General features: G+C 35.9%; 1 protein-coding gene across 1 annotated transcript; it reads left to right on the forward strand.

Moving 5' to 3' along the window:
• Nucleotides 1-256: 256 nt before the first annotated feature.
• On the forward strand, nt 257-123,964 carry NOL10 (nucleolar protein 10). The gene is made up of 21 exons (XM_074209761.1): nt 257-423; nt 3,298-3,343; nt 8,957-9,055; nt 20,903-20,980; nt 21,877-21,914; nt 24,961-25,097; nt 25,911-25,976; nt 27,606-27,666; nt 29,066-29,151; nt 37,675-37,753; nt 39,520-39,669; nt 41,772-41,838; nt 52,690-52,742; nt 88,195-88,321; nt 95,287-95,366; nt 95,536-95,634; nt 97,268-97,357; nt 107,607-107,780; nt 107,989-108,236; nt 115,223-115,325; nt 120,212-123,964. The coding sequence occupies exons 1-21, from the start codon at nt 358-360 to the stop codon at nt 120,329-120,331; spliced, it is 2,067 nt and encodes a 688-aa protein (XP_074065862.1). The 5' UTR covers nt 257-357; the 3' UTR covers nt 120,332-123,964.
• The last annotated feature ends 164,394 nt before the right edge of the window (nt 123,965-288,358 follow it).

Here is a 288,358-nt window from a genome sequence, read left to right on the forward strand (position 1 = left end):
TTTTTTTTTTTTAAAGTGGTCAAACATCCTTAATCCAGGGTGGACCACTCCGTGCAGGGTCTGGCCGCCTCGGGTCCACATCGGCGGAAAAAGCGGGAGAAAGCATCATTTTCAGGCCCACGAGCCCTAAGCAAAATGAGTGCGCATGCGCGTTCTGGGAAGGGCGTGCAGGAGGAGGAGCTGTTTCTTTTGGCTTTCTCCGCCTTCTCTAGCTCTACAACAACTACTTCCGGCTTCCGCTCGGGGCTCACCCAGACCGGACGTGCGTCGTAGGAGTGCGCCAGTCGCGTCAACTCGTGGGCTACGGTGAAAAGTTTCGGACTTGCATGCAGGAGCTGCGGGCGAAAAGGACTCACCATGCAGGTCTCAAACCTCAATGAAGTGAAGATTTATAGCTTGAGCTGCGGAAAATCCCTCCCGGAGGTGAGTTTCGTGCCTTCTCTGGGTACTCTCGGGCCCCTTCCTCACTCCAGCTCTCCCAGCAGCGGCATCTTTTGCTCATCTTCCGGGGGGGGCAGTCAGCTGTATGACTCCTTGGACCCAGCGCCCTTGGGGCATCACCGGACCGAAGAGGAGACCCGAGAGCTAATATGTACCGCCAGCATCAGCGTGCCGGGAGGGAACTTGGAACCCTCACTTGGCTCACTCCCACATTTAGATACCCGGGGAAGTTGTGACTTGTCTACGGTTGCACAGGGCTGAATTGGGAGCAGGATATTTATCCTGCGGAGAAGAGAAGATAGCGATAATTGGTGTTTTTTTAATTAAAGATTTTACTTATTTTCAGTTTTACAGTTCTTCCCCCCCCCCCAGTCTTTACATTGTTTCCATGGTATACATTGATCCAAATTGAGTGTGATGAAAGAGAAATCATATCCTTAAGGAAGAAACATAAAGTATAAGAGATAGCAAGATCAGACAATAAGATATCAGTCTTTCCCCCCTAAATTAAAGGTAATATTCCTTGGTTTTTGTTCATACTCCACAATTCTTTCTCTGGATACAGATGGTATTCTCCATTGCAGACAGTCCCAAATTGTCCCTGATTGTTGCAGTGATGGAATGAGCAAGTCCATCAAGGTTGATCATCGTCCCCATGAGATAATTGTAAAATAATTAGAACTTTACACAAGTGGAATGGGCTGTCTCGGGAGGCAGGTTCATATCGGTGGAATACCCCCCCCCCCCCCCCCAGTCCCGTGGGGATATTGCTTAGTTGTGGATTTGATTAGATTTCTTCTAACTTTTGGATCCTTTGATTTTGAATCATGACTATTAGGACATTTCGTGTTTGGTTTTAAAGAAAGCACTTTTGAAGCTGTGTCAGAAAGGTTAAGTGTATGAAATGATGTTAATTGAAGCTCATTTTACTCTGAGCGGTAATACGTTTTACTTTAAAAAAATAGATCTCAGTTTACTTTTTTAAACTGACCTCAATTATATTCATTTTTTTCATTGATGAGCGGATTTAAAGGTGAAAGGGACCGATTTATATGGTCTCTTTCACCTTTAAATCGGCTCATCAATGAAGAAATGAATATAATTGAGGTGAATTACCAGTTTAAAATGTTTCATGAAATGGTCTATTCTAGACATTCTGGTTGCTCTCTGTTATCTGTGACTTATCTATCTACTATTCTTTTGCTTTGCTTTAAACTAAGGCAGAAGAAATTATTCCAGTGTAGATTTGGGTTGCTCAATTCAGTCTTTTAATCACTGGTATATTATAAGTGTAATTTAATGATTTGATTGTCATTCCTATTCACTCTGTTATATGTTAGCTTATTGGGAATCCTGTTGTTCTCTGATTCTGACATAATATAATTGATGCTCTGAGTTTTATTGCAAGTCCTATGCATGCAAAATTAATGATTCCATTTTTCCAATAGTGGCTTTCTTTTATTTACTAATTCTAGAGGATGCTTGTTCTCTGGGTAAATTCCTTTGATCTCCGTGGACCATTTAAAAATTGTTACTTTGTAGTGTAGCGTCTCTTTTAATAACAGAAATAAGACATTTATAGTTTTTTTAAATAATTGCACTTTTTCCCTCTTCCATATTAAATATCATTGACCAGTACAGTGCCTAGCTATTACCATTTATTGACAGCTTTCAATTCTGTATCATCAGTGAATCTTTTTGACTTTTTTGTTGCAATCTGATTTACAGGTCCTTCATTCTTTCGCAATGAACTTACTCTTGCATATAGATATGCTTCAAGAGTGCAGTCATTTTTTCTAACAATTCATGAGTTGTTATTGGAGAAGTTTATAGTTTTATTCATCGAAGAAAACATTTTGAGAACCTTGAGAAATGTAGTGTGGAAGGAACCCTTAGCTTTGATTTGGTTTGCATTTTGAAGTTTTCTGCCTAAAGTAAATCATAGAAACTGGATGAAGAAGACTTAACATGACTTTTAGATTGAAAAACTTACAAAGCAATAGGGAATTTGGAATGAGACTTTTTTTTGTGTGTTAACAGACTGATTTGATTGTCATGTTCACTTATGAATTTACTAAAATTCTGAATTTAGATTTTTAAAAAAATTTTATTAAGGCAAAGGGCCCAAGGTCACACAACTAGGCTATTATTAAATGTCTTGAGTTCAAATTTGAAGAGTCCTCCTGACTCCATGACCAGTGCTGTATCCACTGTGCCACCTAGCTGCCCAAATTTTGAATTATTTTGATGTTTTGTCTCACAATGAAGGTAACATGGTGCCATGGAAAAAGTCTGAGGTCATCCTATATCTAATGTTTACTAGCTTGTGTGACCTTAAACACAATATGTAACCTTCTTGGAGCTTGGTTTCTTCAACTGTAAAATGAGAGGGGATAGTACTCCCAGGTTTCTTCCAAATTTACCCTATGATCCTAATTGTATTGCCAAAGAAAATAGTAATTTTTTTTAGTACATCACAAAATTACTGGTTATAGGTTCTCTTTCCACCAAAACAGATAATAATATTTCCACATCTTAGACCATTTCATGAAATATTTTGAACTAATAATTCACTGTCTGACCAATTTTCTGATGATATACTTCTGTTGAATTTACTTAGATTGACATTGTACTGAAAACCTTTCCCTCATGGTAGGATTTATTGAAGCTTCTGTTTTGATCATTGACATCACCCTATGAACATAAGTTTAGTGGAACTTAATCATTTTGATTATAATTTTTAAAAAATTCTTCCAAATATGAGTTTTTAGATTATATAAACAAAGTTTAAAATATGTTGTTTTTAAAAAAATTAACTATGAATCATTAATTATGACAAAATCAATTTTATTTCAGTGGCTTTCTGACAGAAAGAAGAGAGCATTACAAAAGAAAGATGTTGGTGAGTTAATTTTTTTTATTTCTCCAAAACAGCACTATTTTGCTTTTTAAATTTTATTTGCCACTCTTAAGATAAAGAACCAAGAACAAACATTTCTTTTTAACCAAACCCATATTTGATACCTAAATCAATAAGTGTGAATTACAAATCCTCATAGAAGCTTTTTTAATTTTTGACCAAGTATGTGTAAAAAAAGATAAAAATGTCAAAGGTGTGTCCACTTTTTTTTAAAGTTGGTTGTTAAACATTTATTGTTGTTGCTTTGTTCTTTTTTTAATCCACTTTATCCACTAAGACACCTAGCCACCCCCGTGTGTCCACTTCTTTAGGATATAGTGAATAATTTTCCTTAGACTTTTTTGCATTATTATTCTTTGCTGCAAGTCAGAAATTTCTTTTAGAATGCCTTTAGATTGATTGTTCTGCTTTTTTGCCCTGTTTTTGAAGAAGATGCAGTTAAAATTTTTTTTTAAAACTTGGTATCATAATTTTAAATCTAGAGAAGACCTAGTACCAAACTTGGAAATTAAAGTATAAAATTGAAGAAACATGAAATTATATATATTAATTTTTGGTAACAAATATTCAGTCTTTCTGCTTCTATTCTTTTTTTTGTGGGGTTTTTTTTTTTTTGGAAGGCAAATGGGGTTAAGTGGCTTGCCCAAGGCCACACAGCTAGGTAATTATTAAGTGTCTGAGACCGGATTTGAACCCAGGTACTCCTGACTCCAGGGCTGGTGCTCCATCCACTGTGCCACCTAGCCGCCCCTTTCTGCTTCTATTCTAACACTTTAAAATACAATATATTTAAAGTCATTGAAAAGAAAACCCATCCATGTACTCTTTTTGTGACTGTTTCAGATTTCCTACATCAGGTTTACACACTCCTGAGAAAGTTCCTTATTGAATATTATTGAATAATAATAGTATAGATCTAATTGACTCTCATGTTTGATATTATAATAACAAAACTTAATTTTGATAAATTGGATAAATCCTTCTTTGGGATAGAGATTCAGTCTGTAATTTCATTGGTACAGAGAACTGTCAAATAGAGAAACTACTGAGATCAACATCTTATAGTCTTATAGAGTACCTTAGAGCTCTGAGAAATTAACCAGCAATCATGAGCCATTGATCAAATAGCCAGTATATGTCAGAAGCATAATTTGGATGCAGATTTTACTGCCATTGCAGGTCAGTTGTCTATTTTCTACTTCATGTTGTCTTAACTATTAACAAAACGAAACATTAAAAATAGAATAGGTAAAACCATAGATTCAGAACTCTGATATATTTAAAAATGTGTTAACCTTAACAAAAGAATATCAAATATCTTATTATATTTGACCCCTCTGATTGCTTTTATTCTCTGTATTTTTTTCTGGATTTTTAATTTGTCATTGTTATAATAATGGTGTGGGTGGATTCCTCCTGTCAGATTAAAATTCATTCTTGCTTTTCCTATATTGCTCTTCCCTTTGATGACCTATCTGCTTCATAAAACCAAATTGTGCTTCCATTATTTATTTTAACTGTGTTGTAGTCTGGCTTCTGTTCTCATCATCCAATTGAAACTGCTCAAACTGATCAAAGTTGATCATTTGTTTGCCAAATCTAATGGTCTTTACTCAGGCCTCACCCTTTTTGACCTCTCTGCAATCTTTGATACTGTTGATGACCCTTTTCCCCATATTCTCTTCACTCTAGATGTTACCAGTCTTTTCTTTTGCTAGAGTGTTCCTTCTTTTTTCTTCTGATTCTCCTTCTACCTAACTGACCATTCTTTCTAAGTCTTCCTTACTGAATCTCAGCTGTGTTGTGTCCACTAACTTTGGGTATCTTCCAGAGTTCTGTTCTGGACCTCTTTTCCTTTTATCCTTTTTCTCTTGGTGATCTCATCAACTTATTTAGATTCCATTATTTTCTCAATGTTGATAATTCTCTGATCTATTTTTCTTTGAATATTTTAACCTGAACATTGTGTAGACAAATAAAAGTCAGTGTGTCAAAAACTGAATTCATTATCTCCATCCAAACCCTTCTCTTTTCTAAACTTTCTATTGTTTTTTTAAGGCATTCTTCTCATTAACCTTTTGGATTGTTTTATCTTAAACTGGTTTTTAACATGTTTTCTTCAGCCTTTTTTTGGATCTTGACTAAGATGCTGACTTAGATTTCACCTTTTCCTGCATCTCTCTCATTTTTCTTCCCAATTTTTCCTCTACCTCCCTTACTTGATTTTTAGAATTTTCTTTGAGCTCTGTCATAGCCTGAGCCCAACTTCTATATTTCTTGAAGTCTTTTTTTTTTTCAGATTTTGCAAGGCAATGGGGTTAAGTGGCTTGCCCAAGGCCCACATGGTTAGGTAATTATTAAGTGTCTGAGGTTGGATTTGAACCCAGGTACTCCTGACTCCAATGCTAGCGCTCTATCTACTGTGCCACCTAGCCACCCCCTCTTGGAGTCTTTAGATGCAGAAGCTTGGACTTTTTCATCTTTTGAGTGTGTGTTTTGATCCTCCATGGGACCAAAGTAATTGTCCATGGTTTACTCATTTCCCCAGCCTGTGCCCTGGTTTTGGGGTGCTTCTTGAGCTTTTGAGTATTATTAGGACACCTCCACAAGGACCTCAGTTCCTTCAAGGTCTTGTGAGAGGCTCTTACTGCTCTCCTGGACTGTGCTCTGATCTGTGGATGACCACAAGTACTCCCCTCTGCCCCAGGGTTGTGACGATTGTCCCTACTCTATGACAGTATGGGGGCCCAGGCAGTGACCAGGTTCTGAATATGGTCAAAGTCCCAGAGTCCTGTCCCAGGGATAGAGGAGAGACCTCAACAGTCCCCCTCTCTCCCTTGCCTTCTGTGGACTGAGCTCTCTGGAAGCAGTTGAACTTCCTATTGTTATTAAGGGCACCATCCTACCAGTGACTTAAACTCTCAACTTAGGTGTCAGCCTTGAATTCTCACACTCATTCCTCCATATCCAAGTCATTGCCAAGTTCTCTTGTTTCTGTTTTGATGACATCTCTTGTATGTGTTCCCTTCTCTCTCTCTCTCTCTCTCTCTCTCTCTCTCTCTCTCTCTCTCTCTCTCTCTCTCTCTTTTTAGATTTTTCAAGGCAGTGGGGTTAAGTGGCTTGCCCAAGGCCACACAGCTAGGTAATTAAGTGTCTGAGGCCAGATTTGAACTCAGGTACTCCTGACTCTAAGGCTGGTGCTCTATCCACTGCACCACCTAGCCGCCCCCCCCTTCTCTCTTCTGATACTGCCACTCTCTGCCCTCATCAGCTTAGGCCATTTTGAACTATTGAATTGACCTCTGGATGGTCTCTTTTCCTTTTCCATTCCAGATTTTTTGGAAAATAAAATGAGTGGAAACAACTACCAAAGTGATTTTCCTAAAGTATAGGTTTGATCATATCACTTTCCTACTTATCTAACCTCAGTGACTCCTTTTTAGCTTTAAGATCACATATAACTCTTTCTTTATTTTTTTAAATTTTATTTTATTTGTACTTAACAGCATTTCATTTTTTCAATTACATGTAAAGATAATTTTCAACAATTGATTTTAGTAATATTTTGAGTTTCAAATTTTTTCTGCCTTCCTGCCCTCCTCAAGATAGCAAGAGATCTGATGGAGAGTATACATGTACAGTCATGTTAAACATTTCCAAATAAAAATAATTTGTTTTGTGAAAAAAAGAATCAAAACCAAAGGGAAAACCCAAGAGAAAGAAAACCAAAAAAAAGAAATAGAAAAAAATGAAAATAGTATGCTTTGATTTACATTTAGACTCTATAGTTCTTTCTTTGAATGTGGATGGCATTTTCCATCATAAATCTCTTGGAATTGTCTTGGATCACTGTATTGCTGAGAACAAGATTATTATAGTTGACCATCTTGAAATGTTGCTGTTAAAGTGAACAGTGTTCTCTTAGGTCTGCTCAGGTCATTCAGCATCAGTTCATTTAAGTCTTTCTAGGTTTTTCTGTAATCTGCCTGTTCATTATTTCTTATGGAATAGTAATATTCAATTACATTCAAATACCATAACTTTTTCAGCCATTCTCAGTGATGGGATTCAAATAAATTAACAACCAGTTTGCCTACTTCAACATAAATTAGATATAGTTTCTGCTGAACAGGTGAAATCCAGCTGAATTACATCGCTGGCTGAGAACCCTGATTACAAGTGCCATTTTAACAATCTATTCACTGAACTCAACATAAAATTAGATTCTTTCCAACCAGTGCTAATCAGCTGAATCCCACCATTGGCTATTCCCCAATTGATGGGCATTCCCTCAATTTCCAATTCTTTGCCATCACAGAAAGAGCTGCTGTAAAATTTTTTTGTACATTTGGGTCCATTTCCCTTTTTTTATTATCTCTTTAGGATACAGACTAGGAATGGTATTGCTGAATCAAAAGGTATGCAGTTTTATAGCCCTTTGAATATAATTCCAAATTGCTGTCCAGAAAAGTTGAACTCTTGAAGCCCTTTATAACCTGGCCTTTCTGTACTTTTCACATTTTACGTATTCTACATTATAGTGAAACTGGCCTCCTTGATGTTCCTTGCACAAGATACTGATTTCCTGTATTATAATTGGCTTTCCACCATGAGTAGACTGTTCTCTCTGTCTCCTGACTTCCTGTAATTCTTAGTTAAAATTCCATCTTCTACAAGAAGACTTTCCTGAGCATCCTTAATGCTAGTGTCTTCCCTATGAAATGAACTCCAGGGACTATGTAAAAGTCTTATTTGACTATTGTTTGAATGTTTCCTACCTCAATGGACTATGAACTTCTTGAGAAAGGCACTTATTTTTTTCCTTTTTGAAATATTTCCAATGCTCTAGCTTAGTGCCTGGCACAAACTAAGAACTTAATAACTGTTTGCTGACTAACTGATCTTAGTTATGGCTTCCTCGTATCTTTCCCATTTGTCCTTTAGGTAATATATCTTTCTCATTTTGATCCACTATAACATCCTGAACACATACATATTAGTAACACAAATTAAAGGGGGGGGGAACTAATATAGATAAATGTAGGTTTCAGTGACTCAGGTGGGTCTGTTTTTCTTCTATACTGATATAATATTAGTTAAACTAGTAGTAAGGACAGCCAATTGAGTTGAAAGGTATATAGAAATAAATATATTTGTATTTGGTTCTTTATGGCCAAAATAAAGAAGACCAAGGGTCATATAGGGCAAGATTTTGGTATAATTCTATAGGTTTGTATTCCTTTCAACCTAATGGTATTCGGTTAACATTTATTGTGCTTTTCTACTTTTCTCATTCTTTTAATACTTGGGATGCTCTCTTTGTAGAGATATATTTTTTAGAATTAGTGAGATGGGAAACTTAAAAAGTGCAGATATCCAAAGTACAAAAAAGAAAACCAGTAGTCATCCTTATTTAATGGAGGAGGCAATTTGGGATTACTTACTGATGGCATAGAATAATTTGGGAATTGGTAGCTTTAGATGTGAATAGCTTGTGCTTGAAAATGAGGTCTTTTTTTTTTCTGTAGGACAAGTAAGTACCTAGTGAATTTCATGTATCTGTTCATTAAATTTTTTTTCTTGTTTTGTCTCTAGATATTCGGAGGAGAATTGAACTTATCCAGGATTTTGAAATGCCCACAGTTAGCACCACTATTAAAGTGTCAAAAGATGGACAGTATATTTTAGCAACTGGTGAGTTTTAATATTTTATTCATTTATAGAAAATGAAGTGAAAATAATCACTCTTAGGTAGACACAGTCATTTTTATTATTGTAGCTTATAATTTTAAGCATATTTCAGCAAATTATAAAGAAAAAGGTTCCCAGTAATTATAGTTGTGCAAAATTAAAATAGTTAACTTCTAGAAGTAATGAACTATCCATTAGTTTGAGGCTGTATGATTAGGACATTATAGAAATAATTATGTTTTAGATTGTGGTTGAACCAGAAGACGTTTGAGGTCTCTTCTAACTTAAGACAGAATCATTTATTAGGTTTTACTTTTACAATCTCATTACCATTTCATTTTAGGACTGTCCCTCCTTAGATACTAATTTAATTCAATAAATGTTGCATCTGCTAAAATTTTTAGATATGACATTATTTCCTTGGAGTTTTTGTTCCTTTAGTGACTTTACAGTGAACTTGGGAATGAATGTAGGCATTTACTGGTTCTGAGGCTGTCTAATTTCATTTTTTTACCCCAGCTATTTAATGTTTTATTGGGATGCACTCTGTCTCTCTCTCTCTTCCTCCCTTCCTCCCTCCTTTCATCAAATTTTCCATTCTGATGCTGTATTATAGAGATGCTTCTTGTTTTTGAAGGCAGTGCCATTGGATTTCATGTTTTTTCATGTTCTATTAAACTAAAAAAGTTTCAATATGAGGCTAAGGATAGTTTCATTGCTAATTCTGTCTAGGTGAGGAGAGGTTGGTAATCAAGAGGTTGGTTACCAGTTGCTAATTTATTGTCTTATTTTGGTCATACCATCTCATGAAGTTATTTACTAAGAAAAAGAAGAGTTGAGATCATTTGAATTATTAAAGTATTTGTAATGCAGCAATCATACAGCATTGATGCTCTTTTTTCTAATAGTTAGCATTGTTATTACAACTTTCTTTTTCTGTTTTTTCCTAATTAAAAATTTTTCAAGTCATGCGAAAAATATAAAAAATAATGGTATGCTTTATAGTGATCAGAGGATTGTAATACACTTAGTGGAAACAGGAAATTGAGCAATTGATTAAATGTATGTTAAATTCATTTGACATTTGTGTAATTTTGGTAGAAGTTAATAACTCAAGCAGAGTTCTTTTCCCTGGTCCCATTTTGTCTTTGTTTGGGGAAGCATCAAGGTCACAAAAGAGCAGTCTTCACTCTGAGGCTCTTCCTTTCTCCTGGTAGTAGGTCTTCTTGCACAGTCCTAGAAAGTAGCTCCATTTAGGTTGATTCTAGTATTTAGCTTTTAAAATAATAGAACTACAAGAAACTTTAAAAAATTATCCAGTAGACCCAGAGAGGTTAAATGATTTACCTGACATCATTTAGTTGTTGAACCAGCACTAGAACTCGGGTCTCTTGGCTCTGAGTCTGGTTTTTTTTAATGGTTTTTTTGAATTTTACAATTTCCCCCCAATCTCACTTCCCTCCCCACAGAAGGCAATCTGATAGTCTTTACATTGTTTCCATGCTATACACTGATCAAAATTGAATGTGTTGAGAGAGAGAAATCAAATCCTTAAGGGGAAAAAAAAAGATAAGAGAGAGCAAAATTACATAATAAGATAATTTTTTTTTCTAAATTTAAAGTAATAGTCTTTCTTCTTTGTTCAAACTCCACAATTCTTTCTCTGGATACAGATGGTAGTCTCCATTGCAGATACTCTATAAAGTTGTCCCTGATTATTCCACTGATGGAATGAATAAGTCCATGTTGCTGTTACGGTGTACAATGTTCTTCTGGTTCTGCTCATCTCTCTCAGCATCAGTTGATGCAGATCCTTCCAGGCTTCTCTGAATTCTCATTCTTCCTGTTTTCTAATAGAACAATAGTGTTCCATAACATACATATACCACAATTTGTTCCCCAAATGATTGACATTCACTCACTTTCCAGTTCTTTGCCACCACAAACAGAGCTACTATGAATATTTTTGCACAAGTGATGTTTTTACCCTTTTGCATGATCTCTTCAGGTATAGACTCAGGTGCTGCATCAAAGGGTATGCACAGGGGCGGCTACGTGGTGCAGTGGATAAAGCACCAGCTCTGGAGTCAGGAGTACCTGGGTTCAAATCCGGTCTCAGACACTTAATAATTACCTAGCTGTGTGGCCTTGGGCAAGCCACTTAACCCCATTTGCCTTGCAAAAACCAAAAAAAAAAAGGTATGCACATTTTTATTGCCCTTTGGACATAATTCCAGATTACTCTCCAAAAAGGATGGATGAGTTCACAGCTCCACCAACATTGCATTAGTGTTCCAGATTTCCCACATCCCTTCCAGCATTGAACATTGCCTTTTCTGGTCATATTGGCCACTCTGAGAGGTATGAGGTGGTACCTCAGAGATTCTTTAATTTGCATTTCTCTAATCAATAATGGTTTAGAGCAATTTTTCATATGACTGTGGATCACTTTGATTTCCTCATTTATAAATTGGCTCTGCATATCTTTTGACCATTTGTCAATTGGGGAATGGCTTGGTTTTTTTTTTTTTTATAAATTTGACTCAGTTCTCTATATATCTTAGAAATAAGTCCTTTGTCAGAAATACTAGTTGTAAAAATTGTTTCCCACTTTACTGCATTTCTTTTGATCTAGCTGGTTTTGTTTGTGCAAAAGCTTTTTAATTTAATGTTATCACAATCATCTAGTTTGTTTTTAATGATGTTCTCCATGTCTTCTTTGGTCATAAACTGCTTCCCTTTCCATAGATCTGACAGGTAAACTATTCCTTGATCTCCTAGTTTGCTTATAATATTGTCTTTTATGTCATTTTGATCTTATCTTGTTATAGGGTGTGAGATGTTGTTCTAATCCAAGTAACTGCCATACTAACTTCCAGTTTTTCCAACAGCTTTTATTGAAGAAAGAATTTTTATCCCAGAAGTGTACTCTTTGGGTTTATCAAACAGCAGATTACTATAATAATTTCCTGTTACCTCTTTTTGTTTTAGGGTTTTTTTGCAAGGCAAATGGGGTTAAGTGGCTTGCCCAAGGCCACACAGCTAGGTAATTATTAAGTGTCTGAGACCGGATTTGAACCCAGGTACTCCTGACTCCAGGGCCGGTGCTTTATCCACTGTGCTACCTAGCCACCCCCAGTTACCTCTTTTGCACCTAGGCTATTCCACTAATCTACCACTGTATTTCTTAGCCAGTACCAGACAGTTTTAATTTAATATTTATTTATTCTCATTTTGTACAAATGTTTTTTTATACATTAATAAAATATTAATAAAATATTCTTGTTTAAGAGTAAACAAAATGCCCCCTCTCCCAATAAAATATAGACTTGCTTGAGCGATAAAGTAAAGGGGAAAGAAAAAAATTAAAATTAAAATTAAAAAAATAGTAATAATTGTAGGTATGGCCAGGTGGTGCAGTGGACAGAGCACCAGTCCTGGAGCCAGGAGCACCTGAGCCCATATCTGGTCCTGTACATCCAACAATTACCAAGCTGTGTGACATACAAGCCACCCCAACCCCACTGCCTTGCAAAAACCAAAAAAAGGAAAAAAAAGACCCAAAATAAAATAATAATAATAGTAGGGGCAGTTGGGTGGCTGACAGAGCACTGGCCCTTGAGCCCGGAGCACCTGGTTCCAAATCTGGCCTTAGATACCCAATGGTCACCCTGCTATGCGGCCCCAGGCAGGCCACCCAGCCCCATTTGCCCTGCACCCCCCCCCCCCATAATAATAATAATGAAAAATGTGCTTCAAGTCTGTGTTCCAACACCACCAACTCTGTCGCGGGTGGATCACATTCTTTATGCCAAGTCCATCACAAAAATTACTTCCATATTTTTCCACCGTTGCTATTGCTGATCACAACTCCCTCCTTTCGTATTTCTCCACTACCACGTACTATATTTTCTCTCTCCTTTCACTCTGACTCTGCTGTAGGGTCGCTGAGTGGTGCAGCAGACAGATCCCTGCTCCTGGGGCCAAGAGGCCCCGAGCCCCCCTACCACCCCTTAGGCCCAGCATCTACCTGGCCCTATGGTCCCGGACAGGCCATTCAATCCCAGCCCCTTGCAAGAAGTAAAAAAGAAAATGTGTTATATCTGACCACTCTCCCCCCATAGTCCATCCTTTCCTCCATCACTCACACCCCCCCCCCCCCCCCCCCCTTCCCATATCCCCTTTCTCTCCTTTTTACTCTGGATATCTATACTCCATTGAGTATATATGCTGTTTCCTCTCCAAACCACCTCTGATTACAGGGAAAGTTCGCTCATTCCCCCTTGCCTTCCCCCCTTCCATATCATTGCAATAGCTCATTGTAATAAAGGAAAATCTTATTATATGAAATATCTTAGCCTAGTGTCCTCTCTTTTTTCTTTCTCCCATTACATTTCCCATTTTTCTATTGATTCCATTTTTACACCACAGTATATTTTCAGATTCAGTTTTCTCCTGTGCTTCATCTATAAAGGCTCCTTCTACCTGCTCTGTTAATTGAGAAGGTTCGTATGAGTATTATCAGTGTCATTTTTCTATGCAGGAATACATGCAGTTCTTCATCATTAAATCCCTCATATTTTACCCTTCTCTTCCAATCTCTGTGCTTCACCTGAGTCCTGTATTTGAAGATCAAACCTTCTGTTCAGCTCTGGCCATTCCAACAGGAACATTTGAAATTCCCCTGGTTCATTGGAAGTCCATTTTTTCCCTTGAAGAGGAGATTCAGTTTTGCTGGGTAGTTGATTCTCGGTTGCATTCTGAGCTCTTTTGACTTCCGGTATATTATATTCAAAGCTCTATGAGCTTTTAATGTAGTTGCTGCTAAGTCCTATGTGATCCTGACTGCAGCTTCATGATATTTGAATTGTGTCCTTCTGTCTGCTTGTAATATTTTCTCTTTGACTTGGGAGTTCTGGAACTTGGCTATAATATTCCTGGGGTTTGGTTTTTTTGGAGATCTCTTTCTGGGGGAGATCAGTGGATTCTCTCCATTTCTATTTTGCCCTCTGCTTCTAGGATATCCGGGCAATTTTCCTGTAGTAATTCTTTGAAAATGATGTCAAGGCTCTTTTCCTGATTATGACTTTCAGGTATTCCAATAATTTTTAGATTATCTTTCCTAAGTCTGTTTTCCATATCAGTTTTTTTCAATGAAATGTTTCACATTTTCTTCTAATTTTTCATTCTTTTGGTTTTGAAATATTGAGTCCTGATTTCTCATAAATTCATCAATCTCCCTGAGTTCTATTCTTTATCTGAAGGATTTGTTTTCCTCAGAGAGCTTTCTTATCTCTTTTTCCATCTGGCCAATTCTGCTTTTTAAAAAAGCATTCTTCTCCTCAGTAACTTTTTGAACTGTTTTATCCATTTGACCTAAGCTGGTCAAATTTTCTTCAGTATATTTTTGGATTTCCTTGACTAAGCTGCTGACTTCATTTTCATGTTTTTCCGGCATCTCATTTCTTTTCCCAGTTTTTCTTCTGTCTCCCTCATATGATTTTCAAAGTCTTTTTTGAGCTCTGTCATAGCCTGAGCCCAATTTCTGTTTTTCTTGGAGTCTTTAAATGCAGGAGCTTGTGTTTCCTCATCTTCAGACTGAGTATTTTGATCCTTCTTGGGATCATAGATAATGTATTTCTCAATGGTGTTCCTCTTATTTCTCTGCTTGCTCATTTTCCCAGCCTAAGCCTGTTTTTGGGGTGCTTCCTGAGCTTTTGGGACACTCCCACAATGATCTCAGTATATTAGTCTCTGTCATCCCTCCTGGTCTGTGAATGACCATATGCTTCTGTTCCTGGATCTGGGCTGCCTGCAAGACCATGTTGCTCGTTGTGTGCCCTCAGGGCTGGGCTTGATGTGCTTTTTCTGGCAGAGGTCCCCCAGGTTGTGCCAGGTGCTCCCCAGGGCGTAGCTCAGGAAACTCCCCCGCTGCTGTGAACCACGGCTCCCAGTGCCCTGGGGCTGCCTCCGGGAGGTTGAAGTTCTTTCGCTCTGGCGGGCTGCCCCTCCAACCTCGGGGAGCAGAGCCTTTCTGCTCTTTTCCAGGTTACCTTGAGTAGGAGAACTGCCTCCCTGGGTCCCTCTGTGGGTTCTGTCTCTCAAAAATTTAGTTAAAGTCCTTAGTTTAGAAGTTTTATGAGAAAGCACTTAAGAGATGTTCCTCTCTTGTCGCCATCTTGACTCCCAGTACCAGACAGTTTTGATGACTGATGCTTTATAAGATAATTTTAGATCTGGGAGGGCTAAATCACCTTCTTTTGCACTGTTCATTAAATCCCTGGAGATTCTCGATTTTTTATTTCTCCATATGAATTTACTTACAATTTTTTCTAACTCATTAAAGTAATTTTTTGGAATTTTGATTGGCAGGGCAATTAAATAAATAGTTTAATTTAGGTAGAATTGTCATTTTTATTATATTAGCTCATTGATATTTGCAGTTGATATTTGCCCAGTTATTTAAATCTGATTTTATTTTTGTGAGAAATGTTTTGTAGTTGTTTTCAGAGAGTTTCTGAGTATGCTTTGGCAGGTAGACTCCCAAGTATTTTATATTGTCTGAAGTTACTTTATTGTTTTTGTTTTTGTTTTTTTTTTACAAGGCAAATGGGGTTAAGTGGCTTGCCCAAGGCTACACAGCAAGGCAATCATTAAGTGTCTGAGACCGGATTTGAATCCATGTACTCCTTGACTCCAAGGCCGGTGCTTTATCCACTGCACCACCTAGCCGCCCCTCTGAAGTTACTTTAAATGGAATTTCTCTTTCTAGTAATATATAGAAAAGCTTAGGATTTATTTTATATTCTATGATTTTGCTAAAGTTGCTAATTGTTTCTAGTAGTTTTTTAGATGATTTTTTAGGATTCTTTAGGTATACCATCATGTCATCTGTAGAGAGTGAGTTTTGTTTCTTCCCTTCCAATTCTAATTTCTTCAATTTCTTTTTCTTCTCTTATTGCTGTGGCTAATATTTCTTTCTTTTTAGTTTTTTTTTCCCCAAGGCACTAGGGTTAAGTGGCTTGCCCAAGACCACACAGCTAGAAAGTTATTAATTGTCTGAGGTCAAATTTGAACTTAGCTTCTCCTGACTTCAGGGCTGGTGCTCTATCCACTGCACCACCTAGCCTCACCTGAAGCTAACATTTCTTGCACAGTGTTGAATAGTAGTGGTGATAACGGGCATCCCTGGTCTTATTGGGAATGCCTCTAGCTTATCCCTTTGCGTATAATGCTTGTTGATAATTTCAGATAGGTATTGCTTATCATCCTCAGGTATGATCCATTTATTCCTACCCTCTCTCATGTTTTTAGTAGGAATGAATGCTGTATTTTTTCAAAGGTTTTTTTCCAGCATCAATTGATACATGATTTCTGATAGGTTTGTTATTGTTATAGTTAACTAAACTAACAGTTTTCCTAATATTAAACTAACCCTGCATTCCTGAGACAAATCCTGCTTGCTCATAGTGTATTATCCTAGTGATAAGTTGCTGTAATTGCTTTGCTAAGATTTTATTTAAGATTTTTGTATCTATATTCTTTTTTTTTTTTAAGTTTTTTTTACAAGGCAAACGGGGTTAAGTGGCCTGCCCAAGGCCACACAGCTAGGTAATGATTAAGTGTCTGAGACCGGATTTGAACCCAGGTACTCCTGACTCCAAGGCCGGTGCTTTATCCACTATGCCACCTAGCCGCCCTGTATCTATATTCTTTGGGGAGATAGGTCTAGTTTAGTTATCAGCACCATATTGGTGTCATAGAAAGAGTTAGGCGGAGTTCTGTCTTCACCTATTTTTCCAAAGAATTTATTCAGGATTGGAACCAGTGTTTGATAGAATTTTGATAGAATTCACTTGTGAATCCATCTGACCCTAGAGATTTTTTCCTTAGGGAGTTAAATAATGATTTGTTGAATTTCTTTTTCTGAGATAGGGTTATTTAGGTATTTAATGTCCTTTTCATTTATCCTGGGCAACTTATATTTTTGTAAATATTCATCCATTTCACTTAGATTATCAAATTTATTAGAATACTGTTGGTCAAAATAATTCTGAATTATTACTTTAATTAATTCCTCATTGGTGGTGAGTTTGCCTTTTTCATTTATGATACTAGCAATTTGGTTTTCTTCTTCTTTTTTTAAATCAAATTAGCTAGAGGTTTATCAGTTTTATTGGTTTTATTTATTCAATAGTTTTCTTGCTTTCAATTTTATTAATTTATCCTTTAATTACCCCCTACATTTAATCATGGTTACATACATATACATATGCACATGCATTTACATATACTTATACATACATACCCTACATATTTTATTTATATGCACACACATACCCACATGTATAGATACATGTATACACACATATTCATAAATATTTATTTGATTTATGTGTATCTCATTTTTATATTTCCTGAAAGCAGTAACCCCTCCTCATTTCTCTGCTTAACTTATTTTTGCTATCTTGCCCTCTTGTTAGTTAACCTACCATCCTTCAAAGAATCCCTTCCTTATATACCCTTCTACACTCCCCTCACCATTTTTATATCCTCTTATCCTATTCCTTCACCCTCTCCCTATTCTCTCCTATTTGTTTCTGAATTTAAAAGGCTTTATAATATACCTTTTCGTATACATATGTATGTATGTGTGTATTTATTGTTCTCCTTTAACTCAATACGAATGAGAATAGATTTCCAGAACTGCTAGCTCTCTTTCTCTATCTTAATTCCTCTGTATTAATTCTTCCTCATACCTCATTTGTATAAGATACCTTTTTTTAATCTTTTCCTACACCATTTTATTTTTAAGAATTTTGTCCTATTCTATATAATCTTTTTTTATTTTGCTTTTGTTTTTTGCAAGTCAGTGGAGTTAAGTGACTTGGCCAAGGTTGCACAGCTAGGTAATTATTAAGTGTTTGAAGCTAGATTTGAATTCAAGTCCTCCTGATTTTAGGGCTGGTGTTCTGTCCACTGCTCCACCTAACTGCCCCTACAATCTTTCTTTTGAACTGTCCAATTACTAATAACAATATTGGGTATTTGGTTTACATTTCCATGTTTAGACAGTAAACATTTTGTCCTTGTGATTAGTCTTTGATGTTTGTTTTGTATTTCTCTTAGTTCTTTTATATGTCAGTTTTTCTATTAAGTTCATATCTTTTTTGCAATAAAAGCTTAGAAGTCTGATAATTAAGTGAATGTCTATTTTTTTTATTTAAGATTATTCTTAATTTTGTTGGGTATGATACTTTTTGGTTGCAACTTCAGTTCTTTTGCTCTGCGATATGTAGTGTTCTAAGACTTTTAGGACCTTTTAAAGTATCTGATAGTAGATCTTATATAATTCTAATTGTGACTGCCATATGTGAATTGATTTTTTCCTTGATCTTTTAATATTTTCTCCTTAACCTGGAGTTTGGAGGATTTAGCTATGATATTCCTGTTAATTTTCTTCCTAAGATCTCTTTCAGGTTGTGAGAGGTGAATTTTTTTCTCTTTCTATTTTCCCTTCTTGTTCTAACATTTTTGGATAATTTTCTTTAATTATTTATTGTATCAGGATAATTTTTTTGATCACAGCTTTCAAGTAATCTTATTATTCTCATGTTTTCTTTTCTTGATCTGTTCTCCAGATCAGCTGTTTTTCTTATGCAATGTTTCAAATTCTCTTCCGTTTTTTTCATTCTTTATATTTTGTTTTATTATTTCTCCACTGGCTTCCCCTTGATAATTTGAAAAAGTAATTTTCTTAAGATTTTGGATTTCCTTTTCTAGTTGGTTTACATTCTTTTCATACTGTTTTTCTTGGATTTTTCTTATTTTCTTTGCATACTGTTCTTAGTTTCTTATTTTTTAGTTTTCCTCAGTCTCTTTTATTTGATTTTTTGCAAGGCAATGGGGTTAAGTGGCTTGCCCAAGGTCACACGGCTAGGTAATCATTAAGTGTCTGAGGCCGCATTTGAACTCAGGTCCTCCTGACTCCAGGGCCGGTGCTCTATCCCCTTTATTTAATTTTTAAAGTCTTTCTTGATTTCTTCTATGAAGTCTTTTTGAGTAGGTTTGATGTTACTCTTTGGGGTAGGAGAGACTTTTTTTTTTTTTTTTTTTGCTTTAGCATTTTCCTTTTTGAAGAAAAATCTCAGCCTTCTCTACTCCCAAAGTAACTATGGTTGGATTCTTTCTTTTGCCTGCTCATTTAAAAAACAAATAGCAGTTTATTGTTATAATCACCCCTAACCCTGACTTGTACCTCTGAACTCAGGAGCTTTGTCTTGAACCCAACCTCTGTCTTTTCCTCTCCTAGACACAGCTGGCCCATTTTGCATACTGTGCTGGAAATGTTCTTACTCCCTGAGAATCCTTCAGTGGCTATAACCTTCAGTTCTCCCCTCTGACCTGGAACCAGGACCAGGGACTCATTTCTTCTTTCTGTGTCCCTAACCAGCAGTTTACCTCACCACTACTTCTGCACTCACTGGCCATGTGCTGGTTCTTCTTGTCCAAGACTGCATCTTGGCAGCACAGTTGGGCCTCACATCTCTTATTAGAGGTGGCATTTCTTCAGAAGCAGGATTCCCCACACTGTCAAGGAGCTGAGAATTCCTTTGGCCAAGAATGAGACTACCTCTCAACTAGGCTCTTCCTAAGCTTGCCTCTTACTGTTTCAGCTAATTCTGGAGGTACTTACCCTTTACTCAGAGGCCTGTTTTCTGATCTTCTCCAGTTGTCCTAGGAGGTTGTTCTTATTTTTTCCTTTGCTTCTCTATGTTCAACTTAAGATACTTTTTTGACTTTTTTATGGAGGAAACCTGAAGAACTTGAGATTTTCTGAACTACTCCACCATCTTCCCAGAGATCTCTTCCTAATTCTTAATTCACATAATTAACTTCCTGGTTCTTAATTAATACTTTTTGAATATAATCTAATCCTCTTTTTATAGGTGAGAATAGATTTATGACTTACCCAAAGTCACTTGACTGGAAATAGCTGAACTAAAGACTAACACCCTGATCTTCTAATCCCCAGTTATGTTTTTTTTCTTCACTATCTTAATCTACTTCTTGAAAATGTCTTAATTCTACATGAAAATAAAGATTGTTGATGTGGTATGCTAGTTGGTATGGTTATTTATATTAGTATGGTTTGGAGGCAACTGGGTGGTGCACTGGTCCTGGAGTCAAGGAGGACCAGAGTTCAAATTCGGACTCAGACACTTAATAATTACTTAGCCGTGTGACCTTGGACAAGTCACTTTACCTAATTGCCTTGCAAAAACCAAAAATAAAAAAAATATTAGTGTGGATTTTCTTTTATAAAGTTAACACTTATAAATATAATCTACTTGAAATTTTAGACTTAATTATATTAAAATTTCAGACAATAGAACCTGATATTCTGTTAATGTTTGAAAATATTCTTTTTTAAAGTTTTCAAATGGAAATAAGATTAGAAAGATTGATATTAAAAGGGTTGACAGCTCCAAAATTGTTGACACTAGAAATATCATGGTACAAGTAATGTAAAACTAGATAAATCTTCATTTGCAAAGGTGGCAAAAATTAAACTGGTTTAAGTGGCATACCCTCTAGAGGGGAGGAAATGAAACCAACTGTTGTTGGCAGCAAGAACATTTTCTAAGTGCATGTGAACCAAAGATGAAAATTCCTAAGGTCCAAAAGGCCCTTAGTAAGAAAGTATGTAAATAGTCTGCATTTTGATAAGGAGAAAAGCTGACCTACCTTGCCATTAGATGATTATAAACTAAGGTCATCAGGTTGCTCATTCTTAGCCATGAAATGTTTACAGTTTGGTTTTTATATTGTATTAATTTTGTGTTTTAGGTACATATAAGCCTCGAGTTCGATGCTATGATACTTATCAGTTATCCTTGAAATTTGAAAGGTGCCTAGATTCAGATGGTGAGTGAAGTAATGACCCTAATATTTAATGATAATCTGTACTATTCACTTGCTTACTTTCCTGCCCTACTCTTCAATGGAAATGAAAAAGAAGGTATGGCTAAAGAATTGAAACCATATTCTAATGATTTATTTTATAATTCTTTTCCTAAAAGGATTGAAAATTATTGGGACTGGAAATAAGAACTGACTCAAAACTTTTTCCAACTTCCTATTTATTTGCTAGTCTATGATTGTCTAAAATGCCATTTTTTAAAGAGTGAAATCTCCCTTTCTATTGAACAGTTGGCTTTAAAATTTAAAAAGAACTACAAGAATAAAGAGAAATGAAATGATGTAAATTTGCCTGTTTAATTGATTATGATAGCCCAGTGGGCATTTAAGAGTGTCATTCTTTTAAATGCTGCTAGATTTAGAAATATAGTTGAAGTTTTTGAAGCTTGCAAACCACTGTTTTCTTTTGTATTTGGTATGGTATATAATTTATTAAATGGAAATTTCATTCTGGTTTTATTATGAAGAAAGAAATTTGTGAATCCTCTAATTATATAACTTATGTGATAAGACAGATAACCCTAATATGCAAATATGTGCAAATATTTAAATACAAATGCATATATGCATAGAATGTAAAACACAAATTTATATATACCAACACAACATGCAAATTTATTTATTACATACAATATTCACATTATGTATGATATTAATAATATACACACATTTTGAATATTATATATAACTGCTAAAACTATTACTTAAATTATTAAAGCTTAAAAACTGCCATATTTTATACCACCCTATTATGTATGTTTAGACATGTGTATATATCATTGTTTCCTTTGGATTTGCAAATGAATATTTTTAGGTTATGTATTTTTCTTCTTGTTTTTCAGTTGTGACATTTGACACATTATCTGATGATTATTCAAAGGTATGTTAAATAACATTAGTTTTTAAATGATTATGTTTGGGAAGTAAGATATAGAGGAAGGCACACTGGGTTTTGAGTCCAAGGATCTGTATGTTCATCCCACTTTTCTTAGCACTTCTGAGACTTTAGGCAAGTCACTTAACTTTTCTTGACTCAATTTCTTCTTTTAAAAAATAAGGGATTAGATCACATTACCTGCATGATACTCTAACCTTTAAATTGATAGAATTTTAATTGTAATACATTATGAACAAAGGAGTCCCTTTCCTTTGAGTATTCCCATTGCTTTAGGAAAAATTTTATTATTGGAATATATTTGGAGATCTATTCCAAATATCTTTCTAATATATCCTGAGAGATCTGTAGTCTCATTGTAGGAGATTCCTTCAATTATGTGTGACCTTCAGACGTCTTTCATCCCTTTCACTCTATGACTACCATTTTTTATTCTGTTCTATGTCTTTTGGATGATCTCTTTTGTAATCTACTGGTTCACAGTTGTTGGTTATATACTGTTTAATGTCCTATTTATAGGTACCATATTTGATCTTTACTTCCATATTTGTTAATCAGTTAAAGACTTTTTCCCAATGGTTTTGTTGTTTTATACTTTGCAAATATTTTACTTTTTATAGTACTAAAGCTATAAAAATTTATTTTCCAACTATTTTGTTTTGAATAATTTCTTTCACTTGTTTGATAGATATTTTCTCTTCTGTAATTGAAATAAATATACTGATCCTATTTAATCCAATTTTCAAATTATTTTAATGACTAAATACTTTTATTGGTTCAATTTGTTCTTTACATGGTAATCATTTCTTGCTTTAAGTAGTTAAGAAAAACTAATTGTTTTTGAGACTCAGTCTGACAAGGTGTGTATATATATATTGCATTTATAGCCCTCTGCTTCTGTACTGAATCCAAAAAGATGCACTTCAGTATCTGATTTTGGGATCATGATTGGTCATTTAACCTTAACAGAATTTTTGTAATTTGTTGAATATAAAAGTGACATTTCATTATCCATTTTTCCTAACAATTCTCATTGTGCAATGGCTCTCAAGTGTTGAAATCTTAGATTTGTAAACATTTAGCTCTGATATAAACTAGGTATTATTTCTATCTTCTGTTTATTGTTTTTTTAGTTTCACCTGGTGTACCACCTGATTTTGATAATTATTACTTTACAGTATATTTTGAAATTTAATGAAGTCCTTCCCTTTTTGTTTTTTCCATATGAATTTTATTTAATTGTGTAAAATAGTTTACTTGTATTTTAATGGACATTAATATTAAGTTTATAAACTTATCTGTGATATTTTTTCTATTGAATTGATTTAAGAACTGTTTTTCCTTGTTTCTATCAAAATAAAAAAGTTCACTTTTTAGACATCTGTTAATGCCTTAAATTTTAATACATCTGATAGATTTCAAACTTAAGTGAACTATTAAAAAAATTGCAATTAAACAAATAAATGTTAAAGTTATTGTGTTAGGTTGCCACTGGCCCTGGAGTCAGGAGTACCTGAGTTCAAATCTGGCCTCAGACACTTAATAAAATTACCTAGCTGTGTGGCCTTGGGCAAGCCACTTAACCCCATTGCCTTGCCAAAATAAAATAAAAAATACTTTAAAAAAAGTTATTGTGTATTTTGAAGAGTTTAAATTTTAGGGACAAAGATTATTAGTATGACACAATTAATCTGTGCAATATTATAACACAAGTTTAATTTTTTCTCACATGGCTAAGTTCTGTTTGTCACAGGATAAAAATTAATGTCTTGCTGTAAGAGAGCTATTTTAAAATTTGTTACAGGTTGGAACCAAGAATGTGTTGTGTACATTAGTTTGTTCTGACCAAACTCATAAATTTTCTCTTCATTGTTGAATGCTATTTACTGAATAATCCTGTCATATCAACAATCTAAGGTGAGAACTTTGCAGAGGCTTCATAAAGAACTTGTATTTTTAGTAGATGTGTTTCATTTTTGGCTTACATAGTTAAATTAACTCTGATTTCTTTATTTCTAGTCATCTAATTGCTACTGTCTTACTGAAATACGTCCCTAAAACAATTTGGAAATTACTCATTAGAGTTAGCTTTCTGTTTATAAAGTGACTCTATCATTTGAATTGAATGAATATATCCCAGTTTTGTTTTTCCACTATGAAGGATTTTAGAAAAAAAATAGTAAAGATAGGTTTTTGTGGGTTTTTTTTTTTAGGTTTTTTGCAAGGCAAATGGGGTTAAGTGGCTTGCCCAAGGCCACACAGCTAGGTAATTATTAAGTGTCTGAGACCGCATTTGAACCCAGGTATTCCTGACTCCAAGGCTGGTGCGTTATCCACTACGCCACCTAGCCGCCCCAAGATAGGTTTTTCTTAAGCAAAACTCTGAATATCTCATTGTAGGTATAGTGGCTTACTCTTGCCTCTAGGATAGTAAAAATATTGCTTCTTGTTTTAAAACACTTTACTGTCTACCCCAAATGAAGTTTGCTAGCTTCAGTATACATTTCTTCCATTCTTGCTTAAGTAAAACTGACTTTCTCTCTTTTCTTCACACATGACATACCATCCAATGCTGGTTCTCCTCCAAGATGGGAAAGTACTCCCTTCTCATCTAGAAGAATGCCTGACTTCTTGCATATGCAACTGAAAGGATAGATTTTTCTTATCCCCTCAATAGCTAGAGCATCTCTTTCCAGTTATAATGTTTTTAATTGCTTTATATGATATGTGTATTCATTCTGTATGAATATTTCTCTTCTGATAGAATGTGAACTCTTTGAGAAAGAGATTATTTTATTTTTTATATTTTTATTCTCAGCATCTAGCACAATGAAATACATGTTGATTTATTGATGGAAAACTTCTGGTACATAGTCTTGCAGTTCAAGAATCTCTTCTCATTGGTGATAACATTTAATTCAATATAGTATTTCTATGTGATTACTATATGCAAGGTACAATGCTAGGTACTTGATGATTAAAATTTTGCCTAGAGGCCCAACAAAATGAATGCTTTGGTTATATTTTTCAGATTGTCTTCCTTCACAATGACAGATATATTGAATTTCATTCACAACAAGGTTTTTATTACAAAACCAGAATACCCAAGTTTGGGAGAGATTTTTCTTATCACTATCCATCCTGTGATTTGTACTTTGTTGGTGCAAGGTATTGAACCTGCTGTATTGGTTTCCTCTATTCTATCGCCAGTTACTATTTATTAAAATATTTGTTAGTTAATTGATTGTTTTTCTTATTGTTAAAACTGGAGACTAATAATATATATCGGGGCAAAACCAAGTGATATTGAAGATGGTTTTATACAGCATGAACTTTGTTTCTTGAGAAGTAGGGAAATGGGTCTTTAGGAGAAAAAAAGCAGCTCAGAAGAAGCTGTACTACTTTGCTTTTGAGAAGCCCTTAACACAGTGTGCATGGTTTACTTAACTGTTCTTTGTACCTTACTTTCAGGTTTACTTGTATTTTTGCATTACTACTACCCCTAATAACTTCATAATTTTTAATGATTTCCTTTTTGACTAAGATAATAGATTTTCAGTATTACTGATTGGAGTTAGGCTTTTAGTCTTTTAGTCATAGGTCTATAAATTATTGGTTCCTTGTGGGGATTGAACACATGACTTAAATTGGCATGATGTTCTAACCAATTGAGCCATCCAGATCCACAATGTGATATGGCAATAGTATTATGCTGGTATTACTTCTTAAACTCTTTGGGAATTGATTTTGAACTTAGTTTACTAAAATGCTGCATGAGTTTTTCTAAAAAAAAATACTTTTTTGTATAAGCAAAATTCGCATAATGTGGTAATTAACCTCTCAATTTAAAGTAAAAATTTAAGGATATTAAAGTTAAATTTTAATGTCATGCAACATTGAGGGGTATACCATTTTACAGTTAAGTTTTAAATTATGTAGCTTTAATTTACCATATGAATAACTGTAGCTTTTCTTCTTTAGCTCTGAAGTATATCGGTTAAATTTAGAACAAGGACGATACCTGAATCCTCTTCAAACAGATTCTGCGTGAGTATTTCTCCAATATAAGTAATGTTTTGTTTCTGCCAGTAGGGGGAGCCAAAAGTTAAACTTCTTAGGTTAGAAAGCAGAATTGGAATTTTAATATCCATAAGGCAAAGGACCTGTGATTTCTTAGGTGGAAACTCCTTATTTTAAAACAGATTGCAACCCATCCATAATTTAGCCTTAGAGCATTACTTGACATTTTGGAGAGGATAAATGACTCATCCATATTCATAAAGTAAGAATCTGTGCTGTTACAAGACTTAAAGGTAGAATTTGATCCTGGGTCTTATGGACTCTGTGCAGTGTTTATTCAGAGGAATATATTATCATTGGGAGTTTTAAAAAAAAAATTTAAACTTTAAAAAAATGGTAGTCTTCTCAAAATACTGCTATTTTAAAAGTTAACATAGTTAAAAATCAGAAAATATTTTTTTTTCTCTTTCCATCATCCACAGTATTTTGTATGGCCCTGATTATTTTGTTAAAAGAATTTTGTGGAGTGGCTAGGTGGCACAGTAGATAGAGCATCAGCCCTGGAGTCAGGAGTACCTGAGTTCAGATCCGACCTCAAACACTTAATTATCTGTCTGACCTTGGGCAAGTTACTTAACCCCATTGCCTAGCAAAAACCAAAAGGAAAAAAAAGTTTGCATTTGGCTTTGTTACCAAATTTGGTTCATAGAGTAATAGAGCTGGAAGAAATTTTAGACATTGGCTAAATCAGTCAGCTCACATTATAAATGAGCAAATTGAGACTTAAAGGCATGTATTAATTTAATTAATGTCTTACAGAAAGTAACAGAGTGAAAAATTTGAATATGGAACCTGCAACTCCACATCCAGGATTTTTAAATTATAGGACAAGCATTTTGGAAGATCATGCAAAGAAGAATTTTCTAAATGTGAATATAACTATTCTCATTTTAAAAATACTTTGGGAACCTTTTAAAAATAAAGAGTAAAGTAGGAATAAAAACAAGTAAATGATTATTTTCTTTCAGGAAAGGACTTTCTGCTCACAATCTTGACTTGATCAATTAGTTGATAGTTCTTTTAAAAATATTAGTTTTAGAATATATTACATGATTAACAAAAAAGTACTCTACACTCAACATAAATAATACTTTCAACAAAGGGTTAAGCCAATTTTTTTATTCTTTGGAATAAGATTTTTGTTTTTTAAAAAAAGGATCTTAGAGCTCATATTTTACAACTCCTTCATTTTGCAGAGGAGGAAAATGAAATCTAGAGAAATTAAACAGCTATACCAACCAAAGGCTTACCTATTTTAACTTGGAATTCTCCTTAGTCTCCAAAGTGTTTCTTCCATTCTATTAATAACTTCATGTTTTATTATGTCTCCTGGCTCCAGGGCCGGTGCTCTATCCACTGTGCCACCTAGCTGCCCCTAAAATGTTTTTTTGAGAATGGTTCTATGTTTCTTTGTTCAAAAGAGGAAGAATACCAGCACATCAGTGAACTTTCTTGTGACTCTACTTATTTGTAAATAAACATAGTTTGACAAATTGACTTTATCCCACAGAATTTTTGTAGGGGCTCGATCTTTTAAGGGCTTTGGGTGCTAAAAAAATGAGTGTTGACAATCATTTTTTCCCTTTACTATTGTAGAGAGAACAATGTTTGTGACATAAATTCTGTGCATGGCTTGTTTGCCACAGGCACAATAGAGGTAAGAATTTTAACATTATATTTTTTGTTTTAAAAGAACTATCTTTATGACTCTAGGGAATCTTTATAGAAAGCCCGTTGATACCTTCTTGTTCAGTGTTAGGGAACAAAGACTTTTCCTTGGTGATAAATTTATTGCATTGTACATTCACTTGAGGAGGGACATGTCTGTGTGCATGCGCACATGTCCATATATACATGTTTCAGATATCAAATGAGGTATATTCTGGTAATGTGTTTTTTTTTCAATAGAAATGTTAAGAACAGCACTGGAAGCTTTTCTGTCATCAGTAAAATATAGTGTTGAATATTTGCTTGTTCTAGGGATTTTTTTAAGTTTGTGAGAGCAAATATATTATTCGTCCCATGAATCAGACAAATACAAAGTAGATTTTTAAAACAGTTTTCCACAAAATTGTATATTTGGTAAAAAAAAAATTGAAACCTGCATTTTCTTTCTTTTTTTTTTTTTTGCAAGACATGGGGTTAAGTGGCTTGCCCAAGGCCACTTAGCTAGGTAATTATTAAGTGTCTGAGGCCGGATTTGAACTCAGGTACTCCTGACTCCAGGGCCGATGCTCACCCCCAAACCTGCATTTTCTAATTTGAATTTTAAAAATGCTGTTCTCACAGTCATCTCATGAGGTAGCTACTGTATTATTCTCATTTTACACATAAGGAGACTGGTATTTAGAGAAGTAAAGTGTCTTAGAATCTTAGCTTTAGAACTGGAAGGGAAATAAGAGATCCTCAAGTCAGAGAGAAGATGTGACTTACTCTGCATCTCACAAGTGATAAATAGAAGAGCTCAGATTTGGTTCTCTTGATCTTGAGATCAGAAATTGTTTTGTCCACCTTCCTGTTTTTAGATGATACTACTTTGTCAGATATAGTACAATAAATAATGTAATTTTTTTTGCAAATATTTAAAGACTGGGTTTTATTAGTAAAATGCTTGAATTTAGTCTAGTAGTAAGAAGAAAAACTTTTTTTCATTTATATTCACTAGTATGTTCACTAGATTCACTTGAATCTTTTTTGCTTGCAATTATGGAATCTTTTGTGATCACGAGTAAGCAGGGTTTGACCTTTCTAAACACTTGGTTTTCTTATTTGCAGGATGGGAATAAACAACAAAAGTTAAAGTACTACAGAAATATTGTCAGTGCTTCTGGAATGAGAAACTTCTTTTTTGTTTTCCTATATGACTTTTTTGGCATATTATAGCTACTCTCTTCTTATTAATTAGTCTTTACCTTGTTCACTATAAATTATAAGGATATTTTTGTGAGTCTTTGGGAGGAGTGGTGTTAATGACAGTCTCTAGAGTCTATTTGATACTGCTTTTACTTCTAAGGCAAGATATATTTTTTTAACAGATGATTATTTCTCCTGTTTAGGGTAGAGTAGAATGCTGGGATCCTAGAACTCGAAATCGAGTTGGCATCTTAGACTGTGCTTTAAGCAGTGTTACAGCTGATACAGAGTAAGTAAAATAAATTGACTTGAATTTTTGAGATAAAAAAAATAGCCAGTGGCTTGACTAATGTATATTTCAAATTAAAGCAAAATAGTACCAAGTAAAATCTTTTGAAAATCTCCACACTTAAAGTCATCATATGGGGGTGGCACAGTGGATAGTGGACCTGAGTTCAAATCTAGTCTCAGACACTTGATACTTACTGTGTGACTTTGGGCAAGTCACTTTAACCCCATTACTGCCCGACTACTCCAAAAAAAGTTTCAATGATGATAAATTTGTGTCTTTTTAATTTTTTTCTTTTAAAAAAATTTCTATAATAGAAGTCTACTGATTTGAGTAAAGGTCAACAAAATGTCTAAAGTTAGAAACTCTTCATAAAGTATTTTGCAGGCCATCCTAATTGGTTGCAGAGAAGTTTCTAAAATAATGAAAACAGTTTTAGAAATGACATTCATATTCTATAGCATCTGAACAGCATGGAACAGAAAAACATTGTACATTGTCTTTACATTGTTTCCATGGTATACATTGATCTCAGTTGAATGATGACAGAGAAATCATATCCTTAAGGAAGAAAAATAAAGTGTGAGACTAAAATTACATAATAAGATAACAGGTTTTTTTTTTCTAATTTTAAGGTAATAGTTTTTGGTTTTTGTTCAAAGTCCATAAACAGATGGTATTCTCCATTGAAGATAGCCTAAAATTGTCCCTGGTTTGTTGCACTGATGGAATGAGTGAGTCCATCAAAATTGATCATCACCCCCATATTGCTGTTAGGGTGTACAGTGTTTTTCTGGTTCTGCTCATCTCACTCAGCATCAGTTTATGCAAATCCCTCCAGGCTTCCCTGAATTCCCATCCCTCCTGGTTTCTAATAGAACAATAGTGTTCCATGACATACATATACCACAGGTGGCTAAGCCATTCCCCAGTTGAAGGACATTTCCTTGATTTTCAATTCTTTGCCACCACAAACAGGACTGCTATGAATGTTTTTATACAAGTGATGTTTTTGCCTTTTTTCATTATCACTTAAGGGTATAGACCCAGTAGTTGGTATTGCTGGATGAGAGGGTATGCTCATTTTTGTTGCCCTTTGGGCATAGTTCCAAATTGGATGAGTTTACAGCTCCACCAGCAATGTAATAATGTCCCAGATTTCCCACAACCTTTCCAACGATGATCCTTATCCTCTCTGGTCATATTGGCCAGTCTGAAAGGTATGAGGTGGTACCTCAGAGAAACTTTAATTTGCATTTCTCTAATAAGTAATAATTAAGAGCAATTTTTCATATGACTATGGATTGCTTTGCTCTCCTCATCTGTAATTTGCCTTAGCATATCCTTTGACCATTTGTCAATTGGGGAATGGCTTTTTTTTTTTAAATTGACTCAGTTCTCTGTATAGTTTAGAAATGAGTCCTTTGTCAGAAACATTAATTGTAAAGATTTTTTTCCCAGTTTACTGCATTTCTTTTAATCTTGGTTACAGTGGTTTTTGTCTGTGCAAAAGCTTTTTAATTTAATGTAATCAAAATCATCGTTTGGTTTTAGTGATGTTTTCCATCTCTTCCTTAGTCATAAACTGCTTCCCTTTCCATAGATCTGAGGGGTAAACTAGTCCTTGATCTTCTAGCTTGCTTATAGTATTGTTTTTTTTGTGTCTAAATCCTTTATCCATTTGGATCTTATCTTGGTATATTGGGTGTGAAGTGTTGGTCTAATCTAAGTTTCTTCCATACTAACTTCCAATTTTCCCAGCAGTTTTTATCTAACAGAGAGTTTTTATCCCAATAAGCTGGACTCTTTGGGTTTATCAACAGCAGATTACGATAATCGTTTCCTGCTATTGCACCTAGTCTATTCCACTGGTCCACCGCTCTGTTATTAGCCAATACCAGACAGTTTTGATTACTGATGTTTTATAATAGGCCATTGACTGTTAAGCTTTCCTGACCCCTGTCAGTTTGTGTAGTATAATGTGAAACCTTAAAATTGTTTTAATCTGCTATTCTCTTACTGTGAGTGTTTTGAAGCCTGTTTTCATGGTTTGCAATTATTTTTATATACTACTCATCTTTTCTTATATTTCTTGTAACTTATAAGCATAGTTGATCAAAGCAATTCCCCCCAATGACTATACAAAAATATAACTCTACACCATAAATCTAACATCTTTTTGTAATGGATAGCATATTTCAAATTGATTTTCTGTAATCATGGTCATTTCATTGTTAATAGCTTTCAAAGGTGTTTGTTTTTGTTTGTTTTACAAAGTTGTTTGAATTGTTGTCCTGATTCTGTTTGTTTCATTCTTTATCAGTTTATAAAAGTTTTCAAAATTGTTAATTTTTATAGTACTGATGCTATGTTATACTTTATTCTGCTTCTGCTTACTTCACTCCACATCCATTCCTTTAAGGATTTCCATGTCTTTCTTATATTGTCTATTTCCTCATAGCCTCAACACAATAATATTCCATCACATTTATAGTCTACAGTTTATTCTACCATTCCTTTTATTGTTAGCTATTTTTTAGTTTTCAGTTTTTTGGCCACCAGTAAAAGAAATTCTATTTTTGTGCATATAAGACCTTTTTATTTTATCAACCCTTTGAGTATAGGCCTAGCATTAATATAGCTAAGTCAAATGAAATGCATTATTAATGAACAGGAATATATTTAGGAACATATCCTTTTTGAGTGTAGTTTTCCAGAATGGTTGTGCCTATTTAGTTCTCTTGACAGTGCATCATTATGCTTGTTTTCCTACTGTCTCTTCAGCATTTGTCATTTTCCTAATTTTTGACCTTTTAATGGGCATGAAATGGAATTTCAGAATTGCTGTGCTTTATATTTCTTTAAATAGTAGTCCTTTGGAGTTTTTCTAGTTTTTTTTTAGGGTTTTGTTTTTGTTTTTGTTTTTTAGATTTTTGCAAGGCAAATAGGGTTAAGTGGCTTACCCAAGGCCACACAGCCAGGTAATTATTAAGTGTCTGAGGCTGGATTTGAACTCAGGTACTCCTGACTTCAGGGTCAGTGCTCTATCCACCCCAGAGTTTTTCTGTTTTACTTTTTTAAAATATGTCTATAACCTGGGTTTTTTTTCCTTTGGCAATTGCCTATTTATATCCTTGAACCATTTATCAATTAGTGAATGGTTCTTTTACTTATAAATTAATTCTTTGTATGTCTTGGAAATGAGGCATTATCAGAGAAATTTGCTGCAAAGATTTTTTCCAGTTGTTTCCCTTTCAATCTTAGATTCCTTTTTTTTTTCAGGGCAATGGGGTTAAGTGGCTTGCCCAAGGCCACACGGCTAGGTAATTATTAAGTGTCTGAGGTCAGATTTGAACCCAGGTACTCCTGACTCCAAGGCCGGTGCTCTATGCACTGCACCACCTGCCCCCCCCATCTTAGATATCTTGCTGCAAAAATTCTTAGATTTTATTTAATCTAACTTATTTTATCTTTTATGGTCTTGCCTATTTTTTGTTTGATCATGTGTTTTCTACTGTCTGTAGACCTGGATTGTAATTTTCTACTATGTTTCTCTAATTTGTATAATGTAGCTCTTTATATCTTAGATCACTTTTCCATCTAGGTTTTATCTTTGCAAGAGATATGAGGTGTTGAGCTAAATTTAATTGATTCCATATCCAATTTTCTCAGCCAGTTTTGTCAGATAGTGAGTCCTTATCCTAGTAGTTTGGAATCTTTGTATTTATATAAAGTTAAGGTATTAGGTACATTTGTTTCTGCATATTGTTTACCTTAATTCCTCTGATTGAGCTCTTAACCAGTATCCAATATTTTAATTACAAAGGTTTTTTTAGGATTAGATTAGTTTCCAATTAATTTTTTTTTTTAGATTTTTGCAAGGCAAATGGGGTTAAGTGGCTTGCCCAAGGCCACACAGCTAGGTAGTAGTTATTAAGTGTCTGAGACCAGATTTGAACCCAGGTACTCCTGACTCCAGGGCTGGTGCTTTATCCACTGAGTCACCTAGCCACCCCCCAATTAATTTTTAATCTTTCTTTCTACTGCCTTTTATTGAATATAATTTTTATTGCATTATGAAATACATCTAAAAAGGATGCAGTTATTATTTCTCATTTTCTGCATTTGACTACGAGGATTTTATGATGTAATATGTGGTCAGTTTTTGTATAGGTGCTACGAACTGCTCAGGAAAAAGGTCTGTTCCTTTCTATTCCCTTTCAATTTTCTCCAGAGATATATCATATCTGATTTTTTTAGAATTCAATTCCCCTCTTTAACTTCTTTCTCATTTAAGTTTAGATTTATCTAGTTCTGAGAGGGGAAAGTTGAAGTTCCTCACTTCTATAGTTTTATTGTCTATTTTTTCCTGTAATTCATTTAACTTCTTTAAAAATGTAGATGCTATATAGCATTTAGTATTTGTTATTATTTTATTGTCAGTAATAACTTTTAACAAGATATATTTTCCTTTCTAAATTTTTTTAATTAAATCTATTTTTTCTTTTTCTTTGTCTGAGATCATAATTACCATCCCCATTTTTTGTTTTTTATTAACTTCAGCTGGAACATAATAGTTTCTGCTCCAGCCACTTAGCTTTATTTGGGATATATCTTCTGCGCTTCAGATGTTCTGTTTTTTTATTCTGCTGTCTACTTTCATTTATTTCATTCACATTCACAATTATGATATTTACCTGTATATTTCCCTTCCTACTATTTTCCCCTTGTTCTTGTTTTTTTAAATTTTTACCCTATCCATCCTGTAAAGTGTTTTACTTCTGATCACTGTCTCCCACTGACTGCCCTCCCTTCTATCAGTCCTATCTTCCCTCCTCTTATCCCTATTCATTTTAACTTCTGTATAGGATAAGACAAGTTTCCAAATCCAACTGAGTATATATGTTATTCCTTCTTTGAACCGGTTTTGATGAGAGTAAGCTTCAAGGTTTGCTTGCTTCTCCCCACTCCCATCACTGTGATAGCTTTTTCATATCTCTTTTATGTGAGATAATTTACCTCATTCTAATTCCCCCTTCCCTTTTCTTCCAGTGCAACCTTCTTTCTAAGCCCTTTATTTTGTATTTTTGGAAATCAGCATTATCATAGTTATCTCATTTCTCTACCCTCTAAATATGCTCCTTATAATTGGAACTTAGAAAAATCTTCTTGCTGGACAGGAATATAAACTGGTTAAATTTATTGACTCTTTTATGTTTTCTCTTTTTAGTTTCTTTTTTTAAAAACCTTTTATATTTCCTTTTAGTCTTGTATTTGAAGATACCAGCCTCATTCCTATGGGACCTGTATTTAAATCTGGACTCGGACACATCACACTTCTACCTGTGTGACTTGGGGCAAGTCACTTAACCTTGATTGCCCCACATCCAGGGCCATAGTCATTCTGATTCCTATCTGGCCACTAGACCCAGATGGCTCTGGAGGTTAAAGTGAGGCTGGTGACTTAGCACAGCATCTTTTAATTCATATCCATTCCATGTGCTTGTCATGGCATCACCTGATGTCATGTGGTCTTCAAGAATGAAGGACAAATAACAATTTGAAGATCAGGTTTTTTTCATTCAGCCCTGGTCTTTTAATTAGGAATTCTTGAAAATCCTCTATTTCACTAAATATCCATTTTTTTCCCCCTGAAGGAAAATTTATTGTTGGATAGGTAACTTTATTATAACTAACTTCTTTGCCCTCTGGACTATGCCATTGTAAGCCCTTTGGTTTGTTAATGTAGAAGCTGCTAAATCCAGTGTAATCCTGTGGTTCCAAGATACTTGAATTATTTCTTTCTGGCTGCTTGCATTATGTTTTTAATCTGGGAGCTTTGGAATTTGGCTATGATTATCTCTGGGAGTTTTCATTTCAGGATATCTTTCAAGTGGTGACAAGTAGTTTCTTTCACTTTCTACTTTGCCTCTAGTATTAGGATATCAGGGAAGTTTTCCTTAATAATTTCGTGAAATATGATGTCCAAACGTTTTTTTTTTTTTATCATAGCTATCATGTAGTTGAGTAATTCTTAGATGATCTCTCCTGGCTCTATTTTCTAGGTCAGTTGTTTTCCCAGTGGGAAATTTCACATTTTCTTCTATTATTTTTTGATGTCTCATGAGTCATTAGCTTCTACTTTCCCAATTCTAATATTTTAAGTAATTTTTTTCAGTGAACTTTTGTACCTCCTTTTTCCATTTGGTCAATTCTGTTTTTTAAGGAGTTATTTTCTTCCTTTTTTTAAGGAGTTATTTTCTTAGTGAGTTTTTGCATATATTGTATGTTTGTGTGTGTGTTTTTGTGTGTGTTACCAAGCTGTTGATTTTTTTTTCCTCCATGTTTCTCTTACATTACTTGTGGGGTCTGCCTGTTTATTGGGCTCTCTTCTCTCCCCATTGATCTTATGTTGTTTCCCTGCTCTTAAATTAGTTCTGAGGCATTTGTCAAGCTTTTTTGGAGGGGTATTTTTGAAGGCTTCAGGGAATTCCTTCTTTACTCCTTCCATTTCAGCCTTGGGAATCTTTAAATGCTTAACATATTGAGATCTGGCACTGTTAGATTCCCCCTTTATTCCCATTACTTTTAATTATTTCTTTTGAGATTTTTTTATTTTATTTTTCTTTTATGTGAATTTCATTTTTTTCTACTTCTATAAAATAATTCTTTGGTAGTTTGTTTAGTTATGCTTTGAATAAGTGATTTATTTAACTACTATTGTCTTTTTTATTTTGGTTCATGCTACCCATGAGCAGTTAATATTTTCCAGTTTAAATACTAACTGCATCTATCAGGAGTCTTTGGGGCTCAGGAGCCCCCAACTTTTTTAAAGCAGAAATTTCTTTTTCTCCTTTACTTCCTTTACTAGTCGAGGCTGATTAGCAATTAGCAGATCCTGCTACATTCTAATTACTAATTATACCCTGTCACACCTCAGTCTTGGATCATACCCACCAATCGCCCCCTTTTCTCTTATATATTTGTTCCTAAATGAAGGTAGAGAAAATCATGCAGCTATTCTCACTGGATTCAGTACAAATTTCTCTTTCATAACCTTAAGGGGACCTTTACTCTGGTGGACAGTCCTGTTAAACCTCCCTTATTAACTCTCTCTCGCTCTGTCTCTCTCTCTCTCTCTCTCTCTCTCTCTCGCTCGCTCTCTCTCTGGGGCCTCTTCTAAGCTCTTTCATCCCTCCTCAGACTTTCCATGGCTCCTCTTTCCCTCACATTATTAACTGAGAACTTTTCCTTACATTTTACAGAAGAAATTGAGAATTTGCAACTAGGTCCTTGTCCTCTTCTTTTTTCACCTTCTGTTACTATCTCCTTTGACATTCCTGTCTCACATGATGAGATGGCCTTACTCTTTACCAAGACTAATAACCTCCATGCCTATTCATGTAATCTCATTCCATCCTGTCTTCTCTAATAACAGATTACCCACTCTTTTCTCCTTTTTCTCTCCACTTTAGTATATCCTCCACTGAACTGACAAATTAATCTTCCTTGAGCTAAGGTCTAATTCTAACTATGCAAAAACTTTGGTAGTTATTTGTTACCTACAGGACATAAAATATTCTGTTTGTCTTTTAAAAACCCTTCATAGGGGCGGCTAGGTGGCACAGTGGATAAAGCACTGGCCCTGGAGTCAGGGGTACCTGGGTTTAAATCCAGTCTTAGACATTTATTACCTAGCTGTGTGGCCTTGGGCAAGCCATTTAACCCCGTTTGCCTTGCAAAAACCTAAAAAAAAAACAAAAACCCTTCATAACCATGGCCCTTTCCTACTTTTCTAATATTATATTTTCCCCTTCCATTTACTTTTTGATTTAGTTACTAATCTTGCTATTCCTTGAACAAGATACTCCATCTCCTGACTTGTAGTATTTTCCACTGGCAGGCTGTCCCACATGGAAGTTTAGAGGGAGCCAATGCAAGGCATGAGGGACCTTCAACCCAGTACCAATTGATTTAGTGTTGCCCCCTTACCCATTCCCCATATTCCTTTTTTAAAAAGTATATTCCTAATTCTTCTGGTCTAATAGAGGGCTTTATACTAATCTGCTCTTCTTTCTAATTCTGTTAACTTTAGCCAGACTGGAAGCGGATCCAGAATTTGGTACTATTATACATTATGTCTTTATAGCATGATTAAAATGGAGCACATTAGTCATATTGCATATTTTAATCTGATTTTACACTTTTCAAAAATTTTCATGTTCTTGATGATTTCTTATTGATAGGTAGTGATAGGTTTTATAATTTAATGTAATATAATACATTTGAAAGATTTCTGCTTTATCTTTCTTTCATAATATATGTTTATATTTGCTGTTTAAAGTGAAAATCAAAAATCAGTCCTTCCTTCCACTTCTCCACATTGAATTTGAAAGTCTTGTAATTCTATTCAGTTTTTCTTGAGGTTTTAATATACCAACTATTTTGGAGGGTTCTTAGCTGTTATATAAATGGAACACACATTGTGTCCACTGAACTGACAAATTAATCTTCCTTGCACAGGATAGACAGTTTGCCTACAATTTCAGCCCTAAAATTTAATGGTGCTTTGAACATGGCAGTTGGAACATCTACAGGGCAGGTAAGTATGTCACTAATTAAAACCACCTTATGCAGTTTCTTTGTGCACATGATATAGATGCCATTTATTAGATTGCTTAAAAATATGGTTATTTATGCTTCAGGGTACATGAGTAGTATTGCTGAAAATTACTTAAGACATCCTTCCTAATGAATTTATTAACTATTATCTCTAAACTTTTTCTGTATTAATCGCTAGAATACTATATCCTTAGGCCATATTGTCTGAGGTTCTATAGAAATTGTTCTGCTGAGTTAACATTTGATGGTATCAGTTTTCCATAGGCTTACATATTTAGCAGTGCTAGAACCCTCAAGATTTTCTTATCCACCTCCCTCATTTTTTAAAATTTTATTTATTTAAGGCAAAGGGGTTAAGTGACTTGCCCAAGGTCACACAGCTAGGCAATTATTAAGTATCTGAGGTTGGATTTGAACTTAGGTCCTCCTGACTCCAGGACCTGTGCTCTATCCCCTGCACCACCTAGCTACCCCCACCCTCTTTTTTTTTTTAGTTTTTTTTTTTGCAAGGCAAGGGGGTTAAGTGGCTTTCCCAAGGTCACACAGCTAAGTAATTATTAAGTGTCTGAGGCTGGATTTAAGCTCAGGTACTCCTGACTCCAGGGCCAGTGCTCTATCTACTGTGCCACCTAGCCACCGCTCCCCCTCCCCTCATTTTTATAGATGATTACTCAGATAGAAGTTTAGTAATTTGTGTTTGATCACATAGATAGTAAATAGAAGAGCCCAAGGTCCTCAAACTATAGATATAATGTCTGTCTTCTTCTCCCAATATGCTTTTATGGGGGAGTCAATATAAGAAACACCCATTTGAATATTTGTCTTTTACAGAATTATTTTGAGAATAATGTTGATGATTCAACTTAAGGTCCATTTTCCGGTATGATAAATTTCTCTTCCATCTTAGTGTCAAGAAAATTGTGTCTTCCCAATGAATTTGAGTTTTTTAAAAAAAATATGCAATGAATATTATGAAATCTATAAAACAAAAAATATTTCCCTTTGTACCTTAGAAGCCAAGGAACTCATAGATAAATTCAGGGTTCAGCTGAAGTAGCTTGACTTATTCTAGCTACCTGGCAATATTAATTACTTGCCTTTTTACTCCTTTTTCTTAAAGTTGTTTCATTTTTCTATTTTTAGGTTGTTTAATTTTGTAGGGACCTTCTTACTCATTTAAAACCCACATGTTATGTAGTATATTGGTTTAAATTTTGTTTGTTTTTACCACATAGACTTATATGGAGAAGCAAAGTAGTTACTGCAGGATTCTAAGGACTTTTCCTTTCAATGGTCAGTTATTTCCCAAATGTAAGATACTTTTTGGATAAGATACTTAATGGGAAGATCAAATCCAGCAGTCATTAGAGATATCAAACATTGGTGGACAGAGCATGCTGGAAAGATTCTCTTTTTTGTTTATTTGTGGAACATTTTGCTGAATAGAATCTTAATGATAAAATAATCAGCTAAGTGCTAACCTGTTCAAAATCTAAACTAATTTTCTTTCAGTTTTTTTTTTTGTTGTTTTTATTCTAGTTTTTTTGTTTTTTACAAGGCAATGGAGTTAAGTGACTTGCCCAAGGTCACACACTTAGGTAATTATTAAGTATCTGAGGTCAGATTTGAACCCAGATCCTCCTGACTCCAGGGCTGGTGCTCTATCCATTGCTTCACCTAGATGCCCCATATTCTAGTTTTTCAATAGCATAAACACCTTTAATTATTTTTCCTTTTTTCTTGCAGGTTTTGTTGTATGATCTTCGCTCTAGTAGTCCATTACTGGTTAAGGATCACCAGTATGGTCTAGCTATTAAATCAATCCAGTTCCAGAATTCATTAGATTTAATTTTGTCTGCAGACTCTCGAATCATCAAAATGTGGAACAAAGATACAGTAAGTTTTGAATTTCTATTCCTTCATTTGCCTCTTTTGATTCTAGTTTTGAAAAGTTATAGACTCTTAGAAATTGTCAGTTTAGGAAGTCAGCCACTACACCATAGATAAGATCTGTGTTTAGATAATAGCATCTTTACTACTTTGCTTTTTACTTTCCTTTTGAATACAGTTCTTCAATTTCAAATGTGAACATAAAGTTACAAATTTTTACCAGTGATTGAAGAGTTTGTGGGCTATCCATTAAAGAGATTATTTCTTGAATCCCATAAAGTAGATCTTGAATTTCTAGCTCTTATGAAAACTATGTGTTCAGAATATCTTTCCTTTTAAAATCTGCATTTTTTCCATTTCTATCATAAAGTTAGGAATATATCAGTAAGTTCATAAAAGCTAAGTTTGTTCTTTTTTCCAATTTCTATTTCCATTTTCTTTTTTTTTTCCCTAGGAAGAGGGGTTTGTGGGGAATATCTTGATCTTTGAAATAGTATAAAAATATATTTTAATAGTAGCTGCTTGGGACTTGTCAGAATTGAATTACTTCTAAATCCAGAAACTTGGGAATAATTTCTTATTTCTGTCCTCGAAAATAATGCTTTTGTTCTGCTGGCTAACTTAGTTCTCTTCTCCATTTTCATGCCAGGGTTCTATGATGAGAGAAGAAATAAATTATTCAACTTGTTCTTCCTTTATTATATCATTATTCTTCCTTTAGAACCTACTTCTTCCAGTGAGTTCTGTGAGCCTGGTGATATCGTCATCATTCTTCTCGTTAGCTAGGTTTAAAATACTTGCATCTTTCAATCTCTGATCCCCCCCTCTCCCTGCCTTCACCACCAATAGTGCTGAGAAGTAAATTGTCTTTGTGTCTCTCCCAAGTTACTTTTTGCATTTCACTTTATTATGAATTGTTTGTTCATGTTTTACTTCCTTTTTCAAGTTGTAAGCTTCTTGATAGCAAAGATTATTCTTCAATTTGCATTCTACAGTTCCTTGCACATAATAGGTCTTAATTTTGAAAGCACTTGATCTCAGTTCTACAGTTTTTAAAAACCTATAAAAGAACTCTTTTTCTTTGACCTATTGTACTTCCTCTCTTATGGCAAAAAATGGCTATATCCCAGAGTCTTCCATTAGTTTAATTTAATTTATTTATTTTGCAAGGCAATGGGGTTAAGTGACTTGCCCAAGGCCACACAGCTAGGTAATTATTAAGTGTCTGAGGCTGGATTTGAACTCAGGTCCTCCTGACTCCAGGGCCGGTGTTCTATCCACTGTGCCACCTAGCCACCCCCTCCTGTTAATTTTAAATGACAAATGTAAGAGCTGAGAGGAGCTTCAAAATTCATTCCATGATGGCCTTGTTTTAAATTTAAATTGATGAAATAACTTTTATTTAGCTTTTGGAGGTATTTATAAATAAATATTTCTAAGATATATATAAGCTTTTTATTTTTCTGCCTTCCTTTATTGATCCCTCCCTTTTTACATTTCCCCATGACTCTTTCTTTTGTAATTCCTTTATGACTTGTTTGATTTCATTTTCTGAGATTAGATCATTTAAGATCTTAAGCTCACATTTTGTTAATTTGCAAATTATTTTGATTTTTGTAGGTAACTTTGAAAAATTTCTTTGTTTTGCTATCTTATACTTGAATATAGTAGATTCTGATAAATTTTTCTCCCCCTTTGCGTTTTTATAAAGCAATGTGGTTAAGTGACTTGCCCAGGGTCACATAGCTAAGTTAAATATTAAGTTTCTGAAACTGAATTTGAACTCAGGTTCTTCTGATTACAGGGCTGATGATTTAGTTACCTACCTGCCCCTTCAGATAATTTTTTTAAAATGATCTTTTGATTTTTTTCTTGTTCTTTTTTTGTAATTTGATTTTCCTCCTATTTGAAATGGTTTATGAACATATTTAATTATCAGACATTTATTAAGTACCAGTTAATTTAAATATGATATGCTTTGTATATGTTGTCTGCATTAAAAAGACTGTTGGTACAGTGTCTCTTTAAATTCTTTTGCCTTGGTTCTCTTGTTTGGTAAAATAATTTTTCATTTATTTCAATAGCTCATTTTCTTGTTTATTTTACAGGGGAAAATATTTACTTCCTTGGAACCTGAACATGATATTAATGATGTCTGTTTATATCCAGATTCAGGTAATTTATTAAATGTTAATTTCCTTATGTGTGTTCGGCTTCAAGTTTACCTAGTTTCATAGGGTAGAAAGGATTTGTCTGGGTTAGATGAGTACTTGCGTGATACATTGCTGGGAAAAAACCAAGAGCAGGAAGTGGTGTAGATGATTCAGAAAAGGGCATTCTTACCTCTGACTCACTTATTATGGCTATTAGTAGTAAGTTATTATAGGATGTTAGTAGATATCCATGGTATGGTGAAGCGGGATTTTAAAGGTACCCAGGGAGGGAGACTTTTATATAATTATAGAATGACATGGAATATGTTGGAACACTGGATTTTAAAGCTGTTTGCAGTCATTAGAGGTCTCCTTTTTAATACTAAAGAAATAAGCTCTTCATTCTCTACAGTGGGGGCCTCCTAATTTCCAGAAGTACCCAACCAGGAAATCCCATAACCTTTTTCATGTTTGTGGTCTTTGAGGTTTAAGAATTTGGGAAGGATCCTAGTTAAATGGGTCTGTCAGCCCCTGACTCTTTTTATGAAGTATCCATGTCAATTCAGTAGACATACCAAAAATCAGTTTTATAGCATGCTCCGTGGCAAAGAGAGTATTCTAAATATTGGTATTTCAAACCAATTATCTCTTAAGACTTTTTGATTATAATGAAAATCTTGTGATAAAGTATCCAAACTTTGCAAAAAAGTGCCACATTTATGTTGTTTTAATTTTTTGTTAAAGTATGAATATAATATGGTTTTTACTTTTGGATAAACTTTTACAAATTGATTTAAAAATGATAATAATAACCAAGGAATTAATTTTGTAAAATCTATAAATAAAGTCAGAAAGGGCCTTTTAATGACTGCTTTGAGCTTCATTTATCTATATTTGATTATCTTTACTTCAATATAACAATATTCCCTACTTTTCTTTTATAATTCTTAATCATTTTGTATTCAATTTGTGTGTGTGTGTGTGTGTGTGTGTGTGTGTGTGAAGCAGATATATTTCTCTTTATTCCTTTACCATTTTTCTCTGTCCCACAGTCTTGCATAGTTTATGGATTCATTTCTTAAGCACTTAAGTGCCTACAAGATGAAGAGAGCTATCTTAGGCATTATAGGAAGTATAAAATTCTGATAAACCACAGTCTTTTCCCTCCTAAAGATTATTGTTCAATTAAGTGAACATATAGCAAGGGTTCTATGCTAAAGAGAGAATACAGAGTCAAAATGAATTAGTCCCTGCCTCCAAAAAGCTTACATTCAGACAAATACATAATTAAATGCATAAGTTCATGATAATTTTACGAGGAAGAGAGCACTTATAACTAGGAAGATTAGGCAAAGTTTTCCATAGGAGTTGGCAACATAAGCTGAGCCTTGAAAAAAAGAGAATCTGATGCCCAAGGTAAGAATGAAGTACACACTATACATGGAGGACAGTCTGCAAAAGGCACAGAGCTGGGATTTGGTATGCAAAGTGTAATCAAGGAGCAAGTAAACCTAACTGGATGTCTTAGCACATGAAGGGAAGTAAGTCATGTAGTAGATTTGGAGAAGTAGATACATGCCAAACTGAAGCTTTTATATTTTAGAAGCTATAGAAAGCCATTGATAATTTTTGAGTAAATAATATGGTCAGGTTTCTGTGGTAGGGAGATTTTTTTTTGGCAGCTGTGGGTGGAGGATAAATTGAAGAAAGGGAGAATCAGAGGTTGAGACTATAGTTAGAATAGTCTTAAGTGACAGAAGATGATGTTTTGAGCTAAGGTGATGGTCATATCAAGGAAAAGATTGAATGGTTATGAGAGATGTGGTCTTAAGGAAGTAGAAATGACAAGATTTACCAACAAATTGTATTGGAGATTGGTAGAGTGGGAAGGAATAGTTGGCTTGAAGATGTGATCTTTGGTGGGTATAGAAGACTTCAATAGAATAGGAATGTTTGAAGATGTCAGTTTTGAGAGAAGAACATAAACTTTCAGAAACATTCAGATATTGATGTGTAACTGGAGTTTTGATCCAGGATATTCAGATTTGAGAGTCAGTCAGCATAGAGAAAATTGAAGACTAGAGAACCAATGAGATCACCAGGAACTTTGTTAAGAATGGAGAGGTCCTAAAACAGAGTCTTAGAGGACACTCATATTAGAAGATGAGTCTTAGATGATGTTCTAGCTAAGGATATATAGTTAGACATGCAAGAGGAGAATTAGGAAAACACATTGTCATGAAAGCCAAGGAAAGAGATAGACAGCTGTGCCAAAATTAGAAGAGGTAGAGAAGATGCCATTAATTTTAGCCATTAAGAAATAGTTGGTATCTTTGGAGAGAGCAACTTTAGTCAAGAGTTGTTCTTAGGGAGAAACCAGATTTTATGCTGTTGACAAGTGAATGAGAACAAAAATGGATTATAATGCAAATTACATTTTTTAAAAAGTTTGGGGAGGAGGCAGAAGACAATAATTAGAGAAGACAGTAGGGCAAACCAAAGATAATCCAAAACCTAGTCACATTTGTAGACTACAGGGAAGGAGAGATTGAAGGTGGATAAGGAGAGACTGAAAATTTGGGAGGCTGAATAGATTCTCAAAGGGCTAATCCCATAGGAGAATAAGGATACAGGTGACAAAGTATAGTTGGCATTTGTAAGTAGATGGTGCCTCTTCTTCAGAGACAAGCAAAGAAGATTGTAGGATGTTGTAGAAAGATAACATTCAAGGTGGGAAAACCTCCATTTTCTCACTATAGTAAGAGTCAGTGTGTCTTCTTCACAGCCTTGTGACTCAGGTAGTATACATATTATTAACTCATTTTACAGGTAGATAAATTGAGGTTCAGACAGATGGAGTGACTTGCCCATGGTTAAATGCCTAATAGTCACCAGTGGTGATTCTTAGGGAAAAGAAAGAAAACCATGAAATAGTAAAGAAATCATTCAGGGAATATATGAGTTTTTGGGGGGGGGGGGTTTGCAAGGCAGATGGAGTTAAGTGGCTTGCCCAAGGCCACACAGCTAGGTAATTGTCTGAGGTAGGATTTGAACTCAGGTACTCCTGACTCCAGGACCAGTGCTCTATCCACTGTGCCACCTAGCCGCCCCAATATATGAGTTTTAAGATCCTTTCCAACTTTTTGTGATAATAGGCCAAGAAGGAGTTAGGAATGGCTAAAATAGGACCCTTTGAACTTCTTGGAAGAACTGTGAAACTAGAGTTGTGTACAAAGAGTTGGAGAAAGATGCAAAATGACAAAGGAGAGAGTGCCAAAAGAAACTTTATCTGTGTCCAGATTTTTGCTTAAAATTAGTTGTAGACTTAAAAGAGATCATGAACATCTTTACCCTCTTCTGCCATTCTTTAGACACATAACTCAAACTAGTACTTTTATTCCTATATTTTTTTGTATATCTTATGAGATACATAGGCTTTAATGCTCACCTGGTAATTTAAGCAACATTATTTCTTTGGAAAAATGCATTTTGAGATCCAAGTAACATTTGCACATTTGAGCATGCCTGCAATTTAGGGACTGTATTTTTTTCATGTTCTTCATCAAGATCTATTTAATAAGCTAAATACATTGGTGCATATTGACATGTTTCTAAGTATGGAATTAAAATAAAAATAAAAGCAAACATGAAATGAGACTTCCAGCCTTTTTCTCCCTCTGGCAATGATATTTACTTGTAGACTGTCTACCAGTAAATTGTATGAGACAGTGGCCAGTGCCAGATGCTTCAAAGGGAGATTTGATATTCTTGTAATATCTGATCATAGGAGATTAGACCATAGAAGGGTTCTGTGTTGACTCCAGGTGCTGAGTACTTTTTGATCCTAGAAGAATTTTTTGTTGTTGTTATTTGTTTTACTGTTTGTTTCTCTGAAGGTCATTCTTCTCCCTAATTTAACTTTCCTCTCTGGTTAGAAAATAAATCTTTTCATGTCTATTTAGTAGCTTCTGACATTCCATAGACTTTATGAAATTGTTTATCTTTGATATTTATAATTGGTTTTGGCATTGACAATCCCTCAACTTAGACTGATAGCCAATCAGTTTATTTCTTTAATTCCATATAAGGTTGTCATTAACTCATGCATCATTGAAAAAAAAATCTAGCTCAATGTAGTTGGAATTCTCTCATGTAATCAGGTTAGTCTTTTCTGTGGTTTGATAGGCGTGGCTGTGTTCTCTTGTGAGATGCAGTGGTAAGAAGCGAAGCCAGTGGAGACAGGTTGGGGAACCATCTTTTGATCAGGAAGCTTTTTTTAGCTGTGAGATATTTTCCTATCATGCAGCAGATGCATTTGGTCCCTATTTCTTTTTCTTCTTTAATTATGACTGAAGGCTCTTGGAAGTTACATTGACATTACTGTTTGTGGCAATATTTGAAGCATAGTCATCATGCTTTATCCTATTGTAGCCTCAGAGTTTTCTTAGAGTTTGAAATTTTGTTTCCACTACTACACTGTAAAACAGATTGAATCAGATTCTTTTATTAGATCTGTAGCTACTAAAACTTTAGCATGAATATTTCTAGATGTTGTGATAATGATCAGATATCTTTTGTGGGTGTGTCTTAAGTATTTGCTTTATCTTATCTTGAGTTTTTCTGAACTTGATTGGTACTTTGGTTTTCCTTTCTGGTGGTTTTTTTTTTTTTTTTTTTGCTTTTTTGTCAAGGAAATTTTGATTTTCAACTTTGATATAAGGTATGCTAGCCAGGTACATATAATACATGACTTGGGCTAAGTGTTTAATTACATTCCTACATGTGACTCAGAATTAATTGATCTTATTAATCTTAGCTTCTTTCATATCTCTGTGAAATTACTTTTTAATCTTCTAACTTTTTAATCCTCTTACGTGCTACACAAAGCTGATGACCAAAAATAAATAAAATAATTTATTTTAAAATATACAAGTTGCTGGTTATTTGCCCAAAGATGTAGGTGTTTTTATTGCTAAAGATATGTGTTCTGCTATTTTAAATGTAATTGTCTTTTATTTTCTCTCTCCCACTTTCTATAAGTAGATCAGATAAAAAGAGAATAATATAATTTTTACTTGATTCAGCAAATTCAGTAAGCATTTATTAGGTACTTCTGTTTGCCTAGCATTTGTCCTAGTGGTTTAAGGAGATAAAAATAAACAAGGTTACATTTCCTGCCCTCATCAGGTTTATCATATAGAGAGAAGAGACATACACAAATAAATATAATATAAAAATTGTAAAGAAAGCATGATAAATGAAAGAATTGCATCAGAATTTGAGTTCATATTCTGGCTCAAATTTTGAAAATCAAAACATAACATATAAGGGATAAGTTAGGGTTTGAATTCTGTCTTCCTTAGTCCACAGTGCCTTTCTGTATTTAGGAGCTTGGTTAGATTGCTAAGATCTTTTTAGCTTTATGTTCAGTAATCATGATTATAAGAGAGGGAATCATATATGTGAAACCATTTTGAAATTTTAAATTATTTCCAAAATTTTCTTTTTTTTTTTTGGTTTTTTTTTTTTGCAAGGCAAATGGGGTTAAGTGGCTTGCCCAAGGCCACACAGCTAGGTAATTATTAAGTGTCTGAGACCGGATTTGAACCCAGGTACTCCTGACTCCAAGGCCGGTGTTTTATCCACTATGCTACCTAGCCGCCCCTCCACTACGCCACCTAGCAGCCCCTAAAATTTTCTTCTTTACTTAAAATTGTATCAACACATTACTTTAGAGGAGAGTTATGAGGCAGGACCTTGTCAAGGGAGTAGTATTGTTGCTGTATTTTTTTGGTGTTGGGTGGAGGGGAGAGATTTTGCAAGGCAGAGGGGTTAAGTGACTTGCTCAAAGACTCACAGCCAGATAACTTTTTTTAGTGTCTGAGGTTGGATTTGAACTCAGGTCCTCCTGACTCCAGGACTAGTGCTCTATCCACTGTGCCACCTAACTGTCCCTGTTGCTGTACTTTTTTTTTTTTTTAGCAAGACAATGTGGTTAAGTGGCTTGCCCAAGGCCACATAGCTAGGTAATTATTAGGAGTCTGAGGCTGGACTTGAACTCAGGTCTTCCTGACTCTAGGACTGATGCTCTATTCACTGTGCCACCTAGCCGTCCCCTGTTGCTGCACTTTTAACTGACTGAGACACTTTGACAGAAGAATCCTTTCTAAAGCAAAGGGAGGGAAAATAAGTTTTCTTCATTTTGTGAGATTGTTTATACATGTGTCTGTGCTTTATGTCACTGTAAGAAGCAAGTATGTAAGAACAGAGACTAAGAAAGACTTGAGAAATTCATCTAGTTAATGTGGCATCTTATCCTTGAGATTGACAGAAAAACTGATGGCATTGTTTTGCTGCTGGTCTTGATCATCTGTTTTACTGGCTGATCTCTTCATTTATCCCACCCCTGCTATCATAGAAACATTTGTAATAGGATTCAACTCTCAAACAGTGCATAGTGTTAACAAATACTGTTAGATTCAGTAGTACTCTTTTCTATTTTATTTATCTACATAATCATTCAGCAAACATTTACTATGAGCTTCTTATGTACTAGACACTGGTTAAGTACTAGATATACAGAGAAAAAGTAATACATAGTACTTGCCCTCAGGAGCACATATTTTAGTGGGGAAGATGGCACATGTATACAGAGGATATGTACAGTGTAAACTGGAAGTGATCTATGAAGGGAAGGCTCTAATTATGGAGGAAGGAAAAGGAGAGAACAGGGCTACTCAAAAGCCTTCTACAGAAAGTGAGATTTGAAACTGAGTCTTGAAGAAAGACAGTAGTCAGGAAGGCGTTAAAAGGCAAGGTCTCTGGAGGTGGAGCTCTATCTGTGGGGAATGGCAAGAAAGCCAATGTTAGTGAATTAGAGATCTATGGAAGGGAATAAGGTTTAAAAAGACGGGGAAAATAGGGAGGAGCCAGGCTGAGAGAGGCTTTAAAGGCCAAAGCGAGAATTTTATATTTGATCCTAGAGCTAATAAGGAGCCCATGGAATTTATTTGGCAGGAAGATGCTCAGCACTTTAGCAGCATCTCTTTGACAACTGGGTGGAGAATGGATTGTAGTGGCACAAAAGCTAGAGTTTGGAATTTTCGATTAGACTGCTTGAAGTCACACACAACTTTTCAATTCATTTATCCAATCAGTATTCCAATCTTGCCATGTCCACCTCTACCATATCCTTTCTTTCTCCTCACAGACCTAACTTCTTACTTCACACCTTTATCATCTCTTGCCTAAATTACTTGTAAAACCCTCCACATTCTAGTCTCCCTATTCTAATCCATTCTACATTTGCATTTTAAATGTGCATGTTATACCGAACTAAATAAATCCCAGTAACAAGTATAAATGAAAACTGCCTAGCTCCATAAGAATTAGAGGGCAAAGTAAAAAACAAACCAAAAAACCTACCTCTTTATGTCTGTCTGTCTGACTATCTATGCATCATCTTTTCATCCACTGATTACTTACTGAAATGAATCCTCAAAGAAATGTCCTGGGAACATCATAGGCAAAATCTAGATCAAAGGAAAAATATTGCAAGCAGTAGGAAGAAGCAGCTCAGGAACAGTTGAACTATAACTGGGCTTGGTAGCTTATACTTTAAATGAGAGGTTTTGGAATGCAGTATTCTAAAAGATAATAATGTATATTTAAAATCAGTTAAAATTTATTAGGCATATTTTTTTAGGTTCATTTATTTTATATTATTGCAATAATCTTGTTATGGGAGTAAATATAACCCCCCCCCCCCCAAGAAGATGAGAAACCACAAGAAGAGTGAGAGAGAAAAAAATGTATTTCAGTCTGTATTCAGATTCCATTGACTCTGTCTCTGGGATGAGTTGCCTTCTTTGTCATTAAGTCCACCAAAGAAGTTGCTTTAATATTTTTCCCACAATTGCTATTTCTAGCTGTATTTCCCTCCATTTTATCTCTTCCTTCCCACTCTCATTTATCCTTTTCTCTCTCTCCTTTCATCCTGTCCCTGTTCAGAAGTGTGTTGTATCTGTGTACCCTCTCCCACAGTCTTCCCTCTCTTCTGTCACCTATTCCCCCCTTCCCTCCCCCTATTCCCCTTTATCCCATCCCTTCTCATTTTTCTCTACATTAAGATAGATTTCTATTCCCTATTAAATGTATGTTATTTCCTTTCTGAGCCATTTCTGATGAGAATGAAGGCTCACTCATTGCCCCTTGCCTTCCCCCATTCCACTCCATTGGAAAAACTTTTTCTTGACTCTTAATGTGAAATATCTCAGTCACTTCTTCCTCTTCTTTCCTTTCCTCCCAGTACTTTCCTTTATCATCCATAGACTCCATCTTTTTAACTATAGTGTACTATAGTATACCATTATATTCAGCTCCTTCCTTCGTGTGTGTGTGTGTGTGTGTGTGTGTGTGTGTGTGTGTGTGTGTATATATTCTTTCTAACTGTTCTTTTAAATGAGAAAGTTCATATGAGTTATCAGTATCTTCCCATGCAGGAATACAAACAGTTCAACATCATTAAGTTCCTCATAGTTAGTCCTTCTCATCCACCCCCTGTATGGTTCCCTTGAGTCCTGTACTTGAAAATCAAACTTTCTGTTCAGCTCTGGTTGTTTGAATAAGAAAGTATGAAAGTCCCCTGTTTCATTGAAAGTCCATCATTTCCCCTGAAAGAGGATTTTCAGTTTTTCTAGGGAGTTGATTTTCAGTTGTAAACCAGGATCTTTTGCCTTCCAGAATATCATATTCTAAGCCCTATGAGCCCTTAATGTTGATGCTGCCAGATCCTGTGTAATTCTGATTATAGAGCCATGGTAGTTCAATTGTTTCTGGCAGCTTTTAGTATTTTTTCCTCTTTGACTTGGGAGTTTTGGAGTTTGGCTAGAATATTCCTGGAAGTTTTTCTTTTGAAATCTCTTTCAGGAATTGATGGGTGAATTCCCTCAATTTCTATTTTACCCTCTGCTTCTAGGATCTCAGGACAGTTTTGCTGTATTATTTCTTGAAAAATGAAGCCTAAGCTCTTTTCCTGGTGATGACTTTCAGGTAGCCCAATAACTTTTAAATTATCTCTTCTGGATCTGTTTTCAAGGTCAGTTGTTTTTTTTTCAATGAGATATTTCACATTTTCTTCTAATTTTGGGCTTTTGGGGAAGTTTTATTTCTTCCTGGATTCTCACAAAGTCATCAGCTTCCTTTAGTTCCATTCTGCATTTGAAGGAATTATTTTCTTCAGAGAGCTTTTTTATGTCCTTTTCCAGCTGTCCAATTCTGCTTTTTAAGGCATTCTTCTTATTTGCCTTTTGTGTTGCTTTTTCATTTGGCCTAAATTGGTTTTTAACATTATTTTCTTCAGTATTTTTTGTATTTCTTTCACCAAGCTGCTGATTAGGTTTTCATGATTTATCTGCATAACTCTCATTTCTCCTCCCAATTTTTCCTCTACTTCCCTTAATTGCTTTTTTTTTTGAGCTCATCCATAGCCTGAGCCCATTTTCTATTTCTCTTGGAGGCTTTGTATACAGAAGCTTTGAGTTTGTCATCTTCTGAATCTTCCATGGGACCAAAGTAATTTTCTATGGTCAGATTCTTCTTTTTCTTTTGTTTGCTCATTTCGTAAGCCTAGGACTGACTTACCACACTTCCAAGACTTTGGGGAGTTTTGGCAACACCCCACAGGGATCTTAATTCCTCCCAGGTCTTTTGAGAGGCTTTGACTGCTTTCTTGCCTGTGCTTTGATATGTGGATGAGCACAGGCCTTCTCTTCTGCCCTAGAACTGTGAAGAGAGTCCTGTTTTGGCTATTGTAGTATAGAAGCCCAAACTGCAACCTGGATCCGTTGGCAAACAGCAGAGTTCTGCCCCAGGGAGAGCCAAGAGATTTTTGCACTCTCCCGTGACCTCCTTACTGTCTGTGGGATGTGCAGGCTAGCTTTCCTGATTCCCATTGCAGGTTCTCACTGCAGGGCTGCTCTGAGGCTGGCACTAGCTCTGCACTCACTTTGATGCAGCGGAGTTCTCTCACCACCCCTTCAAGCTATTCCCCATGATCCCTGGGTTGCGCTGCACTATGACTGAGGCTTTTTTCCAATCCCTGGTCCGATGAAACAGACCTTTCTCATGGAACTTCTAAGTTGTCTTGGGCTGGGAAATTGTGTCATTCAGTCTTTCTGTGGGTTCTGCCCCTCTAAATTTTAGCTAGAGTTATAATTTTATGGCTTTTGGAGTTTTGGAGGAATGCGTTTCTGGAAATTTCTGCCTTCACGCTTCCCTCTTGGCTCCATAAATGTACTTTATTCTTGTCTAAACTGTTTTATGTATAAATGGGGGATGGAGGGTTGTTAAGTGCATGTATATTCCTGGGGAGGGAATAGTCCTAAGCAAAACAAACTTCCTAGTCCTGAACTGGAGATCAAAAAAAAAGAATCTAAAAATAATGAACTAGAATCAAAATAAAAAATGAAAAGAGATTGAATTTAAAAAGGTGCTCATTAATCAGAAGATATTATGATACATGAATATAATGAAATATTAATTTTCTATAAGAAATTGTGATAAAGATAATTGTAGAAATCCTGAATTATTTGAATTGATGCAAAGTAAAGTGTGGATATAGACTTTTAAAGGGATTTAAGAGATTTAGTTAAACCCTCTTTTATTGATGAGGAGCTGAAACTCAGAAAGATCATATTAATTGCTCAAGGAAACAAATCTCCTTTCTTTTAGTTTAATCCCCCCCCCCCATATATGATTTTGTGTGGAAATGGAGATCATTAAAAAAAACCCCTTCAAATTGTTAAACATGAGAAAATGTGAAAAAATGATTTTCTTTTTCTGTCTGTTTACTGTTCTAATTTTTTTTTTTTAGGAATGCTTCTGACAGCCAATGAAACCCCTAAAATGGGCATCTATTACATACCTGTAAGTGATATAGATAAGCTGTGTTGTAAAATTAGGAGCAAGTAAAGGCACTGTTTACTTTTAAATTGTTTTTACTCTGAAAGAGTTTGAGTCTACATGGAGATCTTAAAGTAGAGTAAAAGTGTATAGGTTTACTTAACTTGTAAGGCATTATTTTTTTTGATAAATAAGTGTATACAGAGTTTTAGGAATAAAATTTCATCTTTCTAATTTTATCTTTCTTTTTATATGTGTTGTTGAGGCTATTTTCAGAATCTTAATTTACAGTTGGTCAAAAAAATACTAGTCTAAACCTTAAAGAAAAATTTAAACATTTTGTAGTAATTTATTATAATTTATTGAAAAAAGATTTAGAAGTGACCCTGCTAAATAATGTTATGCTTTAACTCGCTATTTTTATTAGATTTCTGTTTTTTATATAAATAACTTATTTATTATTTTTCATTTAAATTTATTCTTAAGAATGTCACACTGGTGAGAATGAGCCCATAAATAAAAAATGAGAGGCAACATTTTATATTTGATAGAACACCTGGCACAGGGTGACTGGATATCCTGGGCAAGTCCTTACCCTTTCAGGGCCCTAGGCAACTCTCTAAGAATATTTTATTGCTTAACAGTTGCTGACTTAATTTGGTAGAAGGAATTTCCTCACTAGGGAGCACCCTACTTCAATTAAATCAGAGTTCTAGACAAAAAGAAAAAAGAAAATAAAACAGTAAAATTTTAATACTACCCTATGGTCCAATAAAGATTATTTGGTTACATCCTTTCCTGGGGAGGCCTGATTATATAGACTGAATTGAAATCTAGAAATCATAGAATTTCAGAATTGGAAGAGACTTTGGTATACAGGTTGTTAAATAGTTGAATTGGAAGGAACTTTGGTATATTGTTGTTATATAGTTCACACCTGAAAAAGGATTGTAATTACAACATACCTGAAAGGTGGTCATCTAGCCTCTGTTTGATGATGTTCAATAAGGTGGTTCATTCCATTCTGGGATAGTACTAATCCTTAGGAGACTTTTCCTGATAGTAAGTAAAAAGTTGCCTCCTTGTCTCTTTTACATTGTACTTATTCTTCCCTTGTATACCAAACAAAACAGTATATCTCCCTCTTTCACAGGATTTGAAGACATTTGGCATATCACCTCTAACTCTTCTTTCCATCATATTAACTTGTCCTAGTTTCTTTCTCTTAACCTTATCTTGTATGGTTTCAAATCCTTTACCCTGCTGGTTACGTACCTCTGGACAGTAGCCAGGTTAGCAGTATTTTCTTCTTTATTGTGGTGAAAAGAACATATAAGAACTCCAGATTGTACCTGGCTAGGTAGTTGAATCATTTAACTTTTTGTTGTTTTTTGTTTTGGGTTTTTTTGCAAGGCAGTGGGGTTAAGTGACATGAGGCAGTCACACAGATAGGTAATTTTTAAGTGTCTGAGACTGGATTTGAACTCAGGTCCTCCTGACTTCAGGACTGGTGTTCTATCTACTGTACCACCTAGCTGCCCCCAGACTTTTAGCTTTTTAAACCAACTGTAACTTACTACTTTCTTCTTATTAAATTTCATCATATTAGATTCAGTCTAGGGTTATACTCTCTCAATAGCTTTTTGGATCCTGGCTTTTGCTATACAGAATATAAATTGTTCTTTATAACTTTTTTGTCATTTGTAAATTGCATAAGCAAATTTAATATCAAAGGAATTTCAAAACCAGTTATCACCTTCAGGTCATCATAATCTCTTATTTCTTTGAAATAAATTCAGAAGTTTCTAACTTCCAAGTGAGAGTTATAGAAGTGATTTGATAGCTTAGTGGAGAGGGGCCTGGCCTCAGATTTAAGAGGACCTGGGTTCTTATTCCACCTCTCCCATATTGACTTATATAATACAAAATTCAGGGAAGTGTTAAATCGAATTGGTAATTTGAAAAGGAAATTTCTTTATCTTAGAAGATGCATATAAATGAAATAAATTCCAAATCCTATCCCTTTAAACATTTTAATAGTAACACTTTGATGTTTTATTGATGATTTTTGTTAATACAGTATTCATTTTCAGGTATAGGATGTCCAATCCCTTCCCCACATTAAACAAAAAATATATTTAAACAAAACCAACCAGTATCATGACTACTTCTAGAAAACATGATGCCTTCATAGTCATAGGATCACAGTTTTATAGCCACAAGAGATCCTGTGGGCACTAAGTCTGTCACCTTGATTTCACAAGAAAGGAGGTAGGAACACCTGAGGCATTACTCACCTGCCAGATTCACATAGACAGGATCTGAATCCTGATCCTCTCATTTCAGTGAATCCAAAGACCCATGTTTCATTCATTGCTCTTTGGTTTTGAGATTTGTTGTTATAATTATCTAGAATTGGCCTTTCTTAGTGTTCTTTTTATTCACATTATTTTATTCATTGTGTATATTGTTCTTCCATTTCTCCTTAATTTCTGTTGATTTATACAAAGCCTCCCATGTTTCACTATTTGAATTCCTTATATTTGATATTTTTTATTTTGCATTAATATTTTACTAAATTCATAAGCTAGAGTTTGTTCTTCCTTTTGTCAGTTAATAGGCATTTGTTTTATTTCCAGGTCTTTGCTAAATATGTTGTTGTATATAGAGCCTTTCTATCTTGCCCAGTGATGTGATTGCTGCAAAGGATAATGAATAATACAATTAAAAAATTTTTTTTCATAATTCCTATCCTTCTCCCTTTCTGCACCCCCTGATCTCTTGGACTACTTCATATTTCCAGATAGTATGTTCATTTTTCCCAAAGGTTCATCAAAATTGATTATTTTTATTTTTCAGTTTTTTTAAATTTGTTGGGCATTTGGTGAAACTATAGTTGTCTTAACTCACATGATTTAGAGCATTTTTTAATATAGTCATTGATAATTTCACAATTCTTTTGGAAAAAAATTCATGCCTTTTGGCTTATTTAATAGGTATTTTGATTTCTTTTCTCTACTTTGACCTGAGAGTGCCTGACTTCTGCTATAGTTAAAACACTATGCAATAATACTTTTTTTTTTTTTTTTTTGGTTTTGTGAGGGAAACAACATGCCTTATTGGGTCATGCCTCTAATTCTTTTTGGAATTAGGCAATGAATTAAAAATAAAAACTTCAAACAAAATTTTGCAGAAAATTGATTTTTGTGCACTAATGAATTTCATTTCATAAGCTGCAAAACTGAAGCTTTTGTGATTATTCCAGACTCTGAATAATTGTATTTATTTTTCTTAAGGTAATGAGATGAAAAACTCTAGCAAGTATTTTAACTTAGTAATTATAGGAAACCTATAACTAACTGATTTCTCAAATTGTTTTTTAGATCTTGTTAATCTTGGCTAAATTTTTCATTTATAGGTATGAGAAAGAGCTAATATACTGAAGGTATTTGAAACATTTTTTTGTGACATTTGTCATTTCAGTTTTCCCAGGTGAATTGGTTGTCACATTGTACATCTGATTATTTAACAGAGAAAAAAACAGTTCTTGAAAAGCAGATGGTTTCTGGTGATGATTATATAGGGTAATGAAGAGGCTAAGTTTTTCTTGCTTAGATAAACACTTCCCAAGTTGTGCTAAAATCTCCCTTTCCTCTCTTAAATTTCTTGCTTCAGCCTAGCACTACTACTGTAAAATAGTTCCAAGTGTCATCTTTTTTGGGGAGTGAGTTATTAAATACTAATTAGGTGTCTCATTTTTTATTGTACTAGCCACCTCTTAATGTTGCATTTGAAGTTTGAGATCTAAGGGGTTTTCCCTAAATTTTTATCAAATTGTTAGAAACATAAATCTTTATGAAAAAATGACCCAGTACTTTTGAAAAGTCTGTGTTGTGAAGCTACAATATCTTATTGGAACTGTGCTGCTGAGGAAGTTCAACCTTAAGGTCTTTTACATGTATTCAACCTTAAGGTCTTTTACATGTACTTTCAATTTTGTAAATATTTTTCAATTGCTGTAGCTTTCCCTGCATATTTTAATTTGTTTTTAGATTTATATATTAAGAAACTTTAGCTATGGAAACTTAGGAAAAGATGTTAGGGTGAAGTATATTTGAGCATTAATCTACTCATTTTAGAAGAAGAAAAAGTGTTTCTGTTGATGGAAGTTTTGTTTTATAACATTAATTCCTTGACATATCTATGGCTCCATGATTTGAGTTTTCCCTTCAGTGGTACACATTACCATTCATCCATTGCATTCTTATCCTCTGAGATTCTTTTCCATGGCATCCCATAATTCTTCATAAGAGGATGCATTGTAAACCTTTATCTAAATTATTTAATATTTTGAATATGCTATTGTTTATACTTGGGTATCTATCTCTTTGTTTTATTACATGACTGATTCATTTTTTTTCTAGTCTTACATCAATCAAATATTTATTAAACATGATGTGCCATATAGGTAACTGCTGAATGGAAGGAATACACCCATCCCCCTGCCCAATTTCTTATTCTCAAGGAATTTATTGTCGATCACAGGGGCAACATATACACAGTGATATGTGACTAACTTGAAACTAGCATTATATTTTATGTGGTTTCATTTTGTGACAGAAATATTCATAGACATATTCATCATCTGACAATCTATATGCTTACCCAATATCTGTTCTTAACCAGATAGAGTTGAACTGATTTCTTCACTTAGAATTTATTCTTTGTTCGTAGAGAACTAATAAAGTAGAGGACTTTGTTTATATCTGTGTTTCTTTGCTCTCTTTTTTCAGGTTTTTTTTTTTATTTCTGTGTTTTTTAAAAATAACTATTATTCCAAGGAACATGCAAGAATTGTAGCTCACTTCTGTGATTTTTAGAGACATTTTAGTAGTTGTTGGTTTATTGAAGTTATGTATTTCAAGGATTATTCAAACCTTTAGTGAAGAGCACTGTTTTATCTTTGCTGGTGAAGCATTCACATTGTATCTTGTCTTTTTTTTAAAAAAATAATTTATTTTGAATTTTACAGTTTTTCCCCTAATCTCGCTTCCCTCCCCCCCACCCTCCACAGAAGGCAGTCTGTTAGTCTTTACATTGTTTCCAAGTTCAATGTGTTGAGAGAGAGATATTTCTTTTTAACGTTTTTTTTGCAAGGCAATGGGGTTAAGTGGCTTGCCCAAGGCCACACAGCTACGTAATTATTAAGTGTCTGAGACTGGATTTGAACCCAGGTACTCCTGACTCCAGGGCCGGTGCTCTATCTACTGCGCCACCTAGCAGCCCCTCTTTATATAAATTTTAAATATTCTAGAATGCCTGTAATTAAAGTCTAATTTGGAAAATCTAATCCATCATGCTAAGAACACAAAAATTATTTTTCTCCACTAATGTTTCTGGAAGCCTACCTTGAGTTTGTATTTCCTCACATCATTCGAATTTTGTATTAGGTAAAAGCAAATATTGGAGAGCTAAGGAGTTTATTATGATGGAGAAGTCATCTGACATTCCATAGGCTTCCAGAATATTAGTGAACACCAGAGGGAAGTGTTGGCTAATATAGAAGTCAGTATCTTTTCTGAGGAAAAACAGAATTCGGTTTTTCTGAATAAAAATGGAATTTGGTCTCTTACTGTCCTTTACTATACATACAATAAATCTGATTACCAAATACTAGGATAATCTTAGACTGCTACTATGCTTGTATTTTGTCTACAGTAGCCAAAGTATAAGAATTTGGGGTCTAATGCAGGTATTCAGTACTACATCTTCTTTTTGTGCAATATTTTACATTTTGTATTCCTTTTCTTTTCCTATTAATATTGGAGGCTAAAATGAGGAGAATGTTTAAGAGCAATGACAGAACTTGATTTAGTTTTGAAAAATTCATTTCTTTGGTGTGATAATATCCAAGCAAGCCTGATCTTAAAATCTGAGTAGTGAAATAATTATGTTCTTAGTTGCCTGAAAGTTGTACTAGCAATATCTTGTAAAGAACATCTGCTTTTTTAAAAAATCAAACCTGTGATTTCATTGGTGCCTAATGAGGCACTTTCTTCCAGCTATGCAGATCTATCCTATTCTGAAAGTTAAGAACTTTAGAGTTGCCCTTAAGCAGATGAATTAAATTTCTTGCCTGCAAAATACCAAAGCTTTTTGTTTAACAAAATGTGAAAGGACAAGATGTGACAGTTACATGTTTTAAGAGGTTTAACCATGCCCTGTGTCCTTTTCTGTTTCATGCTAGAAACTGAGATTCATTTTTGATGATGTATAGGTTTTAGCAGTTAATTTGCAACAGATCTTTTGAGTTACTGGCCTCAAGTAATGTTTTATATTGAAAAAGGTCAGTAAATCCTTGCTGAACCTCTGGGTGTGCATATTTAGTTCTGTGGGTTATCCCCCATCCTGCTTTGTAGAATGGACCTGTAGCAAGAACAGTGTTAGGTGTCTTGATATAACCATTTCCATTGACATTGATTCAAGTATTACTAGGTAGGACAAAATAAGAGGGTAAAGAATCCTGCATGCAATGTAAAGTATGTCTGACTTGGAGCTTTATTTATAAGCTTCAACATAGTAAACACATGGATGGAGAATGAACCCAAAGATTCAAAGTTGCTTTATTGAGGTGAAATAAGGAGCTACTCAGAGATTAAGGTAGACACAAATATAGGGGCTTAATGGACAAAAGGCCATGGAAGAGACGGCAGAGGGATGAATTGTATATAGCTATATATTTATATATAGTTGAAGGTCTTTTTTTAGTTAAGTTTAATGAGTAGTTGTGAATGTTTAATTGGTGGGGGGTTTTTGGACAACGTGATATATTGTCAAGGGTACTGGACTTGGAATCAAATTCAAGCTGCTTAGATTACCAAGTGAAAGAAAAGAGGGCCTAGGACAGAGCCCTGTGGGACCTCTTAGCAATCATGACTTGGATGAAGATCCATTAAAGGAGAATGAAGAGTGGTCAGATAGGTCAGGGAAGAATGATGAGAGAGCATTTGTCACAAAAACCTATAGAGTATCCAGAGGGAACAATAATATCAGAAGTCAAGGAGATTAAAGAGTTTAAGAATTGAAAGGTGACAATGTCAATGACTAAGAGGTCATTGTTAGCTTAAGAGAGAGCAGTTTCAGTTGAGTGATGAGATCAGATTCTAGACTTGCAAAGAATTAAGAAAAAAGTGAGAAGGTGGTTGAAACCTCAAATAGTTTAGCCACAAAAAAGAGGTGAGATATGGGATGATAGCCAATGAAAACAGATGAATGCATCAAGTAAGGTTTATAGAAGGTAGCTAGACATGGACATGCTTGTTGGCAGAAAGGAAGCATTGGTGATTGAAAATTAGTGAAAAAGGAGAGATGACAGAAGGGGCAATATACTGGAGAAGATGGGATGGAATGGGATCACTTGTTCATGTAGAGGAGTTTGTCTTGGCAAGCAGAAAGGCCATCTTCATATGAAACAAAGCCAAAAATGGGAATAATGGTTGATGGTATTTGAGTAAGAAACAGGAGAAGGGAGATAAAACTCTTGAATGACTTCTGTTTTTTTTTCAATTAGGCAAAGTTCTCTAATGAGATAGAAGAGATTAAAAAGATTTGAATAAGGGGTGTAATGAGTCAATTAGGGAAGTGTAAAAGGATTACCTTGTTCCATTGAGGGCCCATAGAGGATTGTACTATATAAGCTTGTTGGACCAATCAGCAATTCAATTCAGCTTAATATTTTTATGTGCTAGGGAACCATGTTAGGTGCTATAAACAAATTTAAATCATTCTGAACCTTCAACTCTTTGCACCAAACCTAGTATCATGTACCAACTGGATTGAAGCTTAAAAAAAATAAAAGTAGAGAAATATATCTTCCTTCCTAGAACACAAATACTAATCTCATTACTTTATAAAAATAGCATGTAATGCCAGGTTGTACAATTTGTAATTCAGTTTTATAAGAGAAATGAATTTAGGGAGAACTAGATCTTAAAATTTTATGTTTGTAATGCTTGTGATATACCTTTGTAGAACCTAGATCCATTCCACAATTCTGGACCAACCTAGAGATTTAGATTTTAATCTAATCAAGATTGGCATGGGTGACTTAACTTTTATCCAGTTCTAGCATCATACTGTACTTTAGTCTAGTTTCAGAACTCTAGTTAATCTCACTCCCTCTCCCTGTGTGTACTTCAAGCCCCTTAGGGAGGAACATCCAGACATGGCACATCTCCTTAGATTCCAACCAAAACTGACCCCACAGTCCAAATGTTTCCCTCATGGACCTCTGCTCTGCCCTGGAATAGATATCTGTATTATTCTGTATGGGAAATCTTAAAGGTGAATAAGCAAAGGCCTGTTATAATGGTGTCATAAGAAATTTAGTTGGAAATTACTGTTATTATTGGGTAAATGTCCTTCAATTGGGGAATGGCTTAGCAAACTGTGGTATATGTATGTCAGGGAAACTATTGTTCTATTAGAAGCCAGGAGTGATGGGAATTCAGGGAAGCCTGGAGGGATTTGCATGAACTTATGCTAAGCGAGATGTGCAGAACCAGAAAAACATTGTACATCCTAACAACAACATAGGAGTGATGATCAACCTTGATGGACTTGCTCTTTTCCATCAGTGCAACAATCAGGGACAATTTTGGGGTATCTGTAACGGAGAATACCATCTGTATCCAGAGAAAGAATAGTGGAGTTTGAACAAAGACCAAAAACTATGACCTTTAATTTAGGGAAAAAAAACAAAAAAAAATCCTTTATCTTATGTAATTCTGCTATCTCTTAGATCCTTAAGGATATGATTTCTCTTTCATCACATTCAACTTAGATGAATGTATACCATGGAAACAATGTAAAGACTAACAAACCGTCTTCTGTGTGTGTGTGTGGGGGGGGGGAAGATTAGGGGTAAAATTGTAAAACTCAAAATAAATAAAATCTTTAAAAAGATTACTGTTATTCAGCATTGGAAGATGGTGCTAAATGTAAAAAAAAATTCCCTTTGGGCCATCCCTGGGGGTGGGTACGTTAAGGGGCACACAAGGCAGAACATTTGGTGAACAGAACAAGTAGTTACTGAAATTCTTTGTGATTTCTTTTAGGGAGTACAGAGGCCAAAATTTTTTGAGTTGTGGACAAAGCAATGAGTTATGGGAAATAATCTTGGAGGGAGCATATTAAATAGATAATTTTATGAAATCTTTCTGAAATTTCATGTATTTGGGCTTTTGTGAAACCCTGGAGAAAGAGTTTAATATTAAGATAGCAAGAGAATTAAAATTGGGATAAGGTTGTCAGGCTGTGAGGGGTCTCAACCAATTCCAATTCAGAATTGACTGAGCTATGTGAAGAGTTTTTTTAATTAATTAATTTATTCTTATTTTTGTGCAAATGATTTTTTTATACATTATTAAAACATTCTTGTTTAAGAGTAAACATAATATCCCCCCAAAATATAGACCTGCATTAGCAGTAAAGGAAAGAGAAAAAAATTAAAATAATAATAATAATAGGTACAGCCAGGTGGCTCAGTGGATGGAGCACCGGCCCTGGAGCCAGCTGAGCACCCCAGCCCAAATCCAGCCCCAGACACCCAACAATCACCCAGCTGTGTGGCCCCAAGCAAGCCACCCAGCCCCATTTGCCCTGCAAACCCCCTCCCAATAATAATAATAACAAAAAATGTGCTTCAGTCTGTGTTCTAAAACCTCCAGCTCTGTTGCAGGTAGATCACATTCTTTATGATAAGTCCATCACAAAAGCTACATCCATATTTTTCCACCATTGCCACTGCTGATTGCAACTCCCTCCATTCATACCTCCCCGCTACCATATACTATATTTTCTCTCTCCTTTCACTCTGTTCCTCTTCTTAAATGTGCTGTAGGGTAGCTGAGTGGTACAGCAGACAGATCCCTGGCCCTGGTGCCAAGAGGCCCTGAGCCCCCCTACCACCCCTTAGGCCCAGCATCCACCTGACCCTATGACCCCGGACAGGCCATCCAATCCCAGCCCCTTGAAAGAAGTAAAAAAGAAGATGTGTTATATCTGACCACTCTCCCCCCATGGTCCATCCTCTCCTCCATCACTCACATTCCCCCCCCCCCCGTCCCCTTTCTCTCCTTAATCTAGATGTCTGTACCCCATTGAGTATATATGCTGTTTCCTCTCCTAGCCACCTCTGATGAGAGCAAAGGTTCCCTCGTTCCCCCTTGCCTTCCCCCCTTCCATATCATTGCAATAGCTCATTGTAATAAAATAAATCTTATTATATGAAATATCTTATCCTATTCCACCTCTCCTTTTTCTTTCTCCCATTACATTTCCCTTTTAGCCATTGACTCCATTTTTACACTATATTATATCTTCAAATTCAGCTCTCTCCTGTGCTTTATCTATAAAAGCTCCTTCTACCTGCTCTATTAAATGAGAAGGTTCATATGAGTATTATCAGTATCATTTTTCTATGCAGAAATACATGCAGTTCATCATCATTAAGTCCCTCATATTTTACCCTTCTCCACTCTCTATGCTTCACCTGAGTCCTGTATTTGCAGTTCAAACGTTCTGTTCAGCTCTGGCCATTTTAACAGGAACATTTGAAATTACCCTGGTTCACTGAAAGTCCATCTTTTTCCCTGGAGAAGAGTATGTTCAGTTTTGCTGGGTAGTTGATTCTCGGTTGCATTCTGAGCTCTTTTGCCTTTAAGAATATTATATTCCAAGACCTATGAGCTTTTAATGTAGTTGCTGCTAAGTCCTGTGTGAGCTTGACTGTACCACGATATTTGAATTGTGTCCTTCTGGCTACTTACAATATTTTCTCTTTGACTTGGGAGTTCTGGAACTTGGCTATAATATTCCTGGGGGTTGTTTTTGGATCTCTTTCTCAGGGAGATTGGTAGATTCTCTCAATTTCTATTTTGCCCTCTGCTTCCAGTATATGTGGGCAGTTTTCCCTGTAGGAATTCTTTAGAAATAGTGTCAAGGCTCTTTTCCTGATCATGACCTTCAGGTATCCTAATAATTTTTAAATTTTCTTTCCTGAATCTGTTTTCCAGATCAGTTGTTTTTTTTCAGTGAGATGTTTCACATTTTCTTCTAATTTTTTCATTCTTTTGGTTTTTAAGTATTGTGTCTTGATTCCTCATAAAATCAGCAGTTTCCCTCAGTTCCATTCTACATCTGAAGGATTTGTTTTCCTCAGAGAGCTTTCTTGTCTCTTTTTTCATCTGGCCAGTTTTGCTTTTTTTAAAGCATTCTTCTCCTCAGTAAGTTTTTGAACTGTTTTATACATTTGACATAAGCTGTTTTTTTTTTAACATGTTATGTTCTTCAGCCTTTTTTTGGATCTCCCTGACTAAGCTGCTGACTTTTTTCCTGTTTGTCCTGCATCTTTCTCATTTCTTTTCCGAATTTTTCTTGTTTCCCTCACTTGATTTTCTTTTTTTCTTTTTCTTCTTTTTTTTTAAGGCTTTTTGCAAGGCAAACAGGGCTAAGTGGCTTGCCCAAGGCCACACAGCTAGGTAATTATTAAGTGTCTGAGACTGGATTTGAACTCAGGTACTCCTGACTCTAGGGCAGGTGCTTTTATCCACTTTTATCCACTACGCTCACTTGATTTTCAATTCTTTTTTTAAGCTCTGTCATAGCCTGAGCCCAATTTCCTTTTCTTCTTGGAGTCTTTAGATGTATGAGCTTGGACTTCCTCATCTTCAGATTGAGTGTTTTGATCCTCGGGATCATAGACAAAGTATTTCTCAGTGGTGTTCCTCTTTTTCCCCTGCTTATTCATTTCCCCAGCCTGTGCCTGGTCTTGGGGTACTTCCTGAGCTTTTGAGTATTATTGGGACCCCGCCCAAGGATTTCCTTGTGTGAATCTCTGTCTTCCTTCCTGGTCTGTGAATGACCACAAATGCACCCCTTTGCCACAGGGCTGAGGTGGGGGGGGTGCCTAGACTGTGATCAGGATCTGAATTTGGTCAGAGCCCCAGAGTCATGTTCCAGGGACAGAGGACAGACTCAGTAGTCTTTCTCCTCTTTCCTACCTAGTCTGAGCACTCAAGCCTGGGGGGGCTCCTGCTTAGGGGCTCTGCCTGCTTCCAGTTCCTGGATCTGGGCTGCGGTAACCAAGCTACTCGCTGAGTGCCCTGAAGGCTGGGCTTCCCGGGCTTGCTGTAGCAGAGGCCCCCAGCGGATCTGAGTTGTGCCTGCTGCTCCCCGCATGTAGGTTAGGAAACTGCCCCCGCTGCCTTTGGGAGGCTGGAGTTTCTTCATTCTGGTGGACTTCCCCTCCAACCCTATGGAGCGGAGCCTTTCTGCAATGTTCCAGGTTATCTTGGTTTGGAGAACTGCCTCACTGGATCCCTCTGTGGGTTCTGTCTCTCAAAAATTTAGTTAGAGTCCTTATTTTATATGTTTGGAAATATCAGAGAGAGAGCACCTAAGAGGATCTTCTCCTGTAACCATCTTGGCTCCGCCCCCTCCTCTTAAGAGATTTTTAATATTTATGTTGCCTGTACTTGTTACCTTTTCTTTTTTTCTAAAACTTCTAAAGTCTGACTCTTTGTTTCATTCCTTAATTGAAATTATTCTCTCCAAAGGTATAGTTAAATATCTTAATTTCCAAATCTAATGATCTTTTCTCAATCCTTATCATTTTTGATCTCTTGTTTAGTGAGCTGATAACCATTGACTCCCTTTTCCTCCTGGATAGTCTCTTTTTAAGCATTACATGGCACATATTTGCTTCTGATTATCTTACCTTTCTTACCAGGTTTTCTCATTTTCTTTTTTGCATCTTCATCTATATCATGTTACTAATTATGAATGTTCCTAAGGCCCTGTTCTTGTTTTCCCTTTACATTCACTTGGTGACCTCATCTTTTCTATATGGATGATTCCTTTATCTCTATATCCAGTCCTAATCTCTATCTTGAGCTCTAGTTGTTATCATGAGCTATCTATTAGAATTTTGAACTGTATATCCTGTAGGCAAGTCCAACATAATAAAAATCTCATTATCTTACTTCCCAAATCTACCTTAAACTTTGAACTATTTCTCCTGAAGTTACCATCATTCTTTTAGTCTCCATTCATTGCTTTGGTATCATCCTTGACTACTCACTCTTATTGTCCCTATATATCCAAGTCATCTGTTAAATCTTACTATTTCATCTCCTTCTCCCTGCAAACATAGTCACCATTCTAACTCAGACCCTCATCTAAATTATTACAGTATTCTCTTTAATTGAATTCCCTGACCCAAGTTCTTCTCATTCTAGTCCTTTCTCTACTAAATTGATTTTTCTTAAAGTGTAGGTCTGTCTGAACTGTCTCCAACTCAATAAATTCTTTTTTTTTTCCAACTCAATAAGTTCTAATGATTCCCTATTACCTCTAGGATCAAATATAACTATTCTAATAGTTCCTTATCGTTTCTAGGATTAAGTATAAGCTCCCTTGTTTAGCATTTAAAGGTCTTTTCAACTTGACTTTAAGCCTACATTTCATTTTATTAGCTCATCTCTATATACTTCATAGTCTACTCAAACTGATCTTATTTCTTTTCCTCACATATGATCATTCATCTCCTGTCTTTATGCTTTTGCACTCGTCACCCACTTCCAGAAATATCTCTTTTCCTGCTGGCTCCCTGGTTTCTTTCCAGTGCTACCTTCTCCATTAGATGATCTCCCTCCCATCTCCTCCTCTAACACCTCCCCTATTAATACTAATATATGTAAATACTCCTTCCTTCTCTGGAAAATGAACTTTTTACAGCTGAAGACAGGGACAGGTTTAATTTTTGTCTCTATATTCTTGATGCTTTACACAATATCTGGCTTATTGATTTATTGAATAATTGTCCTAAGAAGGAATTAGGAATGCATGGGTAGATTGGCAGATGGACCTTCAGATTCATCTGTCCAAAAAGAATATCATTTATAATGAGAAAAACATTCCTTTTAAATTGAGAATTTAGTTCTCTAACTTATTCTGACTGGTTTAATAATGACTCAAGTTGATCAAATATCCAGTTTTTGCCTTTGAAAAGTATCGTTTTTATTTTAAAGTTCAGAGTTCTCTTTAAGGCTTAGGGTACACAAAGAGAAAACTGGAATATGGAGGTGAAATCACATTCTATGCTAGTTTAAAAGTCATAATTGATTTATTAATGCCTTTTCATAAAAAATAAAGAATACTTCTGGTTTTTTTACTTAATAGAAACAGGTCAATATTGATTTTATCTCGGTATATAAAATTACTTTTAAGTCAGGTGTTCTATGTACTTTTCAGATAAATCATCTCATTTACAAATGTCAGGCAGTATATTAATTGGTATGAAAGTAAGAAGTGATTATCAGGTGAATAATAAAGCATCTTGTTCTGAAACAAACAAGTTGTTTGTGTTTTTGCAGAGGGGAAACTTGGGCTTCCTATCTTCAACTAAACAGTCAGGCTGAAATATAGTAGCTGTGGCATATTCTCAACAAAGGAAATCCTTTCCATTTCTCACCACTTTTTATTGGGTCACAGGAATAACAGAGATACAAATGGCATTAATGGGTGAAATTTAGGAAGCAATTTTCTGAGTATCCTGTGGTACTTTAAAAATTATATATTATTTCCTACCTGTTTAAAAATTTAATTCTTAGGTGAAAATATATGCATCGTATATTTTGAAGGAGTCAGTTTATTTTAAATAAAACATGGATGATATATGGATAGTTTTATTGGGATAACTTTGATTATTTAAGAAAAGTTAGAGCCTACTGCTGTAGGCTCACTTTCCTTGAAGAATTAACTTCTAGCCATATATTTTGATCTTTAAAACAATGTGGGATTTTCTTTAAAAATGAATCCAGGGCGGGTGTGTGTGTGTGTGTGTGTGTGTGTGTGTGTGTGTGTGTGTGTGTGTGTGTGTGTGTGTGTGCAGCTAGTGGTGCAGTGGATAGAGTACCAGCCCTAGAGTCAGTAATACCTGAGTTCAAATCCAGCCTCAGACACTTATTAATTACCTAACTGTGTGGCCTTGGGCAAGTCACTTAACCCCATTCAAAAAAACCCTAAAAAAATGCATTCAGGGCAGCAGTTGATCAGTATATAGAGTACCTGCCTAGAGTCAGGAGGACCTGAATTCAAATCGAACCTCAGTCACTTGATATTTACTAGCTGCCCTACTACTAGGGCAGGTTAATTCCACTGCTTTACAAAAAGCTTTAAAAAAAAATCGATGTGGTTGCAAAAAAAGAATTAACTGCACTGACTTTCTATCCAAATAAATTCTGTTAACGTACTTTTAATACTTGAAATAGTTCATATTCAATATTCAAATGAATAAACCCTAGGATCATAAAATCATGAAGTGATCTTCTAACAAAGTCCTAAAGAGTTCGTAATAACTTGCTCAGGTCACACAGGCAATAAGTAATATCTTTGGTATCCAAATCCAGTTTGCCAGATACCAAACCTAGTGTGCTTTCTACTAGACCTTGTGGTCTCCCTTGTTTTTAACAGTGCCAAGGGCTCATTGTTTTTGGAGGTCACATAGTTGCTCAGTACAAGTTTAAATAAGTTGTTGTCTTTTCCCTCATGAAAGTTGCAATTTAGTAAGGTAATTCATATTCAGAAAATATTAAATACATGATTAATGTGCTTGTTTATTTTGTATAGATATTTTGTATATACATGTGTGTGCATATATATGTATATATGATGGTTGTGATATAGAACCCAAAATATTAAAAATACTCTTGAATTTTGAGAGGTGCAAAAAATGTGTTAGCACATTTGTGTCCTCTGATTTTGAAATACTGTTGAATTTGACTTTGTGTAGCCTGTGGTTATAGAATCCAGTATTGTAGTGAATTAACATTTGCTAATAAGGTCATGAGTTTTCAGTACACTGTTTTTTTGTGTGTGTGTATGAAAATCCTATGTAATTCCTTGCCTCAACATTTTCTCTCTCCAAGACTGGACTCTCCAAGTCAATTTATTATTAAATTTTCATTACATAGTCATGATTTATGGATTTAAACAATCTATTAGAAATCTGAGAATTATGTATGTAAATAAAAATAAATTAGTAGTGCTGAATGAGCATTATACTAAGAAGTCAGATTTGGATAAATTCAGATTAACTCTAAGAATTATAGTACAGTCATGCATCCTAAAGACATTTAGGGCTATAGTAAGAGAATTAAATACTTTCCTAATGGAATTAGCTCATTTAATTATTAAATATGAAGTTTATTTCTCTTGAGTCACCATATAACTTTGTGTGTCAGTTTAATAGTATTCTTTTGTTTTTGCCTTTGGAACAAAGTGAGAGTGATTGTTGGCCATTTATATATACCAAATAAAACAGTACAAAAAGTGATAGAAAGTGACTGATTCCAGAAAACCTGACCTGTCCTAAATCACCACTTGACTGACTATGATATGGAAAAATCTATTTTTAATGCTCTATGAGGAGTTCTTTTAATCTAATGGCCAACAATTTTTTTTAATCTAATATTGTTGAGTTTTAATCACTTACGTTTGATGCCTGTTGTCTTAAAGTTTGTAGGTTTGCTATTTTCATATTTTGGGGGGAAATTCTTTAATTTAATTTGAAATGTATTCCCTAGCAGTTCCCTTCTTCTCTACTTGGCTCTCTCTAGGTATGTAGTAATTACTAATTAATTGCTGACAAAATGTTTTCTGACACTCCTAGACTGGTACAACTAAGGTGTGGAGCCATGAGGAAAAAAAGCCAACCAAAAAACTTGTTCTTTAATTTTTCTATTTTTATCAAATTTCTACCACGATTTTATTCTTGAGGATTTTTAAATGCTCTTGATTGTGTATATAAACTTCAGGATGAAGAACAGCAAGACAAACAGATCCTGAAAAACTATTTAGAGAGATTATTGCCTGCAAGGAAGTAGACCAGAACCAGGAAGCTACTGATGTGGTAACCAGGGATAACACACTAAAACCATCTGTATAACTCTTGGCAGGAATAAAACTTCAAAACAAGATCTTGGGGAATGCACATGACCAGGTGTGTGATCAAAAAGATAAACATATTCTCATCTGATACAAATTGGCTCACTGCCTTTAGCACCCAAGGGGTATTTGTGTGCGTGTGTATATCCACACATTCCTCAAACTTTAGAACTTTAATGCATTTAGGAAGTTGAGGGGAGTAAGAAGAATAAGACTGGAAAATTATTATCACAAACTCTTGAGAGTTTATGGAATTGCATTTTTTAATATTTATGATAAATGATTTACAGACTGGATAGGTCAGATTTTTTTTATGAAGCACTTAAAAATCATAAAAGGAGTAATTTAAATTTTTTTTACAAAGAACTTTGTGACCATGTCACAGTATTAATGCTTTACAAATTAATATTAGAGTCTACAAAATGCTTTCACATGCTTTCATTTGTTACTCCCAATATTCATTTGTGGTAACAGTTTATTATTATTAAACAGTACCTGCTGAAATTTCAAAGAATTTTCTATTTCTCCAGCAAATGTGATTTTAATTTTATTTAATGTCTTTTGTCTTCATGTAAATAGACACTTTTGCTGAACTGTAATTCTTGAATCATAATTTTAGTGCTGGAAGAATTTTTAAAAAGTTGTTTAATCCAATTCCCTTATAATTCAGAAGAAAGAAATTGACTCCTAGAAAAGGGAAGTGATTTGACTAAAATCATATTGGTAGTGGTAGTGGCAGAACCAGTATTATAATTCAGGATTGCTTATTCCTAGTTCAGTTTCCTTTGCCCATTACCCTCAAAATGTTAAGTATCTCATTGGTTTATGTTATCAAATTCCCTGAAAGCTGGTAGAGCTGAATACATTTACTAGCACAAATAACAGTATTTTCCCCATACCTATTTTGTTACTTGCTGATAATTTTTAATTAAGCTATTCATCTTATTTGTAAAATATAGATTTAAAGTACTGTTTCATTTTTCTACAAACCATAATAGGATTGAGTATAATGAATTTAATTGAAATAAAACTTAAACTAATTTTTATTATGAGATGCTATCATATCTTTATTACTTAACATTTTGTTAGATTAAATTATGGTAGTTTAGTTGGTTGAATACCTCTTTCTATGCTTTCTTGGGTTAAAATCGGGTAGTCAGTGTTATTATTATATCCTCATCTTGGGAAGAAGATTGCTTCTGCCAGAAATTTTTTTTTAGTTAATAAATCCACAGTGGATATAGGAGTTGGATTTTCAGGAAACAAGTTACAACACTCTTCAATAGACTTCCTGAATATTCTAGCACCTCTTAAATGTGCTTTAAATGATAAAAGAAACAGGGCCGGAAGATTTGTTTATCCTTTTTCTTGGAGAAATAAGGATGTAGAATGGTATATCAATAGGTGATGTTCTTTTAAAAAGGATAAAGTCTGCTGAGAGATAATCTGAAGATTTCAGATCTGGAAAAAATGGGGATGCTAACTCATAGTGTTTATTATCTAATTTGACTCAATTCCTGCCATTCTCCATCTGAACTGCTGAATTGAGGAACGATGTAGCATATATATTCTTGGTTTCTGCTTGCCCTTTGTATAATTTGCAGAATTCATATTATATAGGTGGTTGTCATTTTTATCATCAAACACTCACTGAGCACTTTGCTAAGTCCTAGGAATCAAGAAAAGACATATTCCTGACCTCAAGAAGTTTTTATTCTTGTTAGAACAAAGAATAACTTTAAAAGATTATAATGTTGGGTGCCAGAGAAATGCCAGGGAAGTGCATGCTACAAAGCTTCAAAAAAAAAAAAAAGAAGTTTGAATTCAGATATTTGGTCTGACTGTGAGCTTGCTTCAGTCAGTCAGAACTCAGCCCAGTCTCACCCTTTCTGGGTTCCACAGTTTTGATCATAAAGTCCATGATCTTGCATTACACAACAGAATTCAGAATAACAATATACCCTAGCAGGTAAGGGGTGCTTTTTGTCAATGGCACCAAAACATTTTTATTCCAATAGCTCTGTTGGCACAACCTAATGGATTCTGGTAGATTAAATGGCTCACCATATGCTATATTTGATGCTTTCCTCTCAAAGGAGAAGTATTTATACATAAGGCAAATAGTATTTAAACAACACTAATTCTTTGACTATATCTGATAATGTCCTGACTCACAGCACCTCATCTCTGCTATAAGGGAGGAAAATGCTTTATATGACATTTTATTTAGGTTTTTCCCCCTTTCCCATTTGCTTTTCTATTGTCATTTTAAAAAACATAATTTTCCTGGTTCCAGTCATTTCGTCTAATAATTTGCCAGGACATTGTCCTTAACAGTGCTGTAGTGGGAAGAACACTGAATGTGTACTCAGAAGATTTGGATTTGAGTCTTATTTTGTCACTTATTAAATATGTTATCCTCAGCAAATGTAATGATGTAATGTTTATATACCTGCCCTACAGAGCAGTGAGGAAGGTGTTTTGTGTGCCTTAAAACTTTATAAAAAATGTGGATTATTAAGAGTTTTTGAAGATTATTTTCCCCTCATGCTGCAACTAATCTTTACGTGTAAATAAAGAATTCATTTACTTCTATACTGTTTGAGAACCCCCTTTATTTGCCCAATTTTAAAAACTTTTCTTTGTCATGTAGCTCAATAATAAATTAAAGATCAGTTTTACTTAGAAAATCTTATGTTGCTTTCATGTACTATTTCAAGTATTTATAAATTTTTTACTTATGTCTGAAATTATTAACTCATATTAAGAGCATTTCTGTTATCCATAGTAATAGACTAGAAAGGTAATATTCAAGAAAGGTTTCTTTCTTTTCTTAGAATTATCTGCTTGATTAGGTATGATATAATCCATAGTATATCCTGCTGTATATAAATGAGTTTTTAACTATATTTTTCCTAAACATGCCATTGATTTTTATAAATTATGGTAAAAACTTTTATGGCAAAAACTTAATATAAGTTACAAGACTACTACTACTACTACTACTACTACTACTACTACTACTACAAGAAAACTCAGAAAGGTTGCTTAGAAGGGTAGAGAACACTAATGAAGTCTTATACCTAAACATGTAAGTTTTATACAAGACTACTCTTACACTTGACCCAGTTGACCAACTTTTTCTTGTTGAAATATAACATTTTACTGTCTTGTTTCATCTCTTAATGGTCTCACTGCTGTTGCCTTTGCTGGCTCTACTTTCCTTTCATCACTTAGTAATCTTCTACTCATTTCTATGGTATGCCTTTTAGAGAGCCCATGCTGTCATCATTGTTTCAACTCAATGCAGAATACTCAATATCTTTATCCTTGATCTTTCCCAATAACTAGCCCTGATTCTCTGACTAGTATTAGCCTGTATTTGAAGTATCATAGAATTTAGAGCTGGAAGACATCTCTTTTTAATTCCAATTCTTATTTTAGAAATGGGAAAACTGAGACCCTGAAAGGCAAAGTGATTTATCTTTTATAATACAAGTCATTATATTTTACCTAGAACTGGACTGTGTTTACAGACTTATTCCTGTTGATATTACATTTATTTTCCAAGTCACTTTGATTCTTGTGGGTCTTGTCATTTCTTTTACCTTGCTTTTTTAATTTGTAGGCAGATCTTAGACTTTCCTTCATGATATCTCTTTACTGACTCTTATCAATCCTACTGATACCATCATTTATTTTCTTAGACAATTGTAATACTTACTATTTCTTAGCTTCCTTTTCCTTAAGGTATCATAGGTCTAATTCCCTGTTGTTGATCATCTAATGTTTCAACTTCCTTGCTCAATATTCTACTTAAGTGCAACCTGGTGTTATATATGCTTGGTCTCTTCAACTAGATTTTAAAGCTCTTCAAAGTAAGGTCTGTGTCTTTTGCTTCTTTCTGTGTATTTCCTTATGTATAATAGGACCTTGTTAAATGTCTTGATTGTTTAATGCCAAAATGTAGTATTAAGAATTTCATGATAAAAAAATACATTTTACATCAGAATTTTCTTCTATTAAAGATGATTACCATTCTTTTTATAACATACCATAATTTGCAAAATGATTTACTCTTGACAACTGTGTTAAGGTAGATAATGCAAATATTATTTATAATTATCATTTTATAGTTGTGAATCTGAAATGTGCTGAGAAAAGTGACTTGATTGGGGTTAGAGTTAAACAAATGGCAGCGGTGGGATTTGACTCACAGACCTCTTATATTAATTTCAGTACTCTTCTAGTATATGAAATCAATCTAAAACTGCGGTGGCTATATTTTTTGCTAATACCAAAATGTAAGCATTGAAGAAAATCTTAGAAATAATTTTGAAATCAAATTAGTTCTTTACTAATATGAGTTCAGGAAATAGAGAACAAAGCATTACAAGCTGAATACCTTTAAATGAATCATAATTACTCATGCAAGTGCATGTAAACTTGGATATGCAATTAGATAACTAATTATGTTGAAAATGAAATTACATGCTTAAATACATGGCCACTCCCTCAGGCTCACCCAGTTGTTTTTTTTTCCCTTTTGGATTCTGCATTAGTTTATTGTCAAGCAGTACTTGTTAAAATTTGAACATGCATGCAAAACTTTTTAAACTAGTATTGAAGTAGTAGTAAGCAAAAAGTTGGATTTCTTTTTATGACCTCCAAAAGTCTTTCAAAAAAATTGTGAAAAGCAATGCAAAGGATTGTTCTGTTTAAGGGTAAAAGGAGATTCTCATACTGAGGATGTATGGACTGTACAACTGAAAAAAAATAGAAAAAGGTTACAAAAAAGAGACAGCATGGTGAAGGAAATATTGAGAAGAGCTAGAATCAAATCATTTCCCTACCATTTACTACTTGTATAACCCTGGGACAAATTGTGGTCTCTACAATAAGTTCTGTACTTGAACTACTTTTATTATTACACTTGAGAATGTCCTGAGTATAAGTGATGTGAGTGACCTAAGCATTTACATAATTCTTCCATGATGGTCCTTACAATCAGGTTACCAGTACTTTTTTTTTTTTTTTTTTTTTTTTTGCGTTTGCAAGGCAATGGAGTTAAGTGGCTTGCCCAAGGTCACACAGTTGGGTAATTATTAAGTGTTTGAGGCTGGATTTGAACTCAGGTACTCCTGACTCCAGGGCCAGCACGCTATCCATTGCGCCACCTAGCTGCCCTTACAAGTATTTTCATAACAGGTGTTATCAACAGTCTTGTACCTCCCATTGTATTATCTGTATAGTGGAGGTATTGTGTGACTAATATGTTGATCATTTAATATGTTCTTCTATTTGAGCATTGTAAGAACAATAATGTCAATATTTATCATTTCCTCTTTCCCAATATTCTATAAAATATATAATTAATATGAAAGTATTATAGGCCTAGAGCTGAAAGGGAGTTTAGATGTAACCTAGTCTAAACCCCACATTTTACTGATAAGGAAACTGATGCTAATGAGCTTAAAATGACTTTCCCAAAGTCATATAAAGGTAGTAAGGAGCAAGGCAAGAATTCAGACCCAACACCTCAGTGTTTAGATTTGGCACTGTTGTACCATACTCTGGGATTAATGTTATTAATCTGTTTTCTAAATTCTAGTCATTATAATTTTTTTAATAAAGAAGTTTTTATTGATGACTATTATTTCTTTTCTTGTCATAGTTATCCCAAATATATCTCCCCCTCCCCATTAACCATCCCATAGAAGAAATAAAGTTTTTTAGAGAGAAAAAGTAAATCAGCACAAGTGATTGATACATTGGGAAAAAACCTACCTCTGGAGGGGGAAGTAGGTTGGGAAAGGCTTTCCATATCCATTCAATTGCTGTTTGATCTTTGTAATTCTTGTTACATTCATTTTTGAATTTTTGCTGTGTCATTTATGCTATTTATATTGTAATTACTGTGCACAGTTTTTTCTGTTTACTTCATTCTTTATTACTTGATATAGATCTCTTCATGCTTCTTTGTGTTCATCACCCATCATTTCTTACAGTACAGTCCATTACATTCATGTACCACAGTTTGTATAGCCATTCTCCAGTTGATAGATATTTACTTGGTTTCCAGTTCTTCACTATTGTGAAAAGTACTGATACAAGTGTTTTGATGTAGATATAGATTTATTATCAATGGCTTCCTTGAGGTTTAGCCTTCAAAGAATATTGACATTTTAGTAACTTTATTTGTATAATTGCAAATTTCTTTCCAAAATGTTTGTTCCGTTTCACAATTCCGCCAGCAATGTATTATTGTACCTTATCCTTCTAGAACCCCCTTCAAGATTTACGTTACTATTTTTTGCCACCCTTATCAATTTACTGGGTGTGAGGTAAAATCTTAGGGTGGTTTTTGCATTTCTTTTATTAGTAGTGATTTGAAGCATTCTTTCATATGACTAAGCATGAAAGTTCTTTTCAGTTCTTTTGAGAACTGTTTGTTCATATAGATGCATGATATCTTATCGAGATAAGACAATCCAAACTTATTTATTCATTAATTACTCAACAAACATTTGTTTATCACTTGTGGTTATAGAGCTCAATGTTTAGCTTTGGGAAATTTTACTTAAGTTATTTTGTCAATTTAACAAACATCAATTCTGTGTTTGTTTTGGTCAAGGAACTTTGTGGAGAATGAAAAGACAAAAATGACATAATCCTTGCCTTCATGGTGCTTTTATTAAACTGGGAGCATGCAGAATATATGCACAGTAAAAAGAGTCTAGAAACTAACCATAAAATTCTAAGAAAATCTGAGGAGAGAAGAATGGTTCCATGGAGGCCATAGCCACTATGTGACTTAAGAAGAATGAGAAGTTTGGGTAGCTCGGTGGTGCGGTGAATAGAGCACTGGCCCTGGAGTCAGGAGGACCTAAGTTCAAATTTGGCCTCAGACACTTAATAATTACCTACCTGTGTGACCTTGGGCAAATCACTTAACTCCAGTGCCTTGCAAAAAAACAAAAAATAAAAAAAATAAAAAGAAAGAAAAGGTTTCTTAGAGATGTTACCCAGCCTGCTAGAGATCTACTTTGGTTTTAAAAAAATGTATCATAGATACCAAGGCAGCATTTGTATTGTTCAGCAATTTAATTCAGCAATCATTTGTTAAACATCCATTAAGTCGTAGTTACTGGGGACTTGTAGACAAGAATGAAATCTAGATCTTTGGTTAGATCCCTTAATTTTGCTATATAACAGGTCATATATGTTTTTTATACAAATCATGTGCAGATTCATCTTCTGGTAATAAACAGTGGCCTTGTTAAATGAATTATATGCCTTCCCTTTGCCCTTTGGTTCATTTGCAGTTTTGATTCTTCTATGAAAGCCCATAATTTAGCTTTCTCTTTTCTTCCTATTAAATTTTGAGTCAGTATAATAATAGCCAGCATTTATATAGTGCTTTAAGATATACAAAACACTAAAAAAATGTCTCCTTTTATTCTCATTACAATCTTGGGAAGTAAGTACTATTATCTTCCTTATTTTATAAATGAAGAAACTGATATGGAGGTGAATTGATTTGCCCAGAGTTGTATCACTAGTAATTGTCTGAGGTCACATTTTTAACTAAGGTCCTCTGGACCCTAGATCTAGAGTTCTATAGAATTCCGTCCATTGTTGTCTGTCTCTCTTCTCTCCTGCCCCCTTGTTTTCTCACTCTTTCTACTGATTGTTTTTGTGTTTGTTTGTTTGTGTGTGTGTGTGTGTGTGTGTGTGTGTGTGTGTGTGTGTGTGTGTGATACACACAGAAGCTAGTGTTATTAATGTTCTCTCCCTTTAATTATCATGTATTTATTTTGCTTTGTACATATTCTAATGTAATTCCAACTCCTCGCCCCCCCCAGAATATAAGCTCTTTATGCACAAAAGTTCTATTTTATTTTATACTCAGAACTTGACTCTGTCCTTTGCTTAGTAGGTAGTTTGTTTTTTGAATTTAATGAATTTAATGAACTATTTCAATAGGCCTACTTTTCCAGAACTGCAACTCAATTTGGTAAAGCATTTTTCATCAATATTGTTTGACCATTGTGAATGGTTAATCCAGTATATTTAATGTTGCAAATGCTTGCCCTTTGTTTACAAGTTTCCTGAAAAATGATTTTTAACCCACTTTAGGATAATCTGTTTATACTACTTTGTGGCTACTTAATACATAATATTTTTTTAATTTTCATCTGAACATACTCCAAGGTCCATTTATTTTGTCAGGCATTTAAGATTAGAAAATCTAACTTTTAAAGTAATGATGAATTTGGCAAAACTTAGTAAAAATTTGACTTGATTTTTTAAAGAAGTCTTAAGTAACCTAATGTAATTTTTTCATATTTTTCATTTGTCAAGCATTTTTTATTAGAAATTCTGACTTTTAAAGTAATGATAATTTGACAAATCTTTCTTAGTAAAAATTTGGTGTTTTTTTTTTAAGAAAACCCAAGGAACCTAATGTTATTTTTTATCTTTTTTCGTATTTGTTATTTACAACTTTTTTTATCTGTATTAACAATAGGCAATGTCATGAAATTTCTATGTCATAGGATCATAATTTAAAGGTAAATTGGACCTTATAGGCCATTGATTGGAAACCCTTCATTTTATAGATGAAGAAAACTGAGGCTGAGACAGGTTATGTGATTGGTCTGCAGTCACACAGCTATTAAAATGTCTTGAGCCAGAATATGAAATTGAAGCCTTCTGACTTCAAGTACAGTACTGCCTAACTGCATCTTGGAATAAAGAAAAAAATGATAGTAGTTGTATTTCTTTGGAATTTTTATGTATTTTTATTTTGTTTCTTTGTTCACAATGTATTATTGGTAAATTATAACCTTTATATTGCAGTTTTGCCACCCTTAACTACTTGAGAGCCTCCAGGCCATTTTCTCCATTGGAAGATTTGTGTGAATTTTGACTTGTAAAATGTCAGGCAGATTCTGGTCTTGGAGGCAGATCCTAATCAGGCACCTGTGGCATGTATTTTCATGTATCTTTAACTTAGTTATTCTGCTTAGGTGGATTAATTCAAGAGTTATATGATATTTGGCTCTTTTTTTTTAGTTTTCTGCAAAGCAAATGGAGTTAAGTGGCTTGCCCAAGGCCACACAGCTAGGTAATTATTAAGTGTCTGAGGCCGAATTTGAACTCAGGTACTCCTGACTCCAAAGCCGGTGCTTTATCCACTGTGCCACCTAGCCACCCCTATTTGGCTCCTTTTGAGATTAAAACCTTGCCATATAGTTGTTGATAGATATAGACTATGAGTGGTGGTAGTGGTGGTGGCATTATCATTAAGGGGGTGATACAATTTATCTTTTGAGTAATTGAAGTAATTTTTATTTCTTTAAAATAGACAAAATGTTATTTTTGTGATTGGACCATTAAGAGCAGAAATTTGAGTCGGAGTTCTTTTGCTGATTTACGTCCTCCCCCAAAATTGAAATCTCTGGTAAAAGAGAAGCAGGTGAGCACTCACCGCTTTTACCTTTAGGATAAAATCTCCAATAAAATCATGCTGTTGGCAAGTGTGAAAAACTCAGAAATGCTGACTTTAGATAACAAAAAAGTCTCTATGCTTACAGGCATAGTTAACTTTATGTTTGGTTATCCCCAAACTGAAATGCTTTAATTCTGTTGAGAAGATTTAGTTGAAAGTTATGTGTCTGTTCTTACCAGGTACCAGTGATCTTTTTTTAATGTATTAGTAAGTACTACAAATTTTACAAGTAGAATAGAGATTGGAGAAGTATGTTGTCTCTCATTGATTAAACCACTTCTCTTGACCTCTTTGAAACATTTTAGTTGAAATTTTTGAGGAAACATTCTATGTGGTTGTAAGTCTCCTTAGGCTCTCCTTAAGATAGGTTTCCTCTTTAAAGGGAAATGAAAAAAGGTGATAAATGAAACCAGATCCATAAATGTAATTTTGTTTTTGATGGAAACATTTCATCACATGAAATTTAATGATCAGAACTCTTATTTGAGAAATTATTATTTATTGCAGCCATGAAGCCTGTCTCTTGAAAAGTAATTCAAAACAATTCCATTAATTTGCATTTAAAAAATGATTCCACTAAAATGTTTGGTTACTCTCTTAAAATGAACTATTATGATAGTTTTTAAGAAAATTATTGATTTCAATGAAGTTAAATATCTAAAAGTTAATTGAAGGTGACCTTATATTATTCTAGACTTCAAATGGAAGTTATTAAATATTCTAGAGCCTAACTTTAATGTTCTCTTCAATCAATATTCTTGTCCCATCTGTGTGAGGGAAGCTTCCTTATAATGAGGTCCTTCAACAGTGTTTCTCTTTTCAATCCCTTTTGGGGAGCTCTAAGAAAGATAACTTAAATCATTTTAATCTATAGTGTTATGATAATGCTCTGGTTTGTTTATTTTCAACAAAAAGTTACTTTATTCAAAATATTTGTCTAAATCTTTCAAAAAATCTCAACAAACTAATAGTCTTAGTGTCTTGCAATCGTAGTGAATGGACCATTTGAATTTATAAATTTATGAAATTAGTTTTTATTAAGAGAACTAGTACCACCTTACTTGCAGAATTATAGTTAGTGCTTTAGAATCAATCAGAAACAGCAAATGTGTCTATTTTTGTTACTGGGTAATCTTTCATACTTTCATTTCTTTTCCTGGTTTTTTAGTCATGTTGTTTTCTAACCCTGGATTGCCCCATCATTCTCTACTTTATTCTTCTGCCCTCCAAGGACTACCTACAGTGGTAAAGAGTAGAATCTGATCACAGAAGTGTGATTTCTTTATTGGATGTTGTTGAATTGCCTGAGATAATGGTAGTTGAGAATTTTCTTCAGTTGTCCCTTGTGAAAAATAAAAGTCTGTTTTACCAAATTGGTAATATAACCAAATTATAATTTATCCACATGAGAATTCTTTGTTTTTGTCATCTCCTTAGAGTTGGGTTTTTTCCTTTGTTCTTTTTTTGTGACTGCTGTTGTTCTTCCTCCACTCTCTCCACCCACAATGAACCTTTTAAAGAATAACAAACTTACACTTTCCATTGTAATTTTTTGTTTTTCTCATTTAAATGATTAGTACCAAAACTGGAAAGGAAACTTGTCATTAAAAAGTTCCATTTTGTTGAAGTCCATCATCCTCCCTCCTGCTGAAAACTTCATGCTGAAGGGAAGATCTCTGTAGTGACCTTTTTTTCCATTAAATAGGACAACTATTAGACTAAGTGTTTTCCCTCAGTGGTTTGATTGTATGATGGAAAGAATTTGTATCAAAATACAAGAGAAAAACATTTTCATTATTTAGTGAAAGATCATAAACTCAGATACTTTGGTTCATTGTGAATATTACCCAGCAGAAAAACAATGAGCTCCCTAAGTTCTTTATTTACATTTTTGGAAGGAAAGAGGAGTAATCTAGTACCTCAGTGGCCTGCTTCTGTATCAAGTGGTAGGTTTTATTGAAATCTTTGAAGATGATTCCAACTATTAACTTTTTTTTAATTTAAATTTTCTTTGGAACTTCATAACTATCACCTACCATGACAATTTCAGAATTTAAAGGGGGAAAAACCCCAAGGATTTATATATGAAACCATGAGCTTCCATTACATAGTTTTTTAAAAGTTAATTTTAGAATTTTATCTTCTAATAATAGAAATGCTCATTTGGCATTCCCTGATGAACTTTTTTTTTACATTTGCTTTTGGGTTGTTTTATTAATATTGTCATTATTTTACCTATGACATTTTATGAGAGCTATTATTTATAGCATGAATGCTTATCATTTATCTTATTTAAATATTTTTGAGGATCTGTGATTTTGATCATAATGGGATAACCCTTCCACTGTCAGAGTTCTGAGTTACTCTACACTTAGTGTAAGAAGGTCCTCATGAGTTACTGTCAGTGGGGGAAAAACATCACCCATTTATGGCCAACCCCTTCTGTTGTTAAGCTTTTCCTGATCTAACCAGAGACAGGTTCTTGATATTAGACACTGGACATTGTAATTAGGTGTGAAAGAAAACCTTTCTAACTTGGTTGAACTTGACAGACCTTGTACTCTACTGACATAGTCTCTGAGAATCTCATTTTACTTCCTTACCATGATAGTTGAAAACTTAAGTGGAAAATTTGTCATGTAAATAAGTTCAAAAACTTTAAGAGAATAAATTCTTTCATTGTGTCATCTTAAAATGAGTAGTTTTCAGTGAGTATTGGGAGTGTATATAATATAAACTTTCTTAATTCCAGAAATCAACTTCATCTTTCCTTCTGAGTTAGTACTTCAAATATTGATGAGTCTAAAGTGCTAATGTTTTTCTGTATATCCCAGATAGCAAGTCATTTAATTTTGTTATTGTTTTAAATAAAACAGAAGATCACCTATTTTTTCCCTCTTTAATTCTGAGGTCAAATTCCAATTCTGCTATTGCATAAATGACTTTGAGCAAAACACTTAACTTCCATGGGCTGCAGTTTCCTCATCAGTAAAATGAGGGGGTTGAGATAGATGGACTAGGAGACTCTTTCCAGATCTAGAATTATAATTCTATGAATTGTAAAATGAGAATAATTTTTTCACCCTCAATCTCATAGAATTGCTGTGAAAATTCTTTGAGGTAATATTTGTAAGCTTTTATTAGACCTAAAAATATGATTAAATGTTAATTCTTATTTTCTTGTCATACTTTGCTGTTATTATATAAGGACTATTCTCATTTTTAAAAGTGAACTTGAATTCTTGAGTGTAGAGCCGAGATGGCAGCAGGAGAAGAGCCTCTCTTAGGTGCTCTCTCCAAAGTATTTCAAAAAACTTAAAATTATGACTCTAACTAAATTTTTGAGAGATAGAACCCACAGAAAGATCCAATGAGGTAATTCTCCAGCTCAAGGTAACCTGGAAAATAGTGGAAAAACTGTCTTCCATGGGGTTGGAGTGGTGGGACCGGGCCAGAGAGAAGGAACTTCAGCCTCCCAGGAACAGCCCCAGTGCATCTGGGAGCAGGGGCTCCCGGTAGGTAGCAGAAGCAGTTTCCTGATGTGCACCCCAGGGAGCACCAAGCACAACTTGGAAGATCAGCAGGGAGACCTCTGCCAGAGCGTGAAACCCAGGCCCCCAGTGTGGCCCCAGCAGCCCAGATCTAAGAAACCAGAAGTAGGTCCAGGCAGCTTCACCCTGAGTACTCAGCCCACCAAAGGTAAGAGAGTGGAGGGAGACTGCCAAGGTCTATCCTCTGTCCCTATAAAAGGACTCTGGGGCTCTGACCATATTCAGACCCCGGTTGCAGTCTAGGCCCTGCATAGAGCAGGGACCCCTGACCCCTCACAGCCCCATGGCAGAGGGATGAGCTTGCCATTCACAGACCAGGAGAACAATCAAAGCCTCACACATTGAGATCCTTGTGGGGGTGTCCCAATAATGCTCAAAAGCTCAGGAAGCACCCCAAAACCAGGCATAGGCTGAGGAAATGAGTAAACAGGGAAAAAAAAGGAACCTGATCATAGACAATTACTTTGGTTCCATGGAGGACCAAAATACTCAAACTGAAGATGAGAAAGTTCAAGATTCTACATCTAAAGACTCCAAGAAATATAGAAGGTGGGTTCAGGCTATGATAGAATTCAAAAAAGATTTTGAAAACCAAGTAAAGGAGATAAAAGAAAAATGGAGAAAAGAAATGAAAGAGATGCAGGAAAAACATGAAAACACACACAGTCAGAGGCTTAGTCAAGGAGATCCAAAAAAAAATGCTGAAAAAAATAACAGGTTAAAAACCAGCTTAGGTCAAATGAATAAAACGGTTCATATTGAGGAGAGGAATACTTTCAAAAGCAGAATTGGCTAGATGGAAAAGGAGATAAGAAAGCTCTCTCTGAGGAAAACAAATCTTTTAAGATGTAGAATGGAGATAAAGGAAGCTGATGACTTTGCAAGAAATCAAGACACAATAGTTCAACACCAAAAGAATGAAAAATTAGAAGAAAATGTGAAATATCTCATTGAAAAAAAAACAACTGATCTGGAAAACAGATTCAGGAAAGATAATTTAAATATTATTGGGATACCTGAAAGTCATGATCAGGAAAAGAGCCTTGACATCATTTTTAAAGAGTTTCTATAGGAAAATTTCCCTGGTGTCCTAGAAGTAGGGTAAATAGAAATTGAGAGGATCACCAATCTCTCCCAGAAAGAGATCCAAAAAAAAACAACCCCCAGGAATATTATAGCCAAGTTCCAGAACTCCCAAGTCAAAGAGAAAATATTACAAGCAGCCAGAAGGACACAATTCAAATATCATGGAGCTGCAGTCAGGATCACACAGGGCTTAGCAGTAACTACATTAAGGACTCATAGGGCTTCGAATATACTATTCCAGAAGGCCAAAGAGCTTGGGATGCAATCAAGAATCAGCTACCCAACAAAACTAAACATCCTATTGCAAGGGAAAAGATGGACTTTCAGTAAAACAGGCGAATTTCATATGTTCCTGTTGAAATGACCAGAGCTGAACAGAAAGTTTGATTTCCAAGTACAGGACTCAGGTGGAGCATAGAAAGTGGAGGAGAATGGTAAATTATAAGCTTAATGATGATGTAGTTCTGCATGGAAAGATGATACTGATAATACTCATATGAACCTTCTCATTTAATAGAGCAGGTAGAAGGAGCTTTTATAGATGAAGTACAGGATAGAGCTGAATTTGAAGATGTTATATTGTAAAAATGGAGTCAATGGGTGAAAGGGAAATGTACTGGGAGTAAGAGAAAGGAAAGGTAGAATAGGCTAAGATATTTCATATAAAATATTCTATGTAGCTTTTGCAATGGTATGGAAAGGGAAAGGCAAGGGGAGATGAGGGAACCTTCATGCTCATTGGAAATGGCTCAGAGAGGAATATATACTCAATAGGGTATAGACATCTAGAGGAAAAAGAGAAGGGGGATAGGGGGAAGTGGGGGATGTGGGTGATAGAAGTGAGGATATTCAGACATAACACATTTTCTTTTTTACTTTTTGCAAGGTGCTGGGATCAGGTATGTCTGTCTAGTTCATGGTGTTGGGTGGTTGCTGGGTCACTGAGGTACAATGTGGACTTGGGGCCTCTTGGCCCCAGAGCCGGTGCTCTGTCCTCTGTGCCACTTAGCTGCCCCACAGCACATTTTCGAAGAGGGATAGAATGAAAGGAGAGAGAAAATATAATAGATTGTAGTGGGGAGGAGTGGTTGGAGGGAATTACAATCAGCAACAGCAACTGTGGAAAAATATAGAAGTAACTACTATGATGGAATTAAAGTGATCCATCCAAGACAGAGCTGATGGTACCAGAGCACAAACACATTTTATTTTTTTTCACTTTATTTCTCATGAGGTTTTATATTTTTGTGGGGGAGGGGGTATTAGGTTTACTCTTAAACAAGAATATTTTAGTAATGTGTAATTAAAAAATAAATAAAATCTTTCTTAAAAGAAATTAAGGATACTCTTACATTCATTTAACGTACTATAACAGACTTTAGTTGTCTTTCAGGTTCCAATTCTCCTGTGTTATTTTTGAGTCTTTCTTTCTGTACCCCAATCTCTATTTGTTGGACTGATTCCAAGAAGTGATCCCATTCCTTGACATTTGGCAATTAATTTTTTATAAGGGAATAGTTATCTGATAATACTTCTGTAGCACCAAATGGTAAAAGCAAAACACAGCATAAAATTCATTTGTATTACAATGAGATTTATACAAGTTATCATTGTTTAGTTGTTTTAGCTATGTTTGACTCTTTGTGACCCCATTTTAGGTTTTCTTGGCAAAGATTTGTCATTTCCTTTCAGATGAGGAACTAAAGCAAACTGGGTTAAGGGACTTATCCCAGGGTCTCATAGCTTACAAGTGTCTGAGGCCATATCTGAACTGAGGAATATGAGTCTTCCTGATTGTAGAGCCAGGACTCAATCCACTGAGTTACCTAACTGCAATTATTGTAGAGATGAATTACTGCTTAATTGGATTGATAAATCCTTTATAGGGCATGAATGCTACTTTTGATTCTTTTGGGTACCTCCAAATGAAAGACATGCCATCTTTCTCCACTCCAATACAGATAGCGCCTTTTTTGCAGGTCACAGGTCACACAGGTAATCATTAAGTGTCTGAGGCTGGATTTGAACTCAGGTGCTCCTGACTTCAGGGCCAGTGTTGTATCTACTGTGCCACCTATCTGCTCCCAATACAAGTATCTTAACCTGATATTCTGTCTTCTTCAACAATTCTGTTTGAAGCTGAATTATTTTGTTACTGATAATATAGTGGCAAAGGCCCTCTTTTAACTTCAGTCCCTATCAGTGAGGTTCCTCACTTTTCAAGTGTTTTTGAAGTTTAGTTAGTATAAATTGTCCAGATACCTGTGTTCCTGATTTAATGGATAGCCTTTTTTTAAAATGCTAATTGAATGGAGCACGAATCTAGCCAGTACAGTTCATTATTTATTCATCATTTTCATTACTTTATTGCCTCAGTAACCTCAGATATAGGGGTCCATTGTTTGGAGGCCAATTTACAATGAATTTGATGCACCATGATTGGTTATTTTAGCACTGGCATTTTGTTCAATTTATATACTGATGAATAACTTAAGATTATATTTAGCAGAATCTACTATTATCCTAGAGCAGAGAAAGAAGAGCAGAACTATTGCAAAGATTAGAGGAAAAGACCTTTGTTCATCTTTGGCATGCTCATGACAGTTCATCTCTAGAGTTTTGAGTGTTTTCATAGACTCTCCACCCTGCCTGAATTCTGCCCCTCCTCATGTCAAGCCTCCTGGTTTCTCTGGTTTCCTTCATATCTCAGCTAAAGTTCCTCTTTTGTATCTTACCTTTCCTAGGCCTCCTTAATTTTAAAATTTTTTTCTCTGAGACTATCTCCAATCTATCCTCGTATTTTCCATCAGATTGTACTTAAAAGCAGCGACTGTTTTTTTACCTTTCTTTGTATTTGCTTGTTGACTGACTGACAAGTAAATATACAAGTAAATATACTTATAGCCTTGTAAAGAAAAATAGTAACTCAACTTGCAAGTAACAAGGATTTCAATAATGATAAAACAATTTCTTTTGAATAGGAAAGAAATCTCTGAAAATTAAATTACATTTGCAGTAATCATAGATGGTAGAAGTAATAATACTAAAACTCATATTAGTAATAAAGGTCTGATATATCACTTATATAGTTTTATAGGTTGAAATTCATTCCTCAGTGGCACTTCTGATGGTCAGATGCAGCATAGAAATCAGTTGGATACTGAAAATAAAATCCTTTATGTTCAGTTGGTGCTGCTGGTGCTAGCTCCTTGGTTTCCTAAATTTGCTCCTTTTTCTTTCCCATTTCGACTGTCTTAACTCAAGGTCTCTTTACTTATTATCTGGATCATTGCAATAGCCTGGTAGCTGTTGAACTTCCTTTACAGTCATCCTTAAAATGGCTGCCAAAGTAATTTTCCTTAAGCATAGTTCAAAGCTTTTAGTTGCTTCTTATGTCATTTATAAATCAATAAAAATTCCTTAGATTGGTAATCACGGCCCTCCACATTCTGCCTCCAGTCTGCTGGAGCTCTGTTTCTACTTACCTGTACTATCAAATTCATCCAGTGTTCTTCTACCTCAGAGCATTTGTTCATGTGTTAGCTCACATCCTTCAAATTCAACTGTCTTGAGTTGCTGAGAGTTTGTCTTTTAGCCTGGGTGCTGCCTGTTCATGAAGCATCACAAGGGCACCAAAGGGAAGGGACCTCAGATGTTTCCTAGTTCAGTTCCCTTATTTTACAGGTGAAAGTGATGTGACTTTCTCATCTTAACATGGTAGGAAGTGCCACAGCCAGGATATGAACCAATCTTTTAAGGCAATGGGGTTAAGTGACTTGCCCAAGGTCATATAACTAGGCAATTATTGAGTGTTTGAGGCTGGATTTGAACTCAGGTCTGACTCCAGGGCTGGTACTGTACGTATTAGCCTCCTAGCTGCCCCTCATGCCATTGAAAAACAATATTTTCTGTTTCTTCATTGTATTCTACTTCCTTTTTTTTTTTTTAAGGTGTTTTCAAGGCAAATGGGGTTAAGTGGCTTGCCCAAGGCCACACAGCTAGGTAATTATTAAGTGTCTGAGGCCGGATTTGAACTCAGGTACTCCTGACTCCAGGGCCGGTGCTCTATCCACTGCGCCACCTAGGTGCCCCACTACTTCCTTTTTATAGGTATTTATAAAATTGTCTTATTTCCTCTATTGCTGAAGTAGCAAGTTCTATAAGGATAAGCAACTGTGCTAATTGTTATCTTTGTACTTCAAGCACTTAAACCTGAGCTTCATATTAAGACAGTAAATTTGTGTTGTAGTGACTGAAATTGTTGATTCTGTTAATTATCAGGGTGGTTGTCTAACTTTTTTGTAATGTCTACTCACAGGTTTTGGGTCCTGCTCCTAGATGGTGTTCATTCTTAGATAACTTGACTGAAGAACTAGAAGAGAATCCAGAAAGTACAGTTTATGATGATTATAAATTTGTCACCAGGAAAGATCTTGATAATCTAGGTAAAAAAAAAGTTAAAGTTATGGTTACAAATGTTTTATTTCATTTATTTTATTTCATCTTTTCTTTTTCAAGTTTTCATTTTTCAAGTGGGCAGAGAATAGATATAATTCTCAGCTGTAGTAACATGCTCTCCTTTATAGATTATAGTCACATCTGTTATATCTATTAGAGAGATGAGCAATGGTGCAGATCAGCAGTAATAGTTTTCCTACCTGGCCTTGGAAGTCAGTCTGACCTTTTGTTGAAATCACATTCAATCACATTCAATATACAGTTAATATTTTTGTTTGTTCTTAAAGATGTTCAATTCATGCTTTTTCTTAACATACACAGTCAACTTCCCAATGACTCCTCTCCCAGAAGAACTCAGTAGTCAGTGAAAGCAAATGAACATATTGGCTATGTCTGATAATATAAATTTGACTTCTATATCCATTGCTCACCACCTCTTTGTTTCTAGGTGGGAAACTTGCCTTATCATGAAGTCCTCTAAAGCTACTGCTATTGGTTACTGAAGTGATCACAGAAGTTTTTAATGCTGTTTTCATTTTCATTATTTGTTATATTACTATCATATTCTTTTTCCTTTATATCATTATAATCATGATGTAAACTGTTCTTCTGGTTTTATTAAATCTAATTTTAATTTCATTCCTGAGGTGCCAAACAGTTAAGATTGAATAATGGGGGCAGCTAGGTGGTGCAGTGGTTAGAGCACCGGTCCTGGAGCTGGAACACCTGAGTTCAAATGTGGTCTTAGACATTGAATGATTGCTTAGATGTGTGACCTTGGGCAAGTTACTTAATCCCATTGCCTTAAATAAAGACAATTTTTAAAAAGACTCAATAATGAGAGAAGTTAGCATTGAATTAAATATTTATTTTTGCTAACAATATTAAGAATTAATTATAACTTTTTGTACTTATTTCTTGGTGATGAGAGAGGACCAAAAGTCCTAGAGATTATCAGTAGTGTCAATAGATATATATATTTGTGGAGAAGTTGGAGAAAAATAAGATTTTTTTTCATGTATTAGGTAGAATTCCCTGGCAGTTAGAACAGTCTCATGAGGTAATTTCCTTATCATTAACTCTCCCTTTCTTTTATTTTTTTTTGCAAGGCAAGTGGGGTTAAGTGACTTGCCCAAGGCCACACAGCTAGGTAATTATTGAGTGTCTGAGGCTGGATTTAAATTCTGGGACTCCTGACTCCAGGGCCAGTGCTCTATCCACTGTGCTACTAGCCACCCCTGGTAATTTCCTTATCAATCATTAGAAGTAATCAGATTTTAGAAGACTCTTCAGTTACTTTAAAGCGATGATATTAAGCTCAAATAGAAACGGGACCACAAAACTATACATAAACATCCTCAAAAGCTGCATATTGACTTAGAAAATCATGTTACTATTATCATAATTTTATTTATTTTAAGTATCTCCCTATTTTAATCTAATTCAGCCCATACTGGAGAGTGTTGTGATCCACAGAGTTGATGTTTCTGCTGTAGAGGATATTCCACTTTGAGGGTTGATTTAGATTACATTGCCATTTTTGTTTAGGTTTTTTTTTCCTTTTTTTTTTTTTTTTGCAAGGCAAATGGGGTTAAGTGGCTTGCCCAAGGCCACACAGCTAGGTAATTATTAAGCGTCTGAGACCGGATTTGAATCCAGGTACTGCTGACTCCAGGGCCGGTGCTTTATCCACTGCGCCACCTAGCCTTCACTACATTGCCGTTTAAAAAGAAAAACTATCTTTTAAACCAGGGGGTGATACTATGCCATCTGAATAGAACAGATTTTGAAATACATTATTAATCTCCATTAACTAATGGCTTTTCTGTTGGGTATAGGGTAGCATTTTTCATCTAATAAGCAAACAAGCAGTAAAGACACCACAAAGAGAGAACAAAACAAAAAATCTCACCACCTAAATGTTAGAATTCCTCTTTTGTTCTTGTGTATTTTATCTCTAGAAGTAACAAAATAAAATGTCACTCTATTCCTCTGTATTAAAGAATATACATTTCTATATGCAAACTATAGTCAGAGTTAAGGTGTAAATAAGTGATTCAGAATGGGAAAACTTAAGGAGGATTAATTTTTATCACATGTCTAGACAAGATTTTTTTTTTTGCAAGAAATAGATACACATTACCATCTGTGAATGTGTTAGGAAAAGGATATAATCTTCTAGTGTATCATACTAGAAGTAGCTATTAGGTAATTAAAAGCTCTTAATTTTTCAAAAATGTGCCTTTTGTTTAGCTGAGTCTTTTGCACTTTATCTTCTGGCATATCATATTTATTTTCCTTATATATTTGTATTTTAAAGCTTAACATCTTTAGGGGAATGAAGATATACATTAATTTTTTTAAAAATGTTAAAAATCAGCATTGAAAAAAGAACCCTTTGTGATTACTTCCTTTTATATTTCTAGAATAATAAAAAAATAGAACAAAAGTTTATTAACTGAATGCTAAATTTGAAAATGGCTAGATATTTTTCTTTATTGTTCTTAGGGATTTCATATTGGGTACTTTTAGTGATGGGCTAAGTCTCTTTTTATTGTATGGTTGGGTTTTTTTAAACTACATCAAAAATATTCAAATCTCTTAATAAATAGTTATTTGTTTTGGGTCAAATTCAAACTTAGATAAGTAGATTTAGATAGTACTCTCATAAATCTAACTGTATCTTTGTTAAAAGTAATTCATAAAAGTGAATTACTCTGCAAGAGAAAATGACAGTGAATGTAGAATACTATATGTAATATTTCACTTTCTTAGTTTTGCTTGACCCCCCCCCCCCTTTTTTTTTCTAAGGGATGACATTCTAAGGTGTATGGTGCTAAGGACAATTTATATGGTGCTTTAAGGTTTTCAATGTGCTGATAAATACCTTTTTTATCCTCAACATCTTTGGGAGTTATTATAATACCCACTCTACAGATAAGGAAACTGAAGCAAATAGAAGGTAATTGATTTGCCCAGTGTCTCACAGTTTAGTTACATGTCCAAGACTGGATTTGAACTCAGGCCTACACTTTACTAGCTGTATGAGACCTGTAATTTCAATGATAGACAGTATATCCAATGAGAACACTCCCTCTAATGAAGGTCAGAACTTCATCTGCCACTGAAGGTCATCTCTGCAAATTATTTATAGAGTTGCCTAGAATACTGAGAGCTTAAGCTATTTACCCAGGATCATATACCCACTATCTTTTGGAGGCACAGCTTAAAACTAGGGCTTCCTGGCAACTGTTTTATCCATTGCGTTCTGCTGGGAAATGAAGGCAATGTAAAAATTGCAAGATATTTACAGAATTTTAATGCTTAAAAAAGATAATATATAATTTATGCCTAAAGGGAAAAATGCAATAAGCAGATTTCCACAAGTAAATCCCTTGGAGTAATTAGAAAAATAGAAACAATTATACTTTGTTCTCATTTTCCCCTTATTTCCAAGGTATAAGAAATGGAAATAAATATATTGTTTTGGGGATTAAACCAGGTGGAATAACAAGGCCCAAGCACTTTCAGCAACAACCTACTGTGTCGTCTAACGGAATCTCTGGTTCAGAATTTGACTTTCTTGGGGAATTCAGGGGGCGTTTTGTGTGACAGAGAGGCTTCTTATTCCATGACTTTTCATTTATAAGTAGTAGAGGTGATCAAATTACCATTGAAAAGAATCAGGCACTCTGATTAAAGGACGGGATTTATCTTATGGATAGGATAATTCTATCTGTATCCTATAGGTATATAAGATTTACTTTGCACAGTTTTGATTACTTATATCAAAATTTGTTGTTTTTTCTTTTCCTCTTTTATTTAATATTTTATTCTTCCCCAGTTGGATGTAAAAACATTTGCTTTTCAAATTTTGAGTTCCAAAAACTCTCCCTTCCTTCTCATTGAGAAGACTAGCAATTTGATGTTAGACACGTGTAGTCAAGTCATCACTTTTTAAATCTCTAAACTATTGGTTGTATAGATGCTGAGAGTAAATTGCATCGCAGATGATCTCTTTGAAGGCAGGCTCTTTGTGCCCCAAACACTTAGCATGATGTCTGGAATACATTAGGTGTTTAATAAACATTTGTTGACTGATCAAGGTCAAACAATTTAATATAATTGAATGTTTATTATGTGCCTTTATATAATAAGAGCTATACTTTATATGGGGTTTTAAGATTTATAAAACATTTTATAAATATTATCTCATTTCATCCTCACAACTAAGGCACAGAGAGGTTAGGTTATTGCCCAGGGTATCACAGCTTACCTGATGCTAGATATGGACTCAGGATTGTCAAGTCTAGTGTTTTATCCATTGTATCATTTAGCTGTCTTGTCCTCATTTTATAAATTCTGGTGCTCTATTGAAAACTGTTTGCTGGTGATAATATTTATTATATTTCTTTAAGATCTAAACTTTTTAAATATAGCTTTCTAAAGTAAATAAATAAGGGGCAGCTAGGTGGCACAGTGGATAAAGCAGCGGCCCTGTAGTCAGGAGTACCTGGGTTCAAATCCGGTCTCAGACACTTAATAATGACCTAGCTTTGTGGCCTTGGGCAAGCCACTTAACCCGTTTGCCTTGCAAAAAAACTAATAAAAAGTAATAAAAAAAGTAAATAAATAGACTATATAGGCAAATTAATTACTGTTATAGCTGTCCTTTAATTTTACTCAAATTTTCCAAATTATAACCTTAAAAAGAAAAAAAAGTCCAGAGAAGTATGTGGTAACCAAGGACTGTATCCAGCTGAAAAGGAATAACTTTAAAAAAAATTTTTTTTTGTGAGGTAATTTTTAAAATAATTTAAAATAATTTTTAAAAATTATTCATAATGGCCATAGGGAGCTATTAATATTTTTGAGAAGGGCAGTTATGTGTCCATATCTTTATTTTAGGAAAAAATATTTTGGGAACTGGATATTATGGCAGGGGTGAAAGATGAAATGACTGAGGAAACAAAGGTTTAAACTTTCAAGAATATCTATTTACTAGGCAGTGAATGTCAGTTATTTAATAAACTAGGATCAGACCTCTTCAGCTTAAACCTGGACCCTGAATACAGAGGAACTTAAAACCAATCAGATAAGGCACAATATAACATCAAATAATCTGATTCCTAAGTGGAGGAAAGATTAAGGTCTTTCCAAGTTAGGAGAGAGAGAGATTGAAATAGATGCAGTTCCTTGAAATCAGAAAAGGAGTTGTTGTACTCAATCCAAATGACTGTAAACAATCAAAGGAATGCGAAAACAGTAATTTTTTGATTAGTATGAGACCAGTTTTAAGATAAGACATATAGATTGCTTGAGATATACAACTGAGAAAATTCCTTTCGTTAATCTTTGGATGTGATTGAATTTCTGGTCAGCATAACCTAGGCCCTTATTGAAAACAGCAGATAGAAGTGGTCCAGTTCAGGACGAGATTCAATCAATATCCATAATTGAACAGAAAAGGAACTGAACTCTGTAGAATTGAGTCACTAGATGAAGTCAGTGAACAAGATGGTTTACTCAATTTCCACAATTAGCCACTTGATATCCTAATCCCCTCGATTCCCTCTACAGAGCATAGGAAGGCCAAATTAGGTAACTTGCAGGAATTCAGGTGAGAGGTGATGGAGGCTTGAACTGGAGGAGTCTCTCTGTGAATGAAGAGGAGATAAATCTAAGAGATGTGGAATTAGCATCATTAAGACTTGATGACTGGGGCAGCTAGGTGGCACAGTGATTAGAGCATTGGTCCCGGATTCAGGAGGACCTGAGTTTAAATTTGGCCTCAGATGATTAATAATTACTTAGCTGTGTGACTTGGGTAAGTCAAACCCCATTGCCTTGCAAAAACTGGAAAAAAAAAAAAGACTTGGTGACTAATTGGATGTGGGTGGTGAAGGACAAGGAAAAACCAGTCATAACAATAGTTCAAACCTTGGTGAATAGAAAGATAGTATTGTTCTGAATAGAAAGAGCAGAATTTAGAGGAGGGATGAGCTTGGAAAGATGGTTAATGGGTTCAGTTTTAGGCATGTTATATTTTACTTGGTGATAGGACAGGTAAATAAAAATTCAGGCCCTAATTCAAGAGAGTAGATTAGGACTATATTTCATACATACATACATACATTCATACATATATGTATGCATGTATACATAGGTATATGTGTATATATATATATATATACACACACATATAATTTTATAGTCATATTTGTAAAGATGATGATTCACCTCATGACAGATGAGAAAAGTAGAAAATGACCCAAGCCTGAACTTTAAGGGACAATCATATTTAATGGATGCTAACCCAGCAAAGGAGACATAAAGTTTAGATAAAAAGGAGAAGAACTAGGAAAGACCAATGTCTGTAACAAAAGCCAAGGGAGGAGAGAGTATTCCTAATTAACAAAAGCTACAAAGAGTGAAGTAGGTATAGACAGTGAAAAAAGCCCCATTAGGAGGCAGCTAGGTAATGCACTGGATAGAGCACTGGCCTGGAGTCAGGAGAAGCTGAATTCAAATCCAGCCTCAGACACTTCTCACTTACTAGCTGTCTGACCATAGGCAAGTCACTTAACCCAATTGCCTCGCCAAAAAAATAAGTCCTTTAGATTTAGTAATTAAGAGACAACTGTTAATCATAGAGAGAGAAGCTTCAGCATGGTGGCAGGATTGGGAGCCAGATTGCTAGTGGTGTTGATGGAATGGAAGGTGAAAAGGGAGAGACAACAAATAGAGACAGAGGTTTCTAGAAGTTTGATGGTGATGGGGAAGGGAAAAGATTGCCTCCAGAATCAAATACATATTTCTCTACGTCTCAGTTAAGCCTCTCTGGGTTAATATTTCTTAATATTTAAAATAAGAGCTGTGTTACTATAATGAAATTTAGATGCTATTTTTTCCTTTGAGATTTTTTTTTAAGTTATTTTTTCATTCTTCCTAGGCCTTACACACCTCATTGGATCACCTTTACTCCGGGCATATATGCATGGTTTTTTCATGGATATAAGACTCTATCACAAGGTAAACATATAATTAAGATAAATTCAAGTAAGAAACTATGAATGTATAGTCAATTTTCTCCTACATATTCTCGAAACATGTTATTTTAAAGACTGTCATTGTTCTTTGAAGTTGAACCTCAAATGCTTATTATTTACATTGCTTGCTTTTAAATTTTTCTTGTAAAAAGGTGAAATTGATGGTCAATCCATTTGCTTATGAAGAATACAGGAAAGATAGAATTAGACAGAAGATAGAAGAAACTCGTGCACAAAGAGTCAAATTAAAGGTAAATATTCCCACTTTTGAATCTTACTAAAAGAAGCAATTCTTTTTTAAAAGGTTGATTTCACAAGACTATATTATATGGTTGTATCAATGCAGTATATTGTTTGTCTTTTAAAGGTTGGATTTGTGAAGAGCATCAAATGACATCTTTACAAAAACTCATTTTTAGATTGTTATTTTATATAGGAGTCCTGTGCATAGTGGACAGAACTTCCTGTCTAGGCCTGGTACTCTATCTACTGTACCACCTAGCAGAATGTATTTATCTATTTAAGCAAAATATTTTACTTTTGTGGGTGGGCATAATTTATAATTAATATCTAATTGTAAGATTGGAAATTTGTCAAGAGAGGATGGTTTTAATTCCTTCTAAGAATATCTGATACTACCCTCTTGAGTTTTCACTTTTCCTTCTTCCCCCCTCTTCGTTTTCTTCCTCTCCCTTTCCTTCTTGGCCTCCCTTTCTCTCTTTTTCTCATAACCATTTCTTATGTACCTTTGATGTACCTCTCACTCTTCTTGTTCCACTTCCTCTCCCTTCCTTCTTACTTCATCTCTCTTTCCCTTTCCCCCCATTTTCTTTCTTTTTCTCTCTGTTTTTGATTTTTGTTTCCACAATGGCCACCTCTTTATGCACCTTTTGATATTTTAGCACATTTGTCTTTGACCATGGGAAAAATGCCTAAGCCTACATACAGTAATTGGTAATTGGCCTATTATGTATGTTTATAGATAAGATATTTTTGGCAACATTATTATATATCATTTAGGGGAAACAGAAAAATAATTTATGTTTTGAAGTTGTTTCAAGATGCTCCTGTTTCTTTCCCCTCCCAACCTATTAGTTATTAAAATACTAAATGGAGCAAGATGGAGTAAATTTTTAAACTTAAAGGCATTATTTCATACTATAACCTAAAAACCTAAATTTAAAAAAAAAAGGAAAAAGCCAGCATTATTTGAAACAAGATGATGAACTAGACATCTTCTCTGGTTTTTTTTCAACCTCCTAACTTCTCTAGAATAGAAATTATGTACAACTAATAAATATAGCATTATTTGAAGAGTTATTACATTCTCACATAGACTTTCCTTTTGGAAGCCCCAAAACTCTGAAGCAGGATGCTTTTCTTGCCCATAATGTGTTTCAGACCCTTAGTCTCATCTTAGGTTTCATATAACTTCTTCTAGTTTGTCCTGTATTCTGGACCACAGAAATCGGGGGGGGGGGGGGGGATAGCATCTTTTATGCTATCAGCAGCTCTTCTGACAACTTTTTTCTAATTCCTGCTGTAACCAATAGGTTAGTAAATTTTTAAAAAATGGAATTGTTGTTGATAAAATTACCTTTTATAGAACTTTTTCCCTCTAAAGCCAACTTTTTAAATTACTAGACAAAGGAAAACTTGAATTTGACACCTAGTAATTTTGTGAACATTGACAAGTCATTGAACTTTTCATTGCCCCCTTGCAGCTCTCTAAAATTACTGGTCTGTGTAAGGGAAAGGAATTTTTTACCATGGCAGTTTCCTATTAATGAACTCACAAATACATATACTAATTCTCCAAAGCTAATTTTTAAGTTTCTAAGAGATTATATTCTTAAAAAACAGTTGTACTCCTTTTTCAAATAGAAACTACCAAAGGTTAACAAAGAACTGGCCCTGAAGTTGATTGAAGAAGAGGAAGAAAAGCAACAGTCTGTTTGGAAAAAAAAAAATAAGGTAAGATTATTTTTAAAAGAGGAGAGTCTTGAGTGGATTTTGTTTTCAAAATTATCATGCTCCTTCTAGAATATATTAGACAATGTGTTTCTCACTAGATTGTGAAGATTTATTTGCTTTGTGGAGTCATCCCTCCCTGGATTTTGGAGCTAGATCATATGGTTATTTTTCATTTTCTTTACTATGCTGTTGACTCCTTTTTCATTATTTTCTTACATCATTCTCATTTCTTTTCCCAATTTTTCCCCCCACCACTTTTATTTGATTAGTAAAACATGTTTTTGAGTTCTTCTATGACCTGAGAACAATTCATAGGCTTTGTCTATCAGTGCTCTGATTTGTTACCTTATTCTTCTGAGTTGGTGTTTTTTTTGATCTCCTTTATCATCACAACTTTCTATGGCCAAATGATTTTGATGGGGTTTTTTTAAATCATTTTCCTGCTTATTTCTTGAGTTTTAACTTCATGTTAACTTCATGTTAAAGTTGAAATCCGTGGTGGTATCACTGTTTTTAAGCTTCAGATTCTTCATACTTTCAGAACTTCCAGGGAAACTATAAATTTTTAGTTCTTCTAAGGTGGTATGATCAATAAGGTGTCATGGAGGTCTGTGTTTTGGTCTGTGAGCAACCACAAGCCCTCTCTTCTAGCCTGGATCTGTGACCAGGGTCCCCACTCTTTCTAATGCCCTTCCTCACCTGGGACTGGGAACTGAAACCATGTATAGTCCTATACAACAGAGTCCTGCTCCTGCTGCCAGCAAATGGTCCCTTGAGATCTTCTGATGAGTTGTTCAGCCTTCTTATATTATCTGTGAACTGAGAGCTCCAAAAACAACTCACACTGCTAAGTTAGTCATCTCCAAGGCCTTCTGCTGACCTGCAACCTGCACTGGCTTCTGCTCCACTCTTACCGTGGTGCCTCCTAAGTTGTCCTAGACTATCAAAAGTGTTGCACCTTGATATTTGTTAGTTTTGCCTTTGCAGAATTCATCTTGAGACATTCTTTCAGTGTTGTTTGGAAGGGAATATGGTAGAGTACAGGCGAAGCCCTATCTTTTCCCTAATGTCTTCTCATAGGGTATACAGAACTCTTCCTTCATCAGGCCAGTACTGATTTATTAGGCATTGTGTTTGATGAATCATTGAATATAGAGCTGTTTTCCATTTACTTAAAGCTTATCTCCAATTTGACTATAACTGTTTTTGGATTGATCTCTCTCTTAAGTGGAGCGTGGAATTTCCTGCATTGTTAAACATATAGTATTGAATCTAATTTAATTTTTTCTGCCTAATGGTAATCATGATATTAGTTACCTTATTCTGCTGTAGTGCAGTAGTAGTAGTCATAGGTTAGGGAAAGCAGCATGGTTCTGTGATTATAGCACTAGATTTGGAGTCAGAAGATGTGACTGGATTCAAATTCAAGTAAACAAATTACTCCCTATGTGACTTTGACAAAGTACTTTCCACCCTCTGGGAATTCTATGCCATTTCTCCAAAATGTAATTGAAATGGATTCTTTAGTATCCCTTCCAGGCCTAAGTTTTATATTCCTGTGGTGCTTATTTATTTTTTGTGAGTATATTTTGTGACTTTTGGTCTTTTCTTTTTGTTAGCTATAATTTCATTTCTTTTTCAGTGTCTTAGTCTCAAGCAGTGCTTTTTTTTTTTGTTAAGGTTTTACAAGGCAAATGGGGTTAAGTGGCTTGCCCAAGACCACACAGCTAGGGTAATTATTAAGTGTCTGAGGCTGAATTTGAACCCAGGTACCTGACTCCAGGGCCAGTGTTCTATCCACTGCGCCACCTAGCCACCCCCAGTGCTCTTTCTAAACCACTAGTTACCTTATTTTATTATTGTCGAGAGCTCATCAAACCCATACTTGTTAGAACTGTAGTTGTAGAATTGCAATTAGGATTTGAATGGAGGCCTATCTTTAGAAGACTGTATGAACTTTGTGAAATCTCTTTTTTTTCCCCTACTAGAAACTTTCTGATAAATTATAATAATCTGAATTAGTGGTCTGGCTAGCCTTAATTTTCTCCCACCACAATATTTTTTCTTAAGAAATAAATAATATTCTTTATTTTTATAGTGATCACTTTTTTGTTACTAGAAATCCCCCCTTACTATACAATTTCTGTAACCAGTGAACTGTCCTGTGTTGAAATAAATTCTTATCTGAAAAAACAAGTGTTATATAATCTTGACCAAAGATCATACTAGTTCAGATTAACAAAATTCTTTAATCAAAATTCCATCAATAATTTAAGTAAAAGCTTTTTACAAAGCTATTGATAATGGAATCTCATGCCATTCTTGAGGAAGATCAAGAAATGTGGAATTTATAATGACATAATTAGCTGGATTCAAGGACTAGTTTGATGACCAGTTGCATTGTTGCTAATGGTTCAGTTTTCATTTTGGTAAGAAGTTTTTAATGGAATGCCTCAAAAGTTTTGATTTAGCCTCATTTAGCATTTTGTTAAGAGATGGCATGCTTGTAAGACTTGCAGGTGACAGTATATATGTAAATCTTCTACATAAAAACCAGATGTAACAGTAATTACTATTTTAATACCTTCCTTAGCCTTAACTTCCTCAGACCCCACTTTATGAGTAGTTGCAGTTTTCATCTATTGATTTAGAAAAATACATGACAATAAATATAAATTATTCACCCAAAAGTAGCTTCATATACTTAAAAATAATAAAGTATATTATATGCAGACATATTCAGCCTAGAGAAGGAATGTTCACATATGTATTCACTGACTTTTGCAGTTACTCTGGAACTCCAGAGGTTAGGAACCACTGATCTTTAGGATAAAATGCCATTCTCAAAGATTCTTTGAACTTCCTGTTTAGATTATTTCCAGCATGATCAAACTATTAGGTATCATCTAAACTCCATGCATTCATGAAGATCAAATCTTTTGCTTGGAATACTCTTCCTTTAAGGGGCAGCTAGGTGGCACAGTGGATAGAGCACTGACCCTGGAGTCAGGACCTGAGTTCAAACCCAACCTCAGACATTTAATAATTATCTAGCTGTGTGACCTTGGGCAAGTCACTTAAGCCCATTACCTTGCAAAAATAAACCCCAAAATATTCTTCCTTTTAATTTCTTTGAGTCCTTATTTTTCCTTAAGGATAAGTTAATAATGTATGGATTCTTTAACTATAGTCTTATCTGACCTCCCAGACCAAAAGAATTCTATCCTTTCCCAAAGATTTTTATGGTACCCTCCTTCTTCCCTGTATTGTCCCATCTCGTGCTCATCTCTGTTGAGGATAGGATCTGTGTAAGGTTGTATTTTTATATCCCCAGTGCCTTCCACAGTCCTTTGTACATTGGAATAGAGACTAAATTTGTGATTTCATTAAGAGCTCTCTAGATGGGGAGTTTTGTGGGTCTGCAGCATAACCTTAGGGAATCAAGACTTGTCTTGGGCCATATAGACAAGCTGTTGTCAGAGCTGTGACTTGAATACAGGTTTTCCTTGTTCTGAGGTTGACTCTTCATCATTCTGTGCTACTTTGCTGCCTCGCACACAGATATTTGAATGATTGTGTCAGACAGCAAAGATGAGAGTCAAGTCATACCAATGAACTAGCAAGCTATCTGTTTCTTTTGGTTTTTGCAAGGCAGTTGGGTTGAGTGACTTGTGTATGTTCACACAGCTAAGAAAGTATTAGGTGTCTAAGGCCAGATTTGAACTCAGGTCTTCCTGACTTAAGGCCTGTTGTTCCATCCACTGTGTCACCTAGCTACCCCAGTAATTTACCTCTTTATCATCAGAGTATTCATTTAATCAAAAAAACTTTGGAGCAGGCTACCTATAGTAAAAGCATAGCACCTAGTCACAGGAATTCTCAAAACTGGTCCTTTGATTTGAGCTCTTTTATTTTTCTGTTTTCTTTTCTTTTTATTCTGAATTTAAACAATACACATACAGTTTTCATGTGCAGTTTGGATCAGGAGAAAATTGTATATGAAACACTGACTCTATTATGTAGAACTTCCTTTAAGTATATAATAAATTAAACATGTAACATCCAAAGCCAACATTTTTCTTAATTTCTGTCCACTATGGTAGAGAGAGAGAGAACGAGAACGAGAACAAATATAACTCTTTTTGGCTTATCTTTAATATTAGAATGAGCATATTAGGTGGCACCTTTCTGCCATAGTACAGTGTGTGACTGATCTGTTCCTGCAGCCACTGTTCTTTTAATGTCAGACATTGTCATATCAGATATCTCTAAGCCATGGGTGTCTTTTGGCTGTGCATGACAGCTTCAGAGATGGTTAAACATCAATTTCAACTCTTTTATCTCAATAATGAATCCTTGCTCCTTGGGTGAAAAGAATATTAAAGTTTGTAAGCTGTTATTTTGAGCCAAATCAGTTAGAATATTTTAAATGCTATCAATTTTAGCTCTTGCTGCTGGGGAATTACATGACAGCTTTGTGGCATTCAATAACTTTATTCTCATTTATTGGTTAATAATTAATTTAATTGATTATTTTTCATAAATTAAACTCAAGTATAAAGGGATGTGACAAAGTAGGAAAAATAACCACCTAATTCACATATCTATAGACATATCTTCCATGGATTAAATGAAATAAGTACTGAATAATTTTTCAAATAAATTTTTCATCGGTGATAGGTGATTTTTTTAAAAAAAATTTACTCTTATGTGTTGAATGAATCAAGCAACCATAAACTGGAGAATATTTCTAACTATCCTCTTTTATATTTGAGGGCTTTCAAGACAGCTATATAGACAAATAATTAGAGGAAGAAAAGTCACTAGTTATAATATTTTTGCACCTAGGATTTTCATTTTCTAATAAATTTTCATTTGAAATATAATTGTCTTAAAGTTTTAAAAAATTCCAAAAAAGTTAAAAGGCCATCTTATCTCATTGGCACCATGATTAGAGAATACCAGTTAAATTTTCTCTCAGAATGATTTTTCTGATATGACTTGCTAAATTATATGACAATTTTGTGGCATTCAATAAAATGACATTAAAAATTGTTATTCTTCATTTAATTGGAGTTTTGTTATTTTCTTGAGAAAATATGTACATTAGATAATAGAAAGGAACAGAAGATAGTTAGGAGACCTGGGTTTTAATTATGACTGTTAATAACTGATTTTTGTGGACAAAGGCATATTATTTTACCCCCCCACTGAATCTCGTTGTTTTTAAGTAGTAAGATTCAGTTCAACAGATATTTTACTATTATTTGCAAAGTATTTTGTTAGGGCTTGGGATTAGAATAATAGGTAAGACATAAACTCTGCTTTCAAGGAGTTTATAAGTTGATCAAAAAACATGTATGAAAGTGGGATCTAAGTGCATATAAGATATCAGAGCAAAATGAGATGCAAAATTTGAGAAGGTAGAATTAATTTTTAGTTGAGGAGATCTTGAGATCTTTTTAGAGGAATATGGGACTAGATGATCTCTGAGGGTCCATCTAATTCTTTTATAAAATATTTTTATTTATTTACACATTACTAAATAGTCTTGTTTTAAGAATAAGCATAATTCCCCCCTCCCCCAAAATAGAAAAACCTCACCAAAAACAAAGTGAATGAAAGAAAGAGGGGGAAAAATTGTACCTCACTCTGTGTTCAGATACAATCAGTTCTATCTCTGGGGTGGATTGCATTCTTTAATATGTGTCCATCAGAGAAGTGACTTCCCTATTTTTTTTGCACAGTTGCTATTGCTGATTGTATTTCCCTCTATCCATTCTGCCCCACTCTCATTTATTCTATTTTCTCTCTCCTTTGACTTGTCTCTCCTCAAAAAGTGTGCTTTGGGTCAGCCAAGTGGCACAGTAGGCAGAGCACCAGCCCTAGAGCCAGGAGGACCCAAGCCCAATTCTCATCCCAGAACTGAACAACTGAGCCATGTGGTCCCAGGCAGGTCACCCAACCCAAACATCTAGGCAAACCCATCCCCCCCCCCCAAAAGTGTGTTGTATCTGACTACCCTCTCCCGTGATCTTCCCTTGCCTCTATCACCTGCACTGCCCCCCCCCCACCCTTCCCCATCTCCTTTTTCCCATCCCCTTACTCTTAATTTTTCTCTAGGGTAAGAGATTTCTATACCCTATTAAGTATGTATGTTTCCTCTCTGAGCCATTTCCAGTGAAAATGTAGATTCACTCATTCCCCTCTTCACCTTCTCTTGTTCCACTCTATTGCAAAAACTTTTTCTTGACTCTTTAATATAAAATAGCTTAGCCCATTCTACCTCTCCTTTCCCTTTCTCTCAGTATATTTCCTTTTTCACCATTGACTCCATCTTTACAATGTATTATACCTCCATATTCAGCTCTCTCCTATGCCTTGTCTAAATCTGCTCCTCCTAACTGCTCTAATAAATGAGGTGCATATGAATTATTAGTATCATCTTCCCATGCAAGAATATAAGCAGTTCAACATTATTAAATCCCTCCTAACTTACCCTTCTTGTCCACATTGCCTGTGCTTCACTTGAGTCCTATACTTAGAGATCAAACTTTTTGTTAAGCTCTGGTTTTTACAGTAGGAAAGTTTGAAATTCCCCTATTTCATTGAATGTCCATCTTTTTCCCCTGGAAGAGGATGTTCAGTTTTGCTGGGTAGTTGATTCTTGGTTGCATTCCAAGTTCTCTTGTCTTCTGGAGCCCTTACTCTATAGAAGCTGCTAAATCCTGTGTAATCCTGATTGTAGTGCCACAATATGTGAATTGGTTTTTTGTTTTTTGGCTGCTTGTAGTATTTTCTCTTTGACTTGGGAGTTCTGGAATTTGGCTATAATATTCCCGGGGATTATTATTTTTTTATCTTTTTCAGAGAAGATTGATAAATTCCCTCAATTTATATTTTACCCTCTGTTTCTAGGATATCAGGGCAATTTTCCTTTAGAAATTCTTTAAAAATGTAGTCAAGGCTCTTTTCCAATCATAACTTTCAGGTCGCCCAATAATTTTTAAATTGTCTCCTCTGGATCTGTTTATCCAGATCATTTGTTTTTCCAATGATATATTTCACGTTTATTTCTAATTTTTCATTCTTTTGGTTTTGTTTTATTGTTTATTGATTTCTCACAAAGTCATCTACTTCCTTTAGCTACACTACAGTTGAAGGAATTATTTTCTTCAGAGAGCTTTCTTATCTCTTTTTCCATCTGACCGATTCTGCTTTTTTAAGACACTGTTCTCCTCATTAACTTTTGGACTGCTTTTTACATTTGACCTAAACTAGTTTTTAAATATTATCTATTTTTTTAATTTTTGTTTATTTATTTAAGGCAATCAGATTAAATGACTTGTCCAAGGTCACTCAGGTGATTATTAAGTGTCTGAGGTCAGATTTGAACTCAGATCCTCCTGACTCCAGGGCCAGTGTTCTATCCACTGCACCACCTAGTTGCCCCAACATGTTATTTTCTTTGGCATTCTTTTTTGGTATCTCCTTGATCAAGTTGCTGACTTGGTTTTCATGTTTTCCCTGTATTACTCTCATTTCTCTTCCCAGTTTTCCCTCTACGTCCCTTACTTGATTTTCAAAATCTTTTTGAGTTCTTCTATAGCCTGAGCCCAATTCCTATTTTTCTTGGAGGCTTTGGACACAAAAGTTTGAATATTTGTCATCTTCTGAGTGTATGTTTTGATACTTCCTTGGACCAAAGTAATTATCTTTGGTCAAGGTTCTCTTTTTTTTTTCTGTTTACTCATTTCCCCAGCCTATGCCCTGCTTTAGAGGTGCTTCCCAAGTTTTTGAGTGTTAATGGGACTCCCCTGCAAGGACCTGAGCTCTTTCAGTATCTTCTGAGAGGCTCTGACTGCTCTCGTGGCCTTTGCTCTTCTGTGGATGACCCACAAGCACTCCCTTCTGCCCTGGAGCTGTGAGGAGGATCCCTGCTCTATGGTAGTGCAGGGCTCCAGACTGCAACCAGGTTCTGAATATGAATGAAGCCCCAGAGTCCTGTCCCAGAGACAGAGGAGAGACCTTGATAGTCTCCTCCAATCATGAGCTGAGCGCTTTGGGCCTGCTTCCATTTCCTTGACAGGGGCTGTGTTGAGGGCTGTGGCTGCACAGAGGGTTGCTGCTGTACTGAGGGCTGTGCTGACCTGGGCTCCTCACTCATTCTGGCAGTTTTCCCTGCCAATCTTCCAAGTTGTGCTTGGTGATCCCTGGGTTGGGAAGTCAAGATATTGCTTCTGCTGACAAGAGCTGGTGCCCCCAGGGACCCAGGCACCCCACAGGCTGTTTCTACAAGACTGAAGTTTATTCCCTTGGGTACAGTGCAACCCTGGTTGCGCTGCCTTGCCTTCTGACCCCAGTGGAACAGAGCTTCCCACAGATCTTCAAGTTACCTTGGGCTACAGACTTGTTTCACTAGGTCTTTCTATGGGTTCTGCCTCTCTAAAATTTAGTTAATAGTTACAATTTTAAGATTTTGGAAATATTTGGAAATAGTTTCTAGGAAATCCTGCCCTCATGCCACCATCTTGGCCTCTCCCTCCTATCTAGTTTTATGACTGCAAATATGAAAACTTGGCTTCTCTAATAACCCAGTGTTACGGAATTTCAAAAAGTTCAGTTCATCTTTTAAATATATTCTAGGTGACAAATAGTTGCTCACCATGTTCTGTTTGTCAGTTTTTTATTTAGATTTAAATTAATCAGCACCTCACCTGTCTGGAACATAGCTGAAAACCAGTTTAAACACGCCTGAATAGATATAAGGTTTATATACTTTTATTCACAAGAGATGTCCTTCCTTAGAATCATTCTGCACTAGTTTTACATACATTTCTAATTAACATGGCAGTATGATTTCCTGGCGGACAGCATATTTCAAAGCAGTTTTTTTGGTGTTGCTTGTAGTTCTTGTAGAATGCCTTAGGTACTTAAACTGAGATCAGCTAGAAGCGATATGTGATAACTTGTGAAGAAACTTCAAGGAGCTGATGCAAGAATTCAAAATATAAAGCAGACTAGGATATTTTGTATGGAGGCTAACAGGCCTACTCATAAGAGGGCATCATTGTGTACTGTAGTTGCTGTTAATAAATTATAACCTTGTGTCATCAAGTAAACCTGAAAGAATACAAAGTAGTCTATATAAGAAGGCAGTGATATGGGGGGCCAGTTAGGTGGCACAGTGGATAGACTACTAGCCCTGATGTCAGGAAGACCTGTTATGTGGCTTTATACACTAGGTATGTGCTTACTGTGCGACTTTGGGCAATGGATATACACACATATAAGCATATGCAACACATTCATACCAGGTGAATTTTAGAAATTTTTCGTCTAAATTAAAATGAAAATAATTGCTATCAGGAACATTTGACTACTTAATTAAGATAATTTTTTTCTCTAAATATGCTAACAGCAGCAATTGATGGGGATATGATGCTTTAGACTAGTCTACAAAACATTCTCTTCACTGATTGCCAGTGTTTTACAGTACAGAATGTATAGGATCTTAAACGAAAAAAACTGATGAGCCTGTTGTGTGGAATAACATTTTCAAAGATTTTTTTTTTTAGATTTTTTAGTTGTTTTTGTGTGGTTTTTTTTTGCAAGGCAAATAGGGTTAAGTTGGCTTGCCCAAGTCCACACAACTAGGTAATTATTAAGTGTCTGAGTTCAGATTTGAACTCAGGTACCCCTGACTCCAGGGCCAGTGCTCTATCCACTGTGCCACCTAGCTGCCCCCCATTTTCAAAGATTTCTAAATCAATGTACTGTTATATTTTATTTCTATCAATCTGAACTCTCCTTTTAATGCAGTATTTGACTACTATTGTATCAAAAATTTCATGATTCACAAAAATATATTTTCATTAATGTTACTTGAAGAATAATTCTGTCTTATATCTGTATTATGTACTAACTATACAAAGCGAAAAAACTATTCCCCTACATTGGTGAAAATTGTTAGAACTGGTCAGTGAAGACTGAGCAGTTTTGATAAAGAAGTTGATAAGTTGAGTTTGTTTCAGTGTTGAGACTTAAAACGAAGGGGCATTTGGAAAGTTCTTGAAAATAGTTCTAAAGAATTTTGATACTTATAAATATATTGGCCTTGTACAACTTTTTGGCTTATTACTATTAAAAATCATAGTTGAAATTTTTCTAAATGATTTTTGTCTAGTTCCATGTTCTTCTAAAACTGAATTTAAAATATGCCAGTCACCTCTCTCTTTCTCTTTCACAGAAATTACCAAACATTCTCTCTGATGATCGATTCAAAGTTATGTTTGAGAATCCTGATTTCCAGGTGGACGAACAGAGTGAAGAATTTAGGCTTCTAAATCCACTTGTTTCAAAAATAAGTGAAAAAAGAAAGAAGAAACTAAAACTCTTAGAGCAACAGGAATTCCTTGAACAAGTAATGTTCCTCTTATTTCAAATTAATGAGAATTAATTTATTTCAGACAGCTTTGGCAAGTGTTTTTTTTTTAATTAGCGCTTTCTCTTAAAATTAGAGCATAGTAGAATTTGTCACATATTCTAATTGGACAAATGTTAATTTAGAAAAAATGAATTAGTTCCTATTTAGGGGGAAAAGTGGTGCCTCTAACTATTTCTGTCTTCAGGAAGAGGAGGAAGAACCGGAAGGAAAACCAAGTGATGCAGAAAGTTCTGAGACTTCAGATGATGAAAAAGACTGGGTTGAAGAGGTCAGGAAACAGCGCAAACTTCTTCGCCAAGAGGAAAAACTGAGGTGGCAGGAAAGGTTCAAGGAGGATCAGCAAACTGTGCTGAAGCCCCAGTTTTTTGAGATCAAAGCAGGGGAGGAATTCAGAAGTTTCAAGGATTCTGCAAAAAAGCAGAAGTTAATGAAGTAAGTAACATGTGAGCTTGACGTGTGTTCAGGGTTCTAAATGTTCTATAGTTGGCATATTGCCCATTCAATCCCCTTGAATAGTAATATTTATTCCATGTGCATATGTGTATTGTAGAGGCCAAAGTTTCTTTATCAGAAATCTTTAGGAAGCATAAAAATCCAAGATATTAAAATGTTTTAAAGTTTGAAGGGTCAGTAGAAATCCTCTTGTCTGATTCTTTTTTTTTTTTTTTTTTTTTTTTTTTTTTTTTTTTTTTTTTTTTTTTTTTTGGGCAAGGCAATGAGGTTAAGTGGCTTGCCCAAGGCCACACAGCTAGGTAATTTTAAGTGTCTGAGGCCAGATTTGAACTCAGGTACTCCTGACTCCAGGGCCAGTACTCTAGCCACTGTGCCGCCTAGCCGCCCCCTCTTGTCTGATCTTACTGAAATGAAAACATTTTCCAGTGTTTATCTTGCCTCTTTTTTAATACTTCCATTCAAAAAGGACTCATTACCTAAATAGAGGTCTTTTATGATTTTTACAAAGTTCTTCCTTATAATGAGACTATCTTCCTTGCAGCATTGATCCTTTAGTTTTAGTTCTCCTCCCTGAGACCAATTAAATAAGTCTTCTCCTTCTTCCACATGAGAAACATCCACCTAAATAAGTACTTTTTTTTACTTGTCATTCCCCTCTTTCTCTTTTACCTGAAGTTCTCTCATTCATTCATTTACCTAACCTAAAGCTACTTATATGATATCCTAGAGACTGAACATAGTAATTTAGGAGCTAAATAATTCTACACTTCCTAAAGAAAACAATCATATTTTTTAATTGGGATGACAGTCTTTATTGTTTCTTCTCATCTTATCTGTTTCTTGTAATAATATGTGAGGAAATTAATAAGGAGATCATTAAAAAATATAAACTAAATCAAGACAGTGGTATTATTTGATTATTCATTTCAGTTACAGTTGACATGAGGTTAAGTAAAGAGAATGAAGTTCTCATGTAATCCATTTCCATATTAAATGTGAATTTTAAAGTGTTAAGACACATCTATAATTCCAAGCAAAGTATTGAGAGGACAAGTTTAAAAAAGAATATTTTTGTCACATACAAGAATGAACTTTCTGGTAAGAATCTGAAGAAATGAGGAATATAGGTAAGGAGGTAAAGGGAAATTAAGACTAATTAAGACTAAAGCTTTAGAATTATAGGCTGCATAATAGGAATGATAATTGATGTATACCTTGTTCTTCCTATCTGATCTTACACCATCATTTAACTTATTTTAGTTTACTGGTTCAACTTCTCACCCTGAGCCATTTGGAGGGAATAATTTGAAAACTGCTAGCATACCTTTCTTAAAACACTACATATATACATTCATGGTTCATTTATGAAGGAAGACAAGTTTAAGCAAAGATAAGAGATCATTTTAAAATAAAATGATTTTTAACTGCATTTTTAACTTTATATTTCATTTGAAAAATCTTAAGTCTCTGTCAAAAATTATTCTTTTTTGCAATTTCAGTTACACAATAGCAAATAAAAAAATTCATTTTCAATATAGTTAAAAGGCTACCAATCAATCCTATTCTACCTCTGTAGCTATTGATTTTTCTATTAACCTGATGTTACTTTTTTGTTACTGCAGTAGTATATTTTTTGTTCTGCAATAGTATATTCTGTACATTGAACTTATCTGCTTAATTGCATTTCTTACCTAGTCTAGCCAGAAATTAAAAATTAAGAAATTATACCTTGTAGAACTACTGGAAATGGTTTACTTTAGATTCCAAGACCTTTATTTTTCTCATATAACCTTTTAATGTGCTTTGCACGTTCAAAGAGATAGAACATAGTAATTTAGGAACCAACTAATTCCTCACTTTATTTAGAAAACAATCATGTCTTTCTTTGGGACCACAGCTTTTATTGTTTCTTCTCATCTTATCTGTTTGTTCTAATGAAAGCAGGTGTTTATAGATCCTATTGTCATAGGAGACCAGGATTTGATGCATGGGTTGCATAACTGATCACACTGACATTCTTCCTCCTAGGTTGATAGGGTGTTAATGTCTTTAAAAAAAATAGGCATAGAGACTATAAGTTTAAATAGGTATATATATAACAATAATAAAAATGTATTCATAAAACTCCTATTTTTTGTCCCTATTGTACAGAAGAAAGAACTATGGTCTGGCTATGTAAGCCAGAGAAGGAAAGGGTCCTAAGCTGGAAATTCTTTAAGTTATGGGCCTGGCATTATACCTGTACGAGGACTAGCTTATGAAAAGCTTGAATTCCAAAAGATTTGTCACCAGGAATATTATGAAATAAACAGTCCTCAGCCTTTCTGTTTTCTTTGTGATAATGATAGAATCATGAAGAGAGAGGACCAGCATATTGTGAATCACAAGTGTGTGAAAGATCACCCAAACATTCTATTTTGCAAATGCATCTTCTTTTAGAGTAAGTCTGCAACTCAACGCAGCCCTGACAAATAGTTTGTTGACCCTTTTCTTTTTTTGAAAAACAAAGTAAGGAAATCTTATAACTTACTTTTGTAACATAATCTAGAATTTTATTCTCCTTAGATCTAACTTCAATTCTTCCTTCTTTGATTTATTCTCATTCTATTTTTTTATACTGGAAAATGTCCTTTGTCATAATTTAGATCCTTTCTTCAAATACATGCATTTCTAATCATTTTAACTTCTCTTTAGACAATTATATAAAATTACACCTTTCAAGTACTTCCTTTAAAATGTAGCATTTAAACTATCTTTTCTTTGAATTTTGGAATGGTTCCGGTAGCATATGCTGCTAAACTCTAGATTAGGACCTAAGTACTGGGAAACCTAACAGTTTTTTCCCTTGTCCTAACTGATTTCTTTCTTCTATTACAATTGAACATTTTCAGATGTCCCCACATTTTTACAGCTTCTGTGTCTGTTTGTATTTTTAATTGCCTCTTCCTGAAATGGCACTCATGCAGTCATGTTTTAGAATTGCTGGTTAACAACCACATTCTAAATTGACTTTCAAAGAGAGAGAAGTGGAACTTTCTTTAATGTAGAAATTTCAGTGTATAGTCCCTGTCAGTTGTCTGATCTCTTGCCATGCTTCATTCTAAAGCTTAGCTTGTCTTTCCAAGTAACCCAGACGAAACAAGTTTTTACAAGTGTTCATTGAAAGCACATTGAAAAAAACCCCCAAAATTTAAATACCTGATCATAGAGAAAATAAGGTCATTCTTGAAAGACAATAATTATATAACATCTACTTGAAAAATTGAATTCTCACAAATTCTTTACTATGAAACATTTAGTTCCAATAGCTCCATATTTATTCATCATTCCTATGATATGAATAGATTAGAATCCTAAAGAAAATGTGAAGGTTGAGGACATTAGGCAAGCATAATAATTCACTTACTTTTGGTACATTTATATAGCCTAGAAGAAAAGAAAGAATTTGATGTTACTCCTTTCATCATTATTAAGATTAGTAGTTGAAGGAAGATTAGTAAATAGATCTTTTAAATCAAGTAAGGTCTGATTTAAGTACCAGACTGAAAACCAGAAATTCTCAAATTCAATTCTGGCTTTAGACTTGAATCCCTATGTGACCTGAGGCAAATCATTTAATATCTACACCCCCACCTCCCTACCCCCACCTTCTCCATCTGTAAAGGATAAATACTTCTGTCTCTGGGATGTTGAAAGGATTAATTATTTAGTCTCTGAAGAACTTTGAAGATGAAAAGTACATTAAATGTGCTTCTTAACAACATTATTGCTTAGGAAAAAAAATTCCACTTTCTGCTAACTCATCCCAAATTATGTGGAGAAGATACATTAATATATTACTACTTGACAATTGTAGCTAAATTTCCCAAGATGTACATGTTTAGATTTTACTCACATGTGGATTTGGGAATTGTATTCAGAGTAATTCACCTGGAAGATAATACTTAGTACTAAAGAAGACTTATTCTCAAAAACCAGACTTTGCAATTATACTTAATCATACTAATTCTAGCTCCAAAGGGGGCAGCTGATTACTCTCTAAAACTATGCTCAGGATGCAAGAAAATCCATTTTATTGCTCTAGTGAGGAAATCAGCCTTTCATACCTTTGTAGATTTGATAAGTACTATCTATATTCTAATAAGAGAGTTCAAGAATTAGAGATCAGAGAATCTTATTTTATCCTTTCATAATAAATAGTTATAAATAAATGTTAAGAGGGAATGTTTAAAGTGGACAGCAGCCTATCAGGGTTTAGGTCCCTAAATCTCTGACCCATAGTACTCTTTGATCCCAGACAAGTCACTGAACTGTTCAGTACCTCAGGGAGTCTTCTAAGACTATCAGTCATAAGCATTTGTCTGCATTAATTTGCTGAGAGATTTCTTTTTTGGGAATTCCCTACACCAATGAAATCACAGATCCAGGTCCCCTCCAAAAAGATTTGTTCTAACCTGAAAAAACAGTATCTTTGCAACAAAGACAGGGGACTTACTTTTAATACTTAATTCTAAGACCTAGTCTTTCTGGGCCTTAATTTTAAAATGAAAGTTTGAGTATATGTCTTATTTTTAGTCGCAGTGCAGTTTTCCCCTTAAACCACATTGGTGAAAGGTGTCATTGTAATTCTAATTTTCCAAGGAAATGGAATAGAATGAATTTATCTAATTGATGAACATTTTTAAGTTCTTCTTAAGGGCAGCTAGGTGGTACAGTGGATACAGCATTGACCCTGGAGTCAGGAGGACCGGAGCTCAAATTTGGCCTCAGATACTTGATGCTAACTGGTTGTGTGACCTTGGGCAAGTCACTTCACTTTGATTGCCCCATGTCTAGGGCTATCTCCAGTCCTGATTTATATCTGACCATTGGACCCAGGTGACTTTAGGAGAAAGTGAAGTTGGGGACTTAGCACAGCAACCCCCTCACTCAAATTCAATTCATGTGTTTATTATGGTATCACCTCCCTGAAGTCTTGGCCTTCTTCCAGATTGAAGGACAAACATCATCATCATCATCATCATCATCATCATCATCATTTGAGTTCTTGCTTTGTGCAAAATGTGCTAAAAAAGCTGGAGATCTCAGGAAAGACTATCTGTTCTCAAGGAATTTATCATGTTTTTGTTTATTTGTTTTGTCTTGAGGGAGGATACTGGGGTTTAGTCAGTTGCCCTGGGTCACAGTTGGGACTATTTATAATCTAATGAAGAAAGATCACACGCCTTAGGAAGCTGTAAAAAGACTGGAATTGGAATGCCTAGAGTAGAAAGGACAAACTATTTATTTAGCAGGAGGATTTATAAAGCTGACTCCCCTTTTTTTATTACCCACTCAAATCTACAGCTTCAATCTAGTTACCCTTGCATTTGGGTTTCTGCCCCCCAATACATTTATACAATTGCTCTCCAAGGTCACAAATAATCACACAATTATCTCATTTGAAGATATTTTCTCAGTCCTTATCCACTCTAAACTGCCAGCAGCACTTGATACTATTTTTCATCTCTTATTTATTGATATTCTTTCCTCTCTTGGCTTCCATCTCATGGTTCTTCTTCTGTTGTTGTGACCTGCTTCTTTCGCATTTGCAAGTTTATATTCCTTCTTCCTCCACAAGTATAGGTGTCCCCAGAGACTCTGTCCTTAGTTTTTTTTTTCATAATTTATCCTTTGGTGATCTCATTTGATCCTGTGTTTTCAACTAATGCTTTTATGCAAACGATTCTCAAATCTATATATGCAGCCCTGATCTCTCCTTCCTTGATAATGCAAGTCAAATCAGTATATCTTAAATTGCACTCATCTTTCTCTACACTCTCCTTCCTAACTTTACTATTGTGTTAATAAATTCCTTAGACATGTGTTCAAAATTTCAGTCTAACTTAGTTTATCTCCTTCCTGTTTTCCAATGCATACAATTAGTTGCAGAGTCTTCTTCATTCTACCTCTGAAACTCCTATCACATCTTACCCTTTCTAAGGTTCTCCTCCTTAATTCTGTAATTTATTGCCACCAACCTATACTATTATAATCATCTTTGAACTGTTTTTCTTGTCTCCAGTTTTTAACTTTCCTGATGCATCCCTTTGATCACTATCTGACTAATCTCTGTACTGGTATGATCATACCATTTCCCTGATCAGAAACTTTCAGTGACTCTTCATTGCCTGAGGATATACAAACTTACAGAATCATGAAAACTTAAGTTAGATGAATATTTGGAGATAATTTCAGATTTGTTCATTGTTTTTGATGATTTTTTTTCCCTTTAAAATAGCATTCTTATTTTAGATGGCTCTCTGAGATAAAGCATTGAGAGGAATACTGGGAGAAACTTGTTATAAAACAAAGAATATCAATAAAATTATTTTTCCTTTCTTCTAGAGCCATCTCTTTCATGAAACCTTTCTCTCTTCTCTAGGTAGAAGCAATCTTCCTTCTTTTGAATCTGTATGTCACTCTGTTTGTTCTCTTCTATGTACTTACTCTAGTGTAGATTTTTTGAGAATATTACGTCATTTAATACTTTTATATCTCCTTACTTAGCATAATACATTGAAGATAGGAGGCACTTAGAACATTTTGAATTAAGTGTCTAGAGTATGAATAATATCTATGTATTCTCTACTTACTGATTTTAATATATGGAGTGTTCCCAAAGCCTTAGAGTACTTTTAAGCATTAATGGTTTTAATATTTTAAAACTACATTAAAACTTTTGCGACATCCTAGAAGATATTATGTATGTTCATGACATGTACAGGAACTTTTTGGTAGGGCTGGAAGTTGGGGTTAAGTAACTTGCCTGGTAGTAAATGTCAAGTGTCTGAGAGTGAATCTGAATTCAGATCCTCCTAAGTCCAGGGTCGCTGTACTACCTAGCTGTCCCTTGGTTATTCACTTTATTACATTATTTCATTCTGCTAAATCATCTTTTTTTTTTCTTAATTTTTATTTTGCAGAAAATCCCTTGAAGATCGTTTGCAGCTTGAAGCAAAACTTGGAACTCTGAATGTATCGGATACCACTGTTGGCAGCAAACAGTTGACATTCACATTAAAAAAGGTAAATTATTTTGACTTAATTTAAATAGTTTTTTTTTTTTAGATTTTTTTCAAGGCAATGGGGTTAAGTGGCTTGCCCAAGGCCACATGGCTAGGTAATTATTAAGTGTCTGAGGTCGGGTTTGAACCCAGGTACTCCTGACTCCAAGGCCAGTGCTCTATCCACTGCACCACCTAGCCCCCCAATAGTTTTTTTTTAAAAAGGAAAGTAGTATAGAGATGGAACAATTAGGGCTGTCATCTTTGTTTTAAAAGAAATAGACAAAAGCTAGTACCCCAAATTTCTTATTTGATTTGTTAGATGATCTTAACATTGACAAAAGAGTGATCAGACTTCTGGGATCATTTGGTGTATTTTCACATTGAAGCCAGATCTTCCAGGCTTTCTTCTCCTCTGTAAAGTACCATTTCCTATACTAAAGTTTCTTCTTTTTTCAGAATTTTTTTTTGGATTGAGCTCATTGACTAAAAGAAGCAAGGATCCTATCAAACATTACTGGGATCCTGGCAGACAGTAACACAAGATGAAGTGATTCAAAAGTTAGCTATAATTCTTTTTTGGTTAGTAGTGAGAAGGCCTCTAGCATTGTCCGTCCTCGAATTTCCTTATTTCACTTAGAAAGATCCATATTATTTAAAGATCAAAGCATATCTTTTATTAGAATAGTGATGTGAGCTAAAATATTTTGATAAAATTTAATTTCATTAATTACAAAAATGAGGAATAGCCAATCTAGTCTAAGCCCAACTCTTCCTTTTACAGTCTCTTTCATCTTGGGAAATACACTTAACTCCTCTAGACTCCAGTTTTCTTTTTTGTAAAATGAGAGGATTGGGTACAATGACTTTGAATTCTATATATATTATATTTTCATGTCTTGAAATCTTTGTTTTAATGTTGAACTCTGTCCTGCATTGATCTGTGTTTTTAATTGATGAAAGCTTTTAAATAATTATCTGGAGCTGACACTTTTTTTTATTAAGTTTTTTTAAAGTGCTTTTGGATTTTTTACTTGAATTACTTGTAGTAATCTCATAAGTTTTATCCTTGGTTATTTCTGAAATTTTTTTCCAAGGAAAATCCAGATAGTTTAATAGCAATGATTAGCTTTCAGTCTTTGAGTTAAAAGAACCTCTTAGTTAAGACAGTCTACTTTGAAAACAACTTATTTTCCCAAATAAGTTAAAATTTATTTTTTTATCCAAAGTGACTTCTTGTAGCTATTACTTGTTCCTTATAGCTTAGCCCTCTTATCATAATTAATCTTGGACATTAGCATAAAATCTTCACATTCTCTTCAGAATTTTAGACATATCTTTGTCAGGATTAGAGCAATACAGTCCAGTGCATTTATGTAAGACTTTGTAGTAGTAAGTACACCTTAGGACTCTTTGAGCAGTCTTTTCATAAAATTAGAAAGTAATTTGCTTCAGTGTCTGCTCATATTTCATTATAAAGAGAATAACAGAACCATCTGACATTGTTTTTATTCAATGAAACATTTCAGAATATTTTTAAAAGGCATTATATAAAAGCTAGACTTAGGTAATAGTTAATTTTGTTTGAATTATTTTTGCAAAAAATTGGGTTAATGGTAAGGTCCTTTAGCTCCACTTATTTAAGAGTTGTGTTTTTATGGTCAAATTACCTAACTTTTTAGTCTTACATTCCTTCTCTACAAAATGAGCATGTTATTATTTGAATCATTTAGTTGTTCAGGGAGAAATTACTTTATAAATTAATAATATATGACATGTTGAGTTCATAGCATCAATGGAAAAATCTGGACAAAAATAATTTAGAATAGGAAGGTGTAGAGAGGTTCAGGGTGAAAACAAAGCCCCTTATTGTTGTTATTGAAGAACAAATCTAGGACTGTTGTCTTTTAAAGATTCATATCTCCATTGGCCTCAGCATTTGACTGAACATAGAACATTCATTTAAATTAGGAGTGGGGAACTTTTTTCCTGCCAAAGACCATTTAGATATTTTTAACATCATTTTCTCAGACTATTTTGGTCAAACATTGATTAATTCACTTCTACAAAAGCTTCTAGATTTATTGTCTACATCTGTAGTTGCCTTGGCAATGCCAGACCAATATGGCCTCCAGGCTGAAAGTTTTCCCTGCTTCTGATTTAAATCAAGAAAATTCAGAGATACATATTTTTTAAATGCCCATTGTCTGATAGATTCATGATTTAGAGCTGTAAGATCACATAGCCCTAATCCTTTACTTCAAAGATGAAGGCCCAGAGTAGAGAAAAAACTTAGCCCCAGACCCTATGATTAGGAAAAAGCTTTTGGATTTCAGTTCTAGAAGGCTTTGAACTCTGTATCTATTGAACTATTTTGGCTATATCACATAGATGTCTGTTATATTTTAGGTTAAATCTATATAGTCTTTTCATTTATTCTTAGGTTTAATTTATAAATGCCAACAAATTCTAGCAAACTGAAGTTTTTCAGAAATTTTAGAGATAAAAACTTACTTTAAATGGCATTAATCATGTGAAATTCATGAAAAAAAATTTATCTTTGAAACAAAAAAATGATTTAGGGAAAGAAATGTTTATCTCGGAACTAAGATTCCTATGAAGTTCTGCATCATATAAGTATATCTCTGTTAACATTCATGTTACATCCCCATCTCCCATCTCCTTATCCCAATAACTGTTAAGGATGGCAACTGAAAAAAAGACATTCATTCCAGGTCACTGGAGAAAAGCATTCTGTGATATAGTTTTAGAGGTGGAAGAAATCTTGGAAAGTATCTAATTTATTGACTGTCAAATTTTTTGGTGTAGGACTCCTTTACATATTTGTTGACCTCAAAGAACTTTTGTTTTATGGGTTCTTTTTATCAACATTTATCACATTACAAATTAAAATTTATTATTATTATTATTATTATTATTATTATTATTATTATTATTATTAAAATAGCTTCTCAGGGTCACTGGATCACTCTTTGAGAATCACTAATAGAATTTAATCTCCAGGTTTTACACAAGAGGAAGCTAAGGCCTAGAAAAGTCATGTCAGTTTTTAAGAGCAAAACATTTAATAATGGAGTTGGGACTAGAGCTATTTCTGACTAAAAACTTCATTCTAGTTATTTTAACAGAGATTCTCAAAAATCTTAGTCTCAAAAATATTATTAGTGATGTTCTCATTTAAATTTCACCACCTCTTCTGACCAAAAGAAAAAGAACCTATAAAATAGATGTCACTTCATAAAATTTCAATAACATAAGTGTTGCTTTTGATGTAAAGGGATTTTATAATGCTTTAGTGATGTAAGTAGCATAACTTATTTCCAATTGAAGATTTACAGATCGACAGATTCATTAGTTTGTGATTAGGTTAACAATAGCTTTACAATAGACAGTGCTATAACTGTTCCATCCAGAAGTGTGGTGTTCCTCTCAAGGTTTTTAAGAGATTATTGTGAAGGGCAGTTGAGGAATTCTGATAATCAAAAACCTCCATCTTGTTCTGGAATTTCACTCAACTCAAGATTACTAGTCCTGGTAATTTGAAATACTGTATTTAGGCCAGTCAACTTATATTTTCCAAAGTAGAATTGACTATAAATGAATACAGGAAAAAGAATTTTTGGAATAAAGTACAGCTCCTTTGATTGGCATCTAAATCAAATTAGTTTAGGTGGCCCACAGTAAGGTTGGTGAGTTTGGATTTTGTTTATACTAAATAGACCAGAACTAATATTGCAAAATTAATGTGGTCCCATATAAAGTAATTCTCATTACCATTAATAGTAATAATTGATCCTTATTGCTTTAGAGTTTGAAAAAAATGTTTCATATACATCAACACATTGGAGCCTTCCAATAATCCTGTGAAGTAGACTCTACAGGTATAATGGACCTTGTTATATAAATGAGGAAAATGAGCTTCAATTAAGTGATTTGTTCCTTGTTGTAGAGCTAGTATCAAAGACAAAATCTGATTCTAGGACTTCTTGACTTCAAGAATTAGCACTCTTTACATATCCAGCTGCTTTAACTTGACAGTGTCTCCATAATCCTTCTTTGATTTATAATATATCTAGTGTTCTTATTGTGCACTTGCTTTCTAAGCCTGTGATGCATTTTTTAAACATCATCAGTAAGGATAAATCTTCATTCTCTTTTTTTTTTTTGGTTTTTGCAAGGCACTAGGGTTAGGTGACTTGCCCATGGTTACACAACTAAGTAATTATTAAGTGTCTTAGGTCAGATTTGAACTCAGGTCCTTCTGATTCCAGGGCCGCTGCTCTATCTACTGCATCACCTAGCTGCCTCATAAATCTTCATTATTTAGAGGCAAATTTGGTTGTTTGAAAATAGGTATAAGTATTTGGAAGCTAAAGCTTTTAAAAATAAGATGACTAGTTGGAGAATTTCGTTTTTCTTTTGAGATAGAAAGAAAGGGCTTAAGAAGAGTTTGAATGCAAGAAAAATTTTTCATAATGAACGCTAGCCTTACATAGATGAATAGTTGTATTATCAACTAATAGACTTTGAAGGGACGCAAAGGCACAATATGAATTAGAGGCAAAACAGGGGCAAACAGAACTCAGGTCTCCTAAATCTCTGTCCCGTGTTTTCATAAAGCACAGTGCCTTTCTTACTCCTCTCTAAAGGCCTTTTTCTGACTTTGTGTTTGTTTTAAAAATTAGTAATACAAATCTCCTTTCTTCTGTTGTCTTTCATCATAGTATTTTTTTTTCCTGAGCAGACTCTAACCATGCCAACTTAAACTAGCCAGAGTTCAGTAAAACTTCAACTATAGCTAAATAGGGTCTGTGAATTAGGGTATCTCTGGAAGGAAACATTGGAACTTTCATTCCTTCTGTTTTTTTCTTTTTAAAATTTTTTTAGTCTGAACAACAGAAAAAACAACAAGAAGCTGAGAAGCAGCATCGACAAGAGAGAAAAAGACTTCGCCGTTCAGCTGGACACCTTAAGACTAAGCGCAGAAGAGGACATACATTTCATTGATTGTGGAATTCCTATCCCCACCTGCTGAACTATTCCTTAATCTGCACAATGGAGGTGTGAAGGGAGAAATGGAACTAAGTTTTACTGTTCTCATAGGATAATAAGTAAAAGAAACTGAACTTTTATAATGACACTTATATAGCTATAAATATATATATGTATGTATAATAACTCCTTTCCCACCAAAATCTGGAGTTTGAACTTCAATGAATCTGTGTATATTAACCTTAATTGGTTATTGTATAATTTGGAATATATTTTTTGTAGAAGTTATTCCAAAGAAACATTTCATTACTATAATTTTAATCAAGTAAACCAACTGAATTTTTTTTAAAGCCTCCTGTAATGTGTACTATTAAAAACTGAAATCACCAAAAGTGTTTATTCTGTGCCAAGAACTGAGTTCAGGTTAATTACATCACCTAAGAGCTATTCTTCAGACTCTGTGTGACATGACTTTCTGGCCAGAATTGTGTCCATGTTTATATTTAGGAGAAATGGGAAGGAGTGGAATGGTTTTTGTTGTTGTTGTTTTCTTGATGCTCCACCCAGAGAATTGGGAGAAAAATATAATATCAAGAGAGAGCACATGATCTGAAAATAATTAATGATTCTTCTGACTTGAGCACAAGTTTTCACTAGTACTTGGAATTAAGTAAAAGGTGAATTTTCTAGAAAAAAACTGGTTGAAATAAATAGCCTCGAAATAAGAAGGAAGAAATTTATTTGAATGAATACTTCAAAGAAATTTTGAAAGTTCATTTTGTTTTTTCAGAAGATACATGGATATTGAAATAAAATCTGACAATATCCTTAGTTTTTGTTTTCTTTATATTCAAATGTTGCTTTTTCTTTGTGTATCTTAGCTTACCAGTTAATGCAATTTTCTTTTCTCAAGTTATTTTCCCCACTAACTCAGACTTGCTACTCACATTTTCTTGAGGATGAGTATTTTTATTTTCATGTTGCTCCCTTGAGAGCATGGGAGGAAATCAGGTAGGGCTTAGAATTAGAATTTGCCTGATGGTTGCAGCAATGAAGAGTTCACTATATTTCCCTAGACCAAGGGTGAAGACAAATCTCTTGTAGTTCTTCCATTCTCCTTTATAAAAGGAGAATGTAGCTTTTTTTTTTTTGAGCATGGCATGGGTTGTGGAGGGAGTCAGCAAGCTATATTATTGTTTTATCAGCAGGATAAGAAGCTTGGCAAAAGGTTTGTTTATTTTGTGTGTGAATATAAGGTATTGCTGAAGTAGTTAATAGAGTAGAAGGATGAAATGAGTTAATATATACTGGGTAATAACTGGCACTTGTCTTCAGGCAGGGGCCAGGAACCTCCAGCCCACTGGCTGTATTGATGTGATATTGCCAAGACAACTGCAGGCAGGACTCAAAATTCAGTAAATCTTGTAGATATTTAGGAGTGAATTAATTAAATATTTGATGAAATATAGCCTGAGAATGATGTTATAAATATCCAAAGGGCCCTTAGCAGAAAAAAGTTCCCCATCCCTGTCTTAAGGGCATAAGAGCCAAGAGAAAAAAAGTTCACTTATTCTTCCTATGCAACTAACTCATAAAGACCACCTCAAGTTGGACTTTTGTTTCACTGCCTGAAAATTTAAAGAGCAAAACTATGAGAAGTTTAAATTGTATGTAGTCATCATAAAGACTCCTGGGTAGCTTTTGAACTTTTAATTTAAATGATTTAATAACAATTTTGTAGGAGTGATAGAAGCCTCCTGTAAATAATGCTTAAAATCATTAAAATTTCTTATAGGTGACATATGAAATTGAGTTCTGCTCACTACTGGATACTTTTTTAACTTTTCTGGCTTCAGAAAGGGTTGAGTTTAACCACAGGGATCTATTTCTTTTGAGTGACATCACTGTTGTAGGGTATAGAACATAAACAGAGTCAAAAAGACCTGAATTCAAATTCCACCTTTGACATTTCCTGGTTATCTGGCCTTTGGCCAATTATTGAACATCTCTGGATCTCAGGTTCCTCATCAGTAAAATGATGAGTTGGGTTTGATAATCCTCTATGGTCTCTCCCCATTCTAAATAAATGATCCTGTTTTTAAAATCTCTGATACATCAGTACCATCTTCTCAATAGGCTGATCCTTCACCTGGAAGATGGTCTCCCTGAGAGCCAGTGTGGCTTCACAAAGGGTTGAGGTACATTAATATGGTATTTGCTTCCTGACAACTCCAGGAAAAATGCCAGGAATAGAACAATGATCTGTATACAACATTTGTAGATCTCCAAAGACTTTGATATTGTCAGTTGAAAAGATTTATGGAAAATTATGTAAAAATTTGGTTGCTTGCAGAAGTTAATCAGTATTGTACATTAATTTCATAATTGCATGCTTGCATGAGTTCTGGATAATAGACATTACTCTCGCGATTTCCCAGTCACCAATGAAGTGAAACAAGGATGTGTTCTTGGTGCCGTGCTTTTTAGCATGATGTTTTTAGCTATGTTATCAAATGCCTTAATCTCAAGGCTAAAATTCAAGACCAAAGTGGAGGGAGTGTTGGTGGATGATCTATTTGCAGATGATTTATGCACTTGTTGCATCCTCTGAAGCTGAGAGGCAGCAAAGTAAGGATTGATTCTTTGCCGTTCATACTAATTTTGGTCTAACAATTTACACCAAGGAAACAAAGATGCTCCATCAGCCAGCACCACACCGTACATATGTGGAACTATCAATTGCAGCATATATCCACAGATTTGAGTACTGTGGACAAAGTTCTCTTACCTTGGCATTATCCTTTCCAAGGAGGTACACACTGATACTGAGGTTGACACTCGTATTGCCAGAGTTAGCTCAGTATTTGGGGGGCTCCAAGAGAAAGTCTGGTAGAGAAGAATATTAGACTATCAAACTGAAGGTCTACAGAGCCTTTGTGCTGCCCTCATTACTGTATGCCTGTGAAACCTAGACAGTCTACCAGTACCAGTACCATGTCAGGAAACTGAATTACTTCCATATAAATTGGCTTAGGAAGATTCTGAAGATCACCAGTCAGGAGAAGATATCTGACACTGAGGTCCTTTCTCAAGTTAAACTACCAAGCATTTCCACATTACTCTGGAGAGAGAGAGAGAGTGCAACTACAGTGGACTGGAAATGTTAGAATGCCAGATGTACACTTGCCAAAAAGACTATTTTATGGAGAACTCACATGGAGCAAGCACTCACAAGATGGGGTCAGAAGAAGCAACACTGGCACAGGACTACCTAGCATGGTGTGCCCTTATCAGTGAGGGGCTGCACTCTATGAGGAAGGCAGGATTGAAGCAGCTCAAAGGAAACGTGACATGCATCTTTGATACTGAAGGACAAGAACCAACTTCCATCATGTTAATTAGTGAAATTGAGAACTAAACATAATACTCAGGTTAGTACATAAAGCTTTGAGCTTCCTCTAACTATCCATTGGATTAAGATCACTGTTCACTGATTTGAATTCTTGCCAGCTTTGGTCCTGTTATCTCTTTGGAGCTTCTCCCCTCCCTTACCACTCCCCTCCCTTACAAGAAAGGTTTATTAAGTACTTACCATATATTCCAGTTAAGCAGTGATGGCACAAAGAAAAAGCAAAATTGAACTTGCCCTCAAAGAATTTAATATTCTTTTTTTTTTAAATTAAGAGTTTATATTCTTAATGGGGGAGCAACATGTGTATGATATATATTATATATATATATATATATATATATATATATATATATATAGAGAGAGAGAGAGAGAGAGAGAGAGAGAGAGAGAGAGAGAGAATTATACTGAGTAGATATAGGATGTTAGAAATGAATGTACTTGGCCAATGGGGCAGAACTCTCTTAGGCTGAGCCTTGAAGGAAGCCAAGGATTCTATGAGGTAGAGCTGAGCAAAGCATTACAGACATATTTATGGTGGTCTCTTTTAGTTTTCTGAGAGTGATAGACTTTTTCAGTAGGATATTCAAAACCCTCTTTTCCTCTGTCCCTAGTATAAAAAAAAAAAAACCCAAACTTCCTGAACTTAATTATTACTAAGAGTGTGGAACTTCAAGAGGCCAGAGTTCTGAGGTTTCAGTTCTGCACCCCCCCTCCCCCCGTAGTATACTTCAATGAATATTAGTGAGCTTTTACTTCCAAACTATCATAACTATATACCTTTTATTCATGTTTTACAATTTCAACTCGAGAGAATCTTAACTAGCAAATTGGTAGCCTTCTATGTCAGCAGTTCTTTATCTTTAGGTTGTGTTATGGACCTTCTTTCATAATATTTTTAAATGCATAAAATAAAGTACATAGGATTACAAAGAAAACTAAATATATTGACAGCTATCAAATCATGTGTATATGCACATATATACATATATAAAAATGTGGGATTAGTGGACTTTTTAACATATATATGCACAAAGTGTGTGTGTGTGTGTGTGTGTGTGTGTATGTATGTATGTATGCCCATAATGCAGGGAACCTAGATATTTTAGAGTACCCACACTAGAGTCAAGAGGACCTGAATTCAAATCTGGTCTCATATACTTGATATTAGCCATGAGACCTTGACCAACTCACTTAAACCTGTTCCTTCCATCAAGGTCCATTTATAGTCTTAATTCAGACTGGCCCCTGGACCCGGTTGATTCCAGAAGAAGTGAGACTGATGACCCAGCACAGCAACCGCTCGCTAAAATCCAGTTCGCTTGCTTATCTTGGCATCACTTCCCTAATGTCATGGTCTTCGAGAACAAAGGAGAAACATCATCATAGATTTATATATATTCACGGATCCTCAGGTTATAAAAAACCCTTTCCCAGGACTTTTAATTTTCTGTGACTGTCAGTGTAGCACTTGACCTGTCCATCTGTTATCTTTCATTAGCCAAATGAGACTGCTTCACTTCTTTTGCTAGGATGCATGTCCTGTTTGACATGCATCCACATTTTCTTTAGGCCTCTTGCACCAAATAATGTCTGATAATACATTACAGTTACTTATCCCCAGTATACACTTCTCTCTTTGGCTCATAGAGCTTTTGATTCTTCGGCAATTCTTGGATCATATTTTTTCAATGATTAAAATGTTTTTTTATTAAGATATCTTTTTTTTTAATTTAAGGCAATGGGGTTTGAATGACTTGCCCAAGATCACACAGCTAGGTAATTATTAAGTGTCTGAGGCTGAATTTGAACTCAGGTCCTCCCGACTCTAAGGCTAGTACACTATCCACTGTGCCACCTACCTGCCCTCCTTAATTAAGATATCTTAACAAAATGATTCACTGCCCGTATGATGGGAGAGAGGGACCGCCTTGGATCATTAAAAAAACACCATGAAATCGATTCTATATTCTTTCTCCTGTTGAATTCTGCATCTAGGCCACTTGTGTAGTATCTGAACAGTCAGTTCTGTTACAACACTTGTTCTGAATATGTGAATTTGTTCCAAATATATTGATATATATTGGGGAACAATTCTAGTACAATGTGAACCTCATGTTTACTTATATGCATTATTTTATCAGGGACAAACAAAAAAATGATACCCAGAGATCCAAGCACAAAGTGTACACATGTTTCCATTGTGGGTTCTGTCCTACAGCTTAGATAACACCACTTCACAATAACTCAGCTATAGCCCTTCCCACATTTACTTTCTTATGCAAACTTAAGGTCTTTTTTAGGCATATTTATTGCTTAACTTATGGTTCAATAATGACAACTAAAAGAGGGCTGGCCCAATTCTACCTCATCTTCCATGGTTCAGGCTCTGGCCTCTTGGAGTTCCACGCTCTGGCCTCTTGGAGTTCCACACTCTGGCCTGGAAAAAAATTGAATTTTTACCAACCTGGGCCTCATAGAAACCTGGACACAGGTGGAGCAGTATCCTGAGGCCACTAATACTGATGTATTTATATTCTGTATTTATGCATTTTTATCCATTTAATTTGTATTTAAGTATTTAATATGTATAAAATTATTTTCATTGTTAGGTTCCTGTTTTTTATTTTAACATGATGCTGACTTATGTTTGAGTTTTGTCCCCAAACCTATTTTCCCCCAAAGGCCTTTATCATTTTTATTGCTCACTTTTGCACAATGCTGTAATTTTTTAAAGACAATATATGTTGCATTATAGCAGAACTGACCGAACAGGATCTGGTATTCTCCAATAGATTTCAGTTAATTTGCAAGTCCTTGACCCAGGGCAGATCACTTAGCTTTCTCAGTCTCATTTTTCTCACCTGCAAAATAGGAATCCTGATGGCGTCAACTTAACAGGTTTGTTGTGAAGTACAAATGAGATCATGTAAAGCACTTTGAAGATTTTAAGATGCTTTGTAAATGCTGCCTACTAACATTATTTTTGATAATGAAGATATGGTGCAATTTGCTGAAATTTAAAAGTATATCAGGATTTTATGAAGACCTTTTTTTTTTTAGGTTTTTGCAAGGAAAATGGGGTTAAGTGGTTTGCCCAAGGTCACACAGCTAGGTAATTATTAAGTGTCTGAGGCCAGATTTGAACCCAGGTACTCCTGACTCCAGGGCCGGTGCTTTATCCACTATGCCACCTAGCCGCCCCTTGTAAAATATATTTGCTTTGAGTACAGAACTTCAAATCTTGTTCCAGCATCCCAAACTGGAATGTCGATCATCTATCAATACTGATAAAGTATTCCTCTCCCCACTGTTCTTGTTATTGTTGCTTATTGGTTATACTGTAGATACATTTTGGTCTTATCTTTTGGAACTGAAGGACTTCAGTTTTTCATTTTGCTAAAGGTTCATATTAAAAAGAAAACACAAGTTCAGATGAATTTTTTAAACTATTCTCAGGGATTCCGCAGTATTAAGCACATTATATATAGAGAACATTATAGATGATAATTTAAAATTCTGTGATTTTTAAAAAACTTTTTTTTGCAAGGCAACGGCAAAGTGAATTGTCCAAGGCCACATAGCTAGATTATTATTAAGTGTCTGAGGCTGGATTTGAACTCAGGTACTCCTAACTCCAGGGCCAGTGATCTATCCACTGTGCCACCTAGCTACCCCCTAATTTCTGATAGATTAAAACATTGACTTCCTCATTTAAAAATCAATTTTGATTTAGAAATATCTTTCAAACATAGGTTTGGGCTACATACCTCTGCCATTCAATTGAAAACCAAAAGCCTAGAATTTAGGCTGCTTTCGTATTCTAGCAAGTGTAGAAAGTGATAGTTCTCATTTTTAACTTTTTGTAATGAGAAACGTTTTACTCACTCTCAACCAGAGAAGTGAACACCCAGCTGTTATGTTATTAAATTTATAATGAATCTAAGTCTAGAGGCACAAAAGTGCAGGTTGTCTCTATTTTCTTCACATTAAGAACCTAAAGTGGACCTTGGAAGGTTGTGTTCTTTAATTACAATGTCCAGGACTAGTTATTTTCATAAATCAAACTTGGCTAGGTCATTGACTGAGTAATACCTATTTTGAGTCAGTTATAGATAGAAAATTGGAACGTGGGTGCAGTAAAAGTCTTCCTGGAATTGCTAGATGCTTGATGTGTGACATAAATTTCCAGTTGTATTTCTCTAGTGTTAGTATTAAAATTGCCAAAGGACCTTTAGTGCAGAATTGCCTATCTTTGAGGGACTTGTGAATAATTTGGAGACAAGCCTTGCATTAGAAATTAAGAGATTAAAAACATGCCATTTATAAATAAATACTAAATTTTTCCTAGTAGAGTTTTAGGGAAGTATTAGCAGACTAGAAATTTTAGAAAAGCCATCATGAAAGAAGGAAGGGAATTGAACCTTTAAAAACCTGAACAATTTTGAGTATATTCTTCCTCTTCCACTTAATGGCTCCCTGACATTGCCTGCTATTCAAGGCCCACAGTTTTGTCCCACCCTATCTTTCCAGGTTTATCTTATATTATTTCTTTCCCCATACTCTTTGTTCCAACCAAACTGAATAACTTGCTTTCTTATGCCTTCTGTTTCCATATACTATATTTGCTTTTGAATTCCTCCCCATCCATTTCAAATGTTAGCTCTTTCATAAGGCCTTCAAACTGCATCTGTCAATATTACTTGCCCCTCTTTATTCTGCATTTCTCCAGTGTACTTTACCTACCATGTGATATATTATAGTGATTTAGGACTCAGTATCTTACATGCCTACTAGATGGTATGTTTTATAAGGGCATCATAGACATTTTATTTCAATTGTGTATTCCATCAATAAAAATGTTAAGGAAGGTGATCTCAATCGGTATTAGAAAGTATTAATCATCAAAACAATTTGGTACTGGCTTAAAAATAGTGTGGTGGATAATGGAACATATTAAGTTCACAAGTAATTTGTGTAATTTAAGTAGTAAAATAATCATAGCAATTTAGTATTTGCTAAATACAAGGATGCCAGATTTTGGGGCAGTTCATTATTTGGCAAAAATTGCTGTAAACAGTGGGAAGCAGTTTGACAGAAACTAGGTAAAACCCAACCTCTCACACTGAATACCAACATAAAGTCAAAATGGGTACAAGATTTAGACCTATGATGTGATACCATAAGCAAATTATGGTAGCATGGAATAGTTTACCTGTCAAATCTGGATGAGAAGAATTTATGACCAAATAAGAAATAACATATGATATAAAATGGATAATTTTGATTACATTAAGTTAAAAAAGTTTTTGCACAAACAAAACCAAGATTAGAAAGAATGCAGAAAACTGGGAAAAATGTTTTACAAATTTATTTGCTCTAAAAGCCCCATATCTCAAATAAGGAAATGAACCAAATTTATAAGAGTACAATTGATTCCCCAGTTGATAAATGGCCAAAGGAACATAGTTTTCAGAAGAAATCAAAATTATCTATAATCATTGAAAAAGTTTTTGAAATCACTATTGATTGGAGAAATGCAAATTAAAAAAACTGCTGTATCATCTCATTGCTATCAGTTTGACTATTATGACAGAAAAGGAAAATGACATGTTCGAGGGAGTGTGGGAAAATTGGGACACCAATGTTAGTGGAGTTGTGAATTGATCCTCCATTTTGGAGAATGATTTGGATTTATGCTCAAAGGTCTATAAAATTAGACACACCTTTTACCCAGGAATACCACTATGAGGTTTGTAAAACATAAGAGATTTTTTAAGAAAAGGGCCTACATGAACAAAAGTATATATAGCAGCTTGCTTTTTTTTTTTTGTGGAGGCAAAGAATTGGAAATTAAGGGGATGCCCATCAATTAAGGAATGACTGAACAAGTTGTGGTTTATGATTGTGATAGAATGCTATCGAGCTGTAAGAAATGAGCAGTATGATTTCAGAAAACCTGGAAGGATTTACATGAATTGATGCAAAATGAAGTGAGCAAAACTAAGACAACATTGCCTTATGTTATGATCAACTGTGAATGGTTCAGCTATTCTCAACAATATAATGATCCAAAACAATTCCAAAGGACTTATGATGAAGAGTGCTCGCATATCCAGAGTAAAACCTTATGGAGTCTGAATGCAGATTGAAGCATATTTTTAAAATTTTTCTTCATTTTTCTTGATTGTTGTTAGGTTTTTGTCTGTTTTCTTTCACATGACTAATTTGAAAATGTTTACATGTAGAATCTGTACCAAATTGTTTATCTTTTCAATGGGGGGAGGGAGAGATGTGGAATTCAAAATTTTAAAAAGAGAATATTAAAGTTTTTTTTACATGTAATTGGGAAAAATATATACATATTTTAAAATTGTATATTCCAGCACTTTACAGAATTCTATACCTATCTTTTATGAACTTTTGTTGACTTGTTGCATTAGAAAAGAAACAGTTCTTGTTGCCTAACATCTGACATTTTTTCATTTTTTTTCTTTGTATTCCCAGAGCCTAATGCAGTGCCTTTGGTAGTCACTTATTGATTGTTCATTGAATGCATCTGATTTGAATCTGTATTCTGTTCATATATTGTAGAAAGTTGGTTGAGCTATGAAAATTGAATTCTAACTATAAATGTCAATAACATTTTATTCTTTAGGTTTAGCTTCTCTATTACATTGTTTAACTGGAATCTGAGTTAATGTTCACTTTTTAAATGGATTCTATTCTAAGGTTATCTATCACTTTAAAGCCATTTGATTCCACCAATGTTTGTCCTTCATTTTTGAAGAAGACATATCAGGGAGGTGATACAATGACAAGAACATGAATTGGATTTGAGTGGAGGGTTACTGTGCTAAGTTACCAGACTCACTTTCTCTTCCAAAGCCATCTGGGTCCAGTGGCCAGACATGAATCAGGAAGACTGGAGATGACCCTGAATGCCAGGCTACAAAGGACAAATGACTTGCCCGAGATCACACAGCTAGTAAGAGTCAAGTGTCTCAGTTTGGATTTGAACACCTGTTCTAACTCCAAGGCCAGTACTATCTCCACTGCATAAGACTAAGGTACTGGGCAGGGATATAAGAATAAGAACTTCTCTCAGTGAGTTTCTATATATGAAGACTTAACCATGTGAAAATAGAAAAAGTCTTTCACATGACAGAAGTCTGTTATTAGTAGCCTGGTGTAGGAGATAATTATTGTATTGGTGTTTACTAATTCTCGTTTTCATTTTTCCCTCATTTAGTACTGAACCCGCCATCTCAACTAATTCAAGGTCAATTCCCTTTTTACATATGGTATTTTTCTAAATGATATTCCCTCCAGTCTTTTAGTCTGATGTGTCAGAATGTTTCTCCACCAGATAAACAGCAGTTTTTTGTGGTGCCTGGAATCCAGTAAAATCATTTCGGGAAAGTTTACAAATTTTTTTTTTCAATTCACCAGGATAATAAGTATTCTCATGTATTTTCCAGGAATCTTGGAGTGGCTATGATTTTATTGTATGTGATGCCATTTTTTCCTTCATAAAATTTTACCATCCTTCTGCTCCTATATATGGGACTTTTGTGCATGTTTTTTTTTCTTTCTCACTATGACCAATAATCAAATATCTCTGTCCCATCTTAGAACACATTTAATTTTGCAGCTGTATAGCAATCATTGGGTTGCTGTGAACTCAAAGAATTCATCACAAAATCCTAGTCCTCAGAAAAATGGAAGCAGCCTATTGTGAGAATCATCATTAATAAAGTCTTTTCAACAAAGTACAGTTGAACTTGCCAGAATTTGGGCTGCCAGGCATAGTCTTCAAAACCATATCACAATGAGGCATCAGGGTAAAATTCTGCAAAGGTGATGCAAAATATAATGAGACATCATTGTCTTTGAAGAATTCAAGTTGCAGGTGAACTAAAGGGCAATGATTGGAGGGCAGTGGGTTCAAGTAGACTGCAATATGGAATCATCAGGACTTATACCTGAGAGGTGATACAAAAGATGTCAGAGAAGCAACTAGTGCTTATTATATACCTGTGCTTTACTGGCAGTGTATACATAGAGAAATGTATGACCAGAAAAAAAAAATGAGTCAGCTGGAAGAGTGAGAGATAGCCAAATGGATAGCTCATGTGCATTTGTATCTTCCTAGAAAACAATCCTCATTAGCTGGACCTTTACTATAGGATTTATAGGAGCACATAGACAAGAATCATGGGGCATAGGAAGACTTTGATAAATTGTAGTCTGCATAGTAAGAAAGAAAATCCATACCAAGTGAGATTGATATTCCATTGAAGTATAATGTTTACTTTTATGTGGTTTGCTAAGGCTATTATTTAAATGTATTTCATTCCTGGGACTGGGATTGGACCATAGGGGAGAGAAAGGAGATAAGTTAAAGTCAAAATCCAGGTCCAAGATTTAATTATCATGGATCATATTGCATTACAAAAAGCACTACATGTGTCTCATTGATCTATTTGGCAGTTAAATCCCTTGTAATTTTGCCCCTTCTTCTCTTCAATGTTTTTAACATTTTATTCTCCATATACTTCATACATGCTTTCTTGCTATTCCTAACTCATTACACCATTTTCTCACTCCATGGCTCTGTCCCATTCCTAGATTTCTCTTCCACTTCATCTCTGGCTTTCTTGAAGATTCAGTTCAAACCAAGCCTTCTACAGGCTCTCTTCTTTATTTTTAGTGCCTTTCTTCTTAGAATATGACTTCCTTGTAGACATGTTTTTCCTCCCTTTTTTGTTTGTATCCCTACCATTTAGTACATAGTAAATATTTAATTGATGCTTGTTGGTTGATTGATCAGAATAAAGCCTCTTTTTCTTTTGTTTTTTTAAGCATCCTTTGGTGTTATTGCAGAGAGATGGTGGAAAACGTAGAGGGTCAGAAACATTTTAGATTTTTTGTGATTCTTGAGGCAAATTCCTAAAGATAGGCATGAATAATAAAAGGAACACTAAGAATGACTTGGGTGCTTTTCATTTGGATAGTAATAAATGTCTAAACTCGAAGTGCAGGGCCAGTGCTCTATCTATTGCATCATCTAGTTTCTCTCCCCCTCCCTCCCATCAAGTCCTTTATCACATTTCTTTATTTTTTTACCCTCTACAAAGGATCAAAAATTGAAGATCGGAAATAACCTTAGAGGTCACCCTGTCAAACTCTTTTATTTTATAGATGAAGGAACTAAGATTTAGAGAGATTGAGTGATTTGCCCTAGGTCATGTAAGTGACAAAGTTGGTATTTCAACTCAGGCTCTTTTTTTTTTTTTTGTTAGATTTTGGCAAGGCAAATGGGGTTAAGTGGCTTTCCCAAGGCCACACAGCTAGGTAATTATTAAGTGTCTGAGACTGGATTTGAACCCAGGTACTCCTGACTCCAGGGCTGGTGCTTTAGCTACTGCACCACCTAGCCGCCCCTCAACTCAGGCTCTTTGAAACCAAATTCATTCATTCTATTGGATCATGTGACTTTTCTTGGAGCTTGGCTAATAGTAATAGCTAGCATTTACTTACATGTGCCAAACATGTTTACCCTTTACAAATATCTCATTTAGCCCTCATAACAACTTTTGGAGGTAGATTTTATTATTATCATCCCTACTTTACAGTTGAGGAAATTGAGGTAATGTTCAAGGTCACATAGATAATAAGTTTCTGAGATTGAATTTGAACTCAGTTCTTGACTCAAAGCTTAGGTCTTTATCTCCTATATCATTTAACTGCTTCCTCACAAAGCTACTTGTATCTTCAGAGTGCTTATATTCATGAGTATTGCAAAGCACAGTGATAATGGATTCCATGATAGGATGTTTTCTGTTGCTTTTGAGTGCATGATAAATCCTATTATATACAACCAATTTTTCATAGGTGCAATTCCCAATGAGAGAAATACTCAGAATATTCCTGTACAAACATTTGTATGAACCAATGAAATCAATAAAACTATTTAAATTTTTACTCCTAAAATTCAAGTTGCATTCTCTTGAAATTGTTCCTTGTTTCCTTAGCAACAGATTGAAGTTTCTCTTGGTTTCTTTTTAAAGGATGGTTGAAATAATCATTCTAGTATCATGAAGATAACATTTGTTAATTTGGTACTAATGTATCTGTTCCCCTCTATCCCTGCACAGACACTCAGCACCTCAAATTTACAAGGACTCATTATAAGGGTACTTTTTTCACTTACCATATTGAGAGTATGGAACTGTACTAGATGCTTTTAGGATTTTTATTGTCAAATAATAAAAAGAATTAATCTTTAAGGAAAACATAGCCTAAAGAAGTAGTTCACACATTTCAGAATAAGACTTTTTAGTATACTTAGTGAAATATTTCTTGGCCATTATAGCCTTCACTGGTAATTCCTGTGTATTAGAAGCAGGTACCAGAATGTTCATTTTCCTCATTTGGGACAAAAATAGATTGTCCAGTGAGAGTTCCTGGACACATTTTTAATTAAAGAGGAAATGATTATCCTTCAAAGCTGGTCATCAACAGCTTGCCTTTTTGTGACAGTATTTGTCCATAATCAACCCACATGAAATCACAAAATTATTGCCAAGATTTAAGTTTCCTGTCAGGTGCAAGGCCAGCCATATTTTTCTAGCAACCTTGATCTTCTTCCAGGGCTCAGGACAGAACATAGTTATGCTGCTTTCCCTTTTCTCCCCTTACCAGATAGAATACTGGATAACATTTCAGACTTCATTGAAAGAAGGGTGCTGTCTGCATCCAATATTATCTCATAGATAAGAGTATATAGAAATGTAGTGAATTAGAAAACAACCATTAATTAAACACTTATTGCAAAACACAGTGCTCAATGTTGGTGGAGACAGAAACTTTAGATATAATTCTAGCCTTCCGGGAGCTTATGATCTAATAAGACACCACAGTTATAGTAGTAATATTGCAGCATAGACAGCTGCAGTAGAGAATGTTTATAAAAGCTTTAGACAAAGGTATAGGGGTTAGAGAGGCTTAGTCTGGTCACTTAGAGGTCACTTAGAAATCATAGTCTATCCCCTCATTAAAAAGAAAAGAAAAAAAGAAACAGAGTGACTTGATAAAGGTCACATAATTAGTAAGATTTCATTGTCGTCTCCCCACCCTCCTCCTATTAGAAGATACAAGCCAGAATGATCAAGTCCACAGTATTGATTGATATTGGCAGCTAATATTAACTGGTTCCACACCAAGACTTTGGATGCTGAACAAAGAAAGAATGGAGAGCAAGACTGGAGAACTACAACTCCTCACTTACTTTGGGATTTCAAGGAAAATGAGACCCAGTTCTCCTTTTCTCCACATCTAGCTGGGCCTAGAACCAGATGCTGCTTTTTCAAATCCCAAATGGTCTTCAATTCCTTCCAAGGTCAAGGTGATAACCAGAGCATATCAGATGAATTACTAGTCAGATAACCTGAATAGTTAGTCTATTACCTGGCCTGTGTGCCCTTGCACAACTCCTTTGAACTTCTGTTTCCTCATCTAGAAAATAAAGGGGAAAGAAGGAAGGAAAAGTTTAAACTAGGTAACTCATTAGTACATGTATCATGGACAGACATGTCACTGTATTCCTCAGTTTCTTCAATTGTAAAATGGAAATAATAGCAAGTACTTCAGAGTTGTGAGGAGTTCTGGCACCTAGTAAGAGCTAGCATTTTTATAACACTATGTACTGTACAGAAAATCCTATATAAATGCTTATTCCCCTAAAAAAATCTCAAACCTCCCCCACCCCTATTATTCCTATTCTTCCTCTGATGTTACACAATTACAAATCATGGGATACTAAGAATCAGACACAATTTCTAGTAAGCCAAAGAGCAATAGCGAGAGGTTTCAACATATCTCCAAAATTAACTTCTAAATAAGAAGCAGGCATAAAAGACCACATGGAGTAATCTGTGTAACAGGAAGGTCATGTAGCAGGAATGAGAATAACAAATGGACAGTCTGAGTGCTGAAATGTGAAGGGAACTGTGGAGGAAGGCATCCAGCCTAATTGCTAGATCCTTTGGAGGATTTACAGAAAGACACAAGGCTTCACAGGATGAGAAGGCATAGATGGGCTGCAATCTACACAGTGGAGGATGAACCCATACTGATGAGATCACAGATTCATTGAAGTATTGAAGGTCCTTTCTAGCACTGACTTCCTGTGAGTCTGTGTATTTGCCTTGGCCCATCACAGGTGCATCCCTTTAGATCAGCTCCCTAGTCTTTTGGAAATTGCATCAAGCTGACATTGATGGATGTGTGCTTCCTCCTTGTCCCTATAGGCTAATATTATGTTTTATTTTGGGTATTTTTTAAGGTTATTGTAGTGTCTTTGACTATTGGAGACATCCTGTACTCTCTTAAGGCCAGAGTTGGGAGTCTCTTTAGATCCAAGGTATAAGAATCTCAGTATAATTCCCCTTTCCACCTTAGGGAAGTTCAAAGTCCCTTTTCCTGCCAACAGAGAGTTCAAATATCAACTGGTTTCTAATTCCTTCAGTAAACAAAGCATCAGTTCCCAAACCTTGACCAGCACACTGAGTCTAGACTCTCTACCCCTTAATAAGCCCCCCCACCCTTAATAAGCAATATTACTTGACTCAGTTAAACTTCCTATAAAAACCCACGAGATCTTCCCCTGGGGATCCCAGTAGGAGCTGACGTGACTCCAACTTCTGTGGCTGACAATGATTATGAATGAACATTTCCTCTAAATAAACTTGAATGGGTTTATTTTCTCTCCACTGCCTCCCTACTAGAAACATGACTTTTGATGATCTAACCTTGAAACTTAATCAAATTGTTACTGTTCATTCTTTGTTTTAGAAGAGGATTGATAATTTCACAGCATATCTTGCCTCAAGAATGAATTGGATTTAAGTGAGGCAGTTTCACGAAGTCATCAGATCCACTGTCTCTTCCCAAGTCATGAAGTCCATTGGCAAAACAAGTCAAGATGATTGATGATGGTCCAGGATACAGTGGATGACCTTGTGGTCTTCAGTATTTGACCAAGCTCTAAACCCTTCATAGCTCCTGCTTCAGCTGCTTTCATGTCCACTGGAACAATTTGTTCTCATCTCCGCATTCTTCTGGCAGAAGTCTTCACATGCTTGGGGTAGACATTTCCTTAACTCACCAATGGGTTCGAGGCCTGTCAGTTGCTCTCAATGTGGCTTAGCCTGTCTGCTGGACAGTTTTATCATAGTGTGGCTACTATACCTGCTACAGTTTTGTGACAGGTGGACAGATGGACACTAAAGGTGTATTACTTCGATAAAACAATATATTAAGATACAAATCCTTAGTTAAAAACTTTGCTTTCCCCTATGCCCCAACATATCCACTATGCTTCTTTTTCCATCTCCATATTTCTCTCTCTCTCTCTCTCTCTCTCTCTCTCTCTCTCTCTCTCTCTCTCTCTTTCTCTCTCTCGCTCTCTCTTCCTCCTATCTCTTCTCCACTCCCACCCCCCCACGCCACACACACACACACACACACACACACACACACACACACACACACAATCAAGTTCATCATTGGAGAGAGAACTTGGCATAATGACTAAAGGGCTCATCTTGGTTATGAATCTGGGCTATCATCTGACCTTAGGGAAGTTGCATAATCTCTTACTTCCCCAGCCTATGGATTCTAAAACTGTAAATTGCAGAATGGCTAGAAATGATAATATTTAGCTGGCATTTATATAGTACATTATGGTTTTCATAATGTTTTACAAATATCTCATTTTATTTTCACAACCCTGGGAGATAAGTTCCATAGATAAGGAAACTGAGGTAGACCTACATTAAGTGATTTGTCCACCGTCAAACAGCAGTTTAGTACCTGAAGCTGGATTTGAACTCAATTCTTCAGCTCTAATATTTTATCCATGACACCACTTATTGCTACCAAAGCTATATTGTTAGAGAGAATTTACTCACCAGGAATTCAGGACACTAATGGAATCACAGGTCAGGACAAAAAAAAAAAAAACCCAAAAATGACACCCCCCTCCTTGATATTCATATAGTACTTTAAAGTTGGGAAACAACTAAACAAACAAGCAATAACCATCCTGTAAATCAGTTTTCTCATTTGGACCTCAGAAAAAAATTGTTTCCCTGGGTATTAATACCTCCATTTTGAAGAAAACTAAAGCTCAGAGAAGCCTTAAATAACCCAATCATGTTCACACAACTAGTAGGTATCAGAGACAGGATTCAAATCCAGCTGTTCCTGACTCAATACCGCCTGGCTGGACAGATTGGCTGATTCACTTTGCTACACAAATGTCAGGAAATGAGGGAATGAAAGGACACAAAAATAGTCAAAACAAGATCACAGACAAGAGCTGGAAGAGATCATCTAGTTCAGATATAATATCTAAAATTGGCTGGAGGTCATGGTTTTAGGAAATAATGACAGCACAGTTGTCCCTAAATTTTCTAGAAGCTATTTTCTCCCAAGCAGCTAGAAGGTGAAATTGATAGAATGCCAGATCTCAAGTCAGGAATTCTCATCTTCATAGGATTAAATCTGATTTTTTACTAGCTGCATGATACTATGCAAATCCTGTTTGCCTCAGTTTCCTCCTTTATAAAATGACCTGGAGAATGAAATGGCAAACCACTCCTGTATCTTTGCCAAGAAAACCCCAACTGGGGTCATGAAGAGTTAGACCCAGCTGAACAATAACATACCTCTGCAAATGTGGTTGTCTTAGGAAAATGATGGTTTAGGAAGTTTCAGTCATATAAGATTTCAGCTGAAACATTTTCAATTTTTTTTACATGAAATAATAAATTGTAAAAAAGTTTGTTTTAATTAACCTCATAGGTTTCAGCAGGGGTTGTTTTCTTGGGGTTATGGGACCATAGGATCATGGATTTAGAGCTAGAAGAGGCCTTAGTCAATCAGTCAATGAACAGGCAATCAATCAATCATCATTTACTAATCACCTTCTATGTGCTAGGCACTTTGCTAAGCAAAGAAAACTCTCAAGGAGCCCACAGTCTAATGGGGGGGAGAGAAAATGCAAATGATTATGTAAGCTATATTCTGGATAAATCTGAAATAATTAAAAACATATGGGCACTAGCATTAAAGGAGATCTTGAAAGACTTCCTGTGAAAAGTGGGATTTTCTTTGGACAGAGATGAAGAAGTTGAGAAGTCAACCATTGAAAGTGCTTGTACTCAGGAGAGGAGGTATCTTGTTCAAGAAATAGGGTGGAGGCATGTGTATTAGGATGCTGAGGAGGTGTAAGAATGGGTGGTGCAGTGGATAGAACTCTGGGCTTGGAATCAAGAAGGCTTATCTTCATGGGTTCTTAGACACTAAGTTGTGGGACCCTGGGCAAGTTACTTAACTCTGTTTGCCTCAGTTCTTCATCTATAAATAAGCTGGAGAAGGAAAGGAAAAACCACTCTAGCATTTTTGCCAAGAAGACCGAGAAAGGGATCACATAGAATCAGATATGACTGAAAAACAAGTGAGCTGGTTAGATGTAGAAGATATAAGAAAATCAGGTTGGAACCATCTCATCCAACTTCCTTATAACCAAGGAAACATGTTCAGAGAGGTTAAATGATTTGTCCAGTGTCACATATAAGGGCAGAAATGCAATTTGAGCACCATCTATTTCTCTTGCCACTTCACCATGTGCTCTTTGAGAATGGATATTATTTGAGATTTATTAAGAATAAGCATTCTAAAACATTTGTAACAAAAGTTCTCTTTACCCCCTAAGAACTCTGACTCTGGAACCTCTTGCTATTTTTCTCAGGTTCACTGTGTGATGTTTTGAATCATAATTTTTTCCTTTTTTTAAAATTTTATTTATTTAAGGCAGTGTGGTTAAGTGACTTGTCCAAGGTCACACAGCTAGTCAATTATTAAGTGTTTGAGGTCAGATTTGAACATTGGTCCTCTAGACTCCAGGGCCATTGCTCTATCTTTTTTGACACCTAGCTGCCCTTTGAATCTTTTTTTTAATGGAAATACAGTGTAAAACTATTCACAGACCTGCAAGAACCACAAATCCAGTAACAAAGCATTTAATTAAGACACAAACAATATAAATACTAAAGGAGAAAAGATCAGGCATTAGAGCTATTTAAGGTCTTCCATGAATAAATGAATGCTTTCTCCTATACTTCTGGAAATGGTTTATGATGAGAAAAAGTTCCCCTCAAAAAACAACATTGGATTAGGGAAACTTCCACAAAAAGGAAGAATGGAGTGAGGAATGAACCATTAGCATCCTCTCTGACCAGTGAGGAGCCATATTCTACTGTAAACCTTTAGGGTTGGATTTACTTTTTCCTCCATGTCCTGTTGGTGAGACAGAGAGAGAAATAAATGCAGAGAGTGAGAGAGAGAGAGAGAGAGAGAGTTTGCACCTCAGGGAACTGAATTTGAGGGTTTCCAACCACCATAGTCACCAGACACCATATAGTTTCTGTGTAAATAGTTATGTTTACATCTCCTCAGGAGATGGCTCTTCACCTTTAGCACCATCAAAATAACCTAAGATTCCCTTTCCATCTTTATCTAGACCTGATTACTTCAGTTACCTTTACTGAATTCACACCTACTGATATTTTCATATCCAGATCCAAATCTAGTGCTCTTTCATGGACTATAGCACTACCACTTTATTTCTTAGAGGTTGTGTTCTGTAAAAAATCGATTTATTCTACAACCACTTATTAAGCAGCATTTTTTTTTAAAAAGACTGGTCTAGGTAGTTTTCATTTACCTTTTTTTGTTTTTGTTTTTTGTCAGACAATGGAGTTAAAAGACTTGCTATGGGCACATAGTGTGGCTGAAGTTGGATTTGAACTCAGGTCCTCCTGACTCTAAGACTGGTGCTCTTATCCATTGTGCCACCTAGCTACCCCTCATTTACTTTTTTAAAAAATATAAATGTTATTGATATTTTAAAAGAATCACTTGTATTTTCCAATATATCTTTCCCAAATACCTCCAAGAGAAATATCTCATATAATAATCAAATTTCAGAAAAAGTAACTAAAACATTGAAAAAGTGTGACATTACATATAGTGTTCCATACTTACCATCTTCCACTTATGCAATAAAGAAAGAGGAAATATTTGTTCTTATCTCTTATTTATTTATAATCTCATTATAAATTTCCAGTATTCAGTTTCAATTGTTTTGTTCTTTCCATTTCAAAAGGTGGGAAGAGCAACTCAACAAGTTCTGCAAAGCATCAACTGAGCACTCACTCCTTATTTATTCCTTGGATTCACCCATTGCAATTAAGCCTCCAGGCTCTCTTTACAAGGCTATAAAGGAAAAGACAGGCCCCATTAAGACTGTTCTCTGTAAAAAACAATATAAATCATAACCTACATAAGTACAAGCTCTCTCTCTATCTCTGTCTCTGTCTCTCTCTCTCTCAGTTTCACTTTCTCTCAGTTTCTTTGTCTCCATTTCTCTCTCTCTCTCTCTCTCTCTCTCTCTCTCTCTCTCTCTCTCTCTCTCTGTCTCATAGAAAAATGATCTACTCAGTTTTGGAAAATTACCAGAGTTAACTGAAAGAAAGCACTGTATTGACCTCCTCATCCTTTCCACTTGTTTGTCCCTATTCTTTCTTTTGCCAGAAATAAAAAGAAGTAGCAACCTGTAAAATAAATGTAATCCTATAGAACCTAAGAACAGTCAAGTCAAATCAGCAAACACTTTTTTGGCAGGGAGCCAGGGTTAAGTGACTTGCCCAAGGTCACACAGCTAGGTAATTAGTGTCTGAAATCAGATTTGAACTCAGGTCCTTCAACGCTGGTGCTCTGTTTATTCATTTTGCCACCTAGCTGTCCTGACAAGCACTTTTTAAGAATTTACCATGTTCCAGGAACTGTGCTAAACACAGAGGATATAAAGGAAGAAGAATAAAAAGATCCTACTCTTTTTTTATTGTTGTTGTTTGTACTTTATTCTTGTTTGTTTGTTTTAATATATTTGTTTTTCCAGCTTCATGCAACAGTAGTTTTTGCCAATCTTTTTTTTGCAAGGTTTTAGTTTTACATTTTTCTCCCTCCCTCCTTTCCTTCCCTCTCCCTCTCCCCTTGACAGAAAGTATTCTAATATAGGCCCTATATTTATAACAATGCTAAACATAAATCCCATATTGATTATGTTGTGAGGAAAGAATCAAATCCAAACAGAAAAAACATTAGAGAGGAAAAAAATGACATAAGACAACTTTTAAAAATTGAAGAAAATCGGGGCAGCTTGGTGGCTCAGTGGATAGAGCACTGGCCCTGGAGTCAGGAGTACCTGAATTCAAATCCGACCTCAGACAATTAATAATTACCTAGCTGTGTGGCCTTGGGCAAGCCACTGAACCCCATTTGCCTTGGTCTTCATTTGAATGCCATAGTTCCTTCCCTGGATGTGGCTGATCTTTTAAAATTTAAAAGATCCCACTCTTAAGGGATTCATTGTCTAATGGGAGAGATAACACTCAGACAACTTCAAACTAGTAGATATTTATAGGATTGATTAAGACAATCTTAGAGGAAAGGTACTTGTATTAAGGGGATAACTTTAATTATTAGTTATTGAGAAGAAACTATTCTAACCAAACATCTGGAAGTTTATTTCTTGGGAATTAATAGTTTTTAGTGGAAACTCTGGGACTCAGTGCTTTCTATCTAATTAGTTATCTTACATCTCTTCCTCCCTTCTCCTTTGCACTATTATTCTTTCCTTTTTATTCCCTTTCTTCATCTTTTTTCCCCCCATTCCTTTTCTCTGCTTTCCTCATCTTTTTTTCTTCTACCTATTTTTCTTCATGAGTTCTTTGAAGCTGTGCTGGATCATTATGTTGATCAGTTACTAAGTCTTTCATAGTTGATCATTTTTATGATATTGCTGTTACTGTGTAGATTGTTCTGGTTCTGCTCATTTCACTTTGCATGAGTTCATATAACTCTTTCAAGATTTTAATGAAACCCTCTCTTTCATCATTTCTTACAGCACAATAGTATTCTATCATATTTACATGCTCTAACTTGTTCAGCCATTCCCCAAGTGTTGGATATCCCCTCAGGTCCCAATGTTTTTTCTAGCATGAAAAGAGTTGCTATAAATATTTTTGTGTGTATGGGTCCCCCTTTTTTCCCCCTTTGAACTCTTAGCAGTATAGACCTAGTATTGCTGAGTCAAAAGGTGTGCACAGTTTAATAGCCCTTTAGAAATATTTTCAAATTGCTTTCCAGAATGGTTGGCTTAGCTCAGAGCTCTACCATCAGCACATTAGTGTAATTGTTTTTCTATATCCTTCCAGCATTTGTCATTTTGTTTTTCTATCATCTTAGCCAATCTGATGATCTGTTTTAATGTTCATTTCTCAAATTATTAAAGATATAGAACATTTAAAAAATGTCTATTGATATTTTTGATTTCTTCCTCTCGAAACCTTGACCATTTATCAATTGGGGAATGGCTCTTATTCTTATAAATTTGATTCAGTTACTTACATATTTGAGAAATGAAACCTTCCTTCAATAGAGAAATTTGATGCAAAGATTCTGCACCCTCCCATTTTCTGCTTTTCTTCCAATTTTAGCTGCATTAGTTTTGTCTAAATTTTATGTAATCAGAATTATCAATTTTACCTCTTATGAACTTCTCTGACAAGAAATTTCTTCCTTGATCCACTCATTTATTTTTTTAAGTTCCTTCTGTCTAAATCATGCACCCACTTTGAGTTTATGTTAGTATACACAATATATTAATATACACCCAGTTTCTATCAGATTGTTTTCCTAGTTTTTCCACCTGTTTTTGTCAAATAATGAGTGCTTGCCCTAGTAACTGGGATTTTTAGGTTTATCAAATACTATATTGCAACACTAAATTAATTTACTACTGTTTGTTGTATACCAAATCTGTTCCATTGATCAACCACTATTTATTATCCATTACTAACTTGTTTTGATGATTACAACTTAGTAGTATAGTTTGAGATCTGATACTACTTGGTCTCTTTCTTTCTCATTTTTTCTACATGTTGATTCCCTTGATATTCTTGAACTCTCATTTCTTCAAAAGAATTTTCTTTTCTTTTCTAGCTCTCAAAGTAATTATTTAGTAGTTTAATTGTTATGGAACAAAATATGTAAATTAATTTGAGTAGTTTTGTCATTTTTTTAAAAGCATATTTTTTATTTTTTAGGTTTTTTTGCAATGCAAATGGGGTTAAATGGCTTTCCCAAGGCCACACAACTTGGTAATTATTAAGTGTCTGAGACTGGATTTGAACCCAGGTACTCCTGACTCCAGGGCTGGTGCTTTATCCACTGTGCCACCTAGCCGCCCCCTGTTTTGTAACTTTTAAGAAATTGTCCCAGCCAATCTAAGAAAAAATAATATTTCTCCAATTATTTAGATCTGTCTTTATTTGGATGAAGATTTTTATAATTGTATTACAAAAATTGTGGTTTCGGTGTTTTGACAAGTAGACTCTCCAAGTATTTTTTGTTTGATTTTATTTCAAATGGAATTTCTCTATTCCTTATTGATTTTCTTGATAATACATAAAAATGTTGATTTGTGTGGGTTTATTTTATATTCTACAACCTTGCTAGAAGTTAGAACTATCAAGAATTCTCTAAGTAAATCATTGTATCTTCAAAAAATGATACTTCTATTTTTAATTGCCTAATCGTCTTGTTCCTTCGATTTCTTTTTCTTATTTTATTGCTATAGCTAGTATTTCTAGTACAAAGATTGGATAATAATGATCATAAGAGATATTCTTGTTTCACCCTTGATCAATTTTTTAAACTTTTTTTAACCTTTTACTTTTTTTACCTTTACATCTAGATACTGCTTGCTCTTGGCTTTAGATAGATTCTCTTATCATTTTAAGAAAAATTCCATTCATTTCCATGATTTCTAGTGTGTGTGTGTATATTTTTAAACAAGAGTGGGTATTGTATTTTGTCAAAAGATTTCTCTGATTCTTTGAAATAATTGTATGAATTTTATTGTTTTTGTTATTGATGTGGTCATTTAGGCTTATAGTTTTTGTAACCCTGGATTAGCCTAGTATAAATCCAGGATAGTTATGGTGTAGTATCTTTATGACACATTGTTTTAAAATTCTTTCCAGTATTTTAATGAAAAATTTTTTCCATAAATATTCATTAGGAAAACTGGTCTATTAGATTTCTTTTTTCTATTTTGACTGTTCCTGGTTTAGATATCAAAACTATATTTCTGTCATAGAGGAGTTTAGTAGTATTCTTTCTTTGCCTGTTTTTTTAAAAGTTATATAATATTGGAATTATTTGTTCTTTAAATATTTGGTAGAACTTATTTCTAAATCCATGTAGTCCTTAGGATATTTTCATTTATAGCTTGTTCTTTTCCAAAGAAGATTATTTAAATATTCTATTTTCTCATCTCTTAATCTAAGCAATTTGTATTTTTGTAAATATTCATTAATTTCATTAGAGTCTGTCAGATTTCTTGACATTGGACAAATAGCTCCTAGTAATTGCTTTTATTTCATCTTCATTAGTTATAAATTTACTTTTTTTTCATCTTTTATACCAGTAATCTGTTTTTATTCTTTTTTAAATCAAATTAGACAATGCTTTATCTATTTTATTGTATTTTCCTCAAAAAGCATCCAACTCCTGGTTCAATGTCTTATTTATTAATTTCTCCTTTGATTTTTAGGATTTCTATTTTGGTATTTAATCAGAGGGTTTTTAATTTGTTGTTTTTCTAGGGTTTTTAATTTTATTTTGAAAGTATGCCCAATTTGTTGATCTGTTCTTTTTCTTTTTTTTATGGATGTGAAATTTATATGAAATTTCCTATTCTGCTGTATTCAACAAACTTTAGAGTGTTATCCCATTGTTATCTTAAGAAGAAAGGGACTATGTAAATGTAAAGCATTCAAATAATTGTTTTCAGTGATTTTGCACCAAGTTACATCTTGTTTTAAGTGTTAGCCATTAGTTCCAGTTTTGAAAACATGAACCTGTTCATGAAGGGAGTGACTTCAAACAATAAAACTGGTGTTAGAAAATCACATTTAAGGCTTTTAAAAATGTTCTTATCAATATTACAAAGTAATAATCGCCATCTTCTGGACAAGTAACTGCTTTAAAAAATTGAGAACCTATTTTGATGTGAGCTATTATCATCAAGGTACAAAATACCCTCCAGATCCATGTGACTTTTTTCATTTCCAAAGTGTTAGCAAAAAAAAAGGAAGCAAAACTCTCTAAGAATCAGAATGTGTAGATTATCTATGAACATTTAATGTCAATACTCTAAATGTGAGAACTTCAGTGCTGTGTTCAGCCTTTTCATTTTTGATACTGGTAATTTGGTATTCTTCTTTCTGTTTTTTAATCAGATTAAACAAAGGTTTATCTATATCATTGGTTTTTTCATAAAACCAAATCTTAGTTTTATTTATTAGATCAATGGTTTTCTTGCTTTCAATTTCACAGCACAGAGGCTCCTGGATGAGCACATCAATGAGCAAAGGGAGACAGACCTTGCAGAGAGAGATTTTCCAGGATGAGTGGGCTACAGGGTGGTAGGATGCTCCAGGATAAGCATTCTGAAGAAAGAGTCAGGATGGCATAGTAATAAAGGTACAATGTAGGCCACACAGGCAGAAATAGTGTTTATTAAATACCATATATATATATGTATATATATATATATACATATATATATATATAGTAAGATGGGTCTGAGACACTAACTCAATATTGGAGAGACAAGCTAGTATCATCAAAAAAGAGGTCTTTTTATGTTAGGAGTGCCTTATGATAAAGCACTGGAAAAGGTCTGGAGTTTTAACTGGAGTTATACAGGAGACTATAAATACAATAGGAAGAGGAAGAGAACAGTTATGACTGTGTATTACAAAGGTAAACTTTGAAAGATTAAAATGGCAGCAGATTAATGCCTATTTTTGATAGTAAGGGATAGTGTATTTCAGAATTCATGTTCCTCTTTATCCCTTCCTTTTTTCCTTTATCTATTTCCACATTGTGTTTGTGTATTTCTATATCAAACTCTTGAGTGTTTGTCCTCTTTTGACCTGTTAAGATGAAAATAATGTCCTTGTGATGTCCACTCCATTCATTTTAATGATATCTTCACCTTTAGATTTCTAGCTAAGATCGTTGAGAATAAAACTTTAGGTGTAACTTAATATTTTACTATGTCATTTTTAGACTAAAATAATTAAGGATTGACATAATGTATTTATTTCATAGTTCAGTGGAACAAAGATCATCTCAATGTTGTTACTCCCTTTAGTGATGTAGGTAACAATTCCTCCATACCTTCTTATTCTGTGCTAATCTTTCTCAAATCCTTCTGTGAATCATCCTTAGAGGAGTTACAAAGTCTTCCTATAATAATTCTGGAATACAATGTGGCATACTGCTGTCGGTCTGGTGTCCCTCATTCTTGCTACAGACCTAGTTCAACTCCTTTTGTAAGGAGACCTGGTGATGGATAAGCTAGAAAATAGAAAATCCAGAGATAACACCAAACTTGGTTATCATGAAAGCAAAAGATATTCAGGTATTGCTATTGGTCTTGTAGCTACACTCTTAGCTCCTCAGGGACTTTATCTGTTTCTTACTGAACTCTCCCATGTGCTGTCATCTTCCCCAGTTAGATTATGAGATCCTGAAAGAGAAGTTGCCATCTTTTTTGTTTGGCACAGAATAAATACCTTTCTTTCATTTATTGAAGATGTTTAGCTTAGAAAAAACACAGGGGAGACATTATGGCTACCTTCAAGTTATTTTTATGTCATATTATTTGTCATGTGGAAGAGGAGTTAGCTATGTATGTGACTTATTTAGTTCCAGAGAACAGTACTAGGATCAATGAGAAGTTACAAAAAGGCAAATTTAAGTTGAATATCAATCAGTCAATATCTCTCATCCCCAACAGGAGATTCTCAACACAGTATCAAGCCCCATAACAAAGATCAGCATCTTCCCAGATACCTAATATACTCAGGTTTCCCCACCCTCCTCCACCTCCCCTTCAACAACTTGGGGGGTGGGGCGCGGGGCAGGGATTTCTTTTACCAATCTATCTTTTTTTCATATGCAGATGCAGTCAACCTAAGAGAGTCTTAGAGATTCACTCTTGCCAGTGTCTCAGTGATCTGTATCTGTGTTATTGGCATTTAGAAGACTCTGTCAACCAACTTAGATGAAAAATCATTCAGATAAGAGCTGGTAGCAGGAAGAATATTAAAGTATATTTGGTGTGTATAGTATATAGTGTCAAGAGTACCAAAGAACAGAATTAACTCAGACTAAGGAAAAAAAGTTGTTCTTATTTTCAAAGCTATATTGTGGGAAAGAACCAAGTTTAAAGAAGACAAGACTTCTGTTCGATCAAGGTGGGTGGATGGAATGGATTATATTCTAATGACAGAGGGAAGGCAGAGTTACTCTATTTTATGTTGATTCTATTTTCTTTTCCCAGGAAAATAATCTTGATTTTAGAAAGGACAAAACAAGAACAATTGATTAGGGATTTGATACCGAGGGTAAGTAAGGAAATAGTAAGAGAACACTTCTGCATCTTTGATGAATTTAAGTTCACCTGTTCTAGATCGACTACATCATTGGGTCCTGAAAAATTTGATAGTTAAGAATGCCAAATCATTATCTGTGAAATCTGAAGGATATTGGAGAATAGGAAGGGTGCCTGAAGATTTGGAAAAGGAAAACTATCCCAATTTTGTAAAAAGAAGAGACTGGAATTTACAGAATATAGAACAATGAACTTGGCAACATCATCACCATCATATTATCATTATGATCAATACTAATATTTATTTATCATTTTAAGGTTTGCAAAGTATTTACTTGTGATGTCTATTGCTGGTAAATTATTTTGTTATTTAATCATTTCAGTTATGTTTGACTCTTTATGACTCCATTTGGGGTTTTCTTAGCAGAGATACTGGAGTGATTTGTCATTTCCTTTTCCAGCTCATTTTACAGATGAAGTAATTGAGGCAAACAGGGTAAAATGACATGTTCAAGGTCATACAGCTAGTATCTGAAGTCAAATTTGCATTCAGATCTTCCTGAACCCAGGTCCAGTTTTCTATCTACTGCCCACCTAAGATACAATAAATTATTAGACTGCATTTTTTAAAAGAAAAATATCTAGAAAAGGAAGAAAATTGGTTGACTAATACAGGCTAACTTTATTTTCTTATGATAGGGAAAATGCTAAATAATATTATCTAAGTATTAGGTATGTATTTGATGAAGTATCTCATGTCACTTTTGTGGAAAAGATGAAGGAATATTAAGTAGATAATAGTAGAATTAGATAAATTCAGAGGTGGTTTAATGGTCAGACTCCAAGAGGGGTCATTAATAGTTCAAGGTCTACTTTGGCCCAGTGCTATTTTACCACTTTTTTTTTTCTCTCAAACTGATGACTTGAATAAAAATACTGGTAATGTCCATATTAAATTTAAGATGACATAATTCTGGGAGGGATAATAAATGGATAAGATGACGGATCAGTATCCAAAAAATATTGAAAACCTAGAATGTTAGACTAAATCTAATAAGGATAATTAATTTAATAAGAATATTTTATGCTTGGATAAAAATATTGCCAAAACAAAGGATTAGGGTAGCATAGTTACACAGAAGTTTATTTGAAAAAAAAATCTAAAAAAATTCTATTTGACTAGAAGCTCAATATGAATGAATGTTGTGAGGTGACCTTTAAAAAAAGCTAATTTGATTTTGGGCTACATTAAGAGGATTGTGGTTTCTAGGAATAAGGTGATAATCACCTCCCTTTGTATTCTGCTTTGGTTAGATCACATCTGGAGTATTGGCTTCTATTTTGAGAAGCACAATTTGAGAAATGCATTGACAAGTCAGTATAAGTCCCAAGCAGGCCTACCAGAATGGTGCTAGGACCTCAAGCTCTTGTCTTGGTTGGTTGATTGATTGATTGGTTGAAGGAACTAGGGATTGTTAACTAGAGAAGTTAGCTAGAGAAGAAAAGACTAAGTGGAGTTGATGAGAACTGTCTTTAAGTCCTTAAAAGGCCACCACATGGAAGAAGGCTACCTTAAAGTTCTTTAAAAGGCTACCACAATTTTCTGTTTGGTCCCAGGAGGCAGAAGTAGGAACAATAGGTACAATTGACAAAGCAGCAAATTTAGATTTGGTGTCTGGAAAAACTCTCAAAATCAGAATTGTCCAAAAGTGGAAAAGCCTTAGGAGAGTGTATTTTCCTTCAATGGAAATTTACAAGTAAGGACTGACCATATACTCATTTTTTTGGTGGGGGGAGGTTGTTGTAGTTAGGACTCTTTTTTTGAATTTGGATTATTCAACATGAATGCTAAAGAAAGAAGGAAACAAGCATTTATTTAAGCATCTTGTATATACTAGGTACTGGACAAAGTGCTTTACAATCCTCACAATAACTGGAAGTAGGTACTATTGTTATAACTGAAGCAACTAAAGCAGACAGAGTTAAGTGACTTGCCCAGGGTACACAACCAAGAAATGTCTGAAATCAGATTTGAGCTCAAGTCTTGCCAACTCCAGGTCCAGTTCTCTATCCATTTCATTATATAGTGTCACCCTTCTACTTGTGAAATGCTGTGATCCTAGGCCTGAACAGGGCAAAAACACATCTTTTATAAACTTCTTGTCTACCCTAATTACTTAAATGTTAAATACACTGTAAAGTGATCAATAAATGTTCATTGTTCTAGAATCACCAAAATAAAGAACTAAATACATGTTAATCTCCTCTGTAAAAATTTTCAATTGTTCCTTATTCCTTACTGAATAAGGTCCATGCTTTTCAATCTGACATTCAAAGTCCTCATAATTCAGCCTTAATCTACTTTTATAATTGATTTTCTCTTTGACTCAGTTTACCATTCAGCCAGACAAGACTCCTTAGTCTTTCCTTAACATGCCTCTATTTTTTAAACCTCTGGTCTTTGAGCTGTTTGAAATGCCTTTCCTACACTATCACCCTTCACTCTGCCTTGTAGGACCATAGATTTAGAGCTGGGGGAGATTTTTTGAGACCATAAAACCTGTTAAAGGCAAAATTTGAAATCAGAACCTTCTGCTTCCAACTCTGGCATTCTATCCACATTATCACAATTCTTTTAAGTAGCTAGACATGGATGATCTATGGGGAGAATGAAGCTGATGGATTCCTTGAAATCTGAAGTTCTGAGCTGTAGGAAGGCTAAAAGCCTACTAAGCCTAGCACCAATAGAGTGAACCATCAGGATTAGGGATCTGCTAGGCTAATTAAGGAGAGGTAAACCAGCATAGGTCAGAAATAGAATAAGTCAAAGCTTTCATGCTTGTCAGGAATGAGATAGGGTCACTATCCTCACAGTCTAATCAAGATAGTGAGACAACCTCAAAAAAAATTCTTATATTCCTTAAAGCCCACTTCAAATGAAACCACTCCTGTCTTCCCCAATAGGAAATAATCTACTATATTTAATCCTAAAGTATTTTGTTATTCCCTCTCATGTAGCATTTGTCATTCTGTCTTTTGGTTTTCATTACTATCTTTATGGTTTAAATTTATTTATGGTTTATCTGAATCTCTTCAAGGGCAAGTTCTGATCCTGCCTCACACATTTTCTATGCCCCTATCATATCCGGCATGAGGCCTCCTATATAGAGCAGAACTAGTAGCAATGGACCAAAGTTACAAAGATTTGATCAGGCTTGATGTAAGGAAAAATATTCCAGCAATTAGAGTAATGTGAAAATGTAATGTGATGCTTGGGGAGAAAATGAGTTCCCCTTCATTAGAAGTCTTATTCACTCAAGCAACAAATTTTTTATGAAGTGCTTGCTGTATACCTGGTACCATATAAAACTAGGAATACAAGTACAAAGAATGGTATAATCCCTGCTTGAAAAGAGCTTACATTCTAATGGGAGACACAACAAAAATAAACAAAATATACACATATATCACCAAGTAAATAAATATAAATAGATACAAAATAGTTGGATAAAAAGTAGTTTGGGAAGGAAGGCATTGTTAGTGGTTGGGAAAATCAGTAACGGCTTCATACAGAAAGAATACTTTATCAATGTCTTAAAGAGAGGAGGGGCTCTATAAGGCAGACATAAGGAATGAGTGCATTTTAGGCATGGGGGATGTCCAGTAAAAATTCACAGGATCATAAATGGCAAGTATGAGGAGCAGAGAATAATTAGATCAGTTTGACTGAATGACAGTGTTTAGGTGTGATAATGTGGTGTTTAATGAAGTTAGAAATACAGAGTGAGATCACATTGAATGGAAATTAAAAGAGAAATGGATGAATTTATATTTGATCTTAAAGGCAACAGAAAGCCAGAGTTGGTTGAGGCGGGGGGAATCTGGATTGGACAAGATGGCCTCCAAGGTCTCTTCCACACTAAAATTTTGTGATTCTGTGATTCTTAAGTATAATCATGGAATTTTTGGTTGTTTGAAATGAATACAAAGCTTATAGGTCGACATGCTAGAGTTCAGAAGGAACTATATTGAAAATGGTTCGAAAAAGATTCAGATATATATAGAACAGAGAAACAATTGACATAAATGGAAGAATGTGTCATTATATCAGAGAGATGACTGTGGGAGGGCCCATGAAAGGTACATTGGGCAGGAGAGGGGTACAACTTAGAGTATAAACAAATTTATTCACTTCAACTTTGCAAATAATTATATTTTTAATTTTATATATATATATATATATATTTTAAAATGTAAAAATTTTTAAATAAAAAAGAATACAAGAGATTAAAAAGTTCTTAGTAAAACCAACCAATACATTGACTTGGTGTGCAGTGTTCCATAAACCCTCATCTTTTCAAAGGTAGAAATTCTCATTTGTCTTCTTTGAAAACAAGGTACGTAGCTTGGTGTTGTAGTAGCTAGACTGCTGCTTTGTAACTGGAATCGTGAAGACCTGAGTTAAAAATTTACCTCAGACACTCAGTAGTTGTGTGATGTTGGTCTAATTAACCTCTGTCTATCTCAATGTCCTCAACTGTAAATGGGGTTAATAAAAGTACCTCAGTCTCATTCTCCCCAGTAGAACACATCCAACTAGTTAAAAAGAATTTTGATAAGGTGATAATGAGATGGTGCAGTAAATAGAAAACTGGACTTGGAAGCAAGAAGTTTTGATTTTGAATCTTACTTTATAAGCTGTGTGATCCTGGAAAAATTGTTCAAAATTCTTGACCTTGGATTCTTCACCTACAGAGAGGGTTGGATTCTATGGAGCTTGTGAGGTTCAAATGAGACCTTGGGGAAAAAAAAATGCTCAAGGTGATTGGCTCATATTAGATGTCAAATAAATGCTTATTTCCCCCCCCACACACACACATAGCCATGCTAATTTCATTAATTTTGATATTTTGTTCTATCCATTTATATCATTGTAGTCACTGGGCTTATTGCTTTCCTCATTCCATTTATATCACTTTGTTTCAGTTCATATGTCCTTGCATGGTTTACTGTATTCATCATTAATTATAGCTCAGTAAATATTCCATTACCAAAATTATACCATAATTTACTACTGGATTTATAATTTTTAAATATTTAATATTTATTTGTTCTCATTTTGTACAAATAATGTTTTTTATACATTAATAAAATATTCTTGTTTAAGAGTAAACAAAATACCTCCCCCCCAAAAAATAAAGACTCGCTTGAGCAATAAAGGGGAGAGAAAAAAATTAAAATAAAAAAATAGTACTAATTGTAGGTATGGCCAGGTAGGGCAATGGCTGATGCAACAGCCCTGGAGCCAGGAGCACCTGAGCCCCTATCTGGCCCCATACAAACAACAATCACCCAGCCATGTGACATGCAAGCTACCCCAACCCCGCTGCCCTGCAAAAAAAAGCAAAAAAAAGCAAAAAAAGACCCAAAATAAAATAAAATAGTAGTAATAATAGTAGGGGTGGCTGGGTGGTGGACAGAGCATTGGCCCTTGAGCCAGGAGCACCTGGGTCCAAATCCGGCCTCAGACACCCAATGATCACCCTGCTATGCAGCCCCAGGCAGGCCACCCAGCCCCATTTGCCTTGCCCCCCCAAAATAATAATAATAAAAAATGTGCTTCGGTCTTTGTTCCAACACCAAAAACTCTGTCATGGGTGGATTGCATTCTTTATGATAAGTCCATCACAAAAATTACTTCCATATTTTTCCACCGTTGCCATTGCTGATCGCAACTCCCTCCTTTCGTATTTCTCCACTACCATGTACTATATTTTCTCTCTCCTTTCATTCTGACTCTGCTGTAGGGTATCTGAGTGGCACAGCAGACATATCCCTGGCCCTGGGGCCAAGAGGCCCTGAGCCCCCCTACCACCCCTTAGGCCCAGCATCCACCTGGCCCTATGGTCCTGGACAGGCCTTCCAATCCCAGCCCCTTGCAAGAAGTAAAAAAGAAAATGTGTTATATCTGACCACTCTCCCCACCCCCATGGTCCATCCTCTCCTCTATCACTCACATCCCCCCTTCCTCCTGTCCTCCCCCCTCTCCTTCTTATTCCTGATGCCTATACCCCATTGAGTATATATGCTGTTTCCTCTCCTAGCCACCTCTGATGAGAGCGAAGATTCCCTCATTCCCCCTTGTATTCCCCCTTCCATATCATTGCAGCAGCTCATTGTAATAAAGAAAACTCTTATTATATGAAATATCTTGGACTATTCCCCCCTCTCCTTTTTCTTTCTCCCATCACATTTCCCTTTTTTTCTGTTGACTCCATTTTTACACCATATTTTATCTTCAAATTCAGTTTTCTCCTGTGCTTCATCTATAAAAACTCCCTCTACCTGCTCTGTTAACTGAGAAGGTTCATATGAGTATTATCAGTGTCATTTTTCTATGCAGGAATATATGCAGTTCATCATCATTAAGTCCCTCATATTTTCCCCTTCTCCTCCACTCTCTATGCTTCACCTGAGTCCTGTATTTGAAGATCAAACCTTCTGTTCAGTTCTGGCCATTCAAACAGGAACATTTGAAATTCTCCTGGTTCATTGAAAGTCCATCTTTTTCCCTGGAAGAGGACATTCAGTTTTGCTGGGTAGTTGATTCTTGGTTGCATCCTGAGTTCTTTTGCCTTTAAGAATATTATATTCCAAGCCTTATGAGCTTTTAATGTAGTTGCTGCTAAGTCCTGTGTGATTCTGACTGCAGCTCCACAATATTTGAATTGTGTCCTTCTGGCTGCTTGTAATATTTTCTCTTTGACTTGGAAGTTCTGGAACTTGGCTATAATATTCCTGGGGGTTGTTTTTTTTGGGATCTCTTTCTCGGGGAGATCAGTGGATTCTCTCCATTTCTATTTTGCCCTCTGCTTCTAGGATATCAGGGCAATTTTCCTGTAGTAATTTTTTGAAAATGATGTCAAGGCTCTTTTCTTGATCATGACTTTCAGGTATTCCAATAATTTTTAAATTATCTTTCCTAAATCTATTTTCCATATCAGTTGTTTTTTCAATGAGATGTTTCACATTTTCTTCTAATTTTTCATTTTTTTGGTTTTGAAGTAATGAGTCCTGATTTCTCGTAAATTCATCTATCTCCCTGAGTTCTATTCTTTGTCTGAAGGATTTGTTTTCCTCAGAGAGTCCTCTTATCTCTTTTTCCATCTGGCCAATTCTGCTTTTTAAAGCATTCTTCTCAATAACTTTTTGAACTGTTTTATCCCTTTGACCTAAGCTGGTTTTTAGCATGCTATTTTCTTCAGCATTTTTTTTGGATTTCCTTGACTAGGCTGCTGACTTCATTTTCATGTTTTTCCTGCAACTCTCTCCTTTCTTTTCCCAGTTTTTCTTCTAACTCCCTCATTTGATTTTCAAAGTCTTTTTTGAGCTCTGTCATAGCCTGATCCCAGTTTCTGTTTTTCTTGGAGTCTTTAGATGCAGGAGCTTGTGCTTCCTCATCTTCAGACTGAGTATATTGATCCTTGGGATCATAGATAATGTATTTCTCAATGGTGTTACTCTTTTTTCTCTGCTTGCTCATTTTTCCCAGCCTAAGCCTGTTTTGGGGGTGCTTCCTGAACTTTTGGGACACTCCCACAAGGGTCTCAGTGTGTGAGGCTCTGTCCTCCCTCCTGGTCTGTGAATGACCATATGCCCCCCCCTACAGGACTGAGGTGGGGGGGGGGCCCTGCTGTTCTATTGGGGGGGCCTAGACTGTGATCAGGATCTAAATGTGGTCAGATCCCCAGCATTCTGCTCCAGGGGCAGAGTTCTGCAGTCTCTCTCTCTCTCTTCACTCCCCTCCCTAGGTTCAATGGGCTTATGCCCTGGGGGCTCCTGCTTACCAGCTCTGCCTGCTTCTGTTTCCTGGAACTCGGCTGCACTGGCTGCTCTCTGTGTGCCCTGAGGGCTGAGCTTCATGTGCTCGCTCTGGCAGAGGTCCCCCGCTATTCCCCCAATTTGTTCCAGGTGCTCCCTGGGAACTTCCCTGCTGCTGTGAGCCATGGCTCCCAGCGCCCTGGGGCTACCTCCTGGAGGCTAAAGTTCTTTCATTCTGGTGGGCCACCCCTCTAACCTCGGGGAGCAGAGCCTTTATGCTCTTTTCCAGGTTACTTTGAGTAGGAGAACTGCCTCACTGGGTCCCTCTGTGGGTTCTGTCTCTCGAAAATTTAGTTAAAGTCCTTAGTTTCAAAGATTTATGAGAGAGCGCCTAAGACATGATCCACTCTTCTGGATTTCTAATTTTTTGCTACTATAAAGAGTTCTGCTATAAATATTTTGTTGTATATAGGACTTTTCTATCTATTATTGACTTTGGGGTATATGGTCAGCAATAAAATCTTTCAGTTGTGGTTATTTTAATTGCTTTCTTAGCATAATTCCAAGTTACTTTACAGAATGATCAGATCAATCCACAGCTCCACCAACAATATATTAGTCTGCCTATCTTTTCACAACAAATCCAACAATGACTATTCCCATATTTTATTAAATGCCTACTATATACTAGTATATCAGTCTCTGATGTTCATATATTCATATAAATGAATGAGTCCTTTCCCTCAAGAAACATATTCTGTTTATAACATATGCACAGATAAATAAAGTCCAGAAAGTAATCTGCTAGAGGAAGAGACCTCTAACAAGTGGGTTTATTACAAAGGCCTCTCTCTTTGCCCAATATCCTATCAACTGCAAGTTTTAATGAATTTTCAGTTGAAGGAATTGGAGAGCTTTTGTTTAGAAAAGAGGACTCTCCAATAAAGGAGTTTCCTCTGCTAACAGTCACTGCCACCTTATGGACTTCAAAAAGACTTGGAGTTTGTGCAATTAATTAATTAGGTAGGTAGGTAGGTAGGTAGGTAGGTCAGAGCAAAGGTGGAATGGTAGGGCATTGTAGCTGCTTCGCATATTCAAAGTCTGTCATGTGAGAGAATTATTAAACTTGTTTTGCGTATCTCTGTAAGGTAGAACTAGGAACAATGAATTGAAGCTGAAAAAGTTATATTTTGGTTTGATGGAATGAAAAAGTTATTAATTATGAGGGCTATTCCAAAGTACAATGGGCTTTTGTAGGAGGTTGTATTTTTTTTTTTTTTTTTTAGTTTTTGCAAGGCAGTGGGGTTAAGTGGCTTGCCCAAAGCCACACAGCTAGGTAATTGTTAAGTGTCTGAGGTCGGATTTGAAGTCATATCCTCTTGACTCCAGGGCTGGTGCTCTATCCACTGTGCCACTTAGCCACCCGGGAGATTGTATTTCCATCACTGTTGGTTTTCAAGTAAAATAAGGATGATCATTTATCAGGTATTTTCTAGAAGGGTATACTGCTCAGGTAGGGGTTAGATTAGTTGACCTCTCAGGTCTCTTCCAAAGCTGAGATTTTATGGTTTTTTTTTGTGTATATAGGCTGGTGTTCAAGAAGAGTTTATTTGAAAAAATCCCCTCCTTTTTAATTAGGGTTTTTGGTCACATTGACACTCTTTCTTTTTTAATAGCTGGAGTTGTTTTCCAGATCTGTGAGCTTCTCAATACCCATTAGTTGACATCCCTTTTGCCAGAAGGGCAGCAAGGCAGGGAGGGGAGAAGGGAAATCTTTGAAGCCTCATTTAAGAAAATTCTGCTGGAAAATAATTGTTTTTCCCTTAGGGGTTGGCCTACAACACAAGGTCATTGCCATAATGTAACTAAGTAGAACATCCTGTGAAGAAGAAAAAAAAAAGAACGATTTCTCTTTTCCCCAGACATGGATGGTATTAGATGGTAGGAAGAATCAGATTAAAATGCTCACAGGTTTTAACTGGTTGTTGTTTAAGTTTAGACCAAAAGGTTCCATTCTAAAAACTAAATGTTTTAATTTCTAACTTCAAATTATCACTCAGTGTGAACAAGATTAGAGAAACTGGAACTGAAAATCCAGAAGTTCATAAAATGTCAGAATTAGGAAGGACCTTAGATCGTCTTATCCCAATCTTTTGTTTTATGGATGAGCCAAATATAGGCCAAGAGAGGTAGTGATTTACACAGGAATTAGACCAAAGAGCTGGAACTTAAAACCAGTTTATAAGTTTCTTTTTATTAATTTTTTTAAATTTAAGGCAATGGGGTTAAGTGACTTGCCCAAGATCACACAGCTAGGTAAAATTATGAAGCATTTGGGGCTGGATTTGAACTCAGGTACTCCTGACTCCAGGGTGGGTGCTCTATTATACTACCTAGCTACCCCAACTTATCTGTTTCTAAATCCTGAGCTGTTTTCTATTAAATCATGCTATAAAATCAGCAGAAGTTTTTCAGACTGAAAATTTTTTTCATTAACCAATAATGACTTCTTTGAAAAAAATGTATTGTAGCTTTCAAATAACAAAAGTAAATTCACTTGGGTGAGGACCTATCTCTGGTCATATGCAAAACTCTGCTTCCTCTTTTAAACCAAGTAGATATACATGACTTAGTGTTGTAGGGGCTGGCATTTTAAGATGCTGAGGTCTGTTGCTTCTGGCCACATGTGATGAAACCATGCTGAAAGGACTTCTTGTTTAAACAGATGAGCTCATCATCATAAAGCTACCATGACTGGTTTAGCTTAACCCTACTGTCAAAAGAACATTGCCCTAGAAATCATCATACTGACAAGTTATACTGAGGGACAGGTTTTCTTATGTAATATAGCAAATTTATTGCCAAAAAATACAATATTGTCTCTGCCCGGCATTACTGCAATGCCATGGTGCCTCAATTACATGGGAGGGACCACATTTAAATGGCCAAAGCCTCTCACTGTATCCAGATCATCATCAGTACTTCTATTTCCTATACTAACAGGCCCAGAGTATAGATGGTTCTGGAAGAGGCAGTGAAAAGGATGCCTTTGCACAACATTCCCCTCACTTTAATCAAAATAATGTGCATATCATTCCATCATTCATTTGATGTCATGGTCTTCTTCAATTATAAAGGACAATAAAAATGACATAAAAGCCTGAATCATAAAATTCAGATCTATTCAGATACTGTAGCAGCAGGGCAAAAGGTAGGAAGTTTGTTCAGTTTAAACAGAGAGACACAGTTTCTGACTTGCTCTCATCATTTAACCTTCCAAGGGGTATTATGTAACTGAAAATTCCTCTCTGTTATGCCTACCTTGAAGGGAAATCATGTAAGTGAAGATATAGCTGTACCCATTGATGTCCTTTCTTCTTTGTATTTCCTTCCTTGAGCAAGTGACTGAATATCCATTTCAAGGTGGACAAGTCCAGGCTTAGAGGTGACTGAGTTTGAGAGATTCAGAGGTCCGATGTCCATCAGGTGGCAGTGACTGTTAGGAAGAGAAATTTCTTTATTGAAGAGTTACAGCACTAGTAGAGGGAAGAGTCTGTATTGAGAGGATGACATAGACAAGGAAAGGAGTTCAAACCCTGCTCTAACTTGCCAGAAGACTTGGACCAGTGAATATATATATAAAACTCTGTATTAGATGCTAAGAAAGGAAAAGGCGAAGTAGACTTTGTCTCCACTTTCAAGGAATTTACAATGCAATTGGGGTTCCTTTTTAAAAAAATCAATTTTGTTACTATATATTATTATATTATAAGTGTCAACTCTCACTTTATCCTTTCTTTTGTCTCCTCCCAGAGAGCTATTCCTTATAATGAAGAAACAAAAAAGTGGAAGAAAAAAATGTTTTACAAAACTAACATATCAAAAACAAACAAACAAATCTGACTTGTATAGTGTTCTATCCCTCACCTCTGAAAAGAAGTGCTAGGAAATGTCCTCATATTTCTTCTTTGCGGTCAAATTTGGTCATTATAATTTGGACATATTATTTTGTTTCTATTTGAATTGCTGGAGTCTTTGTGGACATCATATTTCTGGTTTTCTTTCATTTTTACATCAGTTCAAGTAGGTCTTTTCATGTTTCTTTGCCATTTCTTCCAAAATAGTAATATTACATTATATTAAGCTACCACAATTTGTTTATTTCCCCAACTAAGAGTAGCATATCCATATCAAATGATATGGATATAATAATTCCTTTCTTAGCATAATTCCAAATTGCTTTCCAGAATGGTTATGACAATTTATAGCTCCTCAAATAAAGTATTAGTAGGACCATCTTTCCACACTCCTTTCACAATGACTATTCACTTCCACAAGTAGTGTTCTGTCAATGGAATACTTTCTTCTCTTGAAATATTGGACCAAGATTCATTATCTGAAAAAAAACTACCCTACCTATTCCTTTTGTGTTTCTTCCTAAAGGTTAAATCCTCTGTAAATTTAAAAAAAAATTTTTTTTAGGTATTTTGTAAGGCAAACGGGGCTAAGTGGCTTGCCCAAGGCCACACAGCTAGGTAATTATTAAGTGTCTGAGACCAGATTTGAACCCAGGTACTCCTGACTCCAGGGCTGGTGCTTTATCCACTATGTCACCTAGCCGCCCCTAAATTAAAAAATTTTTAAAGTATATTTAAATATCCACGATGTTGTCCTGGCAAGAGCCCTGGACTTGGATGTAGAAGATCTGAGTTTAAATCTCAGCTCAACTTTAGTAATAACAGCTAGTATTTCTATAGTACTTTAAGATTTGTTTAGCACTTTAACAAATAGTAACTCATTTTATCTTCACAATAACCTTGGGATATAGGTGCTATTAATATTATTATTTTGCAGATGAGGAAATGGGGGCTAAGGGAGGTTGTTTCCCAGGGATCTAGGGAGTATCTGAAGCAGAATTTGAACTCAGGTCTTATTGACTCAGTCTAGTGTTCTATTACAGCACCTTGCTACAGCTACAAGTTGTTCTATGACCTTGCACCTTCTCTCTGGGCCTTAGTTTCCTTTCCTGTAAAATGGGGGATTTGAACAAAATGATCACTGTAGCTCTTTCTTGCTCTGGCTTTCTTTGGTTTATACTCTGAAACCCGTTATTCAGTGATTCCTTCCTCTTGCTGCCTTTAAAAAGGCCACATGATCGAACAGAATGAGTTCTAGTCTTGGGATAAGGAAAGTACTGGGTTCCATTTCCCCTTTTTGCCTTGTCTTGTCATCCTTTTATTAGCTGGGAATCTATGGGCATATAACTTTATCTCAAGCCTCAGTTTTTCCATCTTTGATAATGTCAATACCATGCTTGCAGGACTTTTGCGAAGATCAAATGAAATGGTGTCTACAAAGACTATAAACCTTAAAGTGCTCCCTAAATATCATCTACTATTCTCTGGCCTCACACTACTCAGCTCCTGGCATATAGAAAGTGTTTAATAGATCCTCATTGCTTAATTGATTAGAGTTGTCTTTAACTTAACCCTGCCCCCCCCAACCAAAAATGAGGTTTGAACAATAGCTTTATTGTATATAAGTAGAGACACACCCTATATTGACCATCATGTTGCCTACAATCTGATATTTTTGTTATGGAAAATTTCCAGATTTCAAAATTTCCAGGGCATAATCTGGTCTTTCATCTCTTCTGTCTCAATCATCTGGAAAGCTCTTGTTTACTAGGGTTGCTGGCTTCCATTTCTGGAGGATCTGCTTTGAACTCATATTTTCCCACAAGTATTTTTGTGCTGGGACATTTAAGTATAGTTCCAGGGAGAACAGATTAGGTGGAAAGCAAAGGACATCATTGAGTCATCCATATAGAAGATTATTAGGTTAGAGAAAAGGACCATAGGAAGAGATAGGTCTGACAGGCACTGTGATACTTTGGTTGCTCCTTTCTTTATAAAGAGTAATTCTTTTCCCTTTTGGTTTTTAGTCAATTCCTTTTTCCATACAAAAATATCTACCTCTAGGGAATGACTGGTTGTTACTATTGATTGGACTTCGAGAATGCCCAAGGTCTAGGATGTGTAGTTGTCCAGTTTAGTCTGAGAAGCATTATGCTTAGTGGAAAGAACACATTCTCTTTGGAGAATCTCAGAGTTGAGAGAATCCTCAAGGACAAGCCCAGCCCAATCTGTATTTGAACAAATAGTCATTCAGTGGTGCAGTGGATAGAGCACTTACCTTGGAATAAGGAGGACAGGAGTAGAATCCAGCCTCAGACATTTGACTCTTACTAGCTATGTACCCTTGGGCAAGTCACTTAACCCTGATTGTCTCACATCCAGGGCCATCTCCAGTTGTCCTGATCCATATTTGACCACTGGACCCAGATGGCTCTGCAGGTGAAAGTGAGGCTAATGATTTGGCACAGCACCCTGTCACTCAAATCCAATTCATGTGCTTGTCATGGCATCACCTACCTGATGGTTGTGATCTTTTTTGAAAATGAAGGACAGGGGCAGCTAGGTGGTGCAGTGGATAAAGCACTGGCTCTGGAGTCAGGAGTACCAGGGCTCAAATCCGGCCTCAAACACTTAATAATTACCTAGCTGTGTGGCTTTGGGCAAACCACTTAACCCCATTTGCCTTGCAAAAAACCTAAAAAAAAAAAGAAAATGAAGGACAAACATTAAGATGAGGAAGGAATCCACCACATTCTAACAAGCAGCCCATTCTGTTTTTAGATAGCCATAATTGTTAGGAAGTCTTTCCTAGCATCAAGCCTCCATTTGTTCTCCTCCTTCTCTGACTTAGTATTCTCTTTCCCCTTTGCCCCACAAAATTCTGCCCTTGTAACCAAGCAAAACCTGAGTTCTGCATGATAGCCCCTTGAATACTTGAACAGTTTTTTTCACTACCCCAAGTCTTTTCTTCTCCAGGCAAAACATTCCTGGTTCCTTCACTTATCAGCATTTAGCATCAAGGTCTTTCCCCATCCTGATCACCATTTTTCTCTAGCTTAAACAAAGCTTCCAAAAATGAGCCATGCAGAATTGAACACAACGCTTAGGAGCTTAAATACTTGCTAGCAGTATAGAATGGTTTATAGTCATCTAGCTTCTTATAAACCTCATTTTTTCCCTTTGAGATTTTAATGGCGCTAGGAGTTTGTGATTGAGAAAATGTTTACTGCCACTGTAACTGAAAGACTTAGAGTGTTGTCTGGGGGCACTGAGAGCTAAGTGTCTTGCCTGGGATCAGAGAATCAACATGTATCAAGAGCAGAATTTGAACCCAGGTCATCTCTTTGCTAAGGCTGGTCCAATATACTACTCTATCTCTTGTGATCATCATACTTTGTAAAACTTAAAACTGCAGAAATGTGAGTTATTAGTGTTAGAGCTTAACTCTCATGGAAGTTGTACTGATTCTTGGGATGATGACCCCTCACTCTAACTTCCTTATGCTGACCTGAGCTGTTGGAAATTTTTGTCACTTGATTGTTGTGTTGCCAAATGAGATTTTAATCTTTATAGTGATGATTCACATGGCTACATTGAAGATCCTGTACTAGATACTGGGGGGGGGGCTGTTACAAAAATCCAACAAGTCAAGATTCTTGCCTTCAAGGAAAGTATGTTCTGGTAGACAAGATAAGACATATACAGAAATAACTTACCAAAGCAGGTGGAATTTCATGAGATTTCAGTTTGTAGAAGATTGCACCCAAACTTATTCCTATAAGTAATCGTTGATAATCATATCCTTTAATATCCTGAAATGAAGCTATCTACTAGTTCACATAACTTTAAACAATATGTATAACACACTGAAATTTCAAATATATATTATATCTCTCATACTCTTTATGACAGAATATTATCTTCTCTTTTCAAATGATGAATACTTTTATTATTCATTTATTCATATGAACAATGAGGGCTTCATAGTATAGTGAGAAAGGGGCAGAGTAGTCTCTTTGCCCAGCTCAATATCTTATCTACTTTCCTTTTCTTGGATAGTTTCCAATGCCTTAACCATCTTTCTCTCCTTTAACAGCCATGTCAAATCCTTGTAGGATTGCTGGATCCCTTGATATCTGAACAATTTAGTCTTTCTCTTCTTCTCTTTCTTCTTGATTTTCTTTACCTTCTGTCTACATTTCTCCTCTCCCTTCCTTCTACCTTTTTCACTCTCTCCCTTGCTTCTTTGTTATTTCATTAAAATTTGTCTTTGTTGAGACTTTTTTGTCATATTCATTTTTTAATGCATCCCTGTCTCCTTTTCTACCCAGAAAGCTGTCTTTTATTATAAATATTTAAAAAGAAAACAGTGTAGGAAAATTAACCAATAATTATTAAGTGCTCATTTTCTGCTCTCCTCCCCCTTTCCTCTCATTTCCTCTAATCATTGGGAAAAAATAAAGTCAAGAATTAGATCCCAGAATACAATTTATATAACAATAACACTATGGTAAAGATAATCAACTTGACTAACCACAATTCCAAAAGATTAATAATGAAACATGCCTTCCCATCATTAGATAGAGAGCTGATGGACTCTTAAGAATCCAAATTGAAGCATATTCTCTTCTCCTCTTCCCTCCCCCTCCTCTTCTCCTCCCCTCCCTTCCTCTCCTCTGCTCTCTCCACTCCTTCCTTCCTTCCTTCCTTCCTTCCTTCCTTCCTTCCTTCCTTCCTTCCTTCAATTATCTAAGCACTGTCAAGCAAGCAAATTCCCTCTTTGGTTAAGAAAAAAATTCTGCATATTGGTCCATAATCTCTCTGTTATGAAATGGGCAGTGTAATTTTTTTGTTAGTTATCTGAAATCATGCCTGATCTTTTACCTAAGTCCTTAAATATTTCAGAATTATAAACTTTTTACAATATTGATATTAAGCATGTTATTATTTTGGTTCTGTTCAAAGTTTTTCCATATCTTTTGAAACTTATCCATTCTTTCTTATCTTATCCTTATTATCTTTATTTAAATATTACAATATTTATATGTACATGTATGACCCATGGTCATTTGTCACTTGGTGGTCAACTGCTGGTAATGAACCTCTCCACTATTAAATTTTGTTTTCCTGGATAACAGAGTAATACTTTGTCAACTTCCTAGAACTTATTAGACTGCATTCTCTGATGGCATAGCCTTCTCTTTAAGTGACTCAAGATCTCTTTCATGCCAATATGAGGCTTTAGAGGGAGACATGTATGAGAACATGATATACACACATATATTATATTATACTGAAGGGATTAAATAGCTAGTTATTATATTTAAGGCCAAAAGACTTTCAGCAGTGAAAGCACTTCAGAGTGATCCCAACCTAGGTGAAAGGCTGAAGTGTTCAAATCCATGAGAGTGAAGATTTCCATTCAAAGTACATACCAATTAATAAATTTACTTTTAATCCCAATGGTGCACTTAAGGTCCCAGGGGCTATTCCACATCCCAAGGTTAGCAATTAATTTTAGATACTATAGTTCTAATATGCATCATAACATTTCTAGCCACAGAGTAAAATGAGACTGCTTTTCTGGGACTGGATTGATAGAAATCTTGTTAGTTTAAGAGGGCTGCACAGTAGCATCATGCCAAACAAACTGTCTCTGTGCAGCACAGGCAAAGGAAAGCCTGCTCTCCAGACCTCAGAGAAGAAGCAGCAAATAGCTGGACTGATGTTCTTCAGTTATGCCAAAAAATTCCCCCTTTGCGATTGCTTTGACTCCATGCCAAATGAAATGTCGGAACTGCTAATTCTGTCTTTGGAGCAGCCTGCTTGCAAATTTTTGAAAGAATGCCAGTTAATTGTTTGAAAGGTAAAAAGCAAATGGTTTCCTTGCAAAGGAAACTCAACATGTACTTACATATTATGTAGTTAGTGCAAGGTTCGGATCCTTCTTTGGTAAAAGTCTTTCCTTTAAAGAGCACTTGGTTCCAAGGTGGAATGGCACCTTAGAAGTCATCTGTTTCAGTTCAAACCAATTTAACAAAATTTATTAAATAAATATATACAATGTATTGGGCCTACTATGCACAAAACTCTGAACTAGGTGTTCAATATATTGCAATACTTGAAGACTGCAAAATGATCCTTTGAGCTAATTGATTTGGATGTTCCTTCCAAGAGTACTTACTGATCATGCCCCATCTGTGCCTCCCCAAACTGTGCAATAGCATGGTCCAAGCACACTGACACTTTATTCTCTTTCTCTTGACTTTCTGAGAATTCCAGCATAATACTTGGCTCGTCTGTTTTTCCCTCTCTCTCTTGATATGTGACCAGCTCATCTTCTTTTTAAATTATGTATTTCCTAGATGATGCCTTTCCTCCTTCTCCACAATAACTTTTTCAAATACTTGCTAGGATTGAGAAGAGGGAGAAAAAGATCAGTTTATCAATTCAACAATAAAACATTTCTTAAGGACTGCAAGAGGCAGAGTGTCATAATGAAGATGCATACATACTTGTCATGTGGTTACTGGCAAACCACTTAACTTCTTAGTGTCCCAGGCAATTCTGTAAGATTTTAAGTTACAGATAAATGGCTGATAATGCATAAGGAAAGGAATATTCCAAACTTAGAGTATCCCATACTTCAGATATGACCCTTCTCCCCATCCCCACTTTAGTTCATATATATATATATGTATATATATATATATATATATATATATATATATATATATATATACCAGGTACTGTGATAGATTTTGAATACAAAGTCAACCAATCAATTAGTCAGTAAGCATTTATTTAGTGACTACTATGTGCCAAAAGCTGTGCTATGTCACAGGTGAAATAATTTCTGTTCTCAAGGAACTTTCATTTCATGAGTTCAAACTCTTCATATTATATATGAGGACCTGAGGCACAAGCAGTGAAGAGACATGCTTAAGGTGGCAGGCAGCATGTCCTCTCTTTTGTAGGCAGCAGACCCAGAGTAACTAAGCCCCCTGGGGGGGGGGGATTTCTTATTTTTTGTTTGTTTAATTTTGTTCTTCTTAAATTTTCCTCCTATGATGTGATTTTGAGACCTTGGACTATTCTCATTAACTTCCTCTGGATGTCTTACTTATTTTATATTTTTTGTTGGACCTCTTAAAATGGGGGGCACCAAGAACTGCAAGATAGTGCAATGAACAGAGTGCTTTGGAAGTCGAGTTCAAACTTGACCCCTGAAACTTAATAGTTATCCCCGGCAAATCACTTCATTTCTATTTGCCTCAATTTCCTCATGTGTAAACTGGAGGTAATAATAGAAATTCCCAGGGCTTTTTTGAGGACCAAATTATATAATAATGGCAAATTTTTGCCTGGCACATTATGAGTGTAATATGAATGAAAACTTTTAAATAATGATGATAGTATCATTATTAGCTGAAGAAAATATTCCATCTGCTCAATACCGAGGACAGAGGGGTTATTATATTTCCTTTTTTCCCCTGAGAGTCCATTATTTTTTTTTTATTAATGCAGCTTAAGATTTCAGTAGTTTTTTTGGTTGCTATGTCATACTGCTGACTCAGAGCTTATAGATCATTGAGACCCTTAGATGTGCTTCACATGAAGCCAGATCACCTCCATCCTGTATATGCAATTTGCATTTTGACCCCAAGTAGAGGTCTTTACATTTATCTCCATTAAATATGATTACTTGGTTTAAAATAAATTGTATTGATGCCTCTTAAAATTTTATCTTTTACTGATGAATGTTATAAAGACAAAAGGAATTTCTAAATATATCACTCCCCTTCTTGACTCAACAAATTATCTTATATAACAAAGACTAAAAAGAGGGAGAAAAAATTTCAGTAAAACTAACACAGTAGCATTTGACAGTATATAATACTTTTTGTTTTTATATTACAGTTCATGGGGATTTGTCTGCACATCATTACACACCAATTAAGTCATTCCATGTGAAAACAAAAAGAAACCAGTTCAATATGAATCAGCAACACTGGGACCAACCACTGACAATGTATGTACCATTCCACAACATAGTTCCCTCAATTTTCTTTAACAAGAAGGAAAGTGCTTCTTCATCTCTTCTTTGGGACCAAGATTGGTCTTTAATTACTCTGTATTTGGTTTCATTTTTGCTTATGTCATTATAACTGTGTATAATTTTCTCTTCAATCTATTTACTTTTCTCTGCTCTGGTTATATATGTTAGGCAGTGGAGATACATAGATTGCTTTCAGATTTTTTTTTCTCCAAGAACAGATGAAACATGAGAATGCTTTTAGGAATCAGATGAGAAGCCAGTAGATAGAGTTTGAAGACAAGAGCTAAGATAGTAATGATAGTGGGAGCAATTAGTTGGGCAAGTCAGAAGGGGATGAGATCACTTGTCTATTGATCTGTCTTGACAAGAGGAACTTTCTGTTAGTCTGAGGTCTGAGTGAAGGAGAAAAGGGAAAATTTTGTGTAATATAAGATTAGGAGAAGTTGGAAAGTGGGAGCTCTTGGGAAATAGACTGTTTCTTCAATGAGGCGAGAACCTCAGTTGAGAGGATAGAGAAAAGAACTCTGTGGAAGGTTAGTGAAACAGCACTGTATGGAGAGTGGGAGAGCAAATCAATTAAGGAGAAACAGAAATGTTTGCCACCTGTAGTGAGGACCCATAAATTGTATAACATAAATTTGTACTGGGCCCAGTTTACTTCCTTCAGCTCTGTCAGCAACACATGAATGACATCAAAGGGAAGATGGATTGTGAGAGAATCCCATTTTGGAAGGGGAAAAGTGATCATGTATAAATAACTAAAGTGCATGGTATAGCTTAATAAATGGAGTTGAGAGGTACAGAACAAAGGTCCAAAGGGGGAAAAAGAATCTTATTGATATAGGAGGAACATAGGAATAAGGTAAAACAGTTTTCACTTGTAAAGGGGACTTGAAAATAACCTACATTCTTGTCTTACAATCTACTCTTTTTTCATTTGTGAGCTATCCTTGTGTGCTTGTTATGTCATCACCTCCCTGATGTTGTGGTCTTCTTTGAAAAGGAAGGACAAACATTATCTTCATATGGTAGTGAGTTCCTCATTATCAGAGGTCTTCAAGTAGTGGCCAGATAACCACTTCTTAGGGATATTCTAGAGGGTATTTTTATTTAGGTGAGGGTTGGCCTAGATTCTTTCTGAAACTCCTTAGAATTCTGAGTTGCTGGGATTCTGTAGAGTGTTGGGGGTGGGATTTGGAATCACTTGGTCTTGGGTACAAATTTTGCTTAAGACATTTTATTGTCATTTTTTTCATCTGTGCCCAATTCTTTATGACCCCATTTGGAGTTTTCTTGACGAAGATACTAGATTGGTTTGCCATTTCCATCATGGCAAGCAAGGTTAAGTAACTTGCCCAGTGTCACATAGCTAGTAAATATCTGAGGCTGAATTTGAACTCAGAAAGATGAATCTTCTCTTTTTTTTTGCAAGGCAATGGGGTTAAGTGACTTACCCAAAGTCACACAACTAAGTAATTATTAAGTGTCTGAGACTAGTTTTGAACTCAGGTCCTCCTGACTCCAGGACCAGTGCTCTATCCATTGTGCCATCTAGCTGCCCCAAGATGAGTCTTCTTGACTTCAGGTCCACTACTCTATCCACTGCATTTCTGAGCTGCCCTAATACACTTAGCTGAGTCATTTAATTTAAGTCACAGAACCTCTTAGGGTGTGTTTCCTCATCTGTAAAATGAAGCTACTAATCCTTATGCCACCAACCTTAATTCCCATGCAACTGCTCTGTCCCATTTTTTACTAAATAGAGTCAAACACCCGTCCAAGGGAAGGTGGTTGGGATGCTGTATAAAAAATAATGTAAGAGTCTTTTCCCCTTTCCCCTTCTATTCTACTCTTTCAAAATAGGTATATGTAGCTCTGCCATCTGGTCTGTGGTCTTATTCATGTAGACTCTGTCTTGGTTGGAATCTGTCTAGAGGGCTGAATGGTCAAGGACAGGGCCCCAAATGCTCAGGTCTAACACTACAGGGTTCCTATTACATTCTAAATTTTCATCTGATTTTCTGCTCACTGGGAGCTCTGGGTCTTTGGCAGTAGAGATTGAAGTTTCCTTTCTCATCAAGTAGATAAAACCAAATAAGATCTTCTCTAGGTCCTTAAATGGGAATGACATGAGAAAAATTCCTCAAGAATGACATTAGTCTCGGCAGGTCCATTCTCACTACCTCATTCTTGGGCAGGAAGTGAGTTTTCCAGAGAATTACTGATTTCTCCAAGAATTCTTTCTAATGATATGGTGTGTGAGCCCAGAGAAACATGAGAATAAGGCTTTGGCTGAACCCCACATGGAACTGCTTTACTTTTTAATGGACTGAATTGTCCTTCGATGTTCTTTGGCCTATGGCTGAGGCCATGCTGTTCTCAGTGCACTAAGACAGTTGAGTGTTGTCTGCATTGCTCATTGGAGCTTTATTGGTCTAGGTGTCTGGTGTTTTTTGGAAGATGACACCTGCAGCTGGGGTTTCTATGTGCTGGTGCCAAGTGATGTGGTAGTTCAGTCTGAGGGAACATTTCTCATTAGGCTCAAAGATAAGCCAGAGAACATAGCCACAAAGCCTGGACAAGATCTGTGTGTGGGCAGTCACATAGGACTGGGTAGTCATGTAGCAAGAGCCCCAGTTTACTTAAGTTTACATAGAAAAATGAATTTAAGGGTCATTTAGTTTAACTCATGAACGGACTGTCTGCCTGCATAACTTCAGTTGTATTTTCCATGGGGAAGTCTAGGTTAGTGAAGGGAACCTGAAGGATATACTTGTTACTTGGAATTAGATATTTTCATTTGTTGTCTCTGCTGTTCCATTATTCAGTCATATCTGACTCTATTTGACCCCATTTTTTGACCCCAAACTGGAGGGGTTTGAATTTCCATTTCCAGCTCATTTTGTATATGAACAAACTGGGGCAAAACATAAAGTGATTCGCCCAGAGTTGTATGAATAGTAAGTCATATTTGAACTCAGATCTTCTTTACTTCAGACCCAGTTCTAACTAACTGAGTCACCTGGATGCAATCTTTCCATAGGAAAATGATTAATCAGCCAATCAATCAAACAGCAAGTATTTATTAATTACTGACCATGGGCCAGACACTGTGCTAGGTTCACACAAAGACAATAAGGAAGCAGTTCTCTACCCTCTGGAATCTTGTATCAAAACAAATGAGACAAATGTACTTATGTAGCTTGATATGAGACAAAAACAAAGCAGATACAAAATAACCTTGGACGTGAAGGCACTAGCTTCTGGGGAGACCAGGAAAGGTCTTAAGCAGAATGTTGCACTTGACAAAATTTTGAAAGAAACTAGGGATACCAGGAGGCAGATGAGAGGAAAGAGCATTTTAAGCATGTGGGGCAATCAGTAGAAAGACACAGAGATTGGAAATGGGGTGTTGTATGAGAGAGAACAAGAAAGCTAATATGACTGAGCATAAAGAATGTTAAGGGAAAGATGAATGAAACACTGGGAAGGAGAGATAGTGAAAGTTTTAAATGCTAAATGGAAGCATCCATGATGGTAGAGGTAATGGGAAGCCACTGAAGTTTATTGACATAGCCATAGATGTACCTTAGGAAAATCCCTTGGTCAGCTATATCCAGGATGGAGTATGAAGGGACTTGTGGCTGGAAGACAAATTAGGAAATTATTGGTATAGCATGAGAAGTGATGAGGCCTGAATTTGGATAGTGGCTCTGTGAGTGGAGAGAGAGAGAGAGAGAGAGAGAGAGAGAGAGAGAGAGAGAGAGAGAGAGAGAGAGAGAGAGAAGAGGATGGTTGCTAGAGAGGTTTTGGAGATAAAATGATGAGATTTGGCAAATGTGAACTCGAGGGACTGGGACATAAAAGGAAAGTTTGAAAGAAGGGTGAGTTTTAGTAGAAAAAGAAGAGTTTTTTGGTTTTGTTTCCTGTTGATTTTGGAGATGTCTACAGAATATCCTGTCCTAAATATAGAATAGGTGATGTAGAACTAAAGTTCAGGAAAGAAATTAAAACTGAATATATAGATCTGGGGTCATCTATGTAGGGATGAACATTGAACCCATGGGAGCTGTTGAGGTCACAAGATGAGAGAATTTAGAGAGAAAATTGAAGGCCAAGGAGGGCTCTGTCTGAACAATTAAGTATGGTTGCGGTCAGTATATATGCCATTTAGGTATGCCGGGGATGATGAGTATGAAGGAGAATGATGAGAGGTCAGACAGATAAGATGGTTGGAAGAGAACTAGGGGAGAGTAGTCAATAGCAGAGAGAATGGTTAACAGTGTCAAATGTGGCAAAGAGCTAAAGAAAGATGAAGACTGAGAAAAGGCTATCAGATTAGGCAACTAAGAGGCTATGGTCACTTTGGAGAGAGCAATTTCAGGTGAATGATGAATTCAAAAAATTCCACAAAAATTTATTTAGTCCCTGTGATGTCACTTTCTTTGTGTCCTTGGGCAAATCACTTCTCTTCTCTGATCCTAAGGTTCCTCATACAAAAAATGAAAGAATTGAACTGGGTGATCTCTAAGGTCCTTTACAAATTTAAAATCCTAGGGCATTCTCTGTTATAGGTGCTGGTGGAGTTGAAAAAATGAAGTAAGATGGTTTCTGACATTATGGAGATGATAGGCTAGTGCCTTGGATATGGGTGATAGTTTAGAGACTTTTAGATTTCTTGAAGACTTTTTTGGTTTTTGTTGTTCAAGTTCACATCAACATATCAGTGCCCTCCTTTAAGGAACAGCTCAGGTGCCACCTCCTTCATAAAAACCTTCACTTATTTCCCTGCCTTGATCTGATCCATCCCATCTTAAAACTCTTGTGACTCTCTCTCTTTGATTGTGTCTACATGTACACACTCCTTTCTTCTTCTTTTTTTTGCAAGGCAGTAGGGTTAAGTGGCATGTCCAAGGTCATACAGATGGGTAATTATTAAGTGGCTGAGGCCATATTTAAACTCAGATCCTCCTGACTCCAGAGCCAGTGCTGTATCCACTGTGCTACTTAGCTGCACCCCCCAATCCTTTTCTAAGGATATAAATCCAATCTATATTGAATTTATATCTATATTTAATACTTTTTCCAACTCTATTAAACTATTAACTTTATTAGAATGAATGATATAGGTTCTAGTCTAGACATTTTCCCAACCTGCAGGCTAGATATTCATATCTTAGCTACTATTTTTTTTTTCTTCAGAATTCTAGAAGAAATCTGAGAATCTAGGTGGTAGTGGTTTTATAATACTATAGCAAATGAGCCCCTACTGATTGTTGTAGGTATTAATAAGTCACCAGACTTCATTAGTTTTTAGAAATATTCACTGAGGTAGTAGAGTAAGAACAATTGGTAGAAAACATCCTCCAAAGAGTCTAGGATATATACTCCCCCATCAGCACCAATTCCAAAGGAAAGTAGGGCACATGTGGCAGAAGGGTAAATCTTAGGTTTTGAATGGCAAAAGTCCTTTTCTTACCTTCATGGATACCCATGAAGTTCCTTCTAAGCATGATACAGTTTTTTGACTGGGATCCTTATAGAATCTTTAAGTTTCCTTTCCCCAGTGTGTCTAGTTTATTCTTAGCTCCTGTTGCAAGCAGTATTGCTAGTTACTGTAATTTAGATGATACTACTAAGGTACAGTGAAAAATGAAAAAGCCAAAGGGCTCCAGTCCTCTGAAGTTCACAAGATTCTTCTCTGGGGGTGGGGGTAGGGGAAGAGACTAAGGCTCTCTCTCCTTGGCTGAAGAAACTTCTTTTCCTCTCTGTTGCCAGATATTTGAATATTGCCAGAATGAAAAACCAAGTTCCAAGTTTCAAGTGATCAGTTCCCTCAGCCAATCTGAATAGACTTCCTATTATACCTAGTTGAAATGCTTTTGAATGATTGATTCAATGGAGATGCAAGTCTTGTTTACAACTAGTTCATATCTCTGATGGATTGCTTCAATTAAGTTGTTTTCATACTTGATAAAACATTAGAGTTGCATCTTTTTAAATATTTTAATTGTAGGAGATGAATTCAATAAAATTCCCCCTCCCCACTTACAAATGTTTTTATATATTTATTTTTGGATTTTGCAAGGCAATGGGATTAAATGTCTTGCCCAAGGTCACATAGCTAGGTAATTATTAAGTGTCTGAGGCTATATTTGAACTCAAGTCCTGATTCCAGGGCCAGTGCTTTATCCACTGTGCCACCTAGCTGTCCTACAAATGAAAGTTTCATAAAGAGAGGGACTCTTTTATTTTAATCTTCATGGCTCCAGAAATGACAGGAATGTTATAGGTGTTAATAAAAGTTTGTTGAATTTAATTGGATTTGTTTGTTTGGGTCTTGTATTGGAAAGCATACTGGATTAGGAGTCAGAGGACCTTGGTTCAAATTTCAGTCCTTAATTGAATACCAGTTGCTACTGGGTGACATTAAAGGAATCACCCTCTGATTCTATGTTTCCTCATTTTTAAAATAAGAAAACTGAACCAAATAGCCTCTAAGGTCTCTTCCAAATTTAAATTTCTGATCTTGAGGATAAAAACTTGATCTTGTTTCCTCTTTAGGTATCCCAAGTTTTCAGCAAAATACCCTGCTTCATGCCTTGACACTCTGAAAGATTCTTGATTGAATAAGTCTGGGTAGGGACAGCTAGGTGTCATAGTGGATAGAGCACTGGCCCTGGAGTCAGGAGGACCTGAGTTGAAATCCAGCCTCAGACACTTAATTACCTAGCTGTGTGATCTTGGGCAAATCACTTAACCCCTTTGCCTTGCACCCCACCCCCAAGAAAAAAGAATAAGTATGGGGATATGCCCCCCACCAACACAGATCATGACCTAGCTATTTATAAGTAATTAAAGGAGTTTCTTCTACCCAGAATACTCCTCTCTTGGTGGCAAATGCTCAGTTAATAAACTACTAAAGATTTAGCTAGGCTAGTTCTGGGAATCCAAACACAGATTATCACAGTTATTATACACAAAGACATTCCATCTTGATAAGACCTTCTAGGACTCAGGTTCTGTTGGCATAGTCTCTGTTGGCATAGAACTTAGATTCAGTCACCTTCATGCAAGATGAATCACTAGAGAATGGATGACATTAGTAGAGGAACTTGCACATAATAGGTGTTTAGTAAATGTTGTTATTAAATTTAATTTTTCAGGAGAGGAAATCAAGGCCTAGAGAAAAGAAGATATTTATTCAAGGGTACATAGGAAGTAAGCAGCAGAGCTGGAGTTTGACTCAGGTCTTATGAGCCTGGGTTATTTCCACCACAGCACACTGTCTATCCTATAATGTATTGACTCAGGAACATACAGTCATATGGAGATACAAATGGATTCCAAGACATTAAGGTGAATTAACAGGTTGGATGTCACAACAAAAGTGCCATGGTCCATTTAGAGTGGTACATATAAACTTAAATAGAGATTGATTTCATCACCTTTTATTGACTTTGGTTTTAATTTGATCAAGTTTTCTTGCCTGTGCTGGACATTAATAAAGATAATGAAAAAAACCTTCCAAAACAAACACGTGGTTCCTAATAACTTCTCTGACTTCAGAAGGCAACTTACATCCTGATGAAAAATCCCAGAGTTCATGGGTTTCCTATGGGAGAAAGGGAAGAGAACTTTTGGAAAAACCTTAATGATTTTAGTCCCTCTCATTTTTCTGTATGGATCTCCCAGCTGCCACTCCTCTTTAGTGCCTCACATGGTCTGCTGCAACACATATGTGGCTCTCATCATGCTTCATCAGTAATATATTTACCAAGCATGAGTCCATCCCACAACAGAGCAGGAGATTCAAGTTCAAGGTGAGGGCAAAGCTCTCATATAGTCCTAGCCAAGTGACCGATTTCTTCCTTGAGGTACAGGATATGGAACAGGAAATGAAACTGATCTCATTTGAAATTCTACAGATCAGAATGTGAGGACATTCTCTCTTTTTGATAGTTCTCTCACAGATGGAGACTCTTGCTACTCTTATTTTTTCAGAGTGAACAATCATTCTGATTCCTATGAAACTTTAAAATTTGCTATTCAACTTCTTCACAATAGTACTGAGAGGTTGCTAGTGCACATATTTTTTAACCCTATTTCACAGATAAGGAGCCCAAGGTTCAGGGAGTTGCTCAGTAACACAATTAGTAAATATTTGCAACCAGAGTTTAAACCCTTTTCTTTTGACACCAAAACCCTAGATATTTCTTTTCTATCACATTATCTCTGAAGTAGGAAATCATTATTAACTTATTATTGTGTAAAACTATGTAAGGAGGGAAAGAGTGCTAGACCTGGAGTCAGCAGAACTGGGTTGAACTTTGATTCTTCCTCAATCTAGCTGTATGACCTTAGACAAGTTGATTAACTCCTATGAGCCTCAGTTTTCTCATCTACAAAATGGGAAAATATCTGCCCTAGAAGATCAAGAAATAATGGACAAAAATCATCCTATAAATGTCAAAGCTTTATACAAACGTTGGCTACTATCTACATCAGAATAGGATAAATTAAGGAGCCCTCTGAATTATGCCACAGCTTTGGTGGGGTAAACAGAATATATGCTTCTCAAGGGTAGGAATTAACTCATTTTTGTATTTATGGCCCTAGCACAGAAAAATCATGCCTGACACATAGAGGGTGATTAATAGATGATCGTAATAACATAATATTAATAAATGATTGCTGGTTGATTAAGAAAATGGATATGAATTAACTGAGAGGTAAGGCATTCCAGGTCATAATAAAAACTAAAGCCACAGAATGAGAAAAATAGACATGAGTGGACTGAGAGAGGTGAAGCTTTTCAGGTGATAATGAAAACTAAAGCACCAGGATCAGAAGATGAAGGTGGTGGGGGTGATAAGGGGAGATAGTGATGATGGTTAATGATAATGAAAATAATGGTAATAGTAGTAGAACTATTAATAAAATGTCAATGGTTCCAGGTTCTCAGTGTGTGTATTCACTCTTCATTGTCATATAGTCTAGCTTTTCTGTACCTTTCTGATTCATTGCAATTTTATCTATTTCAAGGAGTACTCAATAGAAGATTCACTCAATGTTATAGATGAGGCCTTCTAGTTCTTTTAATATAGTGTGAATATTGGCACAACTCTTGACCTAACCATTTTTCATCCACCCTTAGTCCCCCATTCATCTCACTATTGGCTAGCACAATCCATTTTCCCATCATACATATCTTCAATGACTACTTTTTCAACGTTTTCTTGTTTGTTAATAGTGATAATAATGATCACAATTCACATTTCTCTCATGTTTTAAGATGTACAGAATGCTTTTCTTACAACTCTCCAAAAATTTTCAGGTAAAGGACCTGAGGCTAGAGAAGTTAAGTGACTTGCCGAAGGGTGCACAGGTGGCAAGTCAGGATTTGCAAGCTGGAATTTGGCTTCTGATTCCAAACATAGTGTTCTTTCTCCTGTACCCCACTGTTACATTTTTTGTACTAAATGAACATGCAAGAAATTCTGAGGCTTATTGTTTGAAGCTAAAGGATTTATATGTAAATTAGCATCAGAAAACTCAAACACCTTCTTGTGACTTACTCTTGATGCTTTGCAGAAAACAATATTAATGTTAAAAAATGCTTTATTTAATGTTTTGCTTTTAACATCAAAATCAGTTCTTTGTACTTCCCTTTTCTTCCCTCTTGCTATCCTTCCCCCTGCCTCCATGCTGAACATTAAAAAAGGCAAATTGTTAAGCAAAAACAGATATAGAACCCTCATCTCACAATATATGTAGCATATTGTCCATGCAGACCCCCACTTCTCTGTGAAGAGAAAGCTATGTTTCATTATGTTCTTCAAGATCATTTTGGTTTTTTGGTTATTCAGACTTCAGTTTCCTATTGGTGATCTTTTCATTCACAGAACTGTTATTTTTGCTTTTTTTTCACCCTGCCTCAATTCATATGCATTCATATTCATTTTCTATATTAACATTCTCAGATAGAAAAAAATGTGAAGAACAGTTAAAGTCTGGGTTGAACTTAAGCAGGACAGGCAAAGAGCAGACTGCCCTTTAGAGTTCCTCACTCTAAAAATGTGTTTATTACGTTCCCCATAAACACAGTATGGAAACGTCTTGAAATAGGAAACACAGTCCCAGATGAATATCTAGATTAGATGAGTGTCCAACAACAACAACAAAAACCCCTCATTTCCGACAGGGCTGCCAAGTTCGTAGGTTCTCCACAGATTTGCACATCCTGCAGATGTCTCAACTTGAATTTCCCTTCTGGTACTTTACTTTGACATGGTTTCCATACGCAAATTTATCCACCTGAAAGGACTGGAGGGCCTGTTTTCCTTCACGACTGTGGGTAGAGGTGGATTCCTCTGGTATACTTGAACAGTGCTTTTAAAATCAGTTACACTCCAGAGGTTTGATGACCTTCACATTTCCAGGCTGCAATTAAATACTAAAAAGAAATTAAATGAGGGCTTTTTTTTCCTTTAGTGGAAAAGTTGATCATTAATTGGTGTGGAGAATCCCAAATGAATTCCCATTTAGCAGAGGAAGATTCTATGGCTGTTCTCAGGGCATAGGTATGTGTGTGTACCTGAGGACTAGGAATAAAGAAGCAAGGATGTGTAGCGGAGATCTGGGCCACTTCACCTTGACAACTGGTTATTGCTTGACATTCCAGGCTCTAGGGAAGAGAGAATTTTTGGCAAATCTTAGAATGTCAGAGCCAAAAGGGACCTTGAAGATCATCTAACCTAACCTAATTTTACAGATGGAGAAATCAAGCAATATAATTCCATATGACCTGACCATAGAATCTTCCTGACACTCAGCCCAGGGTTATCACATCTGTTTCTGTGCTTTCCTAAACTGAAATCTAGCTTCCACTCTAAGGCTGCTCAGATTGGTGAGAGTTTACAGCAGCTTTCTGTCTCTGAGTTCCCAACTACCCATCCCTCTCCTCTTCCTCCTCTTCTTTCTTCTCCTCCTCCTCTTCCACTTCTTCTTTCTCCTCTTCCTTCTCCTCTTCTTTCTCTTCCTTCTCTTCCTCCTCTTTCTTCTCCCCCTTTTCTTCCCTCTCTTCTCCCTCCTCTTATTTTTCTTCACCTCCTCCTCTTCATCTTTCTCCTCCCTTTCTTCCTTTTCTTTCTCTTCTTCCTTTTCCTCTTTCTCCTCCTCCCCCTCTTTCTCTTCCTCTTCCTCATCCTCCTGGTCCTTATCTTCATCCTCTTCATCCTCCTCATCCTGTCTTTCTCATCCTGTTTTCCTTGTCCTGTCTTCCTCTTCTTTTTCCTCCTCTCCCTCTTCCTTCTCCCTGATTTTTATAGAGAGCTTACTATGTCCTGGACAATTATCTCACAGAGCCTAGTCGTTGGTGAGATTGGCCAAGCTGTCAAGTGATGACCATTAGGAGATTGACCATCTATTGATGGCCCTTAACTGGGGACTAAGCACATGTCCTTGAAAGGTGCTGATTTTTTCTCTAGGTGGGTGGGGCAGAAAAAGACTGTCTTTCTTCAATTCTACCTTGTTTCTAGTTTTATGTTCAAGTTCCCTCCTTCCCCATCCCAACTCTTTTAGGGGCTTAATGTGCCAGTCTCTGTGCTAAGCTCTAGAGGCAAAAGATCATCTTTGCCTTCAAGGAGTTCACAATCTAATGTGAAAATATAATGCAAAAAATACCTGAAGGCAGAAAGGGAGAGTCCCTGGCAGGGGCCAGGATGAAATCAGAGGAGTGAAGTCACATGAGAAATAATAAGATGACTGCCCTGGGATGGAGGATCTGAATGTCCATCCTCCAACATCTCCAAGACAAATAATCTAATTTGATCTTCACAACTCTCTGTGAGGTAGGTGCTCTTATTAGCTTTTTTTTACAGTTGGAGAAAATGAAGCAGACAACTATTAAATAATGTGCCCAAGAACTTATAGATTTATGCCACATGTATATAGATATTTATATGTATGTTTAAGTATCTGAAGCTGGATTTGGATACAGATTTTCCTTACTCTAAACTCAATGTTCCATCCATCAAGTCACCTAATTGCCTGGGTGAATATCAGGTTAATTATTCCTAATTCCTCTAACTGATCATCATATGGTATCATTTAGGATCCCTTTGCCATCCTTCTGGAAACTCTTCAGTTTAAAAATATTCAAATGGATCTGTGATTTCATTGATTCAGGAGTTTCTTCCAATAATATAGACCAAAAGCTATCCACATTTTTCCATCCTATGTGACTATTGTACATCTACTTCCATAAGTTGGCTTCAAGAGTTAGACTGATATATTAGGGGTCTTTATATTTTCTCCTGACTTCTTTATCAAGATATCAGTATAGTAATCTGGCTGGGACCAGCCCTCTTCTCTTCCCATCATAAAATTCTTTGAAGAGTCTTTTACTTTCCTCACTGGTTCTTCATTGAGTGTGTGTGTGTGTGGTAAGTGTCTTGTAGACACTTACTATAGGACTCTCTATTGCCTTTGGTATGATATTCACTTCTAACTCTTTGTAGATGGTTTACTCTCCCCCCCCCCATTTCTTTCCTGCCATATTGCAATATTTATAGAATGCTAGTATTTTGTTTTTCTAAATAGACCTTTGCTTCCTTTGAAAGTTTAAGGTTAGTAAGGGACTTTGCAATTTCTAAAACTCAATCTAGCTTGTTCTCCAATGCAATGCTGAGTTCAGTTCATTGTCTATCTGAACTACTTGAATAAGATATGCAAACTGATGAATAAGTTATGTAGGTTGTCCAGCCAAAAATATGTGGAAATCAGGAAAACTGAATTCCTTTATTTATTTGGTCTTTCCTGGGTGGATGATGGATCAAGTTCATTTATAAGATTATAGAACATTTCTAGGAGGCTTATCAAACTCCTGAGGGTTAAATGCAATCTGCACAATACCTTTCACATAAGGGAGCATTTGGTTGGCCTTATTGTTTAAAGATAATCCCTCTTTGACCAGTACTCTATGATGGCTTTCCTTTATCATAATGAGGAACACCTTTGGTGAGCATATTTTTTCCCTTTTGGTATCACAAATGGAAGTTCAGTACAACTAACAGCACTGTACCAATAGTACAGATGAGAAAGCTGAGATAAATAGGATGAAATGAATTTCCCAGGGTCACCCAATCAAGGTGTCTGAGGGAAAATTTGAACCTGAGATTTTCAAGACTCAATTCTGTTCTACTGTCTGTCAGCTAGCCCCCAATCCCCCCAGAAAACCCAAATCCAAATGGGGTCAGAAAAAGTTGGACATGGCTAAACAATAACAGCAACAAGGTTTGAAGCTGGAAAGAATCTTAGAGGAAAACTAGATTTCTTACAGAAATAGAAATGAGGCCTAGGGAGGCTAAGTGATTAGCTGAGTTCTTATTAATCAGAGTTTAACTACATAGGGTGTCTCAAAAACCCATTGCCTTAAATAAAAATAAATAAATACATTTTTTTAAAAAGTGCAGAGTACAGGTCAGGCTTTGTGCTGGGGATACAAACACACACACACACACACACACACACACACACACACACACACACAGTCCATGACCTCAAGGAACTCATTCTAATGGGGGAGACAAACTACAAACACTTACTACACATGAGATATGGATAATGTAAATGGGAGGCAATCTCAGAGGAAAGGTACTAGAATTATAGGGACTGACAAAGGTCTCTCAGAGAAAGTAGATTTAAATTAAATCTTGAAGAAATCAAGGATAGGTGAAAGAACATTACAAAGTCAGTCAGGAGATAGAGATTATTGTATACAAGGAGCAGAAAACTTGAGTGACTTGCTCACAGTCACACAGCTAGCCTCTGTCAAGAGGTGAGACTTGAATCTAGGTCATAATTCTAAGGAGAACTAGGTGGCACAGTGGACACAATGCTAGCACCTGAAGTCATGAAGACCTGAGTTCAAATCCAACCTTAAACATTTACTGGTTGTGTAAACTTGCACAAATTTCTTAACCCTGTTTGCCTCAGTTTTCTCATCTGTAAAAATGAGGTGAAAAGGAAAACCACTCCAGTTTCTGCCCAGAAAACCCCAAAAAGGGACATGAAGAAGCAGATGTGACAAAAAAAATTCACCTGAACAACAACTTGATTTTAAAGCCAATTGCATTAGGCCACTGATACTATATTATTCCTATTGTTCTGCTTAATCTGATCTTGATGTGGTTAGTATATGAGACCCTCTTTATAACTCTTTTTTAGAGCTCATAGGAAGTTCTTTTCCCATTGAGCTCTGCTCTGAAGCTGTAACTTGAGATTTCTAAGACTCAGTTGTGTTGTACTGAATGACTAGAATCTGAATACTCTACCCTTTGGTCTGTTTACCCATGGCTAGGTTGAAGAATTGATCTATCTGAATTCCCCTAACTCAGAGGTGAGGTAGTTTAGTTTAGTTTAGTTGTTTGGGATTCCAATTAAATAAAAAGACTTTGGTATAATTACTTAACTAACAAAAATATATATGTTTCCCAATCTTTTTTTTTCTTTCCATCAGCTCCTTCCTGAATGGTTTTTCTTCCCCTCCTCCATGTTTCCTGGGCATGTTTCCTTGTATGTCTAGATTTTCTTCTAAACCTCATTAACACTTTTTAGTTCCTATTCCATTTTCTAAAACTGGTCTTTTCTCTTCTTGTCCTATGTTTCATTGCTACCTAGCTGAGCTCATAAGCTATTTGGGGCAGGGACTTTTGCACGTGCTATATTAGAGAGCTTTGTGTGTAATTTCATCATCCAATTTGCAATGACTCTACCAGATACTAGTCATAACAATGAAGAAAGAAACTCACCTCATTTTTATTACTCTGAGTATGAGTTTGGTGACTCAGGTGATTTTCAGACTTTTCAAGGAGGTCTTGTTTCTCTTTATTCAAGCAGATGGAGAGTTGGAAGGTTGCAAGTCAGATTCATGTCAGAAGGTCAAATACAAGCCAAAACGCGGCAACTCAAGCTCCTGGAACTGAGTGTATGCACTCCAGTTGGTCAGCTGATTCCATAAGGTCATTGAGGCTGCCAGAAATGTTTGCCAGCACCGTCTCCTTATTCAGCTCCTCTTTATTAATGTCTACAGAGTTGAACTGGGGCCTCAGCCATCAGGGAGCAGCGCCAGGCTTGACTCTCCTGAGCATTTTTTGCTTGCTCATGCTAATTACTTCTTATGCAATGCCACTTAGTCAGCCATGACATGCTTCACAAGTTCGAGATAGAAAAGTTGTACTTCACATGAGGAAAAATGGACAGAGGCTTCACTGAGTTGAGACAAGATATCTGTTCTTCCCAGGTAAGGATTGATATCCACCTAAGGGGCTTTCAGTCTTCTCTAGGACACATGCAACTTACATTATTGGGACCATTGTTCTGCTTTTTTCTTTTCACTCTGTATCAGTTCATATGGCTTCCTATATTTATCTGAACTTCTCACATTCATTGTTTATTATTGTTTGGTTGTTTCAGTTGTGTTTGGCTCTTCATGACCCCATTTAGGGTTTTCTTGGCAAAGACACTGGAATTGTTTGTCATTTCCTTCTCCATGCCATTTTAGTGATAAACAAACTCAGGCAAAAAGGGATAAGTGACTTGCTCATGGTCATGTAACTAGTAAATGTCTAAGGTTGTATTTGAGTTCATGAAGATGATTCTTTCCTGACTCCAGGCCCAGCTCTAGCCACTAAACCATCTAGTTGCCCTTTTTTTATCACAGCACAATAACAATAATCACTAAAATTTATATAACACTTTAAGATTTATAAATGATTTTAAATATACTATACAATAATATTCTATTATATTCATAGATATGTGTTTGGCTCCCTCCAAGATCGATAGATATTCCCATGTTTTCAGTTTTTTATTGCCATAAGGAGTGCAGTTAGGAGAATTTTGATGTACATGGACATTTCTCTATCTTTAATAATCTTGGAATATATACCCAATATTAGGATCATTGGGCAAAAGGATAGGAATAATTTAATTTCTTTTTTAGCCTAGTTCCAAAATGTTTTCCAGAAGCATTGGACCAACACACCTTTTTATGTATTTATGTGCCTGTCTTCCCACTATCATAGAAGCATTGACTGTTTCTGTTTTTCCCAGTTTTCTAAGTATGAAGTCATAGGATCAAAGATTAAGATAATGAAGGGACCCCTGAAGCTATGGGTTATTTTATAGGTGAAAAACTGAGACCCAAACTGGTTAAATGACTTGCTTAAGGTCACAAAGGCAGTATATGACAAAGCCTGGATTTGGACCTAAGTCCTTGTACTTCAAATCCAGTATACTTTATACTATATAATTCCATTCCTTTGCCTCTTTTTGACATAAATGTAAATGAAGCAAGGCTATATCAGTAGAGTTCATACACATATACCTGTATACTTACATCCATATATATACATATATATATATATATACATAAATATATAATAAAATCTGTCTGTCTTCTAGGAATCAACTTGGCTAAATTTTGAGAGGTCAGGTTGGTCACTAATTGATGAATATTTATAGACAAAGCAACTCTAGTGAGCCACTGATTTAAGGTGTAGAAGGGGTGGGTGGTATGTTGGCAGACAGGGAATAACACACACTTAAAAACTCAGGAATATTTGAAGCATTATGGCATAAGAATATTGAGCTTAATATGTTGTTCACACACATATAAACATGTATATGTATAATATACATGTTTATGTATATGTACACATACATATACATGTCTATATGTGGATATGAACATTTTTTTTCTTCTCATCTTGAATCAATTTCTCCTGTGGCTAATTTCTTTCTCCCAATGGTGAGTTCTTCCAGGCACTTCCATTTTGAGAAGGCATCCCGACTGGCCAACTTTCTTTCCTTTCTGACACCTCTTTCTGACTTTCCAGACTTTGCTGCCATGCTCCATCTTCAATCTCACTCTGGATCATCCATCTTTCCCTGTAGTCTCCTCACTCTTGAACATCCTCTCCTTGTCATGTTAGCCCTCTCTGTCATTGATAAGTTCCTTCTGAAGATCTCAATTTGGAGAGGGATTTCATTATCCTTTAAGCCTTGCTTTTCACTTTTTGGACTTTGATACTATTCCTCAATTACTGTCTCACCCTGGAATTTCCCTTAGTTCTTTGAGTCTCTAGAACCTCCTTTTGACCTTGTAGATTTGTCAGCTTGGAACATCCTTCTGCCATGCCAGCTCTCTTCTCCCAATGCTAGGTTCTTCCCAGGGCCTCCATCTTGGGTAGAGACCAGATCAGACAACTTTCATTCCCCTCTTGGTTCTGCTTCTTAGAAACACTGATATGAAGCTCCCACATGGATATCTTTCTCCCACGACCCCTCCACACACATTTAAGCTTCCTTTTCTCATTTTTCCCCTTAGAATATTAGTTCTTTGAGGGTAGGGACTATCTTTTGCCTATATTTGTATTCCATTGCTTAGCAAAGGGCCTAGTCCATAGTAAACTCTTAGTAAATGCATCTTAACTTGCTTTGCTTATTGATAAAGACCATAACAGAAAAATAGCTACAAAGATTTCCCTTTCTGACTCTTTAGAACTTAAGGAAAGTCCAATCATTACATGACACAGAATCACAGTTTTGTAAGTTTAAAACTGGAAGGAACTTCAGAGCAGCACTTTCATTTTTTCAGCTGAGGAAATTAAGGACCAGAGAGTCCTAGATCACACAGTTCATAACTGGTAGAGCCAGATCCAGTCCCAGGTCCCTTGTCTACAAATGCAATGCTCTTTTTCACTGTAGCATGATGTTTTTCTAGACACAAAATAAAATCTTAATTCCTATTAATATTCACTAGAGGGAAAGGACCATATATATGGGAATTCCCAAGTTTTTGCAAAAGGCTAAGATGTAGAAGTATAATATTTTTCTTCCTTTGCATCCTCATTGCCAGTATGGTAGTTAGCACCTACAATCCTAGCCTCCTAATTCTCTGGTTAGAGAATTTCTTTCCCTAAATTTTGGTTTTGAAGAGAGAGTAATGATCTGACTCTTCAGATAATGGGATCTGTGTAGTGGGCTTTTGATGTGTCAATGGGGAAGATGAATTCCATTTGGAACATGTTGAGTTTGAGAGGTCAATGAGAGATACAAATAGAAATGGCCATCAGGCAGCTGAAGATGGAAGACTAGAGTTTAGGAGAGATGTTAGAGGGTGGAGGCTAAGGTTTGATCATGAATATTTTCATTGACTCAAGTCTGGCAAGCATTTCAGAAAGTCCTTGGAGTCTTATTATTCCTAATTCCTTTGAATATCATTTCCAAACATTCATTTTCTTCACAAGGATCAATAAGCACATATTAATTGCCTGTTGCAATATATGTCAAAATAGTTATCAGGGAGATAGGAATAGCTGTTCTGTAGGCATAGCTGTGGGCTTTTCCTGTTTCTGAGATTGATTATTTTGATACTTTTATATATGTAGTGAAAGAGAGCATCATGTCATAATTTCAGCTTGCATTTATACTGGATGTTAGGTTTGTAAGGCGCTTTATGTATAACAACTCATTTGATCCTCCCAACAACCCAGGTAGATGGATACTCTACTATTATTTATCATCATCATCATCATCATCATCATCATCATCATCATCATCATCACTCTCATTTTATATCTGAGTAAACAGACTCAGTTTAAAGTGATTCATATAGGGTCAAATAGAGAGTGTCTGAGGCAACTTTCAAAACTATATATTTCTGACTCCAAATCTAGTACTCTATCCACTAAAACCACAGCTATCTCAGAATATATATATATATATATATATATATATACATAAAGATCTAGATTCAAGTCTTCTCTCTAATATATATATATATATACATATACATATACATATACATACATACATATATATATACATATATATATATATATATATATATATATATATATAGTACCTCCTCTGATCTACTTCTTGCCTTGATCCTTTTGGGACTATTTCCTGCTTGGTACCAGTGACCAGGTGAATAATTCCACTGCAAATCACCTTGGGTGATTTGGAGTAGGAAGGGGAAAAAACCCCTCTCTCAACTCTACTGCCCTTTGAAAGAGGCATAAGGGAAAGGGAAAGAACAATTTCCTCTTAAGAGCCAAGTGCTTCTTCCATAGATAGTTTTCGTTTCTGCTATCAGGGGTCAACATTCTCAGAGTTTTTTTTGATGGACTTCATAGATAGCAAACCTGTTTTTTAAAGGGTTCCAGTAGTATGGGCAATCTTTGATCAGCCAATGAGATGGTCACATAGGTAACATAGACTTCTTCATATCTCATAAAGGGCTAAAGGTGAAAACTCTTCTTACATTTTATTTGTGACATTAGTACCTCTTTTAATTGTTACCTATGCCTTATGTTGTATTATATCAGCTGGACTAGAGGAAATCAACTGATCAAGGATGTCCTAATAAATTCTTCTCAATACATTCACCTTCCCCACAGTTAAACAGTCATTGACTCCCTAATTATATAAATCAAAAATAGCAACAACAAAAATCTTAAAGATTACCACCTATCTTGGTCCTTGTAAAAGTCTGCCCCATTTAAAGTCAAAGTATTTATTAAGCAGTTATTATATCAGACACTGTGCCAAATACTGGGGATTTAAAGGAAGGCAAAAAGACATTCCCATTCCTAAGAACTTATAGACTAAAAGGGGGGAGGGTGATGGTGATAACAATATGCAAAAAGACTGTATAATCAGTATAAATTGGAGGTAATCAAAGAGGGAAGACACTAGCATTCAGATGGAAGGGATGTCAGGAAAGGCTTCTGGAAATTTAATTTCACTCAAAAGACATTAAAGAAGAGGAAAGAGAAAAGATAATTGAACTCCTCTACCCTTCAAGAAAAGTCCAGTCTTAATGGAATTCACAATAAAGATTGGGCATCTAAAGATGAATAGAATTTACCATTTCATGTTTATCTGAAGAAATAAACTGTCCTGGGTTAAAATTCCCCTGAGTTCCTGCAACACTTGAACTGAATTTGACTCTGGCAACCTGTAGTATAGATTGTGCTAATTAGAAGTACATAACAACATTTCTAATAGATACTTCTATTACACAGAGCACCAGGAATTTCCCTATAATACATAGATAGGGCAATCCAAATGGAGGGCTGATCTCACTTCTTATAAAGACCAGCAGGTTGGCTTAAAAAAGAAATTAAAAAAAAACTTGGAAAACCCTCAGAGAGGGCCCTCCCAATGGTGTTAGCAAAAATACACATGCTTGATTACTGTCACAAAATAAAACCTTATCAAAATTATTGCTCATCCCAAGTAATTCATACACTATTGTGAAGGTACCACTATATACCTAAGCAGATATACACATATGCATATTTTTAATATATATATATACATTCAAATATATACATATATAATATAATTTCTATGAAAATAGAGTATAAAGTAAGTCACTTAATGAATGACATTATTTTGGTTTTGTAAAAACAAAATGTTTAATGAACACTACAGAGAAACAATGTCAAAATTGACCACTAGATAGATGATAGTAGAGAAAGAGTTTTTGATATTCAGGTGGTGCATTTTAACTACTATGATTACCATTGCTATGGCATTATTTAGCATTATTTAGTTGTGTTTTAAAGTTTCTAAAGTACTTTACAAAAATTATCTCATTTGATCCTCACAATAACCCTGGTAGGTAAATATTATTATTATCCCCATTTTACAGAAGAGGAAACTGAGATAAAAACTGAGATAAAAAACTTGCCCAGGGTCACACATCTATTAAGTGTCTGAAGTTAGATTTTAATTCAGATTTTCCTTTTTTTAAGGTTCAACACTTCGTCTGCTATTGCACTCAGCTGTCCTGATGTTTACTATATTTTAATAAAAAAATTTCCAGAAACATTGGCCAAGTTAGTTTAGTAGGGTGGAAACAACAGTAGATTTGGAATCAAAGGACCTAGATTCAAAATCCAGCTCTACCACTTACTATCTGTATAACTTTGGGTTAGGATTTAGTTTTCTCCTCTGTAAAAGAGATGGGTTAATTAGTTAGTCTTTCAGGTCATATCTGTCCCTAGATCCTATGATTCTATTGTTCTATAGAATTAATTGTATAAAGTCACAAATAGCAAATATCTATCTATCATCTCCGGAAAATTTAGATGAGGAAGAGAAAATGTTCAGTGACAAAGACAGAAGCATATTTCTATATGGATCCCCAAAGCAGGGTGTTGGTGCCTACTTATGTTAGGGTGAGGATGTATGTGTGTGTGTGTGTGTGTGTGTATGTGTATGTATTTTAAGGGAAACACCAAGGAGGGTGTTTAGTTGTGATGGATGTGGAAACCTTTTTGGTTCTCTTTGATGTTTACAGGAGTGCGACAGCAGTCCTTTTGGAATTTGTCTGGGGACTTGATGTTTGGAGAAGGATGCATGCCCATTATCTCTTATACAATCCACAGAATTAAATGGCAGTTAAATTAGCGATGCCGGATTATTGCTTCCTGGATAGGATTAGTTCCACTTCCTTTGTATGACTGTCATTCCTAGTGGACCAGCTCCCACCCTGGAAAAGGGCTTCTGACACGTGTATCCTGGACAGCTGGTGCTGAGAGTATTTCCTCTTGATTGTTTGAAAGAAAGCTCAGGGGGAAATTATGGAAAAAGCCATCAGGGTAAAGGCAGGTTATGGGATACTCTGAATGCTCTCCATCAATAAAGATGGAGTTAGGCTTCATGGTTTAAAATTTCTGTTCTTTCAGGGCCGGTATTATCTTGTGGTGGAAAGAGGGCTAAATTTGGAGTTGTAGGGCTATCAGGGGAATACCCCAGTTTACAGACAGGGTTACTCAAGAATGGCTACCGTAGCTTCAACATATTCTGAGATTCTGTACTCTTAATGCAGTAATTTATTGGCCTCAACACCAAAGAATTTACCTTTAATTAACAGAGGAGATAATCAGTTCCAAACAAAGATATTTACTAAAATACAAAGTTGGAAAAGCAGCAACAAAACTTGTCCCTGATTAATAGGATCTGTGCTCTCTCTTATATATGACTAGCATGAGAATAATGGTATACCAGAAATCGCAATAAATGTATAAATAAAGGCTAGAGTACATGTATGAAGGAGAATGGATGTAGTGAACATATTTGGTATGGTATGTTTGAAAGTATGAGTGAAATTTCCCATGTCTCTGATGGTTCATGGCTACTAACACCTTCACCCTGATTCCACTAGTATTGCTTAGTCTCTGTCACATATAGCTTAACTGATAGTTGATTTATGGAGGCTTCTTGGCTCTGGTCTCCGTGGCCTCCATCCCCTGGCTCAGCTGAAAAGATCAACTAGGGCTATTGCTATGTTCTTTTAGAAAAGGGGCAAGAACTCTTCTCTGACATTTAACTCCAAGTAGAATGTAATGCAGGAGCCAAGTGGACTGTTTTTACCATTTCCAAAGAGTAGGATATATCAGGAATTATCTTTCTGGAAGATCCAGTTCCTGGAACTTTTAACAGGAACTCTTGTACTTGGACCCACAAGACAATTCTCCAAGTTGGTGCTGCTCCAGAAATTCTCTGGTAGAAGGCTAGATTCTGTGATCATTCTATCTATGGAATTCAGAATCCTTTTTCCTCTCCAGAGCCAGTTGGGATTCAGGATGTTTGCTGAAACAAGACTTTGTGAGAGATGGACTGGAAGGGTAGCTATAGCATAAGAGTAGAGTTAGAGCTACTTCTGAGGCAGAAGGGAATAGGGAGAAGATGAACAGAGAAAAAAATGGAAGAATGAATTGAGGGAAATTGAGGGAACTAAATTTCCCAGTGAAATTAGAGGCTCAGTCATGTGCTGTAAGAGAAGAGTGAAAGTGGAATTGAGTACTTGAGTAGAAAAAAATTCATGTCCTCAGTACCTGGCATACCTAGCAAAGCATAGAGCCAAGAACTAATAAGTGGAGAACAAATACTTATTGTTTCACTGAATTGAATTGAGTCAATTAGAATTGCCTTAATGAGTAACTAAGAATGGACCATAAATTAATAGAGGGTGAAATTAGCTTGATTTTCAGTTCTTTAGTGGCAGAGAGGGTTTTCTTGTTTGTCCTTTCTTCTCAAAAAAGGATCATGACATCAGGGAGGTGGTCAACAGCCTCACTTTCTCTTCCAGAATTATTTGGATCTGGTGGTCAGATATGGATCAGATGATTGGAGATGGCTCCATTTGCAGTGGGAGACTTGACCTAAGCAAAGAATTACCTCTTTTGTGTAGGTAAAAAAATCAATCTGGGAGGGGAAGACTCTCAGGGTTTTTGGACAAGACAGAAGCAAATGCTATTTCCATTTACTCTGAGCCATTAGGGCTCAACTGATGACTAAATAGAAAGGATAACTTAAGCAGTACAGTTCAAATCTGGCCTCAGACACTTAATAGTTGGGTATTTACTGACCTCAGACACTGGCAAGTCACTTAACCCTGTTTGCCTCAGTTTCCTCATTTGGAGGATGGAAGGAGGAGTTGAAGAAGGACATGGCAAACCACTCCAGTATCTTTAGCAATAAAACCTCAAATGGGGTCACAAAAAGAGGGACATGGCTAAATATAATTAAACAACAATGGCAAATTACCTAGTAACAGAGAATAACCTAGGAATTGGAGCAGAGGAATTGGAGGGTGCTGGAAACAGTATTCATGATTAATATAGGTCAGGAACAGAGGAATGTCAGTAATATCTCCTAGGATTTCCAATCATTGACTAATCATTGGTAGATGGTAGAGTCAATGACAAACATAGAGGCAAGAGAACACAGAATCATGAAACTAGATTGAGAAATCAGGGAGAGGTTAAGGACAGGAAGTCAGAATGAGATTGAAAAGGAGGTTTAGTGGGAAAAATGATGTGAACTTTGAGAAATAGGTAGCATTTGGTTAGGTAGAAAAGAGAAGAAAGACATGCCAAGAGAGAGGAACAAAGACAGGTTTGATATATGAAAGAAATTGTGAGGAAACCAATTTGGTAGGAGGGGTTATGTGGGAAGGAGTAGAAAGTAGGATTTTGGAAAGGGGCCTTGAATTTCAGGTTAAGAAGTTAACATTTTTTTGTCTGTAAGCAACAGGAGCCACTGAAAATTTTCAAGCAAGGGATACAATATGATGAAAACAGTGTTTTAAGAAGATGAATATATCAAGCATGTTCAGAATGGGTCAATGTTAGGCAATAAAGAATAGTAGAAGCTGTTGCAATTTAGTCATATCACCAGAGAACCAGAGAACATATTATATGACAAATTAACTGAAGCTACTGAGTTTATTTAACCTAGAGAAGACTTAGAGGTAGACATGATTGCTATCTTCAAGTATCTGGAGGGTTTTTGAGGGATTGTTTCTAGATTGTTTCTTGACTCTAGAAGGCAGAGCTGAGACACATGACTGGAAGGTGCACAAAGACAGATTTAAGTTTGATGTATTGAAAAAAATTAGTGCAAAAAAAATAGAATGAACTTTTTTAGAGAAGTAGTGAATATCCCTCCATTAGAAGCCTTCAGGCAAAGATCAACTCACTACTTGTCAGACATGGTGTAGGGAAGGGTCTTCTAACTCTTCTGGACCCCACCATGCAACAAAAACTTGTGAAAGGCTACATACAAAATTCAATGCCCATTAATGAATACAATACTACTCACACCACCAAGGAGGACAACAGCAAGGGTCAGCAGGGTCTGTAGGTTGGACAATCTGGAGTAGAGGATATAGGAAATTATTGAATAAACATTAAAAGTAAAATACCTCTGAGGTTCCTTTCAGCACTGACATTCTATACTTCTGTAATTACAAAAGAACAATCTGAAGAATAAGCTGTGGACAGGAGAGATCCCAAGAGTTTAGGTCAGGAGCCCTGGGGGAAGAAGCTTTGGGGGAGCAAACTGATAGAGTCCCACTCATCTCCTGCCGCAATTCTAGACCTGTCTCCTTGCAGAGTTCTAGATCTCCCCCTCTTTTCGCTAATGAACCTCCAACAGCTTTGCCCTCCTCCTGAGATGTTCAAAGAGAAGCAAACCAGGAAAACACCATGGGCTCTGAACATTAGTTTATGTTCTTGTTTAGTTTGTCTACATGGTCTATCTCTTCCAATGCACTGTTACACTTATGAAAACTTTCTCTACTTCAAGGAATAATATTTTTTCCAGGCACAAGATCAAAGTGAAAAGCTCAAAGAATATTGGGTTCCAGTGTGAGGAATTTCCAAACAACCCATCTTCGTTGTTTTTATATCTACAGAGGATGCGATGGGAAAAGCCCTTAAATTTTTTTTTTTTTCCGAAGAGGCACAGTCACAACAGAGCAAACCAAACATTCCCCAGATGGAGATAGCAAATGATCAACTCTTTTAGAGGGCTGCTAGTGGGGGTGGATTTGGAGGGAAGGGAAAAAGACAGCTCTGTTTTTAATAGCAGAAAAGTAGTCAGACAGGAGGCGCCGTGCTATCTTTGTCCCCAAGCATAACAATGTTCATTATAAAAAAACAGCCCCAGACAGCTGATTAAACGACTTATAGGCCTGCTCAGAGGCTGCCTGGGGATCCAATTCCAAGGCAAATGTTCTCTCTCTCTCTCTCTCTCTCTCTCTCTCTCTCTCTCTCTCTCTCTCTCTCTCTCTCTCTGGTTTCTAACAAGTGAAAGAGCTCAAGTTCCCCTTCTGCCCACAAAGTTATTAATTTGTCTGGGGTTCAATTTACCCAGAAGGATAAGAAATGTAGTTGCTAGTTGATATGACTTTGTTAGAGGAGGTTAAATTCAACATATCTTTAGAGAATTCAAGTACTATGTAGACATTTCTTGACTGGTCTATACTATCTGGAAAAATGAGGTTATTCCCTTGGTCTAAAACCTTCAGGCTCCCTATTACTCTTTAGGTTGGCACTTAAGGTAGTTTAGTACAGTGGAGAGAGCTTTTGGTCTGAAGTCAGAGCACCTGGGTTTGAATTTAAGTTCTGCTATTTACTTGGTGTGTATGACCTTAGGAAAATTATTCTAGCTCTTTAGGCTTCAACTTTTCCATCTGCCCATTGAAGGACAAAGTGGTCTCGAAGGGTCCTTTCAGCTTTAAACTGTCACCCTGTGACCTTCAGAGTCAGACTGCAGTCTCTCTTTCCAATGATATATCTTCCACACCTCTTCCCTTTGTGAACTCTATATCGGAGGACAAGCTGGATTTCTATCAGTCTCTGGTCTGTCATTTTGATACTCCTGAAACCATCATTATAGAAGGAGAAGGGAGTGGAAGAGGACTGAGGGGACTTTAAAACTTTTTTTTTTTCATTTTATGGGTTGCATTGGCCAAGGAATTTCTCTCCTTGTGACTAACCTCTATACCTAACTGAACTGGTCCTGAAACAATAGACAATTTGTTGCCTGAACTTTATCTAAAGCTTTTCTAGCTCAGTAGAATCCACCAGAATTTGCACAGACATTGCCTTTGAGAAGGCAATCTCCTCCACATCATGATGGGATATTAAAGATTTTTGTGGAGGATTCTGCATATTTCAATTCATTTTAATTAAATAAGTATATATTTTTCTGCTTGATATATTTGAATGTGAGCTGAATTGAAATAATAGCTTCATATCACTTGGATCATAGGCGTGTGACAACTCTACCAAAACACAGGCTTTCCTACCCTTACTCATACTCATAATAAATAGTTGTCATTGGACTGATTTCTTTTTATTTTGCTAGCATTTTTATTTGAGAGCTCATAATAATAATATTAACTCATTTATTAACATCATTTTGATTATATTGGGATGAAAAACAAAATTTTGATAAGAAATGTCCCTACCTTCATCGTGATGATAACTAATGGGGAACAAGAAACAAGTCAGATAACTGAAATATATGTTGTATGAGAAGTACATCAGAGAGAGATCCAAGTTGGTACCAAACGTATGATCCTTGACAAAGTTCTTTCAAATACATTATCTCATTTGAGCTTTACAACATCTCTGTGAGGTAGGTATGACAGACATAATCATCCTCATTTTGCAGATGAAAATACTGAGGCTCAGCAAGGTTACCTGGCTCATCTAAGGTTAAATATTAAATAGGTTTTTAATTCAATAGTTGAATCTAGAACTTCTTGTTCCCTGTGCCCTTTCTATTATACTTCTATGGCCCCTGAGGCAACCTAAGGTTCCTTTTGACTGCCACTTTATGAAACCCATAAAGGACAATACCAAGCAGGAGAAGGGCATTTGCCTTAAAATAAATATTATTTGATGGTAAACATCAACACAACCAATTCAATTCTGCTCTATTCTGCTTTTATAATGATGGTTCCAGAATGGGAACATTAAAATGGCAGGCCAGGGACTTTCTGAGACACAGAATTCACAAAGGGGAGCAGGCTGGGAAGTATACTATTAAAAAGTGAGATCAGCATCAGACTCTGGAGGAGTCACAGGGTAAGAGTGTGAAGTTGGAAAAAATCTTTAGGACCATCTAGTCCAATTATTTAGTTTAAATACATGAATTTCTACACTCATAATATTCATAACACCTTTCTAATTTTTTCTACTATCTTTTCTTTACCCATGGCCAGATAAAGAACTTTTTATTTTCTGATTCTGTTTTTTATTGTTTTTTAAAATAAAGATCTTACCAATCTTCTTTATATTACTTATACTTATTGATCTTAATGACATTGAAATATTTTATTATATTCATATATTAAAATTAAAATTTTAGCAAAGATTCGACCGAGTCTCCCTATTGCTATTAGACTGGAAGTAGATGAACTACTCATTGGCTAAGTGCACTGTTGCTTTGTACCAAAGTTTTGACCTGTTTTATTTCTCACCTTGCCTTTCCTTAGACAACCTGGTGGCCACTCTCTCCTGACAGCTCTCCATATTTGATACTGTACTTATTTCAAACTTCTGCTCAGAATTCTTGAGCTCAAGAGATTTATTAGATTCATCTTCCCTAGTCTGGGATTCCAGGTCTATGTTCCCATATTACTTATTTCACATATTAGCTATTGTTCTAATGTTAGATATTTAAATTGTTTACAAAGTTATATAAGTACAAATAATGTCATAAATATGCTTGAATAGAGAGCTCTTATGTTGTGGCTGTTTCAGGGTATATTTCCAGCAAATAGAATTATTAAATCTAAGAGTATGATTATTTTATTATTTTATTTGTAAGGCAATGGGGTTAAGTGGCTTGTTCAAGGCCACACAGCTAAGTAATTATTAAGTGTCTGAACCGCATTTGAACTCAAGTACTACTGATTCTAGGGTCCGTGCTCTATCCACTGCGCCACCTATTTTCCAACTTTTGAAGAGTGTGGCTGGATTGCTTTCTGGAAAGATTCTACTAGTTTATAATTTCACCATTAATATATGAATGTATCTGTTTTTTCATAAGTTTTTTTCAGATGATTATTAGCAATCTGTATATTCTCATAAAATACTTATTCGTATCCTTTGACTATATCCACTATGAATTTGTGTTATCTTATTTTTTTTGCAAGGCAAATGAAGTTAAGTGGCTTGCCCAAGGCCACACAGCTAGGTAATTATTGTCTGAGGCCACATTTGAACTCAGGTACTCCTGACTCTGCCGGTGCTCTATCCACTGCACCACCAACCACCCCTATCTTATATTTAAAAAAAAAAAATTTCTTATGCATTTTTAGATATCATCTAGAACACTTTATTCAGTTCTAGGGAATCACATTTCATGAAAGTCACAAGTAAACTCATACATTCAGAAGAGAGTGGATAGGATAATCTGAATATTTTGTTCCCCTGTTCACTCAAGGGACTTCCACTTCTAGAATAAAATACAAGCTTCTCTGATTGACTTTTAAAGTTCTTCACAGTCTGGGTTCACCATCCTTTTCTGGGATTATTGCACTTTTTTTCCTTTCATACATTTCCTACATTCCATCGTTACTAGTCTACCTGCTGTTGACATTCCACCTCCCTTCTCAATGACTTTATATAGGCTGTCTGTTCATCCTGCCTGGAATGTACTCCCTCCTCACAACTGTTACTTTCAAAACTCATCTCAAATTATCATCTGAAGACAAGATGGAGAGAAGAGAAGGTTTGATTTGGAATTAGGAAGGGTATATGATTTGCTTCAGACATTTACAGCTAGCCAATTATTTAACCTCTCTGAGCCTCAGGAGCCTCATCTGCAAAAATTAGTGGGTTGGATTTGATGACCTCTAGGATCCTTTCCAAATCCAGATGTATGATCTTATCCCCTCCTTCAGGAAGCCTATCCCTAGCTCTAGCTGTTAGTCTTCTCTTTAGAAATTACTTTGAAAATATTTTGTGTTTAGCTTTCTATAATGAACTGTTTCCCCCATTAGAATATAAATTCCTTGAGGGAAGGGATTATTTCTTATGTACCAGAGCTAAGACAACTTTTTGATTTGCTAGACTCGGGTATCTCCCATTGATCTGGTTACACGATCTGGTCCCTTGCAGAAGAACACTTGCTTATAGGGGCAGCTAGGTGGCGTAGTGGATAGAGCACTAGCCCTGGAGTCGGGAGTAGCTGGGTTCAAATCCGGTCTCAGATACTTAATAATTACCTAGCTGTGTGGTCTTGGGCAAGCCACTTAACCCTGTTTGCCTTGCAAAAAAAAAAAGAACACTTGCTTGACTGCAGTAATGCAGCTTCTCTTCATTGTTCCCTATTGACAAAGTTAATTAGTAATTGAGCTCTGAAGGATAAAACCTCTCCAAGCTAAAGAGCTAGGGAAAGAGAGTTTTCTTATTTTTAGACATTCCTCAGCCTCAGTATACTTTCACTTGGACTTCTAGCAAGTCCTTTAACTCCTCTTGGATTAAGTTCTCAAAATTTATTCAATTTTTCAAGGAATCTAGGTTTGCATGAATTGGGTCCCATTCTGGTGTCTTGATCTTAAAGAGTCAATCTTTTCCTTTGGTTTGTGAGATCCAGTAGGATAAATCCAGGAAAGTCTCCAAGATAATACTTAGCTCATGTCTAGGACATCTTCAAATGTGGGTGACAGGGTCATTCCTTTAAAAGGTACTCAATGTGTAATATCAATATCAGGTAACAGGGCATCAATTTATTTTTTCAACTATCAAAACAGCATGCAACCCAAAGCAAATATGAACAAAATATAGAAGACAAAAAAAATCTCCTTGGCCATCTTCATGTCTTGCTCTTGGCATCTGACACTCCATTTCCTATTTTGGGTTTCTGACTGATAAAAGTTCTCCATATGTACATATACTCAGTACTACTACCATGCTTTCTTGTTTTCTTCCTGTCATGCAGTTACCTTTCTTTATTCCCTCCCATTCCCTTTGTTCAAGCTTACAGTACCATCAACAGTACCATTCTTGGAAAAAAAAGACATATCAACAAATTGTCTTATGACTCTTCTCACCATCTTTGTGTTTACACAGACTGAAACTCTACTTCCTAGGTACCATCCCTCATGTGTGTTATCTTCCCCTATTACAATGTAAGCTTCTTGAGGGCATATTTTTCTTTTTGTATTTGTATCCTCAGCACATAGTAAAATCCTTAATAAATAATTTTTCATTTAGTGGTCCATTTTGCTCATAATTCTTTAGCTGATGAATCCTCCTAGAGAAGTGAACTATTTATAGAAATCATGGCTCCCTAGTTGACTGATTCTGGAATGAGGAACTTAGGAATTCTCCATCCATTGCTACCAAAATTGCTACCAAATCTGTAAAAATCCATTTCTCAAGAGCTCTAGTTTTTAACGTATGATCAGAGAGACAGAAGCCAAAAGGTAGAAGGCAGCTAGGTTTCAGGCATTCCTAGATAAGCATATGTCATCACTGCAGCTGGGGAGATAGGGAAGGAAGGAGAAATCTCTCTCTGTTTTCCCTGTCCCTCCCCTGTAAATTCAAGGAGAGAAGGTTCAAGCATGAATAAAGGAACCAAAAATAAAGGAAAGGTTTCTATAATTCTTAGTGCCCAACAGAAGACCAGTAATTACCAATAGTCTTTGATGCAACCTATCAGTCACTGGGAATCTTTCAGAAGTTCAGAAGGCACATGTTTCCATGTTACCATGGAGTTACCAGAGTAAGTGTCTCATTCTAGCATGGGTGCTTCAGTTCATCATATCAGGAATTCCTCGGATGTTACCCTCCCACACCTTCCATATTCTCTCTGTGTGCCCATTTCACCTAGCACAGTGTCTGTCATACAGTAGGCACTTAATATTTATTTGAATGACTGAGTGAATTATGAAGGACCTTGAGTCAATGTCATCTGTGGATAGACTGAAGGAATTGTAGGTTAATTTGGAGAAGGTAAGAAGTAAGGCAATATAATAGCTGTTTCCAAATATTTGAAGATTTGTCAAATATCTAGGTCTCAAAGCAGAAAGGTATACAAGTTTATAAAGCAGTGTTTGAGTGCATGCACAGATACAAAGGTTAATCATTGGATTCGTTGAACAAATTTTGTCAAGTCTACAATGCAAGCTTGTGACACTCTGGAAAATTCCTTAGATATTGGCGGAGAATTAGTATATCTACTTTTGTGATTCACCTAGAATTGACTCTGGTTGTGAGACTGGCACCAAAAACAGCTAGTGTGCCTGTGGTTGAGAGAACTGAACTTAATCTTAGGATGATTCAGATACTGTGTGACCCTGGGCAAGTCACTTAATCTGTAAGTCTCTGTTGTTTCATTTGTAAAGGGTTGATTGGACTTCATTACCCCTCCATAATATCTTTCAGTTCTAAATCTATGATCCTCTCACCTTCCCTTAGAAGCAGTTGATCTTAACCTAAGGTCTATAATCTTAAAAATTTATTTTTAATAATTGTAATCATATATAACTTATTTTATAAACTTAAAATTATTTCTGAAAAGGGGTCCATAGACTGCACCAGACTGCCAAAGGGGCCCACAACACAAAAAAGGCATTTGATAAAGTTTATATGTTTATTATGTTGACTCCTCTGTGAGAATGATAAGAATTAGAGTCTGAGGGGGTGGCTAGGTGGTGCTGTGGACAGAGTACCCGCCCTGGAGTCAGGAGTACCTGAGTTCAAATTTGACCTCAGACACTTAATAATTACCTAGCTGTGTGGCCTTGGGCAAGCCACTTAACCCCATTTGCTTTGCAAAAAAAAAAAAAAAACTTAATAAAAGAATTAGAGTCTGAGTCCCCAGTTTGGGATTCTTCAATCTGCCCTTACTAGCTGTATTTAACACTTCTGAGCCTTAGTTTCCTCTTTTGTAAAATTAGGTAATTCTCTTAGTCCTTCCAACTGTAACATTTTATTTTATTTTATTTTTTCAGGTGAATATAAGCTCTTTGAAGGCAGGCACTTCATTTATTTATTTTGCTTTGTATTTCTAGAACTCAATACTGATATGTTCTTTCAATTGAACTGAATGCTTAAAAATTAATTTGACAAAAAAAGGCACTATCCCCCAAGTTAAGCACTTTAACTCTAAGCATAATGTCTGGTATGTGATAAGTCCTTAATAAATGTTTATTGGATGGCTGATTTATTGATATAATATCTGCAAATGCTGGGGGGAGGTGGGGCACACACTTTCTCAAGTCTTAGGTTCACAAGGAACAGAATCTAGTCTTTAAATACTAAATATTTAAAAAAGGAGGTAAAGAAATAATCAATTCTTGTAACACAGAATAAGTAAGAAGAAGAAAATTTGTTTTCAAGGGAATAATTTTGATACAAGATTCCCCTGCATATAGCTAAGCTTTGTATATCTTCTTGTGTGTAACCCTCATTTAGCACTTAACCTCCTAGGAATATACTACCTACGTGGTATTAGTTATCTCTTTTTGAATTGGTCTTATTTCTTCAATAGAACCCTAAGTTCCTTGAATATGAAGATCCTGTTTGATTCTTTTTTACACTCCAATGTGCTGCCTTACTTGCAACAGTATTTCTTAATTTTTGAATCAATAAGCTGACTCTTATATTTGCTAGCTGTGTGGTATTTGCAAATCAATTTACCATTCTGTCCATGAATATTTTCACCTGAATAATAGGGATAGTGCTTCTTGTGAGGAGGATGTTTTGTCAACATGCAATGTGAAAGAAACGTGCATTATTGTCATTATTATTATGATCATTGTTTATTATTGATATAATACATAGTCCAATTCAGGGTAGCTAGGTGCCAAAGTGGATAGAGCCAACCCTAGAGACAGAAGCACCTGAGTTCAAATTTGGCCTCAGACACTTGATAATTACCTAGCTTGTGTGACCTTGAGCAAGTCATTTAACCCCATTGCCTTGCAAAAACCAAAAGAAAAAAAAAGAACCTAGGCAAGTTCTTTGACCCTGTTTGTCTCAATTTTCTCATTTGTAAAATGAACCAGAGAAGAAAATGGCGAACTACTTTAGTATCTTTGTCAATAAACCCCAAATGATGTCACGAAGAGTCAGACCCAACTGAAAACAACTAAACAACAACAATACAGGATTCAAACCTGTATTTTCTAGGATAAAAGAAAACATAGCTTGGGGTATAGAAGACCTAAATGCTTGTCCTGACATTGATACTGACAGCTAAAAAAGTCTTCCCCATCTATATCTCAGTTTTCTCCTCCTTAAAAAATAGGATTGGACTTAAGGTTCTGAATTTTAAGTCTGTGAAACTCTGAGGTCAAAAAACCCTGAATATTTTCAATGTTTGGAACCCCAACTTTAGCCTAAATCAAGAGACCATTTTCTGAACAATTGCAAATGAAGAAGAGAAATTAAGGGTGGGAATGGTGAGTAGATAGGTATTGGCAAAATTGTATCAGAGGTAACACCAAAATACAAAGATATTGGGACAATGGGAGCAAGAATGAGATATTAAATGAGGTGAAGTGATGATGATTCAGGCTCTGAAGATGCTTTAGAGGACAAAGAGAAAGTTTTTCTTTTGTTCATCAGTGTCCTTTCAGACATGAAGTCATCCAGCAACAAATATCTATTAATCCCTTAAGTGAATTAGTCTCTGCCTTCAAAGAGCTTGCATTTTATTGGGTGAGAGCAGTGCACAGATAAGTAGATCTAGAAGATACACAAAATTGAATGTAAGGTATTTAAGGAAGGAATAAGCTAGGTTTTAGATTGGTTCCTCCCATCTTTCTGAGTTCAAGTATGACCTTAGATATTTAATAGTTGTGTAACCCTTGATAAGTCACTTAACCTTGTTTGCTTCAGTTTCATTATCTGTAAGATGAATTGGAGAAGGAAATGGCAAAGCACTCCAGTTATCTTTCCCCAAGAAAACTCCAAAAAAGGATCAACAAAAGTTGGACATGACTGAAATGCTTGACCAATAATACATTAATATTTGGGAAGATCAGTAATGACTTTATGAAAAAGATAACCCTTGAGCTGAGTCTTGAAGGAAATCATAGATTAAGAGAAGCCACAGGAGTGGTTAGGTGGAGCAGTGGATAGAGCAATGGCCCTGGAGTCAGGAGTACCTGAGTTCAAATCCAGTCTCAGACACTTAATAATTACCTAGCTGTGTGGCCTTGGGCAAGCCACTTAACCCCATTGCCTTGCAAAAAAACTAAAAAAAAAATTAAAAGAAGCCATAGTGAGAAGACAGAGTATTCCAGGCATGGGGTAGGGACTGGGGTAAGAGGGGACAGCTATGACAAAGGCACAGAGAATGGACATGAAGAATTTTGTGTGTAATAAACTACTATGGCCAACTAGGGGGAAAAAGAAAAGAAGAATTCTAAATGTCAAACTGATGATTTCTAAGGCAACAGGGAAAAATTGGAGCTTATTGAGTAGGAAAATCTCATGCTTATATCTGTGCTTTAAAAACTTTAGGTACTTCTATAGTAGAAGGAGAAAGGGGAGAGATAAGACAGTGATCCCGATTAGAAAACTTTCATTAGTTCAGTGAGAGATGATGAGGATGACAATTATGATGACTGCTCTCCTTCATAATTGAAGAATGCCATGACATCAAATGAATGGTGACATGTGGCAGACACAATATATTGATTAAAATGAGGGGAATTCAAAGGCATCCTTCTCACTGCCTCTTCTAGATGGGGAATTCTGCACCCCTTGCTCTCATGAGTATAGAAAACAGGACTACTGGTATAGGTCTGGATATAATGGGAGACTTTGACCTTTTAGATTGGTCCCTCCTATGTAATCAAGGCATGTTGGCATTTCAGTAATGTCAGTTGAGTGATAGTATGGTATTCCTGGACACAAATTGCAACAACATGGTAAAACTAATTCATCTCTCAATGGTCTAAATCATCAGTATGGTATGGTTAAGCTAAACCTAAATTATGATAGTTATGTGAGTGGAGAGGCTGAACTGCAGAGGAACTAGGCAATAATCAGATAATTACCAGATAGAAACAACCAATACTATAATTTTTTGAATCAAAGATAAGGAGGGGGAAAATAGAAGAAAATGATTTTTTCCTATCATAAAAAAGACTTCATTAAACTCTAGGAACTAACAGGGGAGACAGAGTCATTCAGGGACAATGACTTAATGATATCTGATCCAAGAGTAGAGTAGACCAACTCAAAGATTTCTGAGGTAAAATAAACAAACAAAAAAAAAAAATACCTCCAAATCCTCAGTGATTTCTCTAGAAAATGGAGTTGCAGGGAAAAGCCTCTTTGTGTTATCTATAGGAATTAAGATTTTAAGGGTTTACTGAAACCCAAATAAGATATTTTATTTTGTGGCCACCAAAATTCAATTCATTTCAACTTTAAGCATTTGCTAAGTGCTTACCTGCTTACTATAAAAGGCTTTATGCTAACTGATTGAAATACAAAGATGAAAACAGTCCCTGCTCTCAAGGAAAACATACTGTATTTGAAGAATATGATATCAACATATAAGCATAGAAAGTATTCAACTGTCTGGATCAGGAAAAGACTTGGGTAGGAAGTGGTCCCTGACCTAAGTCTTCTACAAAGTTAGCAATTCTAAGAGGTAAACGTGAGGAAGGTGTGTATTTCAGGCAGGGGGAATGGCTTGCGCAAAGGCACATAGTGGGGAGATGGTATGTCATGAATAGGGGAACAATATGAAGTACTCAACTTGTTGTTGTTCAGTCATTCCAACTCTTCATGACCCTATTTGGGGTTTTCTTGGCAAAGATACTAGAGTAGTTTGCCATTTCCTTTGCAAGCACATTTTATAAATGAGGAAACTGAAATAAATATGGTTAAGTGACTTTCCTAGGGTCATACAACTACTAAGTGTTTGAGATGAAATATGAATTCATGAAGATGAGTCTTCCTGATCTCAGACCCAGCACTCTATCCACCTAGATGCCTCTTTAAATTGTATTTTATCCTAGGAAACAATAGATAATTGTTCAAGATTACTGAATAGGGGAGGAACATGGTCAAGAAGTGTGTCTTAGAACTATTAATCTGATAATTCTTAGGACTGTAAAATTGACTACATACCAAAAGACTGGAAATAGGGAGACTGGAAACAAGAGCCTACTGCAGTAGCTTAGGTCAAAGGTGATAAAAGCCTAACCTGAACTTGGATTGTGGGACTGGAAATAAGGGAAAAAATACAATAGATGTGGAAGCATATTGAGCATTGGCAATTGATTGGATGTGAAAAGGTGGAGAAAATCAAGAGTCAAAGGTGATATTGAGACTGTGAAAATGGATAATGAATGGTTGAATTCACTACAGAATTAGAGATTTTAGGGGAAAAATAATGAGTTTCTTTTTTGGATATGTTGAGTTTAAGGTTCATATAAGGGGAATCAAGTCATCCAAAATTAACTAATTATATCCCCCAACCCCCCCCCCCAAACCAATGCATTCTCTCAATTGTCTTACCCATATTGAGATGATAACAGTCAGTTGACTAAGCTGACAAGTTCTGGTTAATAAGACAGGTTTGAGGCCAACTGTATAGAAAAAAGGGGGCAGAGAATTGGGAACAGCCATGATTGGGGGAAAGATTTAAATGAGATTCCTGTAAAAGAGAATGAAGATGTTTAGATCAATTTGAAGAGAACAAGGAGAAAAGAGTGTCATGTAAACCAAAGAAAATGAGTATTCAGGATGTATGGGTGAAATACCACAGAGAGATCAAGCAGATAGCTAGTGGGTATAGCAGTTAGAAGGTCATTGGAGAAAGTAGCTTCAATTGGGTAGAGGGGTTCAAGGTTAGATTATGAGCCTTTGAGAAGTGAATGAGAGATGTGAAATGGAAATGTCTGGATAACTTATTCTAAAAGTCTGACTACAAAATAATTCTATTCTAGAACATATTCTTGATAATCCTATTCTGAAAGTTTGATTGTAAAAGGAGGATACTAGTTGAGTCTGGGAGAATGAGATAGAAAAATGACCTAATCCTTGCCTTCAGGGAATTTACAATCTAATAAGGGAGACATCTTCACAAATAAATATAGGAAAAAATAGAATTTAATTAGGACAAAGAAGAGATCCATTCAAAGCACTAGAAAAACTGGAAGAGGGAAAGATGACTCAAATGTGCATTTAGCATAGTGCCTGACATGTTGTTGTTCAATTGTTTCAGTCATGCCTGACTCTTCATGATCCCATATAGAGTTTTCTTGACAAAGACCCTGGAGTAGGTTGCCATTTTCTTCTCCAATTCATTTTAGAGACGAAGAGACAGGGCTAAATGATTTGTCCAGGATCACACAGCTAGATTTGAACTCAGGAAGATGAATCTTTCTGACTCCAAGCCTGGCATTCCATATATTGTGCCACCTAGCTATCTGACAAATAGTAGGTACTCAAGAAATATTTATTGAGTTACTGACTTAAAAATGAGAATGGCATAGAGGAGAGATGGCACCTGATGATGAGTTCTGTAGAAAGAGGATTTCGAAAATTAAAGTAGAGGAGGGAATCATGGAAGATGACTTTTACAAATTTATGGAGGTGGGAGATGGCAAAACATAAATGGGTAACAGATATATTTCTAGCTTGCCTTGACAAGAGAATATAAAGAGGAGTAGATTGAAATAAAACTGAAAAGATGGGCTGGAATCAATCCTTTCTAATCATAACATTTTCCTTCTCAATAAATTCCAGTGGTTCCCTGATATCTTCAAGATTAAGTACAACTCCTATTTGATATTTAAATTTCATCTACCTCTCCAGTTTTATTGCTTATTACTTCCCACCTTGTTCATGGCGGTCCAGTTAAACTGATCTTCTTACTGTTCTTACATGGAACTCCTTCTACTCCTTCAGGACCTTAGCTCTGGTTGTTCCCTATAATTAGAATACAGTTCCTCCTTGCTTTCATTCTCAGAATTCTTAGTTTCCTTCAAGGCTCAGTGTATGTTTTATCTGCCATATGAAACTTCTTCTGAACCCCAATGTCTCTCCTCTCCATTCTTCCTAATTTCCTGGGGTTAATTTTACATATATGTACTTTGCATGTCATTTTCCTAAGTTAAACTTTAAACTCCTTTAGGACAGTAATCATTCTCATTTTTTGTCTCTTTATCCCCAATATCTAGCATAGTACCTACTTGCATGTTATGTTTTAAAAAATGCTTATTTATTTAGTGATTGTTTGAGTCTGACTATATAGGGCCTTAAAAGACAGGCTAAGAGGAAACCTAAAATGTGGCAGTTAAAATAAAAAAAAAGAAAAAATATCACTGTGAATGAAGGGCCAGGAAACATGGTCTGAGGTAACCTACCCCCAAACTTGGCTTTTATTAACTGAGGGGAATGTTTCAAGGCAGTGCCTACACAAATGAAGACTGAGCCAAACCACGGAGAAGAGTTACATAAAACCCTGGAGGAAGATATTCGTAATCCATAACATTTTTTCAAAAAGACAGCAACAGTACATCAAAAAGGAAAAACTGCATCTCTCTCCAGACAGGAAAATAATCTGCCTGTTCTGATGTTTAGACATAATAACACCCAATTCATACGCACATTGAGACACACAGACACCACTCTAACCCCATCCCCAAACTTGTTTTTTCCCCTAGACAAAGGGATTCATTCCCTGACTTTGGACAGAAACCACCATGAACTTTCCTTTTTACTTCTCAGCTGTTTTAAGTTGGTTCAAAAGAGCCCATATCCCTAATTGAATTTAGGCAAAAGTTCAGTTCAACTCAATTAAAAGGCAATCAATCAATCAACATTTATTAAGCACTTACTGAAGGCCTGGCAGGAGGCAGCTAGGTAGTTCAGTGGATAGAGTGGAGTTAGGTAGACCTGTATTCAACTACTGTCTCAGACATTTATTATCTCGGTGACTCTAGGCAAGTCACTCAACTTCTGTTTGCCTTCATCCACTGGGGAAGGAAATGGCAAACTCCTCTAGTATTTATGCCAAGAACATCCCACAGACAATGTGGTCCACTGAGTCATGAAAAACTGGATAGTACTGAACAATGAAATAACAATAGCAATATGTCAGACAATGTGCTAATAGCTGAGGTTGCAAAAGAGGTAAAAGTAATTCTTTGCCTTCGAGGAGCTTACAATGTAGATGAGGCAAAATGCAAACGTATATAGACAAAGCAAACCATATATATATATATATATATATATATATATATATATGTATATATGATAAAGAGGATATAATTAATAAGGAACAGGCACTGGAATTAAGAGGATTTGGGGAAGGTTTTCTGTAGAAGGTGGGATTTTACCTGTGACTTAAAGGAATCAGTGGAGGAGGTTTCGGAGACACCCAAAGAAAATGCTTGTGACCAAGAGATTCAGTCCCCAAACTGTATATTAAATATCTTAGACAGAGGTAGTGTAGTTTTCTGGTTATTGACCTGTACTGAGTTCAGTACAGTGATCCTAGGCAAAGCACTTGATTCTTAGTGCTCCCAGCAACTCTCTAGGAATGTAAATTGCTGGGCAGGTGCTAATCTGTGAGTTTCCTCACTGAGAGATTCTTAACAGTAATGATGGGAATGTGTAGGGAATATCAAGTGCCTTGGTATGACCCTTGTGTCCCTATCCCCCCAAGTCCTTAAGTTCATATGGACCTGGGTCTGACCCTGAAATAGTCCCAGCATTGGGGGTTACCTTTTGTGTAATCTTGGATTTGAGTCAGATGCTAGAATCTGAGTCAGATGCTAGAATCTGAGTCAGATGGTATCCTTAATGGTAAATAGTTTGGAGAAGAAAAAGGACTGCCCTTGGGGGAGGAGGAAAGAGGCTTAAATGGCTAAGGGAAGAAAGAGATCCTTCCACACATCCATGATATTGTTTTAAGTTACTCAGACAGCATAGATCTATAATAAATGATAAATACTTGTTGTTTCAGTTGTCTTCCAAAGTGTACCTGCCAAAGGAAGTTCCATGGGCTACTTAAGCATTTATGTTACTGTATTGTTTATGGATTCATGTGTGTCCTTTGTAGCTGAAATATTTTCCATGTGAAATAAAGGCCTTCTTGGGGAATTCTGGTCCTAAGATCCTCTCTGAAAGTAATTTTCTCTGCCTTGGTCTGGAGTAGAGGTAAATAAATCAACAAGAAGGACTAGAAGATAAAAAAAAAGTTTAATTGGGATCAGCTCATGGTCAGTGGCCAGGTAGATAGCAACAATCCTTAGAAGAGGGCGATACCCATAGATACAGGTTTTACACAGCCTAGGAGAACATTAGGGCAGTAGTAAAGGAACCTTTTAGACTAAGCTGCTCCCTATTTGGGAGGCTGAGCAAAAGAGAATGGATATTGGGTGATTTGAGAAAGAATGTGTTAACCTTGGGGTCAGAATGCTTTTACCTAAGGGTCTCAGGAGTTGCCAAAGATCAGGTTTATTCCAGTGGGATAATGCATTGCTCTGAGGTTAGTATTTTCAGAATATCCTGTTTGGGCAGGAAATCTCTAAGATAGTGGAAGCATCCTTCAAGATAGAATCAGAATAAAATGAATAAAATACAGACTGAGGGTTTGTCTCTATTTATAGCCTACCTCTAACCTCCAGATCTTTCTTTGACCTCTAAAGTTAATTTTTCTGGAAAAAAGATGCTTCATGGGGCAGCTAGGTGGCTCAGTGAATAGAGCACTGGCCTTGGAGTCAGGAGTACTTGGGTTCAAATCCGACCTCAGACACTTAATAATTACCTAGCCGTGTGGCCTTGGGCAGGCCACTTAACCTCATTGCCTTGAAAAATCTAAAAAAAAAAAAGATGTTTCTTTCAAACTTACAATCTCTACCTCCTCCACAATCTCATACCTCATTATGTAATGCTTATATTATGTACAGAACATCTATAGAAAGGTAGAAGTCTAAGGGATTGATTTCAATTAAATTCAAGTGCTTAAATCCATTGTGGGGAGACCCAAGGCTCATTGGAGTCTTCTAGTCCTATCTTTGAATAAGTTCAGTCTTCCATTTGGTTTGCCATATGCATTAGAAGGGATCCAATGGAGGAAAAATAGCATATGTATTGCAGGGACCCTGGAGAAATTTTGCCCTTACTTCCACCTGGATTGCTCTATGCATTGGCAAAGAATCATATGAGAAAATGTATAGGTTGCTCTTTGTGTGAAGGGAACCTATGGGAGGAATTTTCATCCTCATCAGTTTCTCTCTTATCTTTTGCTTTTTGTGACTAAACTCTTTGAGAAGGTTATCAGCAATAGGTGCTTCTGACTCCTCTTCTCTCATTCTAGTCTTAACTCTATAATCCAGGTTCTGACTTCATTCAGCTGAATCCTTTGTCTCTCTAAAATTACTAAAGATCTCTTTATAGCCAAACCTAATGGCCTTTTCTCAAACTTCATCCTTTTTGGTCTCAATGCAGTCTGTGACATTGTTGCTGACCCTCCTCTTGATGCTCTCTTCTCTACTAATTTCTCCTGATCATCCCATATGAACTCTCTTCATTCTCCTTTGCTAGAGTTTCATTTAGGTCTAGGTCATATTCATTAATCAAGAATATTCTAGGGGTGGCTAGGTGGCACAGTGGATAGATCACCAGCCCTGGAGTCAGGAGTACCTGAGTTCAAATCCAGCCTCAGACACTTAATAATTATCTAGCCGTGTGGCCTTGGGCAAACCACTTAAACCCCATTGCCTTGCCAAAAAAAGAAAAAAAGATTATTTTACTAGACTCTACTTCCCTTTTCTTTCTTTGCTATTTCATTTAGTGATATTATCAGCTCCCATGTATTCAAATATCTCTATTCTGATGATTTTCAAATTACCTTATTCAGACTTAACCTCTCTGTAGATCTCCCCAAGTTTTATATTTCCAACTGCCTAATAGATATCTCTAACTGGATGTTTTAAACATCTTAAACTCAACATGTCTCAAATTGAAGTTATTATCTCCCCCCCTTCTCAATTTCCAAACTTCTCCATTACTTTTTTTAAGGTGTTTTGCAAAGTAAATGAGGTTAAGTGGCCTGCCCAAGGCCACACGGCTAGGTAATTATTAAGTGTCTGAGGCTGGATTTGAACTCAGGTACTCCTGGTTCCAGGGCAGGTGCTCTATCCACTGCGTCACCTAGCCGCCCCTCTCCATTACTTTTCAAGGGCATGACTATCTTCCCAAACTTCCATCTCTCTTATCTAATCTGTTGCCAATGCCTGTTGATTTTACCTTCATGACATTTCTCTAATGCATTTCTTTATTTTCACTGGCACTTCAGACATTTCAGAAATTTATACCCATCTCCTGGACATTTTCACTAGCCTGCTGATTATTATATCTACCACAAATCTCTCCCTTTTCCAGGTAATTCTTCACTCAGTCATCAAAATAATCTTCCTAAGGCACAAATCTAATCATTTCATCTCCTTATTGGATAAACTCCAATGGCTCCCCCCTAACCTTCAGGATCCTCTATTAGACATTCATAGACATTAATAACCTTAATAACCTTAATAATTTCAATTCTTATACTTTATACTCCCCTCCAGAATTTTTGATCCAATCACACTAGCCTCCTTGCTACACTTTGAACAAGACACTCTTCTCCTGACTTTGGGCTTTTTAAGAAAGTTTTTTTTATTAATTGTTAGGCTGAGACAGGCCCTTATAAGTACTTCAACATTTGTTGAATTTTTATAAATTTGTATTTGGAGGGATTGTAATCCCTAGACCCACTAAGTTTTTATAAAAATTTCTTAATTGTGATGTCAACTAAGACTCTGGCTGAGGGCTCCTCAATTTATCATTAAGGACTACTTGGACTTTGTTGAAACTCTTTAGTAAAAGGCACAGGGTGAAGGTAGTCAAAAGTATCATGCTTGAGACTCTGTAAGTACCCAGAGAAATTTCCACTCTTGGGGATATGGACAAATATGTCAAATGCTCCTTTGTTAATTTGCTAAGGATAGCAAATATTTAACTTTTGAGAAGATACCCATAAGAATTCTAGCCTTCCAACCTTTGACCTCTTTTCCTGGATTATCCTCTTGCTAAAAGATGTGCACATTAAGGTTTCTGGTTGCTCCTCTGGATAATCTTGCTCTTTTTGATATGATTTGCAACTGAGGAAGATGAGTTACCCACTCACTAGACTCTAAAAGGAAAACAACTACTCTCTCTTTCTTCCCTGTTGTAAATATTTGGATCTTGAATAAAGTAGGGGAGATTTCCTTCCCTAGTCCCAGCAGTAATGGCAGATACTTAATCATAGGTTTGTCTAGGTGAATCTGAGCAAAACGTTTTCCATTTTGTATTTTAGTGACACTGAGCAAGGATAAGCAATGAGTGATTATGATATAACCAGGTATTTAAACTTTTGTTCATGAGACAGCTAGGTGGTAAAATGGACAGAGAACTGTGCCTGCAATCTGGAAGACTTCAGTTCAATTTCCAGCCTCAGATACTTATTTGGGTAACCCTGGACAAATCAATTTACCCTGCTTGCTTCATTTCATCAATTGTAAAATGGGAGTTTTTTTATTAATCATACCCACCTTTCAAAGTTGTGAGGATCAAATGAAATGAATTTTAAAACCCTTAACACAATGCCTGACGACACATAGAACTTGGGCGTGACATATAGTAGGGGTTTATTAAATGTTATTCCCTTCCCAAAACTATAACAGTTTGCTTTCTTGACTTGCTGCTCCCACTGCAAGGAAAAAAAAATTGCCATTTTTCTGAAACTATATTTTCCAAAGTTCATAGTAACATTTTTGATTTTTTTGTCTGAGTACCTAGTTGTGCCAAGATGGGTGTTTCTAACCTTGTTTGCAACCTCATAGGTTCAAGAGGTCAGAAACTGGTTCTGGGTGCTGACTTGCAGCCATAATCTCTGAAAAAAAACTTCTTGGAGGAGATGAGAAGACACAAGAAGAAAAGGCCAAGCCAAACATACCTTGGCTTGTTAAGAAGAGATAGACTTAGAGTGAGAGGCTCAGACAGTACAGAACTGAGGTGAAGGTGACTCGCCTATCCAACTGTCTCATAAAATGTTTATTCTTTGACTTAAGTATTAGCCTTCAGGGAAAGCACAATAGAGGAGATAGTTATCAAAACATGCCTTAAGTATTTGTCAAAAGCATGCTTATGGGTCTTTTGTATTTAAGTTTTTTTTTTTTTTTAGGGTATATAAGGTGTTTATTGAGGTTTAGCACCTCTGGTGGGACAGTTTGCTGAGGCTTTTCTGGGCTGCTTACCCAACTTTGGTGTATACCTTCACACAACTCTCACCTGTGGTTCCAAGTTGTATAATGTACATAGTGGCCACATCTACTAATCTATCCCAGCAGATGGACTAAACCAGATTGAGGGGAATCTATAGGCCTCCTATCCATGGGTGAGTTCGGGGGAATGTCTATCTCAAGCATTGAAGACTATCCCTAGCCAAATAGGCAGATAGGAACAATTTGTTCCAATAGCCATGAAAGTACCGTGGTGTGCTTAGAGCTTGATCAAACATGGAAAACACTAAGGTCATCCACTACATCTCAGGCTGTCACCCTATAGTCCTGATTTTTCCTTGCTTCTGGTCTTTGTTGACTCTGGAAGAGAGATGCCTGATGACTGTGCAACTCTGCCTCATTAAAAGCCAATTTACACATGAATCAAGACCTCACCCTTTGATGCCATTGGTCCTTTCCAAAAATGAAGGACAAATAATTTCTTTTTTTGATAGAGGAAATAAACATCTGTCATATATTTTATCCACTATGAATACTGAGTTTCTTCCTAGAGGGGGCCATTAATTCTTTTTGGGGAAACTTTATACATGAATCAAGCCTAAACTTTACAAGATTTTTGCTGGGACACTAGGGTGGGATCATGATTAATGAAGAGTTCAAAACTTCTCTTTAGGGCCAGAATTCTTCAAGATGAAATATTCTCTATTTAAGCTCTAAACCAAGGCCCCTTATTGAAAGAGGGCATCCATCCTGGATACTTGGATAATTAAAGAAGTTAAATTGGAGAGAGTTGACTTAGAAATCTAAAGTTTTAGATAATAAGTCTGTAGATGATACTGTAGATAATATCTCAGACAGTCTGCAGATCAGCCTGGGTAGGGAAGAGAAGAAACAGCTGGTGGAAAGAGGGAAAGAGAAGGAGAACTAATGAAAAAATGTGTGGGCAATGTCTGAATGCAGTCAAATTTCCTTAGGGAAATTAGAATTTGACACAGAATGTCAGAAAAGAGAAGTATTAGACTTAAGGAACTGAAAGCATTGAGGAAGAGAAGGATGGGAAGGAGGCACATTGATGTGGTTGCAGAATTGAGAAAGATTCTGGCAGGAATTTTTTGAATAGACCACAGGGAAGAGAGGTAGGAAGGAAGGAAATTAAATAAGGGGAAGAATTCAGCCTTGACATTATGACTAAATTGTGAACAAAGGATAAAGAGAAAGGTATAATAGAGGTATTATCCAGAAGGAATGACAATGTTTGGCAAAGACTTGCATTCAGGGTTAAAGGAGAAGGAGATGCTAAAAATGTCTTCAAAGTTCTATGTACAGGGAAAAATAGAAAAAGAGGGAAAGTAGAATTAGATTATACAGAAATATTAAACCAGGAAAGATATGGAAGACTTGGAGGTGCTAGGTCTAGGAGCATGAAGTGGATGAAAACTCTTATTCTGTGTCATAGATCTAGCACTGGATCTTAGAAATCCTCTAGTTCAAATCCATAATTTTACAGAAGAGGATACTGAGGGTCAGAGAGGGATAGGGACTTATGTATGGCTATATGGCCAGTAAATACAGTCCCATAATGCCAAGTCTAGTTTTCTTTCCTCCACACCATCACTTTCTAGGTATATTACAGTTATTTGTATACCTGACTACCTTTTTGTCTCTTTTACCCCAACCAATGTGAAGACCTTCAGGTCAGGAACACTGTTTCTCTTTGTAACATTTGTAACCTGAATAAATTCTTAAATTTTTTTTTTGTTTAAGGCAATGAGGTTAAATGACTTGCCCATGGTCACATAGCTAGGCAATTATTAAGTGTCCAAGGCTGCATTTGAACTCAGGTCATCCTGACTCCAGGGCCAGTGCTCTAACCACTGAACCACCTAGCTGCCCCTACTCTCCTGTTTGTTAAACTCCAATTGCTCTCTATTCCTTCTAGGACAAAATATAAACTTCTCTATTTTTTTTTTTATTGCATTGTTGGAGCTATGAACTCATCCAACCTTTCTGGAGAGTGATTTGGAATTATGCCCAAAGAGCAACAAAAATGTACATACCCTGGGGCGGCTAGGTGGTGTAGTGGGGGCGGCTAGGTGGCATAGTGGATAAAGCACCAGCCTTGGAGTCAGGAGTACCTGGGTTCAAATCCGGTCTCAGACACTTAATAATTACCTAGCTGTGTGGCCTTGGGCAAGTCACTTAACCCCATTTGCCTTGAAAAAAAACCTAAAAAAAAATGTACATACCCTTTGATCCAGCAATACCACTACTGGGGCTATACCTTGAAGAGATTGTGAAAAAGGGTAAAAATATCACCTGTACCAAAATGTTCATAGCAGCCCTGTTTGTGGTGGCAAAGAAATGGAAACTGAGGGAATGTCCATCAATTGGGGAATGGTTTAACAAACTGGGGTATATGCATGTGATAGAACACTATTGTTTGATTGGAAATCAGGAGGGATTTGCATGAACTGATGCTGAGCGGGATGATCAGAACCAGAAGAACATTGTATACCCTAACAGCAACATGGGGGTGATGATCAACCTTTTTTTTTTTTTTTTGCAAGGCAGATGGGGTTAAGTGGCTTGCCCAAGACCACACAGCTAGGTAATTATTAAGTGTCTGAGACCGGATTGGAACCCAGGTACTCCTGACCTCAAGGCTGGTGCTTTATCCACTATGCCACCTAGCCGCCCCTGTGATGATCGACCTTAATGGACTTGCTCATATCAACAGGGCAACAATCAGGCACAATCTTGGGATATCTGCAATGGAGAATGCCATCTGTATCCTGGGAAAGAATTGTAGAGTTTGAACAAAGACCATTAGCAAAGACTATTACCTTTAATTTTAAAAAAGATGTTATCTTAATGTAATTCTGTTATATCTCATACTATATGTTTCTTCCTTAAGAATATGATTTCTCTCTCATCACATTCAACTTAGATCAATGCATACTTATGGGAATGACATAAAGACTTACACACCGACCTTCTGTGGGGGGGGAGGGAAGCAAGATTGGGGGGAAAATTGTAAAACTCAAAATAAATTAAACCTTTCTAAAAAAAGAAAATAAGAATAAAAATAAACCAAAAACTTCTCTATTTGACATTAAAATCCCCACCAACCTTTCTCCAGTCTGGTTTTACATTATGCCCTCCCTATATTCTTTGGTCTAGTCAGATTGCGTCCTTGTTGTTCCTTATATACACTACTCTCTATCTCCTGACTCCATACAATAGTTCTAGCAGCCCATCTTGTGTAGAATGCACTCCCTCTTCATCATTGTTTCTTAGAATGTCTTGCTTCCTTCAGCTATCAGCTCAAGCCCCGCCTTCTACATAAATATTTTCTGATCATTCATTTGCTCATATTCCCTATGACTTTGTATTTATTTTGTATACATTTTAAGTATATAAGTACTTAATATACAAATATATTAAGTACTTATATGTAATCATATTATCTCTTCTAATAGAATATATTTGAGGGCAGGAACTATTTCATTTTTGTCTTTGTATTCCTAGTACCTAACAGAACCTAGAACATAGTAAGCACTTCATAAATGTTTATAGAATGACTGAAAATTTACATTCCATTTTGGAAACAGAAATCCAGAAGCAAACTCAGTCATGCCCATAAGTCAGATGAGTATACAGTCTAATCTTATGGCTCTTTTCATTGCCTTCATTGCTTCATTTGTATATGCTAGGTGGGAGATACTAAAGGTAATTGAAGGAGAGATAAAAGTTGTTCCCTCTTATTTACTTTAATGTACCCTGGACACTTTCAGAAGAGAACAAAATGTGATTAAATTCTTTTTTCCCCTGGGAATTTAATAATTTTATTAATAATTACAGTATTTTAATAAAAGGATGCTCATTTGGTCATTTCTCTATTAGATCAAAGACAATCATGGTGGTAGACTTACAATTTAAATACTCTTTGAAGAGCCGGTGTTCCCCAAGGATCAACCCTGATTGTTTAACATTATTGAGATAATGAATATTACAAAGAGGAGTTGAACTTGAACTTTGATTAAGTCATTTACTTCTTAAGTTAACCTGAGCCTTGGTCAATCTATTCAAAGAATTTATGCCCCATCCAAGTCTGAACAGAACATAATAGCTACCCTATCTTAATGAACCCTGATCAAGAAAGTTAATCTGATTTCATTATCAGTTATGTCCTTCAAAAGAAGAAACTTTTTAAAATTTATTTTTCCAATTATATGTACAGATAATTTTCAACATTCACTTAAGTTTTGCAGCTTCATTCTGAAAGTAGCTTGGTATTTTTTTTTTGGTAATTAAATTTTTTAAAAATATATTTTGTTTATTTTTCTAACAAATATGCAATGGTAGTTTTTTTTTCCTTTTTGGTTTTTTTTTGTTTATTTGTTTTTAGGAAAACTTTTAAAAAATCTTTAAATTGTAAAGAAAGTTTTGTTTTGAAATAATGCAATAAGTCCTGAGTGGTCCCTTGGTCCCCCATTCTCTGAGTGGCTTACTTAGGGAAGGTTGAGGGAGGACCATGTCACTGAGTCATATGGAGAGAATCTAAAAAGAGACAACTGTCCTCCAATTACCTATCTCTTTTCATATCTATTGAGTACACTAGGACTCTAGAGTCTTTCTATTGAACTCTATTGGAGGAAAGCAGTGCACTTCTTGTGACACTGGGAAGAAACAATTAATTGTGAGCCCATGGCTGCTAAAAGAGAGGTACTTGATTAGGTGAGTTGAGCATGGCCCTTAGACTCCTGGGTGTCTTTCTTGCTTTGTGCTTTCCCTACTAAGTATGTGGGTAATTGAACTGCAATGCATTTTTCTAACCTTAGATGCAACCTCATGAGTTTGAGAGGTTAGAACTCTCTCTGGGGGAACTGACTTCTTTCAGGTAAAGTTTCTCCATTGGAGAGGACTATCACTTGCAGGAGGAAGAATCCAAGTCCTGACCTGGCTTGTCAGAACATCCTAGAAGAAATTCCTTGGGCAGTGCAGGACCTAGAGGAAGATGAAAAAGTCATTCAAGAATCTCACTTAATGCTTCAAATTTTGATCTTTCAGGCATGAACTGCCTGGAGAGCAGATATAGTACTGCTATTATTTGCTGCTTAGTTAAGTGTTTGTGAATGCATGTTGTGATTTCTTGTGTGTGGAGGAAATAGAGAGCTGTCCCTATATCTGTCTGACATGGTATATTGAGTACTGTTCTACTCCCTGGCTTGAGGAGATTTTAGATGTGAACCCAAACTAAACTTCAAATGATTCTCCCTGGGGCCTTTGGGGTCAACACATAAGGAGCCAGAGAATTAAGGCCCTGCTCACTCAGGACTAAATTTGCATGTGTGGATGGATACAGGCAGGGTTGGGCTGGAAAAGGCTCTGCTCTAATCACTAATTATTAAATTCAATTTTGAGTATTTATACCTAGGAAATTGGCAACTGCTAGAGATCAGCACTTGATGGAGAAAATGTTAATAATTCAGATTAAGGGGGCAGCTAGGTGGCACAGTGGATAGAGCACTGGCCCTGGAGTCAGGAGTACCTGAGTTCAAATCCAGCCTCAGACACTTAATAATTATCTAGCTATGTGGCCTTGGGCAAGCCACTTAACCCCATTACCTTGCCAAACCCCCCCCCCTAAAAAAAAAAGATGATATGCTGAAATAATTCAGATTAAATTTCAATGTGTCATACAAGCTAGGTGGTACAGTGGATGGAATGCCAGTCAGGAAGATCTGAATTCAAAGCCAGCCTCTGACACTTGCTAGCTGTGTGATACTGGACAAGTCCTGTTTGACTCAGTTTCCTCATCTGTAAAATGACTGGAGAAGGAAATGGCAAACCCAACCTAGTATCTCTGCCCAAGAAAACCCTAAGTGGGGTCATGGAGAGTTAGACATGACTGAAACTACTGGACAAGCAGTCAGTTGTTAAACGTTTACTTACACATTCCTGAAAGGGGCCTCTTAGTAGAGAGGGAGAGGGTGAGTGTTCTAACTCCTCAAGAGCAATTATTTTTCTTGTTACATAGTAAGTAAACCACAAATTTCACTCTCACATGGAAACAATATCCATATACATCCCACCACATACATTATTTATTTTAGACTATATATTTGGCACAAGATCAGACTCATCTCTTGTTCTACTACCAAAATGCACACTTATTATTACTCCACTAAGACTCACTTGACTCAGTTGTTTCCAATCACCTCTTGCCATATCAGTTCTTTGCATACTTCCTGATCCCCTCTAAATACCCACCAAATTATATTCAACCAGAGCCCTGTGAAGGTAAGAAATGGGGAGGTTGCTTCCTTCACACAAATCTGTATTTGTGTTCTTGTCTCAGCCTTGATGTGTCCCCATATCCTGATGCTCTAAGCCTGTCTTCCAAGAAGAATCCTTTGCAAAGCAATATTTAATCTTCTTGGAAAATTTACCTGCAAATATAGTGGAAATTTCTCTAGTACAATGGAAGCTTCTGGACTGGGGCCATTTCCTTTGTTCTTATTTTATCTATCCTCTTTCCCGCATTGATGGATGGTTGGAAGTCAAAGATCACTATAGTCTGTCAACAAACATCTTTAAACATCTATTATGGGCTAGACACTATAAACTCTTGCAAAACAAAGAAGGGTAAATGGCAATCCCTGTCCTCAGAGGAGTTTACAATCTAAGGGGGAAGACAACATGCAAACAAGATAAATAGGAAATAGTCAACAAAAGGAAGGCACTAACATTAAGAGGGATTAGGACTTCAAATTGAGGACAAAAGGATGTTGGAGAAATACATGGAAGGTGTAAACAGTTGACAATACATTATAAATAGGACATCATAGAGCAGAAGTAGTATAAAGGATGTTATCAAAGAAATAAATTTTTGAGAAAGAAGAATATCATGGGACAAGAATAAGGGATAATTGATAGACAGTCCTCATAAACCACTAATATATGTATGTACCATATAAACAGAGCACAGGGATAGTTCCTAGTATGGTTGGTGGACCATTTATAGTGAACTTATGAGACAACATGGACAAAAGTCATAGACGATGGGTACATATGGCTGGGTTGAAATCTGTATTATTGAAGGGAATATACATAGCTAAAATCAGAGATTAATTGGAGTATTAGAGAGTATCTATCTCTAAGACCTAGCATAATGCATTGAATAGGGTAGGTGTTTAACAAGTGTTTGTTGTTGAGTCTTGTTTTTGCATCTTGCCCTTAAGCAAGCTGTGTGTTGTTCAGTTGTGCAGTCATTTTTCAATTATGTCTGACACTTCATGACCCCATTTGGGGTTTTCTTGAGGAAAATAACAGAGTGCTTTGCCATTTCCTTCTGTAGCTCATTTTACAGATGAGAAAACTGAATGACCTTGTTCAAATAATAGTATTACAGAATCTCCAAGTTTGAAGGGACCTCAGAAGAACATTTACTTGCATAAGAATCCCTTCTCTAGACTACTTGATAAATGTACATCCAGACTTTGTTTGAAGACCTCTAATAAAAGGGAAAAACATTACCTCCTATAAAAGTCCATTTCATTTTGTAATCAGATTGTTAGGAAACTTTTTCTCACATCAAGCAGAAAATTGCAGCATTCTCTTAATTTACTTAATGAATGAAAAACACTCATTAAACACATATTAGGTGCTAAGCACAGGGTAAACCTCTTGGAACCTCAGTTTTCTCATTTGTCAAATGAAGGAAGCGGTATATTCCAAGCATGGCAGTACAAAGACAAGGAGGTGGAAGATAGAGTACCATATATAAAGAGCAACAAGAGCCAATTTGTCTGGAACATGATGTTCAAAGAGAGGAATAGTGTATAATAAGTTTGGCAACATAGATTGAGGCAAGGTTTTGAAACATTTAAAAAGCTAAATGGATTCTCTTAGGTCCTTTCTAGTCCCAAATCTATGATCCTATTAATCTCTGCTACCTTATTAGATCCCCAATGAAATTTTCTTCTGATATCTTCTTGTGGTATGGATATAATCCTGAAATCTCAGAAGCTATACTATCAAAGCTCAAGACCTGGCAGAGCTTACCTCCATTTCAAAGGCCTTGAGGAATGATTTTGTGGTGAACTGAGTGTTTCTTGTTTGAGGACCAGTCTGGAGAAGTGATCTTTGACAAGTCCTGAGGATATAGAAGTTTACCATTCTGCTGATTTTTTTTGTTTTTGCAAGGCAATGGGGTTAAGTGACTTGCCCAAGGTCACACAGCTAAGTATTTATTAAGTGTCTGAGTACAGATGTGAACTCAGATCCTCCTGACTCCAGGGCCAGTGCTCTATCCACTGCACCACCTAGCCACCCCACATTCTGTTGATTTTAAGAAAGCGGAATAAGGTAGATTCTTAGGATCTTGCCAATGAGCTTTGTATCTGTTTCAAGTGATATGGTAGAATATCTTGAAGAAATGGTTTGTGAAAATGTAGTGATTATTGTGTAGCATGGAATCATAACAGAAAAAGTCACATTGGACTTTTCTCACATCCTGTATTTTTATGGAGTTACTGGACAAATAGATTAGAGAGATATTGTAGTGCAATCTATTTGGATTTGTCTGATTTTTAAAGGGCATCTCTCTCAATTCTTATGGGCAAGCTTAAAACATATAATAGCCTGAATAGTCCAGTAAAATGGGATTAGAATTAGTTGATTGACCAGATCTAAAAAAAATTATTAACAAATTAATATCAAATTGAAAGTCAATTTTTAGGAGAAATGTCTCAAGGATTTGTCTCTGGTACCATTCTGTTCGACATTTTTACCAATAGTTTGGATAAGGGAGTGGTTATCATGATTATCAAATCTGCTGATGACATAAAGCTAGAAGGGCAGTGAGCAACCTAGAAGACTAAGTTGAAATATAAAAAAGATCTTGATTATCGGGAATAATAAAATGAAGCCAATTGGGTTGTAAAAAAAATAACGGGAAAAAGTCTATAGGATAGATTTCTAGGGGTTTTCATGGACTATGAGCTTAATGCAATTCAACAGTGTGGAATGGCAGCCAAAAACCAAATTTTATTTGAAATATAGTATCCAGAAGGAACTAGGGTCAGATCTGTCAAATCACATCTGGAAGATTGTATCCAGTTGTGAGCACCACATTTTAGAATGGATTTTAGTGAGTTGGAGTGTATACAGAGGAAGAGGATCAGGGTGGTAAGAAGACTTGAAACAATGTTGTTTTTCATTGAGAAAATAGAGGATATTTAGCTGGAGAAGAGAAAACTTTGGAGGAATGATGCTGTTTTCAAATAGCTGAAGGGTTGTTATTTAGAAACAAGATCAAACTTCATCCCTGTGACCTTCTAGGATAGAACAAGGACTAGAGATGAAATTTATGTGAAAGCAGATCTAGATTCTATATGGTGGAAAATTCCCTCAAAAAAGAGATATAAATTGTATTACCTGTGAGGTAATATGTTTTCTCTCACTAAAGTTCTTCAGACAAAGGCTGGAGAACTTTGTATGGTATCCCAAATAGTGCAATATAAAGGTATTGAACCTCAAAAGCTTACTCACTAAAATGCCTGAAATTATGTGATCATAGGAAATCCACTAACCTTTCTTGGCTCCAGTTTCTCCTCTGTAAACTAAGGGGGATAGACTAGGTGACTTGTAAAGTCCTTTCTAGCTCCTAAATCTCTGATCCCAAGGGATGTTATTTCTAGAAAATATTTGTCAATTGCAAATGATCTTTAGGAGTTCAAAATTTTAATTCCAGTTTAAGGTATTAAACCTTAAAACCACATTAAGATTTTTGGTATACTCTATCTATTGGGGATGTTGTCTAGAAGATTTGTTTGGATTGAAGTTATAGTAAATGCCTGTGAAGTTTTTCCTGGCTGCAATTCTTTGATTCCGTGTCAGAAGTTGGGTTCAGATCTTAGACCTGAAATACTTCAAATCAACCATTAATTAACCATGTGATCTCAGACAAGTCAATTAAAATTTCAGGGCCTCAGTTTCCTCATCTGTCAAACAAGAGTAGTAATCTTTTCCCTGACAAATAAAGAAGATGGGAAGAGAAGAGACTCATATAAGCTCATACTACTACTTAGGGCCAGAACTTAGACTAGAACTTGGACTAGAACCAGTTCTCTTAGCTCTTAATCACAATCTTTTTAAAAAATCTAATCATGCTGTTTTTGAAAGGATGCCATCCATAATATGAGGAGTTGATGATGACAAATGGGTGTTAAAAATCTCCTTTTTATGAGTATTCTAAATGGCATCAAAAGTATGAGATGAAAAACTCAGATCAAAATTATTAGGGTCAAATACTATGAAAGTATGACTTGTTAATTGCATTGGGAAGACTTCTCAAATTAGGGTCAGAGGACCTGGGTTCAAGTTCAGATGGTGCTGTGGATAAAGCACACTAGCCCCCAAAGTCAGGAGGACCTGAGTTAAAATCTTCAGACACTAGCTGTGTGATAGATACTGTGTGATCCTGAGTCAAACTCTGTTTGACTCAGTTTCCTTTTCTGTAAAATGAATTTGCAAACTATTCATTCCAGTTAGAAATGAATTAATCATAGCAAAGTAATTTATCTTCTCTTGGTTCTCCTCTGTAAACTGAGGGAAGTAGGTTCAAGTCCTGGATCTGGCACCTATTAGCTGTGTGTCTGTGACTAATTCATTTAAGCTCTCTGAGCCTCAGTTTCTTCATCTGGAAAATGGGCATAATAATACCTTCACTGGCTACCCTTATAGGGTATCTTCAAAATCTTAAAGTGCTATAGAGATGTTATAGAGATTCTATTTTCTTCCTCAATTTATACAAGCACATAAGGCCCAAGTAATCAAATATAGAATATAGAGGCAGAGATTTGAAATGTCCCTCTTGTCTCTCCTTTATTATAACATCTTTATATTCTGTAGAGAAATATATAACATATATTTATAATGCACTTTGAAATTTCAGAAAGGGACCCTTTTTGCCTCTCTTGCTAGTCCAACCCTCTCATTTTGCAAATGAAGGAACTTAGAATTTAGACCAGAAAAAGTGCGATGCTGAGTTTCAATATAGTTAGACAGTGGCAGAAGATTAGTCTCTGAGTTCCACTGATCCTAGTAAAGGATTTCTGCTTAAGCTAGGAAGTGTCAACTTTCCCAATAGCCTTAGTGCTAAAATGTCAACCTGGGCAATCCTAACGTTTTCTTTCACATTCTTTAGAAGAGTTTAGAGCTCTTCTATGGATGGATTCCCTAAATTTCCTCCCCCAGCCTCATTTGATAGTTCTTAAGAGAATATCTGAGTCAATAAAGGGTCCTTTTATGATTCCTCCTTTTCCTGAGAATCATAAAACCCATCTAAGATTTTTCCTCCTGTGAGTTAAATGGAAAACTTAAATCATGTTTAAATATCAGTTTATTATTTTCTTTCTCTACTTAAAAAAAATTCACCGTCAGCTCTAATAAATCCAACACAATTAACCTTATTATAGTGATTACCATTCTTGCCACTGTAATTGGCTTGCCTCAGCATTTTCATTATGAATCCATATCTTCAAAGGTTTGTAACTCATAGATGATTTTACTCGAAGCTGAAACTTGGCATAGATGGTCAAATGGAAAATCTGGGCGCCGGAGTTGCACCCACAAAAGGGGGGAGGAAGCCCAAGCTGACCCGCTGTATGCTGGAACAGACTAGCGGGTTACTGTATATAATTCAGAGCACAGAGATGCCTGTTTCAGCAGGTCTGGGAGGTTATAGGGAAGGCAGCCCAAAATTCAGGATTTTCTGCCTCATCCCCCCCTCACAACCAGCCATCAATCTATTAAGGAAACATTGAAATTCAATTCCACTCATCCAGGATTTATTGAATTCTTACTATGCGTGTCTTTGAAGGTTCCAAAAGCTCTTTCTTATTCATCACAGCTGACACTTTTGGCTCCCTGTTAATTTCTACTTCAAGATGAGAATCTGCCAAATAGAATAGCCTAATGATACTATTGAATAATTTGAGAATTAAAACTAATTGTCCCCCCGACTCAGAGAAGATAAGTAGCTTCTTTGTCCTTTTTCATTCACTGCACTGAAAGCTTCATGAGGTCAAAATCTTTTGTCTTTCCCACTTGCTGAATACAGTGCTTTGCACATGATAGATACTTATATTTGTAGTTATTTAAAATATCTTAGAATTTACAGGTTAGAGATCATTTAATCCAACCTCGCATTTTAAAGATAAGGATAGTAGGGGCAGCTAGGTGGCACAACGAATAGAACATGAACTCCAAAGTCAGGGGGACCTGAATTCAGATTTGATCTCAGACACTAGTTGTGTGATCCTGGGCAAGTCACTTAACCCAAGCCTCCAAAAAGAAAGAGCGGGGGGGGGGGGGGAAAGATGAGGATACTGAAGCCAACAGAAGTTAAGTGATTCACCATGTTGCACAGACATAGTAGAAAAAAAGCACTAATTTGGGGGTTCTTACCTCCTATGGAAGGTGGGCTTCCCTTTTCTGAGGCTCAATTCCTTCCTCTATTAAAGGAAAGGTTTAAGTGGAGGATATCTAAGATATTTTTCAAATCTAAATCCTATGATCTTAGGTAAAATATTTCTGCTAGATTCAAATTGAGTTTCTGGCTTCTTAACCTAGCATTTTGTAGCCATTAGTAATGATTCTTTATTTAGGTGGTACAGTGGAGTCAGGAGGACCTGTGTTCATTTTCCATCTCAGACACATAATACTACTTTACCCCAGTAATACTTACTACAATTCCATTGCCCACCCCCCACCCCCCACCACCAAAAAAAGTCAAATAACCTTAGGCTTCATATAGCTTCCTGTTCAGAATAGAATGTCAGAACTGGAAGAGATTTAGAAGATCCTCTTTACTTTAGAGGGAAAAACAGCCACATAAGACAAAATTCCTGATTCCAGTCTATGCTTCTTTCATCATTCCCTTTCTCTCCCCATCCCCACCATCTCTAATGTGGTCTAGTGACTAATAGGGGATGTTTTAAGTTGGCATAGCTATCGGCATTATTACTGGTCATGCAATTAATGAAGCTCTGACCAGTTTTGGAGAAGTCTAAGAGAAAGATGAAAAAAAGGGAAAATATTTAACTGAACAAATTTCTGCAGAAACTGGAGTTAAAATACTATGGCATCTTCTAAATGGTACTAAAAGAATATCAATATTTTTTGTACTAAATAAGACATTTATAAAAACAGATCATGCACTAGAAGAGATATTACAAACAAATGTAAAATTGCAGAAGTGTTCATTATATCCTTTATAAAACATAATGCAATAAAAATAGAAATTAGTTCAGGGACCACAAACAAAAGACATAGACTCAACTGGAGTCTTAACACTGAAATCTTAAATAATTAGTGAGCTAAAGAACAAATCATAGAAATAATTAATAAGTACCTAAAAGAAAATGGTAATGATGAAACAACATGCCAAAATTTCTAGGATACAGCTAAAGCAGTCCTCAGGGAGAAAAATCATATCCTTACAGTCCTACATTAACAAAATGAAAAAATTAATAAACTTAATATACATTTTTAAAAATTAGTAAATCAAAAAATTAAATAAACACAAAAGAGGAGATCTCAAAATTATAGGGGAAATAGATAAGTTAAAAATACAAATGGTAAATAAAACTAAAAGCTATTTTTGAAAAGAATACTAAATTGATAAATCCTTAACTAATCTGCTTAAAAAGAAAAGTACAGAAAATAAAATCAATAAAATAGTGAATGAGCAAGTAGAACAAATAAAAGGCAATCAATAAATAAAATGAATAATCAGAGCATATTATGCAATTATAAACTAACAAAACAAAACAAAAAAGAAATAGATAGAAATCTTAAATAACATAATCTTAGAAAAAGAAATAGATCAAATTGTAAAGGAACTACCAAAGGGAGAAAAAGTACCCTTCGACCTGGTGGATTCAATTAATCACAGGCGATTATATCAAAATTTCAAAGAACTATTAGCACCCATATCTCACAAATTCTTCTAAAAAGCTGAGGAAGCACATTACCAGAATCCCTTTATGAGGCAAATATACTTATGTAAGGCAGGGAAAGACAAAGTACAGAAGGAAAACTATAGACAAATGTTATTAATGAACATTAACTCAAAAAATTTAGACAAAATTCTGCTAAATACTTTACAGTGACTTATACAAGAAATTATTCATTTTGATCAAGTGAGATTTAGAACAGGGATGTAAGAATAGTACAAAACTAGAAAAACAATCAGCATAAACATATTAAAATCCCAAACATTCCAAACCACATGATTACCTCAGTAGATGTAAAACCTTACAAAGTATACATGTAGAGGGACTTTTAAAAAAATATAAAAAGCATTTATCTAAAACCAAAAGCAAACATTATATAAATACAGTAACCTAGAACCTCTTCCAATAAATGCAGGAGTGAAGCAAGCACTCCCCCTCTGCCCACTATTTTTTGATATAGTGCTGGAATTGTTAGCAATAACAACAAAACAAGATAAGGTAATTAAAGGAAAAAGATAGATAAAGAAGAGATAAAGCTATCCCTGTTTACTGGCATGAGTTTACTTGAAAACCCCCCTAAAAATCATCAAAGATACTAATTGATATAATTGATAGAGTCATCAAAGTTGCAAACTACAAAATAAATCCTCAAGAGTCAGTAACATTTCTATATAAAAATAACAGAACAGAAGAAGAAATGATAGAACAGGAAATCCTAATCTAAATAACAACCTGTATAAAATATTTGGGGATCAACCTCCTAAAATACACAAAAGAACTAGAGGGTTTCATTGTGGCTCATCCTTTGTTCTCAAAGAAGACCACTGATATCATAAGGGTGATGACTTGGGCATGAATTGGATTTAAGTGTGCAAAGTTATCAGCCTCACTATAGCCTCCAGAGTCATTGAAGTTCAGTGGCAAGGCAAAAGTCAAGATGACTGATGATGGTGTGGGACGCAGGGGATGACAGGAAAAGACTAAAAAGGGAGATGAGTACAATCTCTATGAGTCTGAGGAAGGGAAAACCCCACCAAATATCAAAGGCTTCTACACAGAAGAAGCAGCTGTGAGAACAAATATTGTTCCCATAATTCCCATAATTGGATCACATACTGATCTTTATATTGACCTTATATCTTTTAGACAAGAGACTGGGAGCCAGCCCCAAACTTGAAAGACCTGTATAGATTTAATTCTGAAGTACTCCTTAAAGAATTAAAGAATAACCTAAATAGCTGGATGAATATTCAGTTCTCATGCACTGGATCATGCCAATATAATAATAATGACAATACCATTAAAATTAATTTGTATTATAATTCTATATCAATCAAATTATCAAGAGGATATTTTACAGAGCTTGACAAAATAATAAAAATTTCATTTCAAAAAACAAAACATTATCAAGGAAATTATGAAAAGAATGAAGGTTTAGGGTGGCTAGGTGGTGCAGTGAATAGAGCACCGGCCTTGGAGTCAGAAGTACCTGGGTTCAAATCCGACCTCAGACACTTAATTACCTAGCTATGTGGCCTTGGGCAAGCCACTTAACCCCATTGCCTTGAAAAAAAAAATCTAAAAAAAAAGTGAATGTTTGGCTAAAAAATAAAGAGGTAGATCAATAGAACACGCTAGATAAGGAGATTCAAGAGAATTCAAAAACCCGTATTTGTAAAAGTAAGAAAACATAAGTTACCCTGAGGAAATCTCCTTATTTAATAAAAACTGTTTAGAAAACTGGAAAGCAATATGGCACAAATTAGGCTTAAACCAACACCTTCTGCCATATTCCATGATATGTTCTAAAACTATGTGTGACCTTAATATTTAAGATTGAATTTCAAAAAAAAAATCAGAAGAAAAAGAAATCATTTACCTCTCACAACTAGGATTAAGAGATGTATTCTGAACCAAAATGGAGAAAGACAATAATATAGGATAAAGCAGTATTGATTATTGAAGCTGAAAAATTTCTGGTCAGACAACATTGATGCATCTGAGATAAGAAGGGATGTAATCAAATGGGAAAAAAATCTTTGTATCAAATTTCTTTAATAAGTGCTTGATATCCAAGATATATAAGAAGTTAATAAATATATATGATCAACAGCCACTCCACAATAGATGGTTAAAGGATATGAACAAAGAGTTTTCAAAAGAATTGCAAAGTATTCACAACCATTTGGAAAAAATGCTTCAAATCACTAATAATAATAGAAGTACAAACAAAACAACTCTAAGGTTTCATCTTCATATGTTGTAAATTGGTAAAAATGATAAAAAAAATAGCAAGATTATGTTGGAATACTTATGAAAAGATAAATATGTTAATACTTTGTTAATGGATCTATGAAATGGTGCAGCTATTTTGGAAATTAGTTTTGAATTAATCAAACAAAAACCTGTGATGATAAACTATGAAAGACAGCTCTTCTCAGCAGTACAGTGAGGAAAGACAATTCTAAAGGATTTGTAATGAAAAATGCCATCCATATCCAGAGAAGAAATTATGGAGTCTGAATGCAAACCAAAGCATATTATTTTCAATTTTTAAAATTTGTTTTATGCTTTATGTTTTATGCTCTCATGTTTTTTCTTTTTTCTTTTCTTCTTTTACAACTTGACTAATATGGAGATAAAGTTTTACATAGTTGTACATACATGACACATCAGATTACTCTCTGTCAAGGGTAAGGAGGAGGGAAGGAGAAAAATGTAGAACTTAAAATCTTACAGAAAAAACAAATGTATTTGTAAAAATAAATAAAAATTTAAAACATATTAAATAAAAGAATTATTCAAATAAAGTGATTTAAATGTGTATACCCTATGAACCACTGATCCTATTACTGGTCTTATACCCCAAGGAAGTCATTGATGAAAGTCCCCATATGTTTCAAAATATTTATAGCAGCACTTTTCCTTTGATACCTAAGATTAAGTGAAGTAGATGCTCATCGATTGCGGAATAGATAAACAAATTATAATATAGAAATATAATGGAATACTATTTCACTATGAAAAATTGTGTGTGTTGAGTATAGAGAAGATCGGAAAGATTTTTATGAACTGATGCAGAGTGAAGTAAACAGAACAAGAAAACAACATACATAACAATTATAATAATGTAAATAGAAAGAATAATGATGCTAAAAATTCAAATATAAATATAGCAAAATTATAAAGATCAAGTTGGACTAGAATGAAGATATATGAAAAAATATCTTCAACTTATTCCATGGGGAAGATAGGAGATCCACAGGTATTACACATTGCATGTTTTCAAATTTTCTTCATGTATCAATCAGTCATTATGACATTTTTTTTCCTCTTAAAAAAGCAATTATTTGTTACATGAGATGGTTTTCAGGGAAGGGAGGGGCAGGACTACATGAGATGCTGTGGTGATCCAAGAAACAGAAAACATTAATTGAGCATTTATTATAAAAGTAACTATAGGGGCAGCCAGGGGGTACTGTGATAGAGCACCGGCCTTGGAGTTAGGAGGACTTGAATTCAAATTTGACCTCAGACTCCTAATAATTACCTAGTTGTGTGACTTTGGACAAATCACTTAACCCCATGGCACAAAAAAGTGACTAAGACCATGGAGGTCCTACCTAAAAAGTTCACAATGTCTAAAAGTTAGAGATTACAATCATCATTTGGCCATTGCTGTCACTATTGGGATCAGAGTGTCTAACAAAATCATAGAATTTAGAGCTGGAAGTGACTCATCAAGTCCCTAATTTATGGACAAGAAAATTGAAACTCAGAGAAATGTTTCTTCTAGTTTGGACTAGATCAGAGGTGCCAAATATTGAGATGTGGACAAGATAAAAATTTAAATAGAAAATATTTTCTAAAGCAAATAAAATATAATAGAACATAAATAATGTTCATATATAGTTGTTTAAGTATATAAATATTTATATATAAATATATAATATATATGTATATATATACATATGTATATATATATATATATATACATATATATATATATATAAATGGAGGTTAATGGCCTCCATTTTCTACTTGAATTGGATACCTCTGGATTAGATGATCTCTGAGTTTATTTTTAGCTATAGATTTGAGATGCCAAAGTGCCCTTTCCATGGTCATATAAGTATGGTTGTCCTTTTTACATCATGATTTCCTCATCACAGGTCAGCATAAATTAAATGGTATTTTTTTTTGGAGTTTTATAACAATCACTGAAAACACAGAATAAGTTTAGAAACTCAGAAAATGCATAAAATATACAGTATTATATAAATCAAAATATTTTATCTTTTAATATCCTAGTACCATAATAATTTAGATTTCTCCTCTGGTATGAAGGGAGAACCAAAAAAAATTTACATGGATTTTCCAGATCTCAGAGATACTATATTACTAATCCCCCATGTGACAGGGATAACTTTAGTAAATTCCAGAACTAATATTTGAGGCTGACTTCCTCTGACTCTCAATCCATAGGATTTCTCACCATACAATTTTTTACTTCCATATGCTCAGAGTACTCATGACTATCCACACAGTTTCTACATTCAGAAAGAAAGGATTCCAGGTAATTGGGGAGACGAAATTAATGGAGTAAAATTGGTTAACATTGAAGATTGAAGACCACAGTTAGAAATTGGGAAGGGAGAGGGCAATAAGGGTTCAACCTGTGTAGGGTTCAAGTTCTACAACTAACTATGGACAAATGACAATCTCTCTGAATTTTTATTACCTTATCTATCAAACGGGTAATTATAACATTTTAATGACCTACTTCTACAGACTGATGAGAAAGAAAGTGCTTGGCAAACTTTTAAGGGCTAAAGAACTATGAGTTGTTATTTATTTTTGGTAAATCATTGAGTCTCATCCTTAGGGTTTGATTATAGGATTTAGAAGTTCAAAGGAACTTTAAAATAATCTAATCTTGATCTCCTCATTTTATAGATGAGAAAACTGAGACCAGAAGTGATTTACAACTGTTCTGTTACTAAATGGCTGAACCAGTATTTAAACCCATATACAAACCCTGTACCCAGCATATATTCTGTATGTTTATCATTGTTTGCATGTTGTCTCCACCATTAATCTGTGAATTCTTTGAGGACAAGGACTGCTTTTGACCTTCTTTGTGTCCCCAGTGTTTCACACAGTGCCTGATACATAGTTTGTACTTGATAATCACTTTTTGGTAACATTTATTGATCTGTTCCAGTGCACCGTACCACCCAAGCCAAGTAAGCAAAATGAGTCACCAGATTCCAGAGCTAATCCACTAGGCAATGCTAGAATGTGTTTTATTTTGTACCACTGTTCTATCTGCTTCTCAGGTTTAGGAAGATGATTGTGTTGCAGAAAGGACCGTGGCTAGGAGAAGCATTACTGTCAGCTTTTTCTAGACCACAAGCATCTTCACTTTCTGTGTCTGTTTGCTCCAATGAGAATTAGAAGATTTCATCACTCCAGTCATTGAGCCTGGGAACTAAGCATTTTAGTTATCCTGACAACAGCTTCTAGGCATTCTGCCTTTATCTGAATTTGGATGGCAATTTTCCAAGGAAAGTCTTACTTAACAGATACTTTTGCAAAAGACCAAGAGTCTTCAGAGAACTGATCATTGTTTCTTTGCTAAGAAAGAGCTGGGTTTGGATTCTGCTTCATGTACTTACTAGCTGTGTGACCCTGACTTAAGCTCTCTAACACTGTTTCCTCAGTTGTAAAATAAGAATAACAATAACATTATACAATAGTATTGTTATGATGGTCAAATGAGATAATGTATATCAGATGCATTGCAAACTCTAAACATTTATATAGATGTCAGCTGTTATCATATACTCAGCAAGGTAAGAAGGAATAGGGTGAAGAACTTCCCTCAGATCTTGGTGGAGGCAGGTAAGAGTCTCCCAAATAATACTCCCTACATCCCCAGTCCTTCTCCTAAGTGGCCATCCACTTCCATTGCAATTTGTAGCTCAAAAGGATTTGAGAGGACATCTAATCCAATCCCTTTATATTTCAGAAGAGGACAAACCATGGCCCAGAAATGACTTACCCATGGTCACACAGTTTCTAAAGTATTTGAATCCAGATACCATGGTTCCAAATCTAGCACATTTTCCCCTTTACAATGCTGACTCTCATTCAGAAGATCCTGGTAGAGAAGTCATCCCTGCCACTGTCAACAATAGTTGCCAATGGGTCTGACAGATAAGTCAAGGAAAATAATAGTAGGAGAAGAAAAGTCAGTCTACTTGGAGGTTTCCAAGAAGTTAAACTGCTCTTTGCCCATTTGTTCAGATCACTGTGCAATCAGAATAACAACTCTTTCCTTCCTTTGAAAGAAAACCAGAGAGTCTATGATTGGAGGTTAAGAAGTTCATTCTAAGCATGGTGACATCATATGCAAAGGCACAGAGATGAAAAACTGGGGGACAAGAAAGCCAGTTTGGCTGGATCATAGAATGCATGAAGAAGGCATCCATAAAAAGGCATGGAAAGATAGGGGCTGCCCTGCACAAGAATGATTACAATTGTTGAGCAGAACCAGGAGTAGCAGGTAGGGAAGCAGATTTAGAATCGATAGATGAGAAGACTTCCTGTTCACAGGAGAGGGAAAAGTGACTTCCACATTCTTGGAGGTTTTTTTTAGCAGAAAATGAAGGGTGGTTTGTCAGAGATTCCATGTCAAGGTATTATTCTGTTTTTCAGTTTCCTCAAGCCAAGTAATCATTTTCCAGGTTAAGAGGGGAAAATGTCTGATGATTATAGGACTGGAAATCTAGACACTGAATGTGATTATTAATCCTTCTTCTCACTGGATGACTTCAGTTAATGGTTATGTGAAACAGAAACAATACAGATAGCTACAAATGGGAGGGTTGGCTATTTAAAGCAGTGATCACCAAATGAGGGTTATGACCTTACTTTAAGGAGTGTGCAATGGAGGGCAGGTAAGAAAGAGGTTTGCAAGTCACTCTTGCTAAAATAATAAATTGTGGGGCTTGTCTCCAATTCTTTTATATCAGTCTTCTAGTCCATGCCCTTTTCTGTTAAAGCTCTCATATTCTACCCTTTTGGACAAGGCATCAGCCTCATTGACATTTTGTAACCTGACATCCAGGTATCCATAGTATTACTTGCACAGATGCCATTGGGAAGATTCACCTCCATCCCTGCCTCCATTCCTACCCATTCCCTCTAAAATTCTCCCATAGTGGTGAAAGATGCCACTCAGAAGGTGGACTCTGTCCTCTGAGACAGTGATTTGTGAGTAACTTTTGCCTTTCCCTTGTCATTTGAGTGAAATAAAATGAATTGCACAGGATTAAAAGGCATCAATAGATTGTAATTCTCTCTGCAAAATTTCATTACATCATCTTTCCCTGCAACCAATCCTTCTTTCAAACTTCCTTATTACTGCTGAGACACCATCATGCATCTACTTACTCAAATTCACAAATTCAGGGTCCTTCAGATCTTCACTCTTGCTTATTTCTCTGCCTTTCCAATAGATTTTCTGTTTTCTGGCTATTCCTCCCCTCCCCCCACTCCAATCCCCCTCTAGAAGCTTGGACAAAATCTTTGAAACCATCCTGGACTTTAATAGATGAGCTTTCTGCTGCTTCCTGCTCAGATCCAAGCTTCTTATCTTACTTCTTAGCCAGCTCCAGACCATACTACCATACTAACCCCCCTTTTTGTGTTGTCTTCCTAGATTAGAATGTAAGCTTCTTAAGAGCAGGGGCTGTCTTGTTTGCTGTATTTGAGTTTCTAGTGATTAGCACAAAACTGTTAAGTCTCAGTCTCTGTCTCTTTTTCTCTCACTGTTCCCCCTTCTTTCTTTCCTTCTTCCTTCCCTCTTGCTCTCTTTGTGTCTGTCTGTTTCTTAACTTCCAATCATAGACTCCCTGGTTTTCTTTCAAAAGAAGGAAATGGTTGTTACTCTGATTGCACATGGACTCCATTTATCTATTCATCCATCCATCCATCCTTCCAAAAAATGTTCATGTGTTCAATCAGTTCTAATCCACAACATTTTTTCCTCTGTACCCTCCTCTCTATTCACATATAACCACCACCTTAGTTCATACCTTCACTTTATTTCCCACCTGTACTATTATAATAGCTTCTGTTTTGGCCTCCCTCCTTCAAGTTCTTCTATTTATATCTATCCTCTACACAGCAGTCAAAGTGATATTTCTAAAATGCTCATCTGATCATATCTGACTCTTTGTAACCCCATAGACTATATTGTCATGGGGTTTTCTGGGCAAAGCACCCAGAGTGTTTGACCATATCCTTCTCAAGTAGATTAAGGTAAACAGAGCTTAAGTGACTTTCCCAATGTCAAACAGCTAGTAAGTATCTGAGACAGGATTTGAACTCTAGGTCCAATGCTCCATCCATTGAGTCACCAAACTGCCTCTTCATTTCACCATGTTATTCTCCTATTTGATAAAATTTTGGGACTTCTTAGAGACTCTAGAATTAAATATTTCATTTTAACTTTATTTCAAAATGTCTATTTTGTGTTTTACATTATGTATAATTATTAATACAGTAAATTCAGTATGGCCCAGTGTTCTTGCCAGTAATACAATATAATATATAGTAATAAAAATCCAGTCTTAGATACTTACTGTGTGACTTAAGGCATGTTACTTAACTTCTCTTGCCTTAATTTACTGGAAAAGGATATGGTAAACCACTCCAGCATCTTTGCCAAGAAAACCCCAAGTACTGTAATACAAGTATATTGTACTGGAACAAGAGTGTTCCAAAAGTACAATTTTAAGCTACTAAAATTTAAGCACTGATACTTTTGGAACACAATGTATTATTTATTAAATGAACACACAAATTGGGGATATAGGCTAAAATTTTTTTACTGCTGTGGATGAATAATTTCTAAAGTTTGGAGACCACTTATTGCTTTATGACTTAGAGAGCCTAACTAAGGTCGAAGGCAAGAACATTGGGCCATATAGAATAAGATGAAATTCCCATAAAAATATATAAGCACACAATGGGAGAGATATACTAGGTAAGCAACTCTTCTAAAATATTTTTTTGCCTTGTAATGTACTCCAAGATCAATAAGGGTCAATAGAGTGATGTGGCATATGAGAAAACTATTGTATTCTTAGGTTGTGTTGAAAGGGAAACTTTCCAGGAATGAGGAGATCCTAACCACACTATATTCCATCCTATTTAAAATACATTTAGAGGGTCAGCTAGGAGACAAAGTGGATAGAGCTTCAACCCTGAAGTCAGGAGGACCTGAGTTCAAATCCAGCCTCAGACACTTAATGATTACCTAGTAGTGTGACCTTGGGCAAGTCACTTAACCCTATTGCCTTGTAAAAATAAAAAAAACACATTTAGAGCATTATGTTAAAGTCTAGGTACCATATTTTGAAAACATTGGCAAACCAGTCTGTAGAGGAGGGAAACCAGAATGGTGAAAGACATTAAACTCTGTTTTGTTTTCCTCATCTATAAAATAGTTAAAAGATATTTATCCATTAGGCTGTGAGTTCTCTGATAGCAGAGACGGTCTTTTGCCTTTTTTTGTAACTTTAGCACTTAGCATAGTGCCTGGAATGTAGGCAGGATTTAATACAAGTTTATTGACTGAAGGATCAAGCTAGGGTTGTTTTGAGGGTCAAATGGGAAAATATACACATACATATATATATATATATATATATATATAATATTATATATTATATATATAAAATGCTTTATAAACTTTAAAATATTTTTAAGTACCAGCTACTAATATTTGAGGATCGATTGAAAGAGCTGAGGATGTTTAAACTAGGGAGTTAGTGAGAACACTATACCTATCTGAAAGTATTTTGAGACTTGTCTCATGGAAGAAGGAGACTTGTTCTACTTGGTTTCAAAGGGAAGACAAGGAATCTTGGGTGGAAATTTCAAGGAGTCAAAAAAAATTTAGTCATGAACTTTCCTGTTCGTGGAGGTCTTCAGGCAAAACATTGATGAGAACCTAACATATTTGTTAGAGAGGGAATTTTTAAGCATGGATTGAACTAGATGATGGTGTGATCCCCTCGGTAACCTCCAACCTCTCTGGAGCTATCTTTACCCTGCCTAAAATTCAAATGTTGACTCCTCTAAGGGACAAATACTCTAGGTTCAAAACACTTTGGAGGTTCATGAGCATCCCCAGATATGGTTACCTTTCCTCTAGTCTGCTAGAGGACACAATCATTTCAAAACAAAGACATTTACTGAAATAGCATAGCAGGAACAGTAGCAACAAAACATTCTACTAATTCTACTAAACTTGGTGTGTACTCTACCACAAAACATTAGAACCATTGCCCACATACACTACATGATAGGCATGCAAGCAGGGAAAACATATGACCATGGCAGCTTACACCTCCAGCATTGCCTTGGTTTGTTTTTTCTTCTCATGGCATTAACACACTGCTATTTTTGGCTCAGACTTCTGATCAGTGTCTCTCTGATGGGCCCTGTTTGTTTGTTCCTGTCCATTGTCTCAAGCCACTTCCATAGCTGGACTCTCAAGTGTCTCTCTACTGCATTTGGACTCCTATGAGCAAGTTTCATCATTGCATGATAATACTAAAATGAGGTTGAAAGGAGAGAAATCCTTTCTTCTTTACAGACTTTCCATATCTTATACATTTTAGAAGAAGCTCAAGAGAAAAGGAAAAGAACTGGATTGTTCTGTCACAGGTGACTCTCTTCTGGACTGGCAGGGATAATTCTCTTCCCTTACTCTCCTCAGAACTGTACCTTACTTTTTAAAGGTCTTCAGGGCATGGTTAAATTTTTGGTCAGTCTAGTATCACAGACTTAGATCTAGAAGGGATCTTAGAGTTTTTTCTGTGAAGTTACTATAGTTGTGCTTAGGGGCTACCTCTAGAACTTGGAGATAAGATCACAGAATGTTAATAACTTCAAAAACTAAAACTTTAAAATATCTGAGATTTCCTCATTTTGGATATTTCCCCTACCAAGGATTGTTATTTATCCACACCTGAATATATCATTTTCATGAGTTGCTTTATAGTAAAAAAAAATCATCCAGTAGCTAAATTTCTAGTTATGAGTTTCCATTAATTTAACTAGGTTGGTCCTCATGACAAAAGTTATTAACTCATACTCAAAGTTTTTCCAGTTATTAGAAGCTATCAGAGCTGATTCTCCACTAGTATAACTTCAGGAACATAGGATCGCAGTCTCATTCAGGATTGTCAAGTAAAAATTATTGTAGAATAAAACTGATACCGTCTCACATAGAGACTAATACCAACTCTATTCTTTGATATAGTCATCAACTTACCAGCATGGATAATCTTGTATGCAGTAAAGACAATGTATGACAATACAAGACAATTGTCTTGTATGACAATCCCTCCAAAATTTTTTGATCAAAAATAAGGTCTTTCTCTTTATAACATGTAAGATTTGTTGTTTGTTTTTGAAATTGTAAATTTAAATACTATATGCCTTGAGGTTTCAATGTGGGACTTTTTTTCTAGCAGTGGTTTATGAACTTTAATGTCCATAATGCTTTAATGTCTTTTTTCAAAAGTTTTAGATAGTGTTATTTTATTATTTCCTACAATATGGAATTCAGTTTTAAAAAATTTGCCTGGGGAAGCTAGGTGGTACGGTGGATAGAGCACCAGCCCTGGAGTCAGGAGGACCTGAGTTCAAATTTGGCCTCAGACACTTAATAATTATCCAGCTGTGTGACCTTGAGCATTTTTGATAATCTAGAATTATTCATAATCATGACAATATGAAAGAGAGAATGGGATACTATAAAAAAGAGATAAAAGGCTAAAGAAACTCAAAATAGCATCCTGAAAATATCATTTTAAATATCAATGATATAAGATAAACCTTCAGTAAGTTATTTGAGATATTCTTGCCAAAAAAAACCACAATGACAGCTGAGATCTGACTTACAAATACTCCAAAATAGCAAAAGCATAAAAATAAAGAAGTGTAATTATTGCAAAGAGATTTAGTTACAAAATCTTAATATGGCATCACATATTTTAGCTACCTCTAAAAAGAAAGACTGGACTAAGGAGTAAAAGAAGAAAAAAATGATATTATCAAGGGAAGATCAAAAAGATTTAAGCAGAACTTAAAGAATCTAGAGATGGGAAAGAGGAACAGCTGAACTAATGTTCCATCAATGAAATAACAAGTCTCTTATAAATGAATCAATATCTTTTATGTTAGAAATAAGAAAATTAGAAGCAGCATGGATGGAGAGAGGTGAGGTATAAAAGCAAAGGGGAGCTGGAAATATATTTCCATTAAGTCCATAGGTGAACAATGCAGAAGAACAATGTCTTTTATAGTCTTTTAAACAAGGTCTGAGATTGTGGGAGAATAGCATAAATGTAACAGAGAGGAGAGCCAAGGATAGAGGAAAGGAAGAGATCTCTCACTCTGGAAAGACAAAGCAAAAAGTAACTCTAAAGAACATTTCCATGTAGGCTAGGTAGGGGCATGTTTATGATAAGAAACAAGAACTTTATAAATTCTAAAAGAATTCTCTTCTAAGAGATTATTTCTCCCAGGACTGTAACCACCCTCCAAGAGAAAATATGAGTGTGGTTAATGGGATGTAGATTCAGAATAGGATCATCTGACCTTTGAAGTGATGAGTGGGTAAAAATGGAATGGGCTACATTAGAGAGTAGTGAGGTTTCTCACACTAGAGGTCTTTAAGCACAGGGGATGTAGGGGGTTGTTCTTATTAACTTAGGGTAAGACTACATGGTGGCCTTTGCACTCTCTTCCAAATTTGTGATTCTTGGAGGCTTCTCAATGGTCTACAAACCTTTGAAAATTTTAATTTCTTCATCCCAAACATATTCCAAGAGTTTTGAGTCTTCCCCTGTGTTTTCTTTGGCACTGAAATCAACAAATATCAAAGCATGTGTTGATTTAATTTGAAGTATCTTTTCAAAGTCTTTATTTTTTTTCCTTCCTCTTCCATAACAGATGTTGCCATACAAGCTGCAGTTATCTTCCTGGTGGTCCATTTGATTATACTTATCTTGAACACATTAAAATGAAACCAGCATGAGTCCCATAAAAGTATATTTCTTGTTGTCTGGGTGTTTGAAACCAATTCCATCAACTGTTTTATTCTTCATGTCTTCTAGTTTCATTTGTAGTGATGGTATCAAAATGGATTTTTTTCAAACCCTCTAGTAGAACATCTGTTCATTGACCATTGGACAAAAGATTATATATTTAGTCCACTATAAGTTAAATCACGATTTGTAGATGTGGCATACTTAATCATCCTCTACCTTCTTTTCTACTTCACTACTGTTAGTGTGCAAGTAGACACACCATTTTTTGTTTTGAACTTATCTTGGGTGTCAATGATTGCCAAAATTATTGAGTACTTAGGAGCCAACTCTATAATAATGACTTGATACATTGAGTTAGGTTGATTCTTACTAATGAAAGTTCATGTTTTTATAGAACTCGAGCCTATAAAGTACTTTCCTTGTAGAACTTTTCTGAGGTGAGTGGTATATAGCTTAGTATTCCCATTTCACAGATGGAGATTAAGTGGCCTGTCCATTGTCAAAGAGGCTCAAAGTATAAATCTAGAGATGGAGGGGATTTTCAGGGTCATCAAGTCCAAAAGGTCTTGAAGTGTGGTCTAGAGACCACCACACATCTCCAAATCTCTTTCAAGGGTTTATGAGGTCAAATTATATTATTATTTTCAAAATAATGATAAGATGAACAACATTGTCACCTGTACAGCTAATAAGTTTTGGAAATTATTTGTCATCTGTCATTAAGCCCCCAGGCAAGCCTTTCCAGATTGACAGTATCTTGTCAAAGAATGTACTCATTCTTGAGAGTCAAGTCTCCATTTAATAAAGAAGAGACCCATCAAGCCATCTTATGGAAAAGAGTATCATGGTGTAGTAAAAGGCACTCTGGATTTAGAGTCAGAAGACTGGAAGATTCCTGCCACTTTCCACATCTGCACCCTTGCATATGACAATTAACCTTTTTTTTGGTATCAGTTTCATCATTTCCAAAATGCAAACAATGAATCTGTACATTGCTTACTTTGTGTGATTGGTTTGCTGATTGAGATAATGTAGGTAGCGTGCTCTGTAACCATAATCTAATATAGATATGTATGCATGAGACTTATTCTCTGTTACTAGAACTAAAAAACTACAGTTTATCTTTCTTGGTTATATAGAAAGACCCTAAGTTTTTTCTAGTAGGTGTCAAAACATCTGAAAGGAGATATTATAATGCTGCAAGGAGGTGATATATAAATATAGATTTGGACAACCAAAGAGATCAAAACATCAGTTACACAAGACTTGACAGCAAATGGTGAATCATTGCCGTGTAATGGAAAAATTAAGATTGGTCACTAGGAATACATAAATGGGTCACCACAATGAGTCAGAGGGTCCCACCCTCTTTCAGAGCCTGCTGAATGTATCTGCTTGCCCGTTGATTCATCGTTTACCTTTGAGCTTTGTCTTCCTTTCTTCTAAATCGATCTTTTACAATGCCGTTCTATGGGCAACACCAATATCCCATAGCATCTAGACTTAATGCAGAGGTAAAGCTCTCTAGACTTGAGTGACCTGCCATAATATCTTCCTGGGGACTACTTGGAAAGAGCACTTATACACCTGCACTTAGGGAAGATAATTGTTTTAATCCACTGTTTGTTTCCCTGAAGATAAAAGAGGTCCATAAAGGACTGGAAGACAGCTGCAGTTTGGATGTTACTAGGAAATCAATAGAGAATTAATAAAGTCAGTCAGGAAGTAAGGATTTCTTGTTCAATCTATATGGCATAGTCTAGTGAGGTCACTCAAACTTAGGCCCCTAAAGCATGCCATTTTTTTTTATTCAAAAGAAATCTAAAATTTACAGAATTTTGGCCCTTAACTCCCTACTCTATGAACATCTCATTCCTGTGAGATGTTCAAAAAATGTGGGAAAAATGAGAAATTTCCCCTATAAAATAATAATACATCACATTAGCTTTTTATTAGGTTTTTGCAAGGCAATGGGGTTAAGCAGCTTGCCCAAGGCCACACAGCTAGGCAATTATTAAATGTTTGAGGCCGGATTTGAACTCAGGTACTCCTGATTCCAGGGCCAGTGCTCTATCCAGTGCATTACCTAGCTGCCCCTCTCCATTGCACTGCACTCCCATCTTAGCTTTTTAAAAAATAAATTTGTGGGGGCAGGTAGGAGGCGCACTAGATAGAACATGGGCCCTGGAGTCAGGAGGACCTGAGTTCAAATCCAGCCTCAGACACTTAATAATTGCCTAGCTGTGTGACCTTGGGCAAATCACTTAACCCCATTGCCTTGCAAAAAAAAACCTGAAAAAAATTTGTATCAATATCTTTTTTAATGTTACATTTCCTAATATATTCTTCCTTTCCTTCCCAGAGATTTTCCCCCTTATAATAAACAATAAAAAATAAAAAGGGGTAAATGTTCAGCAAAACTAACCAACATATTGAAAGCATACTAATTTTTGTAAGAAATGTTTCACAACTTAGTATCCCACTTCTACAAAGAATCTAGGAAAAGGGGACTTAGTTCCTTTTCAAGTACCTTCTTTGATTTAAATTTCACAGCACTGTCTAATCAAGAGTTTTCAAAGCACTTTCCCCACACATTCCTCCTTGATCAAAATATCCTGTGAGGTAGGCTGGCAGAGAATATGATTCCCATCTGACCCATGGCCTTTCTTTCCATCCCATGAGCTATCATCATCTTTTGAGACTTTGAGTATTCAAAATGATAGCCTCTTGTATACTCTGACCACCTACTTCCTCAACCACATCACCAGTCTTGTCTCCCCAACTTTAGCTGAATGTTCATAATGGTGAGTTCTTGCTCTGGTATCAGTTAGATTAGATGTTCTTTGAAGTCCCTTCTTAAACTTTGGAATTCTGAGAGTCAGTTTAAGGTTTCCTACCTTAAACTATACCACTCTAAAAATCCTGACTTTAGAAATTCTGTTCTTTTATAAACATTTTTATCTTTCCTTAGATCATTCACACTAAAACTCCTCTTTTCCCTTTTCTGACCTCTGTTGATTTGACCCTTATCTGTTCTTCCAGTCTGTCTTCTCAACTCTGAGCTTTCTTTGCTTATCCATAGTGCTTGATGTAGAAAATTTCATAAATGCTTAACTCCATATCTAGCTTTGAAAAGAATCATATTATAGCTGAAAGAGAACACAGGATTTAGAGGGAGAGGATGTGGGTTCAAACTCTGACTCTGCTAAGCTTGTATGAACTTAGGCATATCCCTTCAATGTTCTATGACTCAGTTTCCTCATTTGTCAAAAACAAAAAAGAGGGGGTTGGATCAGATAACCACTAAGCTGCCTTCCAACTGTAAAACCTGTGATCCTATGACCCTATGATGCATGCTACATGATTAATTAGCCATCCTCCTAACCCTATGATGCATCTTACATGATTAATTAATTAGCTACCATACTAGTAACTCTTGCTTCCCTCATTTCCTGCATTCCTAACATTCTCAAGCCCATAACTCTTATCAGCTAATTCTTCTGCTCCCACTTCTATACTGCTTTACATAAGTGCAGAAAGTCATGGTTTCGGTTATTTTCACCCTATACAAATTATATGAAGAGAATCATAACACTCTCATCTTCCTTATACTCAACTCTTATTGTTTCCCTATCTCATTTCCTACACTGACTGTTCCAAATCTTTCCCTTTCTTCTCAAATCCCCATACCAACCTCTCCTTTCCCTGATAGTATTTGGGTTAGGCCACTACCATACTAAGAAGATTGAGGCCATCCCAGGAGGAGTCAGCTCCTCCTCCACCCTAATCTCCACCCTCACTCAAATCTTCTCCACTTCTCCAAAATTCTTAGTGCTCACTTCCATTCTTGAATGCTGTCAACCTGACTCAGTGATTAGTCAGTACTATTGGGCTCTTCTTTCTTTAAATTCTTATTTTTTCCTTTTAAATAATTTCTCTTGAATGTAATCTTTTTAAAACACAGGCATTTCAATATTCAAAGAACTAAGAAAAGATTATATATGAAACTGAACTTACATATAGTTTATTCTATAAATTATGTACTAAATTTAACAAGATAGTAACAATAGTGTCAGTTCTGTTCCCATCTAAACTTCATTTTTTATTCTGTGTATTAAAAAAATGTTTTTATTGGCACTCCTTTCTTTCTTTTTTCTTTTCTATCACTGCATTGTAACTCACCTCCACCCTGCAATAGAAATCCTCTTTTATACTGAACAAGTAGAGTCAAGTCAAACAAATCAACTCAATGGCCATGTCTGAAAAGGGGATATCATTCTGCACTTCTGGTTCATCATCTCTCTACCAAACTTCATCATTAGTCTTTTGAATCTTAGTTTCTTCTTGGGTATCGGACAGTAGCAGAACAATGACCTAAACCCTACTAATTAAACACATACAATTTTATTTGGAGGGAATGAAAAAAGAAGAGACTCTAAGAAATTGGACTACAAGAAATTCCTAGGTCAATAAACATACTATTACTTTAAAAATAGCTTCAATATAGTGAAAACCAAACTTCTTAGCAATAATCATAAAATATATGAGACAATTATTACTGAAATGAGATGTATTTCTATTAGATTATTTGAGTCTCTCTTGGCACAGAAAGAGAAAAAAGGTTAAAAATAAAAGAAAAAGACTCCTGCTCACTCCTCTGTCTATAAAAAGAGTTGCCTTCCTTTGACCATAGATATTATCTATTCATCATGATGCTCCTTCTGAATCTCTCCTCTGGAAGAAAAGAGAGGCAAGGCAAAATAGAGGCAAAAATTCCTTTGTCTCCTGCCTAGGTGAAAGTGTGAGTAAAAAGATAGGCAACTTGCCAGTGTCAGATACTGTGCTAAGTGCTGAAGACAAATCTAAGCAAATAAGACAGCCTTTGCCCTCAAGAAGCTGACATTCTAATGGAGGAAGACAGTACATAAAGGAAAGATAGAAAAGGGGAGGAATTGGGAAGAAGATGAACATCAAGGAAAGAGTGAGTTGTAGCATCTACTCTGAAGTTCCTCCATTTGACAACCAAAAAATAGAGGAAGGTTAAGAAGAGGACCTTCAAAGGACTGTGCCTGAAAGCCTCATCTGCTTCTTCCATTATGGTCATACTATATGCTCCAAGACATGCTCCTTCTGCTGGATTTTGGCTTGCTTAGTCCTGCCCTTTTGACAACTGGAGGCAACACTATATATTTTACATTTCAAGCTCTGTCAGAGTTGGAGGTGAGTGTCCCCTTGTCTTTTCCAAGAGATAAGTCAGTTTTGATTAAATATGAGTACTTCCCATTCATAGCTGAAAGCTATGGCCACAACACAGTCAGAGTTTGGGGTTTCACTTGTTATAATAATAACAAATGACAGTTAAATAGTATTTTAAAGTTTCAAAGAACTGCCTCACAGTTTGCAAAGCATTGCCTCACAGCTAAATGACACAGTTTTGTTACCTTTCTTTTATAGGTGAATAAACCAACGTTCACAGCAGTTAGTTGTTCCTGACAACACAGGAAGTGGCAGAGGTAGGATCTGAACCCAGGTCTTGCACATGCTTTAGCATGCTACCTCTCACTCAGGCAAGTGTTGGATGGGTGAGGCATTACATCCCATTCCACCATTCTAAAAATAAGAAGGTAACTGGATATCAGTAGTTAATTACAATATTGCCAGGAATGGCAAAGCAGGCCAACTTCTAAGCATACTCCCACATCCAAGGGTTGATTATATCAGTGGTTGTGTTCTCCATATCATGGCTAAGAATCAAGATCCTAATGAAAAGGTATTCCTCCTCTTTCTCACTAAAGCTAATCCTTCTACTTGTACTTAGAGCTCAATTCCTTGGGGAGCCTCCATGTTTTTAGGACCTTGTTCCAGACATCATTTCTCATCCCCACCTCTATTTCATACATCTTCAATCTCTCCCTCTTCTTTGACTCATTTTCATCTCCCTAGAAAACATACTTAGTTCTTTCCAGTCCTAAAAAAAGACCTAAATCCTTCTAATCTATCCATGCCCCTCCCTATCCCTCTCTGTCCCTCCTAACTTGAGAAAGTTTCCTAAATATGATGGTTCTATTTCCTCACTGTTCATTATCTCCTCAACTCTTACAATCTGGTTGCTCTTCTCAATATTCTACTGAATTTGTTCTTTGAGGTTATCAATAATACCTTCCTGCCAATTTTTGTGACATTTTTTGTGGAAATTTACACTTCCCCCTTCCTTTCCTCTTTCCTCCCCTGGGTGCTGAGACTAGTCTTACTGATTCATCTCTTTATATCACTTTATATCATCTCCTTATATCACTTTTTCCTTCATCTCCTTTGCTCCACCTCATTCACTTTCTGCCTTTTGCTTCCATTTCTTATTGTTTCTAAAATATATCCCTTGGTGATGTCATTGATTTCCACAACTTTGACTTTTACCTCATTACAGATGACCACAAAACTTTTTTTCTTAAACCCTATTTTCCCTCTTGAACCCCAGTCCTAGAGATATTCATTTACAAGATATCATATTTATACTTCAAACTCAGCCTCTCCAAAATCAAGGTTACTATCTTTCCTCCAGTCAAAGGAACATATAAATCAGATCAAGCTGGAAGGAACTTTAGATGTCAACTTGTGCAATTTCATTGTTTTATAACTGAAAAACTGAAGCTCAGAAAGATGTACATTTCTCAGGGCCACTAGCTTAGTAAAGTGACAGATCTTCCTTCTGTCTTCCCTATAGTAGTTCTGCCAGTAGCATTACCATTTGCTGTCATTTCCCAGAATTGAAAGTTTAATATTAGCTTGTACTCTTTCTTTCTCTTCTCATCTCTTTTCAGGTTCTGAGCCTTTGGATTCTCGATTCTCTATTCCCACAGGCAGTATGGCATGAAGGATAGAGTCCTGGGTTACAAATTAGGAAAATCTGAATTTAAATCCCACCTCTATTTACACCCTGGGCAAGCCTCTCTGGTCTCAAGCAGTTCTCTAGGACATATTTGCCTAGCAGTAGATGAATGGCTATCTCAGCTGATAGAAAGAATTCCTGTGCTGGGAGTTCTTTATGATTGGCATAATTGTAAATTAACCATGTAATCAGGTACACCCTGCGGATACTAAAATGGAGAATGATCCTTGGGAGAAACAACATGATCCAGGGCAGGGGGAAGAATACATAACTTCTCTATGACTTTGCTTCCTCACCTCCTCAACTGAAAATATTCAGCAAACACTTGAATTTTCTGTGTGTCTGTCTGGGGAAGATGCAAAGTTAAAATAAGACACTTTCCCTCCCTCAAGGATTATGTAGTCTAAGGGACTGGGAGAAGGAGGAAAAAAGCATAAGACATTACAAAATAGATTAATGTGATAATTGCAATATAAGGTATAGAGAAAGTTTATTACCAATATGTGTGTGAGGTTGGGGAAAGGCTAATAATAATTTACATTTATATAATACATTATGGTTTGCAAAGCCTTTACATATGTTATCTCATTTATTCCTTACATTAGTCATGTGAAATTGGGTCTATTTTCTATTTTCATTATACTAATTTTACAGCTGGGGATACTGGGGTTCAGAAGCATTAAGTGGTTTAATTTGGGATAACACATTAGCAGGTGTAGGAGGTGTTATTCAAATCCAGATCTTTCCTGTCTCAAAGTATATTGCTCTTTCTAGTATCCTAGATTGCCTTTCACATTACAGGTACCAAGGAAAGATTCATGAAAGAAGTAGCATTTAAGCTGATCTTTTAAAGTTGGGTAGGAATTCAACAGATGAAGGAAAGAAAGGAGAACATCTTAGGCACAAGGAAGTTTGAGCAAAAATGGCGGGAATTGAGAGGAAGGAGACAGAACTCAGGGTACTGGGTTTTATTTTGTTTTGATTTAGGAGGAGGATCATAAAGAGGGATTCAATTTGGCTAAAAGAGTTAAAAAAGAGAGATAATATTAAAAAAAGGACCAGACTGTGGAGACTTGAATACCTTAATTTTAGAGCCATTGAAAATTTTTGATCAGAAGAGTGATATGACCAAATCCATGCACTGAAAAAGATTATTCTGTCTGTTGAGATAAAGGACTTTCTGCTTAGTGGTCTATCCCTTCCAGATTCTGGAATTCATACTTAATATAAGCTATACTATCATACTTAGATATTTGAAGAAGTATTTCCAATTCTTCCCCTCTGTTTAGACTAGGAAGAAGACAATTTAACCTCATGGTTATGGATGTATGTTGGTTGCTAGTACTTGTCATTAAGTTGTGGGTAGGGGTGGTGGTTGATGCTCTGTGTGGTAGATAAGAGATTCATGAGAAACACCCAGCAATACTCTCTTGTTTGGAAGAGCTGTCATGCTTCAGTGAATCTACATCCTGTGCCCACATGGACTGGTGGTTTCTATTTACACACTATGGAAAGTCACTACTCATTATTGCAAGACCTATCTCCAAAGAAGGTGTGGTACATTGGAAACACTGGACTTGGCAGTCAGGTAGACCTGGATTCAAGTCCAGAAACTTTTCCCAATACCTCATTTTTTTCCCTCCATAAAATGTGATAAATAATACCATAGATCTCATCTCAAAGGGTGGCTGTGAAAATGAAATGATATAATGAATATAAAATGCTCTATAAACTGTAAAGCACTAGAAAAATGTTAAGAATTGAAAGACACATTCAAAGTACATGATCAATGATGAGGGACTGGTGGAACTTTGCAGCAGAATAGCGTGTGACTGCCTCCTTCCAGATGTACTACTGTCATCTCTTCACATCTGCACCAGCTGCGTCATACTGATGAGCAGATTCTTCAAGATTGGAGGGAATGTCTCCATTTGCTAGTGTTGAGGTAACAAAAAGACCCACCAGAGAGGTTATTTGAGACATGATTCTTGTGTTTCATCATCTTTGTAGATTCTTAAGATATGATTTAGGGAGAACAGATGTTTTCCATGGGGAGTGGAAAAGAGGGAGGGGTATATTGAGCTTTGGAACAAAGTATAGTTATAAACTGTGATTTTTATTTAACACTAGCATTCCACCAGATTGGAAGAGGCACTTGACTAATAATGATAGCTCATATTTCTATAATAATTTAATGCTAGCAGCAGCTGTCCTCAAAACAACCCTGTTTGTAGGCAATGTGATAATTATTATTCCCTTTCCAACTCCCTTTTGAAACTGAGGCTAAGAGGGGTCAAGTACCTTAGGATCATGGGCTCATAGAATCACAGATTTAGAGCTATAAAAGACCTTGAAATTCATTGCAATTTTCTCATTTTTAGAGCTGGAGAAACTGTAATTACTCAAGAAACCAGGTAAAAAGTAGTAAGTTACAGATTCAGAACCCAGGAGTCTGACGACCAAATCCAATTAGCACTCTATGTACTGCATACCTTCCTCTTCATAGACAGAGCCAAGTTTCAGACTATCATTTCATGATGCCCAAGTTTAGCTCTTGTCCACTGCTTGTAGTCAAACAGCTAGCAAGTGTTACAGGTAGGATTAACAATCAAGAGACCTGGGTTCTAATGCCTGCTCTGTCACTGAATGATGAGTTTGAACAAGACTCTTCTCTTCTTTGAACTTGGTTCCCTCTGTGTAAAAGAAGAGAGTTGGACAAAATGATCTCTTGTCCTCTTCCAGCTCTAACATCCTATTATTCCAAGAAACCAAGTCATTTTGTGCTTTCTGCTTTTTCCCCAATAAATTCAAGACAAGACACGACACATTGTGTGTGATACCTAGAAAGCAGATTTAATAATAAAAACCACAATTTGGGATGGATGTGGTAAAGGCAGAGTGACTGGATGTAGGATCTTCATTTATTCCATTTTTTTCCTCCTCCCAGTGGATTAGAACCCTGAACCTGGAGTCAGGCTGATGTAGAATGGCCTATGGTTTCCTCTCACAACCCTCAGTTAGGTCACAGGATCATAGGATCACTTAACTTCTTTAGGTTTCTTATTTATAGAATAAGGATGCTACTTGTACTGTCTTCCTCACTGGGTTGTTCTGCTGAAAGCATTTGTAGGACAAGGGAACATGAAGAGGTTTGACTTAATGACCTTTGAAAGTCTTTCCAGCTCTACATCTTTTGTTAGATAATAGGAATCTATTTTACAGATGGGGCAACTAGGGCTCAGAGAGATTAAGTGACTTTGCCAATAGCACATCATCAACGAGGGGATAAACTAGGTTGTGAGCCTTGCTGTCCTAATACTAGGTCCAGTGAGATTTACCCTTGCTCCTTGCTCCTTCTTATTATCTCTTCCTACACTTCTTCAACTTGATTGAAAAAAGAAAAAAGAAAAAAGTCTATTACAAGAACAACTCAGATAATGGGGATATTAGAAAACAACTAAATCAGGTCCTCTTAGGCTTGAACTTGTGCCCTTTGAAAACAGAAAGGGTTCATGGGAAACTCACAGGCACAGCTAGTTGCAGATCTCCCTTTTCCTCTCCCTACCTGGGGCAGAATGTAAATGAAGTCCTAGGCAGCTTTCACCAGGTGGGCCTTCTGTGAAGGATTTCCATTTCTCTGGGGCTTAGTCACTATTTGCATTATGTTCAGGTTACCTATAGGCAAGTCTGTCTCCCGTCTCTCTGGAAGCTTTGCTTCCTGCCTGTCTTGCCCTCACTGGGACTATTTGTTTTAACCCTCTGAGTCAAAGTTTTGAAGGCCCATTCATTCATAAGTGCCACTGAACTATCATCATCTTGATGTGCCCAATTTGAAATATTGCTCTGAGGAATTATACTATATCAACTTTTACTGAGCCTGGATAAATTGGAGAATGGAGAATAATCACTGAGAAACTTTTTCTCATATGAAGCTCACTTCCCTCTCTGTTCCTATTTTTTTCCTTTCAGGACTAGCAGAAGGCTGACTGTGGTTAACAAGCAGCTGGATGGTCCAGTACTAAGGGTTCTGGGCTTAGAGTCACCTTCAAACATATCCTGTTGCTGTGACCCTGGGCAAGTCACTTAACCTCCTTGACTCAGTTTCCTCAATTGTCAAATGAAGGTAATTATGAAAGGGGAACAATAACAGAATCTATTTCCCAGGGGTGTTATGAGGATCAAATGAGATAATATTTATAAAATGTAGAGCAAAATGCTTGGCAAATAGTAAGTATTTAATAAATGTTTATTGAATTGAATTGAGAGTATTGTTCTTGTTGGCAAAAGAACAGATCTAAGTCCTGGCTCTGGCACTAACTAGCCCACTCACTTTGGAAAGTTGCTTCCCCCTCTGGGCCTCAGTTTCTTCATCTATAGCATAGAAAGGATAGATTAAAAGAGCTCTAAGGACTCATTTAGCTCCAACATTGAAGTTAATGAATTTTCTTTCTCTTCAGATTCAGTTTCTTTATGCCAGAACCTTGAATAACCAAGTACACTCCTTGCCTTACTCCACTCCTCACTTATCTCCTAAGGATAAATTGTTCTGCAGCTGAGTATTTCAACCTCTTATCCCATTTTACACTTTGTGTTGAGAAATATTGGTCTTTTTTAACTCCTATCCCCATAAATTGTTTTATGAATAGATTTTTGTTTTGATGTCACTTTCATTTTACGATATTTCCTTTCCAACTTACATGAACTGTTGCTGAGTGAAGGGAGCAGAACCAGGAGAACATTTCATACATTATTTAGCAACACTGTGTGTGTAATAACAACCATATTGGACTCAGCTCCTTTCAATAGTACTAAGACAATTCTAAAGGACTAGTGTTGAAAAATACCATCCACATCCAGAAAAGGAGCTACGGAGTCTGTATGTAGACCAACTTAATATTTTCAATTTTTTAAATTTGTTTTATGTTTTTGGGATTTTTTCCCCCTCTCATGTTTTTCCCCATTTTGTTCTGATTCTTCTTTCACAACATGATTAATATGGAAATCTATTTTACATAGTTTTACATGTATAAGTAATAAGTATAATATAATATAATAAGTATAATATAAGGAAGATTACTCTCAATCAGGGGAATGGTGAGGGAAAAGAGGGAAGGAGAAAAATATGAAAGTCAAAATCTTATAAAAAATGATTGTTGAAAACTATCTTTGCATATAATCAGGAAAATAAATAAATAATATGCATACATACATATATATATGCATCTCCTTTCCCCTTCCCTATCTAAAGATTCAACCTTTGTAATAAAGTATGAGAGAAAAAACATTAACACTCATTAATTGAATTTAATGTTCTGTATTCATAGCCCTTTATCTCTACAAAGAAGGGGGAAAGGTGCTTTTTTTCATTTCTGGGACTAACCATGGTCATTATAATAATTATTCACATGTTTAGAAGTTTACTCATTTATTGGTTGTTGTTGTTGATTTTCCATTTACATTATTGTAATGATCTATTTAAATTGATTCTGTTTGCTTCATTCTGCCTCTACTCATATTCTGATAAGTCTTCCTATACTTCTCTATAATCTCCATTTTTCATCATTTATGACTTATTAATATTCTGGCTAGGTGTATAGAGTACTGTCCCTGGAGTTAGGAGGACCTGAATTCAAATCTGGCCTCAGATACTTAACATTTACTAGCTGTGAAATCTTGGGCAAGTCACTTAACCCTGAATGCCTCAAATCTCAGGGCCATCTCCAGTTGTCCTGATTTTCATCTGACCACTGGACCCAGATGACTCCAGTGAAGAAAATGAAACCGGTGACTTAGCACATCACTCTCTCACTCAAATCCAATTCACGTGCTTGTCATGGCATCACTTCCCTTATGTTATGGTCTTCTTCAAGAATGGACAAACAAAACATTCTGTTACATTCATTTCTCACAATTTGCTTAGTTATTCCTCAGTTTATGGGTATCTCCTTTGTTCCCAGATCTCTGTAAATATCTGGGTGTTTATGGAGCCTTTCTTTATATCTTTGACTCTTTAGAGGTATATGCCTTATAAGTGAGATCTCTGGGTCAAAAGGTATGGACATTTTAGTCACTTTCTTATTCTAATTAGCTTTCTAGAATCTTAAGATACTTCATCGTCCAAGAAATAGTGTATAATTGTACTTAAATACTCCCATCTTTATCATTTGATTTTGCCCATTTTATAGAGGAGAAAACAAAAATGTAGGAATGTGACTTGTCTGTGGTCAAATAGAGTGACAAATAGAGGCAGAAGTAGAAGAACCTGTTCTCAAATCTCTGGATTCCCTGTTCAATGATCTCTGCATTTCATCACACTATCTGCCCCCTCCATTTCCTAACCCTTCCACACTTAAAAATATGCAATACCAATACTTAATTTGCAGATGGAAAATTTTTACTTTGTAATGATGCCATTGCAAGAGGATACTTAATTCTATTTCTATTATAATTTTCTTCTCCCTTGTACTTAAACTTTTCAGGGACTTGTGATTTTATGATAAACTCCCTTTATCAACATAGACCACTATCCCTTAGTCATTTCACATCGAGATGACCTTAGACAGTTATGGAGATCAAAAAGTCTCTCTTTCACTCACCCCCAAACCCCACTGGGGTCAAAATGGGGATGAACCTCTGTGAACTCAGTTAAATTTCTTAGACAAAAAGGCTTAGTCCATCCTCAGACCTATATCTTAATAATTTTCCAGGTTGAGTTTGTCTTTTGTGAAAACCTTTGAGAATTCAGTCACCTCAAGCCACAATGAGCAATTCAAGTACTGCTTTTATAGTCAGAGAACCCAGGGTCAAATCCTGCCCCTGATATTACTTGAGACCGTTGCTATATTATTCTTTGATAATTTTTGGTAAAATTTGTTGATGAATTTTGTTTGACACTTTGTGATCCTATCTAGGGTTTTCTTGGCAAAGTTACTGGGAGTGGCTTGCCATTTCCATTTCTAGCTTATTTTAAAAAGGAGGAAATTGAGGCAAACAGAGTAAAGTGACTTCTCTAGGATCCTACAGCAAATTAATTGTCTGAGGTCACATTTGAACTCAGGAAAATGAGTCTTCCTAATCACAGGGCCAGTAATCTATCCACTGCATCACCTAGCTACTCTAGTGCAACAGATCTAGAGACAGAAGGTAACTTAGAAGCCATCATGTCTGATCTCTGCATTTTACAGATGAGGAAATGGAGACACAAATAGGTTAACCCAGGATTGTAAAGCCAAGAAGTGTTTAAGGAAGACTGATCCGAGGTCAGCATCCTATTCTCTATATCACACTTCAGGAGTTGAATGCTGACTGTTAAATATCCAGTACAAGCATTTATACTTCAGAAATTGGCAAACACTATAAATTAGGGCTTGGTTAATTACTTTACTGATTTTCTAGATTCAAGAAAGTGATGGAAAAAATGTTGATAATGCAGTTTAAATTTTAAAATGTGTCACATAAACTTTTTCTTTTGGATAGAGAGCTATTCAATATTTAGTGCTATATCCTTACCTCACCACTTCTTCTCTTGGTCTGTTTCCTCATTTACTTAAAGAAAAAGTAGTATTTGATGACCTCTGATCTCTTCCTCCATCTCTAACTGCAGAATTCTATGTCTTTAGCAAAATAAATGTTGTCTTTTAGATTTCTTCATCTCATTGGGTGGTCTTGGGTGGCAGAGACTGGGATCTCAAATTGCTCTATCTTTCCTTTGTCTCCAGAATTGGGTAGCACTAAGACACTATGAAAGGATAAAAACTTGGTAATAAAAACATGTTAAATGAATGAGCCAAGTTGCACTTTGGTGACCACAGATGGTGATTATTTAGGAAGGGAAGCCAAATGACAACTGTTGCCCCAATTCAAGCCAGAAACACCCTTGACTTTACTAGAATAGAACATGACAAACTCTCCTCTTCTGTCCATTCTTTTTGGGAGGGGCCCTGCTCTCACCCAAATGAGTATAAACAACAGCCTCTGAAATGATGTAAATTGAAAGTAAACCTTCCTATCATTATCATTCATAATAGTAATCCAAATGTAATTTTTTTAGAATTTTTATTTAAGGAGCAATGGGGTTAAGTGACTTGCCCAAGGTCACACAGCTAGGCAATTATTAAGTGTCTGAGATCACATTTGAACTCAGGTCCTTCTGACACCAGGGCCGGTGCTCTATTCACTGCGACATCTAACTGCCCCCCAGATGCATTTTTAAAAGTTGTATGCTGGACCAAAGGGGAATTCATAGTTTGGTTAACACAGGATGAAAGATTTGTGAAACAAGAGACAGAGCACTGCTTCTTCCCTCTGTAGGATCTCATGCCCTCCCAGGGATCCTGGAGAATGTCTTCTAGCAGGAAGAGTAGTTCTAACTGGCAGCCAGGAGACATGTGCTTGATTTGTTCATTCCACTCATGAGTCTGGGAGCCTAGACCTTTGGAAGGTCAGAGAGTTAAGAAGCATTTATCAAGGGGCCCTTCCGTGTGTTGGCTTTGTTATGCTGGGGAGAAGAGGAAGGATATAAAAGAAATGGTGACAACCACAACAACCAGTTAAAAACAACAACAACAATTATTCACATTTCCATAGGCCAAAGGATTCACAACAATCTTATAAGTATGATTATCCCTGTTTTAGTGAGGAGGAAATTGAGACTAAGGGATTTCCACATGGTCACTCAGCTAAGGAAGTGCTCCAGTCAGTCTCCTAGGAAGAGAGAAAATGCCTCCTTAATTAGACTTTATGACAATGACAAGTCAGTGAGAGGACAATGATAGGATTCAAATTCAATAGAGAAGTGAATGGATCAGCCTGAGACTAGGAGTCAACCTGGAGGAGGTGAGGTGATGAAAAGATTTTCATTTATTTGATGGTACTTGGGGAAGACAAAATTTGTTTATTCTCTCTGGAAGAAAAATATTTCTCTAAGACAAATCTTCTCTTCTCCCCCCCCCCCCCGAAATGGAGAATGTGGAAGGAAAATTATCTTCCTTAAGTAGAGCTCCCTCAACTCACAGTCAACGATTGAGTCCCTTTGGGGACATAACTACCTCAGATTTAAGGTGCTCTGCTTAAGAGTTCCACACTCTTAAAATTACATCTCATAGATCCCCACATATAGTTAGTTATTCATTAGTAGTCAGACAGATTTGCTTATATCAAAGCAAAGGCATTTACTTTGATGGTATTTTAAGAATGGTAACTACAAATATCTCCTCCATAAATCTGGGGTCCAATCTCCCACAAGTATGTACTTCATGGGTGGGAAGAGTAGACACATATATAAAATTTACTAATAGAGTGGCACACACATAGGGAAGCTATGGCTTCCTTGGCAGCTAGTCTGGTGCAGAGGATAAAGTGTTAGACCTGGAATTAGGAAGACCTAAGTTCAAATCTCACCTCTGACACTGGGACCCTGGATAAGTCATTTAACCCTGTTTGTCTCAGTTTTCTCATCTGTATAATGAGTTGCAGAAGGAAATGGCAAACGACTTCATTATCTTTGCCGAGAAAACCCCAAGGGGAATCACAAATCATTGGAAATGACTGAAAAACAACTGAAAAGTGATGGCCTAGACAACACACATCTGTAGCATTTGGGATCCCCATGTCCTTTTGCCTGTTGTAGAGGCTTAGAACAGTTCCCTGCCTCTTGAGTTCATAAAGTTTCAGGCTGTTGTCCTTTGGTGCAGTGCAATTGTTGAGCAGGCTACTCAGCTGAGATCCCTGGGTCAGACACTCTATGACTCTACTAACAGACACCACTAACTCTCTCATCTCACAAATTTTCTCATGTTTTGTGCCTTAATTGGTTCTTTTGATGTCTGTGACACAGCTCCCAGTAGTGTCTCCTACTTCTGTAAGATGCCACAGCCAATTGTTGGGGGGGAGGGAGTAAAGGCACTAAGAAGAAAGAAATTCCCTCCCTCCCAAGGTGAAGAAGAGTTCCTTCCCAAGTATGGGTCTCTACTTCCATAGCTGGCTCCTTTCTTGATTCACTCCCTAGAAACTTCTTCCTTAACTGGTTCTCAAGAGTATATCTTACTTTTTAAAGTCCCCAGAGTTGTGGTTGATGCTTCAACAAGTTCTTGTTTAGCCACCCTATAGTCCCACTGAGACTGACTGAAAAAATGTCTAATCTTTTGTAAGGAGGTAACAAAATGTAGATACTTCTTTGCATTTCTTTTGAGACTCCCAAACTACTTTTGTTTCTATTACCTGTCCTTTCTACAATTTCATTCACAGGAGAAAAATCAACAGAAAAGGATTCCCTGATAACTTCCTTCCTTGATGGTACCATGGTGGATTGAGCACTGGACCTGGAGTCAGTATGACCTGAATTTAAATCCAGCTTCAGACATCTACTAGCTGTGTGACCCTGGACAAATTACAAGATAATCTCCGTGGTTCCTTCTGATTTTTGAGCTTTTGAATGAATAACTTAAAATGAAGTTGGAGTTTTTTTTTTTGAGAAATAGCATGACTGTGGACAAGCTACTTCTTTCTGAGTCTCAGTTTCCTCCTTTGTAAAATAGGGACAATAAGCTTTGGTCTGGCAAACTCATAGGCCTGTTGTAGGGAACACAGGGACTTGAAGATCTGTGAAATGTCTTATCTAAGAATGGGGGTATTATAATTTCTTTACCTACCTATTCTTTATGAATGGGTAGTTTTGGGGATCATAGTTCTTGAGCAGGAAGGGGCTTCAGATAACCATCTGTCAAATCCCCTCGTATTATAAATGAAAAAGCCTAAGTCCAGGGGTCACATTGGTAGGAACAAGGCATCTGGTCACCTAGAGTTTATTTTGGAAAAAAACAAAACAAAACAGTTCTTTGCTGTGGGGCTCACTGATAACATTCAATGAACATCTTTGGGAGAGATATAAAAGATGGAACATAACTCAGATCCTGTCCTAACCAAGCTAACAATCTACTATGGAGGGGGGTAGGGATGAACAGGACATGGCATGAATCCAACTAAAGCTAATTCAAGCTAGAATACAATGAATTCAAAAGAGATTCAGATGAAGATTTCCACCTCTTTGGAAAATTAGATAAGAGATCCCTTACCAGCTAGGGGTGGGGTTGGGGAAGTTTGTCTGTGTGTTTGTTTGTGTGTGTGTGTGTGTGTGTGTGTGTGTGTGTGTGTGTGTGTACAGATGATTCAGGGAAGATTTTCTGGAAGAAGAAGCACCTCCTCCTGGACCTGGGCATTATGAGAATAAAAGGAATTCAGCACACCTGAATGGAAAACAAGTACATCACAGGCATGGCAGATCTTGAAGCTAGAGAAAATAGAACTTGATTGCTAATAAGCTATCAATGTTATCCATCTAGAATGTAGAATGCAATAAATACAATATGGCTGCAAAATTTGCATTTTATCCTACAGACAGTAGGGAGCCATTGATGGTTCTTAAGCAAGGGAGTCACATATACTAAGTAGAATGGCACTTTACTCTTTGGATAAAATTATAAAATAAGATATTTATAAATTTGTAAAAAGCACTTAGTATAAAATGTTTGTTTCCTTCCCCTTCCCTTGAACCCTTAGTTTTTATCTCTTAGCATATTGGATGAAAATCTGAATTTGAATCATTTTCTCTTTCAAAATCGCCTAGGTCCAGTGACCACATATGAATCAGGATAACTAGAAATGGTTCTAGATATGAGACAATCAGGATTAAGTGTCTTGCCTAGGGGCACACAGCTAGTAAGTGTTAGATGTCTGAGATGAGATTTGAATTCCTGACTCCAGGTTCACTGCAATATCTACTGCATCACCTGGGATAATAGTAGGACTCATTTCAAAGGTCCTTACTTATTGTAAGGATCAAATGAGATGGTGTATATAAAGCACTTTGCAAACCCTAAAGCAGTAATTAAGTAAGAGCCATTATTATTATTATTAAGATTATTCCCTACTGGTCTTGTTCCCAACCAGAAGCACCTTGTGATCACACCAGCCTCTTTAGACCCACCATTTCCCTGACCTTATCTTTCTAAAGCCTGTTCCAAGGCTCTACCTTAAACTTCTCTGCCATATTGTTATCATTAGGCATTCCTTCATTCTACAACCATGAAAAGTCAGATATTGAAGCACTTTGGAAACGAATTTGTCAATCTTCTCCTTTTAAAGTGGAGAAAAGAGGCGGTTAGGTGATGTAGTGGATAAAGCACCGGCCCTGGAGTCAGGAATACCTGGGTTCAAATCCGGTCTCAGACACTTAATAATTACCTAGCTGTGTGGCCTTAGGCAAGCCACTTAACCCCGTTTGCCTTGCAAAAACCTGAAAAAAATAAATTAATTAAAATAAAGTGGAGAAAAGAAAGGTCCAGACAAAGAGCCATCATGACTTCATCAAGAACTGTTCACCAGATTATATATCTCAAAGGGACCCTACATGTTACAGATAGACGTTTGATTCAATCTCCTCCTTTAACAGAAGAAGAAACTGGGTACAGGGAGATTAAGTGATTGCCCAAGGTAATATAGGTTGCTATTTATGGGGAGCAAGGTAGCCTGATGTATAGACTGTTGGACCTGGAGTCAGAAAGACCGATCTTCTGGGCAAGTCTGACTCTGGGCAAGTCACTTCACACTATTTGACTCAGTTTTCATGTATGTAAAATGAACTGGAGAAGGACATGGCAAACCATTTTAGTAGCCAAAAAAACCCAAATAATGTCATGAAGAATCAGACACAAATGGAAATTCTTCAACAATAAAATACAGGTATTCATGGGTAGGATTTGAACTTCAGGCCAGAGTCAGGGCTTTTTCATTCTATGTCATACTGCTTCTCAAAAGTGACTAAATATCAGAAAGCAAGTTCTAGACAGAACCCAGGTTTCCAACTCTATATCCAGTCCTCTTTCTTATATAGCTAGAATTCAGGGAAACTAAGATACAAAGAAGCTACTTGCACAGAAGTACATAGGAAAGATGGTGCTAAAACTTGAAACTAAATCTTTTCAGTTTCTGACTGCAAATATTCCCTTTTCTATTCTGGATCCCATCCCTTGCTATTTTCCTCCACATAGTTTCCCCCATACCCACTAAATGGAAAGAATAGTTTAGTCTGGACATCTAAACCATCTGCCAACTTTGTGTGTGGGGAGAGTCCCAGGATGAGAATTTGGTAAAAGGGCACTGCAGAGGCAGAAGGGGGTGGGGGGTGGGGAGAGAATTTAATAAAATTCCAGCATCTGTTCAGCTTTTTGCAAATCCTGAAATATCACCTTTTAATTGCTTAATTTTCTCCATTCGTTCACTTTATTTAAATTAGCCCTGGGCTATCCAGGCTGGTTTACTTAGAGAACTTTTTACTTTTTAATAATAATACTTAGCATTTATATAGTGCTTTTCATGTTCAAAGTACTGTACAGACATTCACTAATTAATCTGAAAGCAAGCTGGCTCTCTGGGCAGGTTTTACCAAGTTCTCAGGCTCCTAATTGTAAGTGGTATTTTTTCCTTTGTTTCCCTCCCCCTCTCTTCCCCCTCCCCTAATCCTATGTACCCCCCCCCCCCATCTCCAAACCTCTTCTGCACTCAGGAAAGAAACAAGCATTATTAAATATTTACTAATTCTCTTTTTACAGTGGAGGAAACTGAGGTAGTAGAGGTTAAATGACTTACCTAGGGCCATACAGCTAATGTCTAAAGTCATATTTGAATTCAGTCCTTTACTCTGGGCTCAGTATTCTAAACATAATACCATCCAGCTAACTCAGACACTGGGACAAATACTATGCTGTGTTGCTTTCTTTATATGATCCACTCAGAATTCAAGCCCCGGGGTGGGGTGGTGGTGGTGGTGGGGCTGTTGGACTTCTGACTAAATGACAAAGCTTTTGTTCCAGAAGGTTCCCAGGAAAATAATTATGGGGCATATAGACATATAGAAGTGCAACTAACTGAACACTGATTGTTTCCAAATGGGGCAATACCCTGCAATGCCCCCAATGTGATTGTGACCTTATTTTCTCTCAAAAGAAAGCAAGAAAGTATGGAAAGAGGTTCCAGGAGTCCCAGTGGAATACAGTTAGGGAGAGACGGGAGATGGATTGGAATCCAGATCTTTTCAATTTTTACTCTTCTCTATTTTTTCTCTACTTCTTTCCCCTTGCCCAAGCTTTCATAAGTAGGACTTGGAGATAGAAGGTCTAGCTTCAAGCTTCTATTCTACTGCCAAATAGCTGTGTAAACTTGGACACACTGATATAGAAAGCTCTGGATTTGGAGACAAAGTACCTGGGACCAATTCCCACCCAGCTTTGCCACTTACTAGCTGTGACCTTGAGAAAATTCCTTCTCTTATTTGGGTCTTGGTTTCTTCATCTGTAAAAAAAAAAAAAAAAAAAAAAAAAAAGAGAGGATTTTACTTTAGCTGTAAAATGAGATGATTTCTAAGACCCCTCCCTATGTAAAATTCAATGAGACAAAGTGGAGAATGAATAATAATAATAGCAACAATAATAAACAATAGCTCACATTTATCTCTAATGGTGATTTTACTTGAAGGACTAAAGCTTTCATTAGTGTCAGTGATACAAATGATTAAGGCAGTGCAGGGACAGTGAAAAGACCACTGGATGTAAATTCAGAGCACCTATGTTTGAATCCTGGTACTGATGTTACCTGTAAGATATTCTGCAAATCATTCATTAGCCCTGTTTCCTTATCAATAAAATGAGGTGGGTGAATTAGATGATCTCTAAGGTCCCTTTTAGATATCTATGACTTAAGGTCCCTTCCAGCAGTGATTCTCTATCACTTTCCCTATCTAGGACTTGGTTTCCTTATCTGTAAATTGGTTGAATAAGGTAAACTTTGAAGTCCCTTTCATCTATACATCTATGATTCTGTGACCTAAGATTCCCTTCAGATTTGATTCAAGTCATTTTCACTCTCTGGGCCTCAGTTTTCTCACTGGATTTAGAGGCAGAGATCCTGGGATGCAGTTCTGACTCTGTCATTTAGTCCCAGTATGACCTTAGGCATGTAACTTACTCTGCCTGGCCTCAGTTTCCCTTCACTTAGTAAAATCTTCATTTTAGACAACACGACCTCTGATGTCTATTCCAGCTTTAAACATATGACCTATAAAATGTGAGTTTATCTCACAGATGTAGCTAGGAAATTGCTTCATCTACTGAAAGGGAAAGAAATTCTGTTGAGTATTTTTCCTTAACCTCTATTGAGGAAGGTAGGCTTTTTGTCTTTTTTTAATAAACAAAATGCATGTTCTTATTTTATGAAACGATATTCTGCCAGTATAATTGCAAACTTATGAGTCATGGCAAACAACAGTTTCCAAAACTGAGGATGACCCAAAAGGAAATGGAATGATGCAAGGTGAGGGGAGCAGGAATGAGGAATTCCAAATGAGGAATTACGTGGCAGAAATGATGTCAAAGATGTCATCAGAGAAGTGGGGGGGGGGATGGAAAAGTCATATAGCAAGAAGGAGAAACAGTAGAGAACAGTAGCTAAAATTATCAAAGGAAAGTCAATGTGCCCTTAGCAAAATTATTAGACTTATTGAGGACATGGCCATTAATGCATGGAATAGCAGATGTAGATGGGTTAAGAGTTATATTGCCAATATCTACATCAACAGACTCCCACAGCCATTAACATATTGGAGTTTTTAAGTTTTCAAACTCTTCCCAGGTGAGAATTAATTTATGCCCTTCCTTTCATCCTCAATTTATATCTCTTTCTAGGGCTAGACGTAACAGTCAGTACCCACCCAACATGGTCAGGTAACTTCCCAAATTATTGAAAGTTAAAAGAAAATAAAATCAATGCTGTGCCATGATCATAAGGAAAGAAGCCTGGCGTAGGAGCATCTGGATTTGAAACCTGGTTCTGTTAGTTTCTAGCCCTTAGGAAAGACATTGAACTTCTCTGGATCTGTTTCCACATCAATAAAATGAAGTGATTGGCTAGATGACTTCTAAGGTACCCTAGAATCCCTGGTCTTGTGATGTAAAAGTCATAGCTGAAGTCCCCAAGGAGTACAGATAAAACAACTTGGGGAGGAAAGAAACTCACTTATGTTATTATCTCAACTGTTGAGATTATCTCAAGGCTGTCATTGGGGCTTTAGAAGCCCAATTTACAACAATCCAGAGGGAGAGTGGCTTTTATGTGTCATTACTTTCTATATTCATATTGATGATAAATTTATATTTCCCTGAGTATCTTATAGTCTACAAAGCACATTCATCTACATGAATCTCAGACCTTTAGCACAACAGTGCTAGATGATAGTTATATTAGCAAATCAGTAAATAGACATTTATAAAGAGCTTAATATGACCCGAGTTTGATGTTGTAGAATCAAAGAAAGGAAAATATATGGTCCCTGTCTTCAAGGAATTCACATCCTAAAGGGAAGAGATGACATGCAAACAACTATACTACACGCAGGCATTCACATAGACTATTTGTGCCTGACCTGTGATAGAACATTCCAACATTCCAGAACATTGTTCTGATCAGTCAAAGTCAGACACACTGGAACTTTTCTCTAATGATGTCATTTTGGTCTTCCTCAAGAATGAAGAACAAGAACCAATCAACCAACAAGTTCATATAAGTCCCTCCAGGATTTTCTGGACTCAAACATAGATTTAGATAGAAATTTATCCATATGTGTATATATATATATATATACACATTTAAAAATGGAATGTAATCTTCTGAAATATAAGAATCTAATCTTAATCTCTCGTTCTAGCATGGGGGAAGGACCAGGAAAGGTCTCTATACATGGCAGGATTTGAGTTGAGTCTTTTAGGAAACCAGAAGGCAGAGGTGAGAAAGGAGAGCATTTCAAGTGTGGGGAATAATCAGGGAGAAAAGACTAGAGAGGGATAGTATTGTGTAGAGGGAACAGAGGCCAGTGTTGGTGAAGCAATGAATCATAGAAAATGTGATTGGAAGAACACTGGAAAGGCTGAGCAAATGCTTTATTTTAATTTTTGATATTCATATTCATATTTTGAGTTCCAAAGTTTCTCCCTTTCTCCTGCTTCTTTCTTATTAGAAGACAAACAATATGATGCTATGTGAAATAAAATAAAATCATCTAAAAATTTCCATATTAGCTATGTTGCATAAAAAAAAGAAAAAGAAAGTGAACAAATATGTACTTAGAGTTCAGTAGTTTTCCTCTGGAGATACGTAGCATTTTTTTTTTAGGTTTTTGCAAGGCAAATGGGGTTAAGTGGCTGGCCCAAGCCCACACAGCTAGGTAATTATTAAGTGTCTGAGACCGGATTGAACCCAGGTACTCCTGACTCCAAGGCCGGTGCTTTATCCACTATGCCACCTAGCCACCCCAGATACATAGTATTTTTTATCATGAGTACTGTGGGATTATTGTAGACCACTGTATTGATTTGAATAGCTAATCTTTCCATTGTTGATAACCATAATAATTTTGCTGCTACTTTGTACAATGATCTCTTGATTAGACTTGGCATCAGTTCATATAAGTCTCTCCAGGCTTTTCTGGACTGATCCCCTTTTTCTTATACCACAATAGTTCTGCATCCTGGTCGGATATCACAATTTCTTTGGTTATTCCCTGACTGATAGACATCCCCTCAGTTTCTAACTGTTTACCACAACAAAATGGCATATATATTTTTATGTGTGTGTATATATATATATATATGTGTGTGTGTGTGTGTGTGTGTGTGTGTGTGTGTGTGTGTGTCCTTTCCCTTTTGTTCTTTTTTTTTTAAGTTTTTGCAAGGCAATGGGGTTAAGTGGCTTGCCCAAGGCCACACAGCTAGGTAATTATTAAGTGTCTGAGGCCAGATTTGAACTCAGGTACTCCTGACTCCAGGGTGGGTGCTCTATCCACTTTGCCACCTAGCCACCCCCTTTCCCTTTTGCTTAAGGAAACAGTTTAAAAAACAGATTTTATATTTGATTCTGGAGGTAATAGGAGTCACAATATTTGTGAGTAAGGAGATAAGTCAGATCTATATTTTAGAAAGCTTACTTTGGTAGTTGAGAGGAAGATGACCTAGAGCAGTGAAGCTCTGCTTGAAGTAGGCTACTGCCTTGGATAAGTCATCAAACTTCTCTAGGTCTCACAGAAGTCTAGTAGAATGAGGTGATGGAGACCAGTACAAGGGTGGTGAATGTGTGAAAGGTGAGAAGGGTACCCTTTATTGTTCCTGTTCATTGTGTCTAAGTCTTTGTGACCCATTTTGGTTTTTTTGGAGGGGGGGGCAAGAATGTTGAAATGGTTTGCCATTTCCTTCTCCAGCTCCATTTACATATGATGAAACTGAGGCAAACTGTGTTCAGTGGCACATAGCTAGTAGGTGTTTGAGACCAAATTTGAATTCAGGAAGATGAATCTTCCTGACTCTATATGCACTGTACCACCTACCTGCCCACTCATTATTACCTGTATAAACTCTGTAAATTGGGTATAATAATATCTACAGATGAAGAACTTGGGACTAGGATGTTTAGTGATTTGCCCAAACTCACACAACAAGCAGTAATACTTTTGCGGGGGGGAATAGGGGGTGGGCCTGTATTCATCAATGCAAGGAGAAAAAAATACTCTACCAAATGCAAATCGGCACTTTTTTCTACAGTTAATCATCTTAGAGAGTAGACTAGGGTAGAGAGGGTAAGTGACTTCCCCAGAATCATATAGTAGAATTTGAATCCAGGTCTTCCTGATTCTGGTAAGTTATCCATCCACTACACCATGTTGCCTTTTTATAAAAATAATAATGAAAACAATTGCAAAATGCTGGTATCTTTAAAGCATTTTTGTATAGTTTACAGAGTGCTCATTTCATCCTTAGGGACACTAGGGTGGGCAGTAAAGCATTTATCACTCACATTTTGCAGATTAAGAAACTGGAAAGCAAAGTGATTTGCCCTTTCTCAGAGGTAGGACTAGAAGTCAGATCTACTGTGTCCAAAGTCAATGTACTCTAGTATAGTCCACTATATTTTCTTGGACCTCACTACTGGCACAGCTACAGGGTCATAGCAGAGGCAAAGGACAGGAATAGTCCATTCTTCTCAGAATATTCCATAGGTTCAGTTTCAGCGAGTGAGAGAGAGAGAGAGAGAGAGAGAGAGAGAGAGAGAGAGAGAGAGAGATCCATACCTGGTTCTCATAAATTTGATATCTTTGTTGTTGGATCCCAGCTAGAGTTTCTCATCTTTGTCTGGAATCCTGTTCTCAAGATATGTTTCCTCCCAACTTGACTGAGCTAAGTAAGAGCTTCATTGAACCCTTCCTTGGTGTAAATCACTGGTGGTCCTGACCCACTCCACTCCTACTGGGATGTGACATTTTGCATATGTCTAATGATTGCAGTATCCACTCTCCCCTTTAATGGATAGTTCCTAAGAGTAGTAGATTTATTTCTTCTCCACCCCACTAAGATACTTTCATAACAAATCACATAACCAATCAAGCTGAAGTATGTCCTAAATGACATATCTAGAATCTAGACTGTGCTGATTACTGGCAAAGGAGAAAGATAATGGCTTCAGCTGTGGATAATACATTTCCAACCTTCAGTCCATTGACCCTGACCTCCAATGATTTCAGGGGTTGTCTTTCAGGAGTTCTTTGCCTAGATCTAAATGTGCCTTGAACTATAATCTTTAGAAATTCTGTAACAGCTTTAACCAAGTGATTTCTCATTAATCACGACCAATCCTACAATGGGTAAGACCATGAGCAAGGAAAATTACTCCCCTAATTAGGGAACTCAGAATTCTGACTCTGCTACCCAATAAAGTTGGGAAAATGCCAGTTTAAGCATAAAGAGACAGATTTTTTTTTTAGTTTTTGCAAGGCAATGGGATTAAGTGGCTTGCCCAAGGCCACACAGCTAGGTAATTATTGTGTCTGAGGTTGGATTTGAACTCAGGTACACAGTGGATAGAACACCCACCCTGGAGTCAGAAGTACCTGAGTTCAAATCCAGCCTTCTTGACTTCTACCCATTGCTCCTAGTCCTGCCTTCTGGAGTCAAGAAGAATGTCTAGCTTATTACCTACCAGTGTGGCCTTGGGCAGGCCTCTTAACCCCATTGCCTTGCAAAAAACTAAAAGAAAGAAAGAAAGAAAGAAAGAAAGAAAGAAAGAAAGAAAGAAAGAAAGAAAGAAAGAAAGAAAGAAAGAAAGAAAGAAAGAAAGAAAGAAAGAAAGTGAAGACCATCCCAACACAGGTAGGTCCTATGATTATGAAGGATCTGTGGTGGAGTTTTGTGGGTGGATTGCCAATTGCCTCTCCCACAGATGTCCTGAACTTTCTTTTCCCCTTCCTTTCTACCCCTCCAAGAAGTTTCAGTGGAAGTATATAACCAAGATAAGATTTGAGGAGCTCTAAAAGAATTTTCCTGCTGTTGCCTCCTTTACTTAGCTTAAGCCTCTGTCTCTTTATGGTGAAAGCTGATGCCTTCTTAATAGGCAGCATGATGAAGGGGAAAGAACTCTGGCTCCTGAGTCAGAGGACTAGAATTCAAATCTTCAATCAGCCACTCAGTACCATTGTAACTTTGGGAGTCATTTAACTTCTCTACAATTCCTTTTAAGTTTCCTCATCAGGAAAATGAAAAGTTTGGGCTAAATAACCTCTAAAGTCCCTTATGCCTGTATTGCTCTTGCTAAAGTCACTAATCTTTTAGTTTCCAAAATTAATGGGATTTTTATGGTTTTTTGTGTTTTTTTTACAACTTTCACTCTTCTCGACCTCTCTTCAGTCTGTGAAGTCACAATCTTCTTGATACATTCTCCTCTAAGTTTTCATGACTGTTGGTCCCAGTCACCCAGGCCCATAACATTAAGGTCATCTCTCTTTCATCCCCTATATCCAAAAAGTTGCAAATCCTGTCATTTCAAACTTTGTAACTTATTTTGTATATGACCCCTTTCTTCACCTGATATTGCAACCAACCACCTTGGTGCAGGTCTCTACTAATATGGAAAAACAGTAACTGCTCCTAAAAATATTCTGTCTATTCACTTTACTTCCTTTCAGGAAGAACTCACCAATGGAAAAAGGGAGTATGTCTTATAAAGGGATGTTCTATAACAAGAAGACTAGATAGTTAAGATAACAAGACAACAATTTGAAGTCTAGAAGCCAGGAATAGAATTGAGAGGGAGATCATTTTTGTGTTGGAGCCACATTTCATTAATTGCCATCATCAAAACTATCTTTCATTCATAGACACTGTGGAATTCTACTTCCTTAATGCCTTCTTCTCTTCCCCCCCAGAATATACCATTTTTTAAAATTTTTTTTAGGTTTTTTTTTTTTTTTGCAAGGCAAATAGGGTTAAGTAAGTGGCTTGCCCAAGGCCACATAGCTAGGTAATTATTAATTGTCTGAGACAGGATTTGAACTCAGGTACTTCTGACTCCAGGGCCGGTGCTTTATCCACTGCACCACCTAGCCGCCCCCAGAATATACCATTTTTATCAACTACCTATTCTACTAGTTTAGTTTCATCCTTCATACTTCTGAGAACCATTCCAGCAGAACCATACTCTGGAGGACTTGGACATAAAAACTACCCTAAAGCCTCTCAAGACCATAAATAAATTGCATAATCAATAGTTATCAAATCCTGATGAACTGCTGGAGGTCAATAGCTAGGTTTGTCTGTGAACCTAGAACCTCCAGACCAGATACCTCTCTTAAAAATGAGCTGATAAGAATTTCCAACAATGCTAATGGTAAATTTTGTAGTCTTTTGGCTAAAACCTCCTAATACTATGGAGAACTACCCAGTATTGTACTCATCACTCTTCTGAAAGACCCATCAATTCTTGAGTCTCCATCCCCTGATCCTTTAATCTCTTCCATCAGTAAGGACTTCACATTGGAAGTTAGAAAGGACCCCCAAAGGCCATCTAATCTAACCTATACTTGAACAAAATCCTTTTTAGAACAGCCAAAAAAATGGTTATTCATCCTTTGCACTAAGACCTGAAGAGGGAACCTATTTTCTATTTCATTTTCAGATAAGTTCCATTTTCAGATAAGTTTAAAGTTAGTCAGTTTTTCCTCATACTAAACCAAGATATTCTTGGTTGACTTCTACCCATTGCTCCTAGTCCTGCCCTCTGGAGTCAAGAAGAATAAGTACAACCTCTCTTCTTCACTTAAGTTAGCTATCATGTCACCCTGTGGATTACTTCTAGGCTAAACACTCTGAGGTCTTTCAATCAATTCTCTCAACTTCAGGGTCAAAGAAGTAGTGTATTTAAATACTTTGGAGACATCTTCTACTTTGGGGAAGGTAAGAATTATAATGTGTGAGGGCCAGTCAAGAACTCTGTGCTCTTTAAAAACTGAATGATCTTTCATCTGTAGACAATTACAAAACAGAACTAAGGTTTAAGGACACTTTTTAAACTTTATTTAAAATTTTTTTATTATTGATAATTTATTTTTCCAATTACATGTTATAAAAGTTTTTCAACATTCATCCGCATGTGTATTTAAAAGTTACATAATTTCCTTCCACCCCACCCCCCAGCCCCCTACCCTCAGAGGCAGTCTAGTGAACATTGTACATATACATTTGAATTTAACATGTTTTCATATCATTCATTTTCAGATTGAAGAATTAGGACTAAGGGAAAAGAAAGAAAACCATAGGGTAGGAAGGAAAACCAGAAACTTTAAAAAGTGAACATAGTGTTCATTCAGATTCTGTAGTTGGTTTGGGTTTTTTTTGTTTTGTTTTGTTTTCTTCATCTGGATGTGGTTGGCATTATCCATAACAAGTTTTCTGGGTTGTTCTAGCTCTCTGAACTGCTGAGAGGAGCTGCATCCATCAAAGTTGAACAACTCATAATTTTGTTGTTAATGTGTACAATGTTCTCTTGGTTCTTCTCCCTTCACTCAGCATCAGTTCCTATAATTCTTTCCCTGCTTCTATAGAGTCAACCATCATGGTTTGTTATAGAACAATAATACTCCATAAGATACATGTATATAACTTGTTCAGTCAATCCCCAACTGAAGGGCATCCCATCAATTTCCAGTTCTTTGCCATTATAAAAAGAGCTACTATGAATATTTTGTAACATGTGGGACTTTTCTCATTTTTTATGATGTCTTCTGGATATAGGTTTTACTGGGTCAAAGGTTATGATCAGTTTTATTGCTCTTTAGGTATAGATCCAAATTATCTCCAGAATGGTTGTATTAGTTCACAACTCCACCAACAGTGCACTAATCTCCCACAAACTCTCTATCATTGATTGTTTTCCCTTTTTATCATCTTAGCCAATCTGATAGGTATGAAGTGGTACCTCATACTAGTTTTAATTTAATTTAATTTACTCTAATCAGTAATGATTTGGAGCACTGGGGGCACTTTCTAGGTGGGGAATTGTCCTAATCTCATCAAAAAGTATAGATATAGGAGTAACTAGGTGGTGCAGTAGATAGAGCACCAGCCCTGGAGTCAGGAGGACCTGAGTTCAAATTTGACTGTGTGACCTTGGGCAAGTCACAATCTCATGGCCTTGCACCCTCCCCCCCCAAAGAGTGGCATGGAGAAATAGATAGGGGAAGAAGATGTCCATAGACTACAGAGTCTGGAGTATATAAATTTATCAGACCCATAACAGTAGCTTCAGATCTCATTCCTATGATTAGATCTTGTCTGGTGTCTGATTTTAGTCCTAGTTTCCTATTAGTATTTGTTAGATCTTCCTTGTCTGAAACCTTATACTCAGATTTTCCAGTTTCCCCCATGATAGATCTCCTAAGACCTAGCATCTAAACAAATTGTTGATACTCTCTTAGCTATACTACCTCAAGGAACAACCTTCTCTCCTCATGATAGGGAGTTTTGAGTATCCTTACTTCAGACAGATGCTTGATGTTGCTCTAAGGAGGAAAGGAGCTTCTGAAGGGTAGGGGATGAATTGAGGAGCTATATGTTTGACATTAATGAGTGGAAGTGGTAAATAAACATATTTGTATACCAATGACATGATTTTTTGGTGTTCTAATCTGGCTTCAGATACTTCCTAACTGTTTGACCCTGGGCAAATCACTTACCCCTGTTTGCCTCATCTATAAAATGGACTGGAAAAGGAAATGGCAAACCACTCCAGTAATGCTGCCAAGAAACCCTGAAAAAGAACATGAAGAGTAGGACAGAACTGAAACAACTCAACAACAATGACAACAACATTTTTATACATTTTGGAAGACTTTTTTTTGAAATCAGGAGACCCAGTGCCTAAAAAATGTCAAATATCATTCAGGGGGAGGTCAGTTAAACCACCCTGAGTCATATTGTTAACTATTTTTTTCCTTAGGGTTCAAAACTCCAACATGTTCTCAGGGAGGTAAGCCCATCTTCTCTGACTCATTTCCACTCCTTAATCTTAATTTTATAAATGAAATAAACCTTCTATATTTCTCAGTTTCTCCTAGTTGACATTAGAAATCCAATAGGGAATAGAGGGTTCCCACATCAAACACTTCCCTCCCTCCCCACCCAAAGAACACCAGAAAGAAATTTGATTTAAAAATAAGAACTCCTGCCCTATAAAGAAGTGATTACTGATGAAATTTCCAAAATAGTCAATTAGCTTTATTCACTCCTAGCCAGGTTCTAACCTGATAGAGTAGACCTAATGTAGAGGGTTTCAGGGCACTTATAGAAAGACATATATAAAACAAAGAATTTGGAAATCATCAAAAGAATGAAATTATTCATTCAGAGAAGACTACAAGAAAATAAATTATATAGAAACATAGTGGGATGGAATAAAAATGGAGAGGAAAAGAGAAGACATAGGATCATGGATCCAAAGTCAAGAAAGAACTTAGGGTTCACCTTCCTCATTTACAAGATGAAAAAACCAAGAAACTGAGAGGTTGAATGTCTTACCAAGGGTCACACAACTATATAGTATCTGAGACAAAACTTGGACCCAGATCTTCTTGAAGTAGCTAGACTGTACAGTGGATAGCATGCTAGACCAAAATAGGAAGCTGAATTCAAATCCTGCCTCAGACACCTTTCTTAACATTATTTATTTATTTGTTCATAAGGTGGGGCTAATTATGGCACTGACCTTACAGGATTATCGTAAAGATTAAATGAGTTAACGTGTATAAAGCACTCTGCAAACCTAAAAGCATCTTATAAATAGTAACTATTCTTGTTCTTGACTCTCACTCTCCTGGGAGCCTCATCTGCTATACCATCCTACCTCTTCAAGGAGGCAGCTCGTCAGTAAGAATAGCTCCTATTTTTGTAACCTTTTAAGGTTTACAACATACTTCCCTCACAGAAACCCAGGGAGGTAGGCAAGGTCAAGAATTACAATCCTGTAGGGAAGAGAGATGGGCCCTGGACTGAGAATCAGGAAACATAGGTTATAGCCTCAGTTCTGCTCTGTGACCTTGGGCAGATCACTTGTCATTTCTGTGTCTTAGTCTTGCCCTTCTATAAAATGAAGGGGTGAAACTCAATGACCCTTAAGGTACTTCCTTGCTCTGATGTTCTATGACGTTGGAAGTGGGACATTAGAGGATGTTTCCTACCCTTCTCCCCTTTCCCTCTTTCCCCTGTTTCTATGTGTTATTGTCTTCCCCTGACAACAACAACAATAAAGATATGAAGAGGAAGGAAAGAGGCTGCCTGACTCCCACTGGGGCTGGGTTACTGGGCCTGCAGACGGTTGAAGCCCTGAAGGGAAGGGAGGAGATTTTGAGTTTTCCAGTCTAAGCACTGACTAATGGGACTTTCATGTGGAGGGCCATGGCAGACACCATGCCTCATGTGCCATGGGAAACTGGGAGCCGGCTTTCCCATTCAGTTTATAGACCTAGCCTTAAGAGTCAACAGTCATATCTACTAGCCAATTAACTTAGTTTTAATAGTATGTTACAGTTGCATAGGCCATTAGACTTCTCAGAACACTTTCACACGGAAGGATGGCATGGTAGAAAGAGCACTGGCCTGGGGGTCAGGAGGCCTGACCTTGAATTTTGCCTCTGTCATTAACTTATCATTTTGTCCTTCATTCTTGAAGAAGACCCTGACATTGGAGAAGTTATGCCTCAAGTGATGACAAGCAAGTGAATTGGCTTTGAGTGAGGGGGTGCTGTGCTAAGTCACCAACTTTATTTTCTACTCTGGGTCCAGGGGGTCAGATATGGATCAGGATGACTTGAGATAGCCCTGGATTTGAGGCAATCAGTGTTAAGTGATTTGCCCAAGGTCACCCATCTAGTAAGTGACTGAGACTGGATTCAAACTCAGGTCCTCCTGATTCTAGGGCTGGTGCTCTACCCACTGTACCACCTAGTAAATAATTGATATTGTCAGTAAACTCTAAATATGTTTAAGATACTCACTCTGTGCTTTGAATAGCACAAATTCTTTGGTATTTCCTCAGTTGAAAATTGTGAAGGTTGGACCCAATGGTCTCTAAACATTCTATTTAGGTTTCATATTATAAGTCCCCTTTCAACATATGCCTCCCAGTTTTGTGTTCCCAGAAATCCTATGACTGATTGGCTCATAAGACATTCTCTACTGTGTCCAACCACAGCTTGGCTCTCTTCAAACCATTATTTCTATTCTTTTTAAAGACCCAGCAGTCAGTAAAGCAGAAAATAGTATAAAAAGTCATAAATAATGGTGAAGGATAATAATTTGTCAGCTAAGTAAGACTTCATTCCTTCAGGAAGTCTATTGGCATGTGAAAATGTTCACTTGACCAGTGCACCTGCAATAAAGATGCAAAGGATGAAAATATACTTGTGGAATTCATATACATTCTCATGGAACCAATGTAAACAACTAACAGAATGCCTTCTGTGGGTGGGGGAGGAAGCAAGAATGGGGGAAAAATTGTAAAACTCAAAATAAAATCTTTCTTAAAAAAAGAGATTCATATACATTCTCATACATTCTCAGGGCATTACTGATATTAAAGAAGGTAGAATTACTTATTTGAAATAATTGATAATAGAAGCATAAACAGAGTCTTGGTAATGTTCTTGCCATTTTACTAAAGTCTGGTCTCTTACCTGACATTCAATGAGTATCATTCTAACTCCACATTGGCCATGAAGTTAACTTTGAAATGAACTCTTTATCTTTCAACTTCAATTTCCCTCCTTTTTTTTTGCTAATGAGAGGGTTGGACCAATCCACTAGAAATAAGTTATCATCTCTAGTGTCCTTTATAAATTTGAAATGATATATTCTAAATACCTTTACAGCTCTGACATTCTATATCCCAAGGTCCCCTCCAGTGCTGACATTATGTGCTCTATGTTCTTCTGGCTTAAAATGTTATAGGAATCTATGTAAAGTCTTCCTATAGATATACAAATTTCCCCTTCCAGATGAGCAAACATCCTCTAATGTTTCCTTTTCCTCTAAGACCTGTTTCTGCTTGTTTTGCAGTGCTTACTCCAACTCTTAAATTATTTGACAGATGTGAATTTATTCCTGTATATCTTGTTCCACAAAAATGACTTTTTCTGATGTCACTCAAAGGGAAGCCATTTCTGTCCAAATGAGGTGTAGCTCTTTAGGAGTGGTAAAACATAAAAGCATAGTTAGAGTAGTGATAGGCCCTAGCTCCTATCCTCCACATCTCTTCACAGTTCTCTGTAGGGGCTGTTATCAGTATTGTCAGAAAGCCCTGTCCTACAATTGGCATCCCCCTTACCCTGCCTCCTGGCTTCCCTGGCTTCCTTCAAAATTCAGTTTAAATCCCACCTTCTAGGGGGTGGCTAGATGGTGCAATGGATAGAGCACCGGCCCTGGAGTCAGGAGTACCTGAGTTCAGACACTTAATAATTACCTAGCTGTGTGGCCTTGGGCAAGCCACTTAACCCCCATTGCCTTACAAAAAAAACCTAAAAAAAAAAGAAGTCCCAACTTCTACTGGAGGTCTTCTACCTTTCTCAGTCTCTCAATGCCTTCCCTATGAAATTATGTTCTATCTATTCTGTGCATATCTTGTATGAACCTATTAATTTGTATTTTGTCTCTCCCTGTCAGAATTTGAATTACCTGGTACACAAAAGATGCTTAATAAGTGCTTATTGTCTACCTGATCCTAAAGAATTCTCTTACCACCCTATTTCCATGCCTGAAATTTCCACAATAAGAAAATTCATAGCATCATAGATTAAAAAGCAGTAAAGGGACCTGAAAGGTAATCAAATCCAACCCACTCATTTTACAGGTAAGAGAAATTGAGACACAAGTTAAAGTGATTTGCTCTGGGCCATATGGTTAGCAAGTATTTTCTTTCTGCTTCTAAATCCAGTGTTTTATCTACCAAACTATGGAGGCCTTTGAAAATCTAGGATCTAATTGTACATGTTGAACCAACTGTAAAAGTTCAGTCACTCTAGGAAGTTGAGGAACAAACAAATCTGTAAAGTGAATTAGAAAGGGAGCAAGATCATAAGAAGAATAATGATTGGTGCATCCTTGGAGGACCTTTCAGAGTTTATTCACTTATAACTGAAAATTAAAAGGGTGTCCATCAACTGGGAAATGTCTAAACAAATAATTCCATATCAGTGATTTGTGAATAGAATAGATAATTATTAAACTATATGAAATAATGGAAGAGACAGTATCAAAGAAAAATTGGAAGACTTGTATGAACCAAAGCAGAGTAAAATGAGCAAGACCAGAACAATTTATAAAATAACAAAATCGTAAAACTGAGCAATTTGAAAGATTTAAGAACTGTCATCAATGCAATGATTAACCATGATTCCAGAGGATGAATGATAAAAGAAGTTACTCATCTCCTGACAGAGAGATGATGGATTAAATATACTGTATGAGACAATATTTTGGACATAGTCAATATAGGAATTTATTTTGCTTAACTATGCATAGTTGTTACAAGAATTTTGTTTTTGTTTTCCTTATTTTGGGAGAGAGATTTAAAGGAGAAGAAATAACTGCTTGACAACAGAAAAAAGATACTAATAAAATGTTTTTTAAGTCAGTCCAGTCAATCCAGACAAAAATCAAACTTGGAAAGAAATCCAGATGTATAGAGTTAGAAAAGAGGAGCTTGAGAGAAGCCATGTGAAACTAAGAGTGCAGAAGACTAGGCAGAGGCCAGAAGTAGGGTAGAGCTCAGGACCATGGCAGAAGAGGAAAAAGAGATACCAAATCATTGCCTTGGAGTTGGTGACCTAATGCACACTCTAGGCTCCTGTCTTAATGCAAGCTATTTTAGTTTTTTTGTTAGGTGTTGCAACCACCCTCAGAAATTTATTTGTTCAGGAGAGAGAGAATTCTGGCTCACATTCTAGTTGGCTGAGTACAAAACAGTCACAAATAATTCCAGGCATGATCTGATACTTGAAAGATTGGGATGGCAAGGAACTTTTGCTCACCCAAATCAGCTTGGGGGTATCTTAAGTGCATATATCCTTGTTGAAAATCTTTCTCCTGCTAGGACTAAATATATTTTCTCTTGTTAATGTTGAAATTGTAGGTATCTCATTGATTCTAATATCTATCTTAAATTATCAACCCAGAACAAGATCTATAAAACAGAGGGTTTCAGCAGCAGTATCTGTGCTAACATTCCTGGTACTCAGTTGACCCACACAGCTTTGATCCCAACAGCTAACCATTCACACATTGAAGGATCAATCACACCCTTGGTGACCTTCAAGTAGAAAACAATAGCTCACAAACATTTGTGAGAGAAATCTGCCATTTGAGAGTTTTGATTCTGATGGTCACTAGTTCTATGATTCTAGGTAAGTCTGCTCTATCCTCAGTTACCTCCTTTATAAAGTCAGAACGATACATGCTATGTATCTGCTATGAAGAAAACACTTTGTAGATGAAAAAAATTACTATAAAACTGTGATTGTTTTAATAGGGATATCTAGGGAGAAATCATTACCACAAAGCTCTCTGAAATAGTCATTTTCCCATCTTTAAAAAATAAAACAACAAAATCTCTCTAGACCCAAAAGTGACTATCCTAAAGTTTTCCTCCATCTTTCCAGCAAACTCCTTGAAAAAACTGTCAATACTACTTGCCTTCCTTTCTCTTCCTATTTTCTTCTAAACCTTCTGCAATATAGCTTACTATCACATCACTCAACTGAAACGAAAACCTTCCAAGTCATCAATGATCTCTTGCCGAATCTGAGACCCTTTCCAGAATTCTCATTTTTCTTGAGCCTTTGGCTCAGTTGATCACCATCACTTTCTGGTTACTCTCTTCTCTCTAGTGACAAATTTTGTTTTAATCTCCATATCTCTTGCATCAGCCTTCTTTTTATTCACCCAACCACAATCCTAATTCATATTCTTATTACTACTGAGATTATTGTAAAAACCTCCTAACTGATTACTCTGTCTCAAGTTTCTCCTCTCTCTCCAATCCATCCTTTATATGGCTGTCAACCTAATTTTTCTAGAAAATACAAACCTATCATGTCACAATCCTACTTAATAAACTTTGGTGGCAGCCTGTTATCTCTAGGAGAAAATATAAATTTTGATTTAAAACCCTTCACAACTTAGCACTGACATATCTTTGAAAACTTTTTGCACATTATTCACATTCACATACATTGTGGTCCAACAAACCTTTTCTACTTGTTATTCCTCAAATGTAGTACTCTGTGAGTCTGTTCCACATGACTGGAATGTATCTCTTTCATCACCTTCTTTTCTTAGATGTTCTAATTTCAATGTAATTTCTGTCTAATCTGTTGCCTTTCACATGACCTTCCTGATCCCCTATGCTGCTAATACCTCCCCTCACCCCCTTGCAAATCACTTAGTATACATACATATATATAAATATATATTTACATATATAAATATATATTGCATATATATAAATCTGTCCTCCTTCTCCAATTTACCCTTGCAAGTTGAGTCCTTAGTGAAATGATTACACCAGATTCAAAGTACTGTTGGTCTAGACTACTAAAACTATAGTTTAAGAACCCCCACAAGTACATTTACCTTTAATATTCACCCAGTTATTGTAATAAACTCAAAACCAAGGCATTTACTAAAATGAAGTAAAATGATTAATAGTAATAAAAATTTGTTCCAAAAATAAATCCTTTCCTAGAGTTCACACAGCATCAGCATGAAAAGATTGCTTATTAAAATACTAGTAGAGAGGCATGCACATAGGCCCCCAATCTCTTTTCTTCTCTTATTGTGTGTTCATGCTCTTTCTCCCAATATAGTATCTTTTTTGGAAAAGTCTGGACCTACACTTCTCTGCAGCTCCAAATCCAGCTTCCAATGCTCTTCTCCCCCTCCCCCTCCTCCTCCTTCTTCTTCTTTCTTTCTTGTTCTCCTTTTTTCTTCTTCTTTCTTCTCCTCCTTCTCCCCTTCTCCTCCTATTCCTTCCTTCTACTTTTCTTCTTCTTCTTCTTCTTCTTCTTCTTCTTCTTCTTCTTCTTCTTCTTCTTCTTCTCTCTCTCTCCCCCCCACTTCTTGGTCTGTTCTCTGTTGGATAAAGTGTCTCCTTTTTGGTAAGTTGCTCTGACACAAGATGCCATGAAAGAAAAGGTGGGAAGAGTAGGAAGGAACACAAGAGAAACAGCTATTCTGGAAAGAGCACAAGGAAAAGATAAAGAACCATTTCCTCATGAAATCTGAGTTCCTTTTTGGAACTATTTCCAAAGAGCTATAATCTTCTTCTGGGTCTGTATCCCAAAGAGATAAAAAAGAAAAGGACTTTCATGGGAAAAATTGCTGTTTTTGATGTGGCAAAGACTGAAAATTTGAGGGGATGACCATCAGTTGGGGAATGGCTAAACAAGCTGCAGCATATGATTGTGATGGAATGCTATTGTGCTTTAAGAAATGATAAGCATGGGCAGAGCCAAGATGGTGGTATGAGGGCAGGAATTCCCCAAAACTAGTTCCCCCCAAAACTCCAAAAACCATCAAATTATGAGTCTAGTTAAAATCTAGAGGGGCAGAACTCTCAGAAAGAATGAGTGATACAATTTCCCAGTCCAAGACAACTTAGATCATCTCCAGGACAGGTCTGTTCCACTGGGACCAGGGGTTGGAAAAAGCTGCAGGGAAACCTCAGTGCAGCACAACCAGGCTGGGTGCTGGGTCCATGGCGGTGAGGGGCAATTTAATCATCAGGAACAGCTGGAAGGGGTGGTGAGAGACCTCTGCCACACTAGAGGGAGTGTGGAGCAGAGCTCTGCCCTCAGAGCAGCCTTGTGGTGAGAACCTGCAGCAGGAGTTGGCAGAGCCACCCAGCACATCCAGAGCTCTCAACCTATAGACTGTAAAGGGAAAGAAGGAGACTGCAGAGGCTTCTCTTCTCTTCCTGGGGCAGGACTCAGCTGTTTGCCCACACTCAGATCCAGGTTGCAGTTTGGGCTCCCAATCACCATAGCTAAGCAGGGATCCTCCTCAAAGACCCAGGGCAGAGGGGAGGGCCTGAACAAAGGCAAGGGAGCAGTCAGAGCCTCTCATAAGACCTTGGAGGAATAAAGATCCCTATTGGTTTTCCACAAAACCCTCCAAAGCCTTGGAAGTGTGGTAAATCAGTCATAGGATGAGGAAATGAGGAAACAATAGAAAAAGAAGAATCTGATCATAGAATATTACTTTGGTCCCATCAAGGATCAAAATACATACTCAGATGATGACAAAATCAAAGCTTCTGAATCCAAAAATCTCCAAGAGTAATAGAAAATGGGTTCAGGCTATGGATGATCTCAAAAAAGACTTTGAAAAGCAATTAAGGGAGGTAGAGGAAAATTGGGAGGAGAAATGAGAACAATGCAGATAAATCATGAAAACAAAGTCAGCAACTTGGTGAAAGAGATACAAAAAAATACTGAAGAAAATAATATGTTAAAAACCAGTTTAGGCCAAAAGGAAAAAGCAACTCAAAAGGTAAATGGAGAGAAGAATATCTTAAAAAGCAGAATTGGCTAGCTGGAAAAGGAGATAAAAAAGCTCTCCAATTCTAATGTAGAATGGTGCTAAAGGACGCTGATGACTTTGTGAGAACTCAGGAAGAAATAAAACTGTAACAAAAACCCCCAAATTAGAAAAAACTGTGAAATATCTCATTGGAAAAACAACTGACCTTGAAAACAGATCCAGAAGAAATAATTTAAAAATTATTGGGCTACCTTAAAGTCATGACCAGGATAAGAGCCTAGATTTCATTTTTCAAGAAATAATACAGCAAAATTGCCCTGAGATCCTAGAAGCAGAGGGTAAAATAGAAATTGATGGGATTCACCCATCACCTCCTGAAAGAAATCCCAAAAGAAAAACTTCCAGGAATATTATAGCTAAACTCCAAAACTCCCAAGTTAAAAAGAAAATACTAAAAGCTGTCAGAAACAAAGAATTCAACTACCATGACTCCATAGGATTACACAGGATCTGGCAGTATCTACATTAAGGCCTCATAGGGCTTGGAATATGATATTCTAGAAGGCAAAAGATCTTGCTTTATAACCAAAAATCAACTCCCAGCAAAACTGAACAATCTCTTTCAGGGGAAAAGATGTTCTTTCAATGAAACAGAGGACCTTCAAACTTTCCTATTGAAGCAATCAGAGCTTAACAGAAAGTTTGATCTCCAAGTACAGGACTCAGGTGAACCACAGAGGGGGTGAATGAGGACTAATTATGAGGAACTTAATGATGTTGAACTGCATGGGAAGAAGATACTGATAATTCATATGAACTTTCTTATTCATAAGAGCAGTTAGAAGGAGCATATATAGACAAGGCACAGGAAGGAGCTGAATATAATGGTATGATATAGTAATAAGATGGAGTTAATGGGTTATAAAGGTAAGTTCTGGGAGGAAGAGAAAGGAGAGGAAGAAGGGGCTAAGATATATCACTAAGAGTCAAGAAAAAGCTTTTACAATGCAGTGGAATGGGAGAAGGCAAGGGGGAATGATTGAACCTTCATTCTCATCAGAAATTGCTCAGAGAGGAAATAACATACACAATTAATAAGGTATAGAAATCTATCTTATCCTAGAGAAAAATGAAAGGAAAGGGATGGGATAAGGGGGAATGAGGGGAGGGAAAGGAGGAGTAGGTGGTGGAGAAGAGGGAAGATCATGGGAGAGGGTACTTAGATACAACACACATCTAGATGGAGACAGGATGAAAGGAGAGAGATAATGGAATATATGAGAGTGGGGAGGAATAGAGTGGAAGAAAATACAGCTAGTGAGAGCAACTGTGGGAAAAATATTGAGACAACTTCTCTGGTGGCTATGATGGGGAAGACACCTCATTCCAGAGACAGAGTCATTGGAATCTGACCACAGATTGAAGTACACTCTTTTCTTATCTCTCACTATTCTTAAGGTTTCTCATCCTTTTGTGGGGGGAGGGGGGTTTATGATTACTCTCACAACAAGATTCTTGTAATAATATAAAATAAAGAAAGAAAAAAAGAAATGATAAACAGGTTGTTTTCAGAAAAATCCAGAAAGTCTTATATGAACTGTTACAAAATGAAGTCAACAGAGCCAGAAGAACATTGTCCACAGCAACAATATTGTAAGGATGATCAACTATGAAAGACAGCCACTCTGATCAAGACAATGATCAAAGATGATTTCAATGGACCCATTATGAAAAATACTGTCTACCTCCAGAGGAGGAACCGATGAATTCTGAATGCAGATTGAAGCACTCTTTATTCACTTTATTTTCCTCCTTTTTTGTTCTGTTTTCTTTGGTAATGTGGCTAATATGGAAATGTGTTTTACATGGCTTCACATATATAATAATTATCAAATTGCTTTGGCTTCAACTCTGTCTATATATGCTGCCTATGAATGAACAAGGAGAGCTTCTCTATCTGCCTGCTGATACACTTAAGAGAGGAATTCAAAGAGGCAATCATCTCCCTAGCAAAGATGGGCAGTCCTCATCCTTTCAGCAGCTTATATTCATATAAAAATTACTTTAATGTGATGTAATATAACGTAATGTAAAAAAATAATGAAAACTGAATCTGTTTTGCTCAATGTATCACAATCCAAAAAGCATTAAGGAATCATTTTATAATTATCTAAGTGGGGGAAAATATCAAAAGAACAGGGAAAAAACACAGAGCCTATTAATACTACCCAAAGGCAATCTATAAAGACAACAGCAATTACTGACCCTAATCTTTATGAGACTAATCAACACATATATGGAAAGTATCACTTAGGAAAATCTAAGAATAAAGTAGACTAGTAGACAAATGATTTTCAATCTCACAACATAACTTTGCTGTCACACAACTGACTTCTTTAAAAAAAAACCGGAGAAAACAAGATTCCACAGTTTGTTCCTTTGAACCATATTTCTGACTTCACTGATACAGAGAATTGCCAGTAAGGAAAATCCCTCTATCAAGGCCGATCACAAAGTGAATTCAACAGAACCAGAAGAACATTGTCCACAAAGAGTTACCTGTGTTTCCAAGAGCTTAAGTGACTCACACAATAAGTGTGAGTCTTAAAGCTGGGTCATCTTGACTGCTCATTATTCATTACAACATACTGCCTCTCAGTTATAGAACTAAACTCAAGAGTCAACAGTCACATTTGTCAGTCAGCTAACCTATTTTTAATAGTATATTACAAATGTTGATTACAAAAAATTATTGTGTTGCTTTAAAAAAATAGAACTTGTTAAAACAAACAGCCTTAAATACTCTGATCTAAGAAGGAGTCTCTCATGGCTATGCTAAGGCCATAGATGATTCCTTGTTAGATACACTCATGGAGATAACTCTGGTAAATAACCCTTTAATTATTAGCATTAAGAGGTACAAAAGAGGGAGATTTATATTCATCAAAGGTGTTTACAAGAATCATAGAAGTTGTCCTGTATAGAGTCCAAAAAAAAGGAGAAACTTGCTATAGGTGGTAAGTTCCCACAGAGGCTTCTGTTTATAGTTGATATTGTACTGAACGCATCAAGTGATAGGACTTTTCAGCATCTCTTCAAAAAGGGATCCTTTAATCAGGTTATCCTTAGAGGAAATATTAAATGGATGAAAATTGCATTCTGTTCAGATAATGTTATAACAGATAAAAAGTTAAGTCAATTGAGTTAGTACATCAGGACATTTATGTGGGATAGGAAATGAAGATAGTAAATGCAATCAGGAATTGAATAGGAGGAAGAAAGTGACCAAAAATGCACTTTGGAAATTTTTTTTTTTGTACATTTATTTTATTTTATTTTATTTAAGGCAATGGGGTTAAGTGACTTGCCCAAGTTCACACAGCTAGGCAATTATTAAGTTTCTCAGGCTGGATTTGAACTCAGGTTCTCCTGATTCCAGGGCCAGTGCTCTATCCACTGTGACACCTTAGCTGCCCAGGAAATCTTTTAGTGTTCTTGATGATCTCAAATTGCTCCCAAACACAAAAGTCCAGATCTTCTCAATTAGAAAGGAGGAGATGAAGGAGTAAGGGTCCCTTGGTTGTTCCATGTCTTCCATTGCTTATTGGTAATAAATGTAACACTTTTGCATATTCAGAATTCAGCTTGTTCTGATGGAGAGAGATGAAGTGATTTATGTCTTTCTTTTGTTCTTAGGGAATATGAATAATATGACATTCAATGCCCTATAAAACCTAGCCAAACTCTTTTTTTTTTACACATTATACTCACTCATGTACTTTCTAGCTAATGATACTGGCCTCTTTGCCACTATTATCTTCAAATAAGATACTCTGTCTCTTGACGGCATGCAAATACTCTCCTTCCTCTTCTCCACCTCTTCATTTCCCTGATTACTATCAAGTCCCAGAAGAACACTTTCCCAATCCCTCTTAATTCTAGTCCTCCCTCTGTTGATTATTTCCTGTTTATCTTGCATATAGTTGGTTTATAAATAATTATTTTTATCTCCTTATTAGACTGTAAGCTCCTTGAGAATATTTGATTAGTATTTCTTATTTGTTTGCATTCTTTTAAAAGGAATTTAAAATGTCAACATAGTAAAAAAAAACCCCAGAAAAAATGTGATGAAAATGGCAAAGGAAAATAGTCAAAGATAGCTATGGATTATGATTCTAAATCAAAGGAGGGAAAAAGGAAATGATGAAAATTGTACAGATATTGCAAGTTAAGTTTAGACAGAATATTACCTTAAGGCAAGTTCATATCTGAAAACATTGTATTTTTACTTTATTGTTCCTTGAGGATTTGACTAATTTAATTATTGCAATAACTTTCTAATAGGTTATGTTAGATCCAAAAGATCTCCTATCTTTTAGGCTGACAATTCAATAGCTAGGGTTGTAGTGAAGAGAAGAATGAGTAACACTTCATTTGAAGACCTCAATTCACATCCTGCCTCAGATTATTATGTGACCGTGGATAGGTCACTTAACTTATCTAAACCAATTTTTTCACCACCCTGCGAGGGTTATTGTATGTTGTAATAATTGTAAAGGTGCTTAGTTCAGTGTCTGGCACAGTAAGTGCTATATTATAATTATGACTATTATTATATAACTTATGAAGAGTACTTGGCATACCCAATCATGCTATATGATTATTGTTAGACAATTTGTACCACTGCTTAACTGATATTCCCTTTTGCTCAATTCCCAATTTCATATCCAGCATCTTTAGTCTTACCTCTATTTTCTTAGTTTCATACTGGTGACTTTCAGCTAAATATGTAATAATGCTTATATATATTTATATATAAATATATATAAAGCTTGCAGGTTTGCAAACCATTTTGTATCAATTGTCTTTTTTTGATCCTTACAACAACCCTGTTACATATTTGTTTATATTCTTTTAAAAGGAATTTAAAACATCAACATATTAAAAAAACTTTTAAAATGGGAAGAAAATGGGAAAGGAAAATAGTCAAAGATCTTAATGAAATATGACTTGAAACTTAAAGGAGAAAAAAGGAAATGAAGAAAATTATATAGATATTATAAATTAAGTTTAGACAGAACATTACCTTAAGGAAAATTCATTATCTGAAAACACTGAATTTTATTTATGAGGCTATTTAAGACATACATAGAGGTTTACTGACTTGTCTTGGGTGGCGATCTGAAGCAGGACTCAAACTCAGGTCTTCCATTGTTGAAATCTAACACTCACATCCCTGAGTCTATGACCATTGGCAAAGAATGGATTGCTGAGAGACTGTGGGATTTTCTTGTCTTGATTATGTTGGAGGTCTCTGGAGTGAGGAAATGGGCTGGATGAGTTTTCTCAATCCCAATATTCTTTGATGTTCCTGGCTCTGCATTCAACTTAACTGTAATGAATGAGCTATAAAAGGATTGTAGGGACTAAACCTTATATGTGAAGAAATGATGATTGAGGATTTGTGATGGCAGAACTGACATTCAGACTCAGCCATCTCTGTTTTTTCCAAGATTATCTGATTGGATCATGAAAATAAGAAATAGAATGAACCTTAAAGATCATCTAGTCTAAAGAGGAAATTTGGATCCAGGAAGGTTTAAGTGACTTGTTGAAAGTCACATAGAAGAACCAAGACTCACTCAACTTTAGTTTTCTTTCCAATATACTATGCTACCTCTCAGAATTTCAATAACAAATCCCTCTTAGATGAGGCTAGGGACTCTAAAACCAAACTACCTTGTACCCAAATCTACTCCCTGTTGAGGAACAGGAAATCAATAATGCTGTCATGGAAAGAGCATTAAAAAGATGTGGATGTGAATCTGAGTTCTTGCCCTTTATTGGGCAAATTATTTTATCTCTTTGATACTCATCTATAAAATAAGGGGATAAGACTCAATGATCTCAAAGTTCCTTGTAACTAAATGTTTCTCAGCTTTTCAAAGTTAGAAGTGTATGTTTTATTATTCCTATTTAACAGATGGAGAGACACATAGAACTATGAATAGAAAGTCAATCTGAGTCAGGAAGATCTAGGCTGAAGCCCTACCTCTAATACCTACTGCCTATGTGATTGTGGAAGTCACTTAACTTCTCAATGCCCCAGAAATTCTCTAAGATCAGTTGCTAATTTTCAGGAAGAAATTTCCTCATTGTACTACTACTACTACTACTAATACTAATACTAATACTAATACTGATAATAATAATAATAATAATAATAAATTTAGAGATTAGAAATCTAAGGGATATTAAATAACCAATCCAAAGTCATTTAGCTTGTTTTATTTAAACCCACATCTTCTGACCCTCAATCCCAGGCTCTCAGAATTTTCAGGATACTTCAGTCAAACCTAAGTTTCTTGAGTATTAAGAACCACCCCCCCCAAAGAAAACCTTCAAACATAAATCAATTAACAAATAAGCTTTCTTGTCTCAGAGATGTGTCATCCAGTGGTAAAAGAATCAATGAGAGGAAAAAACAGATGAGATCGTTTTCCTTCTAGGTCACAAGACTCATAACAAAGAGTCTGGTCCCAGAAGTCCTACAAGTATTTTCTATTTGTTGCCTCCCAGAAATGCTAGTCAGACAGTAGTAGGCTTGAAGAACTTTGATTTGTATATATCTGTTATGACAGACTTAAAGCAAGTCTCAACTCATATAAACTGCTATTTTCTCAGGGAGCTTATCCCTTAAGCCTTAGATTGGTCTATAATTTTTAGTCTTCTCTCATTCACAACCTTTGGCAATATGGCGTAGTGGAAAGAATTCTGGATTTGGAATCAGAGACCCCAAGGTTCCAACCCTATCTTTGGAGCTCTATGCCTGTATGACCTTCAGCAAACTGGTTAAGTGCTATGGACCTCTCAGCTCCTTAGCAGAAAAGCCAAGAATAGGGTTGGACTGGAGGGGCTCTTCCATCTCCAAACCTAGGATTCCTGTCTTCATTACTTTTGGAGTGGTATACTTGTGGACATGCTGCTTACTGTCAACATTTGAAGGCAGTTTAAATCTTGTCTCAGACTGACTCTTACAATTCTTTCTATCACTTAATCTCAGATTACTCAAATGGATATAATTATCCCTGAAATACTTACTTCCCTGGTGGATGGGAGAAAAATATTTAATTTTTTAAAAATTATTTTATTTTTAATTTGGAGGATAAAACAAACATTTTTCCTGACATAAGTAAAAATAATCACATATGAAACTACAAATCTGTTATGTACAACTTTGTTATTCCTTTTAAGTATATAATAAAGTTGTTATATAAATTTCTTCCCCCCCTTTTCTCCCTTTCCCCACTCTAGAGATGGCTACCATTAGACATACACATACATACACACACATACACACACACAAACATATATATGTAAAATCATTTCATACATATGTCTATTTATCAAGATTTTCCCCTCTGGATGCAGATAATATCTTCCTTCATATATCCTTTGTAATTAATTTGAGTATTTTTTTAAAAAAATTATTTAAAGCAATGGGGTTAAGAGTGACCTGCCTAAGGTCTCACAACTGGGGTCTGAGGTCGAATTTGAACTCAAGTCCTTCTGATTCCACTGTACCACCTAGCTGCTCCTTGGGTATTTTTTGAAAGCACTTCTAATATCTTCATGACAACACAAAATTTTAGAGTTGGAAGGCAATTCAGGGACCATCTAATTCAACCTATACACAAAAGGAATCCTCACTCTAACATTCTCAAGAAGTGCTTGCCCAAGCTCTGCTTTAAACTCTTCAATGAGGAGTTATTCACAACTTTCTGAGGCAGCACACTCCATTTTGGGATAGCTCTAATTGTTAAGGAGATTTCTGTTAAGTCATCACAACTGAATTTAACCATTCCTCTTGGTTCTGCCCTCCAAGGTTAAACAAAATGCATATAATCCCTCTTTCACATGATCTTCTTTCACACACATGAAAATAGTTGTCATGTCTCCTGAGTTCTTACCTCTTCAGGTTAAATATTTCCAATTCTTTCACTGATCATTGTAAGACTCATTGGCAAAATGATAAAGCATTGGACTTGGAGACATGAAGACCTGAGTTCAAATGCAGACTCAGAGATTTACCAGCTCTATGAGCCTGGGAAAATTACTTAATCTCTGACTCACTTTCCTCATTTGTAAAATGGGGATAATAATAGCATCTACCTCCCTTGGGTGTTGTGAGAATCAAATGAGATCATATTTATCAAGCTCTTCACTCAGTGCCTGCTATATCCTAAATTCTCTTTTACTATAAGATACAGATATTTATATGGCTCTCTACAAGATAAATGTGTATATACAAAATTCTCTATAGCTAAGATATAAATATGACTCTCTATTAAATAAATATATATGGCTCTATAACTATAAGATAAATATATATATATGGCTCTCTATAAGATAAATATATATGTGGTTCTCTATAACTATAAGATATATAAACGCATATACAAGTATATAGATGTTCTCAAGGCTCTTCATCATCCTGGTTGTCTTCTGTGCATACTCCAGTTTAGCACTGAATTTCTCAAGTATTCTGGGTTAGGGTTAGGTACCTAGAATTGAACACAATACTACAGTTATTTCCTGAC

This window comes from Macrotis lagotis, chromosome 1 (genome assembly GCF_037893015.1).
Source record: "Macrotis lagotis isolate mMagLag1 chromosome 1, bilby.v1.9.chrom.fasta, whole genome shotgun sequence".
Taxonomy (NCBI): Eukaryota; Metazoa; Chordata; class Mammalia; order Peramelemorphia; family Peramelidae; genus Macrotis; species Macrotis lagotis.

Excerpts from the sequence above, each read along its gene's own strand:
- NOL10 (XM_074209761.1), top strand. The coding sequence starts at position 358 with ATGCAGGTCTCAAACCTCAATGAAGTGAAGATTTATAGCTTGAGCTGC. Across the intron at positions 9,056-20,902 it reads ACAGTATATTTTAGCAACTG|GTACATATAAGCCTCGAGTT; the intron begins GTGAGTTTTAAT and ends TTTGTGTTTTAG. Across the intron at positions 27,667-29,065 it reads TTGCCACAGGCACAATAGAG|GGTAGAGTAGAATGCTGGGA; the intron begins GTAAGAATTTTA and ends TCTCCTGTTTAG.